At 38.7% G+C, this 288,358-nt stretch overlaps 3 protein-coding genes across 9 annotated transcripts; 2 read left to right on the top strand and 1 right to left on the bottom strand.

Moving 5' to 3' along the window:
* Positions 1–18,972: 18,972 nt before the first annotated feature.
* On the top strand, positions 18,973–61,710 carry ITPRID2 (ITPR interacting domain containing 2). 3 transcript variants are annotated; one of them, XR_005955562.1, is made up of 20 exons: positions 19,131–19,641; positions 19,739–19,790; positions 24,763–24,812; positions 25,641–25,697; positions 28,336–28,372; positions 29,602–29,700; positions 30,155–30,363; positions 31,151–31,845; positions 35,465–35,537; positions 41,728–41,816; positions 44,865–46,088; positions 48,651–48,731; positions 49,099–49,226; positions 50,233–50,383; positions 51,741–51,806; positions 52,467–52,847; positions 57,784–57,908; positions 58,295–58,453; positions 60,069–60,255; positions 61,621–61,710. XR_005955562.1 is itself a non-coding variant. In XM_041472847.1 (19 exons), exons 2-18 carry the CDS (start codon positions 19,425–19,427, stop codon positions 57,892–57,894), a joined length of 3,720 nt encoding a protein of 1,239 aa, XP_041328781.1. In that variant the 5' UTR covers positions 18,973–19,094; positions 19,366–19,424; the 3' UTR covers positions 57,895–57,908; positions 58,295–59,519. The 3 variants fall into 3 exon arrangements, 2 of the variants coding, with proteins under 2 accessions (XP_041328781.1, XP_041328780.1); XM_041472847.1 differs by lacking the exons at positions 60,069–60,255; positions 61,621–61,710 and adding an exon at positions 18,973–19,094 and having other exon boundaries at positions 19,366–19,641; positions 58,295–59,519; XM_041472846.1 differs by lacking the exons at positions 60,069–60,255; positions 61,621–61,710 and having other exon boundaries at positions 58,295–59,519.
* PPP1R1C (protein phosphatase 1 regulatory inhibitor subunit 1C) lies at positions 60,286–115,529 on the top strand. 3 transcript variants are annotated; one of them, XM_041472849.1, is made up of 6 exons: positions 60,286–61,086; positions 61,636–61,710; positions 70,666–70,726; positions 88,386–88,423; positions 90,073–90,133; positions 113,837–115,529. In XM_041472849.1, exons 1-6 carry the CDS (start codon positions 60,982–60,984, stop codon positions 113,923–113,925), a joined length of 429 nt encoding a protein of 142 aa, XP_041328783.1. In that variant the 5' UTR covers positions 60,286–60,981; the 3' UTR covers positions 113,926–115,529. The 3 variants fall into 3 exon arrangements, with proteins under 3 accessions (XP_041328783.1, XP_041328784.1, XP_041328786.1); XM_041472850.1 differs by lacking the exon at positions 60,286–61,086 and having other exon boundaries at positions 61,099–61,710; XM_041472852.1 differs by lacking the exons at positions 60,286–61,086; positions 61,636–61,710 and adding an exon at positions 68,092–68,334.
* PDE1A (phosphodiesterase 1A) lies at positions 100,748–231,098 on the bottom strand. Of its 3 annotated transcripts, XR_005955563.1 has the most exons (18): positions 230,707–231,098; positions 175,819–175,932; positions 165,088–165,270; positions 164,572–164,638; positions 163,545–163,661; positions 161,488–161,628; positions 156,380–156,480; positions 153,699–153,824; positions 147,648–147,749; positions 147,408–147,528; positions 143,605–143,686; positions 142,219–142,339; positions 139,836–140,020; positions 129,165–129,440; positions 123,941–124,060; positions 122,065–123,616; positions 119,759–119,886; positions 100,748–101,096 (listed from the first exon to the last, which is right to left on the bottom strand). XR_005955563.1 is itself a non-coding variant. In XM_041472848.1 (16 exons), exons 1-15 carry the CDS (start codon positions 230,757–230,759, stop codon positions 123,984–123,986), a joined length of 1,866 nt encoding a protein of 621 aa, XP_041328782.1. In that variant the 5' UTR covers positions 230,760–231,098; the 3' UTR covers positions 120,474–123,616; positions 123,941–123,983. The 3 variants fall into 3 exon arrangements, 1 of the variants encoding a protein (XP_041328782.1); XR_005955564.1 differs by lacking the exon at positions 129,165–129,440; XM_041472848.1 differs by lacking the exons at positions 100,748–101,096; positions 119,759–119,886 and having other exon boundaries at positions 120,474–123,616.
* Between the last annotated feature and the right edge of the window lie 57,260 nt (positions 231,099–288,358).

A 288,358-nucleotide genomic window follows, 5' to 3' on the forward strand; every position in this document is an offset into this window, starting at 1 on the left:
ACCTTCACCTTTCCGTGTCTTAGTGCCTTTTGGAGGGTCTAGGCTTCCTGACTGAACAGTATCTGTCTTTTTGTGACGTACAGTGCTCTGTAGCAATTACCCTTAGAACAAGATGACTTGACTTTCAGCAGACTTTATCCTGGATCATCTGGAGGATTAGTTCAACAGAGTTTATGTTAGAGAATGTCAGGCCAGATTTTCCAAAAAAAAAAAAAAGGGATCTAGAGAGCTAAAATGAAAATTAAGGCCAAGTGTATTCACCTGCATCTGAGTCTCCAAGAGTTCTAGGAGTTACAGACATCCAGACATCCATGGGTATCCATATTTTTGCCAGACAAGCTGGGTAGGCTCTGGGAGCTGCACCCAGCCTGGTCAGAGCCACTGCATTTGTAGATAAGCCTCTCTGCCACCTGGGATCCCTCGTGCAGAGCCTGCCTGTGGGGCTGATTTGTGAAATGTCATGTGAGGATTAGTAAGATTCACTGATTAAAAGGAGGTCAGCAAAAAGCACAGAACTTGCATCCCTACTGTCATTGAAAATTACAGTAGGTTGCAGAAGGGAGCATTGTTATTGAACAACCTGGAGGCCCTTGCTGGGATGAGAGAAATGAGCTCAGAACCATTTGCAGACAAAAGGAACTGCAGTTCACATTTTTGCTAGACTGGAAACCATTAAACTCTGCAGCTCTTCTGCTAAAGGGACCCTTTTACCATTCCCTGTGAAGTCCATGAAGCCATGGTGTTCCGATAAGATATGCATGGGGCCAAGAGAGCCTGGCACTGTGGTCTCGCCATAAGAGAGATTTCCCTTTAGGGTACATAAAAGTTTTGTTTCTGGTTGCTCAGACAGAAGCTGCTGCTATATTTTGTGTGGATGCTGGGAAAGCAAAGGTATTTTTAAAAGAGCAGACTCAGAGTCCCTGTCTTGAGCGCTGAGTGGCTCCTGTAGGGTAAGCTTGTTCCCTGGAGAATGATACAGACATTTCACTTCAAAGCAGATTGGGTCTATAATCTGGCATTTGCATAGTGCTAACACCTGGAGAAGCTTTTCAGCTGTTCTTCCATGTGGATGTACATGGCAACCGCAGGCATCAAAGCCTTTCACTGCTCAGAGGATGTGAGGACTGGACTCTGGTTTGCCAATTCCATTCCTGCAGCTGAACGCCCCGTGTACCACCAAATGGAGCAGCCATCCCACTGGCCTCAGCACGGTACCACGGGGGCTGTCATCATAATGCTCAGATAAACTGTGGGCTGGGTTAAGCCTGTAATACAGTAGGCCCTAGGAGATGTGATTTGCAAGATAATGTAGTTACTTGCTATAAAATGGAAGAGCATTCTTGGCATTTTATAAACATTGCAACTTGGCACTCCTGAGAGGTTAATTTGTGCCTGAAAATAATATTACAGCTCTTTTTTATCAATACTTCATTGTAATTGGAGCTGTCTATAAGCTGTATCTTTTCTTTCAATTAGAAGCTACTGGACAACTCAGCTGGAATTCCCTTCCTTGCATTATTAAACCACAAGTTCACACTTCAAAAAGCAAATATTTTTAATATTCTGTCCAAGCTACAGGATTAAATTTTCATGTTTTGTGTTCCTCCAACAATCTGTTAGTCAGAACAGGTGGACACAAATACATCCTTTGTATTAGTATTAGTTTTTACTGGTTTTCTATGTAACCAAAGTAATTTTTCAGCAGCTTGCTTGTGGGTTCAAGGTATCCATTATTAAGAATTAGATGAATTTGATTTGAACCTACAGTAGCTAAATGTAAAAAGTGTAATATACTCTGTTCCTTCACAGTGCTGGGAAAAACTCCAAAGGTCTGGATTGAAGAGAAGAGACGTAATGCCCATACATGGGGGTAAAAAAGCATGAGAGACTGATTGGGATCACGCGTTCAGCCTACAGCCATTAAAGGGAAACGGTAAGTTGTAGCAGAAGCCTTTTGATCTTTTGCTTGTCAGACTTCTCAGAAGTGCTTGTTCTTACTCAAGCTGTCTTATTTTCCCAGGCCAGGGAGCAGTACTTAATGCATCCCTGTGCCTCTTTCTCTTAGTGCCTGTCCACACTTGAAAAGCCAAAAATGTATCTTTGCCTAGCAAAGAACTGTTTTAAAATTAAAGGATCTCCAAGACCAATATTGTTCTATCAGCTACATAGAACAAAGCTGCCCTTTGTTACAGCAAAAGCTTCTTATCACTCCTGCAAATACCTCTCTTGTCTCAGTTGTTTTCTTTTTGTGGCTGGCACTTGTCTGTAACAGTTCATTGCTGACCCCTGTGCATGGTGCATACAGCTGTTCTCAACCTTCAGCTACAGCAGAGCCCTTTAGGGGCTTCTGAGAAAATGCTTGTTTTTATTGCTGTCACCTCCGTGGCATTGCTCTCTTTACTGTGCTTAAGATAAGTAAAATTGCATTTTCTTCCAGATTTGACACTTCCTTAAACTGTGAGAATGCAGGGCTACGAAAAATATTCTGTTGTTCACTTGTTTGCTGGTTGGTTTGTCTCTTTGTTACAGCCATCATGTTTCAGCTGTTTTTCATGCAGTCACCCCTCCTCTAAGGTGTGTTACATGTGGCTGTAATATATTTGTAACCAGAATTTTCTCTGCAACCAGCACACAAAGAGCAAGATGACTTTTTTGGTGGTTCTGCAGTGGGATACAGCTGCAGAGTGCATCCAGCCAGGTGATACGAAGGAAACTTTTCACCCGTTTCATAACAAAGCCTGAAATTACAGGATCCTAATTCTTTTCAAACTTTAAACAAATGGTCTTGAGCTTCTTAAGAAGGAATTCTTGGGCTTTGTTATTTTAAGTTAGTTATGTCTGAAGGGAACCACATGCTGTCGTCTCAAGTCTAACTTAACAAGCTGTAAAAAAACTTGCACAACTGTGTGCAAATAAACAGCTGTTAAAACCACCCAACAAACAGAGAAGCCAAATCTGATAGAAATTAAACAGCAGAAACAATGTTCATATTTATTCAAATGCCAAAATTACATGGGGTTTTTTTTCCCTTATTCACCCCCTCTTTCACTCTAGGTTGAACTGATTCAGATGCTTTCTTAGGAGGAGGAGGTAGAGAACACTGAGAAGTGTCTGGTTATGAAGGGGTAAAAGCTCTGTGAAAAAAGTAAAAGCTGGGCTATTCTGTTTGAGATTTGTTTGCCATTGTATCTTCTTGTACACATGTGCAAGTGTGTGAACCTTTGAGGATTACTCCTGTATTCTATCTTAGCTTTTTCTCAGATTGTGATTATTCAGAAAGAAGTGTGGGCTGCTGACCCCACATGAATTCACTGTATGCCATCATTCAAAGGCAAACATTGGCCTCACCCAGGATGCATTTGGTATACAACATGCCTTTCCTAGAGTCAATCTCATCATGACATTTGCATATTCTGCAACATCATTTAAGGTTTTTTTTTTTTTCTGAAATGCCTTTACTTGCTTTGAAGAGAAAAATAGTGAGGAATGTTGTCCTTTTGTAAGCAAAAAGACACTGAAGAAACAGTGAGTTCTTGCATTTGTTAGTGCTATACCTGACTGAAAAGGCACAGAGCCACACTGCTCCCTATGGCTCTGCACATTCACCAGCCCAGAGCTCAGCAGCTGGAGTTTGGATCCACTTCATCCACTATCCACTTCTACTAACCAAAACTGCCTGTGTGACTCTGTGACCTGTCCTCTGTGCCTGTGATGGGTCCTTGCTTGTTTTACTGAAGGAATATGGAAGAAGGTTTGAAAGCAGATCTCCTGCAGCTAGGCCACAACCAGGAGAATAATTTCACTTGAACTCTCCTTTCTCTCTTCTCCTCAAACCCATCTCTCTCAAAATCAGAGGACACTGACCTTTAACCTTTCACAAGCACTTCTGGAAGCCCTGCCTTGGTTTGCCCATACACACTGCTTTTTGGAGAAACAGGAAATCAGCTTGTGCTATTTTAATCCTGGTGCTTTCATATAAATATGTGCTATTATTTTTAACAACTTTGCGGAAGGAAAAATATGTTTACAAGCACCAAAAATTGTGTCTCCAGTACAAAACATTAATCTGAAAAATAGTGATGGAAACTTGATACTGCCTCATAGAGACTGTAAGGCAATGCCTCTGTTGCTCATGTCCCTTTCATTAGTTCTGATTCTTACTTCTTCTATCTGTGCAAAATATAAAGGAGGTGTCATCTTTTCATGGATATTACTAGTCGATATTTTAGGGATGGCTGAGTTGAATAATTAAAGGGCTGAATAGCACAGTTCTTCGTGCCTTGCATCCTTCACACTCTGGTCTAAAGCACAGCCATAATCACAGCAGGAACTTTGTTGAGAACAAATAAAAGTGAAAGGGTAACACAGCTGGAATTTCTGCTTCAAGTCTCCCACTACTATAACCTTATTCCATCCAAACACTTATTTCAAGCAACCACAGTATGTTTCACTAAAATTTTTACTGGACATATTGACTGCACATTAATGGCTCTTGCATAGCTGATGTATTTGTAGCTCTAGGGGAAGGAAAAGCAAGGCCACTTTGATATCAGTTTATGTAACACAGATTTTGTTTCTTGGAAGGCTCGAGGCCATTAAGAGGCTATACTGGAATATGTTCCATATGGCAATTTCTCAGGTATTGTGATAGCTAATCCGAGTTAATAATTAAAATCCACTTTTATCACTCTTTCCTTCAGGATGCAAGAAGGAAAGTTGGAGGTTGGAGGTTTCCTTTTAACACCATATCATATTTTCCTGAGTATTTGGTCCTGTCCTTACTACCACAGCATGCTTAATATTTTATTATGTAATATTTCATCTGGGTAAACTAGAAAAAGGAAGGGGATTCATTTGTTCTCTAAGATATTTTTTTACTAAAATGAGCCCACAGTGGTATCAGTGATTGATGGAGCACTAATAGCACTGGCTAAGACCCTGTTTCCAGAATAGTAGTGGAAAATGTCCTCTGCTCCTTTTCTCCTAGCTGCACATTTTTATGATGTTTTTATCTTGGTTTGGGCAGCTGCAGAGATGCTGTCCTTGTGCCCAGCAGCTGCTGTGCTCAGCTTGAAGTATTTTTGGATTTGTCCATGTTGGAGGGACTTTCAGAGGTTGAAGGTATAAGAGTAGCCATGACAGCAAGATTAAGTTCAGAAGCCTGGTTTCATGCTCTTGGGACATTTCACCTCCCCAATTACAGAACATAAGGTTTTTGTCTGCCTGCCTAGCACGATGCTGTGATCTCGTGAGCACTGGATGGTGCGTCCCCTCTACTGAGCCCATAAAGGAACTATCACCAGTACAAACACAGGAACTAGCTGTAAATACTCAGAAACCTGAACTTTCAAAATTGTTGTACTTCAGGCTTGTTTGTTGGGATTTTCTGCTCATAAAAAGTTCTTCTAGGAAAAGAAGGCCATGCATAAAATGGAGAATATTCCAGTGTTCTTCTTCAGTATATGGAGATAGGCCTTTTTGGTGTCCTATCATCAAACCAAAAGAAAAGGTTTAGACTGCATTACTGAAAATGTGAAAGAAAATAAGAAAACAAACTGCCCACTTGGCAGGGCAGCTTCTCTTCACGGGTGTAGGTAGGGCTGTACAGGTTTGCAATTTAGTGATTCTTGGATGTGACCACCAGCTAATCTTCACAAAGACCCCACAATATCAACTGCTTGCCTTTGGCCTAAAAATGCCAAATTAAAAAGGATTTACTTTAAAACTGTCCAAAGAGCAGGAGAAGTTGGAGACTCAGGAATATCCGCTTGCAGATGCTTTCACACAGTGTCAGGACTGGTGTCCAACCTGTTCTCTGGCATGTGGGCTGATGGACTTGCCCTGTGCCAAAGATTTTCATGTTCTGTGTTTTTTCTGCTGCATAACTGTCAGACAGCTTTGGAGTTCACAGTGGGAGCATTCAGACGTAGTGCAGCTGTGCCTGTTGCTCCAACAACTACTTTATATCCCAGGCAGGTCACAGAACAAGACAAAAAGCAGCTGTGCTGCCAGTCCATGAGTCACAAAGCATCTTCCACCTGGGAAGAAAATGGTTGCGTCAGTAGATTATGTAAATTGATTCTCCCAAGTTACTAGGAAACTGATAATCAGTTGATTCCTACTTAATATAGTAAACTGCATAACTACAGCTAGCCCATTGCTTACTTGGGCAATTCTTTTGAATTAAGAGGTTATTTTCTCTATTTTTACTAACATGAGATAATAAGCTAAGTTAAACACCTTTGCTGAGTGTGCATCTGACTTCAGATTTCAGCAATTTATTAGTGAAGATTTACCAATGAAAGTTTTATCAATGGAAATAGCTAATTAGAAAAAACAAAGTTAATGGCTTTTCTCAAATAATGCATGTTTATGGCAAAGTTTTGGCTTATGATAAAAGGAGGAAAAAAAAATGGCTGAATTCTGAGCATCATTCTCTTTTTCTTCTGGCACAACTTTTCAGGTATCTAAACCCAGCTGCTTTCTCCTTTCAAAGCCTTGAGTGTTTGTGGCCAGAAGGCCAGATTTGCTGACACCTGGGGCCAGAGCTGCTGCCAGTGCCCACACGCCTGCCCGAGACACTGCGTGCAAGCCTAGATGGGGGCACTGGCAGCAGCTCTGGCCCCAAGGGTCAGCAGATCAGGTCTTCTGACCAGCCTGGGGAGGTCAGCCAGATTTCTGCCCATATCCACTGCCTGAGGGGATGAATGCTGCACCAATCTTAAAGGGACTTTGCTTTATTTCCTTCTTCCTTTTGGATTAATGCTTTATGGGAAAACAGATTGTAAATCGGTATAGCTGACAGGTTTGTTAGTGCTTATCAGATAGCTTAAAATTCAGAAGAAGCAAGCACACATACCATTCTCTCTGGGGAGAAAACCTACCTGCAGGAATTTAGCTGATTCCATTTATTTATTTATAATTACGTTATTTATTCAGCAGATCTGGAAGAAAATATTTTTAATTATTTTAATTTTCATATTTTTTAGAGGAAAGCAATAACAGAAGTCAAGTTACCAGGTACATTTTGCATCTGCTAAAACCACCCCCAGCAGGGAGGAACAGCAGCTTGCCACTTCTAGTCAGGAGCAGCACTGCCTCTCCCAATTCACTGGTTTTAAGATGTTTGGACTTGTAAAAAATTTCTGCTATTGGTTGTTGGGAGATAGTACCTATATATTCATTTCTTAAACATACCACAACTCCATGGTGGTTTTTGTAAAATGGGTCAATGGGTAATGGGCCAATTTGAACAAGTTTAGTGTTTTTTCTCTGCCTTATCATCCTGTGAGGCGGGTGCCCAGAGCTCTGCGGTGTCTTTTTGTCCCCACTCCTTCTAAGAGTAAAGTTTGGCTGTGCCCAAGGACAAGAACTCCCTCCCAAAGTCCTTCTGGAGTGTCAGCATGCATAATGTGCCTTGGAAACTGGTGGGGACAGTCCCTGCAGTGCTTGGAATAGTACAGAATGCTCTCTCCAGGGCAAACAGTTTGGAAAGGCTAAACTACTTAAAATCCCATTCACACAGCAAACTGGTGCCGTCAAGGAAGAGCAGAGAATCAAGAATCTAGCAGTGTTTAATATACTTTTGCAAGGATTATTTGACAGTCTCTTATTTTTGTGATGTTTAGGAGGGAGAATTGTTATCTTTCACCTCCCTTATCGAATCCATTTCCTGTGTCTTAGCAAAGGGTAAAAAATACTCCGGTACAGCTCTGCAGCTGTGGTGATTTTACATGAAGACAAATTCCTGAGGCTGGAATACTGTGACTGGTCTGAAAAAATGCTGCACATTTTTCTTTCTTCATTTAAATAGAAGCAGCATAGAAATTTTGCAAAGAATGGGGGTGGAAGAAATGTTTTCTGTTTTCCAAAAGTGGGCGAGAGGTTGAAATACAATTGCAATTACATTTTTTACATGTCATTGATGTAGAGATGAAGCTTGTTTGGATGGAGTTTTTCACGACTTTATTTTAATTGTCATAATCACAGTTTTTGAGACATTATACACTGTATTTAGAGGTGAATAGGAGCTTAGCTGGAAGGCCCTACTGTTGAAAGCTGAGTATCTAACTTTCCAGTAAGCAGTAAGCTCAGCTGATGTATATATTCACAATGTAAGTGCTGTCACAGCATTAGTTTTCAAGAAGTGATATATAAGGATACCCATTAATGCACAAAAGACTTATAAGTGTCTGCAGTTTGGATGTTGCAAAAAATAGTGATCTGTGTTTAGAGCCATTTATTTCCTCTTCTGACAGACTTCTGAAGTGGAAATGCTTTAGCAATCTTCACTGCTGAGTGCCCTGGGATCTTTTTCTGAAGCAAATCAGCTTTCACCTGGCAGACGTGGATGAGCAGGGTGGTTTGAATTTTGTCACTGCAGGCAGCAGATCCTCGGTGCTGACTGACTCTGCTGCCTTTGGAGTTAGACAGAAAACAGGAGCTGATGCAAAGTGTGTTTTTTGAACCATCACCCTTTGTCAGAGGGCATCGATTCCCTAAACACCATCAGTGTGATGGAAACAAACTGAACTCCTTTGCTCTGCTATTATTAACTGCTAATGAGCTCAGTGAAACCCAGCAAAAGGGTGTTACCAGTTTATGACTCTGCCAAGGCAGCGAGGTGGAGTTGCATGTGGGAATGAAGCCCTGTTTAATCAGGCTTTGTAACTACTTTGATACAATTTTAGCTGAAGCGTGTTCTGTCAAGCAGTTCCTGGTTTAATGCACAACTGTTTCGACTTCAGTTGCAGGTTTCAGAATCTACCAAATACCTCTTCAACAATAATTTTTTACTGTGGCACACTGATCATCCACAAATATGCCTGTAGCAACTGTACATTGTGTTTTTATTTGTTTTTACTTAGGAAAACAGTTTTAGATGTCAAATCTCCCCTGAAGTCTACTCAATTTTTGGGTAGGATTTAAAGATGAGAAAATTCAATCCTCAGCTTGAGCTCCCAATAAAGGCAGGTGAGCACAGCAGCAGCAGCAGAGCTTTTCCCTCTCTAGTATCAAGCATGGTTTAGTTTTACAGGGTTTTCTTGACCTTTCCCCTTAGATCTAGAGGAGGAATATCTTCCATTGTGAGGCGTAGCAGGGACAGGGCAGTTTGAGAGCAGAAGTGCCCAAGGGGAGCTCACAGGTGGGCAGGTTCTAAGCTGCACAGCAGCCCGGCAGGCTCTCAGCAGTGGCAGCCTCAGATCAGGGCACACCTCACCTGTTGGGAGCACACACACAGGCTGCAGAGAGTTTGTAGCAATGGATGGTTGTTATTTATAGGCAATGGGAAAGTTTATGCCTTGTGTTTGCAGTTTCAGTTGAGCAAATATACAGTGAAATTGCACTTTATCCTCTTTGTTCAGTTGTTAAACCTCCAAGTTCCTTGCCCAATAATCTACCTGTTTCTCTTGATTTCTTGATTTAATATCTATAACCAAGGCACCTATCAATCTGAGGATTTACAGAGCTGTTTTTCTGTTTTGTTTTACTTTAAAAACCAGCAAACAAAAACCTCAAAACCCCCCAGATTCTAAAGTGTTTCTGAGGAAAAAAAAAGCTGTTTGTTTGTTTGTTTTTTTTCTGAGAAGAACATCTTATAATTAGAAAAAAACAAGAAATTCATGTTTGTAGCAAATTAATTATAGCCTGCAAAGTAGCTTGAATGTTTTCAGCTGAAAGCTACTTTGGAAGCTTAACATGGGATTAATTTTTGAAGTCTGCCTGGACTATCAAGAAGTTAATTGATGGAGTGTGAGCAATACCCACTTAAAAGGCACAGACAGGGAAATCAGTGCATTCTCCGTGAGAGGCTCTTAATGATTTCCTTTCAGAGAATGTGCACACTATCTTAATTATACAGGAGCCTACGTAAAGGTACCATTGGATTGCATCCAATGAAAGCTAAAACAAACAATATTACAACAAAAAGGGCACTTGCGTCATTTCACTTTAGCATTTATAAGACAAACAATAACTAGCAAATAAAAACCTCCTAGCCTATGGTGTGCTTACCAGTGCCAGGATACTTATTCCTTCACATGTAATCTTTAAAACAAAGAGCTACGTATCAGTAAATGCTGGGACAGTCTCTTTTTCTTTTTTTTTTTTTTTTTTTTTTTTTTTTTTTGCCTGCACAAAAACAAGACCATCTTACAGCAAGGAGACATGTTTCCTGTGGTGCTCTGCTGGCTTCATGCAATTAATGACCTCAGCATTTCACAGATAAGTCTTTCTGTGTGAATGTGATCTTCTTCTGTGTGCACAAGGACACACAATCACTGAAAAAAAAAGCATGAGAAGGAATGGATAATAAAGCTAGCAGTGAAACTGAGGTGCTGGAGCATTCTCATTAGATATGCCATTGTTTTGTGTAAAGTGTAGATTTCAATATATTCAGTAAGGGTGATTAAAATTATGAGTTTTTCTACATTTCCTACATAAGCCTTACCTCTCTGATCAAATCCACTTTATGAAATTCTGTATCCGTGAGGCATATTTTGGTGATGCCATTCAAACATTTCTCAAAAAACTGTTGCCACAAAGAAAAAGTTATTGCGGTGTTACTTAGCACTGTGGCATCACCAAACCACCTGGATGGTCTTGGGGAACGTCCTTCAGAGGATGGAAGGTGGAGGAAGGGCTTCTCTCTTATCCCCCATCAGCCTTTCTTACCTTCATCTGACCCCTTTGGGAACAGTTTCTGTCCATTGAAAACTTCAGCCTTTCCTTGAAGCTGCAGAGCGCCATGGCAGGCTTCAGAGCCACCTCCTCCCGCTTCTGGGAGGAAGACTCTACGGTAGTGTCTCCTGTGCTCCCTTCAGGGCACATGCAGACACAAACTTGCTGTGTCCCAGGGTGTTTTGAGGAGTGCAGAGCATGGTTTCTGTAGGAAGACAGGAAGATCCACAGCCCTCCTCTAGCTTTGCATGAGTCAAAAGCTCTGAAAGGTCTGCATGTGGCAGGACATGATTGATAGGCATCAGCATGGCAGCAGTGACACTCAGTACATGTTAGACATTAATGTACAACACCTCTCATCTCTACAGAGTGTGGTACAGAGGAAGGGAGGACCACAAATGGCATGTTTTGAGGTAAAAAACAGCTGCCTCCATTCATTGAGGGGTCAAAATAATCTTCAACATTAATAATGACTTTTTAATTCATGTTTTCCAGAGCCAGTGAAGCCTAACTGAGCTGAACAGTGTTTTAAAACCAAATTCTTGTTCTTGTCAGGAAGCCCCACTTCAAGATGAACTAATCCATTCCTTCCCATAATGAGATTAGGAATTTGTTGAAAAGAGGGATGTGCACCAAACATACCACCACAGTCCAGTGTGTCCTGCTATAGCAGCACAGATAGGAGCCTTGGGGAAAGTATGTCATGTTCTTTTCCTTCAGCTAGTGTGTTCTGTAGCATCTCCCCTATTCAAACTAACTCCTAACTTATTTACACAAAAGGTGGAGTCCTCATCTTTAGCTGGACGGGTTTTTTCTCACCCTTCCATATCTACCAGCCTGAATTTTCTACCTGTGATAATTGAACCAGTCCCATAGTAAATGACTGTGTACATGGAGAGAGGCCCAGGTACCAAAGTGTGGAGTTCTGCCTGACTGCAGGGAAGAGGGAAACTGCAGCAAGAGCTCTGTGGGTTTAACCAGCTTCCTGGGGAACATGCAGTCATTGACTCTTCCCAGTGCACAGCAAAAAAGGAAGGTTTTCCTCTGGCTGACAGCTAATTTTCAAGAGATGCATTTATATTTTTGAACACTGCACTTGGAATTCCAGTTAATATTTTAATCTGTCAAATGGATATGGACAACTGATGGCAGAATTCAGGGACTGGAACTATGTGAGTTAGAATTAATTAATGATCTAAAGGGAGCTGAACGATAAAGCCCTCTGATAATGTAACACCAGAAAGTTTGAACTTCATTGTAATAGAATAATTTCTCTAGACAGGACAAATTTTGCTCCCATTTATTTCTGGTGTCAGGTTTACCACTACCAGCCCCTGCAATGCCCTTTAGGGAGCTAAGTTTAAAGTTAATGGGACTTCTTGCACAAAGGGTTGGCCAGCCATAACCTCAGACAGCAATGAAGTACCTGATTAGTGCAAAATGTGACGCTTTCGCTGCTTGGCCTCCTGCCCAGGGGCAGCTACTTCTGCTGAGCACATCAAATGAATTCATGTAAGTCACCAAAGGATTGCAGGCCAGGAATGGCTGTTGGTTGTTACTGGATCAGACCAGCTTCTGACCGGTCAGCTAAAGAAATATCCTGTACTTGAAACACTGGACTATCCATTTAAGAACATTTAAAAAATACATACAGTGAAATAGAGTTGTTAGATTGGAAAATCCTCTTTAGCATGATACCATCTGACCATTAAATGTCTGAAGAGTTGAAATAGCATAATGTCTCATCAAGGAGTTATTAAATTGTGTAAATAAATATTTCTTTAGAATTTATTGATTGGTGTGGAAGTGCTTGTGAAGTCAAACATGCTTCTTTGTCTTTAGACAGCTTCAAGCAGGAAATTTGGCCTTTACCCAATTCTCTGACTACCCCCAAATTCTGAGTAGTTATGTTAATGCATACTGCAAGAGAAAACCACTATTTTCTTCCTTTTATTCCAGCTTCATTTTAATGGGATTATAGACTGGCCTTTTAAATGCAGAAACAAATTTCTTCTGTTGCGTGCTACAACAGTTTTTAATTGACAGTCTGTTGCTGGCCAAAGGTTATCTCAAAGGAGCCGTAACACCTGGATCCCCTCCCTCCCCCCTTCCCGTGCTACTGCTGCCATGGATCAAATGGATACCAATGCCCTTCTGAGCTCAATGATTTAAACTGATGTCTCAGCACTGAGTGAATGAGATTTATAGCAAATAATGTGAATTTATTAAGACTGTCTAGCCCACCTTAGCTGTGGTTTTGCTTGGGAACTCTTACTAGTTTCTGTTTAGAATTTTCTCCTGATGCTTTTTGTTCTACCGCTTGTCACAGCTATAGGATAACTTGGTCAACGCCTTAAAGTCAATACTATTATCACTCTGGAACTCCTTGTACTGCCCAGGGAAAGGAAATGCATTAATTCTAGAGCTGAGTCAAGCCCAGAAATGAATTAGCACATTGGTTAAATATCTGACAGCACATTTTTAAAAGTAACTAGTCACGCACCCTGAGGTGTTCACGAGCAGATGATAAGAAAGGGACATGTCCTCTGGGCTTGCTTATGGACAGCCTTTGTGCCAGCTTTCTGCGTTTGTTTGCTGATCTCATTTGCTATGAAAACAGGTATTAAATGGATTCTTTTCTTCTCCTCCTCCTGTCATAATTCCTGATCTCACTGGCCAATTTCAGCCCAGATCTAGAGAGGGAAGAGGACTCGATGCTAAGCATTCTTTCTACTTCATGATACAGATAGTTGGAGAACTGAGATGCAAGGGTTGCACCATGAAGTTGCTCATTATCTGACAATAGGCAATATATAGAAGAGATAGATTACAAATGGTCCAGTGATGAAAGACTTAATGGAAGCAAAAATGTCCAATCCAAATCCATAGAAAATATGACTGTATTCATTCTGGAGCTGACGAAATTTTATTTCACTGATTCATTACAAAACCCAAAATTAATTCAGTGAGTGTTCTAAATGGATTTGGGAGGAAATGTAGAGTAAGTTGCTCAGATCTGGATATGCTGTGTTCCCTTGTTTTGTATTCCTGCAGTTTGCTGTGAGTGTGGACAGTGTAATGCCTACTCTCTCAATGCATGTTAGAAAGCTTAATTACCCTAAACACACACAGCTTTATCAGGGATCCCAATGAGAGCAGAAACAGGACAAAATATAAGCTGAGTGCTTTTGAAAGATAAGAAAGATCTTTTAAGTGCAGATAAATATCTCTCTCTCCCCTTTATTTTTTTATGTGTAGTTCCTTTATCAGCCTTTTGGAACACAAAAGATTTAAAACATATGAGCAGTAACAGTATTTGAAATTACCATCTTAATGTACTTCAACTGTAAAAGCAGAGAACAGAATCCTACAGTATAGGAGACAGATGCATAAATGGACATGGCCCCAGCGCCATAGTCTTGGATAGACAGTGATCAGAAAGGGAATGAACACAGTCACTGAATTTAAAGAAAGACAGCACTGAATAAGAAAATGCACAGAATTTGCTTTAAAATGAACAAAAGCCTTAATTTCCTGAACCTGTGGATTTATTTCCTTTGCCTGGTCTCTTGTTAAAAATATGAACATCAAAAATTACAGCTACCCACTGACATAATTCAGTGACATGAAGTGCATTTACTTCTTGAGAGATCTAAAGCTGCTTTTCGCTGTTCCCCACGCTCCTTGTTTTCACACATTTATGTGTACTTGGCCTCAGTTCTGTCCATCTGACTTGGTGGTGCAGCTGTAATCCACTTCAGTACAGATATCCGGCTCTTCCTTTAGAAACTTCCTCTTGCTATGCTATAGCTCTTGTAAACGCCCTGGCGGAAGTGGCTTTTTCCTCCTTTCTACTCCTGCAAGAGGTCCCAGAAGTACAAGTGGCTTAATAAACCAGACAACATTTGGTTTGAAAAGAGCCTGAAGAGATGTAGTTTGCATTAACTTTAATGCATTTTTTTCCTTACCTTATAGAAACATCATGCATATCACTCATGTTTAAACAAAATGACTGGCAAAGATGTAGAAGCTGTAGACACTGTCCTAACAATTTAATTTATTAGAGCAAAACTGCCAGGTTACTTTCCATCCTCTCTACTCTACATATTTGAGAGAGAACATCTGTCTGGCAGCAGTAATGGTTCCAAGTCAAGTATATTTCTTTTCTTCACAGAGGAAGATAGCTGAATGATACTCTAGATGTAATTATCTTTCACTTGCAGCATTTCCCTTTAAATATGTAATTTTAAAAATAAAAATTTAGGAAAAATATGGCATGCGTATTATTATCATTTCATGGCACAATTTTTATTATTTATCATCTTATGTTATATATATTTTATAGGATAAAAGGAGACAGTCCATTCTGCCTTAGCAACATAGTACTCTGGTTACTCAATTTGGTTCTGGCAAGGCAGGACGATACAAAGACAAGCGAGGTTCCCATTTTTAAGTATGTTAAGAAAATCCCCAATAGTTCTGAAATGGCAGATATTATGGGTGTGCTTGGTGTCAGCACTGTGAGAGAGAAAAGGCCTTCAAAAGGCCTAAAATAATAGACAGTGGCTTAAAAGGCAAAAAAAAAAAAAAAAAAAATAGAGAGAGAAGAAAAGAGGCATTTCCGCTGGTAGAGAGAAGACTACAGATGCTCTGTAGAAGACAGAGGTGCTGGTTGGTCTCTTACCTAGAAGGACCAGGGAGGTGAGATATACATGGAGAAGCTGGGAAGTTGCCAAATCTGCTTGAAGAAAGGCAGCAGCACCTTCCCAGCTACCAACACCCTGGAGGAGCTCTTCAAGGACTGACTTCCAGCCTTTTGCTGTCTTTTGCAGATGCAGGGTGGAAAAGCCAGGGGACAAAACTGCCCATCCCTGTGGTGGGCCATCTGAACAGAAGATGGCAAAAGGCAGTGGTGGGCCCTTTCCCTTGACATGGAATAGATACTACCCATGTCTGGCCAGGTTGTCTTTCTCACTTACAGCATAGCAGAGTCCTCAGTAGATTTTTTAATTTTTTTTTTTTAAATAATCTTGGCTTAGAAAGAAATTGCTTAATTTAACAAAGCGCGTTTACTAAAATGGAGCTGTGGAAACTTTAAAGATGTGCATGACAGTGGGTTGTGTGTTTCTTCATGCATTCTTCAGCTCTCAAACACAGACCCTGCCAAAGAAAATAACTGCACAGTATTTATCATAGTTTTGTTACTATGTAGGAATATTTTTTTTTGTAACAATGCTTGCAAAGGTGAACTGTTTGTTAGCTCCTCCTCTCTTCTGTCTGCCAATAATATGGAAATCCACTTGTGGTCATGAAACATTGCTGACTTGGAGCTGCAGTCCCAGGACCAAACCACATTAGGCAGCAGCATGGAGTTTCTCCCCCTGTCAAGAACCGGTTCTACTGCCACGTGAAAGACCAACAGAAGGTTTTTGTCATATTGCACTACATCTCTGAATGCACACCTATGAAATAACTCCCATTACTCCTGTCAAAGGATGACACAAGGCACAGAGAGAGTTTTGGCGGGGTTTAGGTGTTTCCTTGGGGTTTTTCCTTTTTGTTTTTTTTTGGGGGGAGGGGATTTTTTTGTTTGTTTGTTTCGGTTTGTTGGGGTTTTTAATTTTTAAAAAAATTTATTTTCTTTCTGTTTTTGTCTATAAACTTATTCCTAATTACTCCGTCTCATAGCTTCTGTATGTGTAACCCATTTGTCACAGTGCCTTCCGTGTGGCGAGATCTGCCAATGGAGCTTTGATGGCTGGTCCCATGTAGATGGTCATCCTGAGGGAGTGGGCTTAGCCCTCAGCTGAGCTGGAAAACAGAGGAAACAGGTTCCAAATCTGACCAGTCCAGATCTCACCAGAATGTTTTGAACCCATTTCCTCCAATCCTTCTCCAGCACTGGATGCCTGCAGTTCCTGGGAAGGCAGCAGAGGACAAAGCATAGGCTTTGACCATGCTACCAAGGGCCCAGATTTGCAGCCTGGAAATATTTCTTTGGTTTCCAGAGGCTTATCCCTATCTCTCCATACTGTATGGAGGGATATAGATAAATTGTGTAATCCTTCCTGAACACTGGAGGCTCTCCTGATGTACAGAACTAGCACTGACTTTTCCCAATCAATTAGTGCTTTGAAGTATAACTAACAAATTACATTCTGAAGCAAGAGAAACTTTTATTGCAGAACAAACTGACTTTTTGATTACAAGTATTAAAAGACATAGCAAGCCACATATTTTCCTTGAAAAATGATCTGCTTAATATAGGATTTGATTGTGCAATCCTTACTTATATAGAGACAAAAAGGATTTTGCTGGTATGGTATGAAGGTACAAGAGAGAGCCCAGTGCTGTACTGGCAGGACTTCACTGCAAAAAGCTATTGGCTGCTGTTTACATTTCTGACATTCTCTGAGTAAGTGTTGTCACAACAGACAAGCAATTATAGACAATAATGCCAGTAATTTGTGGATTAAGAACTCCTTAAGGATGTATTGGCACGGCCAGACAATAGCTGCTGTTAGCTTGCAACTGTTCACCCTTAGCTGTGCCAGTGAAACTGTAACTTTCAAGAAGACATTGTGCACCCTCTTAGGCAGCAAACAATATCAGGGGTTAAACTTCTCTAGGCCCTCCCTGCCGCTCCTACAGCTCTCATCCAGGCAGCTCAACCTCAAAGGGCCGCTTTTTAATAGGTACATCTATTTATGCATACACATAAAATGGAAATACAGGCCATTATGGCGAAGAAATGCTGTGCTAGGCGCTTGCCAACAAAGCCAGAAAATCAGATTTTAAGATTCCAGTACTATAAATACACCTGTAGGAACCTCAGCTGAAGTCCAAGCCCCAGCACGCCGTGGTGGAGGGCGCAGGACGTGTGCCGACCCTCTGACACACCACTTGGGACACCCGTGGCTCAGGACACACTCCATATTAGCTTATGCAAATCCTGTACTGTGTGAAACATGCCCTGCTGAGAGAATTATTTGATTATTTTGAGGATCAACAGGAAAGATTCAAATGCAGTTTGCTCTTTTTAAAAGAAATTCAAAAATACCATCTCAAAACATGCACAGAAATGATGTGTACTTTCAGCGTCAAATTAAATACAAAAACACTTTGTTTGTCCTTGGTGTTACTGTTCTTATGGTTTTATTTCAATACAAACTATGCAGAAAATTAGAGTGTGTTTAGGAAATTGACTAGTGGTGAGGGGAAATTTATCTTACTAAGGCTGTATATGTGTAAAGTAGTCAGTGGGCTAGAGAGGTTTAGGAAAAACAAGAAACAGAAGTTCCTTGAAAGGTTTTAACTATAAAACTAGATAATGAAAGAATATTGATTGGGTACCATTAACCTTTTTCTTCCAAAGGCAGATTTGCCTTTAAACATGAAGTACATCATATGCCTGGCTGTCAACACCAGCTTTCCAACTCCAGAGAACACAGGTTAGTTTTGCTGCTTGTGCTTACTAATTCAGCATCTTTTCATGAAAACGTTGTAAAAGACCTTTTTCAAAAGCTTATTTTTCCCAGGCTCCGTGGGTGCAGGTGAGCTCACTGGGCATGCAGGGCTCCTCCAGCAGTGTCTGGGATGTGATGTCTGACCCCACGGAGGATGGCAGTGCCCTGCTCCCCATCCAGGGTGGGCACCAGCTGGCACACCGTGCCCCCAGTGCCTGACCCAGCCAGGGCTGCTGACAGGCTGGTCTCCTCCTCAAGGAGACAGCGCTTTAGCAATGGCACTCGGCCCCCACAGTGAAAGCAGCCTTTTGTGTGGCACCTCCTTCGCACATATGGAGACTGGTTCATCTTTTGCTGGGTTTATCAGTTGATTCTGGTGGCTTAAGTACATCCTGAAGGAGACAATAAAGGCTTCAAACCTAAAATTTTCAAGAGGGTGGGTTTGATGCTCCTGGTGTCCCTGCAGCCCCCAGCCTATGCCCAAGCAGAGGCTGATCTAATTTCACAGCCCTGGAAGTGAGGCAGAAGGCTGTGTGTACCCAGAACACATCCTGTACCTTTTCCTTGAGCCTTTTCTCCCCTCCCCACTCCCGTTCCCCCAGGATAAAACCCTGCAAAGTCCCTCATGGCTGCTTTGCATCTTTTGTAGTTTGAAAACATCCTTTACGGGCCCAGGCCAGGGCCGGCCCTTCCGAGCCCGGCCGGGCCCGAGGGGCCGCGCTGCCGCAGCGCCTTTTCCTTTTTGCCCGCATCCCTGCCCCGCATCCCTGCCCGAGGCGGCGGCCCGGCCCCGGCGGGAGGCCCCGCTCTGCCGCCGGCCCCGCCGCCGTCACGTGGCCGCCGAGTTTTCTCATCCCGCAGCGGTATGAGGAAGTCAGAGCCGCCGCCGCCGCCGCCCGCAGCCCGGGCGGGCGCAGCCTCCGTCGCCGCCTCGCCGCGGCGCGACATGTGAGTACCGCGGGCAGCCGGGCCGTCCAGGCTCTGCCCGCCCTGACGCCGGCGGGCCGGGGCGGACACCTGCGGGAGCGCCCGTCCGGGGGCGGCCGGGGGGCGGCGGTGGCCGGGTCTGGGGCGGGCCGGCGTGTGAGCGCGGGGAGGGGGGGCGGCCGCGCTCCCGGGGGCTGCGCGGACGGCGGCCCCGCGCCCCCCGGCAGCCCCGCGGCCCCCGGACGGGCGCACGGACAGCCGGACGGACGGCACATCTCCGCTCGCCCGGCAGGCTGGCTCTCTCCGGCACTCGCCTCCCGGCGTGAAGCCCCCGCCGACGCCGCCGCCCCGATGGAGCAGCCCCCGGCGGCGGAGGAGTGGCAAGGGGCGACCCAGAAGAGGAAGGCCTGGGCCAAGAGCCGCGACTCCTGGCAGGCGTCGGAAGCGGAGGATTTCTCGGCAGCGGTGCTGGCCCGCGGCGAGGAGGAGGAGGAGGAGGAAGAAGAGGAGGAAGAGGAGGAGGAGGAGGATCTCGGCGGCGGCGAGCTGCCGCTGGCCGCAGGAGCAGGTCAGTGCCGAGGGCAGCAGCCCGCGGGCACCGGGACCCCGCGGGGCGGCCTCGCTGTTACTGACTGTCGGCTTCTCTCTCCTGCTCTGCCCCTAAGGCTGCCACAGCGTTCCCAACGAGAAGATCGCGATATGGCTGAAGGACTGCAGGTGGGTGCTCCCGCCGGCGGGTCGCTGCGGCAGCGGGGCCGGGCAGCGCCCGCGGCGCGGAGGGAGGGACGGAGGGAAGGAGGCGGGCACGGCCGCGGAGCGGGCACCGGCGCTTCTCCGGCCGGGCTGCACCGGAGCAGCGCTGCGAGCACGCGTGGCCACACGGGAGCTGGCGTTCGGCACCGCTTCTCTCCCTGGCGTCTCATGAATGCTTTCAGCCGCCGGGGGAGGAACTCAGCGGAGGGTCAGGAAGGCAGCGGTACTTTGGAAGCTGCAGTGGTTCTCACCGAGGGGCTCCAGTTTAAAGCTTCCGCTGTTTCCTTGCCTGGTTTTTGGTGCAGATTTCAAGAAACGGTGCTTCCGCGGCATAGCCTCTGTGCTTACGTGCCTTCAGCAGTGATGCCACAGTTTAGACTAACTTGGTTTATCTGAGTCTCTTAATGTCTTCTGTCCTTAACTTGAGGCATGGTGTATGTATTCTGCGTTTCTATTACTATTGCAAAATAATCTTTGGTGTTTAGAACAGGTATTGATGGAATTACTTTTTCTTCATCCTCAGTCACATAAAAGCACAAGTGCCACATTAGTAGCAGTTGCTTTTGTCCTTTTTCTCCAGTCAGTCCTAACAGCCCTTGGAGGCAGAGGTGATGGGGAGAAGTTAACAATCAGCTTTCCAGTAGCTGACAATGATATTTCAAGACCTCTGCTATTTGATATTTGTGGTTTCTTTCTCTTTTTAAGAACAGCTATGTTAAGGCAAGAATTTACCACTGAGATCAGCTGTGCCTTTGTGATCTCTTGATCCAGTAAGCAGCTGACTGATCTTACTCTGTATGTAACTGAAGTGTGGGTTGTTTTATAGGATCCTCCATATAGTTTTCTTCAGATCTTTACAGGCTGTGCCTTGGATAGGGTGTTGGCAGCTACAGGCTTGAAATTTTACTAATCCCTAAAATATAATGTTCAGACCTGACAGACCATTCTTCCAAAATGCTAGAATGAGAGAATATTTTTCTGACTTTAATTCAGATCTGGTGTCCTGTTGGTCTACTAGGAGGTTTTCTTAAAATCAGTATTATTAATTCAGTGCTTTCTTGGAAGGATTGTTTGAGTGGGGAGGGCAAAAAATGTAAGGACTGGAGGGGAAAGAGGCCATTGGGGAAGATATTCTTCCTGATGCTGCACTGCCACTGTGTCTAAATCTGCAGGATTTCTGCCTAGAACCTTCCCTGGCCCTGTAGTCCTTAACATTTCCATATATAATTTAAGGAATAGCACAAAGCTGCAAAGTGACAACATGAACATCTAATAGATGGCCAAAAATCTTGAGTAATAACACAAAGCTTGCAATTTCCTACCCGTGCTGTGGTAACTATCTGTTATCAAAACTGGCACCACACATTTCTGTGGAATGTGCTTGCATCTCTGGCAGCTGATTTCAAAAATATGAGAATCTTGTTTTACAAATATCAAATGAAGCACAAGTTAACTTTCCTTTTGCCAATACAGAACCACAAATTTAGTTAATTCATGTTTGTGAAACCTGTTGCTCTCCTTGCACAGTAGCCTTTTAAAGTACAGCTATTTACTGTTGTAAGTATTTTCAGAGGAATCTTGTGTTCTGCTCAGGAGGGCTTTAAAACCAGATTTCCTAAACAATGCTGTTCAGACAGGAGTTAGCCTCTGCTCTGTGGCGTGCAGGGTGCCAGTGTCTGCAGTTCATGTCTGGAAGATGCAGTCCCAGCTGCCTGTGAAGGGCTGCACAGTTCCTTGTGTTTTAAACTGCAGAATAGTTTAATTTTTTGTGCCTAATGTACATGCAAGCAGTTGCTGGCATGTGCAGAAAAGTGATAGTTCAATTTGCAGTGTTATAAGTGATTGTATGTATAGAAAGCTAGATAACAATGTACATGGGAAAAGAGGACAGCATTAGCAGAGGACAAAGGGATAGCTCTGCAGATACTACAGTGTTTTGTTTAAAAATAACGATTGTGAAATTTACAATTTGTAAGTTATCCCTGAAATTTCTTGCTTGTTTAATAACACTGGTTTTGCTGTCAAGCTTTGATTGCTAAAAAGTGTGAGCATACACAAAGCGAGCTGCTACTTCTGGTTCATGGCACAACCTTATTTTAACAAGTTAGCTCCACAGCAAGTTACCATGTAGCTTTTATTACAAATGAAGATTCACTTACTGAATACAATATTTTTTCTGTTACATATTTTCTAAAGTAGTCCTTCACATTTTCCGACTTTCTGTACGTGTTTGTGAAATCAGAAGAAAATTGGCACTTCTAAAATCTTGTTTTCTGGTTTGAGTTGGCAGCAGCACAAAAAACCTTAATATCAACCCACTGCATAAATAGATCAGCTTGTAAGTTTTATTCCTTTGTTTGTTTCTAAAGGCATCAATGGTGTTCTAATATGGATAAAAAGAATTACTAGCTGTCCTTTGATACTTATGTTAGTGGTTTGGGGCTTTTATTACTTGGCATCTCTGTTTCACATCTGCTTTAGTGAAGAGGAGGGTTCCTAATTTCCCATATTATTTACCTTGATAGATACCCATTTTGTTGTTTTGGGATTTTTGTAAAGAAATAACTAGCAGCAAACCCCAAAAGCAAAAAAGCAAGTATTTATCATGCTGTGATTAGAATTATGGAGGCATAAAAAGTGTCAGATGTTACTCAAAGTGTCTGGTTCATTCACGTTTTGGGAATCACATGCCTTTGAAAAAGGCCTCTTTTTCTCTCCCCGTATTTTGAAAAGGCATCTTGAAGTAATAAGAAAGCTCATTAAAGTTGAAGCACAAGTGTTTGTATTATACTGATAGATAAAAAGAAATTTTTGTCAACTATTATGATGACGTGTATTATTTTGATTGAATATATTTAAACTCTGCCAGTAATACAGGGGATGTGGGAGGTATCTAGGAGCCATCTCCTGCAGATATGCAGGAAGTGAGTTCTTGAAATGCCTCAGAAAGAAGAGATTTTTTGCTTCAAGTTTAAAATAAACATGGCTTCTGCCCAGATAAGGTTTTAAAAGCTGAGGTTTAAACACTTCCACAGCACAGTGCAAAACCCTTGTCTTGTTCTGAGAGACCACCTGACCACAGCTGGTAGCTGAACAAAGTTCTGGGGTGAGAGGAAGCCTTGAGGCTGTGTGAGGCAGGGAGACCCCTTCCTGAGGGCACGGCAAGGGGAAGGGTCCTGCAGCCCTAACATTCCCAAGTGCACAGGGCTGCTCTGAGACAGAGCCATGGGCCTTGCTGGTGGGAAACAGCCTGGTGCAGAGGCAGAGCTATCCATGCTGCTGTCCAAAAGGATTTTTGTGTGGTACTTTATTGTTTAAACTCATGTTTTGTCTAGCTCTGAAGAGCAAGTTTTTCAAAGACAGGGGGTGTATGGCAGCTGTGTGTAGCTGTGCAGGTAGGGCAGCAAGGAGTGGTTGACAAGGATGCTTTTCTGGTAGCTGCTAATGTGCTGTAGTGGTGACAGACTGAATTTCGAAAGGAAAATGCCAGCTTTGATGGATGTTTTTACTGCTCGCTGCCAGCCACTGCATGCGGCACTGACCTTGGCTGTCAAAGTCAATGCCAGCAAGTTTCTACATCAAAAACATAGAGGCATGGGAGTCACCAAGGAAGGAGAGGGAGAAGATTGGGAGTGCACCCATCAGAGCCAGGGAGTAAACATCCAGCATAGTTATTACCTCAGAACACAAGGCTTCTTGTAGCCTGACAGGTTTAGACAATATAGCCTAAGTTTTTTCAGACTGGACAGACATCCAGAAATGCAGGAGATCTGAGCCTCGGCAGAGTGTGTCCCGTCACCTGGAATGTGCTTATGCACCTGGATGCTCTGGCTGTTTGCCTTGGAGTCCCACCACGGTGGGGCTTGGCTTTGCTTTGCTTTGCTTTGCAGAAGGCGTGTTGAAGTGAGCTTGCTCCATATCAGCAGGCTGCATCTGGGGAGAGTGAGCTCTTTTCAGAGGGAAAGAAAAATAAGGTTGTGAAGTATAAGGTCTGTTAGAAAGCAGATGCAAACTCTCATTGCTTAATTTGGCTATGGCACCAAAATAAATACTGTATCAGAGCACCGTTTACTTTCAGGTCTTTGGGTAGGTTTATGTGTTTGTCTAATTAAAAATTCAAATGAAACATACATAATGTAGGTGCATAAATAATCTGCTTTTCCCTTCTTTATGAGTATTATATTTCTGAATTTGTTTTGAGCATTGAAAGTTAATGCTGTGCTACTTAGAAGTGACAAGGCTTTGGTTAAACATGTCTGAGAGACAAGATATGGAAACATCTAGCTAGTATCAACAAATACAGTGTGAACCCAGAGTGGGATTGGACCTGTCATTTGTGAGGCTTCTGCTGCTCCTTTCAAGCACCATGAGGTTCGGCAAATCCCCTGCCTTTCAGGCAACAGCTATGGGAGGGATCATCCAAAAAAGAACTAGTGTGAACAGCCTGTAAAGCATCAGAACTGAGAAGTGACAGCTAACGTAGCTGTCAAGATTTTTTATCTTGATTCTTCCTGATCATCAAATACAACTTTTCACCCCTTTCTCCAAAAAGTTTTAAATGTGTAGAAAAATGGCAACCGTTTTTGCTGCATAAATGAGATTGAATTAATCAATTAAAAAATCCATGCTTGTTTTTTCTGGGCATTTTTCTGAGAAGTCCAAGATTTTCCTCAGCAGGAGCTGCTGCTCCTGAAGGTGTTTGAGCTTTGCAGTTATTATGTTTTGTTGTTTTTCTCTGCAAGGTGTATTTATTTAGAGGGCTGGGGGTTGTTTAGGAAGTTATTGCCAGTCGTCAGATGTTTGTGCTTTCTGGGGGCGGAGGGAGGAAAGGAGGGAGGGAGGGACAACTGCTGCTATCACAAGCTTGTTACATGCTGTAAGGAAGGACATGAAGCAGCAAGTTTGTAAGTAGTGTTAATCTCTTCTGTGGTTTCAGAACGCCTCTGGGAGCCTCCCTGGATGAGCAAAGCAATCCTCTGTTGAAGGGTAAGGAAGGGTTTTACCTACTGAAATCGCTTTTGCTGGAAACTGTTTTCAAGGACATTCGTGTGAGTCTTGGTGTCTTTAGTAGCAAACCAAAGCCGGGTCAGAGTTATTCTCACAGCGGAGCAATTGTGCCTGAGAAACTGGAGAAGGGGGAAAAGAACCTGAATAGGTTTCTGGAGATCTTAGTAAGCTCTAAAAAACCTCCCAGATGTGAAAAACAGGGAGATGATTTTGTCTCCAAACTGGAGAGCATTAGGCAGTCTCTGCCTCTAATAACTGTGGTTGCCACACCTGAAAATTTTACTATCCGAGCAGGTCTGAATACTAAAGTTCAAAGTACAGTGGGAATGTGCAGGTAGTGACAGGGTGAAGAAGAATTACTTGCTGTGCCTGGAGTCTTCACTTCAGCTCCTAATCTGGTACAGGAAGGTGAGAGGGGAATGCCCCAGCTGGACTCAGACTCTGGATTCTCCTGGTAAGATGTCTGGAGGATAGATAACACAGCAGCTGAAGGCACAGATGTGCTGAGTGGTACCTCCAGGTTCCCACTTGAACTTAATTTGCTCACACATTGACCAGGAGGTGTTTCTGAGTGCAAAACCAAAGCAGTGTTCTAGTTGTTCCCTTTCAAAATAATTTTGCTATGTTCTGAAATGTAACTTCTTGCTTCTTAATGCATTTTAACTGCATGAGTAATGCAGGGATTGTAAATAAAGTCTAGTTATTTCTTGTATCAAATGAAGTGTCTTGCTAATATCTTTAGATAAGCAGCTGGAAGGAAAACATTGGAGCATTGTAGTTGTTGAAGTGCTAACTGTATGTTTTCAGGCATGCTGGTGAGAAATGGAGGAAGTTTTGAAGATGACTTATCCCTGGGAGCTGAAGGTGGGTGTGGCAGATTATGACTCTTTTTCTAGCAAAAAAAATTACACTCAGTCATCTGATTTTTATTTTGAAGGACAGCATTGGCTAGAAAATCAGGATGAATTCCACAAAAAAATGCAGGAAGATTTGGTTTTTGAAGTTATTTAGACTATTGCTAGAGTTAAACCCCTGGGTCTCTGACCCAAAAGTCAGAGGCAGCCCTGAATTTGCTTCTGCCCTCTCATTTTAATACCCATGATGACAGGACAGCCTGGAGCACTTACCAAGGCTGTGAGAAAGTGATTTCTCCTACTTGCTCTTCTTGTCCATGGGTTACTCTTGGCAGCCATGCATGCCCCACTTCCACTGAATCCCTTGGGAGTGGCATGTGCGAGCTTCTGAAAGGAGGAATGAAATTCTGTCAGCCACGAGGCAAACCCATTAAGAGCTAAGTGCTTTTAAAAGTGAAAAGTACCAAAGCTGAGTAAGTATTTTGGATCAACCACAATACATACTCTTCTGTTGCTAGCTGCTTGCCTTTTCTTTCTCTTCCCTTTTTTAAGGGGAAGGAGATGTGGCTGTTCCCTGTGGACTTTGTAAAAAAGACTTCTAGCCTTGATATTGATCATAGATCAGAGGTGCCCATAAACCAGCTAGCAAAAGCACTGTGGATTCTGTTCTAACAGAAGTATCTTGTAAAATAGCAAAAAAAAAAATGTCTCACAAACCAGGTCCTGGGGTTATCTGTAGGACAGGGGATACAAGACATTATCTGCTTTCATTGTTTAAAAAAAATAATACAAGACTCGCAGTTTAGTTTTTAATGTTTTTGTATTACCGCTTTTGCTAAGTGCCAGAACTGGTGTAGTAGAAAGCCCTTTCCTTCCACGCTTGTCTTGCTGTTAGTGTCAGAGTAGTGGGACAAGGCCTGGAGGAAGGAAATATCTTTAATTTTTAAAGATTTAAGACTTCTAATGGGAAAAAAGTTTGTCTGATAATGATCTTGATCAGATAATGATGGAAAAGTAGTAAATGAGTCTCCTACTGCAATAGATTAAATAGGATTAAATTTTCCTATTGACAGTCTTTTCCACTTGTTAGATTGCCTGCAGCACAAAGATTTCATAGAAAAAGTTTCTGTGTAGTGATAATCCAAGGGTCTGAGCCTATGACCAAGAACACAAGAATCAGTGGATTTTAGTACATCATGTCACTTTTTTCTTTTCACTTTTTCTCCTTAAAATTTCCAAGGACTGCTGGTTTTTGTGGGTCTTTAGCATGATTTAGCTTGTTCAGATGAAAAGATCCCAGTACTAGAATTGCTGGTTGATTTTTCTGGATAATGATGTGGATGTTTCTGCTGGGCTTTGCTTCTCATCCAAGAACAAGGGGACAACAGAGCTGCTTGGAGCAGGGCTGCGTGCCCTGCCAGACAGACAGCCTCTTTGAGGCTGGGATGAATGGCCTGCCCTTGTGCAGCTGTGACTGCCTGAGTCCAGATGCAAGCCAGAGCCATGTGTGAATGGTACAGAGGGCATTGGGCAGGGACCCATAACCCCAGCCCACTGCTGAGCTGGTAAAACCCATGGTTCAGCTGTTCAGCTTAGTCACTGGATAATCCTTACAGATAGGCTTACCTTCATATTATAGGCAAGAATAGTAAAAAGAAGAGATGTGGGATCTGTGTTTTGCATACATTTCTTTGTGATGTCTCTGAAACCAAGAGAGAGGCTGAGAGCTTTCCATGTTTTACTCGTGGTTGCTGACTTTACCCTGCTGGCACAGCAGGTCAAGATGCAGAGTTTTCCTGGCTCTGTGTGACATCACTCTTTTCATAGCTGATTCTGAGGGCTGCTATAACAGACACATTCTCCTTGCCTGTCTCGTGGGGCAAGTTGTTAATGCTGAGTTGCCTCTTTGGGGAACTGACAGTTTAAGTCTGAAGTTCAGTTCTGAAAGAATAGTGCTGCCTGGAACATTCCCATGTGATCCAGCTGTGGAAAGTGCTGACTTCCCTGTCAGCCTGGTGACCAGGGGTTTGGTACCTGGCAGACAGCCTCCCTCCTGAGTCTATCAGCTCTGAGCCCTGTCAGCTATCCCTGCTGCCCTGTCAGCTCTGAGCACAACTGCTGGCCCCATCAGCACCAAGGGCTTCACTGAGCTTGGTCCATGTATTGCACAGCTCAGGCAGCCAGGGCCCTGCCCCACTTTGCTGATGAAAAGATGAACAAACAGTCTCAGTCTCTCTTATATTCTTTACTTTCTCACCTGGAGCAATCTTTGCGTGCCTGCTTGTCCTCCTCCCCTTCCCACCCAGCAACAGCCCTGCAGCTGGTAATCATGTCTTCAGTTGCAAAGCAATAAATGGTTTATATAACAATTACCAGCTTATCGCAATTTAAATTTCAAGTAATAAGATTAATGACAGGATGTAAATGTGTGTCCATATGAAATTTAATTTTAAACAGAGCTTTAATATACCAGATCATTTTTAGATCAGCTGTATACTAGAAACCCTTGACAATCACATATGGAAGAAGTAAAACCTGATTTATGCAGGACTGTTGGCAAATGTGCTTGCTGTCTGCTTCTTTGTGCTGGTTGTGAGAAGTATAGTTCTGAAGAGGTCTGGATATAACTTCTTCTTCTTTCTCTACAGCTAATCAATTACGGAGTGATACCCAAACAGAAACATGGTAAACATCTTTTTTTTGGTGTTTGTTTACTTCAGAGGAATATTTATGCTGAAGGGTGGGGGGAGAATGGGTGGTGGAAGTCATGAGGGCTACCACAGAGCTAAAGCTCTTCTGCTTGTGTCTGTTACATGAGAGTGAAGGAAGTGATTCAGATAATACAGAAAGTGTCGTTAGGAAGTGCAGAAAAAAAAAATAAGATTTTATATTCTTTCAGCAGACCTGACATAGATTTTGGAGTAGCAGGAGGAAAACAGAGAAATGACAAATCTTAGCAATGTAGCATGATTAACCTTCTTTGCCTCACTGATTGCTCACTGTTTCAGAAATTTGAAGGGAAAATTAATTTTGCCTGTCACAGCAGATATGTTTTGGGAGTGGGGAAAAAAGACTTTGAGACAAGAGAGATGGTTAGAGCTTCTAAATGAAATGTACTGAAACTAAAACCCCACTGAAACTTCAGTGAATACTGCACAGCCCCTGTGGAAAGCATCCTCTCTATTCCTCCTGAGTCGGGCTCCATACATAAATATACACTCTTAGGTGAATCCTCTGCCACCTTTGGTTTCTTGGTGGCTGTTCAGGGGGAAAACAGTTTGTTCCTCAGAGAGATTAACAGGAAAAGTATGTCTGAACCCAGGATACCACCTAGTGCTCAGGCAGCTTCTCCAGATGCAGGGAAGAAATAGTTTGGGGTTGGGAAAGAGACTGGCCAGCAGTGTGGGCTGGAGCTCATCTTGCTTCATTTCTCCGTGCCCGGAGCCTCTTCAGCTTCCCCAGCCGGGTCCAGGCAGGTTCTGTCTGGGGTGAGCAGGGTACCCGAGGCGTGTTGGGGGTGGCCTTGCGTGAGGAGGTGGTCCTGCTGGAAGAGGCAGTGGCCCAGGGGAGGCAGGAAAAGGCAGGGCAAGGACAGCTCACCCGAGGCTGGGCTTCCTTACTGGAGGAGGGTGGGAACAGGGAGGGTGGGGCAGCAAGGGCAGATCAGGGGTTGTTTTCTCAGCTCACATTTGCCTTCAAAGTCATACGTCTATGTGCATTTTTACTGAGGTGGCCCAGGGTTTGCTTTTGTTTCTGTATTTCAATAAATGACATGGCTAATATAAACCAGATAACACTGAAGGGGAAAAGAGAAACTCGGCAGTGCTGGCGGGTTAGCTCTCCAGTGAGACAGAGAATCAAGTCGCTGAACAGAAGAGGTTTATCACAGGGGTCCTCTCTGTTTGTGTTGACAGCAATGGTGTACTGGCAAAGGACAGGAGGCTGCAGTTCCATCAGAAGGGGAGAAGTATGAACTCTACCGGCTCTGGAAAAAGCAGCGCGACTGTTTCAAGGTAAAACTATGCTTAAAAGGTCTGTTTCTCAGTTATGGACTTGGCTTGTTTTATGTGCCTTGCTGCATTTAGTAGCTGAGAAAGGAATTTTCATTTGGTTGCTTGGAAAACTTCTGTTTGTCTTTTGTTGTGGTTTTCAGTAAATGGTAACAAATGGACCTAAACATTAAAAATGCCTGAACTTTTAATGGCATTTTAAAATATGAGCTCTGCAGAATAGGACTGATTTTAGAAATTACAGGATTGGATCTGTGATGTGTCTAGGCTAATGGTTCTCATGATGGGAACAAAATCTTTAGATGCAGAGATCTCCACAGTTCCAAAACTAGTCTGAGTTGTAGGAGTCAAAAGTTTGGTAAACCACAGTGGTTACTGGGCTGAGTTAGCAGTTTGATAGAAGGGACTGGATCTTAAAAGGACTCACGTAGATTTTTAATAACTTTCGTTTGTCTAGCGTTTCTGAATTACTGGAGCTTTATGAGGAAGATCCTGAAGAAGTGCTCTATAACCTTGGGTTTGGAAGAGATGAACCAGATATTGCTTCAAAAATTCCAGCAAGATTTTTTAATTCATCATCATTTGCCAGAGGGATAGATATCAAAGTGTTTTTGAATGCCCAAATACAGCGCATGGAAGTAGAAAATCCAAGTTTTGCTTTAACAAGTAAGTATGTTTTTTGAAGCACAGTTTATTTATGAGTTTGTTAACTATGTAAACAACCCCAAAAGAGGTGTGTATCTAATATTCTGGAAAAACTCTGTTACTCTAAAGGCAAACATTCCATTCAGAATTCATAATAAAACTCTTGCTTGGTCTTAAATAGGCAAGAGATGACCACCAGGGTGGTACTCCTTGGGGTGAGTGGAAGAGTTTGTAGTGGGGGAGGGAAATAAGAGGCATCCTGTAAGGTATGCTGCCTTCTGGTTTGTATCATTCTCATCTTTTCTTCTGTTGCAGCTTTAGAGCACTGAAACAAATAGCAATATCCCTCTATTTCTGGTGTTCTTCAGTCCCTGGGTGGGATTTTTGTTCTGGGTGGCAGTGACCTATTTTTGTCATTGTTGAAATCTGGGGCAGTATTTCTATGGACTTGGACAAGAGCTTTGTTGGATCAGTAATGAGCACTGCTGAAATGAGGGCTTAGCTGTCCTTTTGTAGTTGTAGCTGGAGAGAGCAATTTGAGTAACACTTCCTTTCTAACATTTTGTAAATAAACTTGCATTCACACACATATGCCACTGATTTAGTTCGGGAGAACTTTGCACGCTGTTCTTGTGCATTTAGTAAAGATGCTTTTTTTCCATAGTAGGGTATCGCTTTCATGTTACAGGCCTAGGAAGTGTTCATTCAGCCTTAGAGGCCCCTGATAAAACTAGGAGAAGATTTGTGGGGTTGGGCAGAGATTGTGATGAAAATTCCCTCTTCAGATATGTGTTTTGTTCCTGTGCAGGTCGTTTTCGTCAGATTGAAGTGCTTACTACTGTGGCCAATGCTTTTTCTTCTTTGTATTCTCAAGTCTCTGGGACTCCTTTGCAGAAAATTGGTAGTATGAATTCAGTGTCTTCCAGCAAAGAGGCATCCAGCCCTCCCCCTCTGAATCGCAGCAACACAGCCAGTCGGTTAATGAAGACCCTGTCAAAACTCAATCTGTGTGGCACACAGCAAGCTGACGGCAGCAGCTCCTCAAGTCCTTCGCCTGTTGAAAAAGGGAAAAGTCCAGCTGAAGGAGGGAGTGAGGAAAATGATGTTAAAAATGAATCTAAATTGCCAAAATATCCTAAGAAGAAAGACTGTCCCTCTTTTTTGGCTCCTGTGAAGGAGGAGATAGCCGGCAGTCAGGCAAAGGCTGCAAACGCAGAGAGACCTGCGCACCTCCCTGCTGCGGCGGACGGTGCACAGGAGGGTTCTGTGCCTCCAGCAGACGGGCAGGGTGGCAGGTTGGCAAGTGCCCAGGATAGATCATGCGAAGAACCCGGTCTTTTGGACTCGCCAGGCCTCAGCAGCAGTTCCAGTACCTCTGACAGCAGTGTCCTGACACAGAGACTGTGCACAGCGTCACCAGGGAGAGACCCCTGCGCTCCCCTCGCAAACCCGTCCATAATGAACCTAATGCTGCAGCAGAAGGACTCCTTTGAGATGGAGGAGGTGGGTGAAGATACATGACTTTCTTTGTGCATACAGTTTACATAACTCCCTGTCTGCCAGCACAGGAATGTTCCCTCCTGTGCAGTTAACAGTGTTTTCTCCAGGAATACTTTAAATTCTCCGAGTGTTGCGCTTTCTCAGCAGTTGCAGGCTGCTCTAATTGATCCTCTTAATGAGGTAACTTGGTGCTGCTGCTGCTGTTGTTCCTCAGTCAGTGGGAAAGTTCTCTCTTTTTTTTTTTTTTTTTAAATCAAATTCATGTAATTGCTATCACTGGCATAACTCCTGGGAAGGTTTCCCTGTGTAAGTAAATCTAGGTTAGGCTTTGTATGCAGCAAAACCTGTGTTTAGTTTTTACTTTACTTAAATTGTTAACTAGAAATCATTACTTTTGTTGCCTAGAAGTAAATTCAGTTTATTAATTGATGTTGATTAAAGATAAATTTGTGAATAAAGCGAGAGTTTTGCTGCAGTGAAACAGAGGAGGGGCTTTCATGCAGTGTGAGGTGCTCATCTTGTGCAACTTCCAGTTTTGATAAGGATCTGCTCTAAGCTGATTTATTTGTTCTCTGGAAGTTAGCGCATTGAAAGTCACTGTGACATGATGTTTTGCAACGACTTAATTACAAAGTCTATGCTAGGTGTCTTTTAACATCTTCATATATGCAGATATCCATTTTCATATTGATAATTGTCCCAGAGGAATTTTAATTCCCAGGTTCCTGTAAGTGATTTGTTTATTAGGCTGTAAACATCCACCCTACAGATTCAAGAATGCAATTTTTGTATAGACTTGCAGCTCAAATTGTAAGAACTGGCTCAATATTCTTAAATGAGTAGATGCTTTTGTGGACATATTTCAATGTGACTGTTAAAAGTTCAGCAGTTGAGTTTTTGTCTATGTGAAATAGATATATAAAACAAAGGATATTGTGATTTCAGCAGTGAAATGGAGAAAGCAAGTGAATAGAAAAGCCCCACAATTTTACAGTGAATTATGAAGTGATGATTTTGTAGGTACTGTGTCTGGTGTCATATTGTCATGACAAGCTCTTCTAGATCAACTAATGTTGTAGCTGAAGGTGCTTATTAAGCAAAAAAAAAAAAAGGTAATCAAGCCTCTTGTGGTTCCTAGCACTTGTTTATTCCAGTGTGTCCTACCCACATGTTGTGTGGCCATCTACTGAACCAGAACAAAGGACTAGTCCAGTTGAGAGGGGAAAAAGAAACTCAGTGTATTTTGATTTATTTCTTTTTCCTGGCTTAGTTTTCAGCCAGATAATTTTCTTGATACAGCTTGTGTAGCTACAAAAAATGTTTGCATTGGCACAATTGGATGGGACTGAGCAGCAATGCATTTTTGCTGTATATTTCAGAGGAGAAATCCATTTTTGGTGCCCTTGGGCAAAACTATAACAATTAGTGTATTTTACATACATGTATATACATGTGTTTCTATTAAAAAGAGGTGTGGAATTTTCCTTCAGAGTAAGCTGGCTGGAAAGGCTCGCTGAATTCTGCGCAAGTATGATGTGTTTGCGAAGTTTTGGTTGCACACTTTGTGTGGTGATGCCAGGCATAAACACAGCTGTTTTGGCAAGACAGCATATGATGTGGGATGGGATTTTTTTTATGTGGTGGATCTTTTGTTTATGCAATATAGTATATACTTATCAACTCCCTACAGATCTCTAGGAGGGAGGGATTCAGTTTTGCTGAAGACATTTTAGAACAATTCCTGGCAGCGGGATTTTATTTTTGTGCGTCTCTAAGCAGGGTGTAAAGAACAATAAACTGTATTAGAAACAGTGACAGTAACTCCTCCCCCTGTTTTCCTAGCTTGGCTTGGAGTGCATTCTTATGCATAAGAAAGATGACAGATATATCAAGGAAGTTCTTTCCAAGGCTTAACAAATGCCTTGGAGGTTTGCGTGCCCTTCGGAAGTCTGTGGCTGTGAAGATAGCTAGTGTGGGAGTGAGTCAGGGCAGGATTTCCCCCAAACACCCACTCCTGAGTGGCCAATGACAGTCCTGAAGGTCACTTACCAGCATGAATACTGGCTGGAGGGGTGGGGAAGGAGCTTCTGTGTGCTTGAGGAGCTGCACTGTGCTGCGGACACGGTTGGAATGCTGTCTCAAAGCCAAGGACAGGAGGTGGATGGTATTTAAATGAGTAGAGGCTTAACTTTTGGAGTGCTGCAAATTGAGCCATCAGAAACTGGTTTGAGGTTTGAGACAATCAAGACACCTTTCCTGGAAGGGCAGTTTTGTAAAGTGTCTGTAAGACTACTTGTTGCTCTTTGTTAAAAAAACAAACAAAAAAAAAACCCCAAAAAACAAAAACCAAAACAAACAAACAAACAAAAAAACCAACTAAATTTTTCCTAATCTTAAATGGTGAGCCCCTTCTATGCTCCCCTGCACTTGGATGAAATAAGGATTTTCCCCTTTGGTACAGCCTTCATCTCCTAAAAGAACAGAAGCCACTATATTTATTGTGCAAAAGTAATGCTGCTGGTGAAAAGTTCAGACCAAGTACTCAAAACCTTTGTAACTAAGAAAATGCACTCTTGTGGCTGCTATACACATGAGATCAATGCAAATATATAAAATTATTATTTGTCTCTTCTTTAGTCAAATACTGATTTTGGCTTATCAATATCAGTATCTAGATTTTTACATTTTTAAGTTGATAAAATTTGAGATAAATTCATTGCATGATCATTTTGAAACTGGGCTGGCAGCCCCATTAGAGGGAAGGGTTGTTGGATGGGGGGGTTGTGCATGTAGACTTGCATGTGATCCATTAGATTTTTTCCGGATCACATGCGAAAAGAGAGAACATTTTCTAGGTTTTGAACCAAACAAAGTCCTCCCTGTTGAGATTTTAGGCATATTCTTTTCATTGTTTGAACATTTGCCTGAGAACTGCTTTCTTAAAAAGACTGTGTTTCACAAAGTTCTTGAGTGAAAGGATTAATTTTTATGTAGTTTTAAATTTCCCAGTTGAAACATGCATGGATCTGAATACATTATCTTCCTTTCATAAGAATTATTTCCACGAGTGGTGGCGTGGTGAAGTCTGGAGTAAGTTCTGGCTGGGTCTGGGTCCGACTGGTGGCTTGTAGGAAATAGTTGGTAGGGCAGCAGATGGCAGTCCTTGAGTGCTGACCTCCTGATACACTTTTCTACGTTATTGTACTTGTCTTTTCTATTCAAATGAAGGGCCACGAGTTCTGACCGGAAAAAGACAGTAGTGTAAAGGTGGTCAGAGGTGTTGTCACACAGTAATTTTAGTGTTTTGTCAAAGAGGAACTGAGAGCTCAGTGTTGTCACAGGATGTGATTTCCAGGTCTTTTGCGTGCAGAGGGGAGGTCTGTGCTGTGCGTGGGAGGTGCTGCCCAAGGATCACTGATCTCCTCCAGGAGCATTGCTGAATGCCTGGTGAAGGCTGGTTCAAGGAGATCACAATTTGCTCCTTCAATCAGTATAGGCTGTTAAATTGGACATAAAAACCACCAAAACCTCCTCCTGCACGTGCAGTGTGTATAGCTTAGGCATTCTTAAGCACAGGAATATATTCCAGTTGGCCTGACAAATATTCGTCTCTTCCTGATAGATCCAGAGTACAGAGGGGGATCTACCTCACGTTTCAGCTACACATCAGCTAGCAGTGACCAAGTCAAGGAAAGGTGAGTAGACTGCAACTTCTGTGAGGACAGCAGCCTGCTGAGTGTCCTTCCATCTCTGAAAGGCTGATTCAGATATTTTAAGCTTCTAAAGTTTGTTTTCTCTCTAGAAATAAAAAAGATCTGGGTTTCTTTTTTAGCTAAATCACAGAACATTACTACAAAGTGGCAACCAAATTACAGGCAAGACAACAGCCCTATAACCTCACTGGCTGTTTTCACTTTTGTATAATGGATGATAGTTCAGGTGGCCTGCAATGTTAATTCAGACTGTGTGGGATTTTTTTTTTCCCCTTAGTAGATCCTCTAATTTAAGGTACCCATTTAAACTGAAATTACATTGTTTTAAACCTAAATTGCATGATACATGCAGCTTTTTCCTACGCACTACTGCTCTGTCTGCAGGCTGCCTGCACAGAAAACTAGTGTCTCTACACCCACGTGGAAACTGTAGTCCCTCACGTGGAGAACACTGTGCACTGGCTGTTGTGGTTCACTTAGTTTGTGCTTTCATCTCAAATTCTTATTTATGTGTTTTATGGCTTGGGAGGGGGATAAAGCTGATTTTTAAGTTTATTTTGTGATTGTTACTTTGCCCAGTACCAGCCAGTGAAGTTCATTCTCTAGCTGATACATTTAATTAAAGAGGAACTAGAGCTTGTTGCACTTAGGGAGGTGCTTAGGTGCATGCAATTTCTTAGTGAAACATGAATAGCATCTCTAGATACTTAAGAGAGGCAGAAAAACCTGTCTAAAGAAACAGAAATCATCTTATTTGCATTTGCACAAATGAATTGAGAGTCGTGTGAACTGTCAGCTGAATTGCATTAACATGGTTGAGAGTGCCCTGGACTAAGTGTTGGAGGGTAATGCCTGATTATTGGTGGTATCTTGTGCTACTTGTTCATCAGTGCTCTGCACAACACAGCCTGGTGCTCACTAAGCTTCCTCTGCTACAAACACAGGCCACCAAGGATTGCCAGAAGCTGAATCTCTGACGTTCCCAGTACTTCCTCCTTACATGCTTCCTCCTTCCTCCACCTGCTTTACATGACTACATGAAAGGAGGTGCAGTCTTTATCGGGCAGGTCTCCTGTTTGCCTGCCCTCTCCAGCTCCAGGGAGAGCTTTGCAGAGAAAACCAAGTTAAGGGACCAGGAGATGCAGTCAGGGAGGAGAAAAAATACTTGTTTTCATCTTTTCTGCTCCCAGTAGTTATTTTACCCTTTTTACCCTCTTCTTCCACCTCAAAGAAAGAAGAGTGAATGGTCCTGTGTGTACTTGCTGAAAGCTACCAACAGTTGTAGCAGTGGGACTTCAGTCTGACAGAAGCAGGCCGTGCTGGGTCATGTTTCCCAGGCACTATGTCCCTCCTATTTCTGAATACACTTCTCACAGATTAGTGGTGACACTTTATTATCAGGCAGGCGTTGCCTAGAGTTTTTTATGACTTATCTGACAAGGGTATCAATGCCTGCACATTTGCTAAAAGTTAGTCCAAGACCAGCATTTTATTTCACCTGAGAGATGCAAAAAATTTAAGACTGTGTTCTGTGTGGATTTCAGTCAAGTTGCCAAGAGGGAGAACATTTGATGGAGAACTTACCCAAAATGTAAAAAAAAAACTGTAGCCAACTTTTTTTTGTATTTTTGCAAGTTGTCCAACATGAGACAACATGGAGGCCTTTCAGCCTGCTTTCTCAGAGTGTGGATGTTCACCAAATTAGAAGGCATCCAAAGTTAGTGGTCACTTATTAAAAATGCTGGCCATTGTGTCTGAATGTGAAATGCCATCTCACTAGCAATTTCATGAGGTGGGATCAGCATGAAATTCAACCACAGGTCCTCTGTTGCAATGTGATTTCAGTTGACAATCCTTATACAAACCCACCTTTTTCAGTGGCTTTGTCTCTATGGTGCATAAGCACACATAAACCAAAAATTTGATCCAGATGAATACTTCCCCTGAAGGAATACTTCTCTACTTCTTTTTTTATGTGGTAGTATTTCTTTGTCCATTAGTAGGGTTGGTATTCTTTGGTACAGATGATTAGAAACGCTGCAGTGTCATTTTGCATCTACACAGAGGGCTATGGATGCTTTCTCTGAAATTTACAGCGGTTTGTAAGGCATATTGAGAGGGCCTTTAGTAAGAAGTGAAGTATTCAAATGAAAAAAACAAAGAGATTCTCTTTCCTACTGAAATAGTCTGGCTGACTGTTGACTATTATGGTTGAACAACACAGTCTATTGTTGCTTAGACTCGCAATTAAAGCATGTTTCTCATCTCAGGTTTTTTTTGGGAGCACAAGAATGAAAAGCTTCAGCTAGTTTGCAAACACACAGCACTGCTAAATGTCCACTATAAAAAGGCGGATTGCAAAGTTATCTGGTAGAAAGGTTTGTTAGTGCAAAACCAAAATTCTTACTGACATATCATACAGCAGCACCTTCCATTCCAAAAAAATGCCCCAAAAGCAAGACAAATACAGGTACAATGCCTAGAGGAAAAGGTGTTCTCAAGACCCTGCAATTCATGAATGTCTGGTTGTTGGCATCAGCATGGCTCTGTGAAATTCTGAGTGGCCACAGACCTGTTTCTTTTAAGGCATCCTACGCTGATAGTCAAAAGTGGTTATTGGTTTTGCAAATTTAATCCTTGAAAGGGAAGAAATCACATCATCAGCACTTCCTGTCCTTAATATATTATTGTATTTATAGCTCTCTGTGGGTGCAGCTCCACAGGAGGCTGGAGATGGGGGAGTGAGAAGAAAACATCTGGAACAGATTTAGTATTTGTGGGAGTCTGCGCTTATCTGTCCAGATGCAAGGAAATCCCCCAGGACTCAGAGAGTTTTTGCAGCAGGGCTCCCTATTGGGCTGGTTTTGTTAGTGCTGGGGTGCATGGTGTGATCAGTATGCAAAGAAGGGACAACTGATATTTAATCCCATAATGAAATACCTCATAGTTAAGTTGGGAATGTTAGTTTCATGATTATCTTATGAAATACAAAGTGCATTTGAACTTAAACAAGTTGCAGGTACAAGAAACGAATGTTAAAATGTTATGGACAGTTTCCACATATTTCTTCTATTCTGTGTGAGCAGTTGAGTGACACAGAAGAGGTGAGACTGACACTGGTGGCTCATTATTATGTTACAATAGATGAACTAATAATTTCCCTCTCAGGGGTGCTCTGATGAATCTGCTCTCACATTTTCTAAACCACAAACTTGTTTCTTCATCATGTGTTCTTTGTTTAGAACATTTTCAGTTTATTTAGATTATTTATGAATACACACATTTTTTGACATATATTCAGTGCCCAAATATACTTTGATTTTTTTTAAAATGTAATTTAAAACAGCAATCCAATAAGCATTTTCATTTGTGCTCTGTTAAACTGGGATGGGAGTTTGATTGTTCCTGCTGGTTTTGTTTGTTGTAGCTGGTTCCTTCTTCCACACTTTCGTTATTATCCTGCCCTGGCCTTCTCCCAGTAGTTCAGAAGATTTCCTCTGTGCAGTGTTGACAGTAGCTTTGAGTGGCAGAGTCAGTTGTGCAGTGGTACCTTTTTGGAGAAGGTACAATTGCCTTGCTGGGGTTGCACAGGGCAAGGGATGATCCCCTGTCAAGAGATGGCCCCTGTCAACCAACCTTTGGTGCTGAATTTTCTGCACTCGAGGTGAAGAGAGGGGACACATATCTCATCGCAAACTCCTTAAGATTCTCCTTTGCTAGGACGCCATTTAGTCAAGAGCCAAATGTAACTCTGTAGCTTTTTTTGAAGTATTTTCCTATTTTCCCTTTGTTTGCTTGAATCTGAGAGATAGCCAGGTGCTGTAGAGCAGGCTACATAGCTGGATCAGTCTTGTCAAGAGGGTGGATACCATGACGTATCTGTTTATCCCAGTGTACTAGTTGGTATTTCCAGTCTTTACAGAAGCAAACCTTGTCATTTCACAACTGATTCAGTAGATATTCAAGCTCTTTATAATTTTTTACTGCATTTACATCATAGTGGTGTTGTGGAGAACCCTAAGAACTTGCAAAGGACCAGGGGAGGGTGTTGTAGCAGATGACTACTCAGAAAACGTCTTTTCTTATTTGCTTTAGAATGTTAAAAAAATCCTAGCAGCTGTGTAGCACAGAAAGCAAGGGATAACTGTATAAAGGGGATAGGTCTCCTTAGGCTGAACCAAGGCAGTTTGAATCTGTTCATACTGTGCCAGTCACATGCCATGGATAAATGAGGCCAGTGTGAATGACTGCTGTAGGCTGATCCCTTGCCTGGTGGTATCTATCCTGTGAGGCTGTTAAAGCATGTCCATAAATAACCAATGCTATAGAAAATTATCTGAAAGACTGATTTTAACTTTAGTACTGTGTCTCTGAAAAGCCCAAGAATTGATTTCAGAAAACGTATAGATGAAATTTTCCTTTCTATAGCTGAAAAGGAAATACTGACTGAGAAGGAAGCAGAAGGGCAGGTCAGTATTCTGTTGAACAGTAATGAAGTTCATGCACATGAAAACAGATGCCAGCACATGCACTGGTGAATTGCTTTATCTGAACTAATTGGGATCTCTTCCTTAAGAGAGGCTAAGGCTTTCACCAGTAGTGGATTTTTTTTTCTCTTCTATTAAAATTCACCAGATAAGAGACAGAGGAGGCTGAAGTGTCTGGCAACAAAATTATATAACTATTCACCTTGGGGAAGGTAAGAGCTTCCCCCCAGCTTCAGCTGTAGTGGCAGGCTGTTCATGGCTGCTCTTTCAGCTGTATTAAGTGAACTGGTCAGTTAATAAGATCCAGTTCTCAGGGAAGTAATTTCCATTGTCCTTACTGGGAGCTGGGTGGGGAGTCTGTCTTGAGGTAGAAAAGTTGTTTGTCATCGCAGGATATTGTGGCTACCATGATAACAGAGCAGCAGCACAATTTGAAAGGCACTCCCTAAAAGCTGTGTGACATCACTGATACAGAAGCTTAGTGGGCAGTTTGCCTCTACTGGTGTTCACAGGCGGTGCAGGCTCTTACTTCTGTGTTGGTAAAATGTTTATCAAAATTAATACTAAAAAAAAATTAGTTGTGAATATTCAACAGTTTTCATAATGCATGCCAATGCATTGAGCTGTGAACTGGGATTAATTATATTACTACATTTAACTGGGGCAAAATTCTGCATTGAGCCTTTGAGAAGACAGCAGCAAGCTCTCGCCTAAGGCTTGAGAGGAGAAGGTGGCAGGGGTCTGGGGCTACAGGCCACTGTACTTACTTCCCATCTCTGAGATTTTATACTTCTGCTGAGATCTAAAGGTGAGATAAAGTTGTTGCCCACCTCAGGCTGAGTAAAATGTTTCTGGTGCCATAAGGTAAACATTGCACTTGGGTGCTTCCTGTGTCCAGTCAGGAATGATATACATGCAATAGTGTGCTGCAGAGCTTGCTGAAATCTCCCTGCAAAGCTGCTTAGTGAGTGCAGTGCTTGCACCAGAGGAAATCACTCCTGGGAAGCACTTAGGGTTTTAGAGCCTCTTTAGGCTATTTTAATGCTTACCTAATGAGAGTAGAAAGGAACAAGCAGAAGGCTCTTATCTCGTGTATAAAGTGAGCACTGGGAATGTGCTTTGGCAGATTGCCCATTGATGTGTAAGGGATGTTCTGCATTTGTCCACTAACCCAGTGGAAGACCCTCTCCAGCAGCTGGCACAGTCCTCCACGTGGCCCTCTCTGCCCATGTGGTGCTGTCCCTTTGGGTGTACGGGGTGGTGTAGGCTGCTAGGAGACCAGTGATCTTCAGGATCTGCATGATCAGGAGAGGTGTCAAATCTGTACTTTTCAAAACAAAAGCTACTCTTCCACTGCCTGTATGTGAGTTAATCAGTGATGCAGTTTTGTGAAAGGAGAACTCCAACGGTGGGAATATCTGCTGAGGTTTTTTCCCACAGCACAGGAAGGAAAAATGTAAAAAGTGGTTGCTTGAAGTTTCACAAGTTGGGCTTTGGGTGAGAGAAATTTTGCTTGAAACAAACAAGTTGTTTTTCTGTTTCATTCTAACTGGAACCTGAAAAGCAATTGTATTACCATTTATTGTTACTTTGCTGTAAAAGGATAGCTGGTATTGAATGGGATTGGTCTTGAAAGGCTGTGATTTGTAAAGTAATTACAGTTGGGTTTTGGTTGTTTCAAACAGATCAGCTCTTAAGGACAGCGAGTCAGCACTCTGACAGCAGTGGCTTTGCTGAGGACTCTACAGACTGTTCTCCATTCAGTCAGCTTCAGGTAAGGTTCTCATCCTGTGGCTGAAATACTCCTGATTAGTGTGAAACAGTAGGGGAGGGTAGGAGGGATGTTGATGTTTGACTGCTACTGTGACTGTCAGTCTAGATCTATAAAATCATAGTTTTCAGAGCTGGACCTGCCAAGTCCCTGTGTTCAAATTTGAAAGCCTTTCTGGTAGGTTAATCTGGGTATACTTGGGACTGGAATAAGGTGTAAATTCAGTATATTCTGTTTGCTGTTACTGGTGTAACTTCTCTCATTGTCAGTTCCTCTCAGTAGTGGGTAGAGATTAAGGTCTTGAAGGATTATAGCTATTCTGCTGATTTTTACCTTCCCGCTGCCCATGTTCTTCTCTCCCCCACCTCCTGCATTTTTTTCTTTTTTTTTTCTTTTTTTTAATTATAACCGACAGAAAATGAAAACATTTTCACACTAGCTTTGCTGTGAAAATAGACTAATTTTAGTTGATCTTGACCTTCCACGCTCTTTCTTGTTCCAGTTTCTTTGATCTTTGTCCCAGAAATTGCTGTGATGCTGACCAGAGACCTCGTGTCTTAGGGAGAGCTTTTGTTCCAGCCTGGTGTTTAGGTGTCTGCTCAATACACATGCTTGCACAGCATTGTATCTGATATTTTGGAGAGCTGTTCTCCTGGTTCTCCTAAAACATTCACACAGTAATAGCCACGATTTGATTGGCCTGTCAGTCAGCCAGAGAAAAGCCTTGAGCTGGCCTGTTCCCAAGGCCAGCTATTCCTGAGACGTAGACCACAGCCCAAAGGAATAGATGGGATTCTGGGTATCTCCAGCAATTTCATTTCTATAGCTTGTATCTGCTGAACTGTTTCTTATGTTACCATATGTTTCTCCCTTGTGGCACACCAAGCATTTTAAAAGCTGTTTGGCAGTTACTAGGAAGAGTTTTTTACCCTCTTCATCCATTAGTGTTGCTTTTTTATTTTGGTGCTGGAATTCTGGGGTTTCTGATTTAGTAGTTCTTCAGCTGAGTACCAAAATAAAAGCCAAGTCAGTGTTAGTCTTTATCTCCCTTAAATATCAGCTTAATGCTGTCCAAGAGCAAGAAAGGGAGTAAAAATGAATAAAGGGAAAAATGATCCTGTGTCCCTGCAAAGAGCATAACCATCTGACATGCTTGTTGAGCTCTCTACAGAGCTGTGAATGCACTGAAGTTGACAGGCATGTTAGAAGGTGACTCAGAGGACAGTTGGTCACTCCTGATCTTTATGTTGGTTGTAACCTGATTAAGAGCCCACTGAAAGTATGTTGCAGCTAAGTACCCTTTCACTGGAATATTGCTGGAGTTTATCTGTGTTGGCTGTAAAGGGAAGAGATTTTTCTGTGTTCTCTTACGCTGTTTTGAAAAGGTGTATTGAGGCTGCATGAGGTTTGTGCCATGGAGTTGCTAGGCTCTCTTCTGCCACCTTCACTCCTTGATTCTGACCAAGTGCTGAGCTGAATTCAGAAAATATGGATGAATGATTCAGCTAGGGAAAATGAGAACTTGGCAGCTGGAGAAGAGAACTTGTGAAAATATGAAGGGGATACAGAGGAGTGTATTTCTTAAAAGTATGGTAATTTAGTGCCATCTACTGTTAAATTACTGGCTCTAGCACCCATAGCCTTCCTCTGAAACTCAGGAGAGAACTCAAAATTTGAACCATATTGCCTTTCATCTCTGACTTCCATAATTAAAATTTCTGAGGGAGATTTTGATATTGAGATAGGGTATTCTGCAGAGGGGTTTTGTGTTACCATAGAAGCCAGAATTCTCCATCCAAGTTCTTATGCTTTACTCATAATTGAACAATGTGATGGAGGATTATGACACAGATAGACACACATGTAGCCCACATGATTTCCCACCTAAACATTATAATATTTTGCTCATTTAGTACCTTTAACTTGAAAACCATCTGAACATGCACATTCTTTCACAATAATTGGTAGCTGTGCCAGTGAGTGCAATGTTAAATATGTACTTGTGAAGATGACATTCATGGCTGAAATCTTCTAGATGTTGGAGAAGGAACTATTGCCTGACAAACATCATAAGTAATCTCTTTAGAAGGAACTAATAATTAATATCCCAATGGCAGCAAAAGCCGCAGAAAGTAGAGATGGGAAAATTTCTATTTCCTGCATCAACTATGATAAATTTCCAAGAGTGTACTTTATACCACATACTCTTAGGGAAATGTCTTGTGCACTTGTAAATACAGCAGTGAGTCAGGCCAGCTTCAAGAATATGCTTTACAATTAATAGATCACTTCTTTTTTCCATTCTCTTAAATGCTTTTCCTGCCAATTGTTACCTATTAAATTAGCAACTCCCTCATTTATGTGCTCTGGTTTAACTGTGATTTAGAATAAAAAGGGGAAGAAGTATCAGGAGAAAGGAAGAATGGGCTAATAGTACCGGATGTGGTCTTCAACTGAGATTAACATCCTAATGTGATATTCTGAGTCTTCAACAATTCTTTATTTAAACAGGCTTCGTTTATGGGCAGACTGGTTTTCCCATTCTTGGTGATGTCCTGTAACACAGTTTCACTACAGTCTGCAGCTCTCCTCACTTCTCTGTGTACATTTCCTAAAGCTACCCTTCATTTCACTGTTGTGAACCTTTATAAATGGGAAATGCTTTGTACCATGACCCAGCTATCTGTTTGTCACTACCTAAAATACTAGCATCACTACTTAAAATACTAGCATTGTATTCTTCTTGCTCTTACACTTTTGCCACTTCTATTCTTCTTAGAATATTGAATGTATTGTCAAATCAAAGGTATGTGTGGAGAATTTTCTCTTTAGAAAAATAAAAACCTCCTTTTGGTGCCATACTTCATTGTACTCCTAAAGTATCTGATACTATGGTTTCTTTGTTCTTCTTCACAGTTTTTCGTGCACACTAAGTGCATTATTCTTTCTGCTCCTCTCCAGTGAAGGTGTTCTTGGACTTTTGGCCTGACTCCTGAGAAGGCAGTAGTTGAGTCTCCAGTACATTCATTCCTCTGCTTATATCTTTCCTAGGTTCAGGAGTCTTTGCAGGGCATGGGAAGCAGTGCTGACAGCTGTGACAGTGAAACAACTGTGACATCGCACAGTGAGGAACAGAAGACACCGATAGCCAAGGAACTGCCCTGCTTTGATAAGTTTGAGGAGGAGGAGGAGGAAGATGATGATGAGGAGGATTATGACGATGATGAAGAGGATATTATCTCTCAAGTAGAGAGACGAAAGGTAGGGGCATCTTCTGATAGCAGAAGGAGTGAAGACAGAAAAATTAGTGACTGTAAAACTGAACAAAATCAAGGACAAGAAAGCAAGTCATCTCATATATCAGAGACAGTCCAAGGAGAGGTTAGCTCTAAAGAGGAAGACATTTCCAGTGAGCAAAAAGAATCAGACCTGCTGGAGGAAGGCAGTGTGTTTGAGTTTCCTCAGTATCACACACACCATATCCTCAAATCAATGCAGTCTCTGGAAGGTGATGGCTCCTCCACATCATCTGTGGACAGAGTTCAGGTTGCCTTGCAAAGAGCTGAGATGAGGATCATCAACTCACCTGACTCCAAGGCCAGGTGCACTCTGCTTAAGTCGAAAGATCTTCTGAGGAAACAGAGACTCTGGTTTGCTGAATCGGGCTATCCTCTAAGGCGGTCTCAGTCTCTCCCAACTGCATTGCTGAATCCAGTGAAAGTGGTGTCCTCTGTGAATGTCCAGTTAACTCCAGGAAAAGAGACTCTCTGCAGTCCTCCTTCTTTCACCTACAAGTACACACAAGTGGAGGAGGACAAGGAAGCAGCATCTGGGAATGACAGAAGTGAGGATGAGGCAGCCTCCAGCCATCCTGTGTGCAAATCCACTCTGTTTATTGCGCCTTCGTCCTCCAAGAAAGAGGTGCCCCAGGCTGGCCCCAGCAGGCTGTCTGAGGAGCTCAGTCCCACTAGGGTACAGAGCTGCCCCCTGCACATGCCAGCAGCCATGTCCCGCTCCACGTGTTCCCTCCATTCCCTCCCCACGGAGTGGCAGGACAGGCCGCTGTGCGAGCACATGAGGACGCTCAGCACCCACAGTATCCCAAACATCTCTGGCTCTTCCTTCAGTGCCATGCTTTCCCCCTTCAGCTGCCCCTTCTTTCCAAGGCATGGAGTTCCTCATCGTCCTCCTGCCATGAACCCACCCTCCACTGTGGAGATGCAGCTACGCAGGGTCCTACATGACATCAGAAACTCTCTGCAGAACCTCTCGCAGGTAAGAGGAAGCCTAGTTTTGACCCTGGACAAAGGGGCTCCTTATTTTATCCTTACCAAACCAAGGTGATAACCTGAATGTTCCTTTGTGTAGTTCAGCAAAACTAAATCAGAATCAACTATACTAGATCAGGAAAAAAAAAGATATTTTGTTCATGTCTGATTTGCTACTGTTTCAGGAGCTTCTGTTTAAACAGGCAAGTTTGAAGTGTTCAAAGGTGGGAGATTTAGATATTTAGATATTAGGAAGAAGTTTTTCACCCAGAGGGTGGTTGGGCACTGGAACAGGCTCCCCACAGAAGACACAGCACCAAGCCTGATGGAGTTCAAGAAGCATTTGGGCAATGCTCTCAGGCACATGGTGTGACTCTTGGGGCTGTTCTGTGCAGGGCCAGGAGCTGGACTTTGATGACCCTTGTGGGTCCATTCCAAGTCAATATATTCTGTGATTCTATGATCATCTTTTCAATGCTCCACTCCTTTTGCATTTAATGTTTTCTTGTTCCAGTTGATCTAGAGTGATTTTTTTCCAGTATTTTTTATTTATTTGGCTTTTACGGATATGCTTGGTTGGGAGGGAGGAACAGTGTACTCTTTATCAGCTATTATTTTGTTTTAAGATGAGAATCATTAGATTTAGATTTAAAAATGCCTATTTATAGAATCACAGAATGGTCTTGTCAGTCCTTTGATTTCTCTTCTCTTTGACATCTCATCCAGCTGTTAAAAGTGCATTTTTTTCCTTATAGTCACAAAGCTTCAATAATGATTGTCAGTGATTGATCTCTGTGTGTTTCTGTGCTGTTTCATGCCAATCTTTTCCACTTGCACTCTGGAGCTAGCCAACATGTTCTTGATACCATCAGTCTTTTATTAAGAATTGATTTTGTCAGAGCATGTGAAATTTTGTCCATCTCATCACTCAGAGAAGAAAAGCTTGAGAATGCAAGCACGTAAATTTTACCAATTTCTGGCACACCTTCTGCTCCTCCTCTCCCGATTGCCAGCTGTTCCTCCTCTGCCATCCTGGTTCTGCTGTTTTCTTAGGTAGTGATCCAACTTAGGATCCTGCAAGCTCCTGCAGGAGGCTGTGTGGGCAAGGCAGTTACAGACTGTGCTCATTTATGTATGAATATGTGAATGCTATTCAGTTGTAGACCTAAAATTTCTGTGCATTTAACCCAAGAGCAAACATGCGCCTGCCTGCACCATATTGCAGGTGGGAGGCTGTAGTGGCCTTTTTTGGGCCCCTGTTATTTTATTGACTTTGCCACTTGTCAGAAGTTAGAGGTGAGCTCAGTCTTCCTTTGGTTCTATCAGCTGGCCCTGCTTCTCAGAGCAAGATTTGGTACTGTGACCAGCTCTGCAGCAGGAAGCTGTGGTCACCTGTGTTTTAAGTCAACCATTGCTCAAGGTGCTGTTTGTGGTGTGCCTGGGAGAGAGTGTTTGCAGAACTTAACCTTCTCTAGAGAATTCTGCCATGTGTACCAATTGCAGCCTTGATCTGTGTAAGGTTACAGTGCGCTCAGTACTTCTACCACACATACCATGCTAACTGAACCTGCTGAAAAAGAAGTCTCTGTATTATGTCCAGTACTCAAGCTGGTTCAGTCAAAAAAAAAAAAAAAAGAAAAAGACATTGGAGGGGATAATAATATTTAGCCCACTTGTTGTTCTTCCACCATATTTTGTCTGAACTAGTTTCATTTTTGGGGCTTGGTCCTTCTTGCAGAAGAGATTGGTTTGGCACATAGCATACTCAATGGCTAAAGAAAAAGTTGAGATGTTTAAATATATGATTCTGATTTTAAGAGGGAATAAGGAGGACTAGATAAGTTGCTGATAGAACAGGAAATAGATAAAGCTGGCAGAGGAAAGATAAACCCATCCCCTTGATGTGATCATGTTGGAGCAAAACTTCTCTATATGAGTGAACATGCTTCACATTTTCCATGGCATATAAATAGTCCTTTAAATTCTTTCAAAATTATATTGGACAAGCTGTGTTTCATGTTTGAGAAGGTAAACATTTTTGCTGTTTCCACTGTTCTTTGTTGTGCTGTGTCTCTACATGTAACAAACCCTGGATTTTATCTGTTTGCTCCATATGTTGTTGCAACATGCAAATAGAAATTCTTCAATCTTGTTTTCATGAGAGATCATTAGCAAGCTGGGGTCTTTGGATGTAGGCAACATAGTGAGATTGAAAACCAAAATGAACACAAATTTCCCAAACTAAGAAATTAAGAAAATCCCATGACAAATTTGGCTATAATCAGGATTTCAAAATGGGACACAGTTTAATTTGCTCAGTTCTGGTTTTGGAATTGTTCTTTTTGTCATTAGCTAAGACAATTGAGACTAATAAGTTTTCAAGCATAAATTGTTGCACGTGTCAGTTAAGAAGTGGTGCTGACATTTTGTAAGGTTGCCTATTTGCAAGACAGTATTTCCATGGATTTCAGAAATCTCAGTGCCAGAAAGGTTGTGTTTTAGTGGCTGCTTTTGGAGTGTCTGGAAAGGATGCCTTTCCCATTTCAAATTGTTTGTTTCTTCCTCCTAGTACCCAGTGATGAGGGGTCAGGATCTTTCAGCTGCCACTGGTTACACTACTCAGAGATCATCAATTCTACCTCTCTACGAAGTAAGTGACCCTGTTTATGGAGTGGTACTCAGTCAAAATAAAATACAAGGAAACATCCTAAATGTGTCACAGATTGTGCTAACTTTGGGCCGTTCCTTGTATTTGTCCTCAAGAGAGAGCTTCCTGCAAACAATGTTAAAAAGGAATTAATCTAAATACACTTTCATGTGTTTGCTTGTATGATACCACTGAAAATGCTGTTTTCTTGAGTCATGATGATGGCACAACATGCAGCTTCCATCATGTGCTGAAGTTGCTGAGGTGCTATTAACTCAAAGGGCTCATCTGGGCAAATGGGGCTACAGGATCCAAACTAACTTTAATTCATTTTCCCATGTAATTCATTATTATATTTTTATTTCCCCAGAATACTTTCCAGGAGCTACAAGTGGTGAGGAGAAATCTAAATTTATTCAGAACCCAAATGATGGATTTGGAATTGACAATGTTACGTCAACAGACCACGGTTTATCAGCACATGACAGAGGAGGAAAGGTAAAATGACATTTAAAAAAAAAAAAAAGAGAAAATACTCTGGCATATCAGAAAATGTGTTACTGCTCTTGAAATCAGCAAGAAATCTATTTGTTTCAATTTGAACAGGGTTGGAGATGAGGTTTTTCACCAAAACATTATTTATATCTTTATACATCTTCATTCTAGAGTTTTTTACTCTTTATTTCTTCCAATCCCTATTTCTCACTAATGAATTTTTTTTTCTGCATCCTTTCTCCAAAGTGATTCTACAGCTGCAGATTTTGAGGGTTGCTATCATAGGATACTTGAACTGAGTGGAATATCCTATGATATTGCAGGGGAAAGAAATCTTAAAAATTTGATTTTAGATCACTCCCATCTTCATAGATGATGATTGAAAACCGTAGCATTCAGATGCTTTTCCAACTTTCAGTGGCTACTCAGCAGGCTACAGATGGCATCCATATTCTGGTTCCGAGTGGTTGTGCTCGCCAGGAGTTACAGCAGCAGCAGATCTGGAACAATTTTTGAAACTGATTATATATTTAGTTTAGTTGAATCAGCTCTTGGCCTATCACTTTAAAAGTAAACATGTTTGAAATCAGTTGGCTGCCTTAGACTGTGGCTTCCTGGCCAAAAAGTAGTTGTGCATGCTGGGGAATCTATAACCACACAGCAGAAGTAACATGTCATTACTGCATTACTCTGTGGTGCTTGTTCTTATCAGTTTTAAATTGAATTTGATTAGATATATGTAGAAATACTGATTTCTTCTGCATTTAAAGCTAAAATTTTTGGAGAATGTTCTGTGGTACACTATGTGGTTTTGTTTTTTCTATGGACTGATACATCTTTTCTATAAATGGAAAAAGACTTCTGTGCCATGTAGGCATTCAGCTGACATTTCTGTGTTCTGCTTTGAATTCCCTTGTACAAAGTCCTTTACCTGTGGCACTGTCCTGCTCACCTCTTTGCAGCTGAGTGCAGTGAATGCTTTTGTTCTTTTTGTGATGCCTTGCCGTAGATTCGAAGCCGATCAGCTGCAGAGCCTGAGGAAGTCCGTCCGCATGGAGCTACAGGAGCTGGAGATGCAGCTGGAAGAACGTCTGCTTGCCTTGGAAGACCAGCTCAGAAGTCTGCACATGTCTTCACCTTACAGACCTCAGGCACACATAGTAAGTATTAGTTTTGCAACGACATTGTTTTTTCTCAGTGTAATGTTCATCATAGAATCATAGAATAGTTTGGTTGGAAGGGACCTTTAAAGATCATCTAGTCCAACCCTCCTGCAATGAGCAGGGGCAAATAATAATTCACAAGTGTTATAACTCTTAGAGTGGGATGGAATCTAATGATGCCATTGGTATCAGGGGTCATATTTTCTCATTTTCAGTCAGTATTTCACCTTGGGGAAAAGGCATGTGACTTTGTTGGTGTTCATACATATCAACACATATCTTGTGGGGTTTTAGGGCTGAGAAAGGCAGACCTCTTCTGTCAGTGCTTTCTTCTTTTTCCTCTTCTTGACCCTGAATTTTCAGTTTTGGTAGCTAGGGCTTAAGTCTAAAATCCTTGGAGCATGGTGATGGGCTTTCTGGAGTTCTACACTGATTTTCTTGAGAGATGAGGGCAGAGAAATGAGACATTAACAGTGTTTCTCTCCCAAGAAACAGGGTGTGCTTTCTCTCTAGCTCTGCCAGTCCGTGGGAACAAAAACAAAAACAACAACCAAAAAAAAAAAACCCACCCAAAACGAACAAAAACAAAACAACCCAAAAAACCCCCCAAAACAAACAAAACCAAAAAAAACCACACCAAAAACCCCTGCACACACAAAATAACCCCAAACCAAAACAATAAAAAGGGGAAAATCCCATGAAAATCCCATTTTTATGAGTTTTTTCCTCTGTTGCCTTTTGTAGCTCCTTCAGATGAAGACATGGCTCCCTGACAAGCAGTGGGAGAAGCTCTGCTCCCACAAACACTCCCCAAAAGCACAAGAAGGGGGATAAAAGGCCTTTGTCTGTGTATATTGGTGGCATGGCAATATACTTTCTCTTATTTTTCACTCAGCGAAAGACTGTTTCTCGCTTTTTGTGCTGTGGTTCTGTCGTCAGCCAAACAAAAGAAGCGCAGACAAAAAGTGTCACATCTTCTTCCTGGGTTTCATTTCTCTTTCTTAGCCAATCATCTTCTCTAGAAGCAGCACAGGCACAGGCCACATCTTCCTCTTCAGTATTTTGTCATGGTGAAAAAAATTGAAACCCAAGAACAGGAAAATATGGTATTACTGTGATCTCAAGCCAAACTTGCATTCTTTGAACCATATAAATAACTTTTTATTTGTAAATCCTTTTATAGAAGAGGGCCAGCTTTAAAAATGACTGAAATTAACTTTCTCCAACAAGCTTCACTTCCTGTTTCTAACTTTCTGGTTTTACAGAAAGTTGTCTAAGATACAGCATGTTTAAATACTAGTTTCTGAGAGCTCCAAGAAAGTCCTAAGTACATTAACTTAACTTAATTTTTCAGGGTATGTATGGAAGCAGAAGTGCTGATAATCTGTCGTGTCCTTCTCCATTGAACGTCATTGAACCAGTAAGTGTTTACTCTGTGTTTTACTGATGAAAAGAACCAGGAAGGCTTTACTTTAAAATACGTTGCAGGAGATTAATTTGACACATAATTTTAGAAATGCTTTACTGCCTTAAATAGCTTTGTTGAAAACAGCTGCAATTTTCCTTAAGCAGGTTTAACTATAGGTGTAAGTGGCTGTAGAGTCTTGTTAGCTTTTAAGAGGAATATGTGGAAGTGAGATGTTTTTTCATTTAGTTAATACAAATGGTGGTACTACCTCATGAATTTTCTAGGGAAAATTACTTTTTATATTTCTGAGCATTTTCTGCTACTGAAAATAAGTAGTTCAAAAACTGCAGAAAGGAAAGAACAAATAAAAGAAAATCAAGCCCTTACGTATGTGTCTGTCAATGGCTCTGGCAAGATGTGTACATGTTGCAAAAGTCGGTGGCTTGGGGAAGAGCCACAATTTTTATTTATGTTGGCTTTAAAAAGGCACATTCTTTTTCATGATCCTCTTTGTTGCAGTCATAAAGGCAAAGGATATATTTATTTTACAGCTGTATTTGTTGCATGGAAGGAATGAGTAAGTGATTAAATAAATAGCAAGAAAACATAGTTATGTCTGTGTGTGACTTTTTTGTTTGCTTATTCCGGACTGTTTCTTTTCTGAATCCTTAGGTCTCTGAGCTTATTCGAGAGCAGTCATTTCTGAAGTCTGAACTTGGTTTAGGACTGGGAGAGCTTGGACTGGAAACTCTCCCAGCAGAAGGTACAGAGTCAGTATTCTCCCATGGAAACTCGGATTCCTCTTCAGTGTGCTCTGGTCACACAGGTAGAAAAGCCAAGAGTCAAAGCAAGAAGTTGTACCGAGCCTCTGTTGCCTTAACACCAACTCCCCCGCTGAGAGCAGGCACTGGACAGCCGGTGGAAAGCTCTGAGGATGTTGCAGACTCCAAGCCAGAGGTGGAGCACAAACTTGAAAAAATCCCTCTCATGCCTTCAGTTGATGAAATCCACAAAGCAGTGGAGCAGGAGGAGCTGCAGCAAGTCATACGGGAGGTGAGGAAGGAGGGACTGAGATCTGGGATGTTTGAACTGAGTTTTCTGAAACCTAAAGACAAGGCTGGCTGTAACTCCTTGAAAGAAAACACTGAGGTTTTCTCTTCCCTCTCCAGCCAAGGCTCTGTACTGTTCCTGTGCTGTGTCTGAAAGCTCAGAACATGTCACTAGGTGTTGGAGCCACAGCTCTGTTTATGTGCAAAGCAGTGGACCTTTTCTTCAGTGGTAGTGGTTAGCATGTACATTAATAGCTAAGTATTAGCTATTTTAAATTTATATATTTAAAATTAAATTATTAGCTGGCAAAGAACTTGCTGTCTCTACTACTTGGTTAAGCAGCAGTATTTCAGATTCCCAAGTGAAAATTTCTGTCATGTTTGCTTGTTAAAACTGGAGTTCATTGAGTGGTGAAATAATGTTTCTGAAACAATGCTGTAGTAAATACTTAGTGTATTTTCTAGTCCCTCTACTGCAACCACTAAGGACTATAGGAATGTAAGTGAAACAAGCTGAAGGCAGGTGGGAAGTTATTTCAGAGTTTGAGTGATTTTGGACCAATTGTATTGGACTGGTTTTATTGGCAGTCAATGAAAGTGAGGAGTGCTTGATTATTTTTCCTGTGGGCCAAGTTAAGAAACATGACTAAAACTATGTGTTTTGTTAGTGGCAGAAAAAAGCTCTCTGGCAAGTAATATAACTGGGGAAAAGAAGCCAAAGAAACTACTTGTTCTGAAAAGAAGCGTCTGTGAAAAAGTGGACCGAACTTTGCTCTGAATACAGAAATGGGAATTGAGAATTTGTAGATTTTATTCCCTCTTCTTCACAAGAGAAGGACCACTTAGACTTTAGCCAAGGGTCACTGGACACTTAGCCTTTAACTTGTCCCTTGAAGCTTTTGTATGGCTCTGGTATAGACCACTGAAGACTAGGTAAGATGTCATGCTTAGAAATGTGCAACAGGCCAGGCTGTAACCCCGTGGTACCTTCCAGATCTGCGTGTGTTGAGGCTGTGGATAATTGGAACCAGCTTTACCTGAGCTTTGTCTGTGAAATGGATGAGATGCATGCCACTCATCAGAAGAGTGGCACATGAGATATTTAGCGCAGTGATCAGAAGCACTTGCACTGTGCTTCTGATTCTGCAGTGAAGCCAGGATGGCCTTTGTATCCAGGCTGTCTGTAAAAATGCACATGTCAGGGCAGTGGTGTCATGGTGGAGGGTTGCTAAAGGAGAAACTGAGATAGGAAGGAGAGCTGTATTTCAAAAGTACTGCAAAAGCAGCAGAGACAAAAAAAAGTACGCTGAAGTCAAAGGACAGAATTATTTCAGTCAATATTTTTTCTGAGGTTAGCCTCTGTGACAGTTCCTCTTTAGCTTCATTAGTTGACAGCAAATAAAGATGTGTACTCTTTGCAGAGAGATTGTTATTTGGGTTGTGTGGCACTGAGGACATTGTAATGCTGAAAGAATCCACACTGGACTGAGAGGCTACTATTCAAAGATGAGTAGTCAGCAAACAAGCAAGCTTGACTCACTTTGTGAATATTTGAGCACACAGAGAGATTGTCCCTCAGTTTAACTTCGCTGGCAGTGGGTTCTGGATCAACTCAAGATTCCCAGCATGAGGAGTTTTGCAGGTCAGAGTGGAGATGTGTTGGCTCAAAGAGCTTGGTAGATTTTGCGGAGCCGGAACATGCTATTAAACACATATCAGGAAAATCTTGATTGTTTCATAAGAGTTAAAACAGAGCATAAATTGAAATGATGCCTTGCTTAAATAGCCCTGTTGTTAGCTAAGGAATTCCAGTTTCATTGTCAAAAGAAAGAAATCTGGTAGGATGCATTCTTGATATATGCACTCACAAATATTAAACTCTTGCTCATTCCTCCCATTCTCTGTAGCTGTGTGACCTTGTGTTGGGAAGGGAGAAGCCAGGCAGTGGGTGTGATATGCGTGGGTGGGCTGTAATGCACGTGAACTTTGACCTGTAACTATTTGTTCCGTGAAAAAACCCCATGGTGTTAACTTTTGGCATTAATGGACTAACTCCCTCGGAAAAACATTCAGCAACATGAAGTGTTAAAATAGCAAACAGTAGCTCTCTGGATGAAATACAGGCTGGCCTCCACAGGATTATCACATGAAGCACTTACTGCTTGACTTGTGTAAGTCACAGGGTCACTAGGAGTTCCAGGAGGCTCTCTCACCTGGTCGTCTCCAGTATTAAAGATGTGCTAGTTTAAAGATCTTTCTGCTTATGAGCAGTGGAAGTTCTGATTTTGCTAACAGTTCTTCATTATAAATGACACTTAATGAAGTTACTTTAAGGAGATGTATGATTTCCCTGTCATCATATGCTTTAAGAGGCTGTAATGAGTCTTAATGGGACAGAGATGTTCTGGCAGAGCATTATCCCTTTTCCATTTTCCATTCAAATCTGTGTTAGTTCAACATCCCTCAAAATGTCTGTAGGTTGTTCACATGTGCAGGTGTTGGTTTCCTCATCTTGAGCATGAAATCTCAGCAGCTACTGCCATGAAGAAGTGGCATGGGAAGAAAACAGAGTAGGAAGCAATTCTTCTAATTATAGAAAGTTTACTTCAAGATCAGAAGCATAAGCACTGTGAAAAGCCTGGTTCCCATTTTTCATTGGTCAATGAAGAGTACCTATCTCCAGATTTGCAACAAGTGGTGCATTTCACTCTCAATCAGTTCTTTATTTAGCAGCAACATAATATTGCAGTAATGGTAATTCTTTTCTAGGAAGAGAGGTCATTGGTTTACTGTTGTAAAAATGAGAGTGATACTGTGTTTTCAATGCAATATTGAGTACTGGTGTTTTATCAACGTAGTAAATGTGGCATAAATGAGTGATTTTCTCATTTTTCAAATGATCAATTTTTCATTCACTTGCTAAAAGTAATTGATGGAGCATTCATTGACTGCTTTTCTTCTTCTGTACAGAGGAAGCCTTGGCAGGGGCTGTGCCCTCTGCAGAGCAAATAGAAGGTGCACCTTACCCTAAATCATTTATAATGAAAAAGGCAAATATTGGCCATTGGTCACAACACACGCGTGGCACTGAGTCACTGCAGGAGTCAGTGCTGGCTCAGCACACAGGAGTGACCTTGCTGAGTCTGGAGGGGAGGAAGCAGAGGCTGTGAAAAGAGGCAGTGGAGGGTGGCCTTGTTGTCGTCCAGACAGGAAGGTGAGAAGCAGAGATCTCAAATAATCAAGGTCAAGCCAGAAGCTGTTGGTAGAGCTGAGAATAGAACAGGAGCTGCTTTGCTTCCAGTCTCTACTTTGTTAAAAGACTGTCTGTCATGCTTGATCATTTACTTGCTAATTTGGGAAGTTTTTATGAGCTTTTTTTTGGAAAGTGAGGTTTATTTTCGTCTGTCTGTTGAGAGAAGGGTACAAAATGGCTGTTCTGTAGCATACTCACAGACCCACCCCATGGGACACTGAAGAAGAAAGGTGGAGAGAGCACTGGGGCCTCTCTTATGCCTTCTGGACAGTTGGGGTGCTGTCTGCAGGTTTCCCTGTGCCTACATTTCTAAATCCCAGAGCCCTTACTATGCTGACAGTGGTTCTAAAGCTTTGTACATCAGTGTGTGCATCAGCATAGACATCCTCTGGACTTTCAGCTATTGTTGAAACAGGCTCTATTGCACAATGGCTTTTCTTCTGTCTGTTAATCAGCAAACAACCCAACTGGAAACCTGTTTCCCAATAATATTATAGTCTCTGAATTTCTGCTTGATGCAAAGTAGTAATGAAATGAGGAACTTTGCCACACTAATGGTTTAGGGATTGAATTGCCTGCCAAAGAGAACAAGGGATAAATAACCTGCTGCTAATGCTGCTGCCACCCTTCTGACGTTGTTGCTTAATCCTTTTGACGCACCAGGAAAAGGGGAGACTAACATGAAAAAGAAAAATGTATTGCTTAACTGGGATGCTGAGTGCTTCTGTGTGACCTTTGGCCAGGCTCTGGCTCTTACCCCACCTTCTCATAGTTGTTGTCCTCCTCTGTCCTTGGAACTGCATTTGACTTGTCTCTCCTGGAGACCGTCCAAAAAAATAAGTTGGTGCCAAAGATTTCTTGTACTTGCAAGAAGCCCATACTGTTTTTCTTTGTCATTCCCTGCTCTTTTCCAGCATAATACGCTCTTGTAGAACTGTGTTCTGCCTCCTTTTCTCCTTTGTTTTCTTCACTGAAGCAATCAGTGCTCTGCTCTTTTTTGTTGTAGCGTCAGCCACACTCACATGCCTGCTACTGGAAACTCCTAGGTGTGTTTTATATAAAACTTAATGAGTAAATGCTTCTGTCACAATCCTGTGAAAAATAGTCTTCACTGGCATAGATTAAACCCATGTGGCCTATTGATGATGTGAGCAACTGCTGAAATTCTTTGTCTTTCCTGCTGAAAGTATGCAGTTAGGATTTGTCTCCTTTTCAGTTATTTGAAAACAACAGCTTATGTGCATGGACTTGGACCTGTTCTGTTGTGTAATCCATTTGTGAAGGAAATCAATCCTGCCTCCCTTTTCAAGAGAATAACAGCTTGTCAAAAAGTAGTGCATTTGGGGTGCTTTTGATGTATATATCCTAAAATGTTATTCTTCGGAACTTTGCATAGTTGAAATTTATTCATTTCTTGGCATAAAACCAGATATCCTATGTGTAAAACATAAATATATTTACCATATGGAAATATAGAACTAGTTTGGTTTCGTTTATACAATTTACAAGAACTTCAAAATTACTTACAGTTATTTTTTCATTCTTCTAATGTTTTTTCCAGTCAGTTTTGAAAGTTGAATTTTAGTGGTGCATGTTCATGGTGTTCAAACATATCTGCAATATCATTTAGTTTTAACCATTGTTTATGTAAATTACTGGCCTTTAAACTTTGGCTAATCCCTTTCAGATCAAGGAATCTATTGTTGGTGAAATAAGAAGAGAAATAGTAAGTGGATTGTTAGCAGCTGTATCACCCCAAAGCAGATCTGCAACTGCAAAACAGGATGCACAGCCATGAAACTGGTACTACAGGTAATCTTTGGAGATCTGCAAGAACCAGATTTTATTTTTTTTTTCAATTGCGTTAAATGTCATTCTTTGCTTTGTTTGCATTTTCTCCTTGAAGCATAAGTGATCAAATTTGAAGTTCATTAAATACAGAGAATACTGATAATCCTGGATAGATTTGGAAAGTCAGCTGGTTGGTAGTTTGGCCCATTCTACGGTCAGTTTTCATAGAGTGGTCCTTGATTTTTAGTTTCAGTGTGCTCTGTGATGACTTTTTATGTGAATACATCATGCAAGAGGATTTCTGCAGTTTGCCTGCCTTAGATATGAATAGTATCAAAATACATACTTGAACATAAAAGACTTCCAAAATCTAATTTAGGTCCTCATCTTCCTTTTTTTTCTCTAAGGTTGGATGTCGTCAGAAGTGCTGTGGGATTCTGCTTTGGGCAGCACCCACTGGTGAAAGTGCCAAGTTGGTTTTGCTTCGGGAAGTGTTAAAGCTGCTGAGATGGGCTACTGTGTTTGGCACTTGGTTCTCCGATGTGGACCTTTCCTTGAGTTCATCTGTAAGGACTTAGACACTTTACTTTCCTTAAAGCATCCGCAAAATTGTGTCACTCTGAAAGGTTTTGTATTTATTTGTATGTCCCTGTTGTAAATTTTTATGTAGCTAATTTCTTTGTCTAATGATGCATCATGAAACTTGAAGATTTCCAGACGTAACCAATTTATAAATAACACGTACACATTCAGCCTAGCTTTTTAAAAAAAAATAGAAAAAACCCCACAACAACCCCTCCCAAAACACTGACCTCTATGAGGTATTTATTGTGCAATAACTGATCCACTTTAAGAGCTTGAAATAACCAATAATGGTTTCCACTGCTGTTACTTAGTGCCGCTTCAAAAGAAGGAAACAATCCTGTTACACAAATTGCTGTTAATTCTTGAGGCGGTTACTATTAGCAGAGTGGTAGAATGACATGAGGTTACTCTTAAAACTACTTAAAGTTCTGACACTGAAAGCCTTATCTTTGTGTAGAAAACAACTTTTAACTAATTTTATTTGCTTCCTTGCTGTTTGCTCATCCCTTTATAGGAAAGTGCCTTATTTAAGCACTGGGGTGGTTTTTTTGGTGTTGACTACTTGCAGTCATACCAAGAGAAGTTCTGCTTCATATTAACCAAAATGCAATAAAAATGCTATGTTCTGAAAGCAATTAGGATTTGCAACTTGGAATGCATGAATGACCTTGCTTATATTGTGGGGAAAATGGAAAAAAAAATCTCTTTTTCTTCTCCATCCCTCACGGAGTGTATTTTCAGTCAGCCTGGTGAATATCCGATTGTTCCAATGGAGAAAATTGGAAGTCATTGGAGTTTTTATGTGGTCAAATAGACATTTAGTGGATATGTAATATCCCTTTTGGCTGTGCTTGAACTCTCTTTACTCCTTTGCCTTTTCCATCTACTAAAACTCTTCACACTATGTCAAGGTCTTTAATCAAAATAGTTTCAAATATTACAATATTATATGAAAAAGTTTATAAAATTTTAAATTGTGTTAGGAAGACACACAAGGGCTGATTTCTTTAAAAAGTGTATATTAAACCAATAAAATATTTATTTTGCCTATAATTTGTGTCAGTGTTTTGAATTATGCATGGTTTAGTCTTAAGCAAAATAAGATAGATTTGGTCAAAGAGTACACAGAATGGGGAACAGCAGGAAAGCTTAGGACTTGGCTTTGCAAAAAGCTTTCAGATATTCAGGGACCCTGAAATGTGAGAGCAGTGTTGCCACTTAAAACCACTGTCTTAAAGTTGTTGGCTTCTGTTGCTGGTCCAAGAAGTTGATAGGTGACCTCTCATCAGAGTTTTTCTTTGTAAGTAGAAGCAGGGCTTTCTTGAAAACCTTATTCTGCACATTGAAAAGCTGAAATACAAACTCTGGCAGCACTGATTCGTGGCAATCCATACAAGGTGGTAGTTGCAGTAGATTTCTGCCTTGCTTTGCAGCTTGCATGAGCACACAGCTCCTTTCCAGAGCACCACAGGAGATCAGCCAGCCAGACCCACATGTCTGCAACCTTCCTTTGCAAATGCAGAAACCCAAAACCTACTCAACCTGCTGCCCTTGTCCCCCAGCCAGATCAATTAACACTCTTGACCACTTATGTAGGTCCTGTGCCTTTGAGCTGCTCAAAGCGACTTTCCAAGAAAGGTGACAGCTGCTGCTCTCAGGGGGTGATGGAGGAATGCACTTCAGGAGATGGTGGCAGTTGAGCAGGAGCATGGAGACAGCAGCCTGACTTCCTGCTACTCCCCCAAGAGAAGTCACTTGCTGGTAACATCCCAGAGTTTCTGAGGTACTTCGTGTAGCTTGTAAGAACATTTGATCTCAGCAGTGCAAATCCTAGTGTTTAATATATCCTGAGAAATGAAAAATACTGCCAAATTTTCATCCAACTGATGGAAGTCAGATTTCTGAGGTTTGGCTATAATTTAAAATAAAGACATTTCAAAATGACGCTTCTAAAAACTGTACTAAAATGAATGGATATAAAAGCACCTGTTTTTCCATAATCCGGGTAACAGATTTTTGCCATTTTAAAGACACTTCCAGCTAATATTTTCTGAGTGACATTTATATGTAGGAATGCCTATAAACTGTTTAAAAAAATTACTTTAGTGGGTCTGTCCTATAGGTTAAGTTGTGCTGGTATCAACTTCTATTGGCAATTGTTTGTGCCTTAGGAAAGGCCATCATTATTGAACACATGGCTATCCTGGGTGACTTATCATAATGGTTTTCTGAGCATGGACAGTTTTTATTTTGTTTAATGATTCAGACTGCTACTTTCCTTGCAAATTAGTGTTGTCTTTTTTTCTGCCAGCCTGGAATTTGATATGGATTATATGCAGATTCAGACAGATTTATTAGTGGCTGATAAATATTGGTCGACCAAATTTGCGGTGAATAAAGGCAGACAGTATTGCCAGAGATATTTTGCATGCTTTTCTAAAGTTTGCTATGACAGTGACCTTTGTCATTGCCAGTTGGCTGTAGGAGTAACAGGAGCACCCACCTGATCATGTGGCTTAAAGCCTTTTGCCATTGGTGGCATTTTGGACTTTTCAGTCATGGGTTGGTAGCACCAGGCTTGTTGGAGACAGACTGGGCTCACTGGCTAAAAGGGGTAAAGGATTCTAGGGTTGGTAGTGGTGATTTGAGAGGGCTTTAAGCTTGGAAGGAGGAGGGAGATAAGACCAGACCAGGCTCAGCAGAGATGGGCCTAGGGCAGCACGGCAGTGCTGGGACGGAATCGATATCTCAGCTGACGTGTTTCTACACCAGTGCACACAGTGTCAGTAACAAACAGGAGGAACTGGGAGCCGTTGTGAAGCATGGACATAGTGTCCCTCACAGAAATGTACTGGGATGACTTGTGTGGCTGGAGTGCTGCGATGGTGGGTGTAAGCCCTTTGGGAGGGACGAGTGAGGAGGCAGAGGCAGCAGGGTGGCTCTGTACATTAGGGAGTGCTTGTTCTGTGCAGAGCCAAGGATAGTGATCATAAGGTTGAGTGCCTGTGGGTGCGAGTCAGGGGGGGCAAGGCAAAAATCCTGGTGGGAGTTTGTTACAGACCATCCAACCAGGATGAGGCAGCAGATGAACTGTTTGATAAGTGCCTGCCTGACATTTCACGATTGTTGGCTCGTGTTCTTGTGGGAGGCTTTATTTTGCCAGATATCTCCTGGAAACTCCAGCAGAGGAGAGGGGGCAGTCCTGGAGTGTGCAGAAGAGAGCTTCCTGACACAAGTGGTAAGTAAGGCTACAAGGTGTTTACAAACAAAGAAGGGTTGGTGGGAGATGCTGTGCTCAAGACAGCCTTCAACCACAGAACCACGAAATGATAGTTTCTGATTCTTGGTGAAGTAAGGAGAGGGATCAACAAAACCTCGACCTTGAACTTGTAGAGGGCAGATTTTGGCCTGCTCAGGACACTGGTTCAGAGAGTGTCAGTGGGAATCAGTCCTTAATAACTAAGGGGTCCAGCAAGGCTGGATATACTTTAAGAAGGAAATCTCAAAAGACACAGGAGCAGGCCATCCCCTGTGCTGAAAGAAGGGCTGGTGGGGAAGAAGACTGGCCTGGCTGAACAGGGAGCTTTTACTGGAACTCGGGACAAAAGAGAGGCTGAAATAAGGAGCAGGCAACTCAGGAAGAGCACAAGGGTGTCATTAGATCACGTAGATAGAAAAAAATTATAAGGCAAAAGCTCAGCTAGTACTCAATCTGACCACTGCTGTGAAAGATACTAAAAAGTGTTTTTGTAAGTACATTAACAACAAGAGGCAGAATGAGGAAAAGCTCCATCATTTATTGGACATGGGGGGTAAAATTGCCACCAAGGATGAAGAAAAGGCTGAGGTACTTAATGCCTCCTTTCCCTCAGTCTTTAACAGACAGACCACTTATCCTCTAGGCAATCAGCCCCCTGAGCTGGTAGACAGGGACAGGGAGCAGAGCAAGCCCCATGCAATACAGAAGGAAATATTGTTGTGCCATGTAAACCCTCACAAGTCTGTGGGGCCAGGTGGGATTCACTCGAGGGTACTGAGGGAGCGGGCAGAAGAGCTTGCCAAGCCGCTCTCCATCATTTGTCATCAGTTCTGGTTAACCAGAAAAGTCCCAGCTGGAGACTGCCCAATGTGACACCCACCTGCAAGAAGTGTTGGAAGGAGAATCCAGGGAAGGAGAGGCCTGTCAGCCTGACCTCAGTGACAGAGAAGGTTATGGATCAGATTAACTTGAGTTCAGTCTAGGAAAGGTAGGTCTTGCTTAGGCATTGTGATATTTTCATACCAGATATCTCACCTAGCCTTGGCTCCTGGCTTGTCCCTACTCATAAAGCAGCCCCATTCCTGCTACTCCCAACATCTATATAGAAAATAGCAAATAATTGTGCCTCAGCTACCTTGCCCAGGTCACCAAAACCAGATGCTACCCTCCAGGCATGCCTCCAGGTTTGTCTCAGTCCCTCCCTTGCAGATGCCGCAGGCAGGACCTTGAGGATTGTTGTGATATCTTTTGGTCTAGCATGTTCTCAGAGGGGGAGGAGGAGGAGGCAAGAAAGAAGGGATATCTGAAGAGTCTCAAATTAAAAAATGAGAATTTTAAGAACATGTTCTGAAATTGGCATACTGAGCTTTTGTGGGTACTTGGTGACTTTTCATTTTCTCTCTGGGAGTGTGTGTTTGCACAGGAGTTTTCTAACTCAGACTCTGAAACTGTGGAAGTTCATTCCTTGGTTTATCTTCTATGTATTCTTTATTTAACTTTTGTTTAAAAAATACAGTAACAACTGAACTTTTCAGACTCTGAAACTGTGGAAGTTCATTCCTTGGTTTATCTTCTATGTATTCTTTATTTTAACTTTTGTTTAAAAAAATACAGTAACCACTGAATTTCATATTTCAATTGTTTAATTCAGTGATATAGTCAGTCAACTTTTGCATTAAAGATTTAATATGGAAATAATATTATTTTATTCTAAAACCTGTGTACACAACACATTCCTGTTTATTGAAAGATGTATTAGATTTACCCTATTCTTTGTAAGGAAGCAAATTGTAGCATCTTTTCCTGCTGAAATACCCTCCTAAAACCAGTACCAGAGTTTTGCTTTCTGCGCTATTGAACCATATTAGGCAAGAATCTTTTGACTGTCTACACAGGTCATGTCCCATTAATCCAGCTCATTTCCTATGTTTTGGATGATTGTATTCTGTTGTTGGTAGTGGATCTAGCAGTATGTGTTTGTACATTACCTCAAAGTGTGGAGAGCTGTGAATTTCTGAGGAAGACTGGAATAGACAGTGTAAGTTCTTCTGTGGTCAGATAAAGTAACTTTAAACTGATTCTGATTAAAACCATACTGCTGAGGAATTATTTATTATCTTAAGAGACGAGCTTGTATAAATAGAAATAGAAATAGCTTTATCTTTTTACTTATCTAGGCTTTATGTATCCACATATATAGTTAGTACATAAACAAGTCCAAACCTGATATTCTATGAATAAGAACTGGCAATGGAAATTTGGGTTAGACTGTTGCCAGGCCAACAGCTCTCACTGAATGTCCCACTGACTCTGTCGCTGCTCAGAAAGACTTTCTGTTCTTCTTTTTGACCTGCCTGTGGCAACACTTGGTACTCATGAGGCAGATGAGATCTGCTCTGCATTCTACCACCCTGGCAAATTTTAAATTCTTTGCATTTTCTATATATAAATAGCAGACTGTGTTTCCAGCAGCTCAGTGGGAGTCACCCTGTTTGCAATGCTGTTTGGAAAGGAAAATTTCAGTGTCATTTTGAATAAGCAATTTTTTATTCTTGAAAGGCTTCTGTCTGATTTTAGCCCCCATAAGTGAGGCACAGTGCAGAGCCCCAAAGGGCAAACTGATCCTCCTGTCTGGGCAAAGGCAGGGAAGAAGCTGTTCATCAGTTTTTTAGAAAAAGGCAGAAGGAAGGGGCACATTGAAGCCCTTTTGGCTGTATCAGAAAGCCAGAGTGCTCTGCGGTGTTTCTCCCTCTGATGCTGCTGGGCTGCCCAGCACTATGCTGAGGACAGGTTGCTGTGAGGAGAGGGCAGCTGGAGAGCCCAGGGAAAGCACAGGTCAACCTATCTTTGTTAAACCACTCACATATCAGTGGCTACAATGGGGATTAAAGTTATGTCTAAGACACAGGAGAATTGCCACATCCAAGCTGAGCCCTTGCTCTGCAAAGCCCCCTGTTGGATCAGGGTACTGTAACTTAATGCTTCTCTGCATCTGCACTGGTGAATTTAGGAGCCAAAGCCTTAAGCAGGTTTGTTTTACAAGGAACACCAGCTCTGCTCTCCAGAGTGGTGCTGCAGTAGTCTCTGACCACACCAGAGGAGCTGAGGCAGATCAGAGCAGCAACAAAAATTGTGCAAAGAGAGTGCAGAACCAAGACCCTTGAATTGCCATGCCAGAAGCCTTGTCTTTGGCTGGAAACAAGATATAAACCTTTCCTAAGACACCAGGGAAATAGCTCAAGCAGGAGCTATGCCAAGAGTGCTTCCACAGCTCATCCCTACACCAGGGTATTCTAAAAGGCAGTGCTTCATACCAGAACATAGTGAATGGCATAGGAAGGAAAGATCTTGGACAGTTCTATTATTTTTAATTCCATTATAGTTTTAGCTGAATCATGAAGGCATCTGAAACTGAAATTGTGGGGAGTGCACTAAAAACAGAAGATGAACTACAGGGATGTGTCCTTAAACGTGTTTCAGCTCTCCCCAGACTATGATGCAGTCTATAGAAAATGCCGGCACACTTTGCCTGCAGACTTCTAATGCTGCAAATTGGTGTAAGAGAGAGCCAAGGCAGGCATCCTGAAATGCTGTATCTGAGTGCTCTCTCACTATGCCTCTTATACTATTTTAAAAATACTGTTATTGTATTAGTGCATGTGAAGATTGTAGGGCTGCCAGCTCCAAATAGGCACAGGGAGAAAAGCTGCAGGAAACAAATACTTCCACATCACATTGTCGGGGGGGCCTCTCTCCCAGTCTTAGCCAGCCCCATTAAGGATTAGACCTTGTGTTTTGGTCTGTCCTGTTGTCTGTCTCCCTTCAGAAGATGCCAAAAGTGGTTTTGTTGGTTTGGGATTTTTGTAAGGTTGTTGAGCTTTTTTCTTATATACCATTAAAAAAATGCATTTGCAACACAAATTCCTTTTGGCAGCAATGTCCAGCAATCTAGAGCTGAAACACACTGTTATAATCCTTTGAGCACTTAATACTTTAATAAATTTTTACTGTCTGAATATAGTTTTTAAAATGACTTTGTCATTAACATAAGAAATGTTAAGCCTTTGCAGTGATAATTATAGCTCCTGTGATCGGTAAAATATATTAGAATTGCAATTGTATCATTTAATGCGTTAAGTTGCATAGATATCTAGAATAGATATTTTTATGGAAAACAGGTATTTTCTAGAGAAATTGATATTTAAAATATACAATTTATTAATATTTATGGTAGCAACGCATCTGGAAAACATTTTTCTCACAGTATCTCACAGCAAAAACAAACATTATTTTCCTTCAAGTATCAAAGTTCAAGAGGAAAGCCGCAGCTTCAGATCCCTGCCTATGTCCTCCCCCAGATGTAACCCTGTGTATGTGGTGTGTATATATACCCCTGGTATGCCTGAAGCTGTCATTGGAGATAATGGCACATCTGTGCATGAAGGACTTGTGAAACTGGATAATGAGACTGTCCTGAAAACAACTCTCCAGTTGTCCTGGTGAAAGCAGAGTGTGCCTCTCTTACTTTAGTGCCTTAGGCTTCATTGTGCCACCATAACTTTTACAATTGCACTCTTGCTCTAACTGTGGAAGTCTATAAAACAAATTATGTTTTGTCTTTGTAGGAATAGTGAAGGCTTAAAAATGGTCATATGAAACACTGAATATCAGTGTTTTGTGCATCTCTTTCATTTGTTGTGGTAAGTGAAGCTAAGCATTAAGCACCAAATACATTCAGGATTCAGACTGAGAGGTCCCAGAATAACCTGGTCTCATACCCTGCTTCAAGCAGGGGTGGTGGGATCAAGTATCTCCAGAAGGTCCTGACCAATCAGACTCTTCTGTGATTCAAAAGTCTAAGTTAATGCCACCTAAACTATCATAAGAAATTGAACAGGAAAGTTGCCAGCTACTAGCTGTCAGCTGGGAACCACTATGGTTCTCAGTAGCTTTGATATGGATGAGAAGGGGAATTTTGGCCCTCACTGAGAGTTATTTTTGATCATTGAGCCAACTGGATCCTTAACCTAAAGTGTATCCTCACCTCCTAAGCTTTCTCAGGTCCTTCCCAAACCAGCTAGCTTGTGTGCTTGCCTCTGTTCAGAAACAGCCCGGTGCTCCGATGATGTGCCATGACTTTAATTTGTAAAATCAAAGCCAAACAAGTATTTCATGTCTGCCTTGCTGGTTGGTTCTGTGTGTGTGGCCAGTGCATTGTTCCCACCCACAATCCCCGCTCCTTCCCTGCCTCCTCCACTGGCACAGGTGGGAAAGTACTCAGTGACTCAATAAGCCTGTGGTGAACTGTGAAAATCTTCAGTGCTCTCAGTGGCCTGAACAAAGAACATTTTCAAATTCCTCTGAGTTTTGCAAAGAGGTAGGTTAGATCAGTGATTGCTGGATGTTGTTTCACACTCTTCTTTTGAATTAGTGTGAAATGACAAGTGAAAATCAATTATATTCACAACGGAGTAATATTGATATGATTGACCATATTATTTTCCTGGTCTTGGAATGAGGCATGGATTTTGTACCCTTGAGTAGGATTTAGCCTCTGAATTTTAGTCATCCAAAAGTGATTTAACTAGTCTGAATCATCTTTCCTTTTTCTAGAGTTATGGGAGAGAAAATGTAATCTTGAGTAAACGCTATATCCCACTTTGCCTGGATAGAATGTGATGCCTGTTGATGTGCTTAGCATGAGGGAGCCCAGAGAGCTGGCTCAAATGTGAGTGTTCTCAAATCTGGAGCCACGTGAAACGGAGCCCACCGAAAGAAATCACAGTCTAAATATGAAAACCAGGCCTAAGGTGCAAACCCACAAGAGAAGTGTCATGTAATTGTGGGCAACTCTGTAGCATCATCACCAAAAATCTTCCTGTAAGATTTAGTAAAGTCTAAAACTGTAGGACTAAAAAAATATTTGAAAGAGCAAAGGGAATTGATATGTGAAAAGAGGAGAGTGGTTCTGGCACACTGCAACAGAGATCGAATTTTTGAATCCACCCCTTCTGCTACCTCCACCCCCAAAATCTGAAAACTTCCTGATTTGTGTTCATCAATAATTAAGAGCCCATCAGCAATACTCAGAGGGAGCTTGCATTGCACTTCTGAGCAGCCAGTTAGTAATATACGGTGGAGAGATCCTCTTTTTCAAATCCCAAGGCTCCAGGCCATGCAATGCTAGTATTGCATTTTCAATTAGCTTCTGAGTGAATGCTTGGCATATGTGGAAGTGAGCTCGTACACAATTAGCTTATTGTTCCTTTCAGCTTTCTGCTGAGAGGATCTGAAGGGCTGCTGAAGAGAGGGGAAAAAAAAAAAAAAAAAGAAAACAGCCAAGCCAGTGGCATCTCTGTGGATGTGGAACAAGGGAGTCGCTCGGCTGGCGCAGATTCCCGGGCTAAGTCGGGAGTTACAGCTGTTCCTGCGGAGCTCCAGCCGGGCCGCGGGGACAGCGCCGGGGCACAGGCACAGACCGGGCTCGAGCTCTTCTCTCGTCCGGCTCACCTCAGCATCACCATGGAGCCCAACAGCCCCAAAAAAATACAGTTTGCTGTGCCCCTGTTTCAGAGCCAAATAGATCCTGAGGCAGCTGAGCAGGTAAGGAGGATGAGTTTCCTTCACTGTTTCGAATGGGAAATGTGGGAATGGGGCAGGGTGTGGGTGAGCACACGGGATACTTGTGGCCTAAAGGCTTTTCTAGCTTATGTTAGTGAAACTCTAGATTAAATACTCTGGAGGTTATAGTGATGTTTGATAGACTTAAAGAGGGGGAAGGATATGTTCTCTAGGCAGAATAAGGCTTCTTCACCTCGCGTAGGTTTATTAATGTATATTTTTTGTGCCTTTTCTGTGTGCCTCTTCTACTCTAATACTTACATTTCACATAAATGCACTCAATGAATACATTCTCAACAAACCAATTCAAGTGTATTAAATGTACATAAAGAAAAGCATAAAGTTAATAATAGGTAAATAAGAGAAATATTGGGAAGAAGACATCTTATTTACCTTTCATTTTAACATGAGAAAATACAACTAATGTTTTGCACAGTATTCATCATTTCAGTTACTTCCTGTATTTCTCATGATTTTTTACAGTCTTTAAGTAATTTTTATGGTATTTTACATGCCTGAAAAATATATACGTGTGGAAATATGCTGTACTTATGTCCTTCTTGGAATAATGTGTATGCTATTTTAGGTTTTAACTCACTCCCAAAAGATACACATAATAATATATACACATACACTGTACTGATATATATGTATATATATATCTCAGTACTGACATCTAAGGAGGAGAATATATCTATTACTATGTACCTTTTATTAGGCACATCTAATAAAATGTGCCTAATAAAAGGTCACAGGCAGTCTTGTGACAAAACTGTGTAAATCTTAATTAGGTGACCCAGTATATTTCTCTCTGTGCAAGTTGTGCCCAACATTTGCTTCTATTTGGGTACGTCTGATTTTAGATGATACCAGGGGAATATAATAACCTTGAAAGTTCCATACAAGTAGCCATGAAATTCTTTGCACCTTTAAGAGAGTCATCTGGTTTCCTGAATATCCTGATGTTTTCTCTTAAAAGGCAGAGACCTTTTCCAGGAAATGAGTCGGGAGTGACCACTGAATGTGAAACATTAGAAGGGTGCAGAAAAGAATTGTTGTGGGTCCTCATTTTGTCCGTAGGCACTCCTGAACTGTGAGATGTCCCTTACAGAACAGTTCTGCAATGAATTCAAGCAGAATGTTTTCTGGCATCTTTCTGAAATCTGTGAGAACCATAGGATTAGGATTTCCTGGAATTCCCACGGCTGTTGAAATGCTGTAGCCTATTTTCTTCCTGGTATTTATGGGCAGTCCTTTTTTTTTTTTTTTTTCCTGTTGTTGTTGTGAGTTTGATTCCAAGTGCTATACAGTTTCACTGTGGGTGTGTGATGAAATTAAAATAGCAAATTCTACAGTCAGCTACAGTTACACTAATCTAGAATAAACCCATTAACCCTGATGATGTAACTTTCCATTTACACCTCTGAAAGCAAAATTTGAACCTAGCTAAATACAGATGTTGGCTCAGCAAATAAAAAAGAACAAATGCACTGACATTGAGGTTTTGTGTCAGAATGGTTTCTAGCTTAAATGCTCCTGGTCCCTGTCTTAAATTCAATAGAATATCAGGCCTGGAGGCTTTTGTGAAGCAACACAAAGCTTTCAGTGCAAATGTGTGCATTATAAGAGGGTATTCCAATGCCATGTAGTTCAGCCACTGTTAATGGAACAAAGGTAGTTACCCAGATGAACTCTGAAGAATTTGGAGTTTACATACAATTCAGGACTATGTATTGGTATGTAAAATCTGCTATATTGGAAATACTCTTTTTAAGGTCTTAAATACTGGAGTATTTTTGGTTAAAGAACTGTTACTATAGTAACACCTCTGGCAACAGTTTTGAAACATGAGTTCATTGGAAGGCATACCTGCAAAACTCTGAAATGCACTTGCAAAATATTAATTATTACTTGAGAGAGCTATGGCAGTACTAGGTATTTGCACATACACGCTCAGAAACTATGAAATTATCTTCCTGATGCAAAGCTAAATGTCAATATTTGAAGATATGACTGATATTTTTCAGCAATACATATCCAAAAAACTGAAGTCAAGATGATTACAAATCCTAAAGGTATTTTGGACAGCTCTCCCCATGCCTTTGTTCTCCCTAAACAAGCAGCAGCACGACCCTGTTTGCTGTCAGACCAGACAAGCTGTCAGTAAGACAGTGAAGTGCTGCTGTTCTTTAAATAGTTTCCTTTTTCACTTTTACTCTGGAGGACACCAGACAGACTTTTTGCTTTGCTTTGCTTTGTGTGTGTGGCAATTGATGGGCCCTAATGACTCTCCTCGGTTTATATCTGTTACAGATCAGGAAAAGAAGGCCTACGCCAGCATCACTCGTCATCATGAACGAGCACATGCCCCCAGGTGAGTGCTAACATACCTTCTAAACCACTGAACTTGTATACACAGGACTGGCTGCAAACTGGTTTGATTAACTACACGAGTTTAAAAACCCAGCATTAATGTTTTGGCTCTAAATATCAAACAACTGATCTTAGGATGTTTTGGAGTAAACCCCACGATCACAGGTAACTCCTGGCCTTCAGATAATGTCACTGATTTTGCAATTTTATCCTCCACGTCAATCTTGGTTATATGTAGAAGGAGAATTAGTATGATCCAGATCCAGTTCTTCCATCCACAAATATTTTCTTTCCCTGGGTGGAGACCTTGGAGATCCATGAAGTCTGATCTCTAGAGACACCAGGCTGGGTCCAGCATTAATTCAAGCCAAGGAGTTGTTTCTGGAAAACAGGCCCCTTCTAGTTTCCTGATAAAATATATAAAGTGTTATTTCATTATTCTTTTTCAACTGTGAATACATAATCTTCATCCAGGTGTTCCCACAGAAGATTCCCTGCGGGATGGGATGATTTGAGGTTGAGACATACTTTGTCATATAAATATGACTTCAGAAAGACTCCTTAGTAAGGTGTTTAGAGAGTGTTATAAAGAAAAAAACTCCTCAAAAGGGGAAAATCCTCAATAGTTAATCCCTTGGAACACAGTGCCTACTTTATATCAAACTTTTCCTTTGTTGTGCTCTGCAATATTTTTTTCCCTGCCATACCTCTTAGTCGCCTGAATCTTTTTTTAAAATCTTTTTGGAGAGTAACTTTCTGTCCTGGATTTCAGGTAGTTCAGCTCTCTAAAATGGTGCATGAATGATCTGCTTTGAACTGACTTTCTTTACCTATATAGGATAATAATGGGATCTATACTGTCTGTGTTGTTAGGACTTATTTTAAAGCGAATTCACCTTGACTGTTAATCTCTTCTGCAATTCATTTTGTACACTTTGTACCGTCATATTTCCTTTTATAAACAGATACTTGGTACAATACCAAATCAAAACCAAACAAAGAATAAGGACTCTTTAATTTACAGGAAATTTTACTGTAAACAAAGTGGTACATGTCTGTTATCACCTTTCCTGCAATGTTCATAATAAGTCTTTAAATAAATCATTTTTATTATGAGTCAGGATTGCTGCAGGTTTCAGCCAACTTCCATATAAGCCCATGAATTAGTATTTGTCTTCACTTATTTAGATTTGTTTATTTAGATATTATTTGTTCTTTCTAGATACTGGGAACTAATATTAATGAAATTATTATTTGGCTAAATTATAACCTCGTCCTGATTTAAAATTTTCCATTAAGCAGGATAAAAATTAAAACTTTTAAAAGCAGCTTCATTTTCCTGCCCTTCACCATGAGGTTCATGCAGGTTTCCATAGGGGGTCACTTGCTTCAAATGAGCAAGTGTGCAGGTAGCTCTGCTAGCCTGCTGAGCAAAAGGACAGTAAATCCAGGTTGGAAAGGCAGACAACAGGTTTACAATGGATGTGCAAATACTAAATAAAGCCTTTGTGGGCTTCATCTTGCAAGGTGCTGTACAGCTCCTGAAATGGTTATGTGCCTTCAACTTTCAGAGTCAGAGGTCCTAGGGCCTCTTTGACACCTTGCTGATTAAACCCCAAAATGCTGATCAGTTACTGGATTTTGAATAGAATTCAGGGGGATGCTGAATAAAATTTGTCTCCAAAAATAGTAAATTCGTCACTGCAAATGGATGCAGTTAATTAAAAAAAAAAAAAAAAAAGTAGGGGTGCTAACTTGACAATCCAACAAATTGTTTTAGGAGTATGATTCCCTGGAACAATAGGAAAACTGAGCAGTAGAGAATTCCAGTGATACTGACAGAGCCACACCTTTTTATTAGAGCTGGGCTAAACGAGAGTTCTGTCCCCTGAATTTTACCCACTGGAGTATTCTACTTCCTTCATTAGGAGCAAGGAGCTAGTGAAGGATATGCTTCCAAGAGTTTGAAATGTGTGTCCTAATGCAATCCTAAATGTTTGGATGCCCCTACAAAGTCTACTCAAGTTATCTAAACTTTTCCTTTTTTGAAAAACAGAAACAGGCATACTCTAAGAATCAGGCTTTTCTATAGCCTTCTGTTACAGCTGCTTCTGATTGCAGCTGGTAAAAAAAAGAAAAAAAAAAAAAAGTAGCATATTTGTGGTATTCTGGTGTTCTGGATGCACACCCATCTGGAAACCAGAAGGCAATAAAATGTGTTTGGACATTTAAGAACTTCATAATAAATTCAGCTTGAGTTCTTCTGTAAAAGGTCTAAAAGTTGTTTTCTATTAAGTCTTCTCATCCATCCCTGGTGCCTGCTACAGCTTTGGTAGGGGTATGTCTTCACCTGTTTAGGTCAGGTCAATCAAGCTATAAAGTGAAGATGGACTATCTACTAAGCCTAATTCATTTTAAACCAATGACAGCTGCTCAAAAACTATAAGAGTCTGCTTGACTTCCTTGCTTTCGAGGAGATGGTGTTAGAGCACACTGAATTGTTTAAAGTCAGGTGATAATTGTGACTACAGAAGCTCATATCCAGCCTGTAGCATCATTGACTCTCACATTTCCTCATGCTCACTCTGGTTGGCATCATATAGAAGTGCAATCACAGCCAACAAAAGAGAAATTTGAGTTGCAGCAGCAACAGTGATTGCAGTGGACAAGATGACCTTGTGAAGAAACAGCAATGAAGAAACCATTAACTCTTCCTGTAAGTTCTGTGTAAAGTGCTCTTAGATGAGTTGTGTCACATTTGAGCAGAGAAACTAGCACTAGCAAACTGAGACTTGAGTTATGAAGTCGCTGTAATCTATTGTGCTTCAGTTGCCATCAATGGAGCATCTGATGTTTGATTTTGTAATAGCAAATCAGTTCCCTTTGATTTGAAATTATAAGACCCTTTTACTATCTGTGAAGCCAAAGTCAAGTATAAAGTGGGAGAGCTACACAAATGGGCAGCATCTCATCCTGTGAGGATGGTGCATGGATTACAGGGGTAACCCACTCACATCCTGCTCTAGCTGCAGCTGCTCTACACCTGTCTTTTATAAAAGGAATGTAAGCACATGCTTAGTTTTAAAGACATATTTAACTATTACACTTGATTAGTGTTTAATCAAAAAATTGTAATATCCTTGGAGTCAACAGAAACATATCTCCATCACAAACATCCTTTTCTGTGTATGCACAACCTCCTGTCTCCATGCCCAGCATGGCAGAAAATATGGGAATATCAGTTCTTATTAGCTGAACTAAAAGTCTGAGCATGCTTTAAAACAGCAGAATATTGTAATGCAACAGCTCAAGAAGAAGCTGGTAGCAGAGTAGAGAACTGATGGCTGAGGGAAGAAAGCACGTCAGACCACAACTCAGGTTTAATACCATTAGAGCTCACTTTGATCAGAAAACAATGCCAGCATTCCTGTACAGACTGGCTTTGTCACAGAGCCAACACAACATCAAACAGTCTGGCTGGCAAAGGCTCTTCAACTTATGTCAAAGTGTTCAGTCTTCTTGAAGCATTGGAATATGGGCAAACATTAGGATAAACTTCTGTGTATCTAAATTTTCTACATATTTTCTGTTTCCAACTCCCCTTTCTGCTTTGTTGTCTGTTTTGACATCCTTGCTTGTAATGTAAATGTTACTGTGTGTTTAGAAATACAGCTGCCTTTTTGGGCTTTGCAAACCTCATTTCAAAGCAGTAAGGATGTATTATGACTGCAAAAGCAATATAAAACATACCTTCCCAGTATAACACAGCACATCTGAGCTTACTGAATGCTGGAAATCATAACTTGAAGAAAAGCAATCTGTACCTGCCTCCAAACAAGCTTGCAGCTTGTGTTTGGGCATTAGCAGTTTTGCTTTCTCATTCCTAGCTGATTTTTGGTTACCCAGAAAGGATCCAAGCCTTTCAGCTTACTGTCCCTTCCCCAGAGCTCTGCTGAGATGCCTCATGGGCAGTCTCAGTATTTAGTGCAGCAGCAAACAACACAGCCAGGTGAGTGGTGGAAGGAAAATCTGTCCTTACACCTTTGTCAATTCCATGACAACCCGAAGTAGTTGAGGTTTTAATGCTAAATTGGTTTTAGACACTCCTGGACTTTCCCTGCACAATAAATCTCATTACCACAGACAGATGTGCTTTTCTGCTGATGCAAACTGTACCAGCACCACATTCTTGATGGGATTAATGTGAGTCACTTTGCCCAGCATTAAGGTTTGTGACTAATATTAGCTGGATCATGCTTCTAGGTGAATGAATGTATTTGGGTTTAGATCTAATGATCACTTTTTTATTTTTTTTTTCTTCCAAGGCAAAATAAACTGAGCTCAAGAAAAGACCTAGTTAGTAGGAGGCAGGTGTTTCTGAGCATTGTCCAGCAGTTCTGCTATACTTTCTCAGGGAAAAATCTCAGCAGAAAACTCTTGATCTCAGAGTTCATGGAAACTGATATGTTTTTCAGACTATTGAAATTCTGGTAGGACATACTGCTTACTTTGGTCCAAGAACTGGAGAGTGAGTAAGCCAAATAGCAGATGTTTTCAATTGCAAATTTAGGCTTCTAATGTGGTAATAGAGCAGTCAGAAAAGCAGTACATGAATAAAAACTGTCATTAGCTGTATTTTTTTTTGTCAAACTAGTTGGTCTTCCTATATGCTAAATGCATATGCCGTTTAAGTATTCTGTCTCTTTTTTATATCAGTCCAGGAGTCTGTGGAGGTATTTCAGTAAGCAATGAAAAACATTTGTGTCCCCTCACAGCAGAGGGCTGGCGTAGCCCAGGGTACATTACTGATGGCACCAGGATGTTCAGAGATTAGGCACGACTTGTCAAGGCAGTGAGGGCCTTTGTGTGCTTTCAGCCTGTGTTGGAAAGGACTATCTGACACAGCCAAACAATGAAATATGTAAAGTAAACATTGTGTAAGGCCTGACTGGTGATAGGGGTTCCAAAACAGAGATAAAAATGTCTGTGCTTGAAATTATCCTGCTGTTTGCAGGGTGACGTGTGACTGCAAATGCTCAGTGGCATACAGCATCCTTTTTTCTTACCTATGTACACTATACTCACATGCTTTTTCATTTGGGTTACTCTGAATTTATTCTGCTGTTCAGACCCACAGAATTCCCTGGGACAAGGCACAGAAAAGTGTGAATACAGACTCCATGAAAACTAAAAGGAAAGCTCAAGGACTTGAAAAAAAGAAAAACAAAAAAAAGCAAGAACCTCTGCTTGAGCTGTTCTCTATTCAGCATAGAAGGAACAGCTCACAGGCTCCAGAAAGAAACAATGAATTTTAAAAAGGGATTTTTTCATCATTCATGAAAACATTCCATTTCATGGGATGCTCCATTTTCATGAGAGGAAGAGGATTTTATATGTCACTGTCATCACTTGTCAGAAGAGTTGTCATGCTCCCTGCAGTGCAGTAAGGGCAGCAGGCTGGAGGACAAGGCCAGAGTTGGTAGGGTGCAGTGAGCAGTGCTGTGCCTAGACTGAGGGTTATCACCAAAGCAGCCAGCTGTATTTTCACAATTTTTGCGGTCCTGAACACAATAATTCACAAATATAAACACTCCCTGTGAATATTTTAGCAGCTGTGTAAACCATATAGCGTGAAGCAGTAGGAAACATGTACCATTTCATATAGAGGCCAAATAGAGTCTGGGCTGTCTCTTTAATCAGCAAGCAGTGAAGGGTCTGACAGCTACACAGGGACAGTCAAAACAAAAAGCTGTTAAGCATGTTCTGGTCAAAATTCACTTATTTTACTGAATTTTTTATGTTTGTTTTTATTCATGCTTGCTTCATTTTCAGTGTTTATTGATTGACTGTACAGGTACATTTTCCCCATATAAGCTAGTTTCTCCTAGTTGGCTGAAGTGAGTCACTCCCATCCAGCAGAGCCTACTGTCCCTCTGTGAGATGGGGCAGTCCAGGGTGCAAACCCTGCCTCGGAAAGCTCTGGAGGACAGAAATAGAGGTTGGATATTCACAACCAGGACTCAGATTTGTGCCTACATCAGAGAAGTGGTGCAGCTGAGAGGGCATGAAGCCAAAACCCCAAGAGCTTTACTTACTCACAGTATGTATGGAATTGCATTAATCCATTACTCTTGTTCCAGCCTTGAATACCCAAGAAGTGAATCGAAATAAGTATTTATTTACCAGTGCAGCTAAACTCCTAATGTGTTCCATGATTTCACTTGTTCCTCCTGCTCCCTGCCTCCCATTGGTTTTGTGTTGGAAGGGTCAATGTCCATGGAACTATCTGAAAGTGAATGTGGTATTTTTAGAGGCTGAACTTTGTACTCTTCATCTGTTTTCCTTGTTCCTTATACAAAAGCACCATAGAAACAGCCTTCTTCCACCCCAGGAGATTATTTGCAAAATATTTTTAATATACATGGCTTCACATTACAGCTCTCCAGCTGCTTGATCATTCAGCGTCAGGCCTGATAAGCTTTTGGAATGTTTGCATTTGTTATCACCTCGGTGTGTACAGCACCACAGAGCCCTGCCCTGCGCAGGGAATAGCCGTGGGCATGGCTGCCTGACCTGCTGAGGAAGTCAACTGGACAGATTCTAGTTTCATTGCATTCATAAGGATAAATATTTTGCTGCCTGTAAAGAGGAGCTCTTTACAGATTTGCACTGTGCCAAATACTTACCTCATATAGTTTGTTTTGCTGAGAAATCAGAAGAGATGGTGAGTTTTCTAGTTAAAAAATGAAGTGCCTAGGTGAAATGACTTCTTATAGTCAAAATACTTAAGCTATATTTGATACAATTACATGAGCATACAGTTTGGGGTGTTGATGGCATTAAAAAAAAATACTTTGGATCAAAATATATCTAGTTTAGCCTGTGGAAAAGATTCTGGTTTTCTTTGGGGGCAGGTGTGTTTAATGGAAGAAAAATTCAGAGAATATTTGAAATTGAGTCTATTTAAACATTATAAGATAAAATTTTTAAAATAAGAATATCAAGATGGTTTTTTTTTTTTTTTTGAGATTAAGTTTAAATCAAACTTCAATAATGTGATAATACTGGTATTTTCAATGTATTTTTTAGTTCACATCAGGTAATAAACTAAAATCCATTAATAGATGTTTCAGCCTTGCTGAGGGGAAAAGAAAAGGGTTTTTCTGACCTCTGCTATTTAGTACTTAATGCAGCCCTCATTTACCATGGTGACGTGTGCGGAATAAATAGATAATGCAGATAGATGAGAGAGAATCCAGCTTTTAGCACTAACCTCATTATGTTCAGAATATTGGGAAGGGGTTGCACTTAAAGCATCAATCAAGGTAGCCCATTTATTGAGCTTTTAGAGACAGAATTTAACTCTTTATATGGCGTGACTAAGTTGAAACTTCACTTTAAAATGTATCAAAAGTGGGAATTTAATGAATCTGGACCTAAAGCTAGCAGAGACTAAACAAATTGAACCTATCAGTCCTGAAAGGCTTTGCCAGCTGCAGAAGGCTGTGGAAACTCAGTGAGAGTGCAGGGAGCTGCAGAGCTTAGCTTTGCTGTCCTGTGAGTCTGAGCTGTCTGTGTCATCAGCTGGTGGAAACAGGATCTGATGGACCAGTCAGGTGTCTTTTTACAGTAACCAAAGCAGTTCTGGGGTAGAATTAAGCTTTATGTCTATTGAAAGGAGCTCTGTTGTCTCCTTCTCCCCTTCAAAACTTCTTATTTCTGTGTCTGTATCTAAAACCACTTCTGATTTTTTTCTCAAATGTCTTTACTGGAGGATCAAGACACTATCAGGGTAGCAGAACGAAGCACAGTGACCTGCTCCTTCTTTGTTCATGTTTTCCATGGGATACCCAGCATGCAGATGTCCCACAGAGAATCCATATCTTGGTATTATTCATCTTGTGGAACCAAACTGCACCAACAGAGTCAGCAGTGTTAAGTAGATGGAGATGAATTGTAAAGGTTGTGTTTTCTACCTGAGGCCATGTCCTTCATTCTGATAAGACACAGAAAATGAACACGAGCAAGGCAGACTGAAAGCTCAATACAGCAGTGAGCTCTATTGCACCCTACAGTACAGCTTATCCTGGAAACTGCACACCCCATAACCTACACCTTTCTGCACTGAGCCTCCACCACTCAGTGACATGTAGGGATAGAACTCCCTTCAAGCCTTTCTGGAGTTCCCTGCCATAGCTGTTCTCAGGTAGTGGTAGAAAGCAAAGATTTGGATGAGCCTGTCCTGCTCTTTCCTTGGCCACCTCCACAGAGTAGCTTCTCTGGGATCAGCTGAAGCACTTGTTCTGCCTTTTCCCTTTGTGTCAGGATCTGCAGGACAGCTGCACAATCAGGGAGCCATTTCACCTAAAAGCCCAGATGGTTTGAGAGCAGCACCTTTGCATTACTAAGTGCTAGTTTGTGTCCTTTCTCTCCCAAGTGGAATTGTACTGATGAACTAAAATGTTGGAGGGGGAGGAGGAACAGGCAGTAGGGGAGAAAAAAGAATTGTGACCTTTAAAGAATTGTGACCAGGAAGATTTTTGATCTTTACCAACATTAGGTTTTTACTGTCTGTTTTTTAAATAGAGTAGACAGCAAGCAGGCTGTTACTGTTAAGAGGTGCGCTTTCAAGCCCCCTGAAATGCTGGTGCTGGTGTGTGACTCAGGCTTTAATGGGTACAGCATATCCCATAGGAGCATGTGGCTCATTCCAAAGGAATCACAGCGAGGTGTTTCTGACTGTGACAGTGCAGATGGAGATGTATGAAACAAAAGCCACGGTCCCCTCTGTCTCTGGTATGTAGTAAGGTTAGTAGAAATTCTGAAAAACGCCTTTGGAAATTACAGCTGAATTATTCTGAGCTAACAATGACTGCCCTGGGCTGTTCCAGCCCACCTGGTTGTGCTTAAGGCAAGAATGAGATTATGGAACCTGGTTTTGCTGACTCTTTGAAAGCCTGGAAAACCCAGCAACAGCTTTACAGAACTGATATTTGCATCTTCTTTTTTTTTGTAAAAAAGGGCCCTAACCCCCAGGAAGAACTATTATTAGTAGCTGACTTGATTCCCATGCAAGATGATACATGTATGTGAGGAACTCTCTGCATGTGCATTCTAACCACATGCAAGCCACAAGCAGTTGGCCAGGACTAGCTTTACAAAGCATTCTTACTGAAATCCTTGAGGTATTATTCCAAAAGGAAGGAAATTGCTAAGACAGCAATAATAATCACTGGCTAAGGAAAAATTTTATTGTTTTGTAAGTTTTCTTCTCCCATGGCAAATGTCACTTTCCAGAATGTACAAACACATTCAGATAGGATACGTTTTAAATGGTTTTATGAGCTATAGCATGCTAAGAAATGTTTGGCTGGGGTTTCTTTGGTTTTGGCTGCTGCTGCTGGTTTTTATTTTAGAGCTTAGAATATTCCTACAGCTCCCAGCCAAGAAAGGAACCACTCACAGTGATGGCATTTGCAGCTGTAACACTGATACAAAGACTCTGATCGGTCAGTTCTGAGCCATTTTCCATCACAACTGATTCCTGCACATGAAGTTATTAGAAAACGGTTTAAAATTTTATCCTGGCATTTGCTTGCACTATATTTTTGGTAATAATTAATTTTACTTCATGATCTTTGCTTCAGTATTGTATTTAGATCTTCAGCCTCTTCAGTAATTTGAGCACAGACTGGAGCTAAAGCAAGCAAGCAGATGAAAGTAGCATTTTACTAATACTGTGCAGTGTTTCTGATGGACTCACAGCCCTGGGTAGCTGTCTGCTCAAGGTACTTTTCTTCCTTCTGTATTTGAGAGTACTTAATGGCACCGTTAAGTCTTTTCACAAACTAATAATAATTTTTATTACTTCATCAATGTACAAAAATAATTGCAAGGTGCTTGGGAAATTTTTTGAGTATGAGCATTGGGTACATTTATTAAACAGTAGCAATGATTAACAAGAAATTTAGTAGTCTGGCAGTTTGTTTTACGTGGGGACACCCATTGCAGACTCCTCTTTCTGCTCTTTGAACCTGTTTCTCTGAGTATTTGCCAGCAGCTTCTTGACAGCTCTGGCCTTCTAACCTCTCAAAACTCTTTTTTATCCCCACTGCTCTCCGATTTCCTTCAAGTGAGTCTTGTCTCTCCCTGCCAGGCTTCAGGCCAGGTGAGAGTATGCCATGAGTGTGGTAACTGCCCTTGGTCCATACAGCAAAGATGCAATCTTCATTGATGTCTGTCGTGTCAGAATAGCCCCTATGTCAATGTAACCTCCTTCTACACAGCTGGACAATTTTGAGACAACATTTTGTGATTTAGGTCTACTTTGTAGTCTTTGTCCTTTGCCTTGTACTGTATGTCTGTGAAAGCAGAATTTTCTAAGGTTTCCTTGTAGCTTAGTTTGGCCCTCCAGCACTGCTTGGGGCACCCAGAAATGATGACTGTCCAGTTCCCTTCTGGTTCCTGCCAGAAAATCGGTATCATCCTGGTTTACATTTATTTGCTGCAAGAAAAAGGAATTTTTTTTCTAATATGTGTTTCAATCTAAATGGGAGATTTTAATCATTCTAAATAGTTGTGCATAAAAGGGTCATATGTAGACCATCACATGTCCTTTAAGTCTTACTTTACTCATTTTGAGACCTGAGTTTACTAACAGCTTTCCCAATAGACTAAGGATTTTAAATTTCACATCAGTAATCCCAGCAGTTTTCTTCAGTTTGTCTCATTTATTTTTACTTATTTGAATGTATTAACCTGGCCCTTCAATGGTGTAGTGAATATTGAGAAGACTGTTTTTACTTAGTTTAGAAAATTAGCAGGATTTTTGACTAGGAGGCAGTTTATGTGTGGCTGAAGTTCCTTCCCAGTTGCACTAACTCTAGAACTATTTAGTAAATGAGAAAGTATTTTGCCTTTTCTCTCTCTTTTTTTTTTTTTTTTTAACCAGTTCATGCTGTATATATAGGATAAAATACTGACTTTTAAGTTGATGGCAAAACTTGGTGTTGCTTATGAGCTAATGAAGTCAGTGATAAAATGGTTGTCTTTCACTTCTCTCCAGCATCCCCCTTTGCCCAGTTTGCTTTGCTGGTGCAGGATTTGCACTGAGCACGTGTTGATCTCCCGTGGGGCTCATTCTGCCTGTAACCCCACTCAGCTGCCCTTAACACCCAGCAGAGCCAGGCACTGATGAACTCCTCTTTGCCAAGGGTCAGACCGCAGCAGACACCCCAGATTTCTAACTGAACTCTGCCATGCTGGAAACAGAAATACTTTGCTGTTAATATCTCTTTGGGATGAGTAAATTTTAGGGAGCTTCAAAGCAGTGTGGAGGCAAACCCTGATCCAGAGCTTCTGCCTGCAGTGACACCCTGTGCTCCTGCCAGAGGCTCCTCCAGCTCTGGTGCCAGGAGTCCACACAGGTCTGCTGCAAATTACATGAAAGTTTGGCTCAGAGTCACTCCTGGAAATTTAGTCAGAGAATTTTGTTTGGTTCAGAAAATGTCTCATCTGAGAGAGCAAAAGAAAAAATACTTGCCTCCTTCTGGTTAATCTTATGTAGTCAGTCATTCTTTGGAAGCTGTCTCCATTTCCTTCACCAAAGAGGAGTTTGTGCTGCTTAGAAAGAAGCTAGAAGAAGACATCTTCAAGCATTGTTTATGTTGTGAATTAAAGCAAATCTTTACATCAGTTGTCCAAACAGGCTTTCTCCCGGGTTGATTACCTCCCTGGGAAGAACTGCCAGCTCTGGAACTATCCCCATATCCAGGACTTCACATCAGGAACTCTGTTCCCAGCGCCTTGCTCACCTGACTCTCCCTCATGGAGCAGGACAGGGCCTCTTGTGTTTCAGAAAAAGAAAATTCTGCATGGAACTATTCTTTTCATGATAGCTTTTTCCACAAAACCCATTTTATGTCCAGTCATTCAAAGCCAGGGCAGTATCAGAATAAAGCCTTACAGAGCTGGCAGCAACTGGAAGGACACAAAGTCAGGCAGAAATGACACACCAAGACAAGAGGCAGAAAAGTAAGTCCTTTTTCAAGAGGGGAGAAAATAATCAAATTTTAATTCTCTTTCAAACTATATTTTGAGAAGCTACATTTGATTTATGGTACTTGTTTAGAATTTGTCTTTTATTAATATTTATCATGTATTTTGGGGAGGGAGAATGAAAAATTTGGAACAAAAATGCTTAGGAGGAGGATGACTTTTGTACTTGTTGTAATAATTCATGATTGCTCTGTGGTAAGGCTGCAGACCTTATTCATCACTCTTGTATTCTAGTTTCATGCCAGTGAAATGAGACTGATTTCCATGAGTCTGGCATGAAGCTGTAATAACAAGGTGGTGAATCAGGCAGTATAATTCCTTTCTGGGAATCATGTGATGTAAACAAATACATTCAGATTCACATTTGAGGTTTGTAATGTCTCTCCAGCTTCTTCCAAAATAGATTATGTTTACCAGAATGCAAGTTTTAAGGAAATTTTGATCTCTGTAGCTTGTGAAAGTTGGTTTTATTTCATATTCTTATGGTTGTGAAGTTTAAAGGGGGTCCTTAGATTCTGTATGATCAGAGATGTTTGGATTAGATGCTGCTGTGTGCATCAAGAGGAAAACGATGATTGTTCTTTTCGTTTGGTGGCTGACTTTGAGCACCATGAGGAAGGATTTGGTCTAACAAAGGAGACTGCAGCCCCTAGTCTCAGTACTAGTAATGGCTACTTGAATATTGAAGGTGGAAAATACAGGGTTGTTTAGAAAACCGATTTACCTGGGAAAAAAAAATGAAATGTCCAAAGAGCAGATTCATTTGGCCTGCAGTATTTTAATGAAGCATGAAGGGTTACAGACAGGAGCTAGCTGGGAAAAGCTGTGCTATGATCTCTGAGACAGAGGCACAAGAGGTCCCTTGGTGACAGCACAGTCAGCACAGTGTGGGACCTTCCCCAAACTACACACCTGAGCTGCAAGGCCTGACAGGGTAGATAGGCATGCAAATGCCTCTGTGTACAGCAAATTCCTCTCTGCCCTACGTTTTCATTAATGCTTGCTATACAAATCTTGTTATTAGTGCTCCCTCAAGGGCCAGGCAGTAATTTGGATGCTGATTAGTGAGTGGGATGCAGCAGCAGCAGCGCAGCACAGGCTCTCTCCTGTCAGCACTTGAGTGAGAGGGAAGCAGAGCTCCCAGCTCCGCCTGCCACAGCAGCTGCTCCCGGGATCTAATGAGCTGCTCTGCAGTGGGAATAGTTTCAGAAACATATACTCACTCCAGGAGGGCTTACCAGGATATTTCTTTGTAATTAAATGTAATGACATCTAAACCCATAGTCAAGTTCTCATTGATAAACACTGGCAAATAAAAACCAGCAAGCGAAAATCAAACAATTAGCTATGTCAGCATTTTTATCATGGTCTTTTCTGAATTTTTTTCCTTTTCCTACCTCAGTGGTTTAGTAAAAAGCAATGAGATGCTAGATGATGTGGCAATATGTAGTTAGGACTGGCAAAAAGAAAACATTAAATACTTTTTGATCTTGCTATGTCTTCTAGAAGAAAGGAAAAGTAGTTGTGATTGCAGAAAAAAACAAGTATTATGTCCGTCAATTTCTAAATCAGAGTTCAGTGAGCTTGTTTTACAAATACCAATGGCTAATACAGATGGTGGTGGTCAAACACCAGTAAACTGGTAGATTAAAAAATATTTATTTTCTTTTACTGATGGAAAAACTGAAGTGTGAAATGACTGAAACATAATTTTCAAAAACTTAATATTTTTCTGCCACTAAATGGCAGGAGAATGAAGGATTATTTTCTGGTTTTAGTTTCTAAAATTGCCTGAGTCCAAGTCTATCAGCCACCTGTGATTTTTATCTACTCAGCTGTTTTCCCAAGGAAAATTCTAAACTCTCTAACAGAAGATTTCTCCAACAATTACACCAGCCTCTTACTGAGTTTATTTTGTGTAAAAACTGGCCTCTGACCTGTTCTGTTTCTCCAGTGCCTGACTGAAACCCCACAGAAAAGGCTTTTATTTGCTCTTGCTGAGGGGAAAGCAAGCAGGGTACTTAGCTGGATGAGATAAGCCTTTGCTGGATGAGACCTCTGCAGAGCCCATGGGTGACATCAGAGGCCAGGTCCTTTAAAACAGGTCACCTCTGGCCCTGCATGGCTGCTCCGAGTGCATTAACATTGGCCAGGGGGAGAAGCAAGGCAGATGAATTTTGATCTCGCTCTAAAACGACCACAAAGCTCCCCCAGCACGGGCACGATGTTTGCACAGCAAGGGAGATCCATGGAAGAAGTGATCTGCACCACCAAGCAGATTTCATTCCAGCTACAGTCAGCCTCCTTCCTCTGGGTTCTTCTCTGCCTTCAGATGAGGACAATTTTGAGGGAGCTCAGCTCCTTAGATCGGCTGGGCTGGGGGATGTGCCAGTGAAGACTCAAAGAGCTCCCCTGCCCTGTTTGGGACACAGCCCCCAGGGCTTCTTCAAACTATTTTGGCAACATAGTCGGGCCAGGTCTTGCAGGTTTCCCTGCAAGAGGGAAATGACACACCGCATATTTTAACAAAACTACACTTAATTGTTAGCACTTAATAATATGTGTCACATATTATTATCTTTCTCTCAAGTACCTGATGCCCCTCTTAAGAAATTCAGTGTAATCAGAAAAGGCTGTTTCTTATGGCTTGAAATTAAAAAAAAAAAAAAAAAAGGATTTGACTCCAAAAGGGCATGCATTCCCACTGCCTCCCTCTGAACCTTTATTTATTTGCAGACTGGCTGATTTAGGTTAGGATCAGTATTTGGTTCTTCCATTTATCATCAGTGCTAACTTTATGGAAATACAAAATAGATGGTTTCCCTGCAAGAGGGTGAGGTTTTGCCCTGGGTAAAGGCTAAAGCTTAGAACTCTGATTCAGAAAGGGGTCTGTGCAGGCAGATGGGCTCTCAGGAGTGACTTTCCTTAAAAAACTAAGGCTTTGTTTCAGAAAGTCTGTGCACAGATCTGGATTGATGGGAATACCCTTTAGACTGAATCCTTCATTGCATATTTATTTGTCTGGAGATACAGAAAAAAGCCTTAAATCCTGTTTATTTTGCCAGGTGATGCTCCAGCCTATATGAGGTAAGGCTCACACTAGGCTCAAACATTATTCACTCAGCACAAGGGAAAGTCCTCAACTGCTTTTTCCTTCCTCAGCATGGATGTAAAGAAGTCACTAAAAAAAGCTCCAGTCTTATTTTTACTTACCTCCATTTGGGTATGTACAAACCCATTCTCAGGTCTTCACATGATTTCTATTACACTTCTTTAAAACAAAAACACAAAAACTGCCAAGAAATTACTTGACTGATTAGAGTCCTGTTAGTAATTAGAGCAGCCTAGAATAAGTTACACTGGAAAAAAGCTGTATGTTGAGATTTGGAATACAATACAGCTATATTGTGTTCTGTGAACAATGTTATGGTCTGTGAGGACCAGCCAGCTGTACCTTTCCCTTCATCTCACAACTCTCTTGAAACACTTCATGGCTCCTGCCCAGAGTTTGTATCTTTCAGGCCCCTAGGTTACTTTCCAATCTCTGTTTACTGATTTGGAAAATGTTTGTTTATGTGATTTTACAGGCTGTCCTTAAGTGTCCACATTGTCTGATGCTTCTCACTGGCACTATTTGCCCTGTGGATATGAATGGTTTATCTAACTCCATACAGGACCAGTCCTTATTCCCAAAGCTGCCTGTCACAGAAAGGCTGCTGGCTGAAGGGAAAGGCTGCAAATGTTCCAGTTCTGACAATTTTAGTGTCACATCACTCAGAACACTAAATGTGCGAGCCCGAAGGGTTGGAGTTGTGCACATTCTGAGGATCAAGACCTGAAACACAACAAAGCTACTGATGTCAGTTTTTGTTCCTTATGCAAGCATCACCTTGGGTTCACAAAACATATTTTTAATCTGGGCAAATTTAGATCTTCAGGAAGGAATGGGACGTAACTTACTCTTCATTGTTCTTTGCTGAAAGTCCCTGATTTATTCAAATTTCAGCATTTAAGCTAAATCCAGTATCTTGAATAAAACAAAAGTCTAATGTTGACTAATTGATGTGTTGGTATGCAACCAATAAGAAAGGCTGCAAGCACATACATAATCCCCCATTTAACCAGCCTGACTTCATACCCCAAAGTGTTTTGTGGGCTGGAATAGACACTTCTATACTGAAATAGACACTACTGTACTTATTTACAGGTAGGGAAGTCCAGGAGGAGATCAGTGACCTTACCAAAGTTCACGCAAATGTCAATGGCAGGAAACTCCTGATTGTCTTGTCTAATTCTGTGTCTGTGGGACCATGCTTTAGTAATCAGCCCTGTTTTCAATTACATTTTTTAACCCTGAGTGATTTGAACATCTTTCTGAGAGAGATAATGCAAAATACTTATATTGAAAAATCTAGTAAATCAATTAATGTTTGAAAGAAGCACAGAGACAATGGTAAAGGATGTGACAGAAAATGTGATCGACCCAGCTGCATGGACTGGCTTGTCCCCTCATACACAGCACACCACAAGAGGCCAATATCTACAGAATAAGTCAGATGAAATGATATTGCCTAGGCCTAATTCTTTGCTCAGACCTATGGCTACAGATCTGTCCCACCTCAGTGAAAATTACTGATACACTGATATCTGCCAGTGGAAAATTTTAGAAGGCCCATTGCAACAGTGAGAGATTGATGTCTATGTTTTGAATGACATTTTATTTTAGGACTCCAAACTACTGTGTATCAAATATCCTGCATGATCTTTGTCAAATATTTGTGAAATCATCAGCAGGAGACAGATACTTTCTGGCCATTAACCACATGAAGACAACAGCAGCGAAATAATTTAGCTCATAGAAAAAATGGTTACATGCCATGGTTAGGAAGAGCCTTGAGCCTCCTCTGTGTCATACAATCTTAGTTGTTCAAACAAATTCTCAGAGGCTTATTTTTAATAGAAGTCTGAAGTTTTGCCAATTCTGCCATACACGTAGCCTAAAGCAAATTAAGGTAACAAAAGTAAAAAGTTTCAGTAAAAAATTCAGTCTGGTAATGTCATAAATTTTTTAAGGTGAAAGATCCCTCTTTGTTAAGCTTTGTTTTGTTAATTTTACGTATTACTGCAAGGCACTATTCAGTACCAGTATTGGTATATTAATAACTTAACGGAGGTGAGGTTCTTGTTATTATTCGAGTGCAGTGGAACCCTTTGTGAGTTTGCTTCACACCATTTGCCAACCAGGCCTTTTCTGACCACAGAAGAAAGCTCAGTCCCCGGGCAAAGCAGTCCCTGAGAGCCCAACTTGCAGTGCAGAGCCCTGCTGCCAGCCAGGACAAAGGACCTGCTGCTGAAGGAACTCCATTGCTCACTGTTATTCACAGACAAAAATGGGAGTTAAGTGTTTCAGATGCAGTGCTTATGTCTAAATGCTAATCAGGGCCTCTGGCTTTCTGAGACACACAAATGAGAAAGAAAAGCTGTAAATTAGAAGGTTAATTTCTTATTTACAGCAGTGCTGTAGGTTCATGGCAGAGTTACAAATGTTAGCCCCGAGAAATGCTTCTGTATTAACTTTCCTCTTTTCATATGTTTTTCTCCAGAAAAGGACGAGAAGAGAACAAACATCTCACAGGCAGAGGTAAGTGATTTTATTTTTCCTAAACATATTTATTGTTAAAATAGTTCAATTGTTAAAAACTCTTGGAAACTCACTGATTCATCCTGGTGGATACTTTTATTTACATTGTCATGCCATCTGCAGTAACACAGCCTTTTAAGAGCCATCATTTTGAAAGCAGGGCTGTGTCAAGCCGTGTTGTGTGTTGTGCCAGCTCCCTGTAGCAGGGAGCTGGGAGAGGTGAGCTTCCCCTCTGCCTTGGTGCCATGCCCTGCCAAAGCACAGCACAGCCAAGGTGACCCTGGATCACTCCCCTCGCATGGTTCCTGCAAGCCCCTGATCTCTTTCTCCTTCACCCACTGCTCAGAGCACCTTAAATAGCAGCAGGAGGTATTGATTGGTTCAAATTTGAACTCCAATACAAGCATATAAAGATTTGCTGGCGTGAGGTTCACCAGGTTATCCCATAGTGTTTATAAATAGCTTTCTCTTTCCAAAGACAATATTTTATTTATAAATGTTATTATTCTATCCACTGTGATAAGCTAAATTAATAGGATTAGCCCTACTTGTGTGAAACATATCTCCAACATTCCATGACAAAATAGATCTGAATAAAATTCATGGTGTATATATTAGGCATTTTTAGCAAATGTTTGGGTAAAGGCAACATCATTACTACAACCAGAAATTGATAAAATGAGGGGGGGAAAAAAAGCTTGGTTACACACAGTTTTTCCTTAACCTTTTGGTTAGGAGTGTGATATGGTGTTTATGTCTTCCAAAACTAGCTGAGGGTGTACTGTATGAGGCTTGCTTGTCCTTTTTATGTAGACATAATTTATGTTGGTATAATATTGACTCCAATTTAGCTGCTTTCATTTTGCAAAAGCTGCTCTGCTTTAGCACTGAATGTACTCCAGTTAGTTTTTGCTAACTAAACATTGATATAATGTAGTAATACTATTATTACTCTATGTGTATTGGGATAATATAATAATACTATTATTGCTCTATATGTAATTTTACTGCCATTATTTTGGAATAATTTATCTTTTGTGCATAGATGAGATTTTGAGGCCACACAAAGTTTAACTAAATACAGCACTCAAATGAGGCTCAGTTAAAGGCTGAGTGATTGCTGCTGAAATTATGATCTTGGGTTTAATAGAACATATTGAAAAGGTACAGGGGGAGGGATTTTCCACTTATTTATATTAAAATGTATATATTAATATTTTAGTACCACCTTACACATGCACATAATCACTGATTACACTGTAATTGGAATGTTGGCTAATGTAAACCTTGCAACTATTTTGATATACATGGACATTTATTTGCCTTATGAGAATCAATTACACAGGTTGTTAAAAGCACAGGCTATCCTAATTTTATGTTACACAATATTTTATAGAGTGAAGGGTAATTTTCAGTAGTATTGGGTCCATTTTGCCTGGGAGTCATAAAGGTTGTCCATTAAACACATATTTTTGTCTTAGTTGTCCTGTGTACATGACAGCCTGGCAGCTGGCATCAGCTGTACACGGTTTGTTTTCCTCGGAAGCTCTCGGATGGGCGCTCAGATGGGTGCGCACGGAGCTGCCAGGAGCAGAAATCTCTCTCTCTGTGCCCGTGTCTCACTGCCCCTCTCTGTTTTGTCCCCGCAGTCGCAGAGTGCCTCTCCCAAGCAGAGGAAGCAGAGCGTCTTCACCCCGCCTGCCCTCAAAGGTACCGTGAGCTCCTGCCGGCCCCTGGCACCGCTCCCTGGTTCCTGGGGGGACAGCGGCACCGGAGCAGTGCCACAGGGTCGTGCCCAGCCACCTCTGCCCGGCACTGCCCACCTGCCTGATGCTCACCATCTCCCCATCCTCAGCACAGAATCTTGCTGCAGGGGCAAATTTATTTGCTTGAGGAAAAAAACCCAAAGTTTTATGCTTTGATTAGTTTGCTGTAACACATAATTCAATGCAAAACTATGAACAGAGCTTCTTGAATATGTAAATTCTATTGGCGCTGGCCCCATAGAGTTCTCTGTTTCTTATTTGAAACCACTCCCCCATATTCTGGCTCTCATTTCCAGGCAGCTGTGAAAAGGAGAACAACCAAAACTGTGCTCTGGGTATGTGACAATAGGGTGTGTAAAGACTTTCTCGGGAAGATAAGGAAAATGAGAAGTCTTGATGAAAGTTTTGAGGGATAACATGCTGTTTAGGAATATGTACAAAAGCAGCAGTGATATCACCTGGGATCAGAACAGCTACATTTAGGCCTTGCTTCTTACGTAGTTCTGCACAGAATTTGACTGGATGGAGATTGCAGTAAAGCAAGATCTGTGGTGATTCACCAGCATGTCTGGCTGACACTTGTCAGGGCAGGATTATTTCAGAGTGCAGTCTAAAGGCCATCCTGCCAGGTGTCTCTTGATAGGTAATGAATACGTAAATTTCCATTTGTCTGCTTAACACAGTTTATTACCTGGGATATCTGATTAGTTGTGTGAAATATTGCTGCTGTCATGAGGTAATCTACCGTATCAGCCAGTTCTATGTGTCTCATTCTGGAGCTGCAGTTCTCTAGCACTTGTCCTAATCACAGTTAAAATATCACTCAGATGCCTGAACAAGACTGTTTGCCAAAATAGGCTGAAGTTCGTGTGCTGGATATTAGAAATAATCTTATGATGTTCAATTTCAATATTTTTTCTGGAAGAAAAATTATTTGCATGGATAGCAATACCTATTGATCTCACTGCTGTATTATTTTGCTGTACAAGCCTAAACTAAATGCTGTGCAAATGAAGTGCAGTGTAAAACAGGTCCTCATAGCTCCTCTCTAGAGCTGCCTTAGCATCCTGAATTACACCATAGTCCCAGATACACAAGTAGGCACTTGGAAATTGATAACCCTTCCTGTAAACTGGCTGGATTGCTCCAGCTCTACCATACTGTTACTGTCATAAATATGAACTTTTTAATTTAAAAATTACCTGGTTGGAAATTTATTATTCTTCCTTTTCACTGATATGAAAACATTACTTTTTTTTTGTTTGGACTAAGAGACTGTGAGGCAAATATATAGCAATATGAAATGCACAAAGCTGTTTTTACTGAGAAATACAGAGTTTTTGTAATGATTTAAACCATTCTAGTTTTATAGCAGTTGAAGATACTGTTGAACACTATTCAACAGTATTTTCTGAATAACAGGCTTCTCAGTTGCACACTCCTCCTCAACTTTGAGCATATACTCATACATTTCCTGTGCACTGTTTTTCCCACAGTGTATTCATAATATGGTATTTGATACACAGTAAAGTGAAAAAATAAAATTCTTTACAGCTCCTTGTCTGCTCCATACCCTCTGAGGCTGTTACTAATGGAAGCTGGGATAGACTACAGTCTGGTACCTTACATTTAAAGCTGGAGATAATAAATGGAGTGGAGAAGAGGGACAAATATTTTCATTTGTTAACTTCTGGGGCATTTTAGTAGTTTGTAGCTGCTGTTAACTCAAAGTTCCCAGAAATAAGCCAAGCTTGCAGGCAGTGGAACTGAGCCTGGAAGCTGAGACAGCAGCTGTGTGCAGAAGGCTGTGGGAAAGAAAAGGGGCCATGGCAGGAGCTTTGCTCCATGCCTGCAGCAGAAAGGGATCAAGAGAAACCATGGGCAGAGTCATACTTCAGCCTGACTCCAAATCTCCAAGTAGCTGAAAATAGTTTTGTTACAGTTTTCTGTAAGTGTCTTGAAATAATTACAAAACTGGGTGAGAGAAAGGTTGCTGGTTTCTGTATTGATGGCAAGGTAGGAGAGAGAAAGAGGAAATTAATGTTGATGTTGTGGATAGAAGCCCAGATAGAATGGGAAATTGGTGGCATGGTTGAAAAGAGCTGAAGGAACATCAGACAATGGTGATGACTGGTTACAATACCAGATCTATAGTACATGTTACATGAAAATATATGCAATAAATGCAGTACTGCTGAGGTTTTACCTATCATGGTAAACATATGGAGATCAGCCTCTTAGTTAAATTGCCCAGATGAAGGATTCACATTATCCAGAGAAGCTGTGACTTCCATCCCTGGAAGTGTCCAAGGCCAGTTTGCTTGGACCTCTAGGAAACCTGGTCTAGTGGGCAGAGTCCTGTCCATTGAAGCGGGGCTGGAATGAGATGATCTTTAATGTCTTTTCCAACCCCAACCATTCTATGATTCTGTGATTCTATTCTTTGATAAATATGGGGGCATATTTTTTCCTTCTGCCATTGCACTTATTAAACTAAAATTCAGCATTATTATCTGTCTAAGACCATCCCTAAATATTTCAGTTTCATCATTGCAGAAACTTCCTCTAGCTCAAGGCTGGGCTGTGGCTGCTGCAGCAAGCTGTAGCAAACCTGGTGCAACAGGCAGGTCCTTATTACTGCATATCTGTGTGTACTTTGGCTCCTGCTTTTATTTTCCTAAACAAAAACACACCAGAGTTCCTACAGACAGAGCAAATAGCTGACTCATCTCAGAGCATTGTTCTTTTTACTGGAATACAGTGTGCTGGAAAAATCAATGTGAGAGCTATTGATTTAAGTAGTAATCTGGAGAGGGACTCAGCTGGCCAACCAGATAACAGCTGAGCATCGTGTGCCTCTTAGTATTATATTACCAAAGCTAATGGATGTCAAAGAGGTTTTCCATTTTGCTTTCATAGATACTTCTTTCCTAACCTGCCTCACTAGTGTTTAATTCCATGCTGGTATGTAGCATGCAGTGTTGGCAAAAGTCAGGGTCTGAAGATTGCACCAAAGGAACCCATTCTATTTTCTGTATGTTGTGATTCACCCCTTGTCACAGTTTTTTTCTATGTTTAGCAGCAGTCTTAACTAAGGGTTCATCATCTCCAGTTCCCCTCTTTGTGTCAGTTTTTCTTCTGTTATTCATGCGCTTTTATGCGTGAACTTCAAATTTTCTCATCCTTTAAGGTCTTCTTCTTAATGTGTGAAGGTTAGCTTGAACCTGCCTATGAAAAATACCATAAAAACAACCACAGGAATGTTTTGCAATTTGAATAGTCACCACTTTTGCCTTGGGCAATCTTTTCCAGTCAGTTCTCAATGTGTAAGGCCTTTTTCCTCTTTACTAATCTGCTTCTTGTTCTGTATGACAAAGCCAAGAAGAATCCTTTGATCCTTTTCCAAAGTAGATGTCCAGCTGCTTTAGCACAAAGGTCCTTCCATCCATCAAAGCACAAACAGCATCTTCAGAAATGTCTTCATTGTTCTGCTTGGTGGGCTAGAGGAGCCCCTGGAAGTCTTGCTGGAGGCTCATTTTTTACCCTCACACTTGCCAGAGAAGTCTAAAATGGGATGATAACCCTTCCAGACAGAGAGGGACCAAGTGAAGGCACCTTAGACTGCCAAGGCAGAAGTGGATTGTACTTACCCCAGGTGAAGGTGCTTCCTTAGTGTCTCATTGCCACTTGAAAATCAAAAGAGCACATCTGAGTCTCCGAGCTGCAGCTGCAGCTTCCCATGCCCGGGCATGCTTCGTGCTGAGGCAGGTTTCCTTTCTCCCAGGTAGTCATGTTTTGTTTGGTAGCTCAGCTCATCCTTGGAAGGAAATGCTGACAGCAGTGGCAGGAAGCAAGGTTTACACAGGCTAACAGAAGAGAGCCTGAGCTGTTCCCAAACCTGCATTGCTCCCTAGAGGTCCCAAAGCCCCACAATATCTACCAGCTATTGCTATTAATACTAGTGGCTATTTAAATACCACCAAGGTCTCCCCCTGTGAAGGAAGTGCACGTTCCCAAGTGATTTGAGGATTTCATTAGCAGTGAGTCTACTAGCCTGGATGTGCTAGAGGTCAGGGAAGTAGGAAAACTTCACTCATCTTAGTTCACTCTGCAAGAGGCTGTTCAGATCAGATCAAGATCTTGCTAATTTCAGCAGGCTTTAGAGCAAGTTACTCTAGCTGTCTGTGTTCACTGGACCACTTTCCCAATGAGGAGCCATCAAATCATAATTAAAGTCATTCTCCACACAAGTAAGAGATATATTTGACTGTTTTCCCTCTCAGCCTTTTGGGAAACAAAAGCTTTAAATTCCCCTCCTAATGTATTTTTCTTTGCATAAAAACAAAGGCCTTTTCCTGGGCTAGGCCCCAGCTACAAGATTTGAAATGGGATAAAATCAGGGCTGTTATAAATCTAAGGAACATTCAAAGACATTATTTTGGTTTGAGTCATTAAAACAACAAGAACTCACTGGCTTTTCCCAAAGTGTTCAGACCCGGGGATTTGATACATGCATAATTCTCGTATTTACAATGATGGTTGATATTAAATGAGCTCTTTCTAGCTTCTGCCATGAATTTCAGGTGCTCTGCTTGTTTAGTGCCTGCCTGTTCTTCTCTCCAAAGGAAACAACATGCAGAATAAATGATTAAAATCATGATGTCCCTCCTGAAATATGTAATTTATTAGAAGCAATTAGTAGAGTATGTGGCCCTCATCCAAATTTGTAACCCCTTAGGCCAGCTTGCTGATGTCTGATGCATCTCATTACTTTGTGAGTGAAGGTTAACAATGAACACGGGTAGAGTCTGGAGACATTAAAGATTATTGTTAGTATGGCAAGCACTGAGTTTGGAACCCATGAGAATCATGGTAGAACAAAAATCTCAGGCTAAATTTACTTCAAGTGGCACAATAATTAAGTTTCTAAGGCTTTAGCAGTCACTACAAAAACTTGTATCATTTTATAGGCTTCCTTTTTACATGGCAAACTCTGCAAAGAGCTTCTAGTGTTAACTAAACACATCAGTGTAAGAACACCAAACATCCCACTATTCTAGAAAGAAAAATACCATGTCTTTTTTTACTTCTGCTTCATACATGGGCTTAAATTAATTTTTTTAGGAAGTTAATGTTAGCCATAACATCAGATATCTTACACAGTCTTCTAAACATCAAGGCCAGGCCTGTGAAAATTCACAAATTGAGCTGGTGCCCAGTCAAACTTTTCTTATGTGGGTGAGTCACTTTGACTCAGCCTATTACATTTTTCCAGCCTCTTCAATAATGATCTTTTTTCAAAGATGATTGTGCTGCACATCAGCCATGTGGCCAGAACAGGAGATGGAGATGGTTTTCAATTATCCTCTCAGTCCTGAGTGGTATTTTGGACCTCCTTCCTTTTCCAGTAGGCTAAATGGCTGTGATAACTACTGGGCAGGGGGCTAGGACTACTGCACAAAAACAGGCAATGTCCAGTGGTTAGAGCAATTCCTGAGGCTGGGCAGTCTTCCTCCAATGCCTTAGCAGAGCTGCCATGTCCCTGGAGAAACATCTCTTCTTTAGCCTGGTAGCACCAGCTCTCCACCACATTCCTTTTAAATAGAAAATCTGTCTCAGTGAGCTGTTTCTTGGGTAACAGAAGGCTAAACTCTGCCTTGTTCTTCATGTGCACTGCTCTTTTTTGTTCACTTGTTGTGATGTGACAAAATGCCATCAGTGCACTTCATTTTGTGCATGATGGGTGGAAGGCCCACAACAGTCTGGACCTGATGAAGAACTGGGAATAGAAGATTTATGCTGCAGTTTTGTATCATTGTGTTTTTTCCTTGTCCCTAACTCGGTCACAAGAGATGCAGCTTTGTTTCCCAAACTACTTTTTTTCATCATTTATATACTGTTCTTATCCACATCTTAGCCAGTGCATAACACCACTGGATGCAGAATGTCCTTAAATGAATTTCCTGGCTATCTTTACCAAGATGTTACCTTCTAGTGCCTGGTCTCTTTCCTCCTCTCTCTACCCTCCTCTCTCCTTCCTCAGACTTGAACAGTAGTATGATGACAGTAGATACAATTAAGAAAAAAAAAAATTAAATTAATTAGTGAATCACTGAGTTGGTGACAGGGATACATCAGATTGCTGCCATCCCAAGTTCAGTTGGCTGCCACTGTTATGGTACTGCCCAACACGCTGGCAGACACTGCTGTAGTCTGTATTTAATTCCTTACTGTTGGCAGCTTTGAATACATTTCATTTCACACAGCTGGCAGCTCCTGCTTCAAAATGGCTCTGGCCTTGGCTGTAATAAATATTGCAGTACCTATAGAGAGACCAAGGTGTCCGGTGGAGACTAAGCTTGACATCTGTTCCACGGAAAAACTGGGGTGTTTGTGTTATAGCCACTGTTACCTGGTGTGAAGAAGAAAGGGCTGTGTTGAGCACTAATGTCAGTGCCTAAATTACCTCGTGTGGTCCAACACAGACTTCAGTCTGGGGGAGTATTTCTGCTGGCCTCATCTGGCTCAGTGTGAAACCCACATATCTGATAGCTCCTTCTAATCTTGTGCAATGAATGCTAAACAGGCCTCCTTCTAAAGGTACAACTTTACTTTTATGATAGAAGCTAATCTTAGGAAAGTGCTGTGAAACAGAATTTATGACTTGTAAATACTGTTATTAAGCATTGTTGTATTAAATCCAGGGCAGTGTAAACATCGTAGTTTCTAAGCAGTAACAGAGGACAGTAAAAAGTTAATCTTTTAAGAGCTAACGACATAAAATACTATAGAACAAAAATATGGGAATCATAATACATGTTTTAAAATGTAAAGTAGAAATCCTGGGAAGGGCAGCATGTGTTGTTCTGGTTACTTTTTTTACAAGATGTATTTATAGTGAAATTACAAAGATTTTGGCAGTGTTGTGTTCTGAATTGAAGCAGCTTTTGAAGAAAAGATAATATTTTTATAGGAGAACATGTAAGATTCTTATGAAGTCAGCCATTTGACAGGGCATTCAATTTTATTTCTTTGCTGTATGTTCTGTGCTGGAGGCTAACAACCAAGCCACATGGCAGACACTGACTCCAGCCAGCCCTACTGTAATAAATAATAATTGCCCCTCTGTTTCATCTAAAGCATTGTAAATCCGGAATTTGATCCCAAGCAAGATGGCAGAATGAAGACCTAGATTACACATTGCTGCTCCTGTTCAGTGTTTGCCATCTCCCAGACAGGCAGGGCAGGACTGTGCACACAGTGGGGGCAAGAGCATCTGTCAGGGCTCACTGTCCTTGGCTCCTGCTGCAGCTCTGCCAGGGATCATGGCTGGGGAGCAGTGGGGGGATCGCTCAGTCTGTACTGGGCTGCTCTGCAGGTAGATGCAGTATATACAGACAGAGGTGCCTCTCTAAGGAGTGTATTTCTAAAAAATCTCCACAGTATGTGGGCTGCTGTCTCATTTAATTTACCCTTCAAAAGAAAAGCCTTCCCTGCATTTGTACCTAACTGCATATTTCTACAGTCCCTCTTTGTCTATTAATGGCTCCTCTCCATGCAGTCAAATTCCATATATAAAAATCCCCACCCCCAAAAGGCAAAGCTTTCAAAAGACCGAATGACGACAGGCAAGCTCAAGGTTAATAGTGAATTTGTGTAACATGAAAGGCACCACTGTGCACTGAGCAGTGGCATCAGCCTGACACAGCAAAATCATCCCACGACCTTCCAGCTACGATTCCATCAGCTGTGCTGGTACGAGCATGTGCAAGTGGGTGCAGGCTCACAGCCATCAGCCAAACTCTCACCACCTGCTCTGAGTCCTCCTGGGATCGGGACAATGATTTCCATGAGAGTGGCTCCAGGCCACAAGCTGCTCTTCCAGGGGCAGTAGTTTACCATTAGCGCTTTTACTTCAGGTTTCACCCTGAGTCCCAGTAGCACATTAGCTTTGTGATGTCTCTGTTTCTGAACAACGTGGTCCTTATTTCTGTGGTTAAGCTAAGAGAAACATAGAGAAACCATGCTTTTGATTTTTAGGGACCATCTGTGCTGGGTTTCTTGTGGTGGGGATGTTTCTGGGTTTTTAGTATCTGATTTTTTTTTCCTTTTGAAGTGGATGCCTATTTGAATTTATCAAAACCCAAAAATTTTCTACAGAAGGCCATGTGGTTCTTCTCCCCTCCATAATTTCTCCCTTCCTTCACCCCTTGAGATGAACGTTGCCCAGTATAGCAAGAACACCGAGTTCCCAAAACCATCCACCAGAGCTTTGGCATGGAGACAAGAACACGAGCAGCCTGAACATTTCAACCACATCCTTTCAGGCCTGCAGCGAGGACTGAGTGCTCACATGAATTATGTGTGTGACTGTGACCAGAAAAACACAGGAAATACTGCAGCTAGCATATGGACCTGAAAAGGGATTCATTTTCCTGTGAGCTGCACAGGCCAGCAGGATGTTGTTTAAAAGCTCTCATCCGATGTAGCTGCTAGTTTTTCTTCAAACAGAAGGAGGGAGGATACTTCAGGTTTTTCAGCTCTCACAAAACCTGAGAACAACCAGTGTTATTCCATGGATATATATTCCCTGGCCCAGCACCGAGCACCCAGGGGCTGGCCATCCCTACAGAGGCAAAGGGAGGCAGCAGCCTTCTCTTTTTTTCAGCAATGAGGAGAAATTATGTAAATTCAGCTTTCAATTTTCTTGCAATCTGAAAGAAAAGAGTTTTTTGAAAAACAGTGGGATTTTTGGCATGCAGGCTCCCTCTGGTGACTCCTAGTGCAGCTCCACTGTTGAATGGAAAGAACATTACAAGGAGTGGAAGTATATTAAATCTGACTAATTTCAGCTTAAAATCTGTGAGGTTATTACTACATTTTACCTGCATTCCAGTGGTGCAATGAGTGGTTAGAGCCTGACTTTTATTTCAACTTACTCTAACGTAGGAAGTGTAAAAACTAATTTTTAAAGAGTCTATGGCAGTGATCTGAATGTGTCTAAACTTACATAGGAAAGTCTACTTTTTCTGTTCTTTGTTTATATTTTCCCCAGTTAAATTGAGTAAACTGATATTCTCACTGTGCTTTCCAGAAAAATTGAGAGCTTTACTTGTTATCAGGCTCCGACAATTCTGAGTGTCAGGTAGTGTTTCTGTGGCATAATTGTCTTCTGGTTGTGCTGGGTGCTGGCTCGGGGGTATTTTGATGCTTTTGGCAAACCAGAAGAGGTAGGTTTCTCACAAGTTCAAGTCACTCACACAGTAAAGAGCCACCAAAGATTTTGCCCCTGTGTTGTGCTGCTGCCCGTGGCACCTGCAAGGTGAGACTGGTTGTACCTACTGCAATGCAAATAATTTGTGGTGACTGCATTTTTTTGTTGAATAATGCATTTCTTAACAACAGGTTTTAATTTTCCAGCAATCAAAAATACTTAAATATAAGAATTTGGTGGAGTTTCAATTTTCTATAAGCTGAACAAGTTAAAATGAAAACATTTCAAATTTAAAATATTACTAGAGATGTCAAACTAAAGATTTAACTTTTCTCCTCTCCCAAAAGATCAGACACTGTGCCAGACACCCTCTGAAGCTTAAGATAGGAATTTGATTTTGCTGAATTTCTCTACCAAAGAAGTGCCCTGGTTGTGCATAAATATTATGTACAAAATTGGTTTGCATTTGTTTTAAGGGTGTGAAAACCTACCTGTGTTACTGTGCAAAACACCATAAATTGCTACAATCCAGTTTGTCTCCCTTGATTCAAGGGATTTGTACCCTTAATGTGTTAACATTGTTCCTTGCAGCAAAGCAATGCTGCTCCCTTTTATGCTCCCAGGTCAGGAGAGTGATCCAAGAGGCCCAGTGGAAATGATGCTGGGCACCTGCACCCAGCTGGGAACGCTCTGGCTGAGAGCTAACTGGCACAGACTAAACCTTTTACAACGTGGTAATGACAACATCAGTGAAAACACCATCCCACAGCCACCCAAATCCAAGCTTCACCTTTCTGCCCAGTGGGTGACAACTTTTGTGGAAGCACATTCCCTGCTTCTCCAAGACAGCTCTGCAGTGTCAGTTTGGATGGGTGATACTGTGTGCTAGGAAAATGTCTCAGAAGCAAAAATTCAGACTTCTTAGGGCAATGTGAAGAAAATATTAATGGCCTATTATTTACATGCCACTCATGAAACAACTGCAGTGGGGATAATAAGCAAAACACTGGCCTATCAATCACTTCTTTAATCATACAAAGTTTTTCTAATTTTGAAGTTGCTTATAAAATATGTAAAAGAAGAAGTAATTTCAACATTTACAATATTAATGATGTGATGTTATGCTGATGCCAAAATCCTATCTCCTTTGTCATCACAGGAAGTACCACAAAGAAGATTATAATTATAACTCAGTAGGGAATTAATCAGCAAATTTACAGAGAAGCTTATAGACTTCTGACAAAAGAAAGAGACAGGATTAATTAAAAGTGGAAGCCACATGGTACATGGAAGTATAGCAGAGAAACACCACCTTAGAATTTTGGGTGACCAGCAAAGATTTTGCTCCTGTCTTCATTTTGAAAACTCACTGGAAATATTTTCATCCCAACTCTAAAAATCTTAGGCTGCACAGAGTATTCAGCAAGAAATTTACATCTGACATTAACTAATATTTTTTATGCGTCTGCCCCAGATCATGGAATGAAATAATAACCACAAAAAGAATAACAAAAATAGAAAATATAGATCCAAAATATGAACTGAACAGAATGCTGGGGGTGTCTTGACCTGGGGTGAAACAGAAGAAGCAAAAGCTGTTCAGGGATTACACACAAGACTTCACTCCATCACGTACTCAGGCTTCTGCTTCTCAGGATCACAGCCTCCTCTTCTTCTTCAAGGATTCTCTCCCCTAAGGATGTGGAAATAAGTTTTTTCTCAACTGTTTAGGTTTATTGACCTCATAAAAATTCCCATGTCAGTCAAACCCAAAAAATGTAGACCCACAGTGCAGTTGTCCAGGAAAAAGTGAGCAGCTGGATAATGCTGTCCACTAAAAACTGAAGTCAGATAAGAATGCCTTAAGAAAACTGAAATACAGCTTCTTGGAAATGGCTTATGAAGTTGGGGAGATTAAAATGTTTTGTAAAGCATTTTCAGTTAGGTTTTGAAAGAAAAAACCATTAATTTCCATTGTGTTTTGAATGTGTATAAAAATAAAATTAATTTTCCTGTAGCATGTTTACATTTTTATGTTTAACAAACTAGGCAAAATGAAATGTTCTGGTATTGCTAATTTTTTTTTGGTGGATCTTTTTTTTCTTCCTAAAGGGAACTGCAAAATTTCAGAGCTATTTTCCTAATCACGAACAAATTTAAATTGCCTGGCTTCAAGGAAGTGCAAATATTCAGCTATTGAAGCCTGCTACTGTCATTTTTAAAAGTGCTCTGGCATGAATCCATCCTGCTTAAACCGAGTCAGGCATGGAACTACCCTGGGCTTGTTACAGACTGCCTAGTAAAAAAATCAAACCCTGGAAGTCTCTCTGCTGGCTGGACAAGGAATCACAGACAAGTGCATTCCCTTTGTTTTGGGGGGAGCAAATCACTGTAAGCAAATCACAGGAAAAATTGCTGGGCTTTGTTCCTACTGCTCAGAAATTTGAAGATAAGGGGCATTTTCCTTTTTCACCTTGCTTGTGCTGGCTGTGCTGCCAGAACAGCGGCGAGCAGTGGGCTTGCCTTGCTCTGGGCCAGCCGTCCCAGCCCCACTCACGGCCCTCACTGCACGCTCCTGAGCTAAGGCACACAGCTCCATTTCTCCCCTCCATGAAAAGAGCTCTGCCAGCCAATATATTTTTTAAACCTTGACAAAAATTGCCATTTGAATGGATGTCGTTTAATTTCAGGTTAAAACACATAGCATGAATAAAATGTCATGCTGCTCTTCTGTCACAGTGCAGCCTCACAGACCAGCTAGGTGCAATCTCAGCCCATGTAAGGTCCAAAAACCTCAGACTCCTTCAGCTCAGTTTCTTTAATACAGCATTTTCCCCAAGAATTAATTGTTGAAGGCAAATCCCTTACAAATGCTTAGGCATTTACTTTGAAGGCTGGTTTGCACAGCACCAGCAGGAGTTTGGGACAAGAATATCTACAGACATAACTGTGCTGCAGTAAGAGAAATGGCCAGGAGAGACAGTCAGAAATTTCCCATTAAGAACACAATAAATAAATAAAAAAATATTATAAAAGGGAAAAATGTTCTTGGTTGCCACTATTGGCAGGAACAGATTAGAGGAAATAAAATTATGACACTTGATTCACTTCCTCACACAGAAGTTGCCATTTAATTTTTTATCATATTGGGAGCAGAACTCTCTTGTTTTATCCTCTGTAAAAGGAATAGTAGCTGTGAACAAAGCATTTGTTCCCAGAGACAAATTCTGCTTTTGTAAATGCTCACTGATTTCAAGGCCTGGAAAGGACCCTTATTTTTATAACTGAACCTCTGCCATAAAGCACACCCTGCAGCCTAATACTACACTTGATCCATATTTGAGGTTGAACAATGGCATATATTTTAGAACGCAGCAGTTAAGACTTCCTACAAAAGTTAAGATTTATCTAATTCTCCTTAACTTTTCCCTTATTTACTTACAGCAGGTAGGGTGATATAATTATTTTATTTTGTACATAACAGCCTACATAACTAAAATTTTGTCCCTACCTCTAAACAGACTTATCTTCTGTAGCTGGAATACTGAGCTGTCTTTAGCATCAGCTTTCCCAAGTCTTTGCTGATGTGATTTTCTAGCTGTAAAACTTACTTCCCACTTTTAGCCTCCCAGCTTATTTTAAGATAGTCAGGCTACAGAGTGGCTCCAACTGGACACATAGGCTGGAGAAGCATGTGGTTAATCCTAAGAATGACAGAAGTTGCCCGTGAAAGTGTAAGATGGTTTAAATTAAAGAAGCTGTGTTAAGAAAATGCTACTCACTAACTTTTAAGGCCAGTGAGTTCTAACACATAATTTGTGACAGTAGCAGAGCTTTTGACTTCTGTTATTATGGAGCAGCTGATTAGAGGTTTGAAAATGTGGCCTTTTATTTGGTGGAATTACTGTAATCCTTCGACATAAGGGAACAATTCTGCCAGTCCTATGGTTTTGACTCTCAGGCAGACAGCTGCCTGACTGAACGTGGTGCTGATGTTAAAAGTGAGGGCTTAGCAATTCCAGCAAACAAACACATTGCCCAGTAAGATTCAGCTTCCAGAGAAGTGCTTCTTCAGAGGAGATTCTGACCATCTAACAAGCTTCCCAGGAGCCATCAAAGCACAGCACCTTTGAGAGTCTGCTTGCATTGGTTGAATTCAAGCACACTTACCAGCAGTTCTAAGCCTGTCTTTTAGCTGTGAAAAATTGGGATGGAAAAGTGTCATCTGAAAAGTTGTAATCCTCTCCTGAGTGCTGGCCCCAGATGCCTGGTCAGGGCAGCACAGGAGCCATGGGAAGGAGAGCCTTGCAGTGCTGCCTGGATTCATTGCTGCTGTGGAAGCCACCTTTGCCTGTTTTTCTAATCAAGTTTTTGGGATATTTGACCAAGAGCCATCCTTGACAGAATCGGCTAATTAATATTTTCTGGTTTTCCAAAGGGTAAAGTAACCCACTTGCTGGCTGATTGCAGGAGCTTCTGCTCTTCACCCCAGCTCTGAAGACTGGCTGCCTTCTGCAGTCTGAGGGCCAGCAAGGGAAGGAAGGACCAGCAGAACAAGATGTTTCCATACCAGGAGAAGTTGCCTGGGGCAACAAAAACTTCTGTTTACTCTTTAGGCTGCTGTACGTGGGAGATGCAGTCCCTTCAGCCATGGCAAAGCTGACCCCTCTCTCCAGTGCATGTTCTGGCCAGCCTGTGGAGGGCCAACAAAAGCCTTTCTGTGCAAGAAGCTCCTTCACGTGACTCTTAAGGAGCCAGTGCTGCTTCAAGCCATTCTGAGAGGGAAACATGGAAAGTGGAAAGCGATGTCTCAGAGAACAAACTGGAGAGTAGCCAGACATTTGCAACATGATTTTTGCTGCCCTCATACAGTCTTCATTGTGATAGTATAACAGTGAGCCTTTTGACTGAAAGTAGCCTCAAATGAGCCTCAACATTTGTCATTTAAAAGGCTCACCATGACGACTGAGGATTGTATGACTTGAGCTAAGAGAAGTTAGCAGCAGCCAGCAGACATTTAGAAAATTAGTCATACTTTGTTGCTGTGTTTCTAAATGATCATTCACAAACCTCTACAGGGCCATGGTGACCTGCTGAATATGCTGATGATCTGATCTGCTCCAGATCAGATATGTGACCTACATAAACCTGTCATATTTGCCAGTGCTTCCGATCATTTGTTTTGGTTTAGTCATGCATATTAGAGAGAGGAAAAAAAAGTAAATGAACTTGCAAGGCTGAATAATATCTTGGTCTCATAATCACAACACACATGAGAATTTTTTTCTCCTCATTTTGAGCTGAGGTGTAAAATAATACAACACATGGAGGGTTTTTTTGTTATTATTATTTCTATATTGCTATAATGTCAGCCTAGTTTAAACTGCCACATTGGTGCATTCTTTTCATCCTAAATGTTGGAGGTCCCCCATATCTGCTGGTGTTTGAATGTTGATTTACCTCTTATATCAATGGTAAATCACAGAGTGACAGCCTGACTTTGCTTTTTCTAGGCTAATCTAAACAGGAGTTTGAGAATGTCTAGTGCACCTACTTTTTGTACCAACTCGTTTATCTCATATCTCAAACTTAATGCCATGTACAACAGCAATTTACAGTATTTTACACAAATTATTGCAAATAAACAGTAGCTGGGGTTTTGTCTTTATAACTGGAGCTTAACATCAATGACTCTTTCTTTATGTTGACTCTTCTTTCTTTAACAATAGTAAGAGAAAAATCTCATTAATTTCTGGAGGAGTGAGACCAAGGTCTGTGTAACAAAGAAAAGACCTGGTTATGTTCAAACTCACTGGCCACAGGATTAAGGGCCACCCTTGCATGTTGGTTATCAATCTTCTGTAAAACCTTGCTTAACAGAAATCCACAGGCGTGGGTACCACTCAGAGTCCCTTGAGACTCTTGCACAGTGCCTCATTTTTTAGTCTTTCTCCACTAAGAGCAACCCAAATTTTAGAAAACTTTCAAAGGCTGTATCAAGCAGACTGTTCACAGTTACCGACATCTATAAAGCAAAATTTTCCACATCCCTTTATTTTTATTTTGTCTTCCCTCCCTCGTGTTTTTTCTGTTTACTTACTCACACACATGGGAGTAGCCAAGGCCTGGGACTGTGTGTTTTGTTGTGTTTTATTGCTGTCATGTCATAGATAACTTTTTGATACTCTTTGAACTGCCAGTAGCTTAGAGACCACCCAAGAGAGTGGCAGCCTTGGGACACACAGGCTGGGCTCTTGTCAGATCTGCTTGGAAGCAGGATTAACCTCCTGCCACAGGTCATCTGGTTTGATTATTGAACCTGAGCATCCACAGATTAAATAATAGCTGCCAGCTTGTCAGACTGAAGCCATTCTACTGGATAGGCATGAAGAAACACAAGAAAAGATGCGAAAAATGCATCTTGTGTTTGCATACAAACATCAGCCATTGTCTGGCTCTTTGTTCATACTCAGTAATCATCCACTGATGGCTGTATACAATTCTTGTCATTTGGTACTGAGGTTAATGAAGCATCCAGGAGCCCACACCAGGAATTCAGGCCATGCCACATAAACCTTGTTCAAACATTTAACAGAAGTTGGTTGTTGCACCAGGGAACTTCCAGCTAGGGTGTAGCAATCCAGCCCGGGAACGGATAGAGAATGTTAGGGAGGAAAGCAACAGCCTTTGTCTCAGCAGGCTGGCAACAAAAATGTTCTCAGGGTGTTTCTGAAATTCCAAAACTGAGAACTTTGAGGATTTGGATATAGCCATAGAGGGAGATATTTTTATCTCTCCAGAACTTAGAAGAAGGAACAAAAATGCTAACCTAAAAGCCTAGCAACTTGAGAAGAAAAGCTGTATCATTTCCTGATGTGAGTACAGAGGATGCCCATAATATATGAAGAAATTTAATTTTCCTTGAAAGCATAAATAGCCACCATTAGTCTGAAATATTTTGGAGGGAATCAGTGGAGCGAACTCAAGGGGGAAAGTAGTGTCAGGAGAAAAGGTACATTTATAAAGCTTGGAGAAGTAGATGTGGTAGCAGTGAAGATCCCAGAAAAAGGAGAGTTTCAAAGTCTGGATATATGGGACACATTAAGCAAGAAAAACCATGCAAGACTCAGATGACAATTGGATATGGGGATCTAGAGAAGAGAAATCAGAAATGTGTAAGCCTAAATACCAGTAAAGAATGACAGTTCATGGTGGATGAATGTTTTGGACAGGACTTCAGATCAAGAGCTTGATTTTGACCATTTGAGGTGCTGTCTTAGACTTCCATGAGCTTGCATAGAAGACGCACTCTAGAGTTTTAATTTGGACAGAAAGGAAAATGGCTCAGAGAATGGCAAGTAGAAAGGCATTACAACAGCAGGAGAACCACAGGGAAGGAGAACCAAGGCAAAAATTGTCAGAGGCAAAGATATCAGCAAGCTGGAAAGGACAGAGGAGGTCACTGGGACTTGGCCAGAATGCTGAGACTGGGTCCAAGGGCAGCTGGATCAAAGGGAATGGAGGGTGGGGGCAGAAAGGGCTGATAAGGTGGAACCAGTAAGCATCATTTTTGGTGAGCTGAATGGTAGAGAGAGAAGAAGGGGAGGCAGGTAGGGTTAGGGATAGGGTTAATGGTTTTTGGGAGTTACTAATGAAAGCTTAAACACTGAACTCTGACTTGTATGCAAGTAGAGCTTATCTAAATCACTCAATTAAGTAAAAATGTATTAAAGGTTTCAGGAACTGATTGTACAGATGAAGGAGAGAGATAACGGGTCATTTATGCAAAGAGGAAACAAGAGAAAGCTCAAAATAGGTTTTTGGGAAACTATAGCATTTTTGTTACTGTTCTGCTCCTGTATGGAATATATGCCCTCCTGCATTTCAGCTGTTTAAAAAAAAAGAAAAAAAAATATATAGTAGGATTTAATTTCTTTCCAGTCAAAAAACCAAATTTTTTTGATCAAGAAAGTCAAAATGCCTAGGAGATGTGTGTGCATGGCTAAGATTTGACTTTCTCCATGGCCAGTAATGACAGCTGTGTTTCTGATATCTTCTCCAAACGGGGCAGAAAGAAGAAAAGACATGTATTTCTTGCATTTGAATAAATCAGGCAGTGTAGCTGGTGTGTACCCGACAGTGAACATTTGAAGATGATGAAACTGTATTTTTCTAAACTTCTGTGAAGCAGAAAGTGCCGAGAATGAAGGCTAGTGAAGCTGTATTCTGTTGAACTGAAAGTCATCACAGAGAAGAAAAGTTTTTAATAATTATTCAGCTTCTGTCAAAGGAGGTTTCTGCAACTGCTCCTGCAGGTTCTGATGGTCCTCAACTTCTGCTGGAGGTGGGAAGAGCAGAGCTGAGACTGTGTCCTGTGCCTGTCAGAGCTGGATTGTGGTGCTCATGGCAGGGACAGGCTCTGGACTCTCCCACTGACACATTCCATCCCAGGGAGCACCAGATGTTTCTGGAAACATCTGGCAAAACATCTTGTGGAGGATAGAGAGTCTGTGTTACTCCCATTGAGCAGATGCCCAGCTGAGCAAGAAAGGCATTTCTTGTGAAGCAGGGTGCACAGGCCTTGGTTTTATTAGCACAGCGTGTTTTTTAACCTGTTACTTCTGCAGGCAGCTGAGCACATTCTTTTAGTTGGAGTGGCAGTCAGCAGCCTCAGGCACCACACCCTGGCAGTGACTGAGACAATGATGGGCCCTGAGCCCCCAAGGGAAGATGAGCCATTCCAGCAGCAGTGCCAGGGCTCATCTGCAGAGGAGCAGCTCTGTGCCTCCCTCTCAGGAATTACATTTTTCTGTTGCAGTTCCGTGCACTGGCCCACACCTGGGGTGATTTCTGTGTGAGATTTTGGGGATCTCATGGGTGTATCTGTCACATGCAAGAGATGCTCAAGGTTCACTGACTTTAATCCCGTTATTTTCATCCCTTGTTTTTGAGAAATATGTAGCTCACATACATGTATATATAATATAGCTCACATATATAGCCCACATATGTAGCTCACATACATATATATATAATCACAGTGGAGCACATAATTATGAGTTTGTATGCTTTCCAAAATCAGCACAGAAATATTGATTTAGTCTGGCCCCATGGTTTTAAGGAGTGAAAATTCCATTCCTGAAATAAGTCTGACTGGTGCACTTAGACACTTCATCACTTTTCCAGAGAAAGGAGTCATTTGAAGTTCCCAGGTGTATCAATATGTAGCCCACACTGTTAATGTTAATACATTGTCATAAACTGTAAGATGCATTTACTGAGTTTTTTTGATTTCACAAAATCATACAGTCATTTAGGTTGCAAGGAACCTTGGGAAAGTCCATAGCTCAACCTGATGCATAAAGCAGAATTAGCACCAAGTTTAACAAGGTTGTTCAGTGCTTTGTCTGATTCAGTGCTGAAAATCTTCTTGAAGAGACACATCACATTTTCACTGTGAAATCACACCAGTGCTTAAGTACACTCAGTGGAATAATTTCTTCCTTATGTCCAGTCAGAAAATAGTCTTTTCACAATTCACAACCAGACACCATCACCTTCTGTGTAACATTCCTTGGTACAGGCAGGCTGCTGTTAGCTGCCCCAAAGTTGCCCCTGACCTGATGCAGCTGCTGGTCCCTCCTGTAACTGCAGGGGCCATCCCTCTGTATGCCCTGGAAGACCTGCCAGCTTCATTTGGTTCTTCCCAAGTGCTTTCCTCTGCACGCAGCCCAGCCAAAGACCTGTGGTCTTTGTGGATGCTGGATTTAGTGATGTTAATTTGAGGGGTTTTTCCTGTTTGGTTGTTTTTGTTGTTTGTTTGGGTTTTGTGTTTTCTGTCTGTTTGTTTATTTGTTTTGTCGGCATATTTTAAATCAAAACTTGAATTGGGAAAAAAAAACATTATGAGGAAGACACATCAGAGAAACATAATTTAAACTTATTTAACAAGTAAATGCAAACCAGAATGTACCATTAAAAGAATAATCCTTTTTCTTGTTTAGTGGTATGAGTCTATGATATTTCTTTTTATATTCTCATTTTTGCTAAGGAAAATAGAAAACAATTAATTTAGCACTGGCTTAGATGTTTTTATTTGGCTGTTATCCTCTTTGGCCAGGTCTGTTTGCATGATTATTTCTAAGTGATTTGAGTTCTGAAACGCTGAAAATGAGCCTGTTTTATCTGTGCCTTTCACTGCTTTCTGCAAATCTGGAAATGTGTTTTTGATAGAGAGAGGATCAGCTCCAAATCGTAAAACTAAATAACCCTTCAAACTTTAGGGAATTCAAGCTGCCAACCAGACTTCAATCCTGAGTTTGGTAAATGTCAACACTCTTCCTTGGGCAGTGAAGCAGAGTGAAGGAAGAAGTGTTAAATAGGATGGGGAGCTGCCTTAATTACTTGAATATTTTTAAAATTTTTTTCCAGGCGATATTTAATTCAGGAACACTTGGTTGTTTCAAATCTTGTGACCCTACTTAGCTTTCTGAGCTGGTGCTTTGGTTAGATGGAGAGAAGCTAAAAGACAGCTGCTGATGAAGCAGCATGGATGTGATGTGACTACAAAAATGACACAAAATTGTCCCATTCTCATTCATAATTTATAAGTATCTAGAATTCTACAAATATTCTTTGAGACAGTGACTTCATCTAAAAAGAATTGACAGTTCAAATTATATTTGTGTATAGCTGCTCAATCTGGCTTGGAATTATGAGTTTGTTTATCAACATTAATTGTATTAAATTACCTGCAGTGAAACATAAGCCCTTTGAGGAAAAACAATTCTTGTCCTGCTGGCTTTAGCGGTGTTCAGACACACTTTGCTTTAAAGTAGCATAAGGATGAGTGTGAAGACATTGTGGGTATGAGACATTTTCAGGGAGTGGTGAGAAGGGGCAGTGTTTGGTCTGGAAGGGGATTTTTGCTGCCAGACATCCCAGGTGAAGAGTAGAGCCCCAGTCAAGGTGTGACACTGTGAAGCAGGGGCTGGGTCAGCTGCAGAGGGGATTGGGAGATCAGAAGCAGAGGGGATTGGGAGATCAGAAGCAGAGGGGATTGGGAGCCCATGGGGACAGCGGAAGGGTGACACCCTGTGAGCCCCATCCCCAAGAAAGGGCAGAGCAGCGCAGGGCACCCAGTGAGAGAAATGGAGCAGCAGGCACAGCTCTTCAGGAAACTGAGTTCCCACAAATTCACTGCCTGGAAAAGGGACATTGATGGGACGGGGTGACTCCATGGATCAGCATTTGCACTCCTCCCTATTTGCTACTGACACTGTAAAGTTTGTGCAGTTTATGTGGAGTCAGTAACTTGATGTTTCTAATTTGGATGTGCTCTTACATACAAACAATTTCTTCCAAAATATCCTGGCTTTTTTTTAGCTTTTTGCTACAAGTAAAATCTTACAGTCTGTATTTCATGCTCATCTTTACACTGTGTTCAATCAGCGAACAGAAATAATCCCCAAATTGCAGCACTTTGGTCCTTCTTGGTTACTAGCTGAGAAAGCTGAGGGCATGAGCTGTGACACTGGTACAAAGATTGGAAATACGAGAAGGAAATATCCTTTCTCATAAATTAGTGCTGCCATAGTTGTGGTTGTAAAAATGGCTGAGATGACCTGAGTAATGAATTATTACTCAGTCTCTGACAGAATGTAACCTTTCAGCAAACAATTCAGATATTGCTAAGCAAAGATGCTGAACTGATCCAGCTCTGTGGGTAGAGCTTCACCTCACTGCCTGCTTGTCACAGGGTTCATATTGACAAAGGGCAGGGCACAGCCTGAATAACCCCACTGGAGCCACGCTGGAGAGCCACTGTGCCAGCCTCTGCTCTGGAGCTGTGGCTGAGAGTGCCAGTGTGCACCTGCCCAGCTCCACTGCCTTCTGACCACCCTTGGCAGCCACGGAGGGCTACTGCAGTGTTATGTGGCTAGATATGCTTTTAATCCAGGAGTATGGTTGCTGTAAATTTAACTAAGTATTTTTATTACTCCAGGCCATTTTTTGCACTGTAAAAGTCTGCAGCTTTGTGCAGGAAATGTATCTTTTCAGGGCAGTTACCCGCACTTCCTGTCATACATGTTCATATGTTACTGACAGGAATTTCATTTCCTCTATGTCAATTCACACTAATTTATTCCATTGTGTAGATGAGCATCTTATTTCATAATGCCACACCAAGGGTCAGTTCATTCTGACAACCTGATGCTGTGAGAACATCTTGAGGCTTATATATAAGCATATGAAGTCTTGGGCACTTACTGGTCAGAGAAGGAAACTTCCAAGGGACACTGTAGCATAAAATGACTGGCAGAGGTGAAAGCAGGCTGCAGAATGGAGCTTATGAAAAAATCATTAAATAAGATCAATAGCTACTTGCCATGCAAAAATCAATGGGTAATGCTCAGTGATGTAATTTCTCTCCATTTCCTACAATTTTCATATTTAATATTGCAATTAAACCACAGAGCCACAAGTCTTCACTCCTACAAAAACTACAGTTCCGTGGTTTCGTCATACCATGTATGACATGCCTTCTTTTCTGTCCATAACTCTGCCCTTCTCGTCTTTGAAAAGCTCCCTAAAAAAATTATTCACTCTGGCTCCAGCAATTCCTGACAGAAGTACTGAACAGCAGCTGTTAGATGAGTACTGTGAATTGTGCAAGAAATGGCTCTGTAAGTGCAGAGGAAACAACAGCAGACAAATTTACCTTAAAAACACAACATAGTTTGGAAACAAATGTCCAGTAACCTGTAGCTAGGTGAAATCAAATTCAAAGTGTTTGTCTTACTAAAGGGTGTTGCTAAAGAGGAGCTGCTAAGGGCTTGGTAGTAGCTGAGCAGTTTCATGTATCACAGCTCTTAATTGGAAATGGCTGGATTATTGCAGGGCACACTCACAAGAATTGTGTCTTTGGAGCATTAATGTATTTTCTTGGTTTGTGTCAGAACAGTGTTTTCCCAGGAGACTGCGTGCTGTCATTTGTGTGGAAGAAAAGAGAGAGAGGAGCCCAGAGCCCAGCAGAGAGTGATGGGCTCCTGTTAGAACTAGAGCTGGTTGTTGTACAGCCATTGTAAAATACTGTTTTCAGCTACTTGTAACTTTGTGGAACTGGAATAACGTATGCTGAGATTTTTTTTTCAAGTGATATATTTGGAAAAAATCTATCCTGTGTTTTGGAGTGATGTGGACATAAACAGTGAGGTGTAGGAACTTCCAGATGAAGAGACACTGGGGCCAAAGCTCTTGGACGTACACCCTCATCAATTCTTTTTACTTACAATTAACAGTAATGAGGATCTTGCCCTCACCCCTCAAGGGTGAACCCCTTTTTGAAAAATGTGCCCCTACAAGTGCTGTGACTTGCAGGGTGTACATTGGGGTGTTTGATTGTCTAGCAGTGATTATATGAAGCAGCTGGGGTGTCATTTCTCCTCATCACAGACAGGAAGTGATACAAAAGGGAAGCATTTTTCCTAACAGTTAGGGATGGTTACTAGAACTATGTATGATCTTTAATGAAATAAAAAATCATTTTATGCAATGACAGTAATGGCATCAGAAAATAGCCTAACTCAGGCTGACAATTTGTTCAAATCATGCATTTTTGATCAATAGTTATATTCCCAGTTTGTTTGTAATAAACTGAGGAACCCCAAGACTAATCTTGCACATTTGCTCTTTAGGTTTTTTGAAAATAACAACTCTTCCTGTCTGGCATCTCTGCCATCTTTTTATCTTGATGTTGCTTCCTTTTCCAGATCGAATTCTATTACACCGAGGTGGAGTTAAAATGGGATTAAGCCCATTCATTGAAGTCTGCTTCCTTGTACTGAACATGAGACAGGGAAATATCTGTAATTTGCTTCATTTTCATAAACTCCACTTCACTTGTTGGGTGATACCAGCCAGCAGTAGGTACTTCATAACTTCCCTCAAATGAAAAACTTGATATAACAAAAACCAGGATATTTGAACTTCCAAATATCCTGTGATAGGTATTTACCCTTTTCATCCAGCCCCTCGTGGTATTTGGAGGTCAAAAGAACACATTCTCCCTGTAAGAACCTATCCAGTGCTGTCACAGCTTTGGTGCCAGCAGTCTCCTCTCTGTCAGGACAGAGCCTCTGCCAGGCTCTCTTTGGCTCAGGACAGCTCTGCAATCATGTTCAACACAAACTTGACCAAGACTTACCAAAGAAAAAAGAAGCAAATACTGTTCAGAACCTTTATTCAAGGAAGAGAATACCTCTGCTGAAAATACACCATCATATGACTTGAACTAAGACATTTGTGAAAAAAGGAGCAAATATGAGCATTAAACTTGCCCTTATTTTGGTTTTCTGTTTCTTCCTCCACAAAAAAAAAAAAATACCTGATGCAAGCCAAATACAACCTTAACCATGACTTCTGTATTTTCAGGGATTAAGCATCTGAAGAGTCAGAGTGAGTCAGTGTTTCCAGAAGAAGAAGAGGGACTTGGCGAGCGGGAAGAGGAGTGGGGCCATTAGCCAGCGCGGAGCTGCCCCGAGCCCGGAGCCCCTGCCCTGCCCTCGGCCCCTCCGTGTCCTGCCCCGCCCGGGGGTTCTGCAGGCACTGCACACGTGTCCTGGGGCCCTTCTTCTCCGAGACAAAACTCTTATTTTAAAGTCATTTTTTTTCTTTTATTTTCTATGACTTAGACATGTCATTTGCAAATGTGTTAGCTCCCTGACGTCAGTACTGCCAGAGCTTAACTACTGCGTGTGAGCTGTATCTAAGGCTTGTTGTAAATAAAAGTGATTTAAAAGGTACAAAATAAATAATACATTAATTTAGACAAGATTGTCTCTTGTACAGAGGCTTTGTCTTGCTACAGGGAAATGTTCACATAAAATGATCCCTTCGGTTAAGGACAGTTTTTAACCTTGTTGGTAGAGTTACTTGCAGTGATGTGGATAGAAAAAAGGAAACCAAGCAGAGGTGACTCTGTCTGGAGAACGATGCAAAGACACTCTTCCCTCTATTCCCTGGATATGGGACACTGAAATACTTGCCTTGCTTTTGGTCTGAGGCTGCCTTGTCACAGCAGCCAAAATGATTTCTCTCTACACAAGATCACTGTTATCTGGAGGCAGTAAAACACCTTTCAGTGGGGGACAGGTGTGTGCAAGGCCTGGGAGCAGGGTCCCAGCCCCAGCTGAGCCATGGGAAGTGCCACATCCCCCTTTGTCACCTGCAGACAGGACAGGTGACAGCCTTCCTACCCTGCATATGGCTCAGTCTGAGCCAGTGAGTGACAGCACTGCAACCTGCACAAATTCCCCTTGTGAATGAGTCCCAGGGTTTTGGCTGAAGTCAGCATGGCTCATAACATCCTTTTTATTTTTTGGACTACAAAAACTCTATGGCATAAAATGGAATAAGGTGGAGAAGGAAAAAAAAAAATGTTTCTTCAAAGTCACACTTAACAGATTACTTCAATTTTTCAATCAATGGCAGATTTTTAAATTAATTCACTGTCATTTTGTATTAACTGTTTGACTTTGATACAAAAGTTTTATCCTCACTTTAACATTCCACTCATGCAAGTCTCTTTTAAAGGGTTGAGCTAGCAAAAAAACTCAAACAAAATATATTAAATATAAGAAAACACAGAGCCTTTTGTCAATGCCTTGCATGGTGATTTCACTGATTTCACAATCCGAGGTCTTCCACAAAGACCTGCTGGGAACAGGATCTGTTGACTAGTGTTTCTTTATATTTAAGAGCCATTTTTTCCCTCCCTCTGTGTCTCTGTATCCTGCCCTCTTTGGTTCCATTTTCTGTAGAAACACTGCAGACAGGATCCACGATTCCAGCTCAGCAAGGGTGTGCAAGAAGGACTAAAGAAGGATTCTGCAATTATACAGGAGCCGCTACAGGACTTACAGGACTGAGAGCTGTTTATGTCCCAAACAACAAAAATAAGGAAATGACCCTTCAGGAACTGTTTGAATGGCCCCAGGTCTGGTGTGGAATGGCAGCAAGAAGAGCTGGGCTCTGGTCCCAGCTCTGCCATGGCTTTGCTTGCTCACAGCACCAGGCTCTTCACAAAACTGCTCATTGCCACAATACTCCTAAGCTGCCCCGTTGGTGTTTAACCTCACACCATCTCTCTGTGCTGCTAGCTAATAAAGCACTTTGGATATTAATGGCTTTTTCTGGTTATTAGTACCCACAGGCTGCAGATGAGAACTGTCTAGGACCTGTGAGCAAATGAAAGCATGGACATGATTTACAACACTGGAAATCAGGACAAGGTATTGAACACTGTGAGATCTCAGCATTTCAAAGGCAACACACAAAGCACCTGGTAGGAGCTTGGAGAATTCATCACTGAGCATGCTGTTTCAGGCTGACAGTTGGACATGAGTATAATTACACTTCATAAATAATAGGGGAACAAAACCCCACCCAGATTTAGTGTGAACTGTATTTGACTTTCAGAATGGTATATGTTGTTTATCCTCCAGGCACAAAATCAGATAATACTTAAGTAGATATTAAGAGTCAAGATTTAAAACTTCATTCTAAAGTATCCTTTCCACTGAAGTCAGAGGAATTTTGCTTGAGAAAAACCATAAATTTTGGCTGAAACATACTTTCCTTTGGGGAACTATGATGTGGAGTGTACAGGAAAACTTCTATTATCCTGGTATCAATTTAATTACTGGATTTCTTGCTCTTTCATTATCTTTATAAATTCTGCTAAAGTCTTCAAGGATTTACCCACTGCATTCTCATAGCACCATTATTTCTCCCCAGTAATGTAAACTGAAAAATCACCATTAGTTCTTGCACTGTTGGTGTTATTTTACCAAAAGTGTCACATCCAGCACTGACCCTGAGGCAGGGCTGCAGGAGAGGTTCTGTTGCCTGTGCTTGGACAAGGGCCCCCCATGGTGTCCAGGGTCTGGGTAGGCAGCAAGGAAGGGACACCCAGCTCATCTGCAGGTCCTGTAATATCAAGGGCCAGCCTGGTGGTGGTTTTCACTCTTTAAAAAAAAACATTTCTTTTACTGCAGGAGGTGAAGCATTGGGTGGCTCTCTCCAGAGCTGGCCTGGGTAGCCTGTGATGGCTGGGGAGGGACCCAAGCAGGGCTCCTGCAGGCTGCAGGTCTGCTTTTGTACAGCTGGCACCGTACAACAAAATGTCCTGCTTGGTGCAGGGCTCCCCTCCTCATTTCTTTTCTCTTGAGACAAGTTTTTTTTTTTTTTTTTTTTTTCATGAGGGACCTTATTCCTGCAGAAAATAAGGCTTTGTCTGTCCACTAACCCTGGGGGGACAATGTAAAGGCACATTTAAAACATGCTGTCCCTCAAACTCCCCTTTCTTCCTCTCCTATTGCATCCATGTTAGTATCCAGGCCCACAGATGTTCTTTTTTCATTCTTTTTATTATTTTTTCTATAGCAGCTCAGAGCAAGAGTGAGCTCCAGAAAGAGCCTCAGTTGTTTTGTTGATTCCTGACATGTGCAATTACATTTAACCTTTTCAGGCACAGCATTATACTTGGCAACTGAGCGGATGCTAAATGCCGTCTGCTTTGCCCTATTCTCTCCTTTATCCTCCAGTGAGGATAGCAGCACTGGGAGCAAATCTCAAGCAAGATATCTGTGCACCCTCTGCTAAACCTCAGGCTGTTTCATCAAAGTGGGCTGATGGGGTTTATACAAGTTCAGTGTCTATATTCTGCTGTAGATTTTTTGTGGTTTTTATTAAATAATCTGGAGGGATTTGAGCAGAAAAATTATTTGGTATTCTGCTAAGCCATACACACACTTTCAATTTTATAATGATTCATTTGCCTAGTATATACTGACCCTTAGTGGTAAACTGAGATTTTAATTGCATTTCCAAGTTTCTAAATTTTGCTTTTCTCTTTGGCCCAACTGTTCAGAAAATAGCAGGAATATTTGCTGTGCAGCAGGATAGCCTATCTATGTAAATAGCCTACAATGTCTTCAACAGACATTAACAGGCATGTGAAAATAATGATGACAGGTGTTATTAGCTCTTCTGAAGGGAGGGCTGTGGCAAGCAGGAGTGTCGAAAGGTTATTCCAAAATGCAAAACAAGAAGGCTGGCATTGAGAAGCAATACTCTCCACATAATGAGAAACAAATAAGAACTCAGTATCTGGCACTAACGAACACCTCAAGCTAACTGTGGAATGAGTATTAATTAGGTTTCCAAAATAGCATCTTTCTGAAAAGCAGCTGAGGTGTAATATTGCTCCTTATTAATCAAAGCAATGGGACAATGTGAACTCTGCAAAAAATAAATGGTTTGCAGATGGCTGTGTGCATCTTTAATAATGACAGAAGAACACAAGTTACAGCTTTAAATGCCAGGGACCCTTTCTGCATCTTCTCCTTTTCAGAGAGCGATATTTGCAGTTTTCAAGGCAGTGAGGAAAGTGTGTTGGTTTCTTATTACATTTTCCCTGCAGCATAAATTCTGTTGATGTGCTTCCCTAATCATTCTAATTATACTGCCATATGTTGCTCTCATCTTTCTTTTTCTCTCCTAATGGGACACAGATTCTCTCTTTTGAATATGTCATTTGTTTATTACATTTATCAAGGGTTTTAACATTATATGGGACTTTTAATTGCTTTTTTAAACACTCAGCAGATTGAATATTAAAAACAGACATGAAGGTCAACTATAAATAATATTTAAATTGCTCATGACATTTTTATTCTCTAATTTACTGGAAATATCAACTCTGTAGTCATGGTCCTGTATCTACTATTTACTTGAAACCACACACGTGTCCTCCAGACCTACTTTGGCTGCAGTCACAGTCCTGCCCTACCCCAAACCACCTTGTGCCTAGCAGATTAGGAGTCCTCCCCAGGTGGGAACACTAAAATAAAGATGCATCATGTATTAAAATGGTTGACCCAAATATGCTGCCATTATTTCCAGTTGTGAACTACTGCTGAACCCCAAACAATAAAGGTGAATGCTCATTTCTGACAAGTAAGAAAAATACAGTTCTCTCTCAAAGTCGAGCAGTCTCAAAGATAAGGAAGCACAATTTCAATAAAAGAATTCAAGATGGGCTAAAGTTAAAAATGTGCTTTGTACAGAGACATTAGACACTCAGAGAACCCTGCACTGCAGAAAACAAAATCTATAAGCCAGCTGAATACAGAGAAAACAAGAGACAACCAATTACTATCTAATTAACAAATTAATTTCTGGTATATTGACACCATCTCTCTTGGATTTCATGGAAATGCATCATAGGTGAATTTGACCCTTTGGCTCATTGAAATTTGATTGAGATAATCATATCAGGCCTTATACAAACAATTAGCCAATACTTTCATGTAACTTGATGTTTATTCATGGTATTATGGTACAAGTCCCACAGGTAGGGGGACTGTAGGTCCCTGCAGGTTCAGGAGTGTTGCTTGTAGGTGCACCAGCATTAGGCCCTATGTGGTGATGAGACAGCTTTAAAACTACAGGACAAAAAAAAAGTGAAGAAACTTCTATTCTGCTTAACTATTCCATCTTAAGGCCAAGATTACACCTACCTTTGTGATATTTTACCCCCTTATTTGGCTACAACTTTGTTACTTCTGGTTTGTCATAATGACCTATACAGGATGTTGCAAATGCATAAAACTCAATAGCTTTAAAGTTCATGTACTATGTGTAATGTAATCTCAGAATAGCTGATTTTATTAAGATATTATCTGTACAAGTTCAGCTAATGTAAAGTTCCCCAGCAATTCTCCACTCAAAGACCACAAGCAAAGGACTGGCCTAGGCACAAATAAAGTATTTTGCAGCAAAGTTCATCCAAAAAGTTTTATAAGAGAGTTTTCCCTATTTTTTATAAGAAATTTTTTTCCATTTATAACTCCATGTTTATGACTTTCTTTCTTGTTCCTGGGGGAAAACTGAGATATTCACAGTTTGATAAAACTTTTGAATGTTTGCCCTGGGACATGGAAAAGGAGTCTCTGAAGACCCATTAAATACTTTAATGACCAGGAAAGTAAAATTATTCCAGGGAAGTCGCCTAAATGTTTGCACAGTGTTTGACAGAGGACAATTTCTTTTACTCACAGCATTAAATTCAATTCCACTCATTTTTCCATACTGTTTTTCAAGGATGCAATTTTTTAAAAAATGCTTTTAAAGGGATGTACTCTCCTTTCAGACAACCTTTTTTTTTCTGCTAAACTACTCTACACAGTAATCTCTAATCTGCTGCTGGAGAATGTTAGTCATACTTACATTTTCCTCTTTCTCATACAATAACTGTATAGTCTGTTCAAAATACACATTTTAGACACTTACCCCTAGTGATCTTGATTTGTTAATTTGAAAGCATTTTCATCACAGTAGTGGCTTGTTTGACTTCTGGCATCTCTGCAAGAAGAAGGGCCTTCATGCATGTAGCTCAGATGGCACCTGGAAAAGAGGAACTGCAAAGAACGTGGTATAAAGTAGTTGTCTTGATTTATTTTCATCATGTACCTAGTTAGGATTTGATACATGTTTGAGCCTATGGGATTCTTTCCATTCATTTTCAATCCAAGTAGAAAGGGGTCCTCTTTATTTCCATTTACACTGAACTTGGATTATAAAATTTACACCATGCCATGGAGGTATCTCTCAAAGTCATATCCTTCCTGAAGAACTGTTGCTAACAAGTACAGTACCAGTGGCTTCTTCAATTTCAACCACAGTATGAATTTTTTTGTGTAAAAAATATTTTATTGGTTATGTTTTTCTTCATGTGGGGGCTATTTTAGCCATAAGGGCTAAGAAGGCAAGACTAGCTTAAAGAAATTGTTTTCACATGTGCTATGAGGGTGTGAGTGAGTTTGTGTGGCAAACTGGGACAGTAATGGAAAAATTGTGGAGTCCCAAATGGGTCAGAGGGTTGGAAATGACCATATATACACACTGTCACTTCTCAAAGTCAGTCATACACAAAGGAGCAAAAATGCTCCAGGAAATCCAATTTGTAACTAACACTCAGGAGCTTCACAATCCTTGCCCTCAAATCAGGTTTATTTGGGAATATCATCATAGGAAATATGGACAAATACAGCAGGATAAAAACACACAGTTGTAGATTGCCTTCTTGAAAATTAAATTAAAAAATACTGGCTAGATCATAACCCATAACAATATTACATAATATATCTGTCATATATCTCAAGATAAAAGTACAAAATAAAACTCTTGAGGGCTCATTTATACCTACAGCTCATCAGTGTGCTCGATGCAGGGTACATGCCCAGAATGCTGTGGGAGAGATGCAGATACAAACACCATTTCTTAGGGCCCCATGCAGTGTTTTGGTAGCACAGCCTTACAGGTTTCAGAGATAAAACTACTCTTCTGGGAGAGGCTCTCTCAAGAAGCCTTTCTCCCATATGAACCCAAATTTCACCCAGCACAAAGCCTTAACCAGCATGTGTTGGCTCTATTGGTCTTTTCCATCAAAGAAAATTTCTCCTCATCCAAACAACACACCAAGCTTTGGGTCATGTCCAGGCAAAATCTTGCTAAGAAGAAAGGAAGGAAGGAAGAAAGAAAGAGAATCAGCTGGCATTAACAAAAAACTAAAGACTCTTCTTGTATTTCAGTAACATCTACCACAGTGATAAAATCTGAATACAAATGAGCAAATAGGATTATTTATAGAAAAATCACTCTTCTATCCTAATGAATGAGATCTGCAGGCAATGAGCACCTCCTGTGAGACCAGGAGCTCCTTCTAGCTTCTGCAGTGGGAGATCTTGGTGCTCACTGTGACAACAGGGCACTGAGAGCCCCACAGGGTGCTTCAAGTTCTCTGCAGAGCCTGTTATATTTTCTGCTTGTATTTCCAGGGGAAACTTCTTGCAGAGTAATAAATGTCAGCGGGATAGAGACACAGAAAAAACCTTTAAGTTCAACTATGGTGAAAGTCTGAAAGCGAAAATACAATATAAAGATTAAATTCTGATTGCTTCAGACTTTCAGTCTCAGTGAATCATAAATTATCATGTTGAAAAACAGTCAGTAGCAAGTATCTAACTGGCCCAGTTTTTAAAGATAGTAGTTGTCTTTTGTTCTTTTCAAATTTGGTGGGAACTATAGATGATCTACTTATCTAAAATAAGTTTCTGACTTCTCAGATCTTAATCAAAAAGATTTTTCACTGCCACAGCATATGGCAACTTACAATTAAAAAAAGTCTGATATGACCATTAAATTTCTTCTCTTGTCATAAGGACAATAAGAAGCCATAAGATGGTTTACATTTTATTACAAAGGAAAAGTAAGAGTCCAACATTCCCAAAACAGGATGCAAAGGTGCACAGAGCGGTCCAGGCTACTAATAATTTGCTTAAACACCAGCAGAGAATATATATAAATTCTTAACTCTTAGCAAAAAATATTGATTGCGTTATAACATCTATGATACAATTTCATCTGTTAACATTTCATCCGTTAACGGCACTGTACAGAAATTTGTCCATGCTAAATACAAGCCTTGGACCAGATACGCAAAACAATTTAAATTTATTTTTTACATCCTATATGCACAAACATTTCTTAAGTTAAAACTATGCATACTACTTATGCATAGCACATATATGGCTTACATATTCAATGACAGGAATTCCATCTTTCAGCATGCCCTTGTCCCGGGGCTCAGAGCTTACACTGTTCCCAGCTCAACTTTGACTGCTCTGCTGTCAGAAAAGAGACAGTCAACAGGTATGGACATGTAAGGGTCAGCAAAGGGGATTGTTTGGTAATTTCTTCTTCAGCTGGACAAAGCGTGCCCTTGTTGAGGTGCAGCCTGATGCCTGCTGAGCTCTGGTTGGATCCCTGAAGCAGCAGATGAACAGCACACAGGTGTCAATCGCCCTTGGCACAAAGGAGAGTGCCACTGCCCCCACAAGTCCCCTTCACAGTGGACCATGGCTGACTAGAAAGACTTTTTGTTCAGTGAGGTAATAACCACAGGTTCCGAAAAGGAGAACAGGGAGCGCAGCGTCTGGAGCCACCTGAGTGCCTACAACCTGAACAGGAGCCTATAAGTTTCCTGGCAGGTTCCAGCAGAGGGAAATGAGGTTGGCTGCAGCTCTGTAAGACACCCAGACAAATCAAGAGGGGTCATGTGCAGCTCAAGGGAAGAAGAGATGAAAATGGAGTTTCTTTACGGGCACAGTTTGGGCTGGAGGGCTCATTCTGAGGCTTCTTGCAGAGAACTGCCTGTGTGCTGCTGGTTTTGCTGCCCCTCAAAAAGAAACAAACTCTAGCAAAGATGTTGCTGGATGCATATTGTCACCTTTGCATTTGAGATAAACCATGACATAAGGCCTCTGTGTCACCTTCCAGTTCTGTCTGAGAGGCAGCGCAACATTTTGCTGAAGTGAAGCAATTTTCATGTATTTCTGTTGCTGTCTCTTCCACCCTACAAAACAGTAAGTACCAGCTTCAAGGTAGGGCTGACACCAGTGCTGTTGTCTTTCAAAATATTACAGGATTCAGAATATTTTAATCTTTAACACCAGATGCTATTCAATTAATTTTAAAGAAATATTTCAAATATTTTCAAATTTGTTCAACACCAGTTCTGTCCATATGGCAGCCACTGCAGTGGGGAAGAATCTTCATTCATGCAGGCTGGTCAGCGTAACTTTGCAACTTCCCTGTACAGTCTACAAACATTTATTTCCAGATATTTTAAGGAAGCTAACAAGTAGGACTTTTATGGTGCATGCAGCATGATTGCATGAACAAGTATCTAGAAACACATTTCATTTTGATTTTCCATTTTCATTGGATGCCAGCAGCAGTGACATGTAACAGCAATCCCAGGCAGATGACAAACATCATGTTTTCACATGTCTCATGATTAACTGGAAATGTCTGGTACCAGTGATGCAACAAAGCAAGGTCCAACTTTGGCTGAAAAGATTATTTTGGCTAGTTTAAGAAAGCAGAATAGAAGAGGAAATAGCAACACAAAAACAACTGAAATCTTGCGAATTTTTAAGTGCCTTGAGTTACCAGCTCAGGTTTTACATTTTACATTTTTGAACATTTTGTTCAATCACTCTCCACAAAAATAGGATGATCCAAGAACAAGTTGACAGATAACAGCCTCTGAGATCATGAGGTAGGAACAGCTAGAGTTCTTTTCTCCTGCAACAGAGGTCAAATGAAAATTCATAAACAAGAGATTTCTGATACTACTACTTCCAATATTCCATACACTTGAATTGAGGATGATTCACCACATGATCATTTACTCTGACATTAAGGATTCAGATTTAAAAATACTGGTTTTCCCTTCTTTATACTGAATTTTTTTAAAGGCAACATTGAAAGTGGGGTATTCTGTGTCCCCATTTCAACATTTTTTAATATAAGCACAACTGGGATGGAACAAAGAGGTTAAGAATAGCACTAAGCAAGTCTTTATGGTATAAAACACCCCCCATTAATAGAAAGAAATTACCAAATTACCTGTCCTGCCTGAAATGTCAGAAGCTTATAAGAAATAGCAAATCTAGTTCTGTACCAGTGCTTCTGTCTGCTCCGTGGCTTTTACGATATCTTCTGACTTCTTACAGTGTTTAGGCTCACCTGGAAGATAAACAAATGTGATTGGCAACCTGAATGAGGAAGTTAACCAGGTCAAGAGAATCTGCACAGCCACAGACAGACAGAATCTACTTCCTCAAGATATTTTAAGGATAAAATGAGGTTTCAGTCACTGCTTCCTTTAATTGCTTTCTCACCAGAATAAGCATCATCTTGAATTGACTAATCATTATGGTTTATCCACAAGGCAAAAGATAGAATGGAAGCAACAGATCACAGTATGAAACAAAACTATGACGACTTTTACATGAGTGTGAATAAAGTGGGCTTGGTTAATTTTTTTTTGTTCCAGCTTATTGAAAGTCAAAATTCATCCTCTGCAAAGCGCTGTTTAAATTCTCTTTACCACATGCTTTCAAATCAGAGTCTAAATTCCTCCCAGATAATGAAAGATGCCAGTGTCAGGTTCTAAGAACTAAATTCAATCAGAGAGGAGAAATGACACAGAGTAACACAAGCAGTTTTCAAACTAAGTGATACAAGATGAATCGCAAATAGACAGTCATAGAATTAAACTGTTACTTAAACTATTCCTTCAGCTGCTTTGAATGAGTACCACTGAGGAATTTATACACTGAGATGGTCGGCAAGGTACAATGTAGCAAACTCACAGCATTATTTACTAACTACATATAGTAACTTCTCAGTTGTATCCACTTGATAGAGAGATCCCACCAGTAAGAGCACTGAATGGACAATGTCAGAAAGAAAAAGCACAGAACTCTCAAAAGTGGAAGAGATGACCTGGGAGAAGCTTAAAAGTTATAAAAATAGTGAGGGGAATATTTTTGAAAGCCAGAAAACAAAGGCAGAAGTAACTGAAAGGGAAAGAAGATGATGCATGATCTGAAAGGAAAATTGAAAGATGATGGCGAGTTGAAGAAGAGGCTGACAGTTCAGAAAAGAGAATAGGAAGAGAGGAAAGAAAACTCAAGAGAACAAGCATGAAGAAAGAAGAAAATTAGTACCTACAAATCTGCCATGGCTTCACTGTAAATGAATAAGAATTGCTACTGATTTCACATTTGTTTCACTACCTTGAATGGTGGCAGAGTGTGTGCTGCCCACTCTGTAATGCAGACACAAGCAGATGGGCCATATTCCCACAAACAGCATCCTACACCACCCCTTATTTTCAATCAATTTAATGTAGGTGGAATTCACACAACAAACACATATTTCAAAGGCTTTTAAAGCCTCAAAATTTGAATAACATTAATTAGACAAGAATTAGAACAAGGATGTCTACAGATCTTTCAGCCTGTGGCTCTTTTTCGAGGGATTTAGCAAAACTTTATTAGCATTATTATCCATAAAAACAAACAAAAAAAAATAGGAGGTGGGAAGAAGTATGAAAGCAAAAGCTGTTTATCTAAACACCTTGATTTTAAATTTGACACTTGAGTTTTTGGAAGTCTTAAAACAAAACAATTAATGGAATCACAAAATATGCCAAGTTTAAAAGGACCCCCAAGGATCATCACATCCAGCTCCTGGTCTCACTCAGCACCGTTGCCGAGAATCACACCCTGTACCTGAAAGCCTTATCCAAATGCTTCTTGAACTCTGTCAGCCTTGGTGCTGTGACCACTGCCCCGGGGAGCCTGTTCTGGTGCCCAGCCACTCTCTGGGTGAAGAACCTTTTTCTAGTATCCAACCTAAAACCTCCCCAACATAACTTCAGGCCATTCCCTCAGGTCCTGCCACTGTCACCACAGAAGAGATCAGTGCTTGCCCCTTCTCTTCCCCTTGTGAGGAAGTTGTAGCTCCAGTGAGGTCTCCCCTCAGTCTCTTCTTCTCCAGGTTGAACAGACCAAGTAACCTCAGCTGTTACTCATATGGCTTCTGCTCTAGACCCTTCCCATCCTGTGACCTCCTCTGGAAGGTCCCCTAATAGCTTAATATCTTTATTATATTGTGGTATAAATTTCAAAAAAACTAAACAGTAACTTCTAAGGCATATATAGCTTTCTGTTTGTGCATCAAGTTTTTTTACATGATAAAAAAAAGGAGGTTGCTAATGGCTGTTATCTTCTAAACCCTATCTTTTTTTATAAACACATTATTTGCATTTTTAATCTAACATTCCTTCCATCCTTATCCCATGCCTGGACAAGGATGCCTTCCCTTAGTCCCAGGATCCTGGTTTGCCCCAGGAGCACTAAGGAGGCAGGCAGCACAGCAATCTGCTCCTGTTCTGCTGGGACACAGAGGGCTCCACGCTCGCTCAGCTCCACGGGGCCGCCGCTGCACTGAGCAGTCACCAGGCATTGGCACGGCACAGGTGATCCCGATGCCACCTGCAGCACCATAAATCAAACTGGCACATGGTTGGTGTGGATCTGCCCACTGCTCTTTAACCTGGCTGTTCTCCAGAGGCTCTCACTGACTGACTGCTGGTGATGTGGAATGTGCTGCACACTTGATGGGACTGGGCAGTCCTCTCCTGTCATACAGAGTGAAGCTACTGGCAATCTTTTTTATCACAGATTTATTATCTCCCTTGCATTTTGATATTAAGGATTAATGTGGCTATCATTACGAGTGAGGAGTTAAGTTTGCCAATTAGCATTTATAAATCATTGAAATGTGGAGTCGTTTAATTAAACATAAGCAGTTTTTAAAATCAATGTTCTAATTAATAAATCACTCAGGAGAAAAGGAAAATCATCACTTAAAAAATCACCTTATAATAGTTTCATTTAATCTTGTACCATTCAATTAAATGAAAGTGAGATGATGGAAAGGAAAAAAGGTATTGTGGAGAAAAACAACATTCAGTCTCAACTGCAGTAGTTGTAACAGTGACCCTCCAGTCTTCCCTTTGCACCAACCTGGACCCAGGGCAGAATTACTCCTGTCACTAAAATGTGAAGGTCTACAAGAACTACACCTAGAATGAGATGTGACACAAAAAGCAGAAAAGAACCCCTTTTAAATTTTTTTAAATGGGGAACCCCCTCACCATAGCACATCCAGACATTCATTGACAGTTCCCAAGAATTCACACACACCATGTTCCAGTGTTCCCCAGCTGCTATAATTGAATCACAGAAAACAACTGGATTTTCTGCTTTTTATAAAAGACAGAATAATGACAGCTAACATATGAAACTTCAATAGCTTGAATACCCATGCTACTTTTCTTTTCCCTTTCTATCTCACCCTCCCAGCCCTAGCTCCTGCAGGTGCTCACTTGTCCATCCTGGGTGTCAGCAAGCCCTCTGGGCATCCCCTTAGCCTTCCAGCCCCCCATCCTCAGTACAGAAACTACAGAAGTAGAGAAGTCTAGAAGAAACATGAAGAGTGTCCTGACAGATGTATGGGCTCTCTTAGAATACTCAAATAAGTCTAATTTGTGAAACAGGGAAAGGTCATGCATTTGCTACCTTCTGCTTGCTTGAAGCAGCATTCCATTGAAAATGTCTGTCCCTGGTTAAAAGAGTCCTGTCTGGATCCACTGGACATCAACAAAGGTGCAAAAGCACTATTAAAAACCTAATGGTTTCTTACCTATTTAATAAATTTTGCAGTTTGAAGTTTCAAAGTACAATGCATTCTCTAATCTCATTTGTTTTCTACCTTAGAAAACAAATGAGATTAGCATTTTATAAAATAAGAAATCGCTGTTCTTATTGGAAAGCTAGAATGCAAAGATTGACATGGCAACTAACTGCATGCTGGGTTGTATCTCTCAAACATTATTTTTGTTGGTCAGCCATCTGAAGACCCAAAAGTACAGCTACACCACAACTGCCTTCTGCCAAGTCTGAAAGATAAAAGATGCAGCTTTTCCTACAGCATTCCACATCTAGGAGATGGGGGCTTCTCTAAGGCACTCAAATTTTGAGTTTTAATAGAAACCTGTTGTAAAAAATACATGTCAAAAGCTAAAATGTCAGTTATTAGACAACTTCAAATGCTGTGAAAGTAATTTTAGTGTAAATATTTTGATTTAGGGCCCTAAATTAACCATCTGTTATTTCTGATGGAAAAAAACCTGTCAACAATAAAAGCATGGAGCCATGTAATGTGGAAATCTAGAGTAAGTGGGAGTTCTTCATAAAAAGGTTTTTTGAGAAATATGCCAAGTCATATACTCATGTCTAAGCTAACCATTATAAGCACTTCAATGTTGCTGCTCAGACAATGCCATACTTCTGGCACAATATTGCAAGGCTTACTGTCATTAAAGCATTAATGAGTTTCATATTTTAAGTAAAAGTGAGGAAAAGAAGTGTCATTATATCCTTAATTATTCTTATTACCCTAACAGCTCAAAGCTTACTCTAACTATAAGCAAACTTGGAAAATAAAATGAAGATGTACAATGTCTTCCTCTTCCTTTGATAACATCTATTCCTCATTGATCAGGCATGCTGCCCTTGATACTGTGTTGAACTCTCCAGATACTAGACATGGTCATCTTGTGATAAAATACTTACACTCTAAAAACATATTCTGACATTTTAGCGATTTTCTGGCTGTTCCATTTGTCCAGCAGCTACAGCCAAGAGACTGATCTTCCTGATCAAGTGAATGACACAGTCCCACGACAGCTACAGTTGGAAAATTCCATCTACTTAAGCTTAACTCTTAGATTCACACTATGTTTGGTACAAAGGATGTGGTTAACAAAATCCTATTAGGTACCCAAACTAAGGAGAACAAATATTAATAGTGTAATTACTTATTCAAAAAGAAAATATTAGATAGTTCTGTTCTGAAAGTTTACCTTATTCTCCAGTAACAGATGACTATTTAATTGTAAAAATATATCTTTAAATTATTCTAAAACCATTCTTCAAGTTCAGCTGAAGTATATTCTCTAAAGAATTTCCTAGTAGATCCCAAATAGCTGATATCAAGAAGTTGATATTTGTTTATATGCTTCTATTTTTTGTTTTAGGATACTACCCCTTTTACACAGGCCTGAAGAAACTGTCCTATGCTGGTGGTTTGTCCAACACCTTATTTCAATATTTTACATTGCTGTTGATGTTTGACAGGGAGATACCAGACACTGCCGCAGCTTCACCCTGGACAGCTTCATTAGACTGGCTTGTGCTCTGTGATGAAGCATTACCATTCAGTGGGTCTGTATTCTGGGTCTCTTGCTGGGCATCGCTGAGATCTTTCTGGTTCGGATCAGACTTAGTGCACTTTTCTGAGCTGGATTCATCACTCAGAGGAGTGTCGAAAGAGACTACTTGTAGGACGATGGATCTGGGAGGACAGGCTGTACCATCACTCCCCTGACTACTCTCATTTTGTGTCCTTGTTGCCTCTTCCTGTAACTGTGCATCTGTGGAATTTCTGCTTTGGTCTTTTTCCTGTTCACCAACATTTTTCACAAGTTCTTCTACAAAGAGGGAACAAAATAGGTGAATTAGATAAGAAGGATATGCCACAATTTTTTGATTTCAGAGTAGTGACATATAGAGCTGCACACAGGAACACTGTGAACACCAGTTTCTGCATGAGGCCATGCCCAGTGTTTAACATGGGTCAGATTCTGCTCCTGATTGCACGACTGCAGCTGAACCGTAGCGGTCCTCTTTCGGGTTTGATGTCTAATATGTACCTCCTTTTTGGCCATAATACAGAGCAAGGACAATCATCAGACAACAGTAACCTGGAGGATGGGAGCAGAAGGACCCCTTGCTGCAGGCATGTCCCTCTGCAGTGGTGTTTGCTGACACAGGACTAGGAAGAGCAGAGCTCATCAGTTCTGCAAGAGAGCGAGGGCATGAAGGGGAATGCCTTGCTGCGATGGGGTAGGCATCAGAACTAAAGGGAAGCCCTGAAGGAAATGGCCCTACCAACTTGGAAAAGTCCAAACCATCCAGTTGGGAACAAGCTGGAACAAGCTATAGGGGGCTATACATGTGCTGTCCTGTACTGCTGCCATTTTGGCTGAAGGCACATCTAGAACAGGAAGGAACAGATATGGGGGCAACTGTGCTTCGGGGGACAGCAGCAACAGGAAAAAAAAATGTTTGTGGAATGATCTATTCCTCACTTTATTTCAAAGACCTGGAGAAAAGTACAAATTAAATGGCCCAGAGTAAAAGGAGAAAGAACAAAACAGCACAGAGAGGTGGCACCAGGATGATGAAACTAGATGAAAAAGAAACAGAGAATGGAAAACTTGTGATGGTAGGTGAAGAGTCCAACAAAAAATAAATGTACCATCTTCATGGAGGGCCTATTTTCTTGCTATTATAATCTGCATTTCATAAATTTAGATTTTAGAATCTGCACACTAGTATAGAAGATACCAAAGACTGTCAATTAAAAAAGTTAGCATTGCAGTTTGAACAACATGGGCATAAAACAGCTTCAAGACATTGCATAAAATTTCTAATTTGGATGTTAGGAATTACTATGGAAGGAAACCAAGCATTGAGATACTGATTGAATTCAACTGGCAACTCCCAGAAACTCTGATTTTGAATGACCAGTCTAAATCCAGGCCACAAGTGATTGCACATGACAACTGAAAGATAACCCAGACTGGGTTTTTATTGCTGTTAGTATTTGGCACCCCCTCACTTTTCTAAATCCAGAGAAAAGTTCCCCCTGAAGTACAGTTTGGTCTGTGAAATGGGATGGATGGGAACATCTTCAAACCTGAACTGATGCACAGAAGCATGGAATGATTAATTTCCTTTTTTGTAATTTATACTTTCTAGTACACTTTTTTTAAAAAATCAAGAAGTTTAAAATTTGAACAACTTCTACATTGTTAAACCATTTATTCCAAAAATTTAGAATCCTGTTTGGTTTAGATTCCAAATTTTCTGAAACTTGTACAGGTAGTCTTTTTCTACAGACTTCAATGTAGCTCTTACAGAGAAGAGGTTAGGTTAAAACCATTGAGAAATATGTATATGGAAGTTAATGCAAGTTATGTTCAATCTAGAGACGTTATTTAAAGCACCTGTCACTCATGATATAACCTACCTACATAAAGCTTTTTTCCTAAGAAAGTGATTTTTGTGCCATATTCGCCTCCAAATGGCACAACTACAGCATTTTTCCTTAGCTTAATAAAAAACCCCAAGAAAAGTCAAAGATAAAATATTTCACACACTGTTCAGATGCATCAGTAAGTTAAAAAAAGAAAAGCTGAACAAGGAGCACACATAAAAGTAACATTAATGTAGCTCATGCTGGTGAGATTTTTTAACCAAAAAGCTAGTAAGAAGAGAGTATTTTTCTCACTGAATGTTGTTTTAGGACTATTCTAGCCAGAATTCAGGTGTGTCTTGGTGTTACTGGATGGCTGACCATTTTATTCTCATACAAGAAAGCTCAGAATATTCATACACGCAAAATTTACTACTATTTTTTGTTCATAAAGCTGAATATCCAAACTTAAAATTGTTCTTATTCACTCCCTACCAAACTTAAACTGGAAAATGAAGGTTAAGGGTTTAATCCTTAACAATAAGGATTATTGTTAATAATAACAATTCTGATGGCTTGTTCTTGACTTATGCCATGATGGTCTCCAATTTCTATGACTGATGATCTCAAATTTGTCAGTTTAAGGATACCTAAACCAGAGCCAAACTCTAACTCTGGACTAACTGATGGATGGAGCTTTGAAATGAACTATCTCTGCACCAAGATACACTTGGCAATGTACCAGATAAAAGTTAAGCTTTTTGCATTTAGACTGGTGTGAGACTACAGGAGTGGCTGGTGGGAGTGACAGAGACTGAGAAGCCTCAAGTACAAAATTCTCTATGATGATGTCACAAGTGTCATTAAGAGCCCCCTCTGTTTTCTAAGTATTAAGTCTCTCACCTGCTGGACATCTAAATCTATGTCCTGACTTGCTTTGCTCCACTCAGCTTTAATCCACTGCTAGAAAGATGAAAGATGCTGGGTTCTTATGGTATGTCAGCCACTTGTGGAATATGCTAAATGTGCTGGGAAAATATAGATTTCTGCTTTCTATAACAGCTAATAATTGTACTTTATACTACATGGGACTTTTATAGTGCATATAATATTTGCAATTCTCTATAATTTCTTCTGTCCTATATCATTCTGATGAAACAGAATTATCTAGCAGTCTAAATGAAGCTGAGACTGGGACAGTAACCAAATATCTAGAATTCAAGCAGGGCAATGCTAAATTAATCCTACTAGTGTAAGAGAAATGGAGCTGACATGATGTCTGACCCCCACTGCTGTGCAGGAAGAATTGTAATGAAGACTCTGACAGTCCCTGCCTCCAGCCAGCCACAAAATTCCAGGACCCTCTGAGAGCAGTGGGCCAGGCTGCTGCCCCTTACCCTGCACTGGGCTTCTGGGAAGAGCAAGCTCTCCCTTCCTGTGGGCACAGTACCATGGCCAGCCAGACATGGAAATGGAGTATCCTAAATGAATCAGGTAATCTGGTATTTGAACATTCTTAATATTCAATACAAATAAATAGATTAATCCATCTTGACCCTCAGAAAAATTTTTGTGTATCTGTTAGGCACTGCAGAGCTCAGGGACTTCACAGCCATTCAACTAAAGGCAGGCAGGAGAACATTGTGCAGTGCAGTCAGTTCAGGGTATGTGTTGTTGTTTCTGCTACTGGTTTTGCTCTCTCTGCTTTAACTTGGCAAAAGTGCCAGGAGACAGGTCTGTTTATGTATTTTTCAGCTGTTAGGTTTGTTTTCTTTACAAGAATCCAAGTGTTATTCAGCAAAATTTGTGTGAATTCCTCTATAGAATATGGATTCTATTAATCCCTCTCATAAAGGACTGTGCTTTAAGGCAGGATTTCAGAAAGAGCAAGGAAATGCAGAACAGTCCTTTATGAGAAGCAATAATGGCATTTGAAACAAACATGATAGAAAGGGTGTCCCTCTTCCATTGTGTTCAGGCTATTGGCAAAATAACTGTAATACAATATTTTGTTTGGAAACTGGCAGGATTCGTAATGCAGTAGCCAAATTTCAGAATAGCTGAAAAATTCTGGTACTCAGTAATTTTGCATTTGCAGAAAATATGTTAACTAGTGAAGGCAACTTCTTTCCTCTCTTCTTTTAATCAGATTATACACTTTTTTTATTAAGTCACCAGGGTTTTTTGTTGGGTGTTTTTGGTTTTTTTTTTTCACTTAACAGGTGATTTAGAAAAGAAAATTTAATTGATTTCTTTAAGTTCTTTTTTTTATTGTTTGCTGGAGTGAATGGGAGCACTGAACCCCTATCAGTCCAATGAAAGACTGCAATGCCCATGAAACACTAAAACTGCCACAAGACTCGATCTCTAGCCCCTGGCTGTAGCAGTCTGTGGTGTCCCTAAAGTACCAGAGAGGCCCTGGAGGTTCTGTACTATCAACTACAACACTGCTTTCCACCAGCCCTGTTTGTTACTGCCTATGTGTGCAGCAACACTTTCAGGACATGGTCCAAGTGGGGAGGAAGCTTTGTTACATTTTGGAACTTTCTCTTCTGTGTATGCCCATCAACATTGTTTTCTCACCTTTCTGTAGTACACCAAAGAGGATTCAACTGCTGCAACCTGCACAGTACATGGCTTGTAAATCACCTTCTTATTTACAGCAATTGCATCACTTGAGCATGTCTTGATTTAACAGGAATAGAGAGGAAAAACACAAAAGCCACGTGCAAGCAGGACATCTCAAACCAGCTACAGCAGTGACTGTAAACCCCAATAAAACAAATATCTGCTCAATCACACTGCAATTGGCTGTGTTGAAGATAAGCTACAATTCTTAATCCTTACGGAAAGACATGATGACATGAAAGTTTTAACAATTAGGAAACTACTGAATTAGAGAGGAAAGCTGTTAATCTTCACTAACAATTAAATTATTTGAGGACTCTGAAAGGAAGAATGCTGCTGGATGTTACGGAATCTCTGTGTATACTACGACAAACTTTGATTTCAATGTTTGTCTGCCTTTTTTTACTGCAAAATGAAACTCCAGAAAGCAGTGACAAATCACCGAAACCAGGACAACATGGGAAGGAAATGTACCTTCCTAGGAGACATGTTCTCACATCAGCCATATTAAAGAGAAAATGAAAAGACCAGGATAGAGCATCAAAATTCTGCAGAGAAGGAGAGGACTGATCCTGGTGCCTCTGGAACTACCAAGTAAGTTTAAAGTTAAATGCTCCCAAACAACCATGAATATCCCCAACCAACCTGCCATTGTCAAACCCAAGAAAATATTGCAGTAACACACAGAGTTATTTAGGTACTGATTCCTTCCACTTTCAGCTCACCACATAAATTTCATCACAGTTATAGGAGTATATAAAACCACCACAAACCATGCAATCCAGTGGTACTTAATGCTATAGCATTATGTCATATATAAAAAGTAGCAAAGACTAAATTAGCTAATTAAATCAAAACTTTTCACTAAAGAATTTAGTTAAAAACAATTTGTGAGTTTATGGTTTCCTAGGGTTTCTACCCCTACCTTTTACTTCTCTTTTGCTGTTTAGCTGTAAGCATGGGGGCTTGAACGCTGGAATTTTTGGGACAGGGAACAGAAGCAACGTGCTGCTGTGATCCCACTAGAGGGAAAAGGTGCTTTAAGTAATGCAGACTGTCATGTGCAGAGATGGGTCAGCTCTCAGAGGTTCCATTATTAGGTCAGTTACTATTCCTTAGTCTCTGATTTACAGGTATTGCCAATATCAAACATTTCTTCCTACTCTTAGCTCAACCCACTCCTTGCACTTACTCAGACCATGCTGAAAAATTCTTCTTTTCCCACTTAACACATTTCTGAATTAGTTCAGAAACTGCTTATGACCTAAGCATTTTAGCACTGCAATTAAAATCACTGTCACTGATACTAGATGGGACTCCTTTAGCCTCCTGAATTGATTACTTTCCAACAGAATAAAACCGTCCATTAGGGTAGATTTCATGTGCCAAACTGTCAGTCAGTTTCTGTGACTGTCACACACATCCTCCCACGGCCCGCCCTTCCTAGCGGCTGCTAAGTCACATTAACATGCTATCAGATCATCACTCTCAGATTTTCACATTTCAGCAGCTGCTACTCTCTTCTTGTTAGTGAGTCTGCAGAGAAAATCTTTCAGACAAAATGGAACTGAGCCCTGTGGTTATTGTGACTGGAAGTATGCAGAACTGAAAGTGCCCGAGGGGAGCCTGCAGGTACCATGCACAGGTCTTTCAGAAGAGACATTTGTTATTCAAAATTGCTGCCCGTGGGGGAAAAAAAAAAAAAGCTGATCTGTACTCCGAAGATGCAATAGTTATTTTGTCACATTTTTAGAATCAAAATTAAGCAGAGGCCAGTGTGAGAGACTCGTTCAGCCTCACATATTTTTCATCCCACCTTGATGAGGTCAGTCATCCCAGGCATACACTTTCAAGCCATGCAGCCCAGTGCACTGCCAAAAGTGTTGAGAAAAACATTTGTCACTGATGTCTTTCCATATAGATAATGCAAACTTGGGTCAGGTCCTGTAACACTGAATACTTTAGAAGAGTTACATAAGCATAAGATGGAAACAATAAGTTTGTAATACAACTGCTGTTGTATTATGCTGCAGATGGGCCCATTTGATTGGCAGCTGGACTTTTGGTGTGCTGTTCTGCATACCTTTGTGTTGTCATATGACCTCAGGTGAGTGTCCTGAGCTGCCTGTGCCTCTTTCTGTTCATTATAAACAGAAATTAATGATATTTTTTTATCCCTGTGACTTTATTTACAATGATAACTACTGAAGAGATCAAAGCATATAAATCAGCAAGCATGATTAGTCCGTACCCTTACATTCTGTTAAGAGTACCTGAGCTTGCCAAGACCAATTTTATTAGTAAATCTTTGGAACATTTTTATAGAACAAACTAAGTATGAATAAAGGAATAAACACTAAATAAAATATTTAAAATATTAAATAATTGTTTTACAATTATATTCTAAGAAGGGCACGGTGAAGGATTTCACATGGTAGTTAAAGCTTTCCCGATAAGTTTTGTGCTTCTTACAGCTTTCTCAGTAGATCAACAACTTTCAGACCTTCAAATCCACTTAGACACATATTCTTTAATGAAAGAACCTCTCAGATACATTTGAGCACATTTACTGTCCATTTGCTACAATATAATAATAGCAAACAGCAGCCATCAACAAAATGTGTTGAAAAAAGCACAGGATGGAATAGTATCTTCATCACTGTGTTGAGTTGAACAGAGACAGATTATATGGTGATTGGGGCTTGGAATATTAATTAAACATCAAGGCTTTCAAATTAGAATCCCAGATGTTTGATCATTATGGTAATTCCCTGTTAACAGCACTCCCTGAAAGGCCTGAGAAACATTCCTCTAATTCTCCAGTGGTGAAAGGTTGAAGACCCTTAGGCTATAGAGCCTGAGCTCTATAAGCACTGAGCTCCTCTGCATCAATTACACAAGACATGGCCTTTTTAGCAAAGTGGAGCCATCCTATTTACAGAGCCTTCTGTTAAGGAGGCTTTCAAACAGCTGCCTAGGTAGATGAAAACTTCCCTTACTAACACAGGCCTTTCCAAAAAGCACACACTTGCAAAAGCTGCTTGCTCTGAATCAAGCCCCAACAGCAGCTGTCTTTTCAGGGCGAGGTAACCCCAGCAACTCCAGGACAGCTTCCCTGTCAACAACACTGCCACTGAGAATTAGTCTTTTCCTCTGGACTGCCTGGCACAGGAGTCTGACCATCTTCTCTGGCTCTTGCTAAGGGAGCCCTTGCTCCAGATGAACTGCCTCCGGTGCTACATGTGCAACCTTATCCTGAAAAGCTGGCATGAGTTCAGGTCATCCTCAGGAAATTACACGGAATGTTGCAAGTTTCCTTTCTCTACTCCGTGTGCATCTGTAGTACTACATTTTATGGAGACAACTTCTCCTGAGCCTGTGAACTAAACTGGGAACAATATCTGGTGTTTGCAGAGCCCATTGACAAGAATGCAGATGGTTCCTTTAACAGCACAAGCTCTGTTTGTCATAGTTAGCTCCGGAAGCATGTTTGAAGATCTGCACTAAGCCAGCTTGTTTACTACCACATACATGTGACCTCCTCAGTGCATTCAGCAATTTGTGACTTGTCACAAATTATCTAGCTAGGAACAATGACAGCACTACTTTCACCTGGCAGTGATTTTTCTCTGACACCTCTCAGTACATGCTCCTACTAACATACAAATAAAGCACAACTTCATACACATGCCCAAAGCAGCCTAAAGATTTTTCATCAAGCATGGAGTCAGAGAAGGTAGCATGAGATCTAGACAAGATGAGACTAATCATCTCAAGTTCAAGGGCTCAGGTTACTAACTTACAACTTAGTCAAACTTGGTTAATCTGAAAATAATTTAAAGGGAAGGGGGATGTATTGCAATATTTTTTATACTAGATGCTCATTTTGCCTGATTAAGGATTTTCAGCCTTTACATGGTACAGCTTCAGAGCAGATATACTAGACCAGTTGAGGAGACTCCCTTTTCCATTTAGTGGCAAGGATTACGTGCTACCTCAGCAAGTCCTCTACAGAAAGCTATTGTTACTTAACAAAAAACTCTTTTACAGCAGTCCTCAGGGCCGACATACGGACTGTGGATGCAGACATTCCATTCCAAATGAATGGAAAATATAATTTCCAAAAAACTTACACAATCCATCCCACAGCTGTTAATTAATAAAAACACATTACTATCTGTTTACTAATAAAATATAAATGTGTACTCAAAAGTATTTGTATTATTCACAAGGTTTCCTCTACAGGCTAAACTGGCACCCCGAAGGTCTCTCTGCCATGCTCCAGTCAACTGCAGATATTGCTGCAAGTAGCCTCTTTGTGGCAGCAGATTTCTATAAATCTTTTCCTCACAGAGTAGTTCAAAAAACAGATTCAGCCACAACCACAAAGAGACAATATTGTTCATCAGGCGCTGGCCCCAACCCCAGCTATTTTCACTTACTCATCAGCTTCCCTAATGTATGTTTTACTGCAATTCCATAGTTCTGTTCAGGAAGTACTTAGACATGCTTCATTACTCAAGTTGATGGAAGAAAAGGAGGTTAGGACAACCACAACCTCAACAAAATCCATCGAGCCTTCAACATTAACATCTCTGGTTGTCAGAGTAGGAAGCGTGCCCAGAGTTTCCTGGATTTTGCTGGGCCTTACATTGATATTGACTGCAACCTTACCCAAAGTAATTTTTAAATCTGTTGCTGCAAGTAGCTGTGTGTTTTCAATGCCTGTCAGCAGTCCAGTAAAACTGGGCTAAATATATCAGTAATTTATAGAGCACAACAAAGCCCTGGGAATGAAGTGGAAACAGTGCCCTTTGATAGCACCGTACCTCTCCAGAAGAGCATACTAAAAAGTTCATGCACCAGAATCAAACTGGTTAGTTCTGTGTAACTGGAAAGGACAAACTTCCAGACAACAAGTTCTCTCTCCATTACGCCACATTGAAGGACCTGTCATGTCACCAGCTCAGGGCTGCTTGATTTCTGCAGGTTGTAGCTAAGTGGCCTTGAGCACTCTGATGGTCTTCTGTGACCATCTGCAAATTAGCAGTTTTTCCCTTTTGACCAGCCATTATTAGTTGGGCAACACCAAAGCAAGCATTTGGTTATATAAAGCTTCTCAGGAAGAAGAGACAGTATTAATGGAATCCTCTCCTCAGAGGCCCCTTCCACCTCACTCTTTCAAACCTTTGTCACAAAAGATGTATGGAAGCTTACTCTTAATATCCTCCTAATGAGACTATTCATTTGCAATTTAACACTAAATTAGATTTTGTCACTGTTCAGCACTCTTTTTCTGTCTCGTCTGACACCTCTTTGGGAAAAAAAGACATTGATTTGGATGATGGGATGAAAAACAAAGCTGGCACTGGGTTCCAGGATATCATTCCCAGCTGTCAGTGTCAGGTCATGTACAGCAAGACCAGTCTCTGCAGTGAAATGCTATGCTGAAATATTCCAGGTACTTACTAGGAAATAACACAGACTGTGGACAAAATATTCCCAATTCACTTAACCAAGATTGAAGTTATAAACTCTTCTCAACAATTATCACTCAGGTGATTGAAAAACATTTCACTCAGGTAACTGTAATTTCAGGTAATTTTCAGGTATGGCTTATGAACTGAAATACTCTGTGCAGGTTTGGCTTTCTTAACTATCTACTGGCAAATGAAGAGTCACTTTTGGCTTGCTTAGGCCTAATGCATGCAGTGATTGCCCAAATCTTTAGATCCACTGGGTCATTTAAATAATTGCCTACAGCATAGTCCCAAGAAGCCTTCAATACAGAATTTTATTCCATACAGTGGGGAACAAATAGCATTTCTAATAGCAAAGCACAACTTTCACATTTCTGAAGAAATGTGGCAGCACACACCACTTTGAATTGTTGATTTTGGCATTTAAAGCAGATGTCAGTATCAGTTACAATTAGAAGTGCAAGAATGCACATTTCTAAACCAGACCTCTAAAGATAAGCTGTGCAACACAGAGACTTATTGCACAGGCTATATGATTTACTCCCATCCCCTAACCACCTACACCTCTTTAGACCTCCTGGGAGAGCAAAACAGGAGCATCTAAAACAAACATTAAGACAAAATATATGAGTACAAGACAACTATGCCTTTTTACAGGTTGATAGAAATAAAAAAATGAACATAGGTGAGGTCTTAGGGAGTAACCTATAAAAACATTCTATCTTAACATATCATACCTTCTGCTGCCAATTCTTTCCATCTTTCTTTGTTTGCTTGAATGATCTTCATCAAGTTGTCCTTGAAGCCCCTTAGGTCTACAGTTGCTAGAGAATTTTCTATGTGAGCCCCTCCATCACCTGTACTTTTAAACCCAGGTCGTCTTTGTGCTTCAGCGTTGCTTACTGCTCCCAAACTATTTTGGCTGGACAAGGGAAAAAAACCCCAAATTATAAATACAGTCAGGCAATTTTAATAATACACAAACAGTTGATGTCAATCAAGTTGCTTAGGAACTAACTTGAAAAAATAGTTTTTACCAGAGCTTGCCTAAGATGACCGTTTTCCAGGGGATTCTTGAAAAAAAATGTGACAGATGAAAATACATTACTTGTAATTTAATTCTTAAAAGAATGTTTGCACAGCCTTTTTTGAGCAGCTTCTTAGCTGTGTTTTTGAATGGTGAATGGTATCCTTGGGTCTCACAGGGAAGACATCTGATCATTATTTTTTGACCCATTTAAAAAAAAGGAAGACATGACGTATATGAGAGGTAAGTTTTGCTTGAGCTGAAAATTTTCTTCAAGTTACAAAACTTCAAGTGTAGTCAAAGCAAGATTTGAGTGGCTTTAACACACACTAAATAGAGACTGCAGCTAGTTTACATCTACAGGTAAGCAGAAGTGAAATTATCCCTATATGTATATGGTGGGAAAGGTGGGGGAAAAAAGAATGAATGCCCTTTTTTTCTTAGAATTAAAAAATAAGACCTATTTCCAACCTTGTGCAGGTACTCATGTCTTAATAGATTTTGTTTATTCAACTTTGCTGCATGGTTTATCTCATTGGTACCAAAGACAGATGTTAATATACATACAAATGGGTTTCCATTAATCAGAAAATAATTGCAGTGAGTATACCAACAAAAACTTCACAAGAAGCGTTAACTGCAATTTCCATGTGCTCCAGAGATGTTGAATGGGAAAGAATAGGCCACGCTTGAGCTGAAAATTTTCTTCAAGTTACAAAACTTCAAGTGTAGTCAAAGCAAGATTTGAGTGGCTTTAACACACACTAAATAGAGACTGCAGCTAGTTTACATCTACAGGTAAGCAGAAGTGAAATTATCCCTATATGTATATGGTGGGAAAGGTGGGGGAAAAAAGAATGAATGCCCTTTTTTTCTTAGAATTAAAAAATAAGACCTATTTCCAACCTTGTGCAGGTACTCATGTCTTAATAGATTTTGTTTATTCAACTTTGCTGCATGGTTTATCTCATTGGTACCAAAGACAGATGTTAATATACATACAAATGGGTTTCCATTAATCAGAAAATAATTGCAGTGAGTATACCAACAAAAACTTCACAAGAAGCGTTAACTGCAATTTCCATGTGCTCCAGAGATGTTGAATGGGAAAGAATGGAAAGAATAGGCCATAATTCTAGTGTTTTCCAGGCACCATCTCATGGTGTCCACGCAGCAGTGTGTGTGCAATTCTCTGGCTCAGACTTTTCTGTATTGTGCTACAGGCTCTCCACTCTCCTCAGAAGTGTGGCACTTGATTCTATACAAAGAAAAATTCCCTTTATCCTCCATCTCACATGAAGGATTTTTTCCTGGATCATAAGCCTTTTTTTCATTTGCCATTCAGTCATGAACATCAACCAAAAATGAAGCCTGAAGCTGCTAATTATTTGCAGCTGCTAATCACTCTTTTGTGAAGGAGGATGTAAACAAATTTGTTATCAGTAATACCTTAGTTTAGCACTGTTCCCCAAAACACTAAAAACTCCATCATAAATACCTACTTCTAGTAAGTCCTACTTGCTTCTAGTTAGCAAAACATAGGAAAGTGCTAGGTTCACCCTTTTGTTACTGGAATCTAACTAAAGCCCAGCAAATGAAAAATTGCCTTGCAGAGTTATCATTTAGTAACGTCAGTAAAAGCTCAAGTTACAGTTTTAAAGTGAAATAAAAATATTATAACAGAGGCAGTATTTGTAAAGGCAGTATCTGGTTATTCAACAATGCTTTCAGCAAGAAGCCACTTAAATTACACTCAAATTACACTGTTGTAGCTACTTTGCCTTATAGGTACAGGAATTTCAATAGCCTATTGGAAATATTATATTTTAAATTGTAGAAATAAATTTCGTGGTTTGTATGTGTTTATTCTGATGATTACTGGGATTTTGCCTTTTTATATGTACAATTGTATTGTTCAGTCAATGGGGCAAAATAGCACATTGCAAATACAATGCAGCCCCACAGGGTGGCAATACTGCACAGCTGTTTGTTACCTCCCCAGCTTCACATAACCAAGATCACCTTGAGAATCACATTATTATGATTACTATGTGAGCTTATGTTAGTTTAATAACAAAGCAGTGTATTCATACCTGGGGGTCCCAAATGCAGGACTTTCAGATTTTGTCGCTTCCTCTATAAGAGGCATAACAATTTTCTCCATTGAATCAGTAAGAAGAGAAAATGTTGGTTCTACTATGAAATCAATGAAACCTAAAGACGAAAAAGAGAGAAAAATCAGGTTTTATATTTCCACAAGTCTTAAATCTAAAAATGAATACTTGCCACTCGGCTAATTTTCTAACTGCAGTCCCAATTCAATATACTAAATACCACTAGTATAATCTTGAAGAAAAAAGCACAATTGAAACAAAAAACACCTGAAACTGTGTAGATATAAGTAGATATTAATAATTACAGCTTTTCATTCTTTTTCCTTGTAAATTTAATGCACTGCTGAACACACCTACCATTTGAAATGAGTATTAATTATTGAATAGAAGGGAAGTTACTGTTGAGCCAGAATGCTACAAGCCATGCTGTCTCTTTTACTATTCGGAGCTTCTTGCCAAGGAGTTAATATTTCAAATTGCTGTTTATTATTCTGTGGAGGTAAAGTGTTATTTCACAGTGTGTAGGAGGGCTCTGTCAAATCAGTGAAGAGAACAAGTAATATCCTTAGGAGACAGCATTCATCCCACAGTTCTGAGATGTCAGCTCTGAACAATGTCTTTTACATTCTAAAGTGCTCATCATGGTATGGAATGACACAGTGAGAGAATGAAGCATTATTCTCTACTGAGCACTTAACAGAAAAAAAGATATGTTAAAACATGAGCTAGCAATGGATTTCCAGATGTCTTCCTGCTCTAAGCATGCAACCCAGCGTGAAGATGAGTAACAGGAGTCAATCTGGAATCCAGCTTCTCTCCTCCAGTAGATATGATGCTCAAACATACTGGCTTCAAACTCCCAGTGAAATGGAATAAAGGATACAAAAAGTGACTGAGCCAGGGAGGCTTGACCCTCTGTAGTTTGACCCTGAGACACTGACAGGCTTACTTGCAGTCCAGAGGGCTGATTTCTTAATTAGCTTTGAGCTGAGATGCACCTACAAACTGGTACTTTCAGATTATAATAGAGACCTGCGAGTTCTTAAGCAAGAGATAAGCAATTTGAGGACATGATCTGCCAGACTCTAAAGTGTGTACAGTAGAAGCTGGGCTCATGTCCAGTATTTTGGTTAATCCCTCTCCTACCCCTCCCTCACATATGCTGAAATGACATCATGTTCTTTTGAGACCAGCACCATTCTGCTGCAAAAGTACAGGAGTTTGGTGAACAGATAGGTGCAAAGAAATACCTTCCATATGATGGAATTTTAAACATTTAAAATTCAAAATGGGTAAATTAAATATCCTTGTGAATTTACATGCTCCTATACAGACAAAAAAGAGAAAAACACAGATTTTCATTACCTATTTGAGACTGAGCTACCAAAGTGGACTTGCGGTCACAAAGTGGGGAAAATTGAAGACCTAAAGCAGCCTCCTTGTCTCCCTGTAAACAACAATGTTTAATATTATAAGCATATATTTGATGGAATCTGAATATTCTTAGTATTTATTCAAGATCACTTCATTAATTTATATTCCTGAATAAAAACAAGTCAGAGACAAATCTTCAAATTTCGATTAAGAGTCTAAATTCTGACTTGCTTTTGGCAACTTTTGTGTAAAGAAGCTTATTTCAAGTTCTCCTCAACAGAAGGCATCTGGCAATGAGATTTAAAATATATGAAGTCCTTGTATTCACAATTTAGTTCTGCTGATCCAGATGTAAGAGGACTAGAGATACTTAGAAATGTTTGTAGTAGTATGCCAAATGCTGAGTGTTTCCTTCTACTACAATGGTTCATCCAGCATGTAAAAATCCTTCAATGGATTTATTCATGTCAACTGTATGAACTGACTTGAACTTATTCTTACTAGCAGGCATGTCTCTGCTGCTGAAGCCACAAAAAATACAAATTCAGTTTCATTACAATGATGATTTGTACAAACTAGCTCTGAAATTTTTTCAGCACTTTGCAGATTAGAAGAGTCATTTTTGTTGCAACAGTCTTAACAGACAGGAGGGTGTATCTCCATTTTCAGCATGGTAGACCAACTGATTTGCAAAACCTCAAAAGAAAAGTCCAGTGGCACAAAAAAAAAACCAAAAAAAAAAAAAAACAAAAAAAAAAAACACCAAAAAACCCTGAAGAGACATCTTTCAAAGGAGGTTATAATTGGTGTTGCTGGATAAATCTGGCTGCCAGAAGCACTGACATTATAGATATAGGAAAACCTAGCCTTGCAAGTCAAATGAACCTATATATTTGTCATGGAGAGTGCTGTTAGACTATAATTCAGTGGAGAGCACTGCATGAACATACATGCATGAAAATACTGCATGAACATCATTCTCCCAAGGAAAACTGGGGAAACATAAACTGATGGATGAAGGGGGCAGTATTAACCTTCCTTAGTCTTTTTTTTCAAGTGTCACTGAAGTATATTTGGGAATGGTTTGGAACCATAAAAGCAGTAAAACCAATCCAGCTACAGAAACAGATGCAACTCACAGATTGCATTTCATGTGAAAGTGGAGAGCTTTATTACTAAGGCCATTAAATTTTATACTGAAGTGTTAATAATTTGAACTCAGAGCATGGAAGAACACATGAACACTTGCTACTAGAAGCAGTGGGAGTGGCATCTCCATGTAAATATAGGGGCCAGATTGTAATATCATATAAACTGGGATAGTTCTAACTACCCCATTGGATTATTTTTCATTTTCAAATAGCTTCTTACCCCAGTTATGAATTACTTTGCAATCAACATAATATTAATTAATACTTAAGTGTTATTTAAATCTAAGGCTAGTGTAAATTGTAATAATGGTCACAGAACTGATATCTAAACCAGTCGTTAGAATTTAATGAGATCTAAAACCAAGATACAAATCAAACTGTAAAAAAATTCTTTGTCCAGGCAATGGAGTCACTTTTTAATTGTCTTTTAATGTCTCTGGAGCTATTCAGACTCAGAGTAGAGTGCTATAGGCACTGTGATACTTCTTTGAGTTACTGGAACAATGTATTTCTTTACTTTTAAGGATTTGAGATGAGAGGCTGTATTTCTATTTTAAACAAGTAACTCAGATTTTCCTTGGTATTTCAATATACTTTCTCTAGCTCTTGCTATTAAAGTGTTGTTGGGCTTTTCTTCCTGAAGTTAACACTGGCACATATTTTAAACATTAGCTGTAGTTAACAAAGTTTTTGTCAAGGTGAATGTTCATTTTTTTGCTGGTGCTCACTACTTTGAAAGCTGCCTGTGAAAGCATTGGATTTGCATCAGCTTCTTTCAGAATCTACTGCTTTTGCCATAAGGCACAGAAGTAGTTGAATCTCCAAAGAAAAGAAGAGGAGGAATTAAGGGATTTCATATACATTTGGACTACTTCATCTTGGCTGGCACAGGTTTGGAAGTCCTGGAGATTTCTATCACACAGGCTCAGATAACAGACCAGAGGATGCACAACAAGCCATTGCATCCAGGAAGCAGGAGACCTACTGTGTCTGCACTGCTCAGTGCATTTATATGTGTGCTGACACTTTAAAAGGGCTGGAACTACTCCACACACGTTGTCCTCTGCAGTACATGGAAAGAATTCTGTTTCTGATACACTCCCTTGCAGCCTGGAAGCCTTTGGTATTTTACATTGCTAAGTTGCATACATATATACACTTTTACTTGCTATTGTTAAATAAATGCCTTCTCAAGTTTTTGAGCAGCTTCTTTGGGATCCAGTTACTTCTTCTAATGAATGGATAAAGGAATAACTAAAACATTAGCTGGTCCTATGCATTCAGTGAGCAGCGTGGTACTGTTTACTGCTAATGCTACCTCCACTTGGCTGGAAACTGTCCCAAGGGCCCTGTCTAGTCTGTCTATCTGTGTCTTAAATGTTAATACAGTTGGTCATTTTATGACCCTTTTCTTGGGCAATCTGCTCCTCCTTTTTGCTCTCAAGTTCAAAATCCTCAAAATTTCCCTCGACAGAAGCAGACACAAACTCATGACTGCTCATTATTTCCAAGAAACTCAATCCATTCACTATTTCTATTAAGGCACCAGTTCTCCAGTCTGCCTCCCCTATGCAAAGTCTAGAGTCAAGGATGCCCAATGCTCCCTACTGAGAATTCATGTGAAGAATCTTCGGGACCTGAGCAGGAACCTTATATGGCAGATGGGTCTAACAAGCTCATAATTTCACATACTTTATTTTTTATTCTCTGGTCTCTTTTTCCAGTGTGACCCTTCTGATTTGAAAATGTCAACATATAGCAAAATTAAGACAATCAAGCTGAGCAAGACATAGAGTGTTCCCTGATTAAAAATCTGTGCATATCTCTAGAAATTAACACACCTAAACTGGACTTTGATTATCAATTGTACTTCAGTAGCTGTTATGCTGACAATGTGCATGGTGACAAATATTGATTACAAGGAGAGTATTTTCCCTCTGGAGAAAGGGTTTTTGCTTTCACCTGCTGAGGTAAGTCAAAAAATGACAGCAGTGACACCAACATCTATTGGGTTTTCTCTTGGAATTTAGTACCTCACAGAAATAAAAAGGCTTTCACAATGGTGTGTCTTCATTTTTGCTTTAGGGTATATGGGCACAGCATTAACAGGATGGTACTGTCTAATCTCTGGCTTTGGATCAGGCTGTTATGAAAGCAACACCTTCAGATCTATGTGGCATATGCATGGCTAATACTAGCAAGGAAAAGAAATAAAAGGGCTTTCTGAAATGTGGAATGGAGATAACTTTTTGCCTTCTTTGCTGAACATGAATTCTTCCTGTTTTCTCTCATCCTACCCTTCTGGTTCTTCTTTATAATTCAAAGCATATATAAATCTCTGTCTACAGAATGAAAACAGCTTGACAAGTTATATTATAATTGAAAGGGGAAAAAACCCACTACAACACTCAGAATACTGATATCAGCTGAAAGAGATAGAGAACTATAACCATTTTGTCTTATTAACACACATAAAAGTTGAATCAATGTCAGTGGTATGCATGAAGAATAAAGAATATATACTACTGACTATGCCTGTCAATCACAACCAACAGCAACCTTGCTGGTAGACTTAAGAAAATATTAAATCGTGTAACTATTGATTCCTGAACTAGATTTATGAAAGGATTTTAAAAATGGCACCTGTCGAAAAAATTCTTCCATCAGGGCCATGGTCCACCGGTAGTGCAGCTCCCAGGATTTTGCTGGATGGCTTATGTCTGCTGCATGTAGAATCAAAGACATGGCTTTGGCTTTGTCTACCCTGTCAATTCAAGGACATGCTCCAATTATCTCAAAACAAAAGCAACTATTTAAATTCTTTTCTTGAATATGAGCTCATTGAAAGACTGCAGATAATGAAGAGAATGGAAAATCACCTACCCCTGTGCCTGCTGCAGAGTGTGTCGCATTGTTTTAATTTGTTGGAAATGACCTGACATGTCTGTAGACAAGACCATCTCAATGACCAAGCTACGCAACTCCCTAAGAATAATTAAAAGCAAAATGACTGATTAAAATTCATTTATTCTATGCATGGTACATTTGTTTAAGCAGTATTTGTTAATTTATAACTTTCAAAACAACATCATGGGTTTTATTACATTTTAAAAAGCATTTAAATAAATTATTAACAACTTGAACATTGTATCCTAAAGGGATTCTGTGAAAGTAACATACCTCAGAAAATACCTCTGTACCTCTGCAGTCATTATTTCAGAGTCACACTATTTTGTAAATCCTATTTCCAGTGCATAAACTAATATTACATGCAGTTCTCTCACCCATTATAAGTCATTCCTTATTTTTTCCAGCAGTAGACTATTCAAAAAACAAGTTGTTCTCTGGGCTTACCACCACACAACAGGGTACATCAGGGTACATTTTTACTGCCCTCATATTAGTGAAGAGTGTGCATAACACTAAGCCTAGGAAGAAGGCTGTGGAAACACTCAGAAAAGCAAGAGGTATTACATCTGAAATACTATCAACTTTATACCAATATAAGATCATTATGACAAACTACCTTTCATTCCAAAAGTACTGTAATACCTACTTAATGAATCAGAACAAGTTTGGGATTAATAATTTATCTCTGTCTTGGTATTATGATTAGAGTTGTTGCCTTGTCCAGCTTTCTATTAAATCAATAGGAAACTAATAAAACATAAATCATGTAAGAAATTTTATTCTGATTGTAAATAGAAAATTTAATTAATTTTGTCAACAATAATTACTGATTTAGAAAATTCTATCTCCTTGATGTAGAAGGATCATATATAGGCCACGTAGGACTCTAGTGGGTCTTTATTTATATGCTTTTTAAATGGCCTAGGAGGACAAGTGGTGCTTATATGTATATGGGGAATTTACCACATTAAACCTTTCATTATGTACCACATATCTTCATCAGCACACCCCCAATCTTAAGGACATCCAAGTATCAAATAAAACAGAAAAATCCTACTTTAGTCATTCTCACTGATCTTTGATATGATATTCATACCTTTGATTTAAATAAAGCAAAAAACAAGCAGTTTTTTTTTCAAAGGACTATGCTTTAAAGAGGCAATTTGCAGTTTTCTTTAAGGCTCTTAGAATACTTTTTTTTTAAAGACTATCAAGACTTCTTTTGATCCAAATTAATTACATATTTAAGCAGATATTTGTTGCTGATTTTTATGTATATATTCCTGATTTGCTTTAATGTAACTGGATAAAGACTCAATGCTCTCACTTCTACTCAATAATATGCAGCCATAGCAACTTGTGTTTAGAAAATGTCTTACTTTATCTGACCTCATAATAAGATACTAATTATTTTGCATCCCAACTGTTCCGCCTCCACATTGCTTTGAAAGTTTACCCTTCAAAAATAGTCAAAACCATTAAAAAATAAAAGCAAAATGAAAAACCCCAAGAAAACAAAACAAAAAACACAGCTAACACTACAAGCGTAATAAAGGCTCTGCATTGTTAAACCCTGATATTTTTAAGACTGAGATAATTATCACTTCTCCTTTCCATGGGAGATTTTCTTAGGAACATTCAATGTCTGAACTTTCAGAGTGATCAGAAATAAGTTCACCCCTACTCACAAGATACCTCACCCCAACTAAGCAAAACACACACAGAGAAGCAAAACCACACTTTCAGTTTATTCATATTGTCATGGCAGCAGAAAAAAGACCCTAATTCTTGTACCTACAACATCTGAATAAGGATCAAACACTATAGCATTGTCCTGTCACACACTCCTGAAGATTTCAGGCCACTAAAAATCTGCTTAACAGCCAAAGAGAGACACCTGCAGTTGTTTACTGCCTGTGCCCATATCCACCACAATCAGAGGATAGAAAATTGAAACCTGATGGGGAAATGGTAGGTAAAGCTCTACTGGAGCTACAAATGCTTCACCTGCTATCATTGCACAGAAGGTTAATCTTGGACTGATCGCATTACCAAATTGCTTCCCAGGTAAAAAAGACTGTCTCAACTTCCACATCATGGGAGACCTCAGCTGGTCTCATAGGTGACCCCTGGACAGAAATCTCTCCCAGTCCTCATTAGGCAGTCCCCAGCTACGAGCCTCAGGATAATATAGGTACCTGCTACCACCCAAAAAGACACACAGATGTTGTCATACTATGAAGGGAATGGTAACAATATTCACAAGGCACATGGCAATCTTTCAGGCCCAATATCAGAAGATTACTGGGTTTGAGTCTACTTGGAGTGGAGTTGATCTCCACTTTACTTAAGTAAATTGTCATGTTCTGTGCTGGCATCCTTTCTCAACCCTCCACAGCCACAAGTCCAACAGATAGAATGCTGTAAAAAAAACATAGATGCAAGACTATGTGAAAAAATTACATGAACGGTGTAATAAAGAGACAAGGAGTGACACATGAATTTCTTGAAAAAGTAGTTAGCAAATAAATAGAAACTAGCAGTACCTGGATTTGTCCATGACAAAGGCATTTAGTCATCTGGAAACTAATCAAAAAATGCAGGAACAAACTAAGATAAGCAAATCAAGGTGAGAACTGAAGATATAAGCCTCATCTTCAAGTTATAGGAATCCTTAGACAGAAGGATGTCAAGGGACTTTGTGAGAGAATGTTGTTTATCTGCATTATACATAATACACACTGCTTTATTTGTCTCTTTTTTTGGATAATCAGGCAATATATCACTGTATGCCTTATGACTGGGGTGGTTTGAGACATTAATACTGCCCCACCACCTACAATGACATCACGCATGGGGTGCTGGAACACTGGGAACCTGCTAAATCAAAGGAGAAAGGGGGACAAACAAGGATCCCTCTTTATTGAAGGGCACTAAGTGAAAGAAACAAAACAATATCAAAGACTGGAACAAATTTTCAGAGTCAAGAAAAGACTGAAAAATTGCTATGTATGTCACATGCATTATCCACAAAGGACATCATCCTCAGAATGCTGGCAGTGTTCCCCAGCTCAGACCAGAAGTCTGTTTTAAACTTAATTGAAGCTGGCAGTTTATTAGCACATTTATCTCCCTAAAGTTAACATGTAGAAGAGAAAATTGAGTACTATAAAGTAATTTCAGTCATTTTGCTTCATTTTGCTAGAATAATTAGCAGAACCTCAGTTTAAATAGTCAGCAGTGTTAAATTTTTGAAAAATGAAATTGCTGCAACTAAAGAAAATAGATATGACAGAAGTAAAGAAATTAATCAGTGCCAGGAAGTACATTGAAAAGTTGAACAGATTATCATTTCAATTTACTGCCAACTTGATTCAGAGCAACCTTCAAAACTGTTAGTTTAACAGCATGAATTTCAGCATAGATCCAAGAAGCTCACTCCAGTAATAATAAGAAAATTGTCTCTGTTAAGTGGCTACCAGATCCATCATTGCACCAATGAAATGACAAGGTAACAGGAATTTCTGGATATTAGAAATTAATCCCAGGAAACTGTCATTTCCATGACTGACCCTCTAAATTGAAGTATCACACTGCAACAGGTTGTGCAGGTTGGCACAGACAGGCACTTTGGAATTTACTGCTTGCTTCAAAGAACAGAGTGTAATTGCTGAGCTAAGTGACAAAACATGGAACTGAATGTACTAGTTTAGATTCTTGAGCTTATTAATCAATTCATACATTTCTTCTACATTTTACTGAATATACCCAAAAAAAGATGATAAATTCTACTTTTCTCTGGCTGCCAAAGCTCACCAGCTTCAAACTAGCTGCATATAGAAGAATCTGTGTACTAAATAAAAACAAAATTTGCAAAACTAAAGATCTTCTAGGAAAACATAATCTGGTTACGGTGAGAAGAGATTGAAAAGAATTGTAAACAGAGCCAGTGTGTGATTGTGCAAGTTCCAAAAGAATGTGGTAGTTTATCACAGGTTCAAAAACCACAGAGAAATTAAATGCAACAAAATTTAGACAAAATGGTCCACAACTGAACTGGACAAATAACTGTGGGAGAACCTGCCCAAACAATCTATACAGAGAAGAGCGTGCTTCAGAAATGTGAAGAAAGCTTATCACATTCCCCCCTTTCTTTAGCTTGCAGTCCAGCAGAGCAGTGTATATGAACATCACAACCTGGAAATCACAGGTCCTTCTTTCCATTCACAAATATTTGGGTTTCATCCTAGTACCCTTTTCCTCATGGCATAACAGAAGGGAATGACTGGGATAAACTGTACTAGCTGGCAGCCAGATTTCTATCAGCTGGAGCCACTGTATGCTGCAGCAGGGATTCCCACACTGCACTGATTTATGATGGTCTCCAGCGAGGAAGAAGCCAGGACTAGGGATGAACATAAGTGTTTTCAAGCCATCCTTGAAACAGTCCTAAATTGAAATTTGGCTGAAGAATTTCAGCCCCTTTCTACTTGGAAGCATCTTCTGGTAGGATGCAATATTAACCACAGCACTTCAAAAAGAACATACTTAAGGCAACATGTCTGAAGATTTGAAAATAATTTTTCCTCTAAATTTATGGTTTTAAAAGACAGAATATGAGTTTCTGATGGCTGTATACTGGCACAATAATTTTCTCCACACTCAATAGCTAGGACAAGCAAAAATAGGATCACAGAGACTTATCAGCCCCAAAACTATCAGGCCCAAAATAGTTTCAAGAAGAGCAAGGCTAGGTCTTGTTGGCATTGAAAATCTAGGTGTGTAGACAGTAATCAATGAAATTGACCAATTACTTCTGGAGAAATTTCTCCAGAACTAAATGTACAACACAAACCTTCTGATAACTAAATCTAAATGAGTATCCTCTGAGAAAAATTATTTTAAGAGAACTAAAAATTGTATGCTTCCTCTCTCACTTTGTATTAAATTTAAAAATTATAGATTTTTAAAGTATTTTTTAAAACAGGTACAGAATAATAATTAATTGAAACTCAGAAGGGCCAGCAGACTCACATTCAATAAATGCTTTATTTAGGTGTTTTCTCATCATGTAAATAAGTAAAATCATGTACATCTACCATGTAAAACAGTCCATCTCTAAATATACACCTCAGCAAAATATGATCTGATGTTCACACATTCCTTCATGAATGTATAATTTTGTGAAAATACAAATAAAGCAGAGTTTAGCTTTCATGGTAGCATCATTCACAGTGGGAGACTTTCCCCTAGGAGAACATATTTCTCTGAACTTCACAGTCCACCTGTCTGCAAGGGTTTTTCTAGAGCTGCTGAATAATATCTGTGTTTACAGAAACACAGAAGACTCATATTTTAAATACAATATGTATTCATCAATGATATATAAAGATAACATTTCCTTATTAATAATGGAGAGAGTCTTACTCTAACACTTGAATTTTAGCCTTACAGGTCTTATTATTTGAGATATATCAATTATGATACTTATTCTTTCAGCTGGCCAAATTTTCTTTAGGAATTACACAAAAATTAAGAAGAAGAAGAAAAGTGCTTTGTAGCACTTCTGGGCCTTTGTTATTTTTGGACTGTCCACACAATTCATTTTTTAATGCTTAACCAAGACGTGACTATGCTGAGATCCCAGGAGCAGCAGAGCTCAAGTTGGCAGCTGAGTGTGACTCTGCACTGTGATTTCAACCCGCTGGTTATGCTGGACAAAGGCAGCCCAGCTCAGGCAGCATTGTGGTTTTCCTAAAGAGCTATTTCACCTGAGACTCTGTCCACATGCTCCAGCACTGCGCCTCATAAGTGCACAACCTCATTTGGAAAATTATACAGAATCTCCCAAATAGTACTGCTTAACACCACAGCAGCCTTCCCTAGGCTCTAAACATCCATCACTCTTTCCACTGTCAACTTCCTGTAATTTGAATTCTTAAAATAGACTCCACAGGGAATGCCTGGTGGTTTTTATTATTTTTAAATACTGGGAGTATTTTTGAATGTCACAGCAAGTCTTACCTCCAGTCATCTTTGTTTAGATTAGCCAGGATGTTCATCTCTTCTTCCTGCATGAGTCTATAAGCAGCACTTACATGATGATTTTCAAGAACAGAACGATCGTTGTACAATATAGCAACATCTGACCTAGTGTGGGGAAAAAGAGGCAGATTTTGTAATAGCATTCCAGTGATGGCAGTGGGAAAGGTGGGACTATGTGCTCTCTATGAGAAATATTGACTATATGTACTCATATAGAGATAGATATATCAAACAATGTTTATTTGTTCCTACTATATCAAATACTGATAAATTTTCCATCTTAAAAGCATTTTAAATTATCATTATACCATTGCATACACTGTTTGTGGGAAAGTCATATTTTATAATGTGTGATGTTTTATTGATATGATCTAATTGGCAAAAACTCATGAGATCTTTGACTTTCTTGACTGCAGACAGGATCACAGGGCATCAGAAATGCTGTAATTAGCCTACAAGATACAACTACAGATTACATGATACAACTATTTAAAATGCAATGTGTTCACCAACAGTGGGGCTCCACACATAGCATGGGTATTAAGAAGTTACTCCCCTGCTCTGAGAGATGTGCTTTGGCCCATGCTATTCATTATCAGAAGATGCTGTAAATAATAAGGTATTAAAAAGTTTCACTTTCATATGTTTTAAACAGCCACCATCTTTTCTCAGAAAAACAGAGAAACCTTGAGCCTCATCACAGTGGGATGGTAGAGATGCTCAGCTGCAATTTGGGAGCGCTCAAGTGCTTCCTAAAGACTTGTATCATAATGATAGCAAACTAAATAGTATCCCTTCCTTCATAATCAAAGACTAATGTACAATTCCAAAATTAAACCGAGACATTCACAAATTTTGATGCAGTGTGGATTTATCACACTTAGCTTCAAACATCATTAATTCTTGGGGATTTTGTTTCCCCAAGACCTGATCTAACCTGCCAGGCAATCTCAGGAGTCACGTCTCTGCTGCAATTCTGTTCTGATAAAATTATTCCTGAATATTTCAATTTGCTCCAGTGACAAGTCTGTACTAGAAGAAAGGTGCATTGATTTAGCAGTGCTGCTTACTCTGACATTAATAAGCTAAATTCAACCTCTTGTTCTGTTGAGCAACAGTATATATTGTCACGTATGGTACAGTAGAATGTAAATAATTAAAATAGGATTGGAAACGTTATTTAGAGGAAACAAACCATAGCCAGCCTAAATAATCAATATGTTTACATCCATAATCAAATGAGGAAATCTGTGTTATGCCAATCACATGTGTTTATGAAGCACATTTTGATCAACATAGCTACTTATGACTATGTTTAAGGAGTGCTAAGATTTGCTATGATTTTGGCAGCCATTCCATCCATTTTCCTCAGGCAAAAGACACTTGGAATTCTGGGATGCCACATCAGGGCCAAGTTACACAAGGAGAGAAAAACGAGCTATATAACATAACAAATACCTGTTTGCAAGTATGCCTGAGTAAAATTCAAAGGCTACCAGCTTAATTTGTTTTCCATTCTTGCAGGACTTCATAGCAAAATATTATGGACAAAAATAGAAAATTAATATAAACTTGGAACTACAAACTGAAGTTTATTTTTAGCCAGACTATGTTGAAGGACAAAAGAATTGTGTCCTTATTTCAGCTGCAAATCTAGCATTTTTCATCATTAAAAGCCACATATTGGAGAAAAACTATGTTATAGATTTAATTTAAATGTAATCATTGGGCAATTGATCCATATAAGTGAGTGTGAGGATGCTTGTGTCCAAAGTAATCATATTTCTAGCACTGAGCTGTTTTGTTAGACTATGCTGGTGCTATGCTGATTTTTTTTTTTTTTTTTCTTAAAGAGCAGCTAAAGCAAACTCCTCAACTGAGGATACTAAAAAACCCTACAGCTTAGTGTAAGAGAAGAATAAGATGGTTTGTACTAGACAAAGTATCAGATGTACCATTTTTCACTCAGTAATGGATTGGTCAGGGATTTTCCTTTGATAAGATGAAAATATTTTAAGGGAGAGAACTATATGCTGTTGCACAGGACTAACAGCTAGAATGACATGCTGCACATGCAGGAGAACACAACTAGCCTAACTTTCACATTGGATTCCTTTCCAGATTTCTTTTTCGTATCTACTGCAGTTGCTTTCAAAACATGCTAGGAGATAGCTCATGTTAGGTGTTTCTAAAGCTGTGCTTAAAAGTTTCTCCCTCTGCACCAGGACCCTCTAAGTTTAATACAAAAAAAGTTAAACAAAATGTAAGCACATTGCTGTAAGTGATGAGGCATTTTTATGGGGATACAGTAGAAGAAGTTTTTGAGTCAGTAGTATCAGAATTTTAGTGAGCAAATAGAGGGGGGAATGGGTTTCAAGTCCATGTTCTGCATGTCCTGAACCTTTTCAAACTTTCTCTTGACATATCAGCTCCAAAATGGCATTATTTCAGACATTATGGGGCTATCTTATTACTTTTCCACAGTTTTGGACCATGTGACTGATCCCATTAACTGGACAGAAGTTGATGAAGCAATTTGTAAAACCAAGACTGATCTGGCTGCTTCCTGGCTTTATTATAAAGAGTTATGAAGCAGTTCAGCAATGAACCGAAGGAACTGCAAATTCCAGGTATGACTCTTAGGAGACCGCATCACTTACCTTGTCTGAATATGAAAATTGTTTGTGGTCCCAGTATGTTCATAGTCATGGACGGCAGCTGCAAAGATCATTGCTAAAATTTCCAGTTCTGTGAGCCAGTGCTGGTAAATGAAAAACAAATCATAGTCACATTTTCAATAATAGCCTAATTCAGTTTAAACCCTACAGTACTGAAAATGTTTTACCTTCAGTGCATTACTTCAACTTAAATAAACATTTCTCTTACTCCAGATAGCTATATATCCATAACACTTCAGTAGTATACAATAAAGTAAGTCTTTGTATTTATGATTTCTCTGAGACTGAGTTACCATCCTTATGGTCACTAGCAAAGTAAATATTGGCAACCAAAAATATAAGAAGTTATCAAAAGAATTACACAGTTCACTTTGCAACTCCTTTGAGTATCTACTCTGTTAGCTCACATGTGGCACTTGCCAAATTACAGTATATTAATCTAAAAAAACCTTATATGAAGTTTAGGTTATAGTTTGTCTTTTAGTAAACTATATGTACAGCTAATTGTGAACTGAAGATACAAAATTAGCATTATCTCTATTTTACCAGTGTACATAGCACTAAAATTAGACCCATGGGAGATTTTTCTGCTCTAAATTTTATCGTACTTTGTACTGATGAAAATAAAACAAATTTAAAAAGTGCAGAAGGCTAGTATGCAGTTACACAGTACAAAAGGTAATATAGGTCATGTATACAAAATAATGCAGACCCTGGAGTTTTGAGCCCTTTTATAACTCTTGCTAAATGAGGCTGTTCTGTATTGCACAGTTTGTAAAATAACCTCTGTTATCTTCTTTAAAGTCCTATTTCTTGAATGACAAAAAGTTCTTGAGGAGAAAACTTACTCCATCTAAAGATGGGGGCAGAAAAATCATATGATAATTAACCCCCACAGTCATAGGACTGATTAAGTCAAATGCTAATCACGCATTTCCACACATATTTCAGGTGGTTTTGGTGTACAAGTAAGCTTCTGTACTAAAGGATCAAAGAATGATCTCAACTTCACACACCCCAATATGCACATATGAATGTGCATGTGTGTGTATGAATGGATATGAAATGCATAAGTTGCCAGATGTAATAAAAGTAGCCAATAGTAGTTCTTCTTCCAAAGAAAAAGAAAGGAAAGAGTCAAGATTCATTAGCAATGTGATAATAATTAAATAGGTCATTCAGTGACACAATAGGGCTGCCAAGGAACAAGCACTGGCTGTTGGTGAAGCAGTATAGGCTTGGAAAGGTCACAGACAGAGGAATGAGAATGTACTGTAAGCAGTTCTAAAAATGGAAACAATGACCTTCATCATTGTGTCACATGTGTGTCACAAGAAACCAGGCCATGACCAGTCCTGGCTCTCACAATGTTTTCAACATACCAAACAGAACAGAAACACAGAAAGTGTAGCAAAAGCTAAACATAAACTTTTCTTTAAGATGCCTTTTCAAAGGTCAGCTTTTGTAGCAAGTAAAGTAGTTGCTAGACAATGCATTCATAAGCAGAAGAACATTCCTCACAGACAGTATCTATGGTCTACACAGAGACTTCATACAGTAAGAGAGAAGAGCAAGTATTATACACACACTAATATAGTCAAAATTGAGACCAGTAATCAAATCAGAGAACCCAGAGAACTACTTTAGCTAAAGGATTTCTAAGGAAGTAGAAAAATACTCTTACAGAGACAGTTAATAAGAGTGTTTTGAAAGGGAGAGGGAAAAACAAGTATCTGGGGGTCTGCAAGACTGAGAAGAGCTGAAACATGCTTCCCTCCTGAAAGATACTATGTCTTGTGGGTGTCATCGATAATATAAATTATGTTTTCTATGGAAGTATTATGTATTGCTTATATGTAAATAGATACATTTCAACTTACGAGTTCTGTTTGAAACTTTTTTTTTTTATAGTGATGGATTAAAAACTGAGTAAGAAATGGAGTCTCACAATGCAGTTATTGGCAGTAAAGGCATTTTTTCCTTTACTTTGAGCAATACAGGTACGTGGGAGGAGAAAAGGGATGGTGGGAAGATGATCGATGACTCAAAAGTTCTTTACAAGATGTATTCCCTGGGACTCGGATTCTTAAACCTTTATAAAGATGAAAACTTCATAAATGCAAGCTTGACTTATACATTTCAGTTGCATCATCTGGGATTTAGTCTCTTGGGAAGGTTAATAGACTGTCTGCCATCTGTGATACTTAACATTCTAACACATTGAGCTGAGGTGGCTGGATCTTCTTTCTTTAGATAGACAGAAAATTTGAAAAATATAATAATTATTTTATTCCTTTAACAGCAGCTCTGTATATGTCTTATTCTTCACCAGAATCTCTCTAGGGGTTTGTGGAGGAGCATCAACTCTGATTGGCCAAATTTTTTTGGCAAATGTGGAAATACGGCTGTTTTCCAGCTTCCTATAAAAGGTACAAAACATATGACCTCAACAACAGGAATTGTGCAAAAGATTTCCCAAACCCCAGCTTTTGGAAACATTTGCTTCAGTATGTGTTTCAGAAATAAATAAGGAAGATAGCAACTCTGCAAGATTTGGAATTAATACCAGGTCCTTAAGAGAAAATGAAAGCAGAAAAACCTCAAATTGCAAACCAATCTGGAGAAAAATAAAAACACAAACAAACAAAAAACCACAGGAATTTGATCTAGAATTGCATCATATTTACTCTTATCCAGGTACTAAAAATAGAACAGAGCTTAAAAAAAGGACTACAATGAACATGTCTGTAAACTGTTGGCTTGAGAAGCAAACTCCAAATTGTTATTGAGTAGGGTACTGGAGGGTTAACCAGGCAACGGGAAAAAAAATTCAACAAGTTAAATAGAACATTTTCATGATACTGATGCTTTCTCAAATTGCAAGTGACATTTGGGAGAGAAATACTTTGCAAGCTGCAGAATCACTAGGCCCTCTTTCAAACACTGATTTCCATAAATGTTCCTTCTGCCTGGCAAGTACATCTCTTTGAAGGCACTCTTGACTAAGTGGTGTCCTAGTTAGATTTCTTTCCAAGAACTTTCCAGTATCACAGCACCAGAGAATCATAGAATGGTTAGGGTTAGAAGGGACCTTAAAGATCATCGAGCTCCAATGCGCCCTGCCACAGGCAGAGAAATATCACAATTCAATATCATATTTTGGCAATTAAAATGTGAATTAAACTTGGACTAATTTTATAGAAATATTTTGTAGTAGCATGGCAACATTAATGAGATTTTGCAGCAGTAAAGTCTAAACTTTTTTGAAAATAGATGTCCAAATAATGTGATTTGGACACATGATTAAGGCAGTTAGAAGGTTAAGATGCTAATACTGTAATACTTGTGCTGGTTATTTCTCACACTCATGTGCATTCAAATATGAAGCAAATTCCTTTGTTCAGTGTTCAGAGATAAACAGTGTCTTTCAAAGTGGTTTAAGCAATGGCTAAACATCCCAAAATTACCAGTACAGCTCTGGAAGTTAGAACTATGTCCTGGCATCACAAGGAAAATCTGAATGTTGGTTTTTTGGTTTTTTTGGTTTTTTTTTGTTGGTTTTTTTTTTTTAAGGGCAGAGGGGCAGATACAATGGGTCTGAGAGATGTTTAAAATCCTTTTAAAAAAAAGGATTTTCCTCCTGGTAAGTTCCTGATCCAGGTGTATACCTGCAACAAAGACATTGCTCATATCACTTAACTCCTGCAATTAATCTAATATCTTCAAGAATTTTCTTTTACTAAAATATTATTTTGATAGGTGAATATTGTATACAACAACTTTGGTTTGGACTCCTCTTGGCAAGAGCTGTCTAGCCTCTACTTCAGTCTGATATGGAAGTGCTTTCTCAAGAAAGCTTCTCAATCTGAAAAAGAATCTTGGCTGGTGAAGACTCCAAGCTTCACTTATGAAGTAGTATTAGAGTTAAAATACAGCTTTAAACACTTACAAGCAAAATACTTCCTTCAAACAGTAGAATAGAAACATGCAATGCCTGGGGACCTTTCCTTGCCCACCCTGAATCCAAGGGCATTTAAGGGAGAAAAGGCTTAACATAAGTGATTGACTGTCATTTATTGTGTATATATATAGGAGCAAAACCACCCAGAGTCAGTTCAAAATTTTTTTATTTCCAAAGTCTTCTGGAATTGTTTCACAGCTCTGCAAACAGAAATCAGACACTATTTCTTCCCAGCTGTTTCATTTGTTGTTTGTTTTTTTGGTTTGCTGGGTTTTTTTTAAACAACTGTATTCACAGTGAAGACAAATTATCAAAAGCCATTGACAGCAATTTCCATTTTCTTTCAGTCAGTATTTACTTTTGCTTAGCAAGCTGATAGTGAGGATAATTCCACTGCTGGTATTTAATTTAAGATAAATGTTAAGAAATAAAAATGCTTGCACGGATTCATTTCAGTTCCCAAATAAATAATTTAAAATATTGTGATATTTCAAGGCAAATGCAATAGCCTGCCTACCATAGGCATATAGAGTATACAAAAGCAGTGCTAAAAAAGGTTAAAAACTGAAAGAAAAAGCAGTTTCAGAGTTTAAGGCCAGGCTGGATGGGGCCTTGAGCAGCCTGGTCTACAGGAAGGTGTCCTTGCCTATGGCAGGGGGGGTGGAACTGAGTTGTCTTTAAGGTCCCTTCCAACCCAAGCCATTCCATGATGATATAATTCTAAGCCTGCACTGATTCAGTACATTTTTCAACAGCCAGGACCTCTGCAGATACTAAAGCTTCCTTGCCTGATCACACCTCCCATGCTCTGATGTGAAAGTAAAATTCTCACCTGCCCACTCCTGCAAATCTATCTCATTAACTATGATATAAAATACCTAAATCCAGGCGATGAAAAGCAAAAATTATTTAAGGATTTTTTTTTTCTTCATTTTCCCTCTGCATTGAGAGAAGTTCAGCCTGGAAGAACTGTTAAAACGAAATAAAGTTCACAGCCTGAACAGCAGATCTTGAATTTCTCTCTGCAAAATTTTCAACTGAGCTTTTTCCATTGGAAAAGAAACATGTACACATTTATTCAAAACAGCAGAGTCTGAGAAAAGAAATTGAATTTCACAATACTTCTTACCATGATGCCAGTGTGAATCATTATGTAATGCACAGTTTGAGTAACATCAGCTGCATGGATCAAATTGTGATAGGGATTTTTGTATTTGCTGTAACCAACTTCAAGAGCTTCAGCAAAAGAAATAAGATTTGGAACAGGGATCTACAGACAAGAAAACATTAAAAAAATTGTTTTTCTCCAGCAACATCTGCAAAGTCAAGCATGCAATAAATGAATCACAAGTTGCCATGGGATCTAGTGGGCAGACAATAAAAGAAAAATTTAAAATGTAAAGGTCTGATATCATACATGAACCAGTGAGTCTCCACACAATTTCTGTAGATGTTGTATCTCTCTTCATACACCATGCACAAGACACTGCAGAGCTATCAACCAAATGGTTTTGAAGGCATATTTGTCTGCACCAGGGATGCAGAGGTTGCATGTATAACACAGGCATGACAGATAGGAGTCTAACAATAGGATTATCTCCTTTTCTTCACTATTTTACCTTGCTTGTTTGCTTTAATGTCATAATACAACTTTCCTTCCTCCAGACAATGTATGAAGTACAGGTACTATCTGGTCCCACTTACTTTTGCATTGTACTGTTTTTGTCAGGGATGGAGTTAATTTCCTTCATAGGGACTGGTATGGGTCAATGTTTTGGATTTGTGCTGTAAACAGAGCTGATAACTCCAGGATGTTTTAGTTACTGCTGAGCAGCGTCTGCACAGAGTCAAGGCCTTTTGTGCTCCCCATCCCACCCACCACTGGGTAGCCTGGGGTGCACAAGAAGGTGGGAAGGGAACAGCTGGGACAGCTGGCCCTGCTGACCCAGGGGATGGATGATGCTCCACTCGGCCTCACGGTCAGCAGCCCCGGGCTGGGGAGCCTGGCTGGGCACTGCTGCCTGGGGACTGCCTGGGCAGCACTCAGCTGCTGCTGCTGAGCAACTGCTTTCATTTGCAGCCTTGCTTCTTGGGTTTGCTTTCTCTCTTCAATATTAATTTTCTATATTATTATTATCACCACCATTATTAAACTGTACATCTCTCAACCCACAAGTTTTCTCACTTTTACGCCTCCAATTCTCTTTCCCCCATCCTTCTGGGGAGAGGAGTGAGCAAGTAAGTGGCAGTGTGTGCTTATTTGCTGCCTGGGGGTAAACCACTTCACCCATTTAATGAAATTACATATCGCTTAATAATTTTTTTATTTATTTAAAACCCCTGAAACATAAACAATGGGACTAAGAATGGGCTTTAGCCCTCTCTGCCAGTAGCATTGTGTACTTCATGTCTGTGTTATAATGGTGGTCCTGGTGTGGTTCTGACTTCAAGCAAATAAAGCCTGTTGGGAAAAGCTGGGTTGCCAGCCTAAAATTAAAATATTCAATAAACTTCAGGATAAGACAGCCTCTTCAAAAGGAACACAAAGTTTTTGCAGCGAAGAGATTTTGAAACTATAAGAAAACTATCATTCAGTACTATAACAACAAATTTATCATTTTTATCAATTTTTTATCTCAGCCTTTCAAAGATGGCTATAAGAACTCTATATTTTATTGAAAAACCCTACAAACACCTTGGAAAAGCAATTTTTCTCTTTATATATATCCCCCCATGTTGTTTACGAGAGGAAGGTTCAGCTGAAACCCCTGCACAATGGTGATCAACACAGCATGATTCAGACCATGAAAAAAGTATTTAGGACTAACTATGGTTTTTTGCCTTTTTAGTAATTTTTGGTCTATAAAGGTGGGACACTGGTTCAGACCTGCTGAGTAAATAGTCTTTGTACGTAATCTATTTATATAACACAAATGACATGGCAGGGATCTACACAACTTTCCATTCTTTTGGGTTGCAGAAAAATTTGCATGTTCTGGGTGAATTTAATTTGGTAGAACTATTGGCATTTCACAATATTTCATTTGCCACATTCTTTGAAATTCTACACTGCATTGTACGATAAAAAGCACTTCAATGCTGGTTTTCTTGTATTTTAAACTGGACACATGTATTTTTGCACACATATTTTTGCATACATATTTTTATTTGTGGTTAGTTCCTGACCTTGAAACGGCTCAAAAGGTCATATCGGGTTAACAGCTCATACATCATAAATTTCAGGCTGTGCTCTCCACTTGCTTCATTAAGGGCAAATACGTCAAAAGACCACTTATCAACATCCTGTAGATGAGGGAAAAGCAAAGCAACAAAAACCAGAAAACCATTACATTTCCATCCATTTGCTAGTATCTAGAGGGAACAGGGAGAGTTTGGTGGTTTTATTACCCAACTCTTTCAAATTCCTAATGTGGATAACACATTAATGGCTACTACAATATTAATGATGAAAACAATTGTGTCAGTTATAAATAAAATACTTGCAACATGACCAAGGCCACTTTGCATGCTTTGAACCAAACTTCCACGTTTAATTTTCTCAGTACAAATTGTCTATACAGCCTCATGGAGCTACTCTGAATACCAGCCTTCAAACAGGCTATTATGCAATGTCATCAACACTGATGTCATTAAACATGAAGCAATTCAAGAATAATACAATTGTTTGGCTTTCAGGGGAAAAGTGGAGGTACTTAATTCTCAAGAAATCCCAGTTTGTAATTGCATTCATAGACATAGGAACTCAGCTTACTATAAAAGATCATCTTTTCGCTGAACTAGACTAATACTTTAAATATACAGCAAATGCTGTACTTGTTCCATAAGCTTCAGCTTCTTTTGTTAGCTCTATCCCAATAGTATCTCCTTTTTCTTTCCTAAAAAGGAAACAAATGCTGCTGTCTGAGACGCGATTACGATACCACTGGGAGCTGATAAAACTGTCTCACATTTCTATAAAAACTTCTATACAAATTTCATTCTATTACTCTAATAGGCTCTAAATTAAATCAGAATTGATCAGAATAATATGTTATTTCTGAATTCTAAACTATTAGTTTCTCTGTACTTTGTGCTCAGTTCTGTAGTACTATGACTAGGGTACGTTCAGTAGAATAATATTAATTTGACCCTAAAAGTCACTAAACATAAGTGCAAATACATTCAAATTCTACAATGATTAAACTTCTTTCACCTTAAATGTGACTATCACTTCTGCTGGATAAGCCAAACCAACCATGCTTGAAGTTTTTCGGTACATCCTAAAAGAACAAATAAAATATTAAGAAATAACATTTCTTTAAAAACATACTGGAACAATTTATCTTTTTTAAATTTTTCTTTCAGAGTTTGCAAAGTAACATGAATCTACTTAATGGTCTGACCCCAAAGATTTATGTAATCGTTTATGAAGTTATGAGGCAAACCCCTTTGCAAGTATATTACTCTTTAACGTTAGAACAATCTTTGGTATGATTTAGTGTAGAAGTTACAAAGACATTGAATTCAACACCAGAATTTTCCAATGTTTAGGAGATTTTACAGATTGAGGTTTCATCTGGAATTCTGTATAGAAAAATGGAGTGGCTGCAGAAATTGAAGCATACATTCTGGCTCAAAGATTTGCTCTGGGTTCATCCCACCATTTAAAGGATGGCAGACACTGTGGTTAAATGCAGTGCTTACAGTAATAAGAAAACAAAGCTCTCACCTTTCTACAAAAATCCCAGCCTGTACAGCATGCACAATGCTTCGGAATTTGGGTTTTTCCTCAGGTCTCCTCTTCACTATTCCCATTTCTCTCGTGAATGTAGAAGCTAACCAGTCCCGCACTTCCAGCGGGACCGAATCCGACTGGATGTCAGAGAGTTCATCTTCAGTGTCCAAAAGTTTCCTACAAAATAATTAATACAAGGTAACCAAAAGACCTTGGACCTAACAAGAGGAGTACTCATAGGTGAACAGTTAAAACTTGATTTAAGAGGAGCTTAGGTTGACTGTAGGACCAACTCGGCAGATCACTAAATGTCTTCTCTGGCAGATGGACTGACAGCAAGGGGAAGCTGTGCACAGCAGATATCAGCTCTCTCCCACTGCTCATGTTTCAGAAGGTAAAAGACAATAAAATGCAATTTATTCAACTGAAGACAAGAAAAGATTTTTCTACTAAGTTGTCAGAGCAGTGGTGGATTGAAATGTAATCATGAGCTATAAAATCCCAAGACCTCTAAATCAGTAACTGACAGAATTATCAGCAGGGTTGCTGCTGTAAGTGAGAGCACCATTGGTCTATTGATCTGTCCCAAATGGTACAAGAAGAGTTTTGATACTTACATGCAAAAGTAAAAGATGCTACACAGCAATGATGTGATGCATGCATGTCAGTTAACACCTTGTACACATGCTCATCCTGCTATTGCAGCACAATAAAAGCATTAAAGTGACTGAATTCTTTTATTGAAGAGAATTAATTCCTTCTACATAGAGATCTGTATTCCTATTGAAGGCAGGGTAACAAAGTCATAGCAGTAAAGATATTATAAAAGATTGCATTTCAAGTCAGCTTTCACAGTTGTTAGCAATTCAAAAAGCTAGAAAAGTTTTATATAGCTCTTGCAAAATAGAAGTATTAAAAAGAAACTTCAGCAAAAGAGAAATAGAGGTCATCAGTTTACTTAGAAGAAACTTTTAACTAAATACTCTCTTTAAACAGACGCAACACTTCTGTCCCACACTTCTATAAATTTTTTTTTCTTGCAGTTATTTGCCCTTATCACTCAGAGTGCTGGGGTTTCCAGGAAACAAATCCCTTATTTAGTCTGATATCAATTTTCCCTTCATTCAGTTATGCAAGAAACCCCAGAGTTAGGGTGACCTGAATATGTGCACAGCATATTTTCTTGCAAGTGGTACCAATTGAATTGCAGGCATTATTTGATTACATAGGTCTATTTCTCTAGTGCTGCCTTTCTGAAACATGGATGAGGAAGGAAAGCCTGAGTGTGGTATAGTTCAAAAGAATCTCCACATAAATTTAATGCTATCTGAGGGATTATAGTAATAGGAAGCATGTCAGAAGAATCATATAAATTATTGGTGAGCAGTGAGCATAGCATATTTGTGCTCAGTTTCAGCATCCCATTTGGCTGATATTTTGTGAGATTATTCAACTGGGCTTAAAAAAAATATAAATGCACCCCTCATCCTTCCCCAGTTTACTGAAAGAACAGTAGGAAAATTTCTATTTTTCAGAGGCATAGAATTATCAGACTAGGAAGATTCTTTAACATGGAGCACAAGAAGAGCAGGATGAACAAGGATTATGAAATTTTCTGACAGTGGGACAACAGCCAAAAATCAGAAACTTAATTTGGAAGAGCAGGACTTGTGTGGAGGGAAGGATTTGAGCAAATTATCTTGCAAAACTGAAGCAAGGCTGAGGCTGGCCAAAGGTCAAATTGGCTTTGTTGCCTACACTAAAACCTATGTTATAGTCCACTTAAATCCGTACTAGTCTAACTCATTAAATATTCCTGGAGAAATCAGTACATTTATATTTCTGAGGAATATTTGACATTTGATATGTTTTTAGTCTAACAAGGAAAAAACCTTACAATCCCTAAAACGTATTTTTGTAACTATTCCAACTTTTATTCAAATGAGATGCAAATATTCCTGCAGTTAGAGGACCACGGGCATCAGGCTACCTCAGAGCTTGCAGCCAGGATATTCCACATCACCTGTGCAGCAGGAAGCAGGGTTCTACATCACTTTGCTATGATGAGATGCAGATCTAAATTTGGGATCAAGCTCTGAGCTCTGCAGATATGAGCCACTGGAGTACAAATTAAGACTAGCAAGACACACTGCAGTCTCTCTAATCTTTTCAACCATTCATCTGTAAAGTAGGAGGACTATTCAGTCTGTAAATGACATTAAGCAGGAGTTACTTCATGAAGATGGAACAGAGAAAATAGTATTTGAAATAAGTGTTCATTTATCTGTAATTTTCATGAGGCCACTTCTCTCTGATGAGAGATGGCTGAACAACTTGCCAGGGGGAGAGAGTTTCAGTGGCTCTGCTCCTAACTTAAATATCTAAAAAAGCAACCGCAACACAGAATTAATTTGCAAGCACAAAACCTTACAGATCCCTCACCACATAAGATTAATAACTTCTCAAAAAGGATTTTTGCTTTCAGGTGCCTAATGGAAACAAAGGCTAGTCATTCATCTCATTCAAACCCATTCTAGCATTCTATGCCTTTTAAAAAAAGATGAAGATCAAATGAAATCAAATGACAGGTTCAAAATAAAGGCACGCATTCAAACCACTTAACTTCATATGAAATATTACAGAGGTTTTTTGCAAGATTTTGCAATGTAACTCGTAATTATAAATTGCAAAATATAATTTGTAAACCGTAATAAAATTTTGTGACATTTCAAAACATGTAAACTGCTACACTGGTTCAAAAATTTCATGGAAAAATTAATGGAAAAAGTAATAGACGTGACTATAGCTGTCAAACACAAGGCTACAGCCTTTGGCTTAGTGAGTATTTGGAATGGAGTGACTACAAGGCCCATTGCCTCATCCTCAAAATCAACCAGTCTGAAGATCAGAGATTGTGGGCACTTTAAAGCTAGATAGTTGTTCCACAATCAGTCTTAAGTAAAACTCGGCTGAGATAAATTTCATTGAACCAGGAGGCATGAACTCAAATATCCCAACTGAATTACATAATTATAATAATAGATGCCAAGGCACACATTTTAATTTTTCTTCCATAAGCAAAGGAACACCCTGAAATGCTAAAAAACAAAACAACAAAAAGAGCTCTACTAAAATGTGCCACAGAAAATACTTTTTTTTTTCAACACATAATCAGAATTTCAGGGTTACATACACTTATTTTGCTCATATATCATCAGCCTGTTAAGTAGATGCAATACGAGGAAGAGATATGCGTGGGAAGGAGAGGGGGAGGCTTGGGTTATTTAATTCTATTCATTCCATGAGTAGAACTTTCATTGACAGTTGTGGGAATAAGTAAGACATGGCCCTTGGCATTTCAGCTTAGCAATCAATTAATACTGCAGTCATAGTAACTAATAACCTGATCTTCTTGTCGCAGTACTGTGTTTTTTGCCAAGAATAATTTTTCAAAATTCAAGTAGTGATAATTTCTAGCTCTCTTTTCATTTAATCAGAATTTTAAATATAGTAATGCACTAGTCAGAAGTGTATTTCTTTTCCCTTAGGAATATATCAGATATACTACAGAGGAGAAGAAAGAAAAGAAAATGAAAAAAATTAAAATTAGATAATGGCTATGGGGAAAAAATTTCCATCTTTGTTGATCAGTCATACCGCCTAACAGAGGTAGTGGAAGATTTCCAGAGAAGAGCTTGAGAAGGTGGTACTAGTTCTTTGCCAATTAGTAAATTAATCAAACCCTTAAGAGTGAATTCTAGACCTCTCCTAAGTCTAGAATGCAGAAGAGTTTACAGTATAGTCAGTTCACATTTTTACCAATTATTTAGTTCTATTATCTCCCTATCGTCCAGAATAAGCATGATTCAATATATTCAATCAATATTTCCATCCTCAATAGTCCATTACAACTTCCTCTTACATCCACTAAAAGGTTCTCTTGACTCCAAATAAGGATAAACAAACTGCAAAAATGAATGAGGGACATTTTTAGTACATAAAGGTCTTTCCAAAGGAAATTTTGATTTTACCAACATGTTGCAGTCACAAAATTAGCACATTCTTAGAAGAATTGTCCACATATGAAGAATTAGCAATTAATTAAAATAAACAGAAAATAATTTGGAATAAATGCAGGAATTACAACAGAAGAGAAGCAATGTAGGAAGGACCACTGTTAATGAAATTTTCACTTGTTGATATGTACTGCCTATTCAGAAATGCAGAGATATTACCAAAGGCTAACATCAATCTTATGGTTTGGCTCAGGATAACCATGATTAAAAAATATCATTTTTCAGAGTACAGATGTGAGACAGTGTCTTTTCTATTATTTTTCCTTTCCTTTCTCTTTGATATAGTGTACTGGGAGTTCTATAGGGCAAGCACTAATTCAGGGCATGACTTAGAAATAAATTAACAGCAAAAACCTTGAAACAGAAAAATTCAATAATTTTGGAAAAGGGATGCTGGCCATTTATTAAATAGCTTAACTCAAGTGAGAAGCTTAGTCAGAATTTAATAGCTTTTCAGTGATTTTAAATGCATTTTTTTTATACAACTTGAATGCTCTTGTAAACTTTCCTCTCAGAAAAAAAACCACAAAAAACCCCAAAAGCAAATCACATTAGCTTAGTACAAAAGATTTCAAAGGCTTATTTTAAGCTTTTATAAGGGTGGAATGTACTGAATTAATCTCAACACAATAAGCTTTTTCTCAATAGCAGCTTTTGCAAAAGTATCAATTGTAGATTCCCTTAGTGGATAAACTGAATGATTCACTTCAAATGGTACATTTTTTTGTTCAGGCAAAGTACATTTAACCATGGGTTGGCTATGGAGGACAGCAATACACACTCAAAAAACTTGACTGAGTATTCAAGATTAAAATTTAACTTCATGCTTAAATAATTGACTCTTCAAATATCTCCCCAGCTAGGCCAGCTGAGAGAGGAATCACAGACCATATTTTTCATCTGGTAAATAATTACCAAATAGAGCAGCCCATTCCACTTGTTCTATCCTTGGCATTAGGCAGATTATGTTCTTTAATATTCACAGATTTTTCCCAAAATGGTAATTTTCAGGAGAATTATGTTCTAGATCATTCAAAATAAATTACATCATTGACTGAATGCCCTACTGTTCTGTGAATGAAACATTCACCTTCATGTAAAAATGAGCAAATTAATCTGTCTTTTCAGATTGAGATTGAGAATAAATGTTTTTAAAAGTTTTTAAAAATAAGTACATCGCTTTGATGTAAGAAAATTTAAGTTTGTCAACCTTGCACCATCAAAGACACTTTGCCAGTGTGACCATCTCTGCTGGTATCCCTGAATAGCTATTGGTGTCTGAATTGGCACAATTCCTTCCATAACCACTTCCTTACAGCCAGTGAAACCCTGTGACTCAGAGTCAGCTCCATCTGGTGTGCTGCAGGTGAGAACAGAGTGCCAGTGGTCCTGCAATATCAAGGAACAGCTTCCTGCCGTGAGTTTCCTGCCAGCTTAGAGCCTTACAATGTTGATACTAAAATACAGCTCAGGAGAATTCTATACTATAAGAAACATAAGAGGGTCCTTCACTCACTTTGGCTCTCATTTAAAACAGGTAGCTCCTAAACGTGTTGATGGCTGGAAGAGTGTGAAAGAAAGCACAGGGTTACCAAGTAAGTAGCATCCCAGGGTTTTTTTGGTGTTTTTTTTTTTTTTTTTTGAGCTATTAATTCTTAGCCTATGACAGAGCAGCTGCCATGCACCTGGGTTCTGCTGCAGTACTGAAAAACTTGAAAATACCAGGAACAGCCTTCTCCAGCTTGCAACATGCAAACTGAAAGCTGCCCAAGAACAGGCTATACTGACCATCCTTCACCTCAGAATCTCCAGGAAACAGAAGAGTTTCATTTACTTGTTGGGCTGTTGCTAAGCTCCATTCCCACTTCCACAACACACAGCTCTGGGAGCACCAGGATCCAGCTGAGCATTGTTCCTTCCTGCTTCCTTGGACCTCACATGGCAAAGACACACACATGCATATTCCTGTCACAGATATTTCTGTGGTGTGCTTGAAGGGTACCACAGACTTTTGGTGAGACAAAATAACAAAGCTCTTTATCTTGCAATTTAAACTATTTCCTTTTTGCCCAGAATCTGAGGATGCATTTGTCCCTGTTTAAGTCCCAAAACCACAGAAGTATTTGGAGCATTGCTGGAGTAGTACACTGGAAATTCAGTTTGGTCCAAGCTGTTTATTACAACAGCAGTCACAAAGTCCAGGTTCAATTACCTCCTTTTTAGCTAACATTAAACATATCACAATGTGTACTTTTTTTTTTCCTAAATAAGAGCTTTTTATAGAGAACTGTGTCGGCCATTGTAGTGTCATTGAAATATTATTTCCAGAGCTCTCAGACAAATATATATTGCTACAGTGTCACCCTTAATGACATTACCTTTTTCTTCATGAACCTGTATTTGTTATTATGCCTTGTTGAATCAAAGATGCTAAAAAATCCTGTCAGCTATATAATACAGAGCTGCTTCATGCATTACAGATATGCAGTCTCTTCTAAGTCAAAAGTTCTCAAGTAGTTAAAGCCTTATTAAAAGGGCACTATATAATCTGAAATAAATAAAAACCCTGTATGGAACTGCAACTGCACAGATAAATATCCTCCTGAAATCAAGTATATTTTCTAACACACTAAGGCATATAAAAATAAAACATAATTGGAATAAACTATTCTGATTTTATGCAGAACAGCATAAAAGTAGTCTCCACAATAAGGATTTATTATTATTATTAATATTATTACTATTTAGATTTGGAATACATTTTTTCCCTTTCATCTTGTAATTCTTATCTAGATTTTATTTTACTTATTTTCTTTTCAGTTAGCATGAATGGAGAGCTGCATTTACAAGGAACGGAACAGCTGTCGTGACTGAATGATCAGGCTTTATTTATTTCCTGTTTGACTCTAAATATCCTTCTTCCATTGCCTTGAGCCAAGTGGCAGGTACTAATGGAGAAAATTCTGCAAGATTTGTCAGAATTATTTATAATACCCATTAAGTTTGAACTTCTTCCACAGAGCAAATCTGCTGAGGGGCTGGAACTGTGAGAGTCTCCTGGTTATTTTCAGCTGATGATGAACCTCAGCTTCAGCTACCAGAGTGTTTGATCTCTTTCAAGGAAGAATTTGGTGCCACACTGAAAGATGCAGCAGTCAAAAAGGAGCTTGTTAAACAAACTAATTGAGTGACTTAGGGCCACAGATAATGGAGCTCCTAAGAAAGCAGCACTTACTTGATGCTGATGTCTGGGCTTTCCAACTTTCCATCAGCTCAGAACCTTTTTTAGAGATATTGACAGTCACTGCTCCAAACCAATTTTTCCTCATTTTGGAAGGTTATCCCTAGTGTCTATCCCTGTTTCTAAGAAGACTACTCTCAGAACTTCATAAATAAAATCTGTTGTTTTGTTTCCTTGCTTTTGCCCTAACCCAATCCACAGAGTTTTAGAAAGCTCAAGAATGGAAATGAGTATTGGCAAATTGTTACAAAAAATGCTCAGATAAATGGCTATAGTGTAAAGAAACACAGGAGCAGACAAAGGGAAAGTCAGGGGACCTGAAAAAAATGTTTCATCCTCTGTTAAATTGTGTGAATTCTCCAGCTATTTGAACCTGATTGTTGCACTTTAAATAAAGATTCAAGAGGCCATCAACATACATGTCTGAATGTTCTTCCATGTTCACACACAACTTTATAAAATGATACAGGCTTTTCAAGAAATTCAAGTGAAGTAATGGCATATGGGAGGAAAATGGGCATCTTCTACTGGAAGAAATTGGAACTGCTCACTGAAAAAAACCCTCAGGCTTATAAAGAGTAAAGTGGTTTTGCCAGAATAATGCCAGAGATTTATTTTTTAAGTAGTGGTGGTTTGCTGGAGCTGTGGAACAGACAAGGCTCTTCCTTGATCCTTGGCCACATTACTGACCAAGTGCTGTGAGATATGTCATACTTGGACCTCTTTATTGACCTTAGTTTTGACTGTTCTTTTTGGTTTTTTTTCTTCTCGGTGCCTGTAAAGAATTGCAGAAAGTCCTTCAGCAGTAGATGAGGGACCACTGACAGGAGCATTTTATTATCCTGTTTCATAGAATATCTATCAGAACAGAAAGATGAGTTAAGAGGACTCAAGTAACAAACTCTCTGTTTATCGCTATTCCTAATCTGTAGAGGTTGTTATTCCTGTCTATAGAGATATTTAAATGACTTTTCCCTCAGCTGATATTGAGGTCTGTTGCCCAGAAAAGTGGGGAAGAAGAGAACACCACAAGCAGGACAATTTTAGATTGATGATTGAAGCTGAGGTCTTCCTCTGCTTGGATACTTTAGCAATGGGTCAATAAATTCATCAGGACAAAATCCAGGGATCAATACTGGACTTAAAACAGAAAGCATGGGTATTTTCACAAGAGTTGCAGACACTGAACAGCAATTCATACGTAAAGAAACTTACTAAAGTTATTTGAATTTTGAGATGTATAAAATTGCATGTTCAGGCTCAGCAGGAACAGGCCCTTTTGCTTATGATCTAAACTATTATTTCTAATCTACTAATGAGTGCAATTAACTCCCGACTCCCATAGAAGTAGCTCTTTGCAAGACAAAGAACCTGTATTCTTTGGTGGGAACAAGGACAAATGCAACCACACAAGCTAACTCAGCTAACTCCATTTGACTCAGTGATACACTGCTTTGTTCCTTAAGGATTGGCTTCCCAGGAACTCAAGACCTTCTTTGTGTGCTTATATTTTTGAGTGACTTAGATTACGAAATAATGGCCATGCTATTTAAAACATAATTATCTTTGCAGCTTGCCATGAAAAGAGTATATTATGAAAGTACCAGTGGCAACTACGGTGTTTCCCAGCCTTGCAATAAATTTACAATTTACAATTGTTACTAAATTGCAAATTTTACAGATTAGCATTTACAACTGTTTTTAATGGGGAAGTGTCAAAACTTAAAATGGGTCCATACATAACATTGTCCAACTAAGATGTGGAGGGTCAGTCTACATTTCTAGGATAAAATTAACAAAAAAACCATCAGATTAAAAAAACTCATCATATTGATTCTGAATTTCATTATGACTACATTAGCCCAAGGAAGATAAATTAAAACCAAAATCCAATACTGTAAAACAAAAGGAACAATATAGAGGTACAATAGTGAACCACTAAAATTAAAAGAATAAAAGTAGAAAAGTAGGTTTCATTATAGTCTCACTTTTAACTACTGTTTATAGCAGAATTTGGTTTATACTTCATAAATATATATATATGTACAGAAAGATATACATAAAATGTATGCTTAATGCAAATCTATATAAGGAATGCTACTAAAATTTGGTAGGTCCACAAACTCTCAAGTTTCTTTGGTGAACACAAGTATTCAATAAATAAGAGCAAAACAAGACACCTGTCTCAAGTATATCCTGACGTTGTACAGTGAAAAGTCAGAATATTCTGTAAAATACTGCATGCAATAAATTAATATCACTGTGCAGTGAGCTCCAGAAAAGAAAAACTTTATTGATACACTGAAGTAGAATTTTTGAAAATAGTCACCATTAGGAGGACATAGTGATCCTAGGATTAAGAAAATAAACAGAGGACTGTAAAAATCTTGCAAATCACTATAAAATTACATATGTTTTTCTTTTGGGGAGTTTAATAATCTTGCTGTCAAATTCTGTGAGGGCACTTAGCTAATTTAAAGATTTGCTTACAGCAGAAGCAATGCACCTGTTGCTGCCAGAGCCTATGTATTGTCAGTGTTAGCTCTTTTCTCTGAGCATAAAATGCCTGCTATTTGTCTTGATATTCCCTCACAGAGCCAGAAAGATTGGATTCCTCATTGTGACACTACGATTCATTTCCACAGAAGCTGCCTCAGTTTAGAAACTAAGTAAATCTCAATTTATTTTCCCTGGAACTACTGCTCAGACAGAGCTATGAATACTACACCCATTTAATCCCAGTGTTTGGGAGGTGTATGGAGGAATAACCAGGGGTTTATCTCTGTAATAACCAGTGGTCAGCTATGCAGATTTGCAAGGGGAGGACACACGCACAGAGAGGGTGTTAGGTGCATGAAATAATTCTCAAATGTAGTACAGAGGCATACATGCACATTCCAGTGATACCAAGGAAGTTTGGACAGACATCTTTGCAAGACCATTTTGCTTAGAAAAAAATTAGAAAGGCCAACATGCAGAAAGAAAACCAGTAAGTTATCCAGCTAATTTCAATACAGTCCATATCTTAAAACTCTTTCAAGAAACCAAATTCTTAGAACTTCTATTTTACTTGGAATTAACCCACATGATTGCCAGTAATACTACCAACAATAAACAGAAACTAGGCATCAAATGCTATAAAATAAATCACAGCTTTTCATTTATTTGTGTATTTACTGACCAGCTATTCTGACTCATTTCTGTGAGCATTTCTTTCCAGACAACAGTTACATCTGACCTTTGGAATCTTACTTGCTTTAACTTTGTCATAAAAGACCCAAGAGCTCCACACGCTTCTTCTGATGTGCACAGACCTTCAGCTCATGTCAGTGACAATTGCATGCAAAGACCAAATTTCTAAAATACAATTTGCAACATTCTTTCATTTCGTTTTTCCCTCAGACTTACCTGGTTTCATCAATATAAACTGCCTCCAGCACAGATGCTGCATATTCAATATTCTTTTTTAAGTCCACCACATTAATGTCACCTTTCTCCAGCTGCTTTACCAAGCATCTTAATCTGTGAAAAAAAAAAAAAAACAAAACAGTGTGATAATTCTATCAAGTTTAGTGTCTTCATTTTCTAATTGAAACATTGGAACCAACAAAACAATGTAGAGCCAAGGACCACCACTCCATCTCTAGTCTTGGTTTAAGAAAATCTGGCTTTAGAATGCACTTAACACTGACTGGTTTTATACTTTTATAGCTTGCTATATTCATAAGGTGTACTAAAAAATGGCTTCTATATTCCAGAAAGTCAGAGAGGACGTTTTAACCATCATCAAAGCAATTTCCTATTCATTTGTGACATTATTATTATGCCTCAGTCTCCAATTTAAAAAAATAAATAAAAATTAAACTAGTGTGTTGTCTTGCTATACTTTTTCCATACTTAGGTGGTTAATTATATTTTTATAACCACAGTATGCAGATTTTGCTTCACTTAAATGTCTTTAGTTTTTATTTAGGCCTCTAGCATGTTTTTGCTACAGAATTTGTATTCTTATTAGTGTGAGATAATATGGAAGTCTGTTGTGTCTGTGCTTATAACAAATTCATCATTATACCAGAGGAAAGGCAGTGCCCATAGCAGTAGAAAAATCCAAATAAGTCCCAAATGTGCTTTAAACTTTTAGTTTTGAGGACTTTGTTTTACAGTACAAACAAGGATACGCCCAAAGGGGATTTTGTAATGCATTAACTCATGTCTACAGCAACATACTTCCACAGATACACTCCTTGAATACTAGATTTTTTCTAAACTCTGATGACTCTTCTGACACTGCTCAATTTAACCATACAGAGTAGATAAAGCACTGGAGTGAAATGAAAACCTTATCAGTAAAAGTACAGAGGTATGACTAAATGGATGCTTAAAGTATAGGTATTTTCCTTCTTTCTGTGCTATATCTCTGAATAGAAATAATCTATGGTTTTGAATCATATAAGATAAAGTTTTCTTTAACTAAGGATATATCATTATTGTTACATAACTTCCATTAAATAATCTTTATGTGCAGGAAAAATTGTGAAATGAGCATTTAGATAAAAAGTGCAGTGAAATTGATTCAGCATTAGGACGACTACCTTCAGAAAAAGATCATATTTATGGCATGCACCAGCATACATAAAATATGCAAACGTTACATGAAGAGAAGACTGAGGGGACACCTCACTGCAGTTACAACTTCCTCATGAGGGAAAGAGGAGGGACAGGCACTGATCTCTTCTGTGGTGACAGGGACAGGACCCAAGGGAATGGCCTGAAGTTGTCAGGGGAGGTTTAGGTTGGATACCATAAAGATTCTTAAACCAGAGAGTGTTTGGGCACTGGAATCGGCTGCCCAGGGAAATAGTCCCAGCACCAAGCCTGGCAGAGTTCAAGAAGTGTTTGGACAACACACTCAGGCACATGACGTGACTCTTGGGGATGTCCTGTGCAGGGCCATGAACTGGACTCAATAACCCTTGTGTGTCCCAACTGACCTTACTCTGTGATTCTGTGGTAATAATATATTTCATACATACAGATACACTATATATTATTTTCATTGTGTGCAAGCAATATTTCCTTGGACCTAATTAAAATATATAAATAACAAAATTACAGTGATATTTGAAAAAAAAATTCATAAATGTGGAAAGTACTGTTCTATCATAAAATCATTTTCATGTTTTTCTACATATTTCTTTGGTCTAAGTACAATCATGTTCAAATGTGTAAAGATAATTTTAGTAAACAGAGTTTTAAGACCAACCTCCTCAGTTCTCTAAAGTCTTAATTCAATTCAAATTAGCCTAGCACATGCAACCATATTTACTTGGCATTTTACACAGTGCATTGCATATCAGTGGAATGGAAAACGTAGTGTTAAAAAATTTTCTCAGAGAAATTAAGTGGGCAGATGAAATACTCTGGGAGCTCATCTCCTACACAGAAATAACCATATGCATGGGAGACGTTTCCAGTACGTCACTTCTTCCACTTCACAGCTACCTGTAGCTGAAGAAGGTTATTCACAGACATCTCCCAGAACACAACACACTTATCTCCCGGGGTTTGTGCTCCTCAGTACTGCTCACAAACACACACACGCAGCCCCTCCTAAGCACCAATGCCAAAATGCCCAGGTGGGTCTGGCAGCATCAGCGCCACTGCTTGCAAATAGCTGTAGGGTGTTTCTGTCACTTCCACTGCTCCCTCCATATTTGACTGAGCACATCTCCAAATCACACTTTCCAAAGTGGGAGCATAAATAAATTTGAAAACTTGTTTTCAAATACACAAAAATAAATTTTAACACTGCACAACAGGGGGCCAGGCTCTGCTAGAACAGTATCAGCCTAAAACTGCTTCAAATCCTACCATTTCCAGTGGTTCCTCACTATCTGAGGCAATAGATCAGATGACAGGTATTTGGAATAATTTTTATGCTTGTAGGTGGAAATGAGCCCCTGAGGGAGCCTTTAAGCCACAATGATCTTGCTGCACAGGTGTGACTTGCCCTGTGGGTATAGTTCACGTTCCAGGAGGAATGCAGAACGCAATAACACACCAGATGATTTGGAAACACTGCTCAGGCAAATTTGAAGTGATGCTGAAGATATTGCAGATTCACAGAAGGACACAAGTGACTTTATCTCATGCATGACACTTTGTGAAGATGTCCTCAGGAGTCCTTGGCTGACCCAGTGCAGATCTATCATAGAATCAAGAGATACTTTGGCTGGAAGGGACCTCCACCTGGTACAAGCTCTTGCTCAAGACAGGGCTAATCTCAAAGATAGGTATAACTTCAAAGTTAGGCAAAATTACTGACAGGTATTTCTGCTCAAGCTTTGAATGCATGGAGATTTCAAAAACCCTTGGAAAAACGAGTTTAAATGGTCAATCAGCCTCATGGTGCTTCATGTTTTCATAACATCTAACTGGAATGTCCTTTGTGGCAACCTGCATGCCCAAACTTTGCTGTTCCAAGAAAAAATTGCCTCTGTCTATGGTACAACTTCCCACTAGGAAGCTAGACACAGCAATAAAATCCTTCCATTTTGTCACTGATCAGACACGTGTCATGTGACACTAATGAAATTTACCCCAGAAGTCAGAAAAACTGACTTCCAATACAGCATAAGTGGGTTATAGCAGTATATGAATGGTCTGAACATAGTCAGTGTCTTCTGCATTAAAGTGAATAGCCACAGAGCTTAGGAGCTGACATTTCATAATGAAACTAATAATTTAGCAAAAAATTAATTTATAAGACTAAGCAACAAGTGTTGACACACCCACAGTCCACCATTGCACAAGACAAAGAAACTTTTGAAAAGGACAAGTAAAAGTAATATAAAAATAATTATTTCTTCAGCTGCACTGCAAGGATTTTTATTTGTTTGTTTTCTTTTAATTGTCATAAATTGAAAATGAACATTAGAAATACTATTTGAAAACCTGAAGTGTTACTTAAAACTGGAAGTAATTGTATTCACACCCAGACTGTGAACTGTGCTACTAAGAAATAATAGACAGCAAAGAGAAAAAACTGGAGGAGCTATTTTGTGAAAGAGAAAAAAGGACTATTTGAACTGGTTTAAGATGCAAAGAAAATTGTATGCAGAACTAATGTGATAAAAAGCATGAAAAAAGGATTATGTATCTGAGGACACCTGAAAACTGCATTATAAAACTTATAAAACCCCAGTTTACAAGGGAGAAAGAGACATCTGCAATTAATAAAGGGAGTGGGTGGAGAACCATCTTCTGTCATCTTGGGTAAACATCATTAACAGTGCTGTGGGATTAATGCTCTTGTGGACAATCCAAATGCACTCTGCTCCCATCTCTCTTCAATAATATGGCTGTGATGCCACTGGGGCCCGTGTGTCCCCAGTGCTCACCTCTCTGTGCAGCTGATGCCACTGTCCAGCTGTGGGCAAAAATCGTTGAGGCCCTCCCAGCAACACAGGAAAATCAGAGGAAGCAAGGATTTTACTGGGAAGCATTTCTTGATTAAGAATATCAAAACCACAACTCACTTGTTTCCAATTTCCCCACTAAAATTCTCCCATGTTTGAACTAAAGTTTTGTTAAATCTATTGTAACTTTCTGGGGTTATACCAAATTAACTGAGGATAGCTTTTGTGATATTATGATGTTATTTCAAAAAGCTTCCTATGACATTTTCAGTTACTACAAAAAGGAAAAAGAAGAAACATTTTTAAAAGGTGAGGAATCGGTGATCAAATATGACTTTTTGCAATGTCCTCACGAGAAAGTCTTCTTTTCTGTGGAACCAAGGAAAGTCCAATGAGAGAAGTATGTTTGGAGATACTGAATAACTGTCCTAAACACAGGCTGAATTGCTAACAAAGAAAGGTGCGAGGATGACTTTACTTAAGAAGGGATATTTTAAAGTAGATAGGCAGACAAGTTGGACAATTTCAAATTCAGATTAAACTGCCATTTTTATTTCCAAGGTAAAATAAATTACTAGTAATCACTGAGAATAAATCAGTGCTAAAGGCCCAGCTTAAGAGTCTTTAAGAACCAGAAGACGAAAATTGAGCCTGAAGTTAACTTCTGAACCTGAGAAAAAGACCCTCTGCCTGCTTTCCCTAAACTGCCTTTATTTTCCTCACCACTGAGTTTTGCAGAGAAGCAGCTTTCTAACTTACACATCTGGACTTCACTTAAAACTGTTTTGGAAACTTTGAACAAAAAAAAAAAAAAAAAAAAAAAAAAAAAAAAAAAAAAAAAAAAAAAAAAAAAAGCTGGCTTTTGCCACAGATCCATTAAAGGGGAAGTGAAATAAACTGTAAAAAGTAAACTGTAAACTAACCTTGCTTCCTTCTACATTTTGAAATTAGTGAAAGTCACTGTTGAAGAATGAACACATAGGTAATTCTTTGAAAATAATAAACACATGCTATTGTCAATTAAAGAGAAATTATTATTGATATTCATATTCACAGTCCTGTACAAACAATTATCTGTGTTGTTTAGATCAACTCCAAGTTGTAAATCATTATCTTCCCATGACTAATTAAGAAAAGCCCAGCTGTGACAATTGTGACAATGTGTGAAAAAGTCTAAGGACAGAAAAAAGATCATTTTTTCTGTAAACAAATGTTTCATGTTCTGTTTGGGCTATTTAATATTGAACAATAAAATTAAGTGGATTATTGTCAACTTTATTATAAAAGTGATTCGATCCTCTAAATGAACATCACAAAGTAAAAATGGATTGATATGTAATGTGAAATTAAAATTAAAGAAGACGAGGGCAATACGGATAGTTAAACACCACTAGCTTTTCAAAACTTTGGAGAAGGGGAATATTTTCCTCTAAAGCTATCTGTAATTAAAACCACAAACCAGTTTTGCTGCCTGTAGTCATTCTCATAAGAATCAGCTGAATAATTTTCACCTGTAGAAAGCACTCACTCAGGAGTTCCTCAGCTTTCCAAGGCAGAAGTTACATCCTCACTCAAACATGAATGCTCTTAAAAAGGGTCAATATCCAACAATTCCAAATCCCTATATGAACTGCCCAAATTCCAATTATTTTTATGTGAATTGGTATAACTGGAATTTTACATGTTTCTATTAAGAACGTGCATATATAAAATAAATCTTTGTATAAATACACCATTCCATCCAACAAATTCAAATAGATGAGAGATGCTGAAGAAATATACACAATATGGCAGCAAAGATACAGGAGTGATCCCTTTGTGCTGCCACTCCCGTTTCCCTGGTCCTACCTGCAGTTAGATAGACCAATTATCACAACTTCAAGACAGCTAAGCTTTACTTCAAGGTTTTCTACTTTATGACAGAGAAAAAACAAGCTGATATGGAAATATTTTGCCCAGCAAGGCAAGGCCAGCATATCAATGGGGAGTAAGCAGCTGGCAGCTCTTGACATAGATCTTAATGTGTGTTTCTCCTCCTTGAAATCATAAAAATGCAGCTCCAAATGCAGTTACCTGATATTTCTTCTGATTACAGAGGCTCTCAATAAACCCTTATGTGGAGAAATACAAGAAAGTGTTTTCAGTGCTGCAAATGTGTCTTACAAACTCACTTCTCAGCCACTGCTGTGTCTGAGCTTATGCACAGGAAGTCTTGTGGTTGCTAAGGGTTTCATGAATCACATATATTCCATGATTATTTTAAGCATTTTAAGTGGTACATGCTGATCTGTAATTATGATTCAGTCATTAGAAAATAAATATTGATCATGCTGGTAATTCAGACAACATTTTAATATACCAAAACTTCAATCCCATATTGAAGAATTAAAATAGAAATTGTGCAGCTACATAGCAACACTGAATTTTACATTTTCTTAATGATAATACTCTGCTTTTTCATGGTGATATAATTGCCTTGGTTGTTCAAATATTATTTTTATGCAAGATGAAATTGTTTTCCTTCAGACAGGCACTCTCTATTAGGCTTCAATTCATTTTACCTTATCCTATAAATTTAACATTTACCACTCTAATAGTACATAAATATTATCCTTTGTGTCTCATTTAGTAACAAGTTAAACAAGTGTGTTTAAAAAATTTAGTCAAAATTCCTACATTTGCTTTAGCACCCAGCTGAAATCACAGAACACCATGGAGTTTTACAGGTTTTCCACTTGAAGTCATAAACCAGTTCAAGGTCTCAAAGGCATTTTGTAACTTTTGCATAATTCTCAACAAACCGAATAAAACAAATGTCAGGTGCCTGAGAAGCCACAGTGTCTTGACCCCAATGATACTAAAGGTCTGTTATTTGCAGCACTGTAACTTTTCACCATCCTCCATCATCTTCTCTGGCTACACTGGAGAGACACCCCAGAGGAGCAGGCTCATCTGGGACTCTGGGACTGCTGCTCTTCCCTGCTGTCTCTCACACCTCTCCAAGTTACCCATCCTTTCCCAAAAGTTACTTTCACCATTAGATTCATTATATGTCATGATCATGAATGCTCACACATTTGAATTTCTCTGACCATCCTTTGTGCACACCCAAGCTACGGAATGAGCTTAGCCAAGTTGAAGTGTCTTTCAAATTTTTCTTTCACTTCTGCTAAAGAACCATCATTAATACTGATTTGGTTCTGCTATTCAATTCCTTTCTGGGTTGAAGCTTAATAAAAAATCTTCAAACTTCAAATTACTTAGTATGTACAAATATTTGGCCATTTTCTCTCTTACCCTAAACACTTCAACTCTTTCTATTGTCTCAGTGTTTATTTCCAGTATTTGACATTCCCATTTCACAATCAATCCATGAAATCAAAGACAACCAAAATATACTGGAGTGATTTGGAAATTGCAAATTATTCTTCTAATGGCTTTTGTTGAATATTTATTTTTGCCTGAAGATTGAAATTTAATCCACAAGGTTTTCCTGAATTCTCTATACATTATATAGGATCCTAGTCAAAGCTATTTCATCTTGATGTTGCCAAATACTACAAGATGTCTCAATGTCTTCATCATGTACTTGCTGAATTCACTATCAACAAGCTGGGAAATTGAATGTAAACTCATCGTCTATCAAAAATCATGCTTGAAGATGATGGCCGACCTTCAGTATGTTTAACTTGTTGGAGCTAATGTGATAAGCACACAGAAAAGGCACAAAGCCCTTCTTTCCAATAGTGCTTTAAAAAGCTTTTAAAAAGTTTTTTTTTTTTAATTTTTCCTGCAGACAGCAGCTTTGGGCACAGTGATCAAAGCTGCTAAAAGGCAGATTATCTCCTTCAGTCCATGGGACCAGAAAATGTGGGTTGATAAATGTTGATACTCATCCTTTGAAAAGGGCATGCAAAGAAGTAAAAAAGTCCTTCTATAAATATTGATAACAAACTACCATGTAAAAAGCCAACTGAAGTTCTTTGATTTAAAACTGCATTAACCAGAACTGGTAACTTTGTACTGAAAACATTTTGTACGCTAATACTTAGAAAATATATTGCTGTGATTTATTTTGAAAGCATTTTTGGTGCAATTTCTGCAGCCATTAAGGAGACAAGATTGGTAAGTGTTCAGCACTAAAATAATGTCATTGCCCAATGATTAAAGAATCTTCAGCTGTGACAGCACAAGTATCCTTTCCTCTCCTTGATAAAACCACATATGAGCAAATAATACAGGAACATTAGAATGACAGTTTGTTCTATGATTTCTATGTGGAATCAATCTACAGTAAATACTATATAATCTGTGCATAATTAACATTTTCATTTTCTTGAAACAGAAATTAGAACCAGGACAGAATATCCTTGCTGCAAATCAGAGGTCAACTTTTATAAATGTGGCTAAACCCTAACAGATAACACTTCTGGTAACTCTCAAATTTGTTGCTTAATAGTTACAGATTTTTTGAGACATCAAAAACCTGCAACTGTAGAATCTTTATCCTGGTAAGTAATTTGGAGACTCTGCACCTATTTATAAATTATTTTATATCTGTTTCTGACCTGCTGTCTTCCTTGAACAGAGCATGAGATATTTTGTTGCTTAGTATGCAATAGAATCACAGAATCATTAAGGCTGGAAAAGACCTCCAAGATCATCAAGGCCAACCTTGTGGCAAAACACCACACTGCCAATTAAACCATAGCACCAAGTGCCTTCTCCAGTTGTTTCTTGCCAACTTCCATTTCTCTCAACACACACACAGCTGACAGCTGATAATATATCAAGTGAACAGAGGTTACCTAAAGGCCTCTATAAAAATGCAGTAGAGAAAAAGAGTTTTTTGAAATGGCAGTCCACCATACTTGGTCTAAGAACATGGTCAGATGTGGTGCCCCAGCTATCGCTCTGTGATCCATTCCATCTCCTTTTTCTGGGAAAAAATTGCCCCATCTTCTCCCATATCTGTTAGCACAAGAATATGGGTAACAATATCTCTTCAACCTGACACTGCAAAAACAATCTAGTTTACCTTCAAGGTACTTTACATCAGTTCTACAATCAGATGAGAGTCCCATGCACAGACAGCTGTGCTATCAGATGTATGAGGGTAGTTGGTTCAGCTGGACTAACAGATCAACATAATCACCAAGATAATCCTACTTTGATCCAAGATCTCACTTTTCAGTGGATTTGTAAGTCCTCCTTTTCTACTTATAATTAAACTTAAATACTTGAAGCACTAAAGTATGAAAGTTTTACTTTTAATATATAATCACACTTTCCAGATGGGATGACAGAGCCAATTTTTCTTGAATTTTATTTTTAATGTGTACCATGGGTTCTGAGGAACCAAGTACAGATCTGTATCTCTGGAATAAAATTGTAAAATGCAAAAATCTCAAATATTTGCATTATGAACTATTACAGACTATTGCATAAAATCATTTAAGAGTTATCTTAGTCTGCCTAAACTATTGTAGAAAAAATACCACCACCTTAATTGAGATGTCTTTCCTACTGAATAATTAACAGCTTCAACAAATCTATTTTCACGAAAAGAATTTTTCATTCAAAAGACAGAGCAAGACACAAATGCTTTAGCACAACAGCTGTAGTAATTACAGTACAATTTTGCTGTAAAATCATTACCATCTCAGTGGTTCTGAAGAAAGAATAAAGTACATGTAATGTATATGGCAACGCAAAAATATGAATAGGGTTTTTATTTAAAACTGCAATACTGCAATTAAAATGTAGGGGAAAAAACAGGAGATGCTAGAATTCAGCACTCTATGTCATGTGTGAAACTAACTTCTGGCATTTGGAATTGTTAAAAATAAATGTTCTGCTGAAGAATTGCCAAATAAAGTACTTCAAAGCAGGTCTTGGTAATGAGAAGTAGAACATCAGATTAGCTTAAACACTTGAGAGCTATATAAATGTTTTAAAGAGGAAATAATCAAGCGGGTGAACCTTTTCCCTACATTCTGTAAGAGTGGTCATAAATAGGATGAAATGTAACATGGCCATTCTTATTTACACAGGAGACCCTGATTTAGGATTTGTACATGGGATACTAAATGTGAATTAGGGTGAGATAAGAAACTGAAATTCACTGTTCTTGAATAGATCCGTCTTTGAATACTTCAGAAGTAGTTACCTTAATCAGATAAAAGAACCTGGATCTCATCAGAAAAAAATATTTCCAAAAAAGCAATTCCTGAACAATATCACATTAAATCCATTAGCAAGTGGAGAGTCTATGTGGTCTTTATGCACACTGGGTTTTTTTTCTGGACACAGCTGTGACAGGAAGTGCAGCAAACCAAATAAAACATCATTTGCAGCCAATGCTGGTATACAGTGGCCACTCTCCTCAGCCTGCAGAGTGCCTGGCACTTTGGTATAAAGAGTTCAGCTTTGTAGGTCTGGAAAGCAGATTGGATTAGAGGCCATTCCTTAGTTCTTGCAGGGTTTTTATTGCCTTAAATCACACAAAATATAAGAGTTTCTCCTACGTGGCTCTAATCTAGAGGACTCCAAGAAGGGACAGGCAGCTATCCTTAACAGAACTTCCTTTATTTTCCATACTGTTCTCAGGACTTTGATGAGATTGTGTTCATACACACCCCACAAAGCACTTTAACTCCTCTGCTTCAACAAGATGTACTAACCTCACATGCTAATCACATTGTCTTTCTTGATATGAAAACGTGCTTTTAAACCAACCTGATTATAGACCTACTGACTAAATAGGGACCATGTTTTCATAGTTTCCAATTTGTTGATGTTCCAGGTTTGAAATACATCATCCCTCAGAAGGTGGAGTCCAGAATCTATGAGCAAAAGTGTTACTTTTCTAGTTTTGTTTAAAATGAGAAAAATCTAGCAAACATAGACAACTTAAATTTGCCTGTTTATATACACTCTACACATATTATAAGCAGATTAAATTGAAAATTGAGAACCTAGTTCTCAAACTGATCATAGAATACTCATGAAGAAAACAACATGGACCATCTTAGTTGCTAAATGGCACACTGCCCCGTTACTTTCTAAAAGAAGTCCTAAACTGGTCTCAAAATTAACGACAGAACTAATACATCCAGCTATGTTTAATTACTTGTGAATTGGTTGAAAATGTTGTGTTTACCAGAAAGAGCTTTCAGCTGGAAAATTACTGGGAGTCTAGCAAGAATTTGTTGATAAGAAAACTTCAAACCCACCTTCCAAGGAACCCACCTTCTAACCTTAATGTCTGTCTCTTTTAAGGATGCAGAAATTAAAATATGACTTTTTCAAAGTGATGACAGTACAACATCCCTAAATGTTCTTCTCTAGGGGTGTGAAATCTAACCTGATAGGTTCGACTCACTTACAGTCATGACTAACAACATTCCCAAATTTTTCTTCATTTTTCATAGCTCTACTGAATGAATCACTGTCCTTCAGTTTCTCTACAAACCATTGCCATTCCATTCAAGTTAAGAACCTGGCTATATTTTGTATTTAAAACAGAAAACTAGTCAGTTCTTGACTCAATATTATAATGTTTGTTTACAAACTCATTAAGGAAGAAGTCTGTGTGTATAAAAGCAAAATAGGCAATAAAACAGTTTCTTAGAAAGTGCAAATACATACTATGACTTGCCTGTCATAGTCTCAAACAATACATTGTTTCACTTTCCATTACTTTTCAGATCCTTTACTACAGCATATTTTTAATTGGAATTCTCAGTTTTGAAATCAAGTGATTCACTTCCATCTAAAATACCACTACTCAGAGAAGTAAGCCTTCTTCAAGGAGAATAGGCCAGTTTTAATACAGTAGCAAACATTCCAGGCATTGATCACAAGGGAGTGCTTGAAGAAAGAACATAGAGAAATAGTACAGCAAAGTCTACAGCAGCAAAATTTCCTAAAATTAATGCAAATGAGAAAGCGCCTTGTTCAGTAGTCTCCTACTAACACATTGGTTTCACCTGCAGATACCTACATGATGCCATGAACATGCAATGCAGGATGTTCTTGAATGGACAGTGGAGCAAGAGAGCCAAGTGCAATGCTAATGAACAGCTCAGTTCTGGTCAACGTGGGTTTGCAGCTATGCCCTAGCCAAGCGCACCTCAAAAGTAAGAGCTCAGGGCCAGTGAGAGCGTTTACAGCCTCTCTGCAGTTTCACTCTGGAAAGACAATGTGAAAATGACGATGAATCAGACGGATATCATGTTTTTGGTCAGCCACCATGCTTTCCTAGGTCAGCAAATGGCAGTGGCTGCTGTGCTTGTTTGGCTTGGACCCCGGGCAGGGCCTGGCCATCTCCTGTGCACTGGTCAGGATATTCCCTGTATTTGACCTTACCAGCAAGTGAGCCTTCTAAGCCATTTCATGTATATCTCAGCTCATTATTTCTGTAGGGTTTGAGGTTTTCTTAATGGCATATTTCCAAATTATTGATAACTAGAGATTCAGTTGTAAGCAACACTCATTTCTGTGGACTCTGTGGTTTTTAAATGCATTTAAAGATTCAAGGACATGATTCCAAAAGATGTGTGAGAGATTTCAGTGTCAACAGTAATCAGGGGTTTCCATCTTGTGCAGTGATACACACAAAGAAAGGGCAAAAATCCCAAGCAACTTTGTTACCATTGAGAGGATACACCTAAAAAAAGTACAGTGATAGTAAAACACTCAAATGAAAAGTAAATATATAGCTGAAAACTTTGCTCCAGCTTATTAAAAACTTTGTAGCAAAAAACTTATTTGGCAGTATTCCCATATAAAAATACATTACCTATAAATTGAAGTAGAAATGGTGCATTCTCCATGGGGCTGTGGGATCAAGCAATGAAGCGATCTAAATCTATCTTTTTAAGATCCAAGGGAGATGCAAAAGTTATCAAAATATGTATGTGCATCCTTTATCTAGGAGAGCTGTGTTGAAATGCCTGATTAAATGAGGGTATGCAAAAACATCAGGAAAAACTTTCCCTCTAAAATAAAACACCAAGGAACATGAAGGAAACAAGAACATGACAAAGTATAGACATTGGCATTTAATACAGTAATTACACTAGCAAAAATGCTGATGTGTTTTTATGAAGAAATTTGCTCAAGGCCCAGAAACATTCAATTAAACTGATATATGCAAGAACAACTAACAGTGACAAAAAAAACAGGCATAGGAGCACCCAAAGAAAAATATATGATCCATGGCATAACTGTTTGGAGATCAAAGGACTTTTAGTATTTTGTGTAATGATTTTATTAATCTTCAGTTTTCTTAATCTTTAAAATTTGCTGTCTGACAAATGTGATCCTAACTCTGCATACATCAGCCTATATCTTAAAGTCTTGCTAATATTCTGCTGTTGGATACATGTTAATGTACTTTACATGGAGAAGAAATGCAAGTAAAAAACAAAGTAATAATTTTTCCTCCGGTAGATCCTAGATCATGTGTTAAGGAAAGGTATTTGTATTATGGTGAATCAGATTTAATGTGAAGTTAAACCAGGGAATATTTAAAATATGCATTGCCATAAAATAATTGTTGTCTATTCTTAAGATTTTCATTCACTATTACTATTATTTTGATGTCACATCACTGTACTTAGTTTAAATTTTAATCCTGAACAGTTAATCTCAGACTCTTTTTTGGAATACCCTTAATAAAAATAAAATTGGAGCACTATTAAAAGGACACAAAAGAGCAGAGTAAAATATTCTTACAGTAAAAAGAAATAAACCTTATCAAAATGATCTCAGAAATTACAATAACTCTTAAAGAGGATTAATTAAAATAAAATTTAATGAATTTCTGCTCTTACTCAACCACAAGGACTCTGCTAGGTTCTGACATATTGAAAAAAGAGATCTTGGCACCTCCACACCAAACATGCTTACAGAAATGACATTAATTAATTTCAGAGGCAGAATAGCTTGACATGGAGATACATATTTGATTACACATGATGTTAGCCCCCAAATATGACAACATACAATTTAATCATGCAGATAATTCCTTTATGAGGCAGATTTCTGACTTTTACCCCAGTGATTTATCTCCTCTGATTACAAACCAGACTGTCCTAATGTTTTAAGTCTAAAAATCCAGCCTGTGAGTCTTTTTCATTAATTACATCAACCTCACAAATCTAACTGCACTGTGCACATACAGCCCCTTTTCTTCTGAAGCCTATGAAAGTTGTTAAGAGATGGCCATTTTTTTAAACACCAGTGACCATTGTTCCATTTATCCCAAGGACACATAAATACAAGTGCAAAGATTAGAGCAACAAAACCTGTACCTTTTCATCTGCTTTGCCATTCATCTTCCCATTCCTTCCCAATTGCCTCCAGCTCTGAGGAGGCACAGGCAGTTCCCTGCTCTCTCCACATGTTCCTGCCAGGACTCATGGATGCACACTCTGCATTTTCATACTCCAGTCATGAAAACCTCCTTAACCTCTTTAGCATTCCCTTTAATCCTGGGACCAGGCAAGGGAAATACTGACTTTGCCCCTATAAACCTTCTTCACTTATGTTCCTTGACACTTTTGCTCTAAACTGAGCCTGGGCTTTTCTATTTTCATTTCTTGGTGTCTGCCTGAGGTTTTTTCCTGCCGTTCAACTCCCTGCACCCACACAGTCATGCCAAAGTGGTGAACTGAAGAGTAACATCATTAAGTGGGCATTTTCATTCACCTTGCCTTTCATCTACAAAATATCCTACACATAGCTGTATAGTTCTCATAGTGAAGAATTTTATTAATACACAGCTTCAGTTTCAGTTTATAAGTACTACTTGATCAATTTTTTCCCCATATTTATCTACAGTATGAAAGAAACGCCCTTGAAAGTACATAGCAGTCAAGTCACTAGGCAGGGCAGCTTGCTACAGATCAGTCTTCTGAGTCCAGCTCTAGCAATGATACAGGTTTTTCTGTTAGGCATCACAGGTCAGAATTTTAGGTGGCATGAATCTCACAGCACACAGAGGAGTTCAATTAGTTCACATGAGCACATGTGCTTTTTATCACATTTTGGTATAACGGCATGAAAAAACAACATGAGTGTTTTCTAAGTGAAGAGTACCTGCACTTTTTTATATAAAAGTTTCATTACAAAGCCATTAACAACTTCAGTTATGAAGACAGGTAAGAGTCATCAGAGAGAGAATTCATTAATATCTCATGCATATGATAAAGATGCATGGATTAACAGCTCATGAAGGATATCTTACTGTTGTCACCAGTGACGCACAGTTCGTGCTTCAAATGCACTAAACTAATTTGCAGTGCTCTTCAGAAACATTTCAGTCCTGAAAATACCTAAAGCAGCTGAGCCAAGTGACTGGTGCCAGTAAGGCAGGACTCTGGGACTTGCAAGACACAACAGCTCTCCCACACAGAGGAGGGATTCATTATACAAGTATTTCTCAAACAACATGAGTACCAAGCTGTCTCTTACTATACCCACATCTACATATCCAGACTGCTGGAACTTGTGACTTAGCACTAAACTTCATTGGGAAGAACCTACCCTTCCTCACTCCAGTCTTGTTACATACCAAGAACCAACTTGATCAGGATAGCTGGTTTCTCTTGAAATGCTGGAGAGCCTCTTACAAGCTCCAAGTTCTACATTTGGTACATGCCAGAATGATTTTATAATTACATTAAACATCCTTAGAGGAAAACACATAATCTTTAACAAAAGAATTATTAGATTTTGTAATATTTTAATGCATGCACCATTTAACTTCAACAGATATCTACTAGAAGAAGATTTTAAAAATATATCTTAAACTATCAGTTTCAGCTGTCTCATAAAGCAATCAAATTTTCCTTTCATGGGTGGTGGAATAAATGCTACCTTAAGCCTCACTGTGTTTTTCAGTAGCATCCCTTATAACAGTGTAAATTTAATACATGTTAGGCCTAGATCTGCTTTGGAAATTATAACTACTTTTTCTTTAGATTGGCTGCAATGTCTTCTTGTGATAAATAAGGTTGGTTTTGAGTTGCCTTTCGGAATCTTGTCAGTACTTCCCAATCCCACATTTGTACAAGTGTGGCACTTTTCCAAAACATATTGTCTCCTAAATCTTATTTAAACAGAAAAATCTTTAAACAGTATTTTGCAGACCTACATCAGGGAATGAACTTGAAATCTTTTCTTTTATAAATAGGATTATAGAGCTCCATAAAAGTCAGTTAAGAGAATTTTCAGACCTTTTAGATGTTTTGAATTTTAAAAAGAAGATAAGATAAAAAAATCATGATAATCCTACTCATCATGCTTACGGATTTTCTATTTATTAGACCTGTCATTACATTTGACTAGCTGCTCATAATTATCAAAAATATAAACACTGCTGTAAGATGGATTAATGGTGTTGTGTTTTCTCTAATAATAACAAAAAGTCTCAGCAGTTACTCTACTGTTGGATTACACAATGTAATGTGATCTGTAAGAACATTTACAGCAGCCTCCTATAGAACAGGACTACTTTTATGTAGCTACTGGATTTTGCTATCCTTCTAAAATTGAAAATGAGAAGTCTAATTTTGTACTAATATTACAGTGGTTCTCCTAAAGTTACCTACTCCATTCCACATTCAGATTTGACACAATTGTAGTATTTGACATTTATGTTTACAATTAAGGCTATAGGCATTCATATAACTTAACATAGAAAACAAAAGCACAAAACCTTTGCAGACCTTTCAATATATCCCTAGAAGAAAACAAAAAAGCTATTTCCAAATAATATAGATTTCATCAAGTAGGCTATGAGCATGGATGTTTTTCTCAAGCAAAATTTCACTGAAAATTGTACAGTATCAGAAGAGCTTTTGGGTTTGAGTAATTGGCATTTCCTTATGAAAAGTAAACATGTATATTGCCAAAAAACTCTTATCAGTAGAGCACAGAAAGTGGAAGCCTTTTGCAGTCAGTTTCTTTTTTTTCTGAATGTTCAGAGTGGTACATGACAGAAGAAGCACTCTATGCCTTCAGCAGCTGATTCTCACATGCATCATCTGATAAGGCCCATCTGATAAGGACTGCTCTGTCGCTCTACATCACTGAGTACACTAGACCTCTGCTCAGCTGACGTAACACAGATCAGCCAATTCCTGAATATCTGCTTTATCAGGAGAGCTCTCAGCAGCCCAACAGCAGCCCCCAGTCTGCTCCTAGCTCCCTGCCTCACTGATCTGATAATCTGCCCCATGGACTCTCAGACCAGGACACCAGAATGGAATAAGATCCAGGATGTCCAGCTATGAAAATAAGCCTATTAATTCAAGATTCTGTAGTTTCTTCATGCACATAATTAAGGCAATTGACTCATCTTTTCAGAGAGTGGCAGGTAGTAAAGCACTGACAGAGAAGGAGGAACAGAAATCATATATATAAAAATTCACAAGGAAAAGAAATGGACATAGAAAGTTCCCATTCAGGTTCCTTTCAACAAAATTAAAATTCCTCTTACAACTAAGCAATAACTTATTGTCAACATTATTTTAAATCACTGTGAACATGCTTTCAGCTCCAAAAAAGGATGACAAATTCCATATTTTTTAAGCTGAGACCACCTCAAAAAAGAGCTATTTGCAAAAGAATATATATGCATTTTAACTATAATACCTCAGCAAGTTCCATTTCTAAGAAAAAAGAATAATTATCCCCTTCAAAGTTTAATCTGGTGCTGCATTTGACTCTATGGAGCCAACTACACCAGACACAAAATTGCCATCTCAGGACAAATGTCTTGTACAAAAGTACCTGATCTAAAGATCTGCTCAACCCAACAGATTCAGATTTCTGCATTTTATACCTCTTTCAGAGAAATACAATGAATATTAATTATTACATTTAGCAAATATTTTTTCTATATGACCAATATGTTTAAAAGACAAATATTCTAAATGGGATTATTGGATGTGTTAAAAAAGGTGAAGGTTCTGGAGAACTGGACCATAATGCATCTACTATGTGGAAATTGTAAAGGTTCCTGAAGGCAGAGTGTAGATTTTTGTTCCTGCTTTGTTCAGTTATTTTTGACAGAATGACAGAAAATTTCAGTTCAGTTCTTCCTCTACAGAAAGGCACACATCAATTGAAAATATCTATAAATATCAGAAAGAAAGAAACGTTGGGTTAAACTGCTTGAAGAATCATAACTGGCATGATGCCAAAAGGTCCCTTGAACATTAACCTGTCTATTGATACAGAGAGCTGCCATTGGCACCAGCTGCAGAACTCACAAAGACGGAATTATCTGGGGCAAAACCAAAACCAAACCAAACCACCAACAAAGAATAAAATTCACTGCCACAATAAATCAATAATTTTCTTTTAATGCCTTTCCTTTGAGATGTGTTTCTACATATTACTGCACTTCCAAGGATTTGCCTATAGCTGGTGTACTGGAGAAATTGGCTTCCTCCCATGACCCAACAAACAGTGCCAGAATTCACTTTGCTGCCTGTGTGCTTTCTCAAGCGAGGTCAAAGGAAAGGAGCCAACCTACAGGGCAATCCAGTCTGTCTTCAGGTTTGAGGTTTGGCGCACATTTCAATTCTTGGTATTATACAAAACCTTAAATGAGACTTGAAAAAGAATTTTAACAAAATAGATAATTAACTGTAGGCATGGGGGGCGGGGGGGGGGACACACGGACACACACCAGCATTTATAATAAAGCTATTAAATACCACAACTGCTACTAATACCCATCTCAAGCCAGGAAATGTTTAAGGAATAACAGAAATATCCCTCTTATATTGATTTTGCTCTAAATCCTCAGTATCTAAAGCCATACTGGCAGTTCAGTCTGCAACTTTTGTATGTTCAAAAGCCATCTCACTGGGAGTGCTCCAGCCTGGTTTTTTGTCTTGTTCTCTGAACTAGAAGGAAAAGCAGTGTAGGCACAGAACTAAGGAGAGGATTACAAACTGATTAAATGTACACAGAATACAATAAAAGAGACAGATTTTCCATTTCCAGCAGCCAAAAAACCAAATCAACCTCTTTTAAAAGCTGGTTAGGTCATCCGAAAGGCTTTCTATATAGTAAAGAATTGAATTATGGTTTCCTGTTCCATTATTTGTTGTCTTTGGTCATCACCCAGGTGCATGGAAAAGTTTTCAAAGTAATGTTTATCCCTGAAAAAAGAAAATTCTTGAGAGCTACAAGCTGGCTAGCTCCTTTAGAAGGAAGAAGAGGATTTGCTTAATGTAGTTCTGGCACACAAAACATAAATCTGGTCTCAGAAAGAGATGCTGTATAATCTAGTCTTTTGCTTCTTTCAAATTGTATGCTGCCAGAATTGACAGAAGATTTTACAAACCCTGAAGTGCAAAGCCTTCTGTGCAAAAATACACATGCTCATTTTTAGTTATCAGCTTAAAAAGTTGTGTGGCTTTGTTTCCGTAATATTGTGAACATGACAAATTTGGAATGGTCTGTCATTTATAAAAGTTCCTGTCAAGAAGAGCGGCTGCCTAGCCAGAGCCCTCAGAGAGGGAGAGCTCAGTTCTGTACATTTTACCCCCAGCAGTCTGCAATTACGTGTGCAAGCAGTTCCATTCGCAGCCAGAGGAAGACGATGTAATTACAGATTTGTGCAACTTGGCCTCAGAACAAAATAAAAACAAAACCAGGAGCTTAATTAGTCATTTTATATACTAATCATACAGCATGCCCTGAAACAGGAGGCTCAAATCAGTTTGCTAAGACAGGCATCTTGCTGCAGTGGAGATGCCCTGGAGTATCTCACCTGGTCGCCAGCTGCTGCTCCAGAAGAGCGCAGGTGTCCTGCTGGTCCTGGGTCATATCTGCCAGCCCTGGGTGGATGTCTCAGGCACCCCTGGGTGTCTCAGATGGCACTAGATACTGTATCTGAGCCACTGATGCAAGCCTAGGCTGTCAGTTCTTTACAGGTAAGCAGACACACTCCTTCAGGCAGAAGATACTCAGTTCAGAAATCACTGAAATCTACTTGAAGACAAGCAAGAGAAGGGTTACATTTCTTGGAGACAGAGAGTGTGTGGGATGGTGCTACTGCTGCAGTATGACATAAAAAGCCTGGTCTCGTACATGTGTCGTGAGGAGAACAGAAAAAAGAGAGAAAGCCAGAGACAGAGCAAGCACATATATATTGCAGTTTTCTGACATGTCAGGAGCACAGTTACCCCTTTTTTGTATGATTCCTCACCTTTTGTGACTGATTATAACCTGATTTAGCAAAACCTGACTTCTCACTGCACCCAGGTTTTACCCCACTTCTCAGTCAAGTGTGATGCCTAAGTAACATGAATAGGAAAGCAACATACATTCTTAACACCACATACATTTTTACACCGCCAGAATGGTACTAAAGGAGCAGAGATTTAGTCCATCTCCACTTCTGGGCAAATAACATACTGGCCGTAACATAAATGGGAACCAAACCAATCAGATAAAATCTACGGCAATGTTTTTGTTTTCTCAAATCAGCTCTGTTCTCCTATCTTGGGTTCTATTTTGTAATACAGTTTATTAGTTACTAGGTCTGACTACCAGGTTACCCAGGGAACATGTGAGTGCTCCAGTGTAACAGCTCCCACCTCCTCTTTCCTGTCTCCCAGTACTAAATCTTCCCAGCTGCTTCCCTCTCCCTTCCAAATGGAGGACACACACTGTGGTTCCCTGGGGAGAGACCAGCTGAGATTTTTTTTTACAGTCAGCTGTGTGAGATGGTGCCTGACCCCTCCAACATGACTGACATCACTGCTTATCACAAACAAAGGTGGAATTCAGCCTCTCACCTGTCTTTCTCTTGGTATCAGTCCATTTGACCTTAAAATCCCTCCAAATATTACCCATCCATTTTCATGTGAGGACAGAAAAGGAACTAAAGGACAAACTTGTTTAAATGTGATGGTTATCTCAAAGCCAGTTTTCAGAAATGAGCTAATAATAAAAAGCTACATGAAATGAAAGTATCTTAAAGGATAGTTTATCAACATAACCTATATTAAAATAACCCAAAAAATAATGGGAAAATGGTTTATCATGAACAACTGCAATTTTTAGGTCTATGTGAGGTACAAAACATGTAATTTGCAAAACAAGAATATTTTTAAAGAGTTCAAATTATGTAAGTACAATGGACACTGGACATTGAGACACATATTTTTTTTTTGTTGAGCTAACACTTATACTTGGAGAAGAATCAGCATCTGACAAAAAACAACTGAATGGTCATTTAAATGGCTAATTTCCAAAATTCTGCCTGGACTTAATGACACTGCATCTGAATTCCTATTCTAACTAGGACCACAGGGATTTGAAAAGTCAATCTGACAGGAGGTACATGCTCAGCTTTCCTTAGCTCCAGTTCCATTTATAAAAAATTACAGACAATAATTTATGCAGGATACTTTATACCACATGCCAATAAGAGGAACTAACTAAACCAGTCACAGAAACTTTCCTAAGATCTTTTTATATGCAAAATTTACAGCCACCTCAACCTTCTCCGTGTTGTTTGCCATGACCATGGTACAAGTACCATTCTTTAAGGGATGATCAGTAATGCTTCTTTCCAATTTCCCAAAGTTGTGAAAATCATTATGCAGGTATGAATACCATTGTGCAGGTATGAACAGGCCCAGTACCATTGCATACAACTTCCTGACGCATAAAGTCTTAGTATCTTTTCCTTTTTTAAAGGAAACAGCATTTGTCAACACAATTCCACTTCATCCACTACAAACTAGAAAACAAATGTGTTCAGGCTGTGGAAAACACCTGTGATATCTATGCAAGTGTTTAATGTAGCAGCTTTGTATGTTCACACAAAGCTGTTTTTGAGATTCTCATCAAAGAAGGTGGCAATTCTGTTCTTTTACTTCTATTCACTCAACACTAAAAAGTGAGATACAACCATCTGCTTTAGAGAGAATTCAGCTACTAGAAGTTATTTGACTTGGTTCTGGCCTATGGCACAACTATTGCCATATAGAAGTTTTCTCCTAAAAAGTCATCATAAAAGTAATATAAATAAACACACCCTTCTATCTTTATACAATCTATTCTACTAAAATTAGACTATTTGCTTTCTTTTTCAGGAAATCATCAAAACATATAAAGAGCCTATAAAACAGAGCAAAAATCTGGCCTGTCAATAACTGAGGCATCTATTTCAACTCTTTTAAAATCCCAATGGCTTTCTGAGATTTCTTACCTGCCTAAAGACAACAGAAGAGCCCCTGGTCCCACACAGTGGGGCAGCTGCACAGCAGGCACCTGAACACAGCTCTTGTAGCACTGAGATAAAATTGTTCAGCCTGCGCTTCTGAGAAAACTTTGCTCTGGTGCAAATCTGTAATTGTAATATTTGCAGTTTTGCAAAGGAAGGAAGCCCTATTTGTTAAATGAGGAAGCTTCATTTGTGAACAATGGAAAATGCTACTAAACCTTTCAAATAATGCCAGTTATTTTGCTGTAGAATTGCAAAGCACACCATATCACGTCACTGGAGCCTAAAATAAAACCTTCCCAGAAACCCAAGTGCCCTATAATACTAATTTTAAGATGCTCCAAAGTTATTTCAAGCAAATGTTTTTATCTAAATTTGGCTATTAGCCCCTATAGTCAAACTGAATTTGGAAAAGGTTGTATGTTTGGGATAAATATAAGAAACAACATGGAACAACATGCTTTCTCTGTGCATCCCATGAGCTGTAGCTCCCTGAATGTCAGCTGAAAGGGAGACCTAAAGTTTAAGAGGATATTCTTTTTACACTTGTGATTCTGCCTTGTCACCCAACTCCCAATAGCTGTACAAATCCTTCTTACCACTCAGTGACCTCTGAAAAGATTCTCCAGAGCAATACATCTCTTGAGTGTCTTTCTAGAGGTTAAAAAGTCATTTGTTAGTCAGATAAGACCAAAGGGCTCATTCAGGGCTCACCCACCATGGCATATTCATGTTATTACAGTTTTGCATATGTACCACATACTACTGGCATTACTGAAATTTTGTCATAATAACAGGTACCAAAAAAAAAAGAAAGAAAATTAGAAAGAAAAAGAATAGATACATCAGCAGAGGAGCATAATAGTGGTAAAAATGTATGAAAATTCTCATGACTTTTTCTATTTTCTAAGAAAAATGTGAAAAGATTAAAGTCTCATCCACCTGTTTCCTGAGACAGGAGTAACCATCAGCATTCAATTGGTAACTGCCCTGCCACTTCTGACACACTTTCTGCTGAAAGAGGCATTTACTTATTTACTGTGACTGAGCCTGTTGGGTTGCCCAGAAAACTCTTCAATTCAGCTGGGGCTGCAAAGGTCTTGAAGTGCTGAAGTCTCATGAGTCCTGACAGGAATTCCCTTCCAGGTCAGGGACATCACACCCTGCACATGCCCCAGCAAGAAGAATTTTCTAACAGGGAGTTAAAATACAAAAAATTATGTCGAGAAAAAGGAAAAAAAATGATGATATTTTGTAGTTACTAAGCAAGGACATTCAGTGCAAGGGAAATTTTTATCCTTCTCATCTTCACATCTTGCAGTTTTCATCAGTTTGAACAAGGAGAGGTTGTGACATTAAAACTATGAATCTGACCTGATGACTTTCAAAGAAAAAAACATAAACCTGCTTTATGCTTAGTTTTAATTTAGAAAGTATTTATGTTAATTTGAAAAACAGAGATAAAATATGGTGATTTTAGGTTACTTAGGACTTTTACAAATAGTTGATAATTTTATGGAAAATGTAAAATCTCATCAAAAATCTCATTTTTGATTTTTCCAAAGTCAAAAGTAAGTTTTGACTTAAAAGAGGGGATTAAAAAAATGCAAGCACATTCTCACATAGAAAACATATGCTAGGCAAAAGAAACCATTTTGTTGAAAACAATCATAAAAATAGAAATCTATCAGATATCAAATGGCTTGAAAGAAATACATTTAAAGTAATCAGTAATTTGTCACATTTCATCATGTAGAATTACAAGTTAAAAACTCTACAGAATCAAGCTATTTGATTTTCTTTCATAGCCTGCGTACTCTACTCTGTCCTCACCCTAAATATGCCACCTTGGAAAGGGTTGCTTTATTGTCAATGTAATGTGAAAAGCTAACTCCATTAATAATCTATTATAAATTTAATGGATTCCTACCAATTTCTTGTCCTTGGGTAAAGAAGGAGGTTCTGTTATCTTCCTGCAATTTCAAGCTTCTTTACTTACTTTGCTTCTATACTCAGCCTTGAGCAAAAGACAGCAATGCATATAAATAAATGCAGTAATGTGGTTCTTCATATTTTATAATGAATACATGATTAAGAGTTTCTGTGCTGAATAAATACAACCAGCAGGTTATCTAGGCTTTCCTCATCTGTTTTCCTTTAATTGCTGAAAATTTAAAAATAAAAATCTATCCACTACATGCGTTTCAATCTCAAGGCATGCACTCAAAGCTAGGAGTAAACTTACATATAAACCTCTTTGTCAGAGACACAGGAATTTCCTTCATTATGTCAATTTATTATAATGTACTTAATATCTTGTGAACTAACATTTTTTTTTCCTAATATGTTTTATTTGCATAAAAATTAGCTGGGCTAAAACGTTAAGACAAAGCAAAAGAGCCAAGTAATGTGGGGTTGTATTTAGTAGAATAGATTATATTTTCATAGCACTTTCCATCCAAGGATATTGTGACATTTTATAAACAAGCTGAGACTCACACACCAAATTTTATCTCTGTTCTACAAATAGGGATACTGAGGAACATGAGAAGATAGGTACCAGGGGTCATGGGAAACAGGACACGACTCTCTTGGCTCACAGGCCTATTCCTGCCACTCTGTGCCTGGTGTTTCTCCTGCATGCTGAAAATCCAGCAGGGATTAGTTCCATTGCCCAAAACTCCAGCCTCAAGGCACCACAGTGACTGGAAACTACCTGCCTGGTCAAACCTAGCTTTTAAACCAAGGTCAAGATTTTTCCTACAGGTTCCAGTCCTGATGTTTGCATTCATAATTCTGCTGAATTTTGTTTTATTTAACATGGTCGTAAGACTGTCTAGCTTAAAAACCATAGATAATGGTTTCAGATGAGTTGATTGCTCCAAATCCATAAGATGCTGAAATGGGAATAAAGAGACCACTTTAAATGTCCTGAGTCATTGCAAAATGCACACAGTCCATTACTTTGGAAAGTTACATATTTTACCTCTCCTCTTTCCTTGCTGCGTATCTCAAGTAAGTGACAAAACAAGGTCATATTGTAACTCTTACAATACAATGGATCCATATTTCCAGGTAACTAACTGATTTGTTGAACAAACCACAATACTAATATCAGTTATGAAAAAAAAGAAAAAAAGGTTGAAGTTTTCAGTAAGGCACTTGATTAAAGCAAGCATTTCATGTTTGCTGCTACATTCTATGGCATTGCTCAATGCAGATTTCTCCCAATTAAATCAAAGGTCAATAAACAGAAAAAGTGCATCAGCTTGCAAATCTTGCAATCTTTAAAACTAAACTATTATTTTTATTTCGACTTTCCTCTATTTTTTTTTTTTTTAAGTGCAGAAGTACTAGTAGCCCAGGTAAGGCATATTTAATACTCAACATGAGAAAATTTGAAGAATAGCAAAAGTACATGGCAATAATCCAATTGGAAACTATGGTATATTTTCATTCAATATATTCATAATATTGGAGAATCTGTCATAAATCTATGAAGTCAATCTCTCACTGTAAAGAAAAATACCTTCATTATTTTTTCATAAATCTTAAATTAAAGAAAGAGGATTCTGGAGTGCCAAAACCCATAATCAGACAGATCAAAAAAGTATTGATTTTCAGCTGCATCATGTTCAAAATGATCATGAGGTGGTGCTTCAGATCTTGACAAATTTGTGGAAATAATGATAACTCTCCAATATTGTAAAATTCAAATTACATTTATGAAAGCTGGACTCATTTGAAGCCCATTTGGAAAACATCTTTGTTTCCAAGTGACCTTCAGCTGTGAAACTCAGTGCTGCTATTTATTACCAAAGTGACTACTTTTTGCTTTTAAATAAGCAAGAATAATGGGGTTTTCTTCATCTACAAATCATTTTATAAGTCTTACGCTCAAAAACACAATAATGCATAACATTTAATTTTGCTCAAACCACATGAGAATAATTGTGCAATGTTTCCAAAGTTCTTCCACAGGATGAGATACATACTCCAGTATCAGTAAGTGACACATATCCTAATTTTGTTTCATCTTTTCTAAATTTGTCTCTGATACTCAGTGATTGAATTCCCCATTGCCAGTTCTTCTGCTTCTCAGCAAACATCAACACTAGCGGACTACTACTGCCTATTATTTATTAAGTGCTTAAACCAGTTTCCATATTTTGGGGAAGATGTGCAGAGATTAATCAATGCCAAGATTTCATAACATAAAAAGCAATTTTGTCATGTAGAAACAAAACTGCTTTATAAGCCACTGGGAGAGAGAGCACATTTAATATGACAACATTTCTGAGGCAGAAAGACCCAGTTTACTGGGCAAACAATTCTACAGCAAGGAATTGATGGATGGTCTTTCTCATATGCAATATTTACAATATTTTAAATTATTTACTACTAAACCCAAAAACATTCTCAAGACATACTTTTAAAAACATTTAATTTCCTTTTAGCATTTACACACCTATGATACAAACCCCACTGAAAGGTACTGATGAAGAAACTTCAATTATTTAGCTACATTTTTCTTTTGAAAAGACTCCACAATTTGTCTCAAATTTTGTTCCTATCTACAAAGAAACTCCTCAGAACCAAACTGAAATATATGCCTTATTTCACTATGATCTTTAAAAGTTTTTGTACTCCAAAATAAGATATTTTTCAGCTCAGTTAAGATGTGATGACTGCTTGTCCAAAATCCTCATCTGCTATACAGATGGGGAAACTCCACCCACAAGCAATGGTGAAGGCATATGCAGCTGCTAGTGGAAGAAGTAGTTTCCTGAAACTATCAGAAGTATCCCACATGCCTAGGGATGTGGGCAGGCACCACAGGCAGGCACAGTACTTTCAAGCAGATGCCTCTTGCCTTCTTCTCTAATCCAGTCTGCCCAGATGCTAAACACATTTTTCCTGCTATTTCAGAGATGCATATTGCTTGACAGAGTTCAAGTGCTTGATAACCAAATGTTCAGCCTAAATTCATATCTTTTTCTGACGTGTACATCAGGGCAGCTATCAGCAAGCAAAAGATAGAATTAGTCCTTCCACCCACAGGCTATTTAAGCACATGTGGGGCTGTAAGGTCGTGCCCAGCCCTTTTCAGTCCACAGCCTGTTTCCATGTTTAAACTTCACAGATCTGGGTGTTAGAACACATAGCTGAACCCACCCACTCTGACAACTTGCACAAGGTTTTGCAGCTGCTCTTGCCCAAAGTTAACAGTGATCACCAACCCTTTCCAGACTGCTTCCTCCCCCCTGCCCAGCATTTTTTCCAAGCAGGGATATGCCTTGAATTTTCTTGGTGACTTTCTGCAGAGCCCTGGCAGGCAGAGCACAGCTGCTGACCACAGGCACACACCTGGTGCCACATCAGGAGAACTTCACAGAAAAATGTGTCTCTCTTCTTTTCATTTGCATATCAGAACTGTGCCTCAGTGTCCTCTCACAAGATCCCCACATAAAAGGACTTACAGAACGCAGTAGTGTAACTCAAGTGTCTTGATTTTGAGAATTACCAAAAAACCCAGCGGTGATTGTTGTTTTACACCCCTTTGTGAACTTCAAATATTTAAATACATGCTGTAGCAATACAACATTAGAATGGATTATTCAGACTATAACAGGGGAACTATATGCAGATTGTGAAATATTTCTGGAGGATTTATTTCAAAAACTTTAAAAAAATTTATTTAAACTTCATTGATTTATGCTTTATGGTGCAATAGCTTTTGTCTAATTGTGTTTTTTATTATTACACAAGAAATAGCCAAGCTTTCTCAACACAGTGTTACATTATTCTCCATAAAGACAACCAGAGTACTTGTCTCAGAAGTTCATGGCCTAGAATTCAGTAGGCATGATGTCTTCTCTTTGATAAGTACGTTTCATGGCAACATCTCAGCTGAAGTACGTGTATTAATTGTGAAACAGGTGATAAAGCCAGAGTTCTTTAGCTATTGACAGATATTTTAAAAAGAATAACCCTAGATTACATTACCTCAATCATTGGACTCCAAGAATAGACCCAGTTCTTCCAAACTCAGCTGAACAATATCCTGCAAAAATCTAATCAGAGTAGGGAGGTTCCTTCCAGCCTGAATTATTCTACAATCCTATGACATAGTAAAGGCCATTGAAAAATCTCCTTCTTCCTCATTATCAAATCAGTGACTAAATTTTCCTTTCTCACACTTTAAAGTTACTATTACTGAGGAAAAATCATTATAATAAGCTACAATAACTAGAGCAAGCTCGGGATCTTGAAAAAGAAAATAAGAAACAGCTATTTATGTACTTAATTCAATGAAGTTAAAGATGTGATAGCTACTCATAACTTATCATATGGGTTAACTTGTAGTTATTAATCACAGTGGAGCTTCTTTAATCACCCTGTGGTTCTTACTGGCTTCTGCACACTTAAAAAAAGATGTATGAATTTTGCTCACCTGATTATGCTGCTGGGTAAATACCTTGAGTCTTTATGAATTTTACACGTTAGATCAAATGTATTTTCCTGATTCAAGCAGTATTGGTCTTTTCCCTTTCCATTTTCCTTTCTTTAACCTTTCTAATGAAATATTACTCATTTATGAACTTAGCAGCAAAAACTGAACTCATACAATTTTATTTTTGTTCCTGAAAACATAAAGCACATCTACACTGGGTCACAATTAAAGTCCATCTCATTCATACACAGTTTTGAAAATGTCAAAAGCAGATGTCCAGGGAAGAGAAAAAGAGCATAAGTAGCATACAGTTATATTGGATACTCTGCCAACCTCTGGCCATGTGGGGGTAAAGGAGTTCCTGATACAGAGGTGGTTTCTATGGGTCTAGAAATAAATAACTCTTCTGTGAAGTTTCTCAGTCTCTTTCTGCACTCTTGTACATTCCTGGCATCCATGTTGTCCTTTGTCAAGGAATCCCTCAGTATATTGTGATGTTGTGCAAAGAATAATTTATCATTTATTCATAAAATGTCATGATGATCTCTCTTTTTGTTTCTTGGTAATTTTGTTTCTTGTTCCTATTTATTCTGAACATATTTATTATTCACATTTTGAAACCCTGTTGGCACAACATGCAGCAGCAAAACACTAGTCCACTTGAACCCACCTGTGCAAGTCACCAAAAGGTTCTGTCTACAGAATACAAAACTGTGTGCAATACATTTAAGGAGGCTGCTCTTTGGTTTAACATCTAGCTTTCAGAGTATAAAGCTCCCTGTACTATACTTTAAAGTGGATTCCTATCAGAAAATTTTATGTCCCTTTCCATTATAAGAAGTTAGGATACCCTTAAAAAACAAAGTTCTTATCTTTGTCTGTCTTGCGTGTGCCAGGAATGCCTCTTCCACAAAGATCCAGTTGCTCTTTTAAGTCTGCCTTTCATTTGACTATTTCCTTTAGTCCCAAAATAATTCCCTGGTACTTTCTGCAGCTGCCATCTTCTTGAAGAGACTTTTTTGTTGTCCATACTTTGGTGACTGTTACAGCCAGGGCCCTGCTAAGGAAATCACCTCGTGTCACCATTTCCACCAGGTTAGGAAGCAGGAATCTGGTCAGAGGGTACTCCATCTGCATCCAAGGCAGCACTGACTGAGGAGTGGGGTAAAGGTATCTATGTCAAACCAGAACTGATCTAACACATCAGATAAAGAGATGCATAAACCCTAAGTTCATTTGTTAAGCTTACTAGGTCCAAAAGCTATGTAGAGAACAAATCCCACAGCACAGCTGCTTGAATTACTCCAGTACTGAGAGAACTAACATCTCTGTGTGCTCTGAAGGGAAGATTTACAAAGGGAAGATTTAAAACGTTTTTCTAGGCATTGAGGTGGTCCAAATGTAGCTGGCAAAAGCATGGTCTTATATAACTGACTGGCATGAAGCTGCCAGGATAAAAACAGTTATATCCAAATATTCCTGTAAACCCACCCCTACTTTTAAACTATGCTGATAATTGAAGTCACTCTCATAATAAGCACTTGCTAAACGCAGGGTCTTGAGATTTTTCTTGTTAATCATAATAATCATCATGAACAGGTTTACACAGGAAAGAGTTTCATACATACCAATGAGTCCTAACAAAAAAAAAAAAAAGGAAAAAAAACCTAGCAACAACAACAAAGTGATAGCCAAAGGAAATAAACTGCAATATTGGTGGCTATCAATGATTAATTTGAATTTGCATGTCCCTAGTAATTTTGAACATAGATTTGGAGAATAACATGCTGATTAGCTGGTGAATAATGGAATTGTGAGCAATTTAACTTTCTGGTTTTTATAAGGACTGAACCAAGTAATCTCAAGTGTCTTCTTGATGTAACACTAAAACAAGTAGATTGATTAAGTAGAGTGGAAATTATATCACCAGTTTTCCAGAAAGATTTAGGCACTTTAATACCTGGAAATGTAATTCAAATTGGCTCACAAAGTGAGGTATTTTTGAGAATTACAAATTGGCACGAAAGTCATAAACACAGTAACATCAGGATGAGGTGTTGTGTCTTTGGTAATATCCAGGACTAAAACGTTTTTCTTTTATTTAGTTTTCAATAATGGAAAAACATTAATGGAATTTTCAGGTTTTCAAGTCAGGTGGTAACAAAGACGATTGTAAAGCTATTGTAATTGCACAGAAAACAATGTTAAGAAAATAATCTCGTAGCACTGGAGGCAAACAAAAAGGTGAAAGAATATATTTCAATATGCATTTCAAGGGGAGAGATGAAAATGAATACTACTGAGATAGACTTCAGGAGACCAATATTCATGCTGGCGTGTAATTAAAAATAGTTCTGTAATCTGAATATATTCAACTACATCTTGGAAAAGAAAGAGGGCATTATTTCTCATATTACTTTGGTATAAGAAAATAAATGGAATTAAATTTTCCTATAACAAAGCAAATCCATGGAAAGTAGAAATTGCTCAAAGAGAGCATTAACTAGGAGCTTTAAATATTCAGTGGAGGAAAGTTTAAAATAATCAAGTACAGATTGGTTCACTTTTGACTGGACTAACAGCATCTACAAATATTTTAAGATCATAATAAAAAGTAGAACACTTATTCAGTATAAGACTCTCGTATTAATAGCCTGAAATTAAACATGGAAAAATTGAGGCTGAGTATCAGGAAAGCTTCCTGGCAGTGAAACAAACTGGGCTCCCAGGGGAAACAATGGAATCCACATAGCTTTAAACTTTTAAAACTAGACTAGACAATAACAATCAGTGTAGAGGAATATTTTTGTATTGGCAAAATATATATTACTTGATACTGGTAGGTCATTGCCATCTCTGGTTGAAATACATAAACCCCCTCTGTAGATGATCACAGATCAAAAAAAAAAAAAAAAAAAAAAAAAAAAAAAAAAACAAAAAAAAAAAAAAAAAACCCCACTGTGTTCGAAAGAAAATATTTTAGTTATTCAAAAGAAATTCACAAAAATCATTCCAAAAATGAGGCAGAGCCTGAGTTCATGTTTGTTGAGCTCTACAGTTTATTCCCGTATTAAAACAGAAAGAAAAAAAAAGAAATTATTTTAGGTGAAGTATTAGCCTATGTTCTGCTGGTTTGATATATTAGCTTGTAAGTAACTATGCTGCCAAGTAATTCTGCTATGTGTTTTGTGAGTTTAAGTTGTTGTCATGGTGACTACAGTTGGTCTATAGGTGTCTTTTTCTCATTTAAAATCTAAAGAGATATTCTTAATAAAGCCAATGGGAAAACGTTTTTAGTTTAAAGGTTAATCCTATTGTTAACTATTTCCTCTTAATAATATGCAAAAACTTTTCAAAACCTTTGATACTTCCTGCACCCATTATTTGCTTTTCAAACAGAACATTTTATGATTATTGATCTTGCTTAACTTCCATAGAAATCTGGCTGACATCGACATGAATGCACAGGTGAAACTTCCACAGAGCAGCAACAAGCCAGCCTCAGTGAGTTAAGAACTATGCTATGCAATAAGATGCCATTAAATTTCATGATTGTCCCAATTCTGAATGTTTTAACAAGTTGCACAGTTTATTGATATATCTTTGCAGATACTTTGCTAATTTAATTTTTCAGCCACTAAGAAAAAAGCTTACCCTTTATGCCCTAAATGCAAAAACCAAAAAATGCCCAGAACAAAGTTGTTCTGGCTGTTATTAATGTCACAGAGAAAGAAAAGTTAATATTCATTTACTGGCTAATCTTTGTAACATGGAAACGTTTTGCTTTCCAAAATTAGGTGGCTGATTCAGGGTGAGTTATAAAAACCTCCTGTTTGTTTGAGAAACAAATCTGAACTGGCAAAATATTTAAAGCAGTGTTCAGCAACTATCATGAAACAGGACTACAGAGAAAACAAATCACATAACAGGAAGAAATATTCTTTTTTTAAAAAAGTTTTTAAATAAGAAAGAGCTTTTCATTCTGAGGACAATTAGGAGGAAGAGCTTTGCTGCAATACAGTGATTTTGTACATTTTAAAACTGTTGAAATTAACTCTGATGTACTAAAATAGTATCACTGGTGGAAAAAGTAATAGTGAGAAAGTGCTAATAAGTCCAAAGAAAACATGATACTTATTTGTGAAGCAGAAGGTTTGATGGCTCTGTAGTTAAGGATGCCTTGTGGCTTTTAGAGCTCTGTTTATATTTCCAATACACTATGCAAACTTGCTTCGGCTAAAAAAAACATGCAGTAATGGAATCAGAGAGAAACAGGCTATACTGTGAACAATGATTCTGTGACACAACCATTACAGGGTCATGTCCCCAGAATGGCCAAGAGATGTGAAGTCCATTGTCCAGATTTCTTTTGCTGTACAAGAGACTTGCACCTCCCTGCATAAGGCAAAATAAACTTAGCCTGTTGTTTAGGGATGAAAGTGGAATTTAAATGTAAGAGGTCTACTACTCATCTTAACTTCACTGCCAATTGGAATTTCAGAGTTCTCAGCATAGTTAAATATACAAGGGAAGTTAAATTAGTGACACTGAAGTAACAAAATACATCTACAGGCACCTGTCCTTGAGATATTTTCCTGGCCTTGACTATTAAGAATATAGTGCACCTATGTGAATTATTGATTACAGTGATGAATCTGGTATATGAGGGCCAACTTTTGCCCAATTATTTTACACAGAACTGCTCTCCACCTATTCAGACAAACCTAACCTCACGTTCCACCAAATGAGGTTAGAAGTGCTGACACCCAGTGCGGTGACCATAGTGTATTCTCCCATCATCCACGTGCTACTTTCAGTTTCTCCAGAAGGGACTCGCTGGGGTGGCCACAAGCTGAGTCACTTCAGCAGCCTGAAGGAAATGAAATCACTCTTCAAAGCCCGAGTAAACAAAAAATGGGACAGGGCTCTCCCCAGCTCACCTGCCTACACTGACTCACCTCTTGGCTACTGCTGCATCCTGCTGTGGCAGGGAGGGGAAGGAAACATGCAGCCAAGAGCGCCTCAGTGCCGAGTAGGTGTAGTTTGAGGCTTCACTCTTAATGACACTGCAGGGTGTTATTCCAGTCTCAGTGGAACACAAAATAGGCTGTTCCTTACCAAAGCCATGCCTATAAGAGCACACAGGCTGTGTTTTTCTGACCTTTAATTGCATCATGGATAAGAAGCTCACTTGGCATCCTTAGTGTGTGTTGTAGAATGAAGGTCCCATGGCTATTGCAACCAAATAGCTGCTTTATTCTGGGGAATTATGTACCTTCTGAATTCATATGACAGTATAAACCAACACACTAAGAAAATGACAGGTGTTTCTGGCTTACAGGCCACCCAGTTTGATATCTCATCACGTTCACTTTTACACATTAGAGCAACTCCCTATAAACTCTCAGAACTCTGTTTACTTCCAGCAACAGGTTCAAATTACTGTGTTTTTTTGTTCAGGTGGTCTTTACACAAGGATTCAGACAAGAGACACCAGTAAGTTTAGATGTAGCCAGAAACTGTATTTTGAAAGGAAATCAACAGTTTGGAAAGGCCTTTGCACAAGGTCATACCTAACGTCAGAATGAGAAAACACTGCATTAGCCGAGTAATTTTTCTGATCCCAGCAGACAAAAACCTTGCAGTGAATGTTTTCAGTGCTAGTCTTGAAATATTTCTTTTCTGTACCTATATTTGTAGAAAGATTGTTGAACTAAACATTAGAGTCTTGAGATGTGTTCATGTGCAGGACTGTCTCTGTGTATGCTGCAGCTTAGATTAGCTGCAAAGCCAATTCTGCCTGGGGAAAAGGTAACACTGAGAAATATAACAGACTGACAAAGTTGTGGCAAAAGAGAAGCTGGTAAATAAATAAACTGTAAGGAGAAAAAAACCCAATACTGAGAGAATCTACATAACTTTAATTATGCAGAGCAACAAGGGCTTAAAATATGAACAGAAAGCTGATTAAAATCAATGAGATCAAAAGGACACCTTCAGCAAATTTTGTATAAATTATTTAAGAAACAGCAGAGGTAGGCTGTAGCACAGATTTTCCCATTAGTCTTTTTTTTCTCTAGTCCTCTTAGGTAGGCTGTAGCACAGATTTTCCCATTAGTCTCTGGACTCTCCAAACTAAGTGGCATGGAGTGAGTGTATTCTGAAGCACTGGTAAATCTACAAGTGAATCTTCATCTTTATCAATTTTGTATCTTTCTCCTCTATCCTGGGAAAATTTCAAAACTGCTGACAGGCCCAGCATGGAAAACCACTACTTAGTACAGTTTCCCATGCAACTGTTTTCTTACCTGTGCATGCACTAATGATCAAACACTGTTCTTGCCCACATCTCTTTGAAGAGGGTTGCATAACACTAGAGGCAATTTGGTAATGTTATAGAAACTGTTTATAATCTTTCACCCTTTGTGACCAAACATTAGTTTAAACATAAGAAGAAGAAAGGGAGAAGAATGAAACTCTCCAGAAAACATGAAAACTGCAGAAAATTCTCTTAAGTCAAAGAATATCTATTTTTTACAATGTTTATCATAATGTTGTTCATAATGTAGTGAATGACAGCCCTTATTTATTTCTAAAAGCATATCTGAAGATACGATCAACACTTGAAGACGTTAGTGTTCACTGAGCATGCACATCCATGTTTAATGCAGAATAAGAAGCAAAGGAGAAAGTTTCAGGCCTGTTTTCAGGATAATCAATCTTTAGGTTATAACCATAGCCCAGACTCCAAAACAGTTCATCACTGTTTTTCAAGTCTTCCTTGAATGGGACCTGAGCAATCATCAGCTTTAAATGAAATTATAATCCTACTGAAGTGCTACTTTGAACCCATAAAATGAAAGTCTTTCTCTCCTTTTTCAAAATACAGAAGAATCCTAAGAGGTTGTGAACACACTCAAAAATAAACACAATATAAATATGGTGAGGAACAAGCCAAAGACTCAGAAGCTTTTTGATTGCTATTTAAAATATGCAGTTTCACAGAATGGTATACATCAGTCAGTCAAAACCTTTTTATAGAATGTGGTTTAAGATTCTTTTATTGGGAGGAAGTAAAATTAAATATTTTTTTTAATATCAAAAAAGTAAGATCATCTAAACAAACTGTAGGCTGACCACCTGTTCTGTGTCAGACAAAAATTAATTCTCAAATTACAAGGCTAAAATATCTTAAGGCCATACCCCTTTTCTATTAGATTTTTAAAAAGAAATTCAAGTTCCCATTTTTCATCAAACAGAAGCCTTACTGAAGTAATTTTATGAAGAATTCTAGTCTACTATCACAGCAACTAAATAAATAAGAGTTGTACTATGGCAGACACATTTTACACAGATGAGAATAGAGGACTAAGAAGAAGTCAAGAAGAATAACAGAGAAAAGGCTACAAAAGGAATTTTCCCATGAGCTTTTGGCTCTCTGCATGCTATAAACCTTCTCATCTGAGAAAACTCAGATGGTCACATCATACCAAAAATTACCAAGTGAGCTGGGGGTAGGACAGTAAGGGACTTTGCCAAGCAATGACACTGTTTATGCACTCTGGTTGCCTTGATGACAGTACTGCGTTCTCATAGTAAAACAGATTTGAGAGGTTTTCTTTGCAGTGACTATTGAGAGAGGAGAAAGAACTTAATGAACTAGCACTGAGAGAAGCATAACTAAAACAAATACTGAAAGCAGAATCAAGTATTTCTTGTGTATTTATGATTTAGGTACTTCCTGAGAATGCATGATTATTTTCAGTGTTTAGTAGAAGTCTGCAGATAAAATTTATGTTCTTTTTTGTTCCTCTTTAACAGCAAATTTTTAAATATCTTTTTAGTCATGGCCAGAAAAAAATCGTGGAAATATTTAATAGCAGTGGTTTATGTTTCACTTTGTTCTATTTCTACAATGGTTTTTGCGGGGGGAGAGGGGGAGGAAAGGGGATGTTTTCTTATGTAGCAAAAGTAATTAGGTAACTACTCTTTCATGAAAGCTGTGCATGGCAGGACTTTAGTTTTAGAATATCAGCAAAGAAAAATCTGGCACGAAAAAGGGCCAGCATTTCAGCTTTCTGGTCTAACTGTATTATATTGTACATGAAGCTGTCAGGAAGAAAACAACCAGAACAGATGCTGGCATTGTGCTAGCATCAAAATTAAGATGTTTTTCTTTTTACCTTTTTTTCTCATGAATGTAAATAAAACCCAGAATCTGTGAGTGCTTTTGATATGCTTTACTGAGCAGATTCTTACTCATCTTTATAGAGCAGTTGAAGTTTTAATTATTTTGACAACCTTGGTTTTTTGCCCTGAGCTTCAGGTCTGCAGGAATCAGGAATCTCATGGCAAAATTGCTAACAAAAGCACTCTGGAGAACAATGTGACTGGCTTGGAAAGTCCCTTAGCATAGCTGCTTTGGAATTTCAAATCCAACCCAGTTGGCACAGAGGAGCTGTGAAGACAGTCTCTCCCTGAGTTAGACAGAATCCCCTGGGGACTGTGCTTAACAACCCCACCAAGCTAAAACATACAATTTTGTAGAAGGTTTTCACTATCAAATAGAGATAAAACTTCATGAAGCCAATAAAAGATACAAAACAGATGACAAAATAACCTCTCTGTCACATTTCAAGTACCAAGAAATCTAAAAACCACTTTAAAGTAAAATCACCAGGATTTCAAAGTGGGTTAGGCAAGGTTATAAATGAAGGAAACAGGCCTTTCTAACCAAAGTGCAAAGTGTTGGGCAACTTTCACCCAACTACATTTTGCAATTTCTATTACGTCTACTATGTTTATATCTTTATTGTCTTCATTTCCCACTTGAATTGCATTACTGTCCAGAGGTCTGTCTGCATGCAAATTTGTTTTTCTCTCAGAAATGCTCAGTCCCCCCATCTCCTACAGCAGATGTTAAAAATGCTGCAGAACTGAACACAGCACAGCCAGAGTATTTGGCTCCTATTAGGGCTGCAGATCAGGCATCATTGGGTTAGCAGATCATGACATCCCATTTGAGAAATGCTATTCAAAGGACATAAATTTGTTTCAAATTAAGAATTTTTTATTTTCCTTTTCTTACAGGCAGTTGTCCTGTGCTATTTTGATTCATATTCACATTAGCAATTTGTTTCTGCAAATGCTCTCCAGTTTGTTGAATTTTTATTGTGAAATATTTTGAGTAGGAGATAGAGCATCTCTAAAGAGAATAGAGACAATAGACTGTATACACTTGAAACAAGACAAAGTTTTTCTGTCTACTTCAATCAGTTTATAACAGCCAGCCATCACTGTACTCTGCATAAGGTTCCATAAATATTGGGAAAGAAACCCCAACTTTTGTATATCTAGAATGTACCTAAAACTTACGGATGAAACACTTCCCAGGAACAGAGAAACTTAAAACACTTTACATATAAGAAACTATTTTTTATATATTCACTTACCACATCAAAAGAAACACCACTTTACTCAAGGTCAGATACTATCAAAGATTTCCATATTGTGACTCCAGCTTAAATAACAAAAATATTTTGAGATGCCCTTCTCCAAAAGGGCAATAAAAATGGGACATTATTTATTTGTGTTGAGAGGTATTCAAAAGAAAAAGGTTGTAAGAAGATAGACTAAAGACATCCCTAACTAACTCTGTATGTCCTCCAGAGAGAGATTACATACTTTAATTATTACTTGACACATTTTAAATTAAAATACAGTGGAAAAAAAAATCTATGATTCTCAATAATACATACAGGTATAAAAAGTTCAAGTTCTGAACATGTTCTAAATGTCTCTACAGTTTCTTGGCGAGGCTATTTTACTGCTAGGGACAGAAACTTTTGTAGGAGTTGCTAAGGGGCTTATTCTGGAAGGAAATGTGAAATATATTCCATAGTGAGAACATCCTCACAGAAATCACCTGTCAGCTTCCTCTGGTATTCCTAGAGTTTATGACTCCAGTATGCTCAGTAGAAACATTAGTACCAGATGTTTGAAATAAACCAAATATTCTCAAAGTAGAAAATGGGAAGAACTTCAAAAAATAAGGAAGTGCATTTTACACAAAGTGAAGCACACATTTGTAAGCCTGATTTATCAATTCCTAACTTGGCTTTCAACTTTTAGTCTTGCAAATTTATAACTTTCTTTTATCCTAAAAGGCAACTTTATTTTCCAACATCTATAATTTTGTTGGTTTCTGCTCAAATTAAGGAACACTTTTAACTGCAAGTCTTATATATCAAAACTTCATTGACATACTTTAAAGTACAGAAAAATGGACCACTTTTATAAGATTTCAAGGAGGTAAACATCCTGCTCCAGAAACTGCAAGCCACTAGTCATCTTTAATGACCACTTTACAGAAAAGAAAGTCTGACACAATGCTGCCCAGCCTTAATTCACATCTTGTACATTGAAAAAATGAAAAACAAACAAACAGAAACAAATGCAAATCACTCTTTCTACAACTGACAGCACGTTCATCTAGCCAGAGCTAAAAAAAAATAAATATTTGTGAAACTGCAATGACCTGCTTCATGCTGTCAGACAGAAGTTTGGGACCAAAGACAGTTTTACTTACTAAAAACCATTCTTTGCACATTTCCAAAAAAACTAAGTAAAACAAAACATGTTCCTATTTGGACCTGATACTGCACATATGGTATTTCCTGATGCAGTTTGGGTCTGTCTGGTCAAATCTCACGTTTGGTAATACGGGAATATTCTGGATTTTCATAAAGTTGGTAGTCCTTGTAGGAAGTCTTTTATTACTTTGCCAGAAGTATTTCATATGGATTTGTATCAGATACAGTTAATATCTGGCAAATGACACATTGGAATAAAGTGCAGAGGAATTGGTACCCATGTTACTGAGCTCAGAAGGTGCTTGGTATTTCCACACTAATGCAGCAAGACTGCTCCAGTGAAGGGCCATGAGGTGATTGTGGATCAAAGTATCTCTCACACAGGGACTACTGCAGAGCCTGCCTAAGTATTTTTGACATCATGTTCCCTCTAATGTTGAAGATCTGACTTTCAATATTCTTGCCATCACTTTGGAAACTTTAAAGTTAATCGTATTAATTTGTATCATTTTCAGTAAAACTACAATCCTTAAGGAACTGTCTCAAATGCTGAAGAATGTCAGATATGTGCTGCAATGTATGTGACAATCAACTGAATCAGCACAAAGGGTCTTCAGTGATGTTCTGTTTACAAGCTGAGCATTATTTATAAAGGACTTAAAACTCCCTCAGGCCCTCATGAAATTAGTCTGTGAATTCAGTTTTGGAGTTTGTAAAACAATTACATTTGAACTTTTACATATGGATGGGATTTAAACTATTTTAGTTTAGGCTTCCTGCTCATTGCTTCTTCCACCAGATACTCCAGCGGAGGACAAATATAAGAACTGCTCACATGCAGGCCCACAGTAATGACAAGCTGCTCTCTTGGAGATTGCTGGGAAGGAAGCTGTTGCTTGCCAACCAAGCTTCTCCATGTTCAAGAATTCTTCACCAATGGGTAAAGCTATCCATCGAGGTACAGCTGTGTGCAATACATCCAGCATTGTAAGGATTTTCCTGGACAGCTTCCATGTAGTTGTCAAGCAACTTTTCTCATGAGATTTTGGAAGGATTTTTAATCATCTGGGATAAAAGAGTAGGATTAAAGGATGCCTGGCTCAGCTGGTGCTGACAAATATACTGGCATCTGCTGTACCTCCTCCTGAAAATTCTTTTCCAAGGGAACCAGATCAGTAACAGACTGAGCAATAGGGGGAATAAATATGTCTTTCATGGTCTTTGTGGTGAAACCTTATGGAGTTTTGAGATATCCCACTTGAAGAGCTGAGGCCCAGACAGAAGGTTCCCTGTAAGCAGGAAATTAAACATGTCTGTGGCAGGAAACTTCAGAGAGACAGGATCCATGTGGTTTGAAGAGTAAAGTCTCTCTGTTGCCTTGCAAATCTGATGAGTGTTGCAATAAACCTAGTTCTTTTGGAAGGCATCAAGGTAGACACAAAGGAACTGTAGAAGGGAGTCCAATGTCACTTTGTCTTACAAATCTCTTTTGACTGTCACATAGGGTTAGAAGGCTGAATAATAAATTCAATTAAAACTATTTACTGATAAGTACGTATTTGCTTTTATTAATAAATTAATTTTAATAGCTATTTCAATTACTAAAATCTGATAAAAAATTCACATCATTAAAATGGCAGGAGATTTCATAAATTACTTAGGACAATCAACACAGTTTAAACCCCACCAAAAGTTTGCAATTGTTTAAACCTTCCCTCTGTCTGATTTATGGAAGGGTTTTCTTATACATTATGGAAGTTTCTTAATTGTCATGGCATAAGATAATCACAGTCATCTGTTGCTGACTCCTGAAAGAATCACAAAGCTAAGTTTGAAAATAGTTATTTAACCCAATTATTGAGATGTCAGCATGGGAGCCATGTTATATCAGGTCAGATCATTTGAACAAAGTCATTTTGTTTAATTGAATAAATTTAATAGACCTAATTTTTTTTTTAGCTTTCAATTAAGCAGATAAATATACACATGTAGTCTTCCATAAGTATCATGAGGGATGCCATGCAAAAATTAATCATCTGAATATTGTAGTTAAAGCGAGTAAAGCACTATTTTAGACATATAACAAGGGAACCTTAAGTAGATGTAGAAGTGATATACCTCTGCATCTGATCCTGGGGGGATCAACACTGAACACCAGTATCCAACCAGGTGCTCATAATTCAAGGAAGATTTTGAAAAGTGGTTACACAACTGGAGAGAAAATCCATTAATATAAGGGACTGAATGCCTTAGAGTAAAATTTCTTGAGATTAGATATAGATATCTCTACACATATATATATATATGTGTGTGTGTATATATACACATATAAAATAGAGAAGTCTACAGTATCTAGGTAAGGAGCAAAAACTCAAAAGGAGATGTATTTCCATCTAGCAAAGTCATAAAAGTGAATTAATCAAGCTTAAATCAGAGAAAAGAGTACTCGAGCTGTCTTTGTAACAAAAATAATTAAGCATTAAAATAATTTACAAAAATTATGGTAGAATCTCTATTGCTAATCATTTTACCTTTTTTTGTCCCCCTAGAAGATATTGTTTATCTAATAATTATTACTGGATCTGAAATATAGATTTATTCTGAGTAACTATATGTACTCTATTAAAATGAAGTCAAGACAGGTAAATAGATTTATCCCTTTTGTTTGTAAAACCCATCCATGCATAAATTAAACCAAACAAGTATTTGCTTATAAATAAATTACTATACAATCATTTAAACATTCCTAATTGTCATTTGCATGCTTTTTTCAGTTGTAAATTTCTACATAAAAAAAGGATGTGAAAGAAATTATTCTTTCTTTTGGAGCAGCGAAAAACCTCTAAAACCATTTGTAATTTTTTTAAATTACTGCACACTGTGAAATTATAACATTCAGATTCCTTCTGCAGTGTATCATATGAAGTACTGCACCATGTATATGACAAAGGTAATATTAACAATAGTGCACTATTTCTCAATTGGTCTTCACACAGAGCAGCGCCAGTCTCAAGAAATATGTAGCATCTGTCCCAGCAGCTGGGCTAAAGCTTGTGCAGAGCTACATGGCAGCGCTTTAAAATTAAACTATTCACATTAAAGAAATGTTATTTTGCAAACTGATTCAACAACTGTTGCATACACCATACTTACTCAAACTTTTGATTACATGCCCTTAAAGAAAATAATTTATGAATATGTCCAGGTTGCTAACTAACTTGCTTCAAACTTCTTTACAAATGTGACATTAATTAGTGCATTGGCCAAGAAACCTGAAATTGTAGATCCAAAACCACTACATTTTTTTTATATTTAAATGAAATTTGATTATCATTCCATGTACTGCAGACATCTTAATTTTTTTTTTTCCATTGGTAGGACAATCAAAGTAAAAATAACTCAGTGTTCGATCCAAATCAGTGTTGGACAAAATGTTTATTTACCTTGCATTAATTGATACTGTGAAGCCCTGTGTCAAGAGTTTTCAACCCTTTTCAACAGTACTTTTTTCAACAGTAGAGTTTTCGACAGTATTGTCTTATGCACAGTTTCCTCAACTTCATTAGACTTATAATGACTTCTAGTGGGCACAGTATTTGTAGAATCACATTTTTACTCAAGTAAAGAAACACCTTGAAGGAAAAAACATATTATTATAGAGAAATCAAACTCTTTTACCAAACCAGTTTGCAAGTTTCTATAAGAGCTTATTTGACAATCTTTGAAGGCCACTTCACATAAAAGTTTCAGACATCTGTGCTGCAGCCTACAAAATACCAAAATAGATTAATGGATCTGTCCAGGACCTACAGAACACCTTGGTATGGTGATGATAAAAATCCAGTTAATCTAGTCACTCTATATTCTGTGAATATTCACTATACAAAACAAGGATAGTTTCATGTATGAGCATCTCCCCTTCTCTTGTTTTAAGTCAGTTTTATAGAACAGCAGGTATGCTTTTAAACATCTAAACATGAAGAATTTGCAATGTATGCAATCTATGCTGTTCCTTTACTAGTTTGTATTTCAATTTCATAAGACACTTCTCCAGGCTGTCTTCAGCATGGTTAATTAATTTTACTTTCACTTCTGAATTTAATCACAGCTTATTTACCAGCAGAATAGATGCAAATTTGCAATTAGTGTGTTAGCCCACACTAAGTTTAGCTGGAGTCACATTCCATCTTTAAATGAGAGGTGGTAACTCCTGGCTTCATTGCCCATGTGAGCACTTCTTCCAGTGCCAAGTCAAACATTAATTTCAACCTCCTTTGGCAAGTATTTAAACTAATTTATTTGACTGCACTGTAATGGAGCACTTACTGCTGCTACTGGGCTCCCTCTGGGAGATAATTCCTAACAGCAAAGACACAGTATCCACCATATTGTCCTCCTGGTCTTTTGACTGGAGAATTGGTTCTACCTTTTAGCTTTTGCTCAGTACTGCAGTCCTGATTTATTTTCTCCATCTGGTAGGTGAGATTTAGTACATACATAATGTGTGATATAAGGTATTCTTAGACATGACTATGGTCTTCAGGTCACAGTAATCTGGCATGCAGTAGGAATCTAATGAATCTGAGAGACAAACTGAAATGACCTGCTGAATTCACCTACTGATAATAGTCACAGAGGCAGGTCTTTCCATTGCTATTTGAGATGCTACAGGAGAAACAAATCACAGTGGGTGGAAAGCAAAATGGTGCCAACACCACTATCCCTTCAGTCTGCATCTGGTAAGTCTTAGCCCATAAAGCCATCTTGATGCTGTGGACATCCACCCTGATGTGTTCCTCCCAAAGAAAGCTGGCCAGAACTGCCACTCAGTCCAGGAAGTCTGCCAGGGATGTCCCTCCACAGTTCAGGAGAGCAGCAGGAGGGCGTGTTTCAGTGTGACATTTCCTGGAACAATGGACTTCATCAAGATGAATATAGAGCATGGATTGAGGAAATTAGCTAACTAGTGAAGGCTGCAGTTATACCAGCAACCACATGAGACTGCCTACTTATGCCAGTGTTCTGCCTTCACTGCAAGTCCGAACACTCAAATCTTCTAGTAAGAGGAGTGATTCATGCTGGTGAGAAAATTCACACCTCACTCTTCTGCTAGGAGGAGTCAGTACAAGATAGTGGTCAAAATGTTCTTCTGCCTGAGGCACGTGATCCATTCTCACTGTGCTGTTCCCCCTTGGTCCCTGCTGCTGGCACTGCCAGACACAATCCTCAAAGCCATGAAGCAATCAGCAGCACAGCAAGCATTCTATCTCCTACTAAAGGCCCACAAGAGATGAATATGCAGACAAATGGTGTCAGGCAAAGAGAATGGAAATATATAGAGCCACTACAGCAGAGACGAAATAATGAAGCAAATTTACAAAGCACTGCCAAGATGAGTAAGTACAGAAAATGGCAAAAGCACAGAAAGATAATGAGACCAGAGCTCTGAGGGTTTTTTCAATAAAATAACATGGCAGAGCACATTGTTGGAGACTAGTTGTTTCAAGAAGTGGAGATAATTACAGAGGGAGAGAAATGATGGACCATTATTTCAGTTGTATGCACAATAATAAAAATATTATAGGAAAGTGCAAACAAATTCTGCTCAAAATTATGAAATCTTGGAGCCTAAAGTTGTAAGAAAAGGAAGGAGAAAGCAAGGAGCAGAAGAAACAGATTGAGAATAGGAATTAAATCAGAAAAGCTAAGGCATAAAGTGAAAGAAACTAACATGGACTCACATAGGCAAAGCCTGATGAAATTCACTATGGCATAACTGAGGAATTAACTGAACGTTGCTCCATCATTAATTAGAGCTTCACAAACTAATAGGGAGAGTTTTAGAGGGATGAGGAAAGGCACATATCTTTGGGGAGGTAAAGAAGTACATGGGAAACATATCTGTCTCTTTGCCTGTGATTCACTGAAAGAAAAAACACTCATAGCTAATAAATCCATATATAAGAGCATACATGTATAAACATAATAAAATACAGCCAAAATGAATTTGCCCAAAGTGAATCATGTCAAAATGCTTTTATTTTCTTCTTTGCTAAACTAACTGGTCTAATGTGTAAGGAGGAAGTGCTTATGTAATATATTGATTTCAATAAAGTCTTTCCTGCTGTCCTAATGAGACACTCTCATAAAGAAAGAAAAGAAACACAACTTTATGAAATTACCTAAGATGAGGATAGGTCTCTGGTTGAATAAATGATTAGCAACGGTTCACTGCCTAAGAAGAAGCTGGGTACTATAAGACCCAGCTCAGATCCATTGCATATTCTCTTAAATAAAGAAATAAAGCTCAGTGGTCAGAGATTATGGAAGATACCAGAAGCTTCCAGAATGGATAAAGCTCCCAGAATGGATAAAGTTGCAAGTATATAGGAGGTTAGGTAAATATTTCGTCTGATATAACACTCCTCATGACACAACAAAACATTTAATATAGACAATTAAAAAATGTTTTAGAAAGAGGATGGAGGCAATGGATGAGGCAGCAACAATGCAGAAAATAATGTGGAAAGTATATTGAGAATGATAACATGAGTTAGAATTGATGATAACACAAAAATGAAAGTCTTAGCAAGGTGATCCAAGAAAGAGCTGTGCATACAATAGCACATACCATTTTTCCAATATATATGCCCCAAATAATTTGTTTGCCCAACCACTCTGGGTGAAGAACCTTTTTCTAATATCCAACCTAAACCTTCTAGTGTCCAATCCAACACAATTTCAGGCCATTCTCTCAGGTCCTGTCATGGTCACCACAGAGCAGAGATCAGTGTCTGCCCCTACTCTTCCCCTCACAAGGAAGTTGTAGCTGCAGTGAGGTCTCCCCTCAGACTCCTCATCTTCAAGTTGAACACATCAAGTGACCTCAGTCACCCCTCATACAGCTTCTGCTCCGGACCCCTTCCCATCCTCATGGCCCTCCTTTGGACACTGTGTAAAAACTTTGTACCTGTTTTATATTGCGGTGCCCAAAACTGCCCCCAGCACTGGAGGTGAGGCTGCCCCAGTGCAGAGCAGAGCAGAGTGAGACAGTCCCCTTCCTTGCCTGGCTGGAGATGCTGATGTCCCTGATGTCCCCCAGGACACACTTGTTCCTCCTGGATGCCAGGGCACTGCTGGCTCGTGCTCACCATCGATCAGGACCCCCAGGTCCCTTTCCATGGTGCTGCTCCCCAGTCTCTCACTTCCCAGCCTGTCCCTCCAGCCAGGGCTGCCCTGTCCCCAGTGAAGAGTACTGAAGAACTGGATTCGTTTTCTCTAGCAAAGAGATGACTGAAAGCAGAGAGGCACACATGGGAAAAGTTTTTATTAAGAAGCTGATGAGCAACCACTCCTTCATACACTGAGGAAACAAACATTTCAAACTGGGCATGCTTTTCAGCCTATCTCACTGTAGTGCACAGACTATGCAGAGAAGCTGAGTCAGGAAGTAGAAGCAGTCAGCAGCAGAACAGAGCTCAGCCTGTGCCAAGACATAGACTTCAGGATTCCTAAGGAAACCTTTATGTAGTCAGGTTTTACATCAGGTAATAGAATCATTAAAACTGTTTTTCACATTCCATGAGGATGGAATGTAAAAAGGGAGCCCAGGCAACACAACAGTACATTTTAATTTAGGCCCTGAAGGGACAATCATTCTGGCTAGATCAGTCATGTTGAAAATAGTTTAAAATCTCTATACATTTTTTATGGGAACTTGGTAATTTATTTCTGCTCAGAACAACACCAAAATACTGTTAATTATTTGGAAACAATACCTCAATTATTGAGGTATAATATTAATTTAATTTTAATGAAGCTTGTTATAGCACTGAAATACTTTCTCCAGCATTAAGGAAGCTATTAATTTGGTTCACAACAATGTTTTAAAAATTCCTTGTAATTGTCCATCATCAATAGAAAAGGTTACTGCAATATCTTAGTTTTACACCAATGCATTTTACCTGTTTTACATAAAATGAAAGTTCCAGTCTGTGTCTGTGCAAAGGCACCAGAAAACACGTCTAGTTTACAAATGAGATGTTAACAGGATCTGTTCTAGTCATGAGAGGTAAATTTTCTAAAGTTAGGGAATTCATAATTTAAGAAAAATAAACTCAGCACAAAATGTTTCTCAGTTGATGCCCCCAGGAAATCAAACTACTTTTCTCAAAAAGTAAACATACTCAAAAGTACATAAATCCCATAACAATCACCATGACATAGCAAGAGGAACATCCTTTAAGGTCTGATCATTTGCTGAAAGTTTTTGAGCTCCAGCAAGCAGAATGGCAGTACTCAAGAACAGAATCATAGAAAAAAAATATCATTTAGGTTAGAAAAGACCTTTAAGATCATTGAGTCTAATTGTAAACATAATACTGCTAAGTCCCACTCCACCATGTCCCTAAGTGCCACAATTTCAGATTCAGGCTTAATTTCTGTGTTGGGCAATGTTTCAAATATTAGATGAAAATCTGGATGAAAGCCATCTATCACCATTTCTGGTGATCAGGAAATTGCTTTACCTAATTTTTGCAAGCTGAAAAAACCCACAACTGCACCAGAATCTACTTTGTGAGTGAATTTTTCAGATCCCTTAAAGTACCTTGAAAATCAGATATTTTTGACAACAAGAAATATTACAAAGCTCACTCATGCCAATTAAAAAATGACTCAGCAACTCATCTTGCAATGCCTCTTGAATTCATCATTACCTCTAGAAAAGTTTGCTTAAGAATAGTACAAAACAGCACACTAGCAGTGTCCCAAAGAGACTATCAGGCCAACATTAAATATTCAATATATTTCAACAGTGTCAGTCTCTGTAGTTACCTACAGATAACATGGAGTAATTACCACAATTTATTAGGGGATGAGTAAGAATATAAAACTGAGAATTACCACATTCCCATTCATTTCTTTGTCAGCTCACCACCTGCTTTTCTTTACATTTCCACATTACTTATTATATTCTGTTACTCATTCTCTTCTTTTAATTTTCCTTTAATTTCATTTTTCTCTTTTCCTTTTTTCTCACCTATTTGTTTGGGTTTTTTTGGCTTGAGATTATTTCTATAAAGTTTCTCATCATCCTAAATTTCTATAAAGTTTTTCCCTTTCTCAATTCCAAAAACTCCTACCCAACTTCTCAGTGTTACTCTGGCACTAAAGCCACGGATTTTCATATTCACATGTTCACCACAGTCATCATCAAGTTCAATTCTGATGCTGACACATTTAAAATTCTGACTTTCATCTGCAGGTCTGGGAGTGTCTGCAAGGTCCATCTAGAATGAAAGGGCCAGAAAACAGCAGCTGTTAAAACAGAAGCATGAGTGTAAACAGCATGTGAGGATGGGATACACAAATCTCTGAGAAAGGGGGTTTTCACAAAACTCCCCAAGTTGAAGAGAAAAATAACTAAACATTATGAATTATAAAGAGATTTCTGACTTGGAAAAAACCTATATAGATGAAGTACAGCAGCAGGAAAAGCCCTTGCAGTGGTAACAGCAACACTCCAAACCTGGTTTGACGCTCGCAGAAGTTACCCTGCAGTCATCACACGCCCTGCATTGGTGCAAGCTTGTGGGGCACCCCGTGGCTCCCGAGGCAGCAGTGGGCACGCCAGCACTGACAAAACCATCTCATTGCAAGATTTGTGGAGGTAAGGAAATGAGATTTTTCAGACTTGACTTGCTTATGCCATGCCCCATCTTCTGACTGGTCCCCTTTCCTATGTCCATTCCCACGTCATTTCCCACTTACAATCACCAGCTATTTCTTCAGCCTTTCCCAAGACCCACATCTCTTCCCCTGCCACTACCAGTATGCAGTGATCATGTCCCTTTGGAGCCAGCAAGGCTTGACTGCTCTTTCATTTGTAACTGTGAAATGATCTTCACCTTTAGCACAGGCAACATGCCACCACCTAACGCAGAAACTGATGCTTTGGGAAAGCAGAACTGGGTACTCTTACCGGGTGATTTAAACCTATGACTTTCCAGAAAAGAATAATGCAAGCGAGGAGTGAAAATAAATCTCTCCACCAAACTGAAGGCTACAAGGTCTGTGAAACAGGAGTGGCTCCAACCTTTTGCTACAGCTCCTTTTCCTATCACCTTGAAAATACTAATCACTGCAACTCTGCAGTGGGCCAGTACTTCTCATCATATCAATTTACAGTATATCTTCTTCACTCATGGGCCTTGTCCCAAGGAAGTGAAGAACACAGCATAACAGTTATTTTATGGCTTTTAGGCCTGACTAAACAGATTTCTGAGAGAAATGTACAAAAAAATTTGCTCACCAAGGAAGAAATTTTATTCAGCCTCAGACCTCAATAGAACTACTTTTTCAGACCAACCTCTTTCTCACTGGAATTTATAAGTCAGCTGTTCTAAGGTACTGCCATCTAAAAAAAAAATATTAACAGTTTAAATCAACACAATTATGTAGTATTTTGGGGCATTTACCCATCAGTTTAGCCATTAAAGCTACACAGGAAGAACTAGAAAGGAGCACATAGGCAGAAAAGACACCATCACTAGCAGGAAGGCCATGGCTATGAACTGTGTGCATGATTGCAAAGCTGCAGCAAAGTTTGTCATTAGGGCAAGGGGCAATCAAGAAACAGACTGATTTCAGGGTTTCTTGTGGCATTGTGTTTTTATATTCCAGCCTTTCCTTAGAGCATGAAGTAAAGGACAACTGTATCTTCTCTTCCCTGCCCACCTTCCTCCTACACGACAGGAGTAAACTGTCATTCATTAAACTAATATGTTACATTAATTTACAATTAAGCTATCACCAGGAATAATTATGTATAAGGTATATGCACTATAATTGCAGTTCACAATTCAATATTCAACTCTCTAAGTTCCCTATACATGTTTATTCCCTACACACAGTATAAAGATAATTTGGAGCACCTGAAGGCTGCTAAAAATAAAGGGAGAAAATACATTTTTTTTAATAAACTTCTAAGCAGATAAAGTCTGCAACTTTCTATGCTGCCCATAGGTTCTTCTTTACAAAGTTGCTACTTCTTCATCTGTTATTCTGATTTGGTACCTTTCCACAGACATAAATTGAAAAGGTGCCAACACCTATACCTTGTGTATACCTATGCTATACACAAATATGCCTGTTCAGTACGTACTATATCGACACTAGAGCATAAAGAGAGTAAGATAAAACTCACAAGTAGGAAAAAAATCTGTTACCACAGTATAAAGATGTATCTCTTGTACTTGGTAAAACTCCTGAATATTTCAAGCATTCAGGAGAGGAAAAGAATTTTTAAAAAGGAAAGAAGGAGAAGCCAAGTAAGTGTATTACTCTGATGGTTATTTTTTTCTAGAAATGACATGTTAGTATATTTTTTCAAGGAGAAAAGAGTCTCTAGCAAAAACTTTAAATGTCTAGAAGTTGCAGAATATTTTATTATTGTTTACTGTATTTATACTTAAAACTCAAACATTACTGATATGGGTTGTTCTTACTCCACAAATTACAGCAGTATAAACATTTTCTAGAAATCAGGTGTCTGTAAACAATATTCTGTACTGTATATAACTACCTATGTGCTCTGTGGTGGTGTAGAAATAGTGCTGGAATAGTTTCTGCCAGTTGATTACAGTAGACAACAGCATTTAGTATTTAAAACCAATCTTAGTGTAAAATAAAATAATGAATCAGCTACATATATATTGAGGGACTAGGGACCAAAGGACTGGACTGTGGCATTTCTTAGTGAAGGAGAATTCAAAGTTCCAGAGAGATCTGGAACTTTGAATTAATTGCAGTTAATACAACAGTTAGTTGTGTTAATTAATTATTTAACTGCAGTTAATACAGCATTTGTAAATGTAAATGAGCAAAGGTACTGGCACAGCAGCAGCAGCACGAGGAGCTCTTCTCACATGCAGACACCAGAGAGAAGGTGACACCAGAGCTCCCTGAGGAGCAGGAAAACTGATGGGTTTCACCTTATTCTCTCTCTGGCTTTTAGCACTGTCAGCCCCTATTTTCCTGCTCCTCTGGCTCAAAGGGAAAACACATGATCCAATATTGCATGAAACCACAGAAAATGTGCAGAACAAAAGAGAAAATGTGCAGAACAAAATTTTGAAGCTAACGCATTAATACTGCTTAAACACACTACGAGCCTTCAATCAAAGACATTACACAGCAAGGACAAATTCTTTGTTATTATCAAGCTCTCTTTGATCTGGAAATCTCAAAGCCCATGGGTTTCTTGAACTATTTCCAGGCTTTTGTGGACCGTACCAAGGCAAAGACACCCAAAGAACAACATATATTGTGACACTCTGATCCTTTTGCTTCCATTTAGAGACAAGACCAGAAAGGCCAAAGTCATACAACCCAACCCACTCCCTAAAGACTGAAACAGAGTGCAGAAAAATGTTAGCTTCAGTATAAGTTTTGATTAATGACCATGTAGATTAATATTTTAACAGAATTAATAGAAATTTGAGCACTAGCACACCTACTATGTCATTTAATCTTTGCAGTTAACTGAAAAATTTGTTCATAAAGTATATTTCATATGGCTTTATTCAGTTCAATTTGAAATGTAGGAGCCATGAGGCTCCCATTGCTTTCTTTGAGAAAGCTGATTTGTTTACTGTTTGAATTAATTTCACCGTATCCAGTCACAGCAAATATGCTCAAGATGCTGTTCTTAATAAAAACAGGGAATGTCCTCAGTAATTTATGTTAGCATTAAAATAGCCAGTGAATATCCAAGCTACAAGTTCTGTTGAAATATATCTTTGCATGTAGCAGATTCTTCCTTTTATATTAATGAATGCAGGAATCTGTAAGTATTTGGCAATCTTTTCTGATGCAATTAAAAAATTTAATCCTAATTGATGTGCTTTAGTACTTTAGTAATCAGTTCAATGTGATTCATCAGCTTGGCTTTTTTTTACACAGTTATATTTCTGAATTAATTTAGTTATTTCCAAGCACTGCTGGGTATCAAGTACCAAACACTACACTTAGTTCCCACTATTTTCGTATTTTTATTTCTTCAAGAATTCAGAACTTGCAAAAAATTTGTAAATAAGTCAGAAATATCTTCTTGTCATTGAGTTTCTCATCTTGACACATAATACCCATCCCACTCTTATATAGAGTATTGGCAATATTGAAAGGATAATTTTGAATAAATATTTAATTTTTCCATTACTGGAAAAACAACAAGTAAAAGTACAGATCCATTGTAAATGCAACTTTGCTAAGTAGGAAGATACTTATAGGTACTTACTGAGTTCTAACTTAATTCCCAAGAAAGATGTATTTTTAAAGAGTGACTAAAATTAGTGTTGGCTGTCATCAAAACATTGGTAAATATAAATATATATCAAACTTCGGAATTCTTTTCTCTTCTTTTCAAGGAAAAAAATTGATAGACTGTTGATTCAGTTAGCTTAATGTAAGATTTGTACCCAGTAAAACCATTTCGTTTATATGGACAAAAAAAATGACAGGATTCAAAGGACTGAGATTAAATCTTCACAATTCTTGCATGAGAGCACTTTTTCACTAGGGAAATATTTTCCAAAGTCATAAGGAAAAAGAACATGCATTTAAAAACCAGCTCTTTAATACAGGATAGTATCTGTATTTACTGTACATGATACAATCTTTATGACATACGGAGATTGTTTTTCTGTTCGAGCCACCTAAAATATTATGCTGGTCTCGACCTTGGAAACATTTCTTAAGCATTTACTGTAGTATTACAGGGATCTTTTGCCAGAAGAGTCACTGCAGAGCCACGGACTCTTTGGGGGCTTTCCATATTAGGGGTTTTCTCACTCTGGATTAAGCATGCCAACAGTATTTAGTTGCCATTCTGTATTTAGAACTGATTTGATGGAATGGAGTTTGCTAAGAAATGTTGAAACTTCTTGTATTTCATTGACTTAAGTTCACTCCCACAAGACAGTTTAGGGAAACATCCATTAAGAAAGCTGTTGCAAACTATCCAGTACTACACCAGCTACAGTAGATTTCTATAGCACATTACCAAACATTAGGAAATATGCATTTATTCACCCACAGTTCTACTGGCCCCAAAAGACTGTGAAGAGTGTGCATTTTGAAAATTTTTTTAATTACAGCTTATAGGATAATTATCACAGATCCTTGGAAATAGTTACTGATATTCAAACAATTATATTCCTAAACTATTAACTTAAATAAAAATACATCACTTGAGGAAAATAGCAAACATCTCTTAATTGTCAGTCAAAAGCTTTCTGTGAAAGAACTTTTTAGCTCCTCTTTACTGAAGTGCAAAATGCTTAATTTAATTTATTATATAAATTGCATAGCAGATACACACAGGAGATTCAAATTTAAGGTTAATAGTTATGTCATTTAAATTCCATAGTAACCTTTTAGTGTCCAGATTCTCCTTCTGCCCTGCCACTCTAATAGTACTGAAAGATTTCTCCACATCTAAGGTTAGTAGGACATAATCCTGGCACAACTACCTGTCTGAACATACTCTGGAGCCGTAATGCCAGCTATTACTGCACTCCCATCAGTAGTAGTGATCCAATAAATAAAAATCCTGTATTTACTCTGGGACCAGGTATAACCTTATATTTATTTGTCATATCAACACTGTGGTTCCAATATCCTACTGATGTCACCCAGTAAGAGTTGGGTTTTTGTTAAAGTTGTCACCAGCCATAAACAGAAGTGTGAACGATTGAAGATTTGTTTAATCTTCCAGCCTTATTTCTAGCAGTTTGAGAAATATTATTTCCCACTCAATGTCATTTGGCCTGAAGCTAGGACTTGATAAAAGAAAGAAAGAAATACCCTGTGGTAGGAAGTACAAGTAAACTAGATCTAATCCTGATCTGTAAAGGAACTCTGCAATTTACATTAAAATAGAAAATAATCAGAAAAACATTTCAGATATCAAATTAATATGCAGAAGATGCTTTGAAGAATCACCTCACTAAAATTCCAACTTCTTGCTCTTTAGACTTGAACCATTACTATCAGAAGTGTCTTACAGATCATTTAGACTTTAAGCACTTGTCTGCACATCCCAGCAAGCAGGCTTTACTCTGAAAGGTGTATAATTTCAAGTATTAAAACTCTGCTTTCCAGACAAAACCAGCAAAACCAGCCAAGAACCATGTTCCACTTTTAAAGTTTTATAATTCCAGAATACACTGAGGGGCTTTGGAGCTGTAGGAAAACAGAACACACAAAAAAGTTTTCAAAAGCTACTCTGCCTCTCTTTCATAATAAAGACAATCCCACACAAAACTTTAGAGAATGCAGAGGACAGAGAGGAGAAGAAAAATAACTTTTATAAAGTCTCAGTATAAGTGGAAAAAAATTAAATTCTGAGAACCAAAATCACCTAATATGTTACTAGCCTATGCAATATTAAACCCTTTATCTTCAACAACTTTTTGTGCGCTTGCATACGAACTTTAAGTTAACAAATAGGACCAGAGAGTAAAGTTCATAACATTTTCAGTTCAAAGTAATAATAGCATCACTTACCTAAAGATTGGTCTTTGGAGATGCTTTTTCTTGATTGTAACACAATCATCCATTTAAAGCGGGGGAAAAGACTTCTTCCAGCAAGTAACTCCAAAAAAACCCAGGGAGTAATCGGGAAATTTGTTCTTAGCTACTGTGCTGCAGAGAGCACACAGAATGGTATTTTGGTGCTGGGGGAAGCCTCCCTCCCTCTTTCTGACAGTGGAGCAGAAAAGGGCCATAGAGGCCACATAAACCAGGCACAGCCGTGCGCTACCAAACCGGGCAGGCTGAGCACAACTGGAGTCAAGTTGATCGAAGTGCAGAACTGCACTGGATTCCTTTCAACAGTGCAAGAAAAGGGGGGAGCTCTGCCAAGTGCTACCCAGGTAAAAATTTGTTAGATTATCCCAGCCATGAGAGCACTTCTTACACATACTGGTCAAAGTCTTAAATGCAGAGTCACTCTCTCTCTCTCTCTCTAAAACACACTGTTCCGAGGCTCAACTTTTTTTTCTTCAAAATAAAAGTTGTGCAGCTGTTTCAGCATTCCCATGCGAGTACCTCCAGAAAATTTGCTCTGGTAAAAAAAAAACTGTATACAAATTAATGAAGATGGATGGATCTGGTCTGTAAGGCTGGCTCTATTTCAAGAGATTGTAATTATTTTACAATCTGGCTTTTATTCACTCTGGATGATGTGTGGATATAACTATGCAAATTAAAGCACTGCTCATAATTTTTAGCATACATAACCTAATGACCTAGAATTGGCTGAAGCAGAATATGGTGTTTGCAGCTGGTAGGACCACAGCTACATGAACAAAACCAAAGCGACATCAGTGAGGAAAACAAAATGACCGAGTTCAGATAGTGTCAGTAGCAAACTGTTACTGCTTGCAAGATAAGATTTCAACATAGATCCAAACTGAAAATCTTACTCTGACATCACGCTGACATAAATCAGGAAGAATTCAACCGCAGCGAGCACAGGCTGTAAACAAAGCCATAAAGCAGAAGCGGCTGCCCGCGGTTCCCAGCGAACTGAAGTCATGAGGGCTTCAGGTGAGACCCACTCACCTACAGGCGTCACAGGGCTCACAACAAACCTGTGCTGGCACGGGTCCTGATGGGAAACGCGGAACCCAGCCAGAGGAGCGGCAAGGCAGCGGCACAGCCTGGAGCAGTGTGCCCCCTTCCTGCCAGGCAGGGCCGCTCCTGCCGCGGGCTCGGCCCCGCATCCCGCACCGCAGCTCCCGTGCGGCTCGGCTCCTGCAGAGCGCTCAGCGCGGGCGACGAGGAGCTCCTGACACGGGGCAAGCAGGATCAGGGTGGCTGGGATTCTTCGGCAATTGCAGTAGTGGTTGGGGAGAGGAGGAGAGGGGCAGATTCACACAGTTAAGTGCGTAACACTGGCAATATCAAAGATAATGGAGCAAGAAGTGTCTTAGGCTGTATATGCCTATGAAAGGTCCCATTACTTTATGCAGAAAGTATTATTCAATTAACAATATTTTCATTAAATAACTCTATATAGCAGAGAGATAACACATATTCTATTAATATGTATTTTCACGAAGGAACACCTAGGAGTTAGGTGGGTTTTATTGAAAAAAGTAAAGTGTCTTCCTAGAGGTAAAATATATTGCTTTTACAAAAGAGTGATGGTCAAGTTTGGTTAGCCTGAAAGGACCCAGTAAGTGATCTCCACACCATATAAAACTATTTTCTTGACACAGCCATGGAGCAACTATCTAAACAAAAAATTAGCAAACTGTCATCAGCAGTTATTTTGTGTAGTTCAGTTTCACCTCCCCCACTATTTCTATTCCTCTGAGAAGCAGACAGAAATACATCTTCACCAGGAAAACAATTACCTGTGTCAGACTGAAAGATCCTGAAGGATCTGAAGATCTTTATTCAACAATATGCAGTGTTCAGAGTGTTGTCATATTTTTAAAGACCTTCATCTAGTCATCATCTCATTTGTTCTTGTCTGCCAAGATTTACTATTTCCTTCATACAGTTTTCTTGTTCTGGGTCTCAGAATTTCAAAATAATTTGCTACTTTTTGAAGAGTGCTCACTCACTGATAATACACAAAGCTAAAAATCTCAAAGAAATCTCCCTTTTCTTTCTGTTTCACATTATGTGCATATATTGCTACACTTCTGTTACTTAGAGGGATTTTCTGTAGCTAAAAAAATCCAGAAAGTTACAAGAAAGAAAAAAAATTCTCTAAATTCTCAATGAAAGCTGTACCAAATATGTTTCCACTGAACTCCCAAACCTTTTATCTAGCAGTTTTATTGGGCCTGAAAGTAGCCAACATCTTAAAAGCAAATTTTTCTGTGCCAGCTTCTATGTACATTGTTGTTCATGGGACTTTCATTCAAGAATGGTTTAAAAAAAAGGTACTATTAATAGGAAATGCTAACATAACTTTACTTTAATTACATTGGTTTTCATCTTCCAAAGAGCCATTTTTGACTGTTTTTTTCATGCAACACAGCAAATACCCACTGATTTGTTTATAACATTCAGAAATCATTTCTACATGTTAAATAAGTATTCACACAAGCCCTTTGACAGAGGGCATTTCAGAAACACGTGCTAGATTGACTAGACTCAGGCCTGAAGCCTGAGTCCCCCTGGAAAAATAACATCTATAAATTTCACCACTCTTTGCAGATAGCAGAATTGGAGCATATGGGAGTAATACTACTCCAATCTGTAGAATATATGTACTGCAAATTGTAGGCTATGCTGGACCTGATACACAGAATGCACTGAAGAGCTGCACTTTAATCATAATGAGGAAGTGTAATTATAGTGAGCTTTTCCTTGAAAGCAGTATTCTAATTTTAAAAAGTCCTCTTTAGACAAGCTTCATCATAATTCTTACTTTGAGCTAATCTTTTTAGGATTAATTAGAATGGTAAAAATCTATTTAAATTATGCTCTAGAGATATCTTATTTAATTTTCCAACACTGGAAAACATCGAAGTTAAACATCAAGTAGAAAACATCTATTTTTTCTCAATTTATTTTCCAATTATTGCTGTTATTGTTTGCCCATCACAACCATAACCACTGCTCTACATGATGCAAGTTATTGTATTTCATGTCCCATGCATATATTAATGTGGACAAAGACTTTTTGGTCCAAAACCTTGTGATACTTTTACCACTCACAGAACTTGAGCTTTCCGAACTTCAGTATCTATAGCAATATTTAAGTAATTTGATATTTAATACTATGTCTCAGGGCAAAAGACTACATATGAGTAGAACTCAAAACATTCTATTCTGCTTGTTCTAATGCCACATATTTCTTATTGATCTGTAGCTCTTTGCCAGAAGTCTAGAAATGCAATTATTTCTCCTCCATTGATTTTAAAGCTGTGGGCAATTAAGATGGTAAAATTAAGAACCAGTAATCTGTATGTGTCAGGGCACTTGATGCTTTCTACTTGCCAGCTAAAATACCTTCTGGCCATGAAGATATGTGTAAACATTGCTGGTTGGGGTTAAGACCTCTTCTACTTCTGTAGAAAGACACATAGATGGGAGAATCAACACAAAGGGGAGACAAAGAAATTATGAAGGAATGATCAACCACATATGTGAAAAAAAAATTACCTTTACAAAAATGCTGGAATATCAGTGAGAAAAATAACTGGCAAACTGTTCTGTAAGAGTAGTAATTCTATCAAAGTAGAAAGATAATTTATCTAAGCAGCTTGCTGTCTCAAGGCCAGCACTATTCAATATTTTCTTCAATGGTTTGGATGGAGAAAGGAGATGTTCTTATTCCAAAATGATATTAAGCCAGTAATATTTTCTGAATGTCCTTGGCAAACTGCAGAAATGTTCAGAAAAAAAAAGGAGGATATAAAAAATACCAAGCTCTACATACACATGGGAATAATCTGCAGGACAAGGGCCCATTGGCTCAGCAGCGTTTCTTTGGAAAATGCATGGGAAGCAGCAGTGAATGATACACTAAACAATCACAGTCCTAGGCAAAAACAAACATGATTCAGGCAGATAAAAAAGGAGTATTGTCCAGGAGAGCAACCTGGCACTCTCTGTGTTCCTAAGGCTCACCTGAAGCATTGTTTCTTGCTTTGAGGCAACAGACACATGTGTTCAGCAAACACATACGGGACTAAACCTCGACAAAACAGAGATTTAGAAAACATCTCACAAGTAAAGACAGAAGGTCACACAACGTAGCCTAAGGAAAAGGAAAAGAAAGCCTAATTTAAAATATTCCAGAACATAAATATAGCTGTGTAATTTATGAAAACAGACTATTTTCCCTACCCCTGTGGTCAAGAAATAACAAAATAGCTCATGGGGTTGTAAGTTGTGGTAATAAAGATTCAGTGGTGAAAAAAGTACTTTTTAAAGGAAAGTAATAAGGACATTAATTGCTAAGGCAATCTGTTCTTGGAAACATGAGTAGATTTCTAGGCATGGATTTTTAAAAGGCTATATAAGCATGTGTCAGAAATTATTAGCCTTGACTTGGAAGAGAATATAGATCAAATAATCTCTAAATACATCATCCAACCTCCTAGTTCTAAAATTCTTTGGTAACCAACTGCTATTATCAGCTTCTGATGGAGCTTGCTAATTAGTTTTGGATTTTAGTGTTCATTAAACCATTTATCAGTTAGCTGTAGCACTTGGGCTTTTCAATCTTTCACCTGTTTGCCACTTAATCAAAATTTTGAATTTTGGTCCTTAATTCTGGCAACAAAGAGTGACACTTGAAGTTTTAATCCATTAAACACCATTTCTGTTTTGCTTCCCTAAGTATGGGGTCAGATGTTTTCCCATATTGTTCACAAGCAACAAGAGAACGAGAGCTAAGTTTGGTACATCCATACATCCATTTACTGCACTAATGAACTTGTTCTACATGTTTCTCTTCTTACAGGTTTTAAACATAAAAATCTAAGTCAGAACTTATGAAAAGAATGCTATCTTACTTTTCAGTACAATACCTTGCACCAGTTTACTGGTTAGGAAGCTTGTAATGTAATTAAAAGACTAAGTAAAGCATGAAGAGAAAACTTTTTATAGTAAAAAGGCAACAGATCTTGTTCAACCGATCCCTAACAAAATTTTTATTCAAGTATTTCTAAGCTTGTTGGAATAAATTCACTCAATAAAGGCTGTGTACAGACTAAAGATTCAAACTTGGTGCATAAGAAACCACAGGGGATTATGTGAAATCTATCTATACCATCAGTGTCAGTTCAGCAAGGCCTTCTAAGGCTCTTTACAAGACAGAATAGCTTCCAGAACCTTCCCTTCCCTTATAATGAGAGGGATAAGCCTCTCAGCATGCCTTTTACCAGCTTCCAATCTCCATGGAGGGTCTCCAAATCTGTCTATAGCAAGCTAATAAAATTGTTCAGGTGCCTGATGTCCCCAGGAACAGGTTAATTGCTAAAGGAGATGCTGGGATTGCCTGCCACGCAAAAGGTAATTTTGTAACAAGCATGTCATTCTTCATAAATAATACTACCTACTAGAACTGTGTTTGTGCAATGGTTTAAGAGCTGAATTATAGTTACCCCATTCTTCATATTCCTTGGCACAATTCATCCTGTTAAGGATCAGGCTGAGTGGTTTTTCACCCAACTGTTACACCAGGTTTGCATTAATCTTACTGCACTCTGAGCAGTGTAGGACAGTCTCAATTGGTTTCCTCATGTTGACGTCAGCAAAACCCACTCTAAAACTTCACCTAATGACTTCTCCAAGCTTGAGAAACCAGACAGAACTAAAGAGAATTATGACTCATTCAGAATGCAGATAGAAGAGTTTGCAAATGTCACTGGATCTATTGTAGTATGCGTGCTAAAGCTGTGTGAAAAGAGTTGTGTAGGCCTTTAAGTTCTGCTTTCCCTTTTTACCTTTCCTGAGTGAAATGAATTGTAAGTGAAATTCTAAAATAAAATAGCCTTATTCTCTCTTACTTTCCCTGTTTACATGCACACACAAACTCAGCAGAGACTTACGTCAATGCCATCATGCAGGAGATTAATTTCCCTGCTAAGACTTTCCTGCTCAGACTGGAGCACAGGAACTTGGCTTAAGAAGCTTCCCAGTGCTTTACTTGTGCTTTTATATTTTACTGCATTGTAAAAGTCCTAGTAAAACTCAAGGAAATAAGTAGAAATAACAACAAAAAAAAATTACAAATACCAATGCCTTACAACTCTTCTGAAGAATCTGACCAGTATCACAGCTGTATTTTATTGGATCCTACCTATTAGGACTTTCTACTCTGCATCTCCGGTTAAGGGAAAGAGGGGGATGAGAAGGAAAGCAAGGGAGGGGAAATGAGAAGAAAAAAATTCCTTTGGGATATATGATGCTAAACTAGCACTGAGATACACAAGTCAAAACATGGCATTCTTTGGTTTTGAGCCAGTGCAATATTATTATTGGCTACAGTTGATGGAATTTCAGTCTATATCAGAAAACACTGTAATTGATGTGCCACGTGTTTTCTAAATGTATACATATAGTGGCAACTATACACTGAGAATTGAGCAACCACTGATTAAGCATACTGTTGCTCTTTAGGGTGGAAAAGGGTAATAAAATCCTCAAAACAGTACAGATGGGCTGCAAAAAACAAGTAAAAAGATAATTGCTAAACACTTAAAAGGTAATTATTAAAATATATGTCAGGATAACTGTTTGCTACAATACTTAAAGATTGAAAAAAGAAGTTTAGAAATCCAAGATTGTCCAGAAAGGAAAACATGACTAACTGTGCCATATGTTAAACATGGCTATTGGACAATGTCAAAATCATGACCAAAAGAATTTCTGCTAAATTGAGATTCCTCATGGAAAACATACAGGTACTTAATAGGAAGAGGCTATTCTAAAAGGAATTAGAAGATATATGGTAGACTGCATCAATTTTTTCTATATACAACAGTTCTCATCTGAATGTCTGTAACAAAGAGGCAAGAATCTATCATTACCTACCTCTTCACTACACAGTTTTTTCTTTGTAAGTCACATTCAAATCTGTGTAGGTGGCAGAGTTTGAAAACCTAATTTTTATTTTAATTTTAGGTTTTGAAAATATTTTGCTCTGTCTTTCATCATGGTCTTCAAGACTATGTATTTCAAAGTTTTCTGAAACTTACTTCATTAAAATTGGTTAAAACACCCTGGTCTATGCACAGTTTTTGAGATTTTCTGGTTTTCATCATCAGATTACTGATATCCAGTTTGACTGACACAGAAACTCTCTGGAAGTATAAAACCTTGCACTTTTCTAGGGGATTAGCAGTATCTGGGACTTGCTGCAGTATCTCTTCTATCAGCTAATTGTTCTTTGTTCACATTGCCATTGGGCAGGTACAAAAAAAGACAACACAGCAAAAACACTACAGGTGATTACAAATAATCTTATAAAACTGTTTCGCTTTGCATTCGGATTGTGAAAAATTGCTTTTAAATAACAATTTCCCCATAGATGACTTGAAATTTGACATTCATAATTTTAAAGTCTTACAAAGAGTGATAAATTAAATTCTGAATTCAGCTCTATCCTCAGATATCTAACATGGCCATAGACAAAAATGTCTTGTAGATGTCTCAGAAATCTATTATTCTAAGACAGTAACATCTTTATCATTCTTATCTTTCTATTACAAAGATATTCACAAAATCTAATGCATACAGTAATGATCTAACTTTTTTCTTCCTATCTAGATTCTATTATGGCCTTTGCAATACACAGTACTGTCTTCCTAAGACAGAAACATGCACAATTTTTTATTCTCCTTTTACTATATTACCAATATTATTTTCCTCTTATATTACCAATATTATTTTCCTCCCAGCTCACCACCCCCCCAGCACCCCACACACTTCTTCCCAAGTCTATTCACTGTGATGACATTCCTCCAAACATGCCAAGTATATGTGTACTCATGAGAGAAGACTAGCAGGAAGTTTATCTTTTCTAGCAAACTTTACAGAGACTAAGAAGAAAAGTCACTCTGTTATTTGGCAACAGCATCTCCAGAGAAGAAAAGCAACAAGCAAAGGAGAAATGTAGAATTGTATAGATCAAATAGTTTTCTCTCTCCCCACCCCATAAGTTTAATTCTTAGGATGACCAAATTATGTAAAACAAGGCTCTCCTGCTAATTGTAGTCTAGGCATGAGAAAACTCTGAATCTATTTCAAATGAACTGGTAATTATCCTCAAGAAGGGTTCCCTAGTGTGTTCGTGTTCAGGACTCCCTGGGATAATTTTGACAGTCAGATAATCTACAGTGAATTTGTCAGTATATCACTTATTTAGTCAACAAATTTTAAAAATAAAAATGGTGCTTAAAAGTAGTTCAATGCTCACACTATTCATCAAGGGTCAAAAGTTAGTCAGAAATACAAAACAAAAAGAACCTGAGAGAATGTGAAACACACCAAACATTACAGTTTATAAACAAGAAATGACTCATGATTTCATACTGTCTGACTAGATTTTTTTTTCCACTTTCCCCTCTTCATGGAAATACCTCTTTTTTATTCATACATTTAAAATCCCCTGTCAGAAAAATAAATCTCAACTTTACTAGAGCTACGAGCTAACCAAAACATTAATATGCATTCATTTTATACCATACTCTGAACTCAAGGCTGAGGCAGACTATTTTTACTACTTAAATTCTCTGAGATGTTTGCATGTGGGTACAATGTAGCTGACTTCATTACCAATGCAATTATTTTCCATATTAATTTGGTGTACATGTAATGGGCTATGCTCCCAGCCCCAGAGAATGAGCTGTTGTGATTAGCTACTAAAGAGACAAGGTACTCACCAGGGCATTGTTAAACTCCTTATGTATCGCCTGTGTCTACCTAAACCAAATAATGAGTTACAATTTTTCATACTAAATCTCAAAATTGAACTAAAAGCAACAAAGAACAGAAATTTTAATATAACCTGTGCAATGATGTCTTTTGTAGAACTATTAAACTTCCTGCGAGTTTCTCCTGAATGGCAAGCTAAACCACAATATTCAGTAAGAAAAAGGTTTTCCAGTGTCTAATCACATCTTGGCAACAGCTGAAAAATAAATTTTAATAAGATGTAGATTTTAAATGACTGCTCTGTAATGTTTTATGTTATCTGAAGACTGATGCGTACTTTTTGTCCTTCCAAAAGGTGTCAATTTTGTAACTCTTTTTAGAATTTTATCACTCAGTTCCTCTCATTACCTAATGGAAAAATAAGCTGATTTTCTTCACGCCCCATCTCAGCTTTTCCTCTGAAACCTATGAAAAAACATGCTAAGTTGTGTTATTTGTTCTGATTCTGAGCTATCTTGGTGGGTACCTTCTGACTACAATCCTATACCACACCAAGCGAGAATTTGAACTAGACCACTGCACCACAATTCAGATGAATATCAATAATGCGAAGGTGCAAGATTCTTTTGTTGTGTCCCAGGAGATTCAAGGTTCCCCTGTCACTCTGAAATACTGTGCATTTCCATGATTTACTCTTCACAAATTCTCATGACAAAATAAAAAGTTGCCATTTCACTGTGTAATACAGTAGTTATTTTGACATTAATTTCTTCTTTGGCAAGTACATTTCACACCAGTATTTGTTTACTTTCTTCTACCTGTCAAATTTTTGACCATAATCATTAACTTTTATGAGTAATAAAATCAGCTCTCCACAAATATTAAATATTTTTCTGTTAATATAAAAGACATATTCTCAACAGCTTTTGAATACCACTGCCATGAGCACAGTAAGTCTCCTTTGTTATGCAGATTATTGGCAAGCAGTAAAGTGTAATGAGACTAATTTTAAATTAATTATATAAATCACCAAGCAGCAGATTTTTAATTATCTTTTTGCAGAAATTATAAATAAGCAGGGAGATCCATACATTGATTAAAGTTATCTGCCTCTATCCTGACAAGACGAGGTAGAACTGGAATTATTTTGGCCAGGATAACAATATCCTATCCAGTCAAACAGGGTGTAACAGATACTACCATGTGTATCACAAACTGATGGTTTCTCCGAAGCCCAGTAGGGTGCCATAGGGAATATCAAGCATTTAGTAGCTCTGCTATTATCAGACTCTTATTTTTTCCACTGCTCTCTGCTTTTGAATACTCAGAGCAGACCACTTGGCAAAAGAAGTAAACTTATGCATTTAGAAAAAACAATATAAGACACACTGGTGATGTAAGCAGCCCCTACCAGTGGTGATGGCTGCAGCTTAGTGTTGCCATGATATTTTATGAGAAATCCTTTTACCAGGATTTTCTACTGAGAAGCCGAGTAGCCTCAGGAAAGAAATGTAAACAATAACTATCTGCTGCTGTGGAATGCAACAGGTACATCTGTGATTGGTCCATGTTGGTTGTTTCTAATTAATGGCCAATCACAGTCAGCTGGCTCGGACTCTCTGAGAGTCACAAGCTTTTATTATCATTCCTTTCTTCTCCTTTCTATCCTTTGGATGGATCCTTTCTCTCTATTCTTTTTAGTATAGTTTTAGTACAGCATTTCAATATAATATATATAAAAATATAATAAATCAGCTGAAAAATGGAGTTTCTTCTGAAACATGCAGTCAAGATTCTCATATCTTCCCTCATCCTGGGACCCTCAAACACAACCATTGCTGTGCCCATGTAACACCATCAATTCATGGAATAATCATTGAACAGTTTAGGTGGGAAGAGACCTTTAATGTCATTGAGTCCACCTGTAAACTTAACACTGCCAAGTCCAGCATTAAACAATGTCAATAAACACTGCATCTTCATGTGTTTTAATTCCTCAGGGAATGGCAATTCCACCACTTCCCTGGGCAGCCTATTCCAAAGCTTGATTAACTCTTTCAGCGAAGAAACTTTTCCTAACATTCAATTTAAACCACCCCTGACACAATTTGAGGCCATTTCATCTGATCAAGTACTAGGCTTGTTACATGGGGGAGAGATCAAAACCCACCTCACCACCCTACCTCCTTTCAAGCAATTGTAGAGAGTGCTAAAGTCTCTCCTGACCCTCCTTTTCCCCTGGCTGAACAGCCCCACCTCCCTCAGCCATTCTTCACCAGACTTCATTTCCAGACCCTCCACCACCTCTGTTGCCCTTCTCTGGACTCACTCCCACACTTCAATGTCTTCCTTGTAGCAAGGAGCCCAAAATTGAACTCGGGACTCAAGGTGTGGTGCCACCAGTGCTGGGTACAGGGGGACAATCACTGCCCTGGTCCTACTGGCCACAGTATTCCTGACCCATGCCAGGATGGCATTGGCCTTCTCAGCCAGTGGGCACACACTGGCTCATGTTCATCTGCTGTCAACCAGCCCCCCCAGGTCTTTTTCCACTGGGCAGGTTTCCAGCCACTATTCCCAGGCCATAGCACTGCCTGGAATTGTAACTGTAATTCATTAAGAATAATCAACACAGTTAAACAAAATGTAAATACTTCAGTATTTCCCACCATGAGTTGCAGAAGTTTCATCTTGGACATTTTGAAAAAGAGACCACCTTTCATTCACATTGGAGAGAAGTTGTTGTGACATCAGTCCCACTGATGTCAGTAGCATTCACTATGACTAACTCACTGTCAGTGTGATCCTGATGGAGCAGATGTAGCAATATTCATTAAATTTGTTTTCCGTGGTAAATCATGCTCCCAACAAAGAGACTTCACAAGTTATGATAGGTCTTAGCTAATCAGGACAACTGCAGTAGAAAATAAATTGTGCACTTTGAGATAGAATTAGGAAGAAACTATTTATATTTCTTTAAAGGAACAGGTTTTGGGGCTCTTGAAGTTATGGAAAAAGACACTTTCCACTGAATTTTAAAACTTTTCATGCCCAAGAGCCCTGAATTTTGGTATTACCTGTCAGATACTCTTCCAGATATATTATCAAAGTGTACTGCAATTTTCCAAGTGAGGAATTACACACTTTCAAGTAACAGCAATATCAGCCATGATGATGCTAAACATGTCTCTTATATAGCCTGATGGCAGCACTAGTGCAGCTCAGAAACACAAATGTTGGAGAGGAGCCCTGAGCAGGGCCCTTAGCACAGTATCTTCTGCAAGTCTTAGCCTGAGATAACCAGGCATGGGTCCAAGCAACCCTTTAGTGGCCAATGCTCCCCTGCCAGCGCCCTGTGCCTTACTGCAAACAGTGCAGACTGAGCTTGCACCCTTTTCCCTGATACTGATTTTCAATTTCTTGTTGCTCATTGCTTGAACTTCTTGTGTTCAGTTAATTCTTGTGTTCAGATTGAGACAACTGCTCTTGTTCCTCAGTTTTATTTGAAGTAATCCACAATATTTGTTGCAAGGCCACTGTAGTGCATTAAAGATTTAAATTCAATGATATAGAATGATTTTGGTTTGGTTCAGTGAAGAGACTTTACCCTAAAGATACATATGAACAAGAAAGTATTTAGCAATGGTGAGCACTTAAGTTGCATGTAAAATGAAATGAGCTTGTTATAAATAATGACTGCATGACAGGTGCTAAAATATAATTGTCCATTTAGCAGCCTTTCTTAAAGTGTGAGGCACTTATGAGTTTGGCTTTTACTCTGATTCTATGCAGCTGAGCATTTGTCAGTAAAATTTCCATTACAACTACAAATTATTTTTTCACCTGGATCAATGCAATTTAATTATCCCTTGATCCAGACTAGTTATATGAATTCTTCCATTACACTCTTTAATCTTAAGGAAATTATTGTTTTAGTGCTATTATACAGACCAGCTCATAAACCATGGTTAAGAAAAACATTTCACAAAAACATACATCCTAAGGAAAATGTCACGGGCTACTCAGGTCAGCCCTGCTAAGGCTCTTTGGTGTGACCATTTTTAGAAAAGAAAACAAAGGGAAGACCAAGGAAATGCCAGTAACATCTCTCTACAAAACCATGTTGCTTTCTATTTCTGATAATATCTGTCTTTCGTATCCCCTGTGGAAATAATTGTTTTTGTGATTTGGATTTTTCTGGTTTGGGAACTATATCTTCAGGGAGGGATTCATGGGACATTCAGAGACTGTCCCATGCAGAAGCTCATGTTACATAGCCTTGGAGGGATAATGATCTGGGATAATGATGAATTGGGCTTCCTAGTGACTCAGGGTATCAAAAGCAAGAAACATGACTGTAAGGAGGGAGTCACTGAAAACTCACAGAGACCTGCAGCTTTCTGGAAACACCAGGAATAATTGCAGATTTAAACAATGCTTCATTGGTCTCTTCCAGCAATGGCTGCCAGCCATGAGAAAATAAGACAGAAAGTAAATTTAGTTCTTAGAATAAGTGGCTCTGATACACTTCACATCTCAGCATGTTCCTCTTAGATCAAATAATGACACTATGAAACTGTATTTGCAGATGCTGAAGAAAATTGCATTCCATCTAAGACTAAAAATTTCAAATCTGCAAACACATATTCCTGAAAAGAATAAAAAGGGGAAGACCCAATCACTCATTAACACAAACATGTAGTCTCGTTCCCTGAAAAAAAAAAAAAACCAAAAACAAGAAAAAACAAACAAACAAAATACTATGATGATCTGGGACAAATACCTCAGAATGATATGGCTGAAATAATGCATTTGCTCTTCATAAGTTTGATTTGCAAATAAAGAACACATTGCATTTGCACTTTGCAGGTTGATATTGTAAACACTAAAAAGGGTACAAAACCTTCCTGTGATGGACATGTAGAGCTCTAAATGGGATACATAAATAGTGTTTTGCAACCAAGAGAAATAATACAAGCCAAGACAACAATCAGCATTTGGAAAGAGATGCGTGAACTGCACAAGTCAGATGACTGTGTCAGTTTTCACAAGTGCTAGAGAGATTACATCTCCCAGCATGATATTTTACTTGTTTTCATAACAGCAGGATACTTTACTATTGTTCAAGTTTGTGATTGCCTCCCAGATCCTTTTCCATGGTATTGCAGTGCAGCTGGTTTAACCCCATCATATATTTGTACAGCTGATTACTGCCACATAAACATAACAAAGGGATGAAAATTTCATTTCACATTTCAGGATTATTTGAATTCTAATTTTTTTCTCACTGTATTTAAAAGTCTTGCTATAAGTCAATATTATTCTAAAGAACAAAAATGCACCCATATCAGAGGTCTTCAGAGCCATGGAAACACCTTTCTATTCTGACAAAAAAACCTTTGATAATTTGCCAAATATACTTTACAGCCAGTGTATGATTCTTAGAAAGCTGCTCTGAGCCCTAAAACAAATTATATGGATATGTATCTCAAGGAATCAGAGAACAAAAGAGGTGATGAAGCAAGTCACTGTATTAACTCAAAGCGACCACAGCTGTGGAAAAACTATGTCTGAAAGGCAAAGCCAGGACACAGCAAACAGATGACCCTTGTACCCCAATTTCAACCAACTAGTATCAAAATAATACCTTCAAATTTGCAAGAAAATATCCTTCTATTGACAAATATTTTAAGGAACAATCCTTCCTTAGACTCTACCTAAAAGTGATGCTGACAACTAAAATTTAAATATAAATTGGATATTTCCCAACTACAAAGCCACCTTGGTAACTTACATGCATCATGAGTGGTAAGTAAATTATCCTCATAATTTTTCTTACATTAATCTAAAGTTGTGACATTGAAGTGACATCTGAATGCATACTAGGCAGCTTCAATTTTAACTTACAGAAACTGAGTTGTTGTTGCTAATACTATATAAAGCCTTGCACATTTATGCCATATTGATGGTGGAAGCTGATCACATCCCAGAATGTCCTTTGTTAAGTGATGTGAGGGGCATTTAAACCTGGTTATTTTTCCTTTTTATACAAATGTAAAAAGCATGGACTGACAAATAAGACTCTGGGTTGGGATCTAAGAGCCCTGAGATTTCATGGGTCCATGGACATGATCTGGTACAGGTCACTTTTAACTCAGACAGCCTAAGCTCAGCACTGAGAGCTGGTGAAATTTCTTCCCTTCAAAAGCTGTTTTACTTTATGGAATAAAAGTGTTTACAAACACTAGGTATTCTTTCTACTTTTGTTTCTTTTCCTATATGACGCAAACTTTCATTTCAGTGACTCAGTAGCAACAGCTTCTAAAACCCCTTTCCTATGCAGTCATATCTAGCAGTATCTTTTTTTGTCCCTGTTATATAGCAGGTGCCCTAGTTTCAGACAGATCTTGTTAATTTGTGGATATGTAACTCCCTATTTCTTACTCGCACTTGCCACACATTGAAGTATGTCCTTTTGTACAAGCTTTAAGGAACTGCTTCAAAGTGGCAAAAAGTAAATATCTACTTGTTCTCGAGATTTCTGCCTTGTTACAAAACCATACTTACTATTTGGAATACTGCAGTGATTTCCTGCTGGTACTTTGATCCAAGAATATAATGAGCTGTGCAGGTGGTTTCTGTCACACTGTCATTCATATTTTTGACAGATTTTGAGTCTGCATAATATTCCCTGATAAACTTCTTAATGTTATCTGTGCCAAGAAAGGAAAACTTACATTCTGCCAACTTGCTGACAAACCCTATTGACAATATCAGACACTTGCTCAGTCAGTCAGGAATGCAAATAAACCTTTAAATCACAGTGAGAAATACTAAAGAACCTTGGAAAAGGCCACTATACTTGACCAGTCTGACTGACTAAACCATAGGGATACATGTAATTTGTTGCATACATATCATCTTAGTTTTAAAGAAAAAACATCTTCAGTCCAATCTGGAGTTCAGCAAACCTACTTACCCTTTCTCATCAGCACAATGCAATCTTACAAGTTAAGCAACATTATAATGCAAGAATGCATCTGTGAATAACTCCCCTTAAGTTGCAAACACAGAACTAAAGCAGGGTGTCCTGTTTCAGCTTCTTAAAGGACTCTTCACTGGCATCTTTGACTGAGGGAAGAGTAAGGAGAAAGAGTACTGGAATTTCCCAATTCAGCTTCATACAGGTTTCCTGAAGGAGTCAAAGACAACTAATCTGGACTCTAAAGAATATGTTGATACATAGGAGGTGTTTGGCACCCTTCCCAGCTACCTAATTACTCTAATGTAAATCTAGAAATGAAATCTACTTCCATCTCCAGCACTTTCTGATACCACGAAATTTGAAAAAGTAAGTCCAAGATTCTAAATGGAACATCACAATACACAAAATATCCATTTATTCTCCTGATGTAAAAGTATTGAAAAGTATAGAGACTTTGACACAGTCCTCCTGGAGAGACAATACATTCAGTCATTCTAAAACTGAAACCTACTTTGAAATTCTGTTTTGTCCCAACATAACTAATCAACAGCTGGGCAAACTGATGGGAGGAATTTAGACAGTGTGAGTTGTGGTCATTCCACAGCTATCACTTCTGGAAATTTTTAGGTCTTTACTTCCTGGAAGTAGCAAGGGAGGGAAATTTTGAGGAAGTAATTTGCTCCTCCCTTTCTGCTGCTCTTAAATGTCTTTTATTACACACCATTGGATTCCTCCATTTTTAGCAGCATTTCAAGATGAGATACATTTGGGAAGGCTTTGATTCTAATATACAACAACACAAGGTCACAGGACAGACTCTCAGCTGGAGCTGAACGCCTAAGGATCTGGAGAATAAAAGCAGCTCTTTGCACCAATCCCCAGGTTATGAGCCGAAGTTAGGTGACATGCAAAAAATAAATGCTGAAGTACTAAATAACAGCATTAATTTGTTAAGCAACTGACACAGAAATCATTCATAACAACTTGGAAAAAATTTTCCTGTACTGTAAAACTTTTAAACAATGTATTTTAAACATTTGTTTGCTGTGATACTACCCAAATTTGCCAGTGGTAGATAAAGACCATCTGTGTAGTTGCTATACAAACAGAACAAAAAAGCTCATTGCTACCCCAAAGATCTCACAACATATGTTATGTGAGAAATGAGTACACTGACATGTTACCAAGTCTGATTTTTGTTTTAGACTTTAGGCAGTGACTGGTGAGAATGCATCCCACATCCCAATTTACTTATAGGCAGAATCAATTATGCTTTGAGTCATTTTTATGAGATTCCAAATACAGAGAAATTACAACCATACTTGTCAAAATAAGATTCTTTGGTTATAGGTAATGGCCAAGGAGCATCTATAGGAGTGAAGCTACAAGTAATTTGCTTAAACTGTGTAAAAAATTACATTAGCTGAATACTTAACATAATTACTGTATTTCCAATGTCCCAGTCTAGGCAAAGAATAAATGCCTAGATAAGAGGTGGAACTGGTTTCAAATTTGAGCAGTCAGCTTCCAACAATGACAAACCAGTTGAAATACTTTCCTTTGTTTAGCTACTACTGTAAACTCAGCATATTCCATCTTTACACCCATTTGAAATGTGACACATTTCTTGCAGGCTAATCTCAAGGAAGGCAGCTCTGAGAGTCCCAGAGATCAGCATCATTTCCTGTTTAAAGCACACACCTGTGATGCTTTTATTTTTTTTAAGTTGATTCAGTTGAAACAATAACTTTTGGAACTTACAGTAACATTTAGCACATCTTTCAAGGATGCAAGCAGATAGAGATTGGTGACTGCAGTGATAATTACACTTGCCAGGAAGTGATGAATCATTTCATACACTTTTGCTGGTCTTATTTTAAAACTAAGAACTTGGCACTTCTCCTTTTTTTATTTTGGCATACACCCAAAAAGCTGCAGCATTTTTTTCCAGACCAAGGGTTAAAACAGACATAGAGAAAAATGAGACCCTGCTTAAACTGCCAGACTGTTAAACTTTCCATACTGGTATGGGGAGAAAACTTGAAATAAAACACTAGGAAAAAACTGCTGAACAAGAACTCTGAGGAGTTTTAAGCTATGAGTTATGATGAAAGAACTGCAGAAACCCAGATACATGTAAATGGACCTAAAAAGAGGAGAATGGGTAAGAAGACAACAGCAGATTGCATTTGTTTCTTGTGACAAATGGATACTGCAGTCAAATAATTAGAGTTACGTCCATATCAAAACAGAATCTTGTAATGGTGGAATTTATTAGCATCACATATTGAGGCAAGACTACCAAAAGTCTTATTAAAAGCCTCATTAAAGTCCATCAAAAGTTCAGTTCTAGGTATTTAAACATTCTAATTACTTCCTAAAAGTTCACCCTTCATTTCTCTGTTTTGTCTGAGGTTTCATCAACAACCATCAGTCACTCCCAAGCATAGTTTCTCATGTCCTGCACACAAATATGCCCTTCACTGAGGTAGACCAAGAAAAGAATGTTTAGAAACTTTGATTTAGAACAGTTAAATGGAAGAAAAGGAGCATTTTCTATTTAATTAAATTGCATTAATAGACAAATCAGTGCCACCTTTTACAAAGGATTAAGATATAAGAAATATTTTTCCTTCCATGTTTTTTCAGAAAGCTTTTAAACACTGAGAATCACATGGACACTGAGAGATGCCTAGGGAACATTTGGTTTAAACATTTTCACATTCATGTTCTGCAATTGCCACTGAAAAGAAGCTCTCTGAAAGGCTTAAAAGTAGCAGGCAGCGTTGCTTGATTTTTTTCATGCACTGATCTAACAAGAAATTAGAAATTTCAAGCTCCTGACCCTGACACAAAAAACCCCCACAAAATTGCAATAAAGAATTTATTTTAAAAGCATCTCCTTGGAGTAGCAGTAAATGCTAAATAAAATGAGTACTGGCAGCCTGTATATTCACATATAAATTCCTCAAACATCTTGTATTTAAGGCTCTGGGTTTGGTTTTCTTTTCTGATTATCAGTGTTCTGCATTTCATCACGTATGTCAGACTTGGACTCACAGGGAAAAGCACCATAACAGAGCAGCCTATCAGCTACACCAGCAGCCTGGAACCTAAATGGCCCAAGACAGAGCCCAAGAAACTCTAAATCTTTTTGCATGTTGTACTGTAATTAATAATAACATGTGCTTTTACAGGAGCTCACTGATCATGCTGATGTTGGGGGTTTTTTTGCTACAAAATATCTTTCTGTACTATTCTACATTAACAATACCTGTCTTAACTGTGGAGATTGCATCACTCCACTTTTGAAGGGCATTGTCACTTTTGTCTAAAGTATCAATTTCATGCCATAATTTTATATTATTTTCCTGCTATTTATAACAGCTCCAACACTATTTCAATTTGGAAAACCCACAGGAAAGAAAAAAAAACACCAAAACAAACATAAATCATGGGTTTTAAAATTATAATAGCTTTCCAAAAGCATAGATGAATCCAGCCCCTCAGATACATTTTTGTCAGGGGCATGTAGCGATGCTACCTCTAAAGATTACTCTTGAAGATTATTTTTTTAAAGTAAATGGAATTATTCAATTATTCTTTTTCCATGGTTTCTGATGGCAAATTGATGTTGTTGACTCAAATTGATATTGGTGTATATAATCCTTGCATACCAAAATTCTTGACAGCATTCAAGTTCATCTAACTAAGATTATGGGAAAGAGTATCAGTCAGATTTGACAAGTATTTGGAAGGAAAAAATACCACTATCAGTAAGAGGAATTTTGACAGATCTTATATATATAGACATATATGTTTAACATAGCTGACTATGAAAAATAAAAACTATTTATTCTACTTTATCAGCCAAAAGTATAGTTACATAAGAATGAGCAAAAAGGAGGTAATAACTTTCTGGGATCCATGAAGGCAGCAAGCTTATCATGACATTTACGCCTACTCAGATGTTCATCTGGGAAAGTCATATTGACAGCTTAGTGCTTGAAGCCATCATTGTTCACAGACACATACAATTAATAGCTAGACAGTAATGAGATGGAAGTCTACCTGAGTATGAAGAGGGTGGAAGGTTGTGGTGCACCCACATATAACCACTACAAAAACTCCCTACTGCAAAGACTGTCTCTGTTAGCAGATCAGGAAATATCAGACTAAAATACTATTTTTGTGAACCCTATAGACTTACTTTCCAAGTCTGGCCACTCTCCAGACTTTCGTTTGGAGGCTGGAGCGAAGAACACGAGGGGAGGTTTCAGAGCTTGCTCCCCCTGCATATCATCATCTTCAACAAGACAGCACTTCCACACAGGCTGGACTTGGGCAGCTCCCATTGGAATAAATCACCTGAACTAATCAATAATCATTTGCCTTCCTAACTTCCCAGATGAACTGATTGCATAGCACATAAGTAAAAGATTAATGCACTTTCCAACCTTGACCATTTACAATCCAGTAAGAGGTATAGAAAATTTAACATTTTTATGGGATGGAGATTTTAGCATTTAATCAGTTCTACAGGTGACTCTGGATATCAGAGGCCTCAGAAGTTAGTCCATATAAATGGGTCGTCATGCAGGCACATGCCAGGGGAAACACAGAATAATCAAAAAGTGCAGAAATGAGTATGAAGAGAGATGAAGAAAATTCATGTTTTCAAAACACGTTTCTCTTTCTCCATTTTTTTCTTAACTATTCCTTTGAAATACTTTTTTAATACTTTCAGTCTTGCAAAGAAAGAGCTATGAGCCATCTACCCCAAAAGTGCACATTTCACAAAGCCCCATTAACATATGCTTATCTGAAATGTATGAAGTTTATCAGACTCTGGTGTTCAAGAAGCCCATCAGTGCCACAAGTCATTTATGTAACTTCAGCCTCTTTCTCTGAGATGAAGTGTTAAAAGAAACCCTTGTTAGCAAAACAAGTCATGGTCAGTGACACTACCAAAATGGAATTAATTAACACTAAGAACTAAGCCTTTATTCTAGGCCAGGTACTATAGTTCACTCTTCCTTTCAGAACAATAAGTGTTTTCTTAACAGTCCTCAATACATTTAAGTATTTGTGCTAGTAGAGCTCAAAAAACCTACTTGAAATGTTTGAGAAGTTGTTTGATTGCAGTACATGTAGGTAGAATAAGCAGGACTGTCAAAATCACTCAGGTGGATGAGAGGAGAGCAGTGGACATTGCCTACCTCGGTGAGGCGCTCCTGGAGTGCTGTGTCTAGTTCTGGGCTCCTCAGCACAGGAGAGACATGGAGATCCTGGAGCCAGTCCAGAGGATGGCAGCAAAGATGATTAAGGAAGCATCTCTATTATGAGGAAAGGCTGAGAGCTGGGCCTGTTCAGCCTCAAGAAGAGGTGACTAAAAGGAGACCTCATCAATGTCTGCCCATATCTGAAGGGAGAGTGCCAAAAGGATGGAGCCTGGCTCTTCTCAGTGGTGCTGAGCAATAGGATAAGAGGCAATGGGCAGAAACTAATGCACAGGAAGTTCCACCTGAACATGAGGAAGAATTTCTTTACTGTGTGGTTGACCAAGCACTGGAACAGATCATCCACAGGTTGTGGAGTCTCTCTCAATGGAGACTTTCAAGAATCATCTGGATGCAACCCAGTGCCATGTGCCCAGCTTGAGAAGGGCCCCTAGGTTGGACCAGATGTCCCAGTGTGGTCCCTTCCAATCTCACCTATTCCATGATTTCGTGATAATGAATTTCAGCAGACAGGAAACATGTCAGTAACAAGAATGTGGAGCAATGACCTGATTTTACCAAGTAACTGCAACATAATGTAACTTCAGGAATTCACAACCTAATCATCTGCAACAAGCAGGACAAAAAAATCCTTCTCAGAGTTTCTAAGTATATTTTTAAGAAGCTGATTTAAATAAATGAAGTGAAAAATCTAGCTTTTGGGACTAGCTTGAGTGAGAAGCACCTTAACTATCAAGAGAAGCCTTGTGCACCACAATCCTTCTTAATGCTAATGAATGAATGAGGAGAGAAAATTTATTGGTGCCATTTGGGCTGTTTTGCTAGAACAAACCCATTTGGTAAGGAGCTGCAAGAACTTGCATTCATGTCAGGATGTCACATTGCATTGAAGTGACTAAGGATGCAGCATCCATCTTTCAGAAAAAATGGAGAGGAGTGACAGCCTGCTCCATCAACACTGACATCATCTGTGTTTAAGACTAACTTTTCAAACATCAATAGGAAAAGAATCGAAGTAACATTTAAAAACAAAAACAAGTGCATAACCTTGCAGGGAAGTGAGTGGTTTCATGAAAGGAAAAAAAACCACCGTCTTTCTCTGCTGCTTTCTCTTTGTGAGTCACACTCTGGGAGTGGTACTAGAACGGCTTGTTATCCTATTTCTATGGAAAAAATCCTTGAGCAAGTTCATTCTTGATAAAGTTAGCATGGTGCCAAGCAAATATAAAGCACTGCATCTTTGATTCTGTGTTTTCTATTGTTCCAGTTGTGCTGGGGGAGGGAAGCAATCTCATGGTTTTATTAACAGTGCTTCAGCACTGGCTTTGCTGTGAACAGTACTGGCACAACATTTCCTTGTGTTTTTCAGCTTCACTGAGGGAAAATCTATTTGATACAATTTAGGGATTTCATTTCTCAGTACACCAGTTATGGCTGTGAATTAATATTAACACCCCGGCTCTGAGAGTTCATTCCTGTGCTATGCCACATCCATTATCCATTTAACCGTGCCAATAAGGCAGATCCTTGAAATTACATGGATGACTACAAACAATCAGGATTAAAGGTAACTCTTCTTTCCAAAAAAGATTGTGGAACTAAGTGAGAAGGAAATAGCTTGACTATTGAAGCAAGCACATGTCACTGAATTCAAAGCTATGAACTGAAGCTGCCACAGATGAGTGGGATAATTTCTGGTGTTAATTTTTCCCACAGTATAAATGTGACCTTTTTAAGATTAAGTAATCTTTTAGGAAAGTGTTAATGTGAACAGAATAAAAGCTACCTTCCATTGAAGTACAAAGGCCTGAATAGAAGCGTTACAATTGTAGTCACTTCACTATAATTGGAAATACATTGTTTCCCAGATAACACCTTTCCTCATTTTCAGTTTCATGATCCACGTACAAAGATAAGGCCATCTGGGTAGTTGTAACTACCTATGTAGGTCTTGATGCCTTATGGACAATGAAATTTAAATTAAAAATAGTAGCCTACATTTGCTTATTAGTAGTCAACTTTTGGTAATGTGATAGTTTACTGAGTAAAGCATCTCTTTTACATATGTAACTGCTGATTTTAAATCTTCACTCATGAAGAAATGGCAGCTTCTAGCCTCACAATGTTAGGCTTTCAGTGTTAATTATGAAGGGAAGAATGGGGAAACTGAAATATTTGTGATGGGAATAGACATTTTGTAACAGCATAATAATGCAAAATAAAAGAGTTCTTTCAATAGGGAAGGCTGTATTTAATCATGAAGTGAAGCAACAAAGGCTTTTGTGCTTCTGACATTTTCCTCTGAGGCAACTCAACAAAGAAAAAAACAAAACTTCTAACTTTCATTAAACACTTTTAGAAGTGATGAGTGTATACTGAGAATCCTTCAGCTACCCATAAAAATGCAAGCACAACATTTAAGACTTCATCATTTAATGTGGTAGATACTTCTATAGCAAATACTGTCCAATCTTGTGCCTGTAATGAAAATTGAAAGGAATGCAACTTAATTATTTGGTTTGAGTGGGGATGTTATTAGATAAAATTGTCCCCTCCCTTTTCCACTGCTCCCATTCCTCAAATCACTACAGAAAAACTGCCAAAATAAAAGTTTAGATGATGCTGTGCAACTGGCTTTTTCTCTCAACCTCATCTGCACTGTCAAAGGTTCACAGTTGCATTAAACATGGTGAGATCTATTTGTGATAATGGTAATAGAAATTACAATCTGCTGATTTTATTGTTAAAAATAAATGTAATGACAAACTGGGATGCAATTGAATGGATGTGAGCTGAGGAGCCCATCCTTAATTTGTCTGTCTGCAAAAAACATAGCTCATTAGTGAGAGTGGCAAAAATCCAAAATCAGAGCAATAAATAGCAAATTCAGTGCAATCTGTTTCTGTGTTACTACTATAGCTGCAGCCAAGTGATAGACAAAGGGAGGTAAACATGTTTCTTTCCCATGGGAGAACGGGGGAAAAAAAAGGAAAAAAAAATTCAGGGAATCCTCCTATCAGGTGATTTCTTCACTTACCAATTAAGAAAATAAGAATCATGTCCAATAAGAATTAACTCTGAAAACTATAACATGGTTGACATAGCCCAGTGTTCATAAAAAGGAATTACCAATAACCTTAGCCAAATTTCATTGCATCCATGAAATACTGTGCCCTTTTGTCACAATAAAGTAAATCTGTTTTGAGGTCTCATTTATTGTGTTGTAATTCAATAGTGTCCAATTATGCTGGTTTAAGTGAGACCAGAACCAGGCTAATTTTATTTGATTATTGACTGGATTGAGAAATCACAGGCTGAAGTTCTATGGTCTACAGGCACAACTTCAACATTATTATCTTAATTCCTCAAAAACTACTACATATCTTTTCTATTATTCATTCAAAAACCCCAAAACTTTTTCATGCTGTGCATTTCAGAAAAATCTGTAGTAAATCATACATTGTACCTGAAAGAAAAATTTACTGTTGGATCTTGAAATTTTCTTACATCTCTGAACTGCAGTCTTGTAAATCTAAAGGATTTTCAGACTGAACCACAAAACCCCAATACAGCCAGGAACCAGAGTGCATTTAAATATTATTAGATAATAATAGACTGAATAAAAGCAGATGACTGAGCAAATAGAGCCATAGCTGGGCCATGAAGTACTTCTTGCTGAGATTCAGAATTATATTATGCAGCAGCCCTTTTGTGAAAATCATCAACTAATTTTCAGAAGTGAAGCATCATATGTGCGTTTTTGTAATCACACCCATATAGAAAGCTGGAATTTATCCCATACATGTGGTACTCTGCCAACTTCAGTAAGATATGGTTGCCAGCTAAAGACCGATTTAATATAACTTGTACAATGTAGAAAAATTTTAGTTCCCTGCCAGGAGTATCATCATAATGAGAATCATTGTCAAATGATAAGAATGCATTTTAGTGTGAGAAATCACATCTGTTGTCATTTTACATTGCCACATTATAGAGCTTCACACAGTATTTTTAAAGTCTATTTCAATTCAGTCACCATATGTAAAGCTGCCATACCATTTTTCATTACTGGGAATGAAAAGTATACAGTTACTCTCTAAGACCACTATGAATTCTTCCTTTTCCTGAGATTCTTCCCCTTCCTCTATCAAAGCTGATGTAGAAATTGAAGCATAAAGTTTCATGCTATTCCCTTGATCATTCAACCTAAACATGCATTTGAGATTGCATTTGATATATAAACATCTAGAAGCATTTAAAAATCAAATTCTGCTAATAACTGTTTCCCCAAATAGTAACACAATTCAAGAATTCTGCAACTTCTGAGTCCTTCTGTCTTAAACCAAGATGATTTTAGCATTGAACTGATGATGAGAATATTCTGAACTTTTAAACTAAAGGTCCTAGCTAAAACTCATAGGAAATTACATACTTTCACTAACTCATTCTCCACTCCACATTTTGCTTTGAACTTTTGCAGGAACATAAGGATCCTTTTATACTACAAACACAACATTTTGCATGCAGCTCTGACAGAGAAGATGAGCACAGTACTAGAAGGCTAAATATGACCTCATTCTAAGACAAGGTTGACTCTCTCCTGTATCCAGAATTTATCTGGTCAAAGCTGATTGTAAGTCAAGACAGAAAAATAGATGACAGAGCTGGCTCCATATGGTTTAGGTCCACCATAACCAAATATTTTCAGGAATTGATAATATTAAAATCTTATGGCATGTTTGCTCTTGTTAAAGCATTAAATCAAAGCAAGATTTCCGTTAAGAATTCTAGCACCGTACTAATTTTTTCTTTTTGTATCAGTAGACATATTGACCAAGTTGTATTACATCTATCACGATTTAGTCTTCTAAAAGGCTCCACATGTGTTAACACAAACTTTGGTTTGGGCTCCCACAGTGATAAAAAAGCAAGTTTGGATTGAGTGATAAACTCTCACAAATCCCATAATCATTTGGGATGATCATATCCTGTATGATGATCATAACCTTGTATCCAGCTCTAGAAACAGATTTGTAGTTTTTGTATTATCAGATTCAAAATGCTTTACCCTATCTGCTATGAAGGCAAACCATTTTTCTTCTAGATAATATTCTCTTTCCTACATCATATGAACCACATTCATCAGTGGTGAAGGAAAAGGGAAAGGTTTGGTATATTAAACTAGAATTAAGGATCATAAGGCCTAGGCCCCAAATGTTCATGAGTTGTCCATTTGGCATTCTTGGAAATAGAATTTCTCTTTCACAGAAACATATTGCCAATTTTTTATTTCTTACCAAGTCCCTAGGTATGCATCAAGCTTTTTTTTTTTTAACTACAAAACTAGGAACACAATTACACATATAGGTTTATAAGTGTATGGAAACAAAATGTTTCAACATCTTCATGCCTAGCTACTTCCATACATTACATATTTAAATGTTTCTGGAACAGCAGGGATTTTCTATCAATCAAGTGGAAAGGAAATCCCATTTTGTTGTATAGCTCACACAAAGCAGAAAATGGCTAACTGAACTACCCAAGAAAATAACTTTAAAAAATAATTAAATCGTTCTCTCTTGAAGACAAATCTTTCTCACAATTTTGTAAATAAACTATTTTTTGTAAACTATTTACATGTGTATGTTAATACCATTCTTCATTTTGACATGTCTTTGACAAATATTTTTTTAATATTTTAGAGAACAAGCAGTATTAAATCAATCTGCTAGAAAGGAACTTCAAAATCAAAAGGTCAAAATAAGCCAAATTTTCTATTTATCACATCTTAGGTTAAGAACAAAATTTACACCAATGAGATGCAGTAGAAATGAACTTATTTTGAAGATTATAAATTTTTTTCATTCCTCTTACTTAGACACACACCACTCTAATACTTCCTATCATTCAATGATTGCAGTTTTTCTTCCAGAGGCAAGTGTACTATTTCACTCAATAAATCAAGATAGTTTGGCAGTTTTGAGGAGTCTTCAGGCCAGAGACAAGGACTCAACACTTTCCAGCATAGTATAATAATGTGCCATGAACATGATATATGTTAAAGGTACAAAATACATGCATTGCATTAAGAGATGGAGACAAATATCAAATACTCACAGGTAAATTAATTTGAAGTCTCGTCTGTGTTCCAGTTATTTAGAATGAAGACCCATAATGTCTGTTCAAGGAAGATACAATACTAAAATAGTTATTTCTTGTCAGAGAGAATACGCCAGGGAAAAGGTCATCTTTGTCTTACTGCCATTGACTGTTACAGATAAACCTGGTCTGTAAATTTTAACTGAATTATGGCTGGTGAGCATGTCTTGGCAGCTATTGAAACATAGAACCTTCCCTGATACTTCAGCAGTTTTCTATAAAAGAGAAACATCCAATTTTCAATTACCTGTAAAACCCAAGGTCGTACTAGTTACGCTGAAAATAAGTAAATCAGAGTTGGTCAGTAATTTTATAATTTAACTTCTTCAATGGAAAATTTCAGATTTCATGCACCACTTACTTTGCTTATAAAATTATATCTATCTCAGAGATTTCCTGACTATAGGTAACTATTTCTCTAGATTTCTCAGAGCTCAGGTCACCTTTGCAGCACAGGGACTAGGACAAGCAGCTTTCAAGTAATAAGGTTGCTGCCACTTCAGTTTAAGGGTTTGGAAGTTGAAAAGACAGAAAGAGATACTCATTTAAAGTTTTTAAAGACATTTCAGATTATTCATTCTTCTGAGCTTTTAATCTTGGTGGCCTTTTCCAAGGTTTTTTTTATGTATTCTTCAGAGCAGGAATTCTGCATTCCAGCCCACCCTAATGGAAATTAATGACAATGGTGTAATGCTTTTTGCAGTGCAGTTGCCTGTGCATCAGAAAATCACACACTGAAGATATAAAGGAGCTGTCAAAAGGGACAACAATTTGCAACTCCAGCTGAGCCTGGTATATTTATCATTTCTGCCAAACAGGAATCTGAGTTATCTTAAGTGAATGTATTTGAGATTAGGAAATAGAGTGATACAAATAAAAAAATCTTCAGTTTAGAAGAAAAATACTCAAACCTTCATCAAGCCTTTAGCAAAAATGGCAAAAGAAAACTACAGAATTACACTAAGAGGTGTCCAAGGTATTGCAAAATAAAAACAAAACCGAAAAAATAAACTATTCAAAAGTAAAAAATAAACTATTCAAAACACAGTAAATAAAAATACAAAATATGTAATGGCAGGTAAGCATGATGTTAGGTGTTAATTCTTCAATAAATTCTGCAGACAACACAGAAGAAAAAAAAACTTATTTAATTTCAAATTTCTCAGGCCGAACAGTTCTATATTGTAGAACAAATGAAGAAAGAAGTAAATTCTACCCAGCAGTTTGTTCTTTACTCTCTGGTATAAATTACACTAACAGTGAACAATTCAAATGTAGCTGCCTTCAAACACTATTTATCAGAGAAATTCACAACAATTAAATGTCTCCATAATATTTATGAAGGCTACTTGTTTTCCTGGGGCGCCAAAAGTCTGGAGAACAGTTGGGTCAAACAAACTGCAGCCAATGTCAAACAATTGATAAAGGAGCATAAGCACTTGTACAGACAAACATCTTCTTGAGGTCGCTCCTAGTTAAATAACACTGCTTCAAATAATATCTAAGCACTATGCTTGGAGGTTTGAATGGCTGGAATTCAACCGTCTCTTATTCTGAAAAAACTTACTAAATACATAACAGAATCATGCAAAAATGCTAAATGCTAATGACTACAAACATGAGATCAGTGAAGAAAAGAAAAAGCACCTTTTTTTTAACATTGGAGCGATATTTATAGAACTGCTAATCCTGAAACAAGCACAGCTTTAACATCCATGTTATTTTAATGTTTTTCAGCACATGATACTTCAAGGTATACTGGCTTTTCTGGAACATCTAAAATCAGATATATTTGCATAAATTGTCAAAGAGACAAGCAACTTAGGAATGCTTTTTGTCATTTCACGACAGTGACTCAGACGAGGACACTTCTCTTACTCATTCAAAATAAACCATACTAAATCTCATTACAGTCCAGCTTCGTGTAGACCATAAGCAGCACAATTGCAGCTAATGAGTACTCATTCTCTGATCATTCACTTCAAGAATAAAAATTCTAATAAAGCACTTTTCAGCTTTTTTTTTTTTTTTGATTTGCAGATCCATGAGATATTGCCAGCAGTGGCAAAGGGTTTTATAGCCAAGGCAAACAATAGGCTCAGGGGGGTTTAGAATACAGTTCTGTAACTGCTGGTTGTAGATTACCCAGCAGTATTTAACTGATTCAGCTGAGGTGCAAATAAATGATTACAATTGTCCTGAATTAGCCCAAGCACACAACACGGATGTTTGTACTGGCCTTCTTTCAGGCCAGCTATTTGTAGCTGTAGCTACAAAAGCACAGATGTTATCTGTGCATCATAACTCTGGTGTGACGTGGGCTCTACTTGATCTTCATAAAACCTGCTAGTTCAAAGTTAGGCTTTCAAAAATACCAGAACAAAACTGAACCCTGAGAAGAAGTTCATATTGGATCAACATTTTCTGTCATGTTTTGATACAATACTAGGTACCCTAGGACAGATTTTGCAATACCATAGAACTAAGGACTGAAAATGTAACAGATGTAAGACCATGACTGTTTTCTTAGAGAGCTGCTCAAGCGAGACCATCTCCTTTAAATTCAGGTAGTCCCAGCCTCAGACAACTCTCTCTGTTGTAAGCATGCAACGAGATATGAAAACACAGAGGGAATCCAGCCTAGGAACTGATAACATTTAAGTTCATAGTAAGGGTAAAAAAAAAAAAAAAAAAACCAAACCAAAAAAACCAAAAAACAATGCTATTGCTGCTTTTACCACAGAAGAAATCCCTGGGTAGTATCAAAACCAGTCACACAAGAACAGCTGAAAAAAAAAAGAGCATGGAGTAAGCAAAGAGTTGGGAATGCATTTTGGGAGACAACTTAATCCACGGGACTTGCAGAAAATGGTCACCTTTTAGGGATGATATATCTGACAAACTCACTCCACTCACAGAAAACAAACTACTTTGGAAATCACGTTTCTAGCAGAATCCACAGGAATAAATACAATAGCATGTCAACAGCATTTGACTTCACAAATGAAATTACATGTGCTGGCCAGCAGTCAATCACACAAGCTTTTAGAAGCAAGTCACATAGTCCTTTAAAATCACTATTTCTTGCATATATGTATTCAGGAAATGTGTGTCTTTGCTGTGACCAGTTGCAGCCTTTAACAGAAACTGTTTTTGTCGTTCTTTTCAAGTCTAAGCAGTTTTGTAAAAGAAAAGAGAGGTCAGGGAGAAGGCTGGCTTCTTCAGTCGGCAGCACTGCCTGACTAATTGCAAAGCTTTATGGACTGTGAAAACTGAGTCATTTCATTGTCAGCTGTAACTTTATAAGTGATGTACTCAATTTCTGTTTAGCTTCCCTTAACCACAGCAGAGTGCAATTTTCTCTCCTTTTAGTCGCAAAGGCTCAGTTTTCCCCATTTCCCTAGCAAAATGAAAGGATTTACTTTGTATCAAGTTCTGACTGCCTCTGTAGATCCTCTTTATGAAGCCTGGTTTGGTAAGTTTCCACAAATTGCATTGGCGACCTATGTAATGTAATGAAAGTATGTAATGAAATTGTATGGGAAGGCAGTAAAGGAAAAAAAAAAGTCCAAATACCTGCTGTTGCCTGAGAAGGTGTAAAGAACTCTGTAACTGCGCAGTCTGTGGGTCAAACTTAGCCCATTTGGTCCTTAGTTATTGATTAGCTGATTATTTCCCTTCCTTTTGGAAGGCTTTGAATGTCTGGAGAGGGATTTTGACAAAAATAAACCTTTCATGTTATATATAATACAGTAGTACTGGAGGACTCACTACCATAGTAGATCTTACACCTTTTTCACAGTCTTATTTGTCAAATAGTCTTCAGTAAATGGCAGCAGAAATAATTGCAACTGTTTTGTTCTAGCCCTCCTCCAGAGATTATACCAGGAGTAAGCCAGATCAGAGAGAAAACACAAACAAAATGGAACAGTACTAAGTGGGTTCACTCCTAAACGATTATTTTGACATCTTACAGGAAAAATTCTGTCAGGCACAATTTTGATAAACCTGAGGTTATGTTTCTCTTTCAGATGTATGAAGTGAATGCCTATTTTTATTATAGCTTCCACTGGTAACTATGTAATTTCAGTATTTAGGCATTTGCATTTTTCTAACTCTATATAATTAGCAAGACAAAAGGGCTTTTTTCTCTCATCCAGATATTTTGACTTCACTCTACTGTGGAGGTGGAGCAGAACCTGGGAGTTACATGTGGGAGGGCCATAGGAACTCTGAGGTTTTGACCCATAGCTCTGAGAAACTGTGGCAGGCTTCAGTGTGCAACAGCTAAATTAGAGAATGAAGTTTTTAAAGAAATGTTTATAAAAACTGGTCAGCAATCAAGGATCCCTGCACAAGGAGTTGGCAGGAGTTCAAAATAAGAGGAAAGTCATTATTTGTGTAGTCAGTTATATACAGTATGTCTCTAAACAGAGATCTGAATAGAACACTTATAAGGTGAATAGCCACAGAAAGTATTTTTTAGGAAATTTTAGAAGCCTTGTATGTAGTATAAGTAGAGTCAGATGTCTAAGCTAAAAAATACAAAATATAGAGACTTAATTGCAGTTTAGTAGTCAATTTCATAAAATGTTATCTTTAATCTCCTTTCCATTGTCCTTAGGTATAATACTTAATTTTAATTGGACACATATGTGAGTGATGTATAAACATGTTCAAGTTATTTACTCACTAATGAATTCAAAGGTCAGAAAGGAGCCCACCCCTAATACTATGTCCAGCAGTGATGAGGATAGCAGAAGCTACTTGCAAAGGTGTCTAAGATGTCTACTTGCAAAATAAAAAAATATGGGGGGGGGATGTCTGGCTGTTCTGCATTGACATTGAGTGAAGTGGCAAAAGACAAAACAGACAGCACCCGATTTCACACTCTGAGGAACAATGCAGACCTAAGTCAAGGCTATGTGCAGATTAAGGAGAATACCAAACCCTGCAAGTCCAGTAAGCATAAAGACCTCTGCTTTAAACCTGGTTCTCTGCATTCCAAATGAAAATGTTTTCAAAAAGCAGCTTTTCTTTCTGAGCTCACTAGCATGCTCTATCAGCAGCAGAAGACAAACTCTCCTAGGCAGCAAATCATCTGGATCTATTGACATCATAATACATTTAAGTTGGAGGTTTATTTACTGTCTAAAGAAAGATTCAATCCAATAGAGAATAAATGTTTGTGGTAGAAAAGGTGTAACTGGTGCCATTTAAACAGGCTGAGGAGGAGTCCCTTGGCTGGGCTGTGACAAGGTGTTTTTTGAAGTGGAAGGTATATAACACTCCCCTTCAGTCAGGCAACTGGAGTTCCTGCAGTGGCTTCACTGGCTTTTGTTTTTATTCTTCTGCATAACATAGAATTATAAAAGCCACACTATTATATGAGTTATTGAGCTGTTCCTTATTATTTGTTTTTGCTTTCTCCATGAACTACAAAACATTAGAAGAATGCAGTCTGCATACTGAAAATATCTTAATTCAAAAACCAGAAGCTACAGTCAAGACAAATTTACATGACTCTTTCACACATCTCGTTTCACTGAGCTTGTGTTTTATACATTCAGGCATCAATAAAATCAGCACCAATGCTAATGATCAAGTTATGAAATTCAAATTAATATCTTCTCTGACAGATAATGTCCTTGGTTGCAACACTGCTGCAATTCCAGTGTAAGGAAAACAGAGTGGGATTTTTAATTGCCATATAAAAGTAAGAGCTTAGGAATAAAGCACCATAAACCAAATAAAAATTATATATAATTTTAATTTTATTCCAAAAATTCCATCCTTTATTACACCACTTAGGCTAGCAAGATCTATGAAAGCCTATAGAATACAAAACATATAAAAAGCCCTTTCATTCAAGCTTGCACAGTGGACAGCTTGTCTTATTGGGCATTCAAGTGAGGATTTTCATTTATCTTTAAGTGCATTCAACTCACCTGTCTTCTAGAATAGTCTCTATTTCATAAAAATAAATTTTAAAAAACCAACAAATCAAGAACAAAAATACTCCAAGACATACAAGGTTAAATAGACTTCTGCTGCCAATTTTTTAATTAAAGTCTATTATGAAGAAAGATGTAATGCCAACAGAAAATTAAAGCTGATTTTAAGTAAGGGTCTATTGTACAGCTTTTGAACACTATTCAGATAGTTACCTAATTTAAATCCAATGTTCTTTCAGAAATAATGACCTGCTTGCAAGAAGATAATCAGCACTCTTGACTGGCAAAATACCATAAAACTGTGTTGAAATCACATTAAAATTATGTAGGTCTGTGGACTCTATCAGCAAGAACAGATTCAGCTTCATAATTCAAACCATGAAGTCCTGACTCCAGTGTAAATATACTGCTGCACACTACTTTGCTCAATAATTTGTCATCATATGTAGTTACATTAACAGTTCCCATCTCTATGATGAAACAATTCTCCTGACTGTTTATAAAAGAATTCCTCCCAAGTCAGATTATCTGGCAGTCCCTCTCTCCTACCATATACAAACATGCTTCTACTTTGATATCTGCTCACCAACAAAATTAATCCTTTTCCTTAATGATTGATGCTTATACTATAAAATGAGCCCAGATACCTACTCCGAAAATTTCAATTCTTGGAAATTTCCTCATACAATGTTCATAATATCGACTAGTTGGTGATTTCCAATTGACTAGTGAATAATTAAAACGAAACCATTGGTAAGTCTGAAAAACAGTCAGCTGAGTGCATATCTAATAATATAACCTGGGTTTTTTTTTAAATACAAGCATTTTAGCATCATCTTGTCACAATGTTCAGGAGGTTGGCACCAACCTGTGAAAGGTGCGTTGTTTCCAAACAGGTAAGCTCCATTTTATATTGATACACCACAAATTCCAAATATCATTTTAACTACTCCTAAAGAAGAATAAACCTTATTTCCTGGAGGTCTTGTATTGATTGTCACCCAACGTTTAGTTATTTGCATTAGTTTGTTTAATGGTACCATTCCAGAGGCAGCTGAAAGGAAATGTTTCAACCCAAGAGTTTAGTGGTAACAGAGAACTTACAGAAAAAAACAGCAGCTAAGACCCTGCACAAATGGAAATCTGCACAAATTGATGGAGGTCTTTGGTAGCAGAAACTCAGAGGCAAAATGTGTGACATCATCATATAATCAAAATATTTGCTCTGCTGTGTACACTTTGGAGATTTTATGGGGACATTTTTCCCAAAGCGTCTTAAACAGAGTGATGATAGGATTCAGAGCAAATATTCAAAAGCATATCACAGAAGTTACGATAAATCCCTGGCCACACCTGAAAAGTGACTTTACAATCAAGCAAACCAATTTCTCTTTACAGAAAGCAGATGGTGGAAATCCCCTTCCCCACAGCCAATTTGAGTCTCTACCCAATGCACAGGGGAAAAAGGCAGTGCCATAGCCGACACATCTAATCCTCCACACTTAAATAACCTGTTTACCTTCAACAGCTGAGGCACTATTTAGCATCTGTGGAATACCTTTAGAAAACCAGGATTAAAAATCTTCCCAGCAAAAATAATAGTGCCATTTCTTTGCTTCAACAAGTGTAACATGTATTTGTAACATCCTGACATCAGCTTTCAGATCAAAAACCTGGCAAATACTGAAAAGGAGATGTTGATATTTGAGGGGTTTAGAATGCACTAGTTTAATAGAGTTTCTCTCTGACAGGTTGCAGATGTTTATTTACCGATCATTTGCACTGAAATGAAAATTGCATTTGAGAGCAGTGAATTAGACACAGCAGGAACACAGTGATCCCCTCAAATACTCTTTCAAATAGTTTCTAGCATTATTGAACACCAAAATAATCGGCAAAAACCAGACATAGCAGCTTCCTAATAGCTAAGCACCTTTTAATACAGATTTCTTTACCTTCAGTTTTAAAGGCAAAGTATTAGTTCTTCCTCTAAAATTGCAATAATATACTTACCCATACATGCTGACAATGATGAAACAGCTCCAGAAATGCTGATTCTGAAGATAACATTTATAAAATCATATCAGAGATGTGGAAGTGCTAACTTGGAAGGACTTACCTGCATTTCAATTTGGATAATAACTCTCACTTATTATACATCTTTTAAATGAGCTGGCTGAACCTAATAGAGAGTCTGACATTAACCTAAGTACCATTGTAAACCAGAACGATGTACTGTATTGTGGCAGCAAATACTGTTCACAGCTTAAATAACTCTCTCGTTTGCTAATGAGACATTTTAACAAACAGAAGAAAATTATCTTTCCCAAGGAACAGAACAAAAGCCAAGGAGACAAGCTACTCACATTCCTTTGAGTCGTTGCCACATTTTCTCTGCATGTCCTCCTATTTGGTACTGTACAGAGGCGCTTTCCAGTTCCCGAGTTGTTTCTGTCGCTCGAGCCCCCATCGTTATTGTCCTACAGCGATACAGTTACAGTCAGGCTCAGCAGCAAGGAAAAGCAGTCCTTAGTCCACTACAAATTTCAGAAGATCCACGCATGTTAGACAGTAGCTGCTGTCATAGCAAAACACATCAGAATTACAACAGCTGAGGGACGATCCTGCCTGAATCGCTATTCACTTTGACAGACAAATCCACTCTTCCCCCCCAAGCACAGAGCAAGTACACACAGCTCCTCTGACCTCACAAGTCTAATCCATACGGAGAGCCAGCTACTTATACTACTGACTGCTCAAGCTCCTTTCTCATGCACTTTTTCTGCTGTAGGAATACACACAGAAGCACAAAAGAGTCCTTAAAATGGACTATAATTCATTGCCATGCAGGATAAATGTGAATGGCTTTAACAATCCAGAAGGAAAGAAAGGCTGGTTTCTGCTTTGCAGGTTGGAGAAACAGGCTGCAATAGGAAAGCAGATGGTAGATGCCAGTATCAGCCACATCACCCTACAAAAAGAGTGTATGTTCAAATGCCAGAGCTTTCCTCTCTTTAGCTGATCCTGAGTTGTTTCATATTGAATAAATATCTACCAGCCTGTCAATAAAAATATGACTGCACAAATGCTAAGTCAGTAGCAAAGACACATCTAAATCCCTGCAGAAGAGAAATCAGCGAGCGCTACAGGTTGTTATTGAAGGAATATGCTGTAATGATGACTGTTCACCTTCTCCTAGCAACTCCACACAGTAGGTAACTGTCAATTTTACTGGTGGAAAACGCAGCAGCTGCAAGACAGCCCACTCTGTGAATCCTCTGGGACAGCAGCATGTGTGTGTCAAAATCTGATGCTGAACTCTGTGTGTCTGCCAGCAAAAAAACAATTAAGTGCATACAAACAGCAAAAGGGTTGAGGACTAATCAGTGCATGAGCCATGCAGCAGATTGCCTGCTCTGCCTTCCAAGTGCAAACCTGAGAACCTATCTGTACAGCCAAAGTCAGGGCTTGGAGAGGGCAAAGGAGGGGATTTTTCCTTGCTGCTTGCTCAGTCACAGACTTGAGTCTGCAGAGCGCTCCTCCACTCTGAAAAGAGAACTTCTCTTGTTTGGCGAGTAAAAAATCTTCATTTCTGAAGCAGCAGCCAAGTAATCAAATATACCCCAGACTTGTCTCAGTGATCATGTTTGTTTCAATCAGACTAAGAGCAGTGCAAGAAGCCAGGCAAGAGGAGGGTGCCAAGAGGGAGTAAATGTGTCAGCTTTGTCAGCTACTGGTGCCACTGCCAGTTGGGAAAAGGAGCTTTGGGTCCACATTGGAAATGTAAGGATGAGAGTCCTCAGATGGTGACTGGAAGGAGCCTAAGGGTGAGGGAGGAATATTTCAGTATGGTTTTAACTAAACAGCTTTATCTGTGTTAAATTTTGCAATGGAGTGAGATAATGAGCATTCCTGTCTGATGCAACTGGCAGAAATGGATATTACTACTAAGTGCTCAGGTTCTTACAGGAAAATATAAAAGGGGCTCACAGCTTTGAAATCTTAATATTTCAGCATTTCCTTGTAGTATTGCATTTTTGTTTCTCTATGGCAACTTTTATGCACATTATAGAGATAAATTACACCCTATGAGAGTTATAAACCAGTTTGAGTTTCATCTTTTGCATGCTGATTTCAGGTGGATAATTAAACAGTACATTTCATTTGCTTCCATGGATTTAAGATATACACAATTTTAAACTCCTATTAGATTCCAGACTTTCACTGAATTCTTCCAGACTCAAACATTTAAGAGTCAGTCCCATAAAATTCACTACTAATTTTTGAAAAACAGTCACTGGATGAGTGAAATTACTTACAATTTTCAAACATTCAGACAAAAATGAAGAAATATAAATGTGTATTTTCAACACCTGAAAGGCATTTATTTGGTCAAATGCAGCAGCAGTACCTTTGAACAACTTAAAACCTTTCAAAGTTTCCACTCCCGTTTTGCATGGAGTCCAAGCAAAGTTTGTAAGAAAGAGCATAAATATCCTTCCATGGAATAATTAATAAGGACATCTCACACTAATCTGGGCTCTTCCCTGCCTTTTAACTGCCAAATATCTGAAGCAAAGCAAAGAAATTAAGTATTTATAGAAACCACATCAACCTCCAGGGACAGCGTGGAATTTTAAGGGCCTCAAAAAGTACTTCCAGCTCTTGTTGTCCAATTCTACAATGAAAAAAAGTAGTGGTGCTTGCAAGCTGCTCTCTGTCCCTCAGAAGGAATTCAGTAGTTGAAGATACATTGCTTGGATTTACTGGAGAACACCACAATGAGAAGGCAATAACCTCCAGGAAGGAAGATGCGAACTGCCCAAACAGTATCCCTGTAAATGGAGATACACCTGCTAACCAGAGCTCCACAAAGGAAAATTGTACAACCTCTGCTCCCTGAAGGACCCTGCCACTACAACAATAGAAATTCCCATAGTAGAATCTCCCAGCATGGCTTAAGCAAAAGACAAACACAGCAGCCTTTGTTCCAAAGGTTTATCCTGAGAATCGATAGAGCAAACCATCAGAGAAGACACCAAAGGATGAAATTGTATCTCTGAAAATTAAAAACAGTGCAGGAAACAAAAGAAAAGATAGATAAGGCATTTAAAAATCAAGAAATTTGCCAGAACATGTCCTGTAGTTCCCTAGGGAGACAAAAACAAACCATCTAAAACAAAAGAGACTTTTAAGTTATCTGGAAAACATGAGCAAAAAGCCCTCATAGAAACACTGGGAAAGGAGAGACCTTTCCTCCCTTTAGCTTCTGTGAATAAGGCTCAGAGAATGAAGTAGCTGAGTCCTCTGGCTCAGTGCAGGGCACACAAGGCTGAGCATGACAGGGCCAAGGCAGTGTCCCCGCAGCTCTTGCTGCAAGAGGTGGTGCAGGGCCCCGGAGACAGGAGCGTGCTGCAGCACGGAGCAGCCACGCCATGCGATGTACGGAGCAACGGGGGCCAGCAGAGCAGCCACAGCCAGCCCCACCTGCCCAGAACCTCTGGACCTGCAGCACAAGCAGGTCAAAAGAAGACCCAGAATACTAAACTGTGAGCAGCTACTTTAGAAAGCAAGGCCAGTCAAGAGGGCTAGCATCTGAAATGAAAAATACTCCTTCACAGTATTCTTCTTGTTCTTGAACCAGTTTTCTGCTCTTGCCCTACCTAACTCATAATTCGTGTTACAGTCCCAGCAAGTTGTTGTTACAGTCCATCTTTCTCCTAAAAAAAAAAATATTCTTTTTTGCACTTTGTCCACAGTTTTTTGTTATTTTTACATTTCAGCTTAAAATTTCCATACCAAAGTCAACACACACCTCTATTAGCCAATATGGAGATATATTAGAATGGGAATAATTAACTTCTTCACCCTTAATTATGGAGATAAGAAAACTCTCCCAGTGACACATAATCCTCAGATAAGAAGCTACACTTAATGAAAATTTAAACTAAGATCTTTTTCTTTCATCTAGATGTAATTCACTTCAGTAATAATATCAATGCAAAAAAATAGTTTTAAAGCATATGCACCAGTAAGGAAATCAGATTGTCTTTTCAATATTGACTACTACAGACCTTTATAGTTATGCTAAAATCACACAACTGCAATGAAAACAACTTACCTTGAAACTGGGAAAACCCTGCAGCTCCACCAGTTAATTAGCTATAAGAAGAGGAAAGGGATCATGCAGGTTTTGATGAGGGGAATAAGAGCTTTATTTTAAAGACATCCTCTGCTCCTGAAGGGAAATTAAATACGCTGTTTTGTTTGAAATTAATCTTCAAAACATCTAATTCATGACACATGGAAAATAAGAAAGTATCAAGAGACCTGCAGGGTGACTTGTCAAGCTAATACCCTTGCTTCCAAACGTGACAACACAAACCTCCCTGCGGTGGAACCACAGGAGAGCCATGAACCAATTAAGAAATCTGAAAACAGAAGGGAAAAAACCAAAACAAAACAAGTCCTCAAAAAGCTAAGATAGATTTATTGTACTTAGCAACAGCAGGTATTAGATTTGCCTGGCCCTGCTCTCCCAAGTACTAATACACATTTAATTTTGGCAGGTAAAGCGTTGCATTTATTTGCTAGGTAAGCCAGGGTTCAACAGCATTGTAAATAACAGAGTTAAACCACTGAAGAACTGCCTGCCAGTGGACTCAAGTGCTATATGGTGCTTTGTGAACAGAACCTAAGATAGCAGAGAGATCACGTCACTCAAATTCCACCCTTGCAGAAAAGGAATGGTTTGCTAGTAAGTGTTCTCCTTTTGCCCTCCCTATTGTCTATTATATTTTTATTTGTGATATGCAATCCTCTTTCGCACAAGCGAAGTTTCCAGCTTGCTTGCAATGTTCAAATATCTGAATTATTAATCAACAGAAAGCACAGCAGAGGAAGAAGAAATATTTGGTCTTAGTAAAGTTCATGGACTTTATTTAAATACATAGGTCTCCAGCAATCTGTCAATTGAAAAATATTGATCTTGCAGTAATCCTGGACTATCAGATTCTCCACAGAACACATTAACAAAATTAGTACAGTTACATAATTGAGGAATAGCTACTCTATAAAGTTATGCATATGGTCCTACACAGTGTACTGGCATTGACTCAATTAAGTAGGCAAAAGAGGTGGGTTTGATATATTAACAGTGCTTACTTAGATGACCTATATAAGGAGACCAAACAGGGAACATCTTTCCCCTTTTTCTCCCTTTAATATTTTTTGCTACATCTGAGTTATTGTATTTCAGGTTTGTTTATATAATTACTAAAATGTGTGTATTCATTTATGTGTCCTTCAAGTACCAACTTTAAGTGTAGCAAGGAGAAAAAGAATCTTTTATTTGTTTGCTATGTGCATAACCTATCATATTGGTAATGAACATGGTGTCAGATTTATCAAAGCTTTTAGGCAATTAAAAATGAAAACAAATACCCATGAAGGCTTGCAAGCAAATTAGCTAAAAAGCTCAGGGCACAAATAGACATCTATCTGCAAGTCTACCTATGACAGAGTAAGACCTTATCACATTTGATTGTTCAATACTGCCCCTTACTAGAAGCAACCAGCACCAACAGCCTGTCACAACTGTGTGTGTGTGCGTGTTCAAAGACCAATTCCGTGCCAGGTAAAGTTGAGTTTATTAAGGGAGATGTCTGAAATCTGCACCCATGCTGGACCTCACTGCAGTCCACAGAATTCAGATGTTCAGACACCCTGTTAATCACATCTATCTTTAAATTTACTTTGAATACGATCTTACACTCAATTTAGAATCACTGAATCACTCAATTCAGTGAACCAAACAATCTGACAAATTCAAGAAGACTGAGAGATAGCAAAAAATTAGTAATTGCCAAGATACATAATACATGAGAGATGTGTTATGGATAATCTGAAAAAAAAAGAATTGCAGATGAAAACTTGCTACTGCACCCTAAGTAGAAAAAGCAGAATGAGATAATCAGAGTGTGTCTTGAGCAGCTGGACCTGGAAAGAGGCTTTAAAACCAAAGTTTGAAAACATACAGCAGTCAATCAAGAAAAAACCAAATGTTCAGTAGAAAGTATATTGTATGTCAGTGAATGAAATTAAACAAAAGTGGTTCAAGGCAGGGTGATTAAACATCTTCACCTGCTTTGTAAGACAGATGCTCAGTTGGCATCTACATCTTTCTCCAGGTATGTTTAAACTGGTCAGCAGAAATTCACTGGTAATTTGAGCTAAAATATAACAGTTTCACACACAGGGTGAAAAAACAGATGTAGAACAAGCAAAGAATGGTAGGTACAAAACCGTTTTGGGATTTTCTTCAGTCTTACTTCCCTTTGAAAGTGACTCTTTTATTACTTTTTAGTATTTAATTGTAGAACTTCAGGAAAGAAAATATTATAGAGAGCCATGACAATTGGACTACATTTTCTGAAAACAGCATGCACATAACTCATATAATGTCAGAGGGCAATCAGCACAACTGAAGAAAATAGAGATTACAAATTTTTTTTAAGGCTTAGTGACTTTTAACTTCCATATTGGAACTAATTGACTGGTATTGAAAAGCATCAATTGAAACTGAGGAGTAACATTCATGAAACAAATAGTAGCTTTTAGCAACTCCTTAGGAAACAACTTGGCTACAAAACTAATATGCTAATTTTTGCAAAGAGAGGAGACTGATCTAGAACTGCCATCAGCAGCGAAACAAGAGGGACTGAAATTGTCACAATCACAAGGGTAATTATAATCATAATTACATGAGATTGATACCCAACAATGTCAGAAAGGCAAGACTGCCCCCACAGTGAAGAACAAACAGTTGTAGAATAAACACGCATGTTTCAATGGGCTCTGTTTATCAGAGCCCATTGCCTATTTCATCACAATTTGGATGTATTCAATTAATCCTCTAGGAGGTGTTATACTTTTGATAACCAGGTACAGAAGGTACAGAAGAGGTAGTGGTAAGGTAAAAAAGTCATTTGAACACAAATGTGTGGTTAACTAGGAAAAACTATAACTGCCAAGTTATTGGTATTTGCATTTAACTAGAGAAAGAAAGAATATGGAATACCAAACAATAGGAAATGGTAAATAGATATGACAAAGCATTTGCCAGTTTATCCCACTGAACTACACCAGCTATAAAGAAAATAATTAATCCATGCTGGAAAGATGTGTAGATACAGAACAACATTGAGTCATTTCAGCTAATCATTGTCTAAAAGAGGTTTTTCAAACAATCATTTTGAGCCACTCCACAAAGAAAACAAGAAAATAATTTCCTTTTGCTAAACACTTCAGACACAAGGACCACAGCGACAAGAAAATGTTTCTTGATATTTATAAAATATTATAACAGCAAATGCCAGCACAGAAAAAAAAGTCTCTTCATCTCAAACTGAAGAGAAACGTGTGACTCTACCCTGACTATAGCTATTTTTATTGTGCAGAAATTTCCACTAGTAGCTGTCCCACAGAGGTGGACTCAAATCATCCCACCCCCACACAGGATTCCTTCAAAACTTTAATTGCAGATGTGAGCTTTCAGGACAGAACGGCAGAGAGTCTCACTCTCTTTGAGACAAAGCCACATCATAACCACAAGTATTACCTGTCCTTTTGGTGCAGTTCTGTATGTGTTGGAACATTCACAATAAATAATACCTGATTCAGAATTAGTAAACCTCCACACTTCAGGGAATTGCTACAGAATCTAAAATCTAAGGACAGCTGAAAAGGCCCTTTCTTAACATATTCTGAATTTTAACCTTAATTTCAGCAAGATGTTTTCCATGTTTTGGCTTTTAAATGTTGAGTGGAGTATTAAATTGATGGGGAAAACTGGCAGCACAAGGATTTTTTTTTTTTTCATACCATAAACCTTCCCCAGTACCTAAATTATATATTACATACTAGTCCTCAAATCTGGAAAACATTGTTTGGTCCCTGTGGCTTATCTTAAACTGAAATCTGCTTATTATTGCAGTATTAGAAGATCGGTCTATTCCTAAACACTGATCAGCCATTACAGAGTTTAAAATCTGTCTGAATCATTGCTGTATTATTCATAGCATTTTAGAAATTATGTTTTCCTATAGTTATACAACAAAGTTTTCAGTGAAAAATTACATTTCATAGAGAAAATAATTTTGCAAAAACATTAGATATATTCAAAAACTTTGAATTGCATTCTGTGAAGATAGAAGTATACTGTGAATGTAACTGAAGCTAAACAATGCAGTTTCATGAAAAAAATTACTGGCTTATGGGATTTTTAGGAGGAAGCCTAAACCTCTCAAATTGCAAAGTGATCCTTTTCTGTCAACAGTATGGGTGTTTTAAAATTACATAGCTCAGGAGTGAGACTGTCACTGGAACAGCTGCAAGCAGTTTACAAATCCTCATGACATGTCAAAAGGCAGGTATCTGCCATGGCTCTGTACGGTGACACAGGACCCTGAGCAGCAATGCTTTCCAGCACCTCCCACTTGGGTAAAGTGTCATTCCTCCTCCCATTGAACTAGCCAGTAAAGGAGCTCTCCACAAACCCTGCTCTCCACTCACAGAAGAGCACAGAATCAGAAGTAAAAAGGTTACAGTGCCAACTCGCTCTCAGGGAAAGTGACACCACTTCTAGGGTCAAAATGTAAGCTGCAGCAGAGAACAAAATAAAGCAGGGAAAGAAACATCCCCTCTGCAGATGTCCAGTGCTAAAATCTTGCTCAAGTGCTGTGCAAATGATGTGGCCAGAGTAAAATTTCCTCACCATGAACTTTGCTGTGCTATGACGTCTTTCCAAACCAGTTAAAACTTGACCAACTTATATGACTAATGAGTTTGGAAGAAAAAAGAGCTTTTGGACCTAGAGAGGCTGATTGCTCAAGAGAGTTGCTAAAATTAGCAGAGGTTTGCACAATTTTTATGTACACAGGAAGGTTTTTTTTAATATCACTTTCTCTGTCTCTTGGAAGTCTTGATAAAGAGGACCAGAGAAATTGAGCTGTAGGGGATAACATAATTTGTAAGACAGTTTTAATATACACTCACCTTATATAAAAAAGCAGCTAGAAGTTATCTGAGAACTTTGCACTTGATGTTCTGAATTTCATAACTACCTTGTGTTGGTGTGGGAAGTTATATTAAACCATGAGGCAAACAGAAGAAAAATAGATAAACAAGAAGAAATGTAGGTTATCCAAGTCCTATGATGAGTACACAAGACAAAAAATACCAGTGCAAGTATAAGAACAAAACAAGACAAAGATTTCATCTTACACCTGTCTTCAGATGTCAGACCAACATTGTTTCTGCTTTCCTAAGAGAGTGAAACAGTATTTATGTACCAGTTCCGAGATCAAAGATTAATTACAACAGGAACCTAACGAACATTTTTCTTGCATCAGCAACATACTTCTTGATATTTTTCACACCAGAAAGCACCATTATGTCCAATTTTTTTACAAAATAATAGCTCAGATCACATAAAAGGCCTTTCCATAATGGAAACTCTGGAGTACTTTGTACTTCCTTATTTCAGCATTATGCACCAGTGAATCCCCGCCTGTCAATATCCCACCGAAAAAAGGGACTAAAGCTACTTAGGTGCAACCAGGGCTTCTGCAAGAATGGCAGCCTATTCCTCTTGCCTTACTGACTGGTCTCAGCCAAGAAATTTTCACAGTATTGGGATGATTACTAGCACTGGTGAAAGAAAAGTGCACACAGAGGTAAAGAAATGATCTGGAAAAGAGGAAAAGAAGGGATGGTAAAGATTCCCAAGTATCTTCTGTGGGAGGCATTTAAAAATAATAGAATAGAGCACTTTAATTTCCATGTAATGGCTTGTTCTGAGGATTTCCAAGCCCCTAAGCCTCCTAGCACAAACTGTCAGAGTGAAGCAGTACTTGCTGTAGAGAGATGAAGGGAAGGAATCCCTTAAGTAATTTGGACATAAAAGAATCCATGAGGCTGGAGTCATCCAAAGGTGCTGAAGAAGCCAGACAAGGTCACTGTGAGACTGCTCTCTATCATCTATGAAATACTGAGGGAACTGGAGAGCCCACAGTAGAGGAGGCTCAGGGAAGTCCTTACTGCTCCCCAGCTACAGCTATGGGCACCTATCAAAGGATAGAGATGAGATGGAGGCAGATAATTCTCAAAGGTGCACATTTATAAGAGGTAATAGGCAAGTAGAAACATGAGAAATTCCAGCATTTGGGGGAAGAATTCACCACTGGAAAATCCAATATTTTGAAAATAATTTTCATTATGAGCAATTAAGTACTGGGGCTGTGGAATTGCCATTCCAGCAGCATTCAAGGCTCAGCTGGACACATCCCCAAGTACCTTTATCATGTCTGACTACAAGACCTCCAGAGCTCCCTTGCAGTTAAAAGTTTAGGATTCTAGGATTCTAACATACAGAAAAGCATTGCCACTGTGGAGAAAGCTTACTCCAGTAAATTAGGACTTTTCATTTCCAATTACTTGAAATTTGAACACTTCATATTGTTTCCAGCAGCAGGATATAGACAATACAATTTACCTGCAGAATTCATTGCTGCAGGATGCAATTGATTTAATTATGTTATTAAGATTTTTAGCAGATTAAGTATAAAAATAATTACAACCATTATTAATGTGACATAGGATACAAATAAAAAGGCTAGCAATTCTCGGGCTGTAGTCAGACCATAAGCATATCACCAGATAGAACAAAAGCAAAATTATCTTGTAACAATAAAACAAAATAATACACAATAATATCAGAAACAGAAAATTGAATCATTTAACTATTTTCCTACAGGTTATATACTGGTTTCAATATTATAGGATTTAAAGAACTAATTTGTGTATTTGACTTTTCAGGATAAGTAACAGACAATACTGCACATCAGTAATTATTTCTCTGCCTTTTCCTTGACTCATTCCTCCATAACATAAAACAACAACTATGACAGTATGCAAAAGACTGATAAAATATTGAATATTTTACTACTTACAAATTATTGTTGAAACAGGTCTACTAAATCGATGTTTTTGTATGCAGAGGCACTGCAAAATAGATTTAAAATTTAATATTCAATAACGCAAAATATTCAGCCCAAACAAAGGCTGAAAACATTAAAAGGCAAAAGCCTGGAAGAATTATCTGCTTTGTTTTAAAAACACAATTAAAATGAAGAGACGTTAGCAAATTTAATCTGCTATAGCTGACATCATTCCTGGGCATTGATTCAAACTCCAAATTTAATTTCAATGAAGCTTTAGTAAAAGTAATGCCTTCTGCAGATTCTGACCCATCTGACTGAACTTATCTACTGACGACAATAAAAAGTAACTTAACCAAATATGGTTTCTGTAAACAGCTTTAAGGATAGATAAAATATATCTTAAACTGGCTTGGGACAACATTGTATTGGATGTTGTGTACCATGAGCATGGTTTGTCCCCTTCCAAGCAGTATCAGCAGAGAGTTCAAAGTTCTTTTGGAGGCCTTTTGTTTTTTGTAGTTTTTTTAGATAGACACCTGCTTTGTGTCAAAATTTGATTACTTCTGATATATCGCTGAGGTGAAAGTGTACTTACTACTGAAGAGAGATGTATGACACGACAAGCAAGGCAGAGAAAGAGAGAAAGAAAATCCAAGCTGAGGAAATTCTCTGCCAAGGCCTACTGCCATGACATTCAGCAACATTTTAAATCTGTGACAACTGTAAAAGGAAGATTCATCACTTTGATCACATCAGTATAATTTTTTACCCAAAAAATCTGCCTCCAAAGTAAGTATTATTAAATAAAAAGTATTCCACTACTTTTTATGATAGATATCAAAGTGTACTTAGCTTATCCCTGTTACTGACTTCACAAAATTGGCAGGAAATTGCATGAGTTGAAGCTTTCTTGGGTAATCTTGAGTTCCAAATCCACTCAGAAAAATTATCTGAATGTACACTTGGCAGAGGCTTCTATAATCTCACAAAAGACCACACTGGAATTTGCTGAGGATTGACACAGCTCCAATCACATGTATTTGCATATGCAAAAACCATTACTTGCATGAAAAAAATTGCATTTCTTCCTACAGACTGATATTTACCCAAATCAATTAAATACTAACTTAGATAACAGCTCATTAATCCTCATTAGAATGAATTTGTAGAGTTCCTATATCTACTTGTAAGTATCTGCAAGGGCAAATACTTTTCACTTGTAATGAAACATACACATGCTCTATTATTTTCCTTTTTTTTTAATTACAGCATTTAAAAACATGCCATAAAAGTGCCAAGCACATAATAAAATCCTTCTTCTCCATTTCCTTCTCAGTTTCTCAACTTCTTCCTTCATAGGAATAATGGCTAAACAAATAAGTACACCCCAAAACAAAACTTTAAAGGTAAAATCCATTTCCAGGAACTTTTGGAAATTCTTTCCTACTCCTTAGAGACTAGAACCTTGGAGTTCATGCAAAAAAACCCCAAACTTTGCTAATTCACTCAGAGCATCAGGTTCTTCAACACACCCGCAGTCTTCAAGTTGCTTGATCAGTGAAAAAAGAGAGAGCTCATCAGTAAAAAACCTGCTCACACGTGTTTCCTTAGTTTTATATCATTAATCAATAAATACTTTCAAATTAAATTTCTGTGTGTAAGAACACCACAGCTGACCGTATACTACAATATGGTATTTTAGAAGGAAACATCTGAAAGATACAAAAATAGATACATTCAATCCCTTTGTGGGCTATGAATATGCCCTGTGTTAACAAAGTCATTGAACACAGTTAAACTGAGTATGGAGAAGGCAAACACCTTTTTCTTAACAGAATCAACGTAATCTCTCAACACTGCCCTATACAATTACTTCCAGACAAAAGCAATTCTTCCCACATTACACCAAATTCCTAAATCCAGATCTTCAATCTTGATACCTTTTTTCATTCCATATTATTTTACCAAAAGCCCTAATAACATGAGTGGGGGTTTGTTTTCCTAGTTTTCTGTGGGTTTCTTGGTTGCATTTCAGTTGAGGTGCTGTCTTTGGTTGTTTGGATTTTTTTGGATGGAGGGGAGGAGGACATTTCGTAAAAGAAGGAGAATAAAAAGAAAGTAAAACACACAGTTTTAGATTTCTTAAGGAAGTTGTGAAATTTAGGAAGATAAGAGACTGAGTTTCAAAAACAAGCCTGATCTGCTTGGTCACAACTGTTTTATAAAGCAGGCTATAGTCTTCACTGAATGCAGTGAAGACTATCATCTCCCAAATTACTTTTTCAGACATCAAAGCCCAGCCATGTCAGACATGAAGCAATCCATCCTTTAAAGGTTGTGGATTTGGAGTTGCAAGGATTTGAGATGATGACAGGGCCCACCCTTTAAGGGTTTGCCAGGTGGGGGTTTCTGGACAGCTGGAGGCTCATGGAGCAGCGCTTGCTGACAGGAGGAGAGGGCAGGGGCAGCACACAGGGGACCAGAAAGGGAGAAGTCAAGAAAGGCCATGAGGGATAACCTCAACATATTTGTAATTATTTGTAATTCACTATGTTTTGTGCATCTGGTGAGACACAGATCAGGACAGAAAGTTAGCATAAGTACATCCTTTTAAAACCTTTTCTAACACATTTTTGTATAAGCCATTGTAGGTGAAAGTCTTTTATTCAGCCTGAATCTTTGCAGATGTGAAATACTTGGTATCACATAGTCTATATCAAGCAGAAGAAAAAGTAATAGATTACAGCATGTGATAAAAGGGCTGTGTTTCTGGCACAAAATTATGCAGAAAAGAAGAAATGAAGACCAACTTTCATTCTATGCCCTATAAAATAACCTAGAACCAGGCCAAGGCATCAAGGGCTATACCAATGAAATTATGCTTGGCGCTGCTCTAAGTTTCAAACAAATATGGCCTTTTATAAAAAACAAGTATTTTGTTCTGTGGAATCACTTAGTCCAGAATTTCTGATTCTCCCTATTCTCTACATGCTTTTAATAGCAAGTATCTAGTGGATTAAACTGAATATTTTTGCTTAAAAAACATAAAAGTATGTAGTATCTCAAGTTTCTCATAATCTCTATGTATTTTCCAAAGCAGCTTTTTGTTTTATTTTGTGTACAAGATTTCTGCCACTTGGCTGAAGATAGCAGCTTAAAAAGATCTTTTGTAATGCACTAAAACTGAAAGGGGAAAAAAAACCCTGTAAGGGTTATGTTCAAAATTCTAGCTGCAAATTCAGCATAAGTAGAAGTAGACATGATCCAAAAATCACTGTAAGCCAATGGCATCCCAAAGGATGCTGCAAAAAATTTATAGAAATGCTTGGAAGCTCCAATTGAAAAGAAAGCAAAAGTAAATTGACAATGACAAAAAAAAAAAAAAACAAACAGGAGACAAAACCAAAACATTCATCACTCTGATCACACTAACACAGATATTATTTTACCCAAAAAACTGTCTTCAAAAATGAAAAAAAAAAAAATTTCAAAATCCATGAAAAACCCCATGGAGTTTAAGTCTAAAAAGAACTTTCCAATGAAGAACTTCTACTCTCTAAATAATGAGTTTCAAATCAAACTGGACATTTTCGAAAAGCAAGAACATCAAGAATACTGAACTTGCAAACTGAAACCTCAAAGAAATTAGATCTTTGCATTTTATCCTCCTACTCATTTGATTTTTGTCCTTCTTACATAAGTGCATTTAGGATTTAATTACATAAAAACCAATTATTTGGTCCCAAGCCAAGAATCTGAACAAAAAGTGTAAACAGGAGAATAAATTTGAGAAAATATATTTCAGATTTTTTGTCAGCTGATGAAAATGTTTCATGTTGGAAACATACATGAATTACCAACTAAAGCTTAGAAAAGCAAATAATGAAAAGCATAGATGTCGTCCCAGTTCAAGGTAAGGCAGAGTGAACCTGAAGCTATCTTGGGCATTTCTTCAGTTGGCATAGAACAAAAAATATTTCTTAAATTTTTTTTTATATGGAAAATGAAGCATATACATTCTGCTTCTTAAAATTCCTATATAAAAACCAAACATTTTATGTTAGTATAAGTCATAGCATGCTGGCTCCTTAGATAAACCTTTGACTGAGGGAATTACTAACAAAATTGCACTGATTTCAGGTATCACTAAAGACACTTTATGCTTCTAAGAGTCATTAAAATTAGACCCTATACTTCTGTTTTTTTGTTTTTCCTTAGATAAATAAATAGATCATCTTTTTGTCACACAAGTTAAAAATGGGAGGGAACACAGGAGAAGAATCCTTGGAACAAAATTACAGTAAAGCATGGAATATACTCAATGTACCTTTTTCCTAAAGGCAACCTTTGGGATTTGAAGCTATTAAATGAAACACATTCCAGCATAGCAATGGGACACTGATATTCAATTTATTTTACTCTGGAGTTGTCAGTTTTCCTTATCTGCTGCAATCTCATTTACATGATTCAATACAGTCACCATGTTTTCCAAATACTAATGGTGCAATACAAAAGTTCCATAAACTCAGCCTTATCAACAGCAAATGCATCATATTCAAAATGTTCTTAGATGCAAGTTGTCCCCTATTTAGCCTTCAGTGAAGACCACAGATGGGAATAACATTTCCTCACACTTTATAGCAGAGGAAACTATTTAATAATCCACGTGTTGGTACACTGTTCATTTTGTCTTAAAATAAGTAGCTTTTAAAAGAAGTTCCAGTGTATACAATTCCAAGAGGCTTTTTCCTTTAAAGACAGCATGGAAGTTCAACGAACATGCAGACCAAAATCCTAAAAGACTTAACAGCAGTTCCAGCCAAGAATATAGAGGAACTCGCCTGCACACTGAAGTTGTAATGTCCTTCTGACTAGTTAACACAGTTAACTAGTGTTAAGATTCACTGTTCAGATTTAATGAAAGGAGACATTTAATACTCATTTGACAATTTAAAAGGGAACAAACTGCTGCTAAATGATCACTCAGTAGTGATACAATTCTGTAGGAAACAACAGTCAGAGAGGAGAAATCACCCATGTGCTATTTTCTTTGTACGCAGTACACAGAAATGTGACTTGAACTAACACCCTGTCCCTGCCATAAAGATATAAACTGCAAAGCAAAGCTAAGATGAACTACTTTTCCTAACAAACCATTAGATACTTTGTTGACCAGCAAAAGTAATTTGGCAGCATTTTAACACTGTCCAAGAAAGGCAATCTGACAAAGAAAATAAAGTCTAAAATCAAACAGCTGCAGAGAGCAAAATTTGACTTAAGCAAGGTAGCACAAATAATAAAACATGTCCTATATCAAAGTCATTTGATGTTCCATATTCTCTGTCAGCTAGCCACAGAGCACTCTCTGTATTACACAAACCAAAATGAAGCATTTAGAAGGGCATGGACATAATGGGGCACGGAAGCTTCAAGGTTTAATTGTGCATTGTTCTCTGCATGATCACCTATTTAAACTGGTGCAAGGTGTAGCCTTGGAATCCTATAAGTTTCTGAGCTGGAAGGAGCCCACAGGGATGACCAAGTCCAGCTCCTGACTTCTGTAAATACAAACCCCAAGCCCCTGTTAGAAATTGCTTGCACTCCATCATCCCAAAACTACTTCAAATCTGCAAATATATAATTTTTCTGGTTTTTGTTAAATTGTACACAAAGGCACGTTCAGCCCAAGTCCATTATTTTTAAGTCCATTTTTTATTGTGATGTACTGTATACAATGAGAAAATCTATTAATTTCAGATGATTTGTTCTATCACATATCCACACAAGCCACACATTTCTCTAAGAATCCACTCTGGCACACAGAAGCTGGGCGTAAGGACAACTGTGCGAATGTTAAGCCTGTGACAAAAGTTTAAAATAATCCCTGTATCTACTTGACAGAACATGAAAGAGTACCCCTCTTTATTCTTAAGAACTTTTCATAATACTCAAGTCAAGTGATTTTGTAAGAAAACTGATTTTGTAACCATTTGTCTCCATGGACATCAGGCATGCAAATAACACTACAAGTTTAACTATTCTTATCCTTTAACCATGCTGATATTTCTGTATCTATCTCCCATGGACAAAAACATGCTTTATGAAAGAATTGCAGTGTTCTCCTTTCCAAACTACAAATTGGCTTTATTAGCTTCCAATTAATGATATAAGCTTCCAATTAGCTTCCATTAATGATATAACATGTCACATCATATAGTTTGTTCTGAATTACGTGAGCATAGGAAATATACTGAAGGTTCTAATCAAGGAGAGTTTGCACATGGAGCAACACTGAGTAAGAGCTAAGAAGAGCAAACTGCCTTAAAGGATGGCTTTGGCAGATGAAAATTCAGTATCACATTAACTGTACATTTATATATTATTCTAATTCAGATGCAAATTCATACACAGGAGTTTCTGAACTAATTTGCTGAATAGATGCGATATCCTAAGAATGTGTTCCTTTATACTCCCTGATTTAGAGACCTGAACTTGTGTTTCTGTGATTCATTTTTCTGAAAGGATTGTATTGATATTACAATGCTATATTAGATTACACTCAGTAAGCTGGTCACATCTGCTAGATTTAAAAGAAAAAAGTACCATTTTATGTGCAGTTGGTTTTATTTATACACTGAGGATGTAACTTTCCCTAGAACCTAAGTAATACTCTGATCTCTGAACACAATTTGTTACAGAAATACAATTAACTTGCCATGAGTTTTTTTTAAAGAAACTTCTGAAACACTTAATCTTTTATTTTTTACAAGTTACCAGTGATACCATTTTCTCAAAGAAATGTATTTATCAATGGGCACAGTGGAATTAAGTGTCACCCTAAGCACACCAACCTGAGAATCTGGAGGAGGATTTATTTTTTGTCATACACTGCCTGTATGGCCTTGCCTAACTCAGTCTCCCTTGAAACTTCCCTGAAACTTCCCTTCAGTAAGAAAAGACGAAGCATGCATCCCATCATAGGTTTGCTGGTGTAATATTTAACATTTTTATCCCTTCCTTGGCAAGTTTCTTAAAGAGGGAGAGGGAAATCAGCATGCCAAAACAACCAGAAAAGGCATTTTTGCAGCTATCTGGTATGCATAACATCTGGAGCGGATTTTGTTGCTGTTTTTCAGTTTCTTGGGGGCGGGGGAAGTTTTTTTAGGGGTGCAGAGGGGGTTGTTTGTTTCTTGGTTTGTCTGGGGTTTTTCAATCCCTAGTGCTAGCAAACTAAAGATTCTCTAGGCTCAGATTGTCCCAAGAATTTCCAAGTTCCTGTCTCATTCATTGTAATTCAATCTGTGTCCCTCCAAGAGAATCCCACAGCAAACCCAATCCAGCATTGTCTGGAACATCCAGACACATTTGCAGACACTGGACTTTCCAAGCTGCACGCATGGTATAGCTCACATGGAGGATCTGGAAACACTCCTGCAAACTCTCATCACAGCTGGATGTGAAAGGAAACAGAACAAAACAAATCTTTCTCAAGAAAAACTCGGCTGTACCATCTGCTAAGGAGCAAAGTGTTCCTTATGGCTAGTTAAAACACCATGTAGTCCTTTACAAAGACTTTTGCAGATGATGTTCTATCACTTTATACAGCCTCTGCAATAATGTTTTCCAAACTCAGCTGCCCATAAATTCTAAAATAATACTTAGCTGAACAAATATTTTAATCTGTGCAAACAGTTCTTTTGATATAAGTGAAAAGGTGTACATCCAGCTAGAACTATTGCAATACACTTGGATTCCTAACTAAGCTCAGTTTCTTTTCAAGTAAATAAACATTCATAGTCCATCACTGCAATAACAGTTTTAAAATATCCAAAGTTTTATGCCTTACATGGTCCTCTAAAAATATCACAACATTCAAAGGTTCAGACATTTATACTTTGGCAATTAATGTTGCAATTACATTGCATTATATCTTTCTATATTATGCATCTCGAATATATCTTGAGACATACCTTAAATGTTTATTTTTGTATGCCTGTTTTAGTTTTCTGAGTTACATGACATTTTCTTCCTGCTTTTCGTCTACTTTTTGTTCCCCACTAACCGATCCACTGCTGTTACAAGCAGGTCTAGGCCAGGTCAAAATAAAGACCACAAAACTCCATGTAAACATTCAGATTCTGTTTACAAGATGGATCCAAGCAAAAGCTCCCAAGGTTGACTCTCACAAGAGGTATTTTACTTCAAGAGGTTTTTTTTTTCCCCTGAAGCAGAGCAAGTAAGAGTTTTAAATAAAAACCAAGTTTTTTGAGTCTAAAGGGGACACAGTTGCAGCAGAGCTCCTGTAGCCTCTCCTGCCATCAGCAAAGGCTGATTTCACCAGGAGCACACGGGGTTCTGCTACTGCACTGATCTTGCACCTCATTACAGCTTGCATCATACTCAAATGCTTTCACTGGCCCCTGAAGAATTGTATTTTACTGGGAAAAAAACCCAATTCCAAAACCATTGAAAAACTGTTCCCTTCTGCTCTAATTACCAAGGTTTATCCACTGTGCTTTGGGCTCCCTCCCACCTCAGCCTAAATAAACCTTTTCCCCTCTTAATATTTAATGTCACCCAAGGCTGCCAGATGCAGCTGGGCCATGAAGAGCACATTCTGAAAAGCTCCTTCTATTGCCTTCATCCAAAACCTTTGGAAACTGTGATGGACATAGAATTTCAGATTTGCATCCTGCTTAATGCAGATCAAGGTAAGATATCTAGTTGAGTGTTTTTTTGCAATTTAAGTATTTCCTTTCATCAAACCACCATGTAAGCCCTTTGGCCTAACTCCACTTAGAAACAGTGTAAGATAAAGGACATGAATTATCAAATGTTATACCAATATATTACTAGCAAACTTGAATATTCTGACATTTTCATAATTCACAGTAATTTGTTAAAGAATGTTCTCAATAAAACAGTGAATACCCATTTGTTGCCTCAGCTCCTTCCTTTTTTTCATGAAAAGTGCCCTGTTCAGAGTTATTCTCCTGGGAAACATGGATTTTTACTCCAGTCAACTCCCAGCTCAGTTAATTACTCAATAGATTGCAGTAAGTCTATAGAGTTGAGGGCAGTATGTCTCCTCTCCATGTGTGCCAGAGGGATTTACTCCAGAGGAGCGCTGACCCTGTCCCTTGGATCCGCCACCATTTAGTGGCTGGAAAGCAGTGTGTGTTCCTGGGGCAAACCTTATTTTGCCTTCACCCAAATGGGATCAAGTTCATGTTCTCCCAGACATATTTGTAATGTAAATGGAAGCCTGATAGCCAGAGAAGATTATGACCTTCTGTGTCCATCTTCAGGATCAGAGGGGAGTAAACTCAGTCACCCATTCTTATTTGCCATTAAAAGAGAGCAGGAGTTTCCTGTGTTTGCTGTGACAAAGGCACAAGACCTACCGATGCTTTGAGCACACCAAATAACTTCTAGGAGTCAAGAAGCTGAGAGAAAAAGACATTTTAAAGACTAGAATTTTAATGCCAGGAGAACTCCTAAAATTGTCATTTGTTGGCCAGCACCTTTAGCTGGAAAAATAAAACGGGAAAGAAAGAGAGAATACATTCATGGTTCCTTAACTCTACAGCAAGAAGCCAGGAAAGAAGACAATTGCACACAAAGGCTCTCGAAAAAAGCAAAAGCAATGGCAAGTTTAGTGCAAATACTGTTAATTATCCTCATGTTGAAATTTTCATTTTTTATAGAGTTAATCTGGAGGCAATCAATCAATAATTAAGGCATCTCTTGGGACATCTCAATTAAGACATGGAAATTCACAAAAGCATCAAGAAAAAGAAAACCAGATTAAATGATTTGCATAAATATAAATTGCTAAAACAATATTGATTGGAATGCAGTTAAAATCTTAGGATCCTATATGTCACACATTGCTACACTTCTTTCAACCTCAGCAATGCCCTGAGTTTTGCTCTGAAGACAGCTGCTTTCATTTTTAGGGCCACAATCATTTTCCTTGAACACTCCTCAGATGTAAAAGCTATTTTCCACACTTTGTTTCCATAGATACAGTGAATTTTTTTTATTAATCAGAATGATAGCCTGCAAACTGCTAAGCAAACACATCATCAGCAAGTAGTTAACATTCCAAGCTGTGTCTGTTAAAAGGGTCCCACTCTGATCACATTTAATTTTGGACAATTAAGGCAGAGTGGAAGTGGACAACATGATATTTTCTAAATGGAAATTTTAATACTGTGGTTCAAGACAGAAACGTGGGTCAGTTAGCACTTAATGCTAACAGTTACAGAGCATACTGAGAAAAACAATCAGTTGCTGCTTCAGGGAAGAAAAATACCTGTCAGGGAGACCAAATTAAAGCATCATTTCATCCAAGTACTTGACTAAATTGAATTTTAATCCAGGAAAGCTAAACAGATAAAGCAAATACCTGAAGGGAAACAATCCTCAATCTATGGAGTTAAACCAAACAAATCTGGAAACGTGCATCCAAAGTAAAGGTTCCAGCGTCTTTTGCAGAAACAGTGATTTGGGGTTTTTTCTGTCTGTCTCAATTCTGTAAGCAAAACAGATGGGCTAATAATTATTGCTGGGTTAAAGTTGCTACATTAGTTTTCCTGGTCTGAAGAATCTCAGCCTTGCAACTTCAGCATGTAAAGTATGTGAAAGACTCTGAAGAAATAAAGGACTCAGAAGTATTCAGAACTCAGAGACATCTTAAAATAAAAAATATATATAATTTTAAATTAAATCCACAAACATTCTCTTTCCTTTATCATCTCCAAATATCTAAATTGCTGAAGAACAGGAATGAGTTGATATCAAGAATATTTGCAGCAAGTGGAAGAAATGAAACATAGCATGGTTTCGTAACAAAAAGAGGAAAAGGAAAGGTGTTGCAGAAACACAGTATTTAGAACAGGTCCTCCCTGAGGAGTGTTCATGAGATAAGTACTTGATCCTCACGCTGTGTCCAATACTGAAATATTCCAGCCCACCTCATGTACTTATGTAGTTACATTTATTAAATAAATCAGCAGAGTGCTGGACTTCCCAAAAGAGGCACATAACTGGGATCTGAAGCACAATGAAGCTGCATTTACATTTGTGACAGAAATAATTTCCAGTTTCTTGGTGTAGCTGTGGCTAATGTATCTGTCATTATGTTAGTCTGACAGAAGTTTTTATTGCAACTTCTGAGGCAAGTCCACCACCGGTGGGCAGATATTGCTATGGCAACTCAGCACAAGTGCAGAAACTTTGGAAGGTGTTAGGCAACACAGTGCCATCAGCTGCTGATGTTGCTCAAGTTTAGTGCAGCTCATCTTGTCCATGGTCCTCTAATCAGGTACACCAAAAATAGAACTTTCAGCAAAGTGATGTGGAAACAAGCTGTCTGTGAGAGAAAATTAACAAATTACAATACAGAGCAGGAAAAAAAGAATGAAACAGAAAAATGGCTCACTTTTATCTTTTGCAAAATCCAAT

The sequence above is a fragment of the Pyrgilauda ruficollis genome, unplaced genomic scaffold (genome assembly GCF_017590135.1).
Source record: "Pyrgilauda ruficollis isolate IOZ18807 unplaced genomic scaffold, ASM1759013v1 scaffold3, whole genome shotgun sequence".
Classification (NCBI taxonomy): Eukaryota; Metazoa; Chordata; class Aves; order Passeriformes; family Passeridae; genus Pyrgilauda; species Pyrgilauda ruficollis.

What these genes read in the sequence shown, in the direction of transcription:
- ITPRID2 (XM_041472847.1), top strand. Translation starts at nt 19,425, where the DNA reads ATGGAGCAGCCCCCGGCGGCGGAGGAGTGGCAAGGGGCGACCCAGAAG. An exon ending in AGCAGCGCGACTGTTTCAAG is followed by an intron (nt 29,701 to 30,154) that starts GTAAAACTATGC and finishes TCGTTTGTCTAG; the next exon opens with CGTTTCTGAATTACTGGAGC. An exon ending in CTCTGCAGAACCTCTCGCAG is followed by an intron (nt 46,089 to 48,650) that starts GTAAGAGGAAGC and finishes TCTTCCTCCTAG; the next exon opens with TACCCAGTGATGAGGGGTCA.
- PPP1R1C (XM_041472849.1), top strand. Translation starts at nt 60,982, where the DNA reads ATGTGGCTTAAAGCCTTTTGCCATTGGTGGCATTTTGGACTTTTCAGT. An exon ending in GAACGAGCACATGCCCCCAG is followed by an intron (nt 70,727 to 88,385) that starts GTGAGTGCTAAC and finishes GTTTTTCTCCAG; the next exon opens with AAAAGGACGAGAAGAGAACA. An exon ending in CAAACATCTCACAGGCAGAG is followed by an intron (nt 88,424 to 90,072) that starts GTAAGTGATTTT and finishes TTGTCCCCGCAG; the next exon opens with TCGCAGAGTGCCTCTCCCAA.
- PDE1A (XM_041472848.1), bottom strand. Translation starts at nt 230,759, where the DNA reads ATGGATGATTGTGTTACAATCAAGAAAAAGCATCTCCAAAGACCAATC. An exon ending in ACCTTTTGAGCCGTTTCAAG is followed by an intron (nt 161,629 to 163,544) that starts GTCAGGAACTAA and finishes TCTTGTCTGTAG; the next exon opens with ATCCCTGTTCCAAATCTTAT. An exon ending in GGTAGCTCAGTCTCAAATAG is followed by an intron (nt 142,340 to 143,604) that starts GTAATGAAAATC and finishes TTTCGTCTTTAG; the next exon opens with GTTTCATTGATTTCATAGTA.